General features: G+C 42.4%; 1 protein-coding gene across 3 annotated transcripts; it reads right to left on the bottom strand.

The window, feature by feature from the left end:
* Positions 1-65,436: 65,436 nt before the first annotated feature.
* GPCPD1 (glycerophosphocholine phosphodiesterase 1) lies at positions 65,437-223,990 on the bottom strand. Of its 3 annotated transcripts, none has more exons than XM_030196298.1 (21): positions 223,771-223,990; positions 221,150-221,235; positions 206,569-206,659; positions 202,441-202,525; positions 188,895-188,970; positions 186,504-186,545; positions 157,724-157,847; positions 152,713-152,956; positions 141,570-141,732; positions 140,501-140,633; positions 134,017-134,071; positions 124,503-124,595; positions 108,257-108,334; positions 107,408-107,602; positions 106,308-106,347; positions 95,511-95,572; positions 93,976-94,041; positions 82,922-83,058; positions 79,784-79,919; positions 71,479-71,639; positions 65,437-66,345 (listed from the first exon to the last, which is right to left on the bottom strand). In XM_030196298.1, exons 2-21 carry the CDS (start codon positions 221,196-221,198, stop codon positions 66,150-66,152), a joined length of 2,226 nt encoding a protein of 741 aa, XP_030052158.1. In that variant the 5' UTR covers positions 221,199-221,235; positions 223,771-223,990; the 3' UTR covers positions 65,437-66,149. The 3 variants fall into 3 exon arrangements, with proteins under 3 accessions (XP_030052158.1, XP_030052159.1, XP_030052160.1); XM_030196299.1 differs by lacking the exon at positions 223,771-223,990 and adding an exon at positions 221,355-221,481; XM_030196300.1 differs by lacking the exon at positions 107,408-107,602.
* Between the last annotated feature and the right edge of the window lie 64,368 nt (positions 223,991-288,358).

Raw genomic sequence — 288,358 nt, forward strand, 5'->3', positions numbered from 1 at the left:
CTCCCCTTTATCCACATGTTTGTTCACCCCTTCAAATAAATGTAGTAGATTGGTGAGGCAAGATTTCCCTTCACTAAATCCATGTTGACTTTGTCTCATGAATCCATGCTTTTGAATATGCTCTGTAATTTTGTTTTCAATAATAGTCTCTACCATTTTGCCCGGCACCGGCGTCAGACTTGCCGGTCTATCATTTCCCGGATCTCCACTGGAACCTTTTTTAAAAATCGGCGTTACATTGGCCACCCTCCAATCTTCCGGTACCTCGCTCGATTTTAAGGATAAATTACATATTACTAACAATAGCTCTGCAAGCTCATTTTTCAGTTATATCATTATCCTGGGATGAATACCATCCGGTCCAGGAGATTTGCTACTCTTCAGTTTGTAGAACTGCCCCATTACATCCTCCAGGTTTACAGAGACTTAATTAAGTTTCTCCGACTCGTCAGCTTCGAATACCATTTCTGGCACCGGTATCCCACCCAAATCTTCCTCAGTGAAGACCGAAACAAAGAATTCATTTAATCTCTCTGCTACGGTTTTGTCTTCCCTGATCACCCCTTTTACTCCTCGGATCTAGTGGTCCAACCAATTCTTTTGCTGCCTTCCTGCTTTTACTGTATCTAAAAAAAAATTTACTATGTGTTTTTGCCTCCAACGCAGTATTTTTTTTCAAAGTCCCTCTTAGCCTTCCTTATCAGTGCTTTGCATTTGACTTGACATTCCTTATGCCATTTCTTATTATTTTCAATCGGTTCCTTCTTCCATTTTCTGAAGGATTTTCTTTTAGCTCTAATAGCTTCCTTCACCTCACTATTTAACCATGCTGGCTGTCGTTTGGTCTTCCGTCCTCCTTTTTTAATACGCAGAATATATTTGGCCTGGGCTTCCAGGATAGTGTTTTTGAACAGCATCCATGCCTGATGTAAATGTTTGACCCTCGCAGCCGCTCCTCTAATTTTTTTTCACCATTTTCATTTTATCATAGTCTCCTTTTTTAAAAGTTAAACGCTAACGTATTTGATTTCCTGTGTATACTTACTTCAAAGCTAATATCAAATCCAATCATATTATGATCACTGTTATCAAGCGGCCCCAGCACCATTTCCTCCTGCACCAGATCAGGCGCACCACTAAGGACTAGGTCCAGAATTTTTCCTTCTCTCATCGGCTCCTGTATCAGCTGCTCCTTGAAGCTGTCCTTGATTTTATCAATGAATTTTACCTCCCTAGCGTGTCCCGATGTTACATTTACCAAGTCAATATTGGGGTAATTGAAATCACCCATTATTATTGTGTTGCCCTGTTTGTTTGCATCCCTAATTTCCTTTAACATTTCTGCATCCGCCTGTTCATCCTGGCCAGGCGGACGGTAGTACACGTCTTTCACTATCCTTTTCCCCTTACACATGGAATTTCAACCCACAGTGATTCCAAGAAGTGTTTTGTTTCCTGCAGAATTTTCAATCTATTTGATTCAAGGCTCTTGTTAATATAAAATGCTACCCCTCCTCCAATTCGATCCACCCTATCACTACAATATAATTTGTACCCCGGTATGACAGTGTCCCACTGGTTATCCTCCTTCCACCAGGTCTCAGAGATGCCTATTACAGTATATATCTAATTTTTCATTTAGTGCAATATATTCTAACTCTCCCTTCTTATTTCTTAGGCTCCTGGCATTCGCATATAGACATTTCAAACGATGTTTGTTGTTCCTATTTACATCATGCTTAGTACTTGACAGTATTAATTTGCAATATTTTGTCTGATTTTTATTTAAGGACACCTGATCTACTATGGTCTCTTTTGCAACCTCACTATCAGGATACCCTATCTTGCCTGTTTTGGTGATACCTTTGGAAGATACCTTATCCCGAACCATGCGCTTTTGAGTGACTGTCGGCCTTCCCCCCATTTCTACTTTAAAACCTGCTCTATCTCCTTTTTAACTGCCAATGCCAGCAGCTTGGTCCTACCCTGGTTAAGGTGGAGCCCATCCTTTCGGAATAGGCTCCCCCTTCCCCAGAATATTGCCCAGTTCCTAACAAATGTAAAACTCTTCTCCTCCATGCACCATCGTCTCATCCACGCATTGAGACTAAACTAGATCCTGCAGTGCCTGCTAGATTCTATCTGTTAATGCTGTGGTACAAAGTTTTTAAAACTAAGTGGAAAAGACTATGGAGATTAGTTGATAAAATCTGCTTTTTATATTTTTATTTTGCTTATCACTATCCTACAATTCCTCCTTTAAACCCCAATCTTTAAGTTCCCAAAGCACAAAGCAAAATAGTGTTCACTTACCAGAGAAATTTCCTCTTCTCTTGGAACTTCTCAGAAAGAAAGTTCAGTGGGACCTTTCCTCATTATATAGTTTTGAATCTAGGGGGCCTTTTTTAAACAGGCTCTTTGAAGCTGACTCAGCAACCTATGCAAGTATTCTACTTCCCCACACCTTAATTAACACTTAATTGAGGTCGCTGGTGTGCTACCTTTTATATATTTTTTCCCCATCCCCTATTTTGTTCCTGGTTTGGGTTTTTTTTGGGTGGTGGTAAAAGGGATCTCAGTAGTCAGTGTTGAGAATTGAGGGGTGAGGAAGGGATCTGGAAGGGCTAGAGAACCAGGAGAGGGAACAGGGTGAGAAGAAGAAAGGAAAGTGGGATAAAGGAAGCGAAATGGGAATTCAGGAGATAGAAGAGGAGGAGAATGAAGGGGATCACCTCACACCCTTCTTCCCAACACTAATTCCTTCTCTTAGTCACACACTCCACACACCCTCACTTTTTGGAACAAGTATCTCAACACTGATGCAGTTTATTGAAACTAATTCATGTCTGGAGAGGGTCACTTAAATCAAGTATTTGCTAAGATAAGTGTGTTTTTGAAATAAAAATGTTCACTAATAATTTTCAAAAGATTTATTGAATATAAACACATAATTTGGATCAATGATGAACGCGGTAACTGGCTAATGTAACAGCTAATGTAGTCCACCATCTGAAGATCCAATTTCACCCAAAAATTATATTTGGGGAATAGATGTTGTAAGTTTTGTAGTGGTTTCCCTTTTATACAAAAAAGTTATTTAGATTCTGTACCACATATTGTAGTTTCTTTTGAAAAACTGCACAAGAGAAAAACCTGTAGAAAATTGCACCTGATTTTTCTGTGGATAATATTTCTAGTTAAAACACCAAGATTAGCTTTGAAAATGCAAAACTATGTGTATTGTTGCCTCCCTTAGCCTAATCCTCTCCCTTCCCCCAAGGAATGCCTCCTTGAAATTACAGATAACACAGGTAATTTTAAAAAGGCTTTTCCACGTGTCAAGCTTCCTTTATCATACAGAAATGGGGTTTTGCTAAAACTGTGTGACTGTATATATTAGGGCAACATTTTAATTTTGTTTAATTTACCATGTTGTTTGTGGCATTGTTAATTTAGGGCCCTGCTAAGACACGCTAGTGTTTATAGCTTGTGCCTAAAATTAGCACATGCTAAAAACATTAGCGCGCCCTTAGTGTCATGTCATTAGTCTTCATTTTCATTTAGGGGCCTGCACTGTAACTATTGGCAGGGCCTGGGAAAATGGGGTTAAAGTGAAATCACTGCTTCTAGTCCCTCCCTTTTTCTGTTCCTTTCCTGCTGCTTCATTCCTCTGATTTGAAGGACTTCCACTCTCTCCTGAAAACAACAAAGCCTTATGTTGTGTTTCTAAGAGGTGACATATAGTGACATAGTAGATGACGGTAGAAAAATACCTGCACGGTCCATCCAGTCTGCCCAACAAGATAAACTCATATGTGCTACTTTTTGTGTATACCCTACCTTGATTTGTACCTGTCCTGTTCAGGGCACAGACCATATATGTCTGCCCCGCCTCCCACCACCGGCTCTGGCACAGACCGTATAAGTCTGCCCAGCATTATCCCTGCCTCCCAACCACCAGCCCCAGCACAGACCATATAAGTCTGCCCAGCACTATCCCCGCCTCCTAAACACCAGTCCCGCCTCCCACCACCGGCTATGGCACAGACCGTATAAGTCTGCCCAGCACTATCCCTGCCTCCCAACCACCAGCCCCGCCTCCCACCATCGGCTCTGCCACCCAATCTCGGCTAAGCTCCTGAGGATCCATTCCTTCAGTCATAAGTGTGTATGTGTATACAGATGATATTCTTTTGTCGCATTCTGCCTAATAATGTGGATCTTAGTTCACTTTAGTCTTGCAGGGTTGCTATTCACCAATGGCTAGATGCCCCATAAGCTAATCCTGAACATGGCTAAGACCTCTGCCTGCTGGTTTACAGGCAGGATACCATGTTCTTCCATTGCGGTGTTGTTACTGGACTTTATGGTTCCTGTAGTCAAATTTAAGTATCTGGGGTTATTGTAGATTTTTGTCTTGACTTTTGTTCGGATTGTACATAATGGGTAAAGGGGAAGTGTTTTAAAGGTGTCCAATTATTTTTCCCCAGCTCACGTGCTTTTACAGCCCAGACATTCTGCAAAGCGTTGATCCTCCAGGGCACGAAAGTGCCTCCAAACATCTGATTATTGCTTTGAATCCCTAGTCTCTATATACTCGCTTGCTCCTTTGATGTCACTGGGGGATGACATCCTGGTTTTCTGCTCATAAAATTATTTTGATCCAAGAGAAGACCACAGCTTGTTGGTTGACAGGTGGTTTATCTTGTCCTACTTTGGCAGCTTTTGTTTTTTGACACTCCTAGGACAGTTGTGGATTCTTCTAAATACCTGGGGGTTATCTTCGACACCAAACTAACTTTTCATAAACAGATGACCAAAGTATTGCAATAAGATTTCCTGATGCTACATTGGTTGCGTGTATTGAAAAGAATTCCTGGATATCTCATTACACACATTAGTCCATACCTTTGTGATCTTCCACTTAATGTGGTCTATCTCAAGTGGAAATAAAACGTTTACAGACATCACACAATATTGCTGTTAGATTTCTTTGCAATGCAAGCTGTTTTGATCGTTGTCCATCTCTTCTAGCTTCCAGTTTGTCAGAGGATTCACTTCAAGGTCTTATGCCTAGCACTTCACTCTGGTTTCTCATCTTATTTGTCAAACTTATACTTCCCTATACTCTTAGGTAGTTTTCCTTGGGTGCACATCGCCTTGTCCTCCCTTCACCGTGGAATGCTCATTGTGAGTCCATGAGGCATTCTGCCTTTTTTTCTTTTTAGCACCCTGCCTGTGGGATTTATTACCTCCAGACATATGTAGTTTGTTGACTTTTCCCTCTTAAAAAAACCAAAAACTTAAAAACCTACTTCTTTGTGCAGGCTTTTCCTCCACACTGAGTGGGGGTTACCGGGCCTGTGATTGAACTTCAGCAATTACTGTCGGGTTTGTTTTGTTGTTATCTTCTGGTAAGAGAGTGTTGTCGGTGTTCTGACCTATCAAAATTATGACTTTCTTTTCCTATTTGTTTTTAGACTGTTCACCGCTCTGACCTTGCTGGAAGGGCGATATAGCAAGTTTGTAAATGTACTTTGGCTAGCATTTGCATTTGCACTAGTAGGAGCCTCCTTCTTATCAGACACTGGGTTGCTAATCTCCTCAACTACCACAGATGAGATTAACAGAACTTTCCATTTGTAATTCTTGGATATCATCATCATCATCTGATTCCAAGATTTTCTCTAACACAGTTTATGTGCTGTTTTAGGCTAGGTGACAAAGCGTCAACAACCAGCTAAACTATTCCCAAGTAAAAACATTACCAGTAAGGTCTCAATTCTTAATCCAACTCTTCTCTAACCTCTTCTTTAACGTAGCAATCATAGCAAGTAAAGAAAATCAATTTACACTTCGGTTGCTTAAACAGAATTGTTGCCTTCTGCTTATAGAGTCTATATTTAGCCACCTCAGAGGCAAGGAGATGGCCAGAACCTCAGCCTACTGAAAGGTAAAGCTGTAATAGGGCAAATAACCTGGGAAATGCCTTGGAAAAATGCCCTGAGAAATGGTGAAAAATTTTGATGGAATCACAGTAGATTAACCCCTAGAACAGCTGCTGATTACAAAAGCATGCAAGGAACACTGAGATACTCTCACACAGCCCCAGGGGCAGAGAGGGAGGTCTGGCCCTAGCTTAGAACTAAGAGCCAATAGGGAAAGTTCCGAAGGAGTCAATCACAGGATACTGCAAACTATTAGGGGGTGGGGGAGCCCCAGTACATAGTGTTAACTATTACACAAACAATGCAATTGAATACAAATAATACTCATACAAAATATATGTAACAATGCACCCTGCCTCCATGAACATAGGGGCTTAACAATTTAGACATCTAAGAAAAGAGAGCAGTGTACTGGCTTTCGCTGCTGCTGTTCTTGTAAGGGGAAAGGGAAAGTGGAGGAGTGGCCTAGTGGTTAGGGTGGTGGACTTTGGTCCTGAGGAACTGAGTTCAATTCCCACTTCAGGCACAGGCAGCTCCTTGTGACTCTGGGCAAGTCACTTAATCCTCCATTGCCCCAGGTACAAATAAGTACCTGTATACAGTATGTAAGCTGCATTGAGCCTGCCATGAGTGGGAAAGCACAGGGTACAAATGTAACAAAAATAAAAATACCACCTTTCTGTGGTTACAATCAAAGTAGTTTACATATTATATATAGGTATTATTTTGTACCTGGGACAATGGAGGGTTAAGTGGCTTGTCCAGAGCCACAAGGAGTTGCAGTAGAAATTGTTTATTACTACCAGGCTGAACCTTCAACCCTCTTCCAACCTCTATGTGATAATATATGCTTACATCTGTTTGGGGACTAATACCAATATACAGTTCATTTTTTTCTAGCAAAAAAAGGTGCCGGTACTCAAATGCCAGGCCACCCTTCAGGGGTGGGGTGATCACTGAGGGACCCACTCCAAAATAGCCAGCCCCCCTGCAACCAGTCATAGAATCTATGACAAGGCAGAATTGTTGTGTAGAGCCTGAGCTCCTTCATTGAAACTTGGGGACCATGGGCCAATTTTAGCAGACAATGGAAAAGGTGCTGGTACTCAATATCCCCAAATACCCCCTCAAAAAAAGCCATGCCAATATAACTACTAGTGCCACCTAGTAGCTATAGTTTTTCTTTCCTCCTTCTCTCACCTGCACATTTCCTCCCTCTTGAAAAGGGCATGACAACGCATGACAACTGTGGACATGGTCTGCTACTTCCTGAACCACAAATACAAAGACTGAGAGACAAATATACTGACAATACTGAGCCTGCCTCTTCTGAAAATAACATTGTCACCGAGCTGCACTCATCGAAAGAAACAGAGCTACAGGAAGGTACATAAATCTCTTAATTTCTTTCCACTGATTGTACTATTTGTACTTTGCCTGATGCCTTTGTGCCTTCTGTATCACTGAGTGCCTGCCAAAAGAGACACACAGACCTCTGGCAGTGGGCATGTCTGCCATTCCTTGAAGCAGAACTAGAAAGACAGAGAAAAACCACTCTCAGAATCCTCTGAGCCTGCTTCTTGTGAAAAGATCTTTTGTCACTGAAATGCACTGTCTCTTTCCTCTCCCTGACTGCACTGGTTGTACTGTGCTTGATGCCTTTGTACCTTTTGTGGGGCTCTGGCTGAGTGTCTGCCAAAAGAGATACATACACACCTCACACCTCGGGTAGAAAGACAGACAACTCATACTGAGTCTTGTCCCTAAGTTTGTCAAGTACTGCTTGTAAAAGAACTATTCCCCTATCTCTCACACAGCACTGGTTTTTCGTGCCAAAGTTCTTTCCATCCACCTTTCACAGGATGTAACAGAAAAAGAACCAATTAACTTAAATGCACAGTTGCAAGCAATTAATTGGCATGCAAAGGGAGCAAGGTGCCCTGGGAATGAGCTTGCAGGTGTTAAATTGCCAATTAGGCAAATAATGGGGGGTGGAAGTTAGGAAAAGCAGCAATGTGTTGCTCTAGCAATGACCCCACAAATCAGGTAGTGTGCATCAAGGAGGTTAGATTGAGAACAGGAGATGGCATGAGACAAAAAGTTGAAGCCACTTAGGTTAATCTGTGCTTCTTCTTCTTCCCCACAGCCATTGTTCTACTTACACTCAAAACAAAGCAAACAAACCTATGAGCTGCTGCATGTATCCACGTTGTCACTTATTGTTGGTATCATTTTTATTTAATCTCACTTATATTTTCAAACATGCCAGTTTGTGCAGCATACAGATGTACACAGAAGAAGTATATTAACAGAATAACTTTCCATAGGTAGAGTAGTAATTTGTTATAAATCGTAAGTCATTTGGAGGGGCTGGTTATAGGGACACCCTAGCATGTGTTATGTTTGTGCAGAGATTTTTTTTCTACTGATAAAGGGCCACTAAAACAGACATCATGTTGTTGCAGGAATTGATGCATGAATTACCCCTATTGTTAGCAGAATCTGTGGTACTTCAGGAGTCAAACAGCACACACCAGAATGAGGGAGAAATCTTCTTTATTTGCCAGCAAACAAAGTAGGACATCAGTTCTAGCTCTCTTCTCTCTCTCTCAGCTCTCTGGATGTTATGGCTTCTGTCTCAGCTGCTTCTCTTCTTCTGCTGTCTGTCTTCCTTCAGCTCTCCTTCTTCTGTCTGTTCCTTCTGACGTAAGCTGCTTCTACTCCCACTTATATACCGTCCTATCTCCCTCCTAGCCCCCCTTACTCTCCAGATGGTAAAGAATAGATTAATTACCCTGTCTGAACTAATTATTACCATACATATATTCCAAATATCAGTTACATAGGTTTCAGACATTTCTCAAACTGACCTATGACCTGGGGCCCCTCACACCAGACATTTTGGCTCCAGAACTCCTGCATGTTCTTATTATGATTAATTTCTCAGCTATAGCTTAAACTGAGTTCATTTAGGGGCTAAGGGACATTCTCATATTCCTAGTCAACTTCATACTAACTGCTAACTGAACTCTGGCATTCATTAAGGGGTCAAGGGCCAGTCTTACTTAATAGCATACAGATATAGTCTGTTATTACTTTCAGGACCATTCCTATACTTAGCTAATCAATCAAGGAGAAGAGAGTTGACTTCTCTGACCTCTTAGCTTCATACACTGAACCAGCTAGGACTGTGGCTAAGTCAAACCATATGCTGACCTTTTCACTGCAGTCCTACTCAGAACGTAAGGCAAAGAGTTGAACAAACATTCTACATATTAACTACACAGAATAAACATATTCTAAAATAAGCATCCTTATAAGACATATTCTAAATATCAAGAACTCCTAAAATCTAACTATTGCCTCTTTCTAAACACTTTAAACTAATCCTTTAATCTGCCTACAGAGCCGTTCAGTATGCCTAATGGTATACAGATGTATGTGCTAGCATTAGCAATCCATCACTCACAAGGTGTCAAAGAAAGTTTCTGTCTCTGACCTTTCTAAGTAATTAAATCCAGCTGGCATTCCTTCACTTGCAGGGTGAAAAAGTTGAATTCAAACACCAAACTTTTAAACCCCAGATTTTTAAACAGAATTAACACTTAATATAATTTCTTATATATGTATAATTATGCCCATGCTGTCTCATTCCCCCCTTTGAGACTAAAATCAGCTTATGCAGAGATAAGTCTCACAACTCAAACTCTGGAGATTATAGTGATCCTAACTAGGAATAGACTTGTGAATCACCATTACCCTACTTGTTAAAGTCCGACGGCATACTGCCGAAGCACATGAGGCCAGGAAACAAAACAACAACCCTGCTAAAACTAAGACTATTAGGGAAATAAACAAAGGACGTATCCAGGAGGTCAATGACCACCACCAGGAGGTAAGGTCTAATCCTCCTCGGTAATCCTCCACATTAAGGCTGGCCAACTGTAGGACTTTATCCATAGCATGCCTAACTACATGCGTCCTATTTATGACAATAGTACAGCACTCTGAAGAATTTAGCACTGTGCAGAGGCCACCCTGGGCTGCAAAGAGATAGTCAAGACCCATACGGTTATACCGAGAAACTATACTTAATTCATTAATTTGATCCTGCAATGCATTGACTACCACGTTCAGCTCATGAACTAAAACATGGAGTAGAGACTGAAGTCTCCGGGTAGCCATGCCTAGTTCAGTAATACCCGCTACCGGGCCCCCAATTGGAATCCAGGCTGTGGCAGAAAGGGCTACAAGTCTCTTTTTAGTCAGAGGATAAGTAGAATTAATATACTGGAGGGCTAATTCAATCGCCTCATCCTCTGTGGCAACGGAGGAAGGTAAGGACAAGGCCTCTCGCTTACAGCGGTGCGGGGATGGTGGCCTGAGGAGAGGAATAACTTTAGGAAAATAATTCAAGGTTACCAATACACAAAAATCATATGTGGGGGGAAGAATCATGTGGAGGACATTATCACAAAGCCAGTAATGACCAAGGAGAGGGCGAGGAAAGTTCCCAATAAATGTTGGCACAGGATGGACATTAGGATGCCCATAATGCGAGCCCCTATCCCAGGGGGAACGAAGAAGAAATGGAGACTTTGTACACCATAGGTGCCAATCCCCAATTGTGACAAGCTGCTCATATGTTGTAAACCTTTCATACCCCGGGGACTTATGAAAGTAGAAAATAGGCCGGGACACTATAGTCTTCTCAGTAGTACGGTTAGGAGCCAGATAATCACCTTGGTCATAATCTGCAGGTATGGTAGTAGGGCACATAGGAGTACCTGGAGAAACTACCCACACAGATTCCCCTTTTTCTGGGATAACATTAGTATAGTTACAGGGAATGGGAAGAACAGTTGAGATGTTTCTTGTTAAACAAAACACTCCAGAAGCTGGATAGGGAGATGTAAAGACTGGCCTTAGAGAAGATTCAGAGGGGGAAGTGGCATTATAAAAGGACCACCAAGTATAATCCTGGCTCCAAGGGCCTGAACTCGAAAAGTAGGGAGGTATAAGAGCTGGGAGCTGCACAGGGACAGGAACAGCTGGGACATCTGTAGTATAAGGAGAAAATCGGGAACACACAATACAAGGGGAAGTAATCTTTGCCTGGCTAATTAGTTCCTGGACAGAGTGTAACCAAAGGTTGGAGCGAGTTGGGGTATTAGGAACAAGGAGGCAAGGAGTAGAAAACAACAAAAGCATCCAAACTACTAACATTTTCTTTCTTCCTAATCTAAAACAAATACAGCAAAGTAATTAAGCAATAATATTTCAACTGTCTGTGCTAATCACAGATTACTCTAATATAATGTTCTCAATCTTTGAGTTCTTATACCAGTTGGGATAGACCCTCAACTGACAAGGATCAAGCTCTCAAATTCCAAGAAAGCCAGAATCTGGACAGAAAGAGTCTCAGTGTGAAGCCGAAGTTCAGCAGCTCCTGCAGTATGCAGTTGACCCTTCTTTTCAGCTAGTAGATTCTTTAGTTCGGGTCAAGCGCAACTTCAATGGCTCCGCTGGATCACTTTCTGCTCTCCACTGTTTAGGCTCCGTCTGATCCGTGCTGGGCTCAGTCTGGTCAGCAGACTTAATTCGAGACCAATGGACCCATGGAGTTATCCCTGCGACTTTCACAGCTGTAGGGGTAGAAAGCAAAACAGTAAAAGGTCCTTTCCATCGGGGCCCCAAAGGCTGGAGCCTCCAGTCTTTCACCCAAACTCTATCCCCTGGCAGGAAGGAATGTACCTGAGCCTGGAAGGGGACAGGGTTTATTTCTCTCACATAAGACTGAAGCTCAGAAATTATCCTGCCCAAGAGGGCTACCTGCTCCTGCACCTGGGCAGACCCTAAAATCCCTATGTCTCCCTTAATTCCCTGCAAAATGGCTGGGGGCTTCCCATACACAATTTCAAAGGGAGAGAGGGCTGTTCCTTTAGTTGGGGTGCATCGGAGGCGGACATCAGGAAGGCCTAACGCAGGGGCTTGGAGTAAGGCTTTCTTTATAGCAATGAAGGATTGTTGAGCAGTAGGTCCCCATTCAAATGGTTCCTTTTCACCCCCCTTTGTGGCCTGGTAAAGGGGTTTCGCCATCAATGCAAAATTTGGAATCCAAATTCTGCAGAATCCGGCTGCTCCCAGAAATTCCCTAACTTCCCTTCTGGACTTGGGTTGGGGAATTGCAGCAACTGCTTGCTTCCTACTGACATCCAGTCTCCGACTTCCCTGGGAAATGCAAAAGCCCAGATACTTCACTTCTGACTGACAAAGTTGGGCCTTTGAGCGTGAGACCTTATAGCCTGCATCCAAGAGTAGCTCCAGCAATTCTCTGGTAGCCTCAAAACACTCTTCCTGGGTCACTGCTGCAATCAGGAGGTCATCTACATACTGGAGTAAAACTCGCCTGGAAGGCTCAGATTTAAAAGTCTTAAGGTCTTGTCCTAGGGCTGTCCCAAAAATGGTGGGGGAGTTCTTGAACCCCTGTGGCAGGCGGGTCCATGTATACTGAAGCTTCCTTCCTGTTACTGGGTTTTCCCATTGAAAGGCGAAAAGCAGTTGACTGGCGGGGGCCACCCGAATACAAAAGAAGGCATCTTTTAGATCTAGTGTCGTGAAATGGGTAGCTCCAGAAGGTATCAATCCTAGCAGGACATATGGATTAGGCACTACAGGGTGTAATGAAATAGTGGATTTGTTGACCACTCGTAAGTCTTGGACTGGCCGGTAGTCCTCAGTCCCTGGCTTCTGAACTGGCAACAGTGGCGTATTCCATGGAGACTGGCAAGGACGAATAATTCCATGGGATAACAAACGATTCAGATGTGCTTGAATCCCTTCCAGAGCCTTTCGGGGAATTGGGTATTGGCGAAGATGGATTGGCCGGGCACTTGGAAGTAAATCTACATGGACAGGAGAAATATTTCGGGCCAACCCTGGGGGATTATCTTCTGCCCATACCCCACTGACCTGAAAGCTGTCTGCCAGGGGTAGGTCAACTTGGCCATGCGACTGATGCAGCCGCCATTCTTCTTCAAGGGGGCAGCAGAAACTCAATATACCCTTAGGGCTGGATGTCGGGGGCCGAAAGGAGACTGAAGTCTGGCCATCAGAGTCAAAGGAAATTTGGGCCCTAAGCTTGGACAGCAGGTCTCGACCTAACAAAGGGATTGGACAGTCTGGCATATACAGGAATTCATGAGTGACTGTGTGTGAGCCTAATTGGCATCTACGGGTCGTCAGAAAGGGCCTCCGGTTCTGCACCCCCGTGGCTCCCACCACTCGGACAGTTTTTCCAGACACAGGCGCTAATTGCTCCGTCACAACAGAATGTTCAGCTCCTGTATCAATCATGAATGGAATTGAGCGGCTCCCTATAGTTAGCTTGACCATAGGTTCCTGGGAGCCCAGTTTGTAGGAACCCGGTCTGTCCTATTCGTCCCATTCTGCCATCTCGGCTATCCCAATGATGTCAGATTCAGGAGGCTCATACCTTCCCTCTCGAACTCGGCCTCGGCTTCCTCGATCTCCTGGTCCCCTTCTCAGTCCCTGGCGCCTCTGGGGGCATTCATCTTTCCAGTGCCCTCTTTCCTTACAGTAGGCACACTGATCCCTCTCTAATCTTGGTCTGGGATTCTCCCCCCTTGGCCGGGATTGATTGAAGGAATCTCGGGGCCTGGCTGGTGGTCCGGGGTCCCACTTTGGCTTTCCATTAGCTAGAGGTCGACCTCGGTTAAGGGTGGAATTAGTAATGGCTGCCGCTAAAAGGTCGGCCTTCTTCTGCATCTTCCGGTCAGCCTCTCGGCGCACCTCCTGATCCCTATTAATGAAAACCTTGGTTGCGATCTCAATTAGCTGGGTGGTATTCATCCCTGCGAATCCCTCCTGACGCTGCAACTTCTTCCGGATATCTGGCATACTCTGGGCCACCAATGCACTATTCACCATTCTCTGGTTTTCTAGTGCTTCAGGGTCAAAGGGGGTGTATGTTCTGTAGGCTTCAATTAGTCGCTCTAAAAAGGCCCCAGGGGATTCAGTTGCCCCTTGGAGAATTTCAGAGACCTTTGCCAGATTAATGGGCCTCTTTATGCCTTTCCTCATACCTTCCAACAAGTCCCGGCAATAGCCAGACAACAGTTCATAGTGCTGCTCATTATTTGGATCCCAAGCTGGAGCTGCACGAGGGAACCGAGTTCTAACCCATTCCTCTAGGTTCTGTGTCCCCTCGGGAGCACGCGCTCGCGTGATAGCCTCAGCATTTTGCAAAATCTTCCGCCTCTCCTCAGTTGTGAAGAGGGTCAGGAGAAGTTGTTGACAATCAGTCCAGGTTGGGTTATGGGTGGCCATAATACTAGCCACTAGGTCCACCACTGCCTGAGGCTTTTCAGTATAAGAGGGGTAATGCGTCTTCCAATTCAGGAGATCGGTGGTTGTGAAGGGTACATACTGGTAGGCCTGTGCCTGTATAACCTGACCCTCATTATTAGGATCCGGTCGAGTGGTGGTTACCTGACGCAGGGGCAGAACTCTCGAGGAGGTGGGAATGGAACCTGAGGTAGAGCTAGGAGCTACCCTCCTATCATGCTCAAAGGTGATTGCAGCAGGTCTAACCCATTCAGTGGAGGTGTGTTGAACCCCTGAGGGATGGGGAGGGGTACTCATAGACTGAGAGGTGGTCACAGGTGATTCAGTCCATTGAAAAGGATGCCGGGCCCCTGATGAGTGGATAGGGGTACTAGAAGGAGAGGCTGGGCTGTCAGGAGTTGAGGAGTCAGGGAGTGGAGCCCAAAGTGGGTCTTCGGAGGTTAGCAGGGAAGGATGTGGCACAGAAGGGTAGAGCCTGGCTGAAAGGTCCACCCTAGGATGTGACGGGGTTTGCACAGAAGAGGAGCTATCCGGAGAAACCTGTGCTGGAGAAGCTTGGGCTGGGCGGCGTGGATCTCTGGGGGTGGCACGGAACCCCAACAATGGGCCATAAGGTGGTGGCTCAAGATCTGAGGGGTCATCAGAGAGTATGGGTTTTTCGGACAGGGTAGGGGCAGAAGCCACCGATTGGGTGGTAGGCTTCCTAGGGCTCTTTCCCTCTTCCAATTTAGATTTTCTAATCTTTCTTTGAACACGGCCCAACATGAACTTTACTGGGGATCCCATATAAGTTTTCAACCAAGAGGGAGGGTCAGTCACAAGGCTGTCCCAGGAATCTATATAGGGGAGTTGTTCAGAATATTCTGGTTCTCCTACAATTATGCTGTAGACCTTCCGGATTACTTCAATATCTAAGCTGCCACTAGGGGGCCACCCCACTCCCATAGATGGCCACTCAACTTCACACAAGGTTCTTAGAGTACTTGAGCTTAAAGTCTGTCCATAATCATTAATTAAAAATCCTTTCTTGAAATTCTTAAGCATACAATCTAGGGGAGTATCAATTTGTCTAGACGATTTCCCTCCCATAATGCTTACAGTTACAACACACAAAGAGGGAGGGAATTTTTGGATTTGTGGTAAGGGGTCCACAGATCCGAGACACAAGGTAACACAAACAACAATCGCTTCCTTCTGTCGCTGGCCAATTGAACTCGCGTTAATTGGAAATGCAGCTATAAGAAGTCCGCACTCTTTAACATTCAGGCATCACACACATTCCATACAGAAAATCCCACCCAACAATTTCAAATTTCTCAGATACAGATAAGCTCAAGCGGTTTCGCTTCTAATCTCCACTAGACTAAAAGCTACTAAGGCCTTCGCTGAGAGTTGATCAGACTCCCCTTCCCTCAATTTGTGAGGGGCTGGTTTACAGTTTCCTAGCTAGGATTACAATACAGAATACAGAATACATACCCGGCGAATGTTCCTCAGTCAGTTGGAGGCGTGGGTTCGAATCCCACCGCTGCCACCAAGAATTGTTGCAGGAATTGATGCATGAATTACCCCTATTGTTAGCAGAATCTGTGGTACTTCAGGAGTCAAACAGCACACACCAGAATGAGGGAGAAATCTTCTTTATTTGCCAGCAAACAAAGTAGGACATCAGTTCTAGCTCTCTTCTCTCTCTCTCAGCTCTCTGGATGTTATGGCTTCTGTCTCAGCTGCTTCTCTTCTTCTGCTGTCTGTCTTCCTTCAGCTCTCCTTCTTCTGTCTGTTCCTTCTGACGTAAGCTGCTTCTACTCCCACTTATATACCGTCCTATCTCCCTCCTAGCCCCCCTTACTCTCCAGATGGTAAAGAATAGATTAATTACCCTGTCTGAACTAATTATTACCATACATATATTCCAAATATCAGTTACATAGGTTTCAGACATTTCTCAAACTGACCTATGACCTGGGGCCCCTCACACCAGACATTTTGGCTCCAGAACTCCTGCATGTTCTTATTATGATTAATTTCTCAGCTATAGCTTAAACTGAGTTCATTTAGGGGCTAAGGGACATTCTCATATTCCTAGTCAACTTCATACTAACTGCTAACTGAACTCTGGCATTCATTAAGGGGTCAAGGGCCAGTCTTACTTAATAGCATACAGATATAGTCTGTTATTACTTTCAGGACCATTCCTATACTTAGCTAATCAATCAAGGAGAAGAGAGTTGACTTCTCTGACCTCTTAGCTTCATACACTGAACCAGCTAGGACTGTGGCTAAGTCAAACCATATGCTGACCTTTTCACTGCAGTCCTACTCAGAACGTAAGGCAAAGAGTTGAACAAACATTCTACATATTAACTACACAGAATAAACATATTCTAAAATAAGCATCCTTATAAGACATATTCTAAATATCAAGAACTCCTAAAATCTAACTATTGCCTCTTTCTAAACACTTTAAACTAATCCTTTAATCTGCCTACAGAGCCGTTCAGTATGCCTAATGGTATACAGATGTATGTGCTAGCATTAGCAATCCATCACTCACAAGGTGTCAAAGAAAGTTTCTGTCTCTGACCTTTCTAAGTAATTAAATCCAGCTGGCATTCCTTCACTTGCAGGGTGAAAAAGTTGAATTCAAACACCAAACTTTTAAACCCCAGATTTTTAAACAGAATTAACACTTAATATAATTTCTTATATATGTATAATTATGCCCATGCTGTCTCAATGTTATGAGAATCAAGTGCTCAACATTCAGAGTTTCTATCTGTTTATTAATTTAATTATTTATGGCAGTTATATCTCATATTAAACTTGAATTAGGTAAAGAAAGATATTAAGTAATGAGGGCAGAGCTACCTTCATGCAGAAGTCCAGAGTCAGTCTAAGTGTGCCAACATTTTCCAGTTCTGTGATGTATTTATTTCTTCTTCAACTTAGTTTTCAACAGCATTTTCTCAGTTATTACCCAAATGTGAACACAATTATACCGCTAATAAGTTTTGGGTGTTATTGAATTCTATTATTCTGTCTCACTGTATTTTCAGTTTTGGCACAGTATAAGTCATCACAAGGACAAAATATAAGAAAACAAATGGACTGCATTAGGGGTTGTTGGAAATAAATATATTGTGTTTCCATATAACATAAGTGTAAATGTATAGTTCAGGCTCTAACTAGCTCTTTTGTAACAGAAAGAAGTACATTATAGCTGTTTGAATTATTAGACTAAAGACTTGTGTTTTTCTGTAAGAAGCAGGAACAGGAGAAGGGGGAGGAGGGGGTCTTGTAAAACTACTGAGAGGGGGGGGGGGGGGAGATTAAGTAAGGCCTCAGAGCTGAGATAAATTGTTGCATGAGGCCATGAAGGGAGATGGTGTGATAGCCCAAGGCCAGAAGGCGGGAAAAGGACATCTGTGAGATAGCAGGGAACTATGAATAAAGAAAACAAAAGGGAGGGAGAAGTTAGTGAGAAGTCCCAGCTGCTAGCTGTTAAGCAGAACACTAGCAGACAGGCAGGTGACCATTGGCCAATGAGAAAAACTTAGGGGCAGATACTTAAATGTAACTATAAAATCTGTGGAATCTTATAGAAAGTGTGTCTCTGTGTGTGGCTCGCAGTTTAGACACACAGACACGCATCCATTCTTGCAAGGATGATTTTTGAACAATAAATGACTTAATTAAGCCTTGGTTCATCAATCTGATCTTGTGAGTCCTATTTTTGTATAGGTTCTCAGGTTATCTGGGGGCTGTTTATAACAGGGTTTATAGCCCATTTAGTTATGTTTAAACAAATGAGAGATCTGCATGAAAAAAATGTATTTTTATTATTTTGACATATGAAACCCACTTGTCCCTGAAACATGCTCAAAACAGAATAATCCATGTGTACAAAAGATTTGAGGTAAACATGTGATTCCATGTGCCCCAATGAAAGGAAAGTTTAATTTTACTTCCAATCTTTATAACACCAGGCTTCCCAAGGCAGATTACAACAACAGTTAAGATGACCCCATCAGGAAACAGGATATCCTCACTGAAATAGGCAGTCCATTATTTCTAATAATCTTTTACTATTCCTTTCAATAGCCTTTGTCTATTTTGGGGGGTGTACTTTTGACTCCACCTGCTGCCAGGAAGCTACGCCTACTGGCTTCAACCCATATAATGGGCTGGATAGCCTTCACACCATTTTCTGTTCTCAATCTAACCTCCTTGTTGAGCAGTACTAAAAAATAGTTCACGCATGTGTGAACCATTTTTCAAGAATGTGGGCATGTGTGAACCAGAAGCGGAGCCAGGTTGATGGTGCGGGGGGAGCGAAAGCAGACTTCCGCCAGCGCCGGCGCGCATTTTCAATGCAACACATTGAAAAAAATAGGCACTGGCAGAACTCCATTTGGGGGAGCAGCCGCTCTCCTGGCGCCCCCCCCCCCCTAGCTATGCCACTGGTGTGAACTATTTTTCAATAGAGCAAACTCTAGTCATAGTGTGTACTCTTATCAAATAGTGTGCATTATATTGAAGGTGACATGGAAGTTTTCAGATTTCTCCTAGCCAGTTTTTATGGTTAAATCATTTTTATTGAACAAACTGTTAACTGAAGTACATAATACTCTCACTAAACACAGCTGTTATTAGTTGCACATATACAATCATTTCTTTTTACAACTCAATTTCTTCCCCCCCCCCCCCCCCCCCCCCAGCCATTTTTAAAAAATCATCTTTATTAACAAATGCAAGAAAACCAATAGTAACAACAACAAATAATTTTTTTAAAGTAATAATACAACCCCCCTCCCCTTTTGGGTTCTTAATGACATGAAATTATATGGGCTATATCATTGACATTTCTCATGTCGTTCCAAATGGCAGCCCATCTCTTCATTTAAGAATGCTGATACATGCACTTAAATGTATGCAACGTGTAAACATCCCTGGAGGCAGAACTGAAGTGGAGTTGCAATGTACACACACAAAATACAAGTGTACATGCATGGAGTACATTCACTAATCTGCATCTGACCTAGAGCAGATACAAGTTAGTGTGTTTGAATTTGTATATTAGGGTACAGTTCTGGGAGCCTGTTTTACAATGGCACATGTTTGCATTCATAAAACAGACACAATATAGGTGCACTAAGCCTATTTTAAATATTCTGTTATAAAATTCCCCTTAACAATATGTAATTTGTGGAACAAGGGGTCTACTTTTGCCCATAGAATGCATGAATAATTTTCAGACAGTATATCTACCTGGATAGCGATCAACACAGCTAAATGGCTTTTGAAAACTTCCTTCATTATGCTTGACTGTTATTAAAATACATATTAGTTCAACCTTTATGTAGTGCCATAAACCAGTGGTTTTCAACCCAGTCCTCAGGGACGAGCTAGCCAGTCAGTGTTTCAGAATATCCACAATGAATATGCACGAGATACACTTACATGCACTGCTTTCTTGGTATGTAAACCTTTCTCATGCATATTCATTGTGGATATTCTGAAAATCTGACTGGCAAGGTGGTCCCTGAGGACTGTGTTCAAAACCATTGTCCTAAACCAGAGCATCCTGATCTCAATTACTAGGGTTACCATATTTTGTCCCCCCAAAAGGAGTACACATGCCCGTCACCCCCCTTCGCTTCCCTTACTACTGCCTTGGTGGTCTAATGACCTCTTTGGGGCAGGAAAGAGCCCCCTCTTTCCTGCCTGGAGCGCTACCCTGCATGCATCCTTCTTGTTGGTGATCTCGGTGCCAATTCAAAATGGCCACCGAGAGTTGAAGTCTCGCGAGGTCACTTCAACTCTCAGCGGCCATTTTGAATCGGCACCGAGATCACCAACAGGAAGGATGCATGCAGGGCAGCGCTCCAGGCAGGAAAGAGGGGGCCCTTTCCTGCCCCGAAGGTGGAAGAGGTCACTAGACCACCAGGGCAGTAGTAACTAAGGGGAGGGGAGGCTAGCAATCTGCCCATTTGTCCGGATTTCTGGACAAATGGGCAGGCTGGCGGGCGCCCACCAGCCTGCCTGTTTGTCCAGAAATCCGGACAAACGGGCAGATTGGCAAAACCTGCCCGGTTGCCCGGACATGTCCTCAAAAAGAGGACATGTCCGGGTAAATCCGGACATATGGTAACCCTATCAATTACATTCAGATGTATAAGTATCTTTCCTAGTGAATACCAGAGCCACTAGGAGATAAAGGGGCCCTTTTACTAAGCCGCAATAAAAAGTGGCCTGCGATAGTGTAGGCGCGTGTATTGGGCACACGCCAGGCCAGTTTTTACCGCATGTACAAAAAAATAGCTTTTTTTATGGGATGGGAAAAGGGCCTGCAGTAAAAATTAAACCAGAGTGCACCCAAAACCAGCCTGAGCCCTTAATGCCACCCATTGATCCAGCGGTAAAGGTACACGCGTGGTGACCGGTTGGCATGCACCAAGTGCCGATTACCACATGTAGGAGGAAATAAATACATAATTCGCCCACGCGTTATGGGCACGCGCCAAATCTGAAATGACCACCAGGAGGGTGCGCTGGCCTGGCAGTAGTCTCATTTGGGCGCACGCTGCATGCATGTAGAGCCTACCGTGGCTTAATTAAAGGGCCCCAAAGTGACTTGCTAAAGGTCATAATAAGTGGAAGTGGCAGAAGCAGAATAAACCCAGGATTCCTGGTTCCAAATCTGTTTTTCTAATCCGTAAGGCATTCACTTCATTTCCAGTAAGTTCTGCTAGAAGGCTTGAAAGTTCTTACATTTAGCTAAAAAGAACATTCATTTGCATACATGACAATCTGACTGGCTAGGATACAGAGCATTAATCCTTGGAAATGCCCCATTTGACTGACAGATGGATTACTCATAGCAACTGCCTTTAACAAAAAAAAAGAATACGTATATCGTTATTTCTGTTTTCAATAAAGTATATTTTGCTCTATAAAAATCTGAGTCAACATCTCTCTTGGTTTTAAGCATATTGTAGCACAGTGCCTGCTCTTGCACAGTAAACAGCAGATGTTCCTGAGAGATCTTCAAACACTATACTTTGGTCTGCATGGTGCATTATTTGTGACCCAAGAGGACAACATCCAGGACCCTAACTTCATAGGCTGTCTTTCATTCTGTGCCTATCACAAAACTCTTCTGAACAAGACCCAGTGTTCCAAGGGCTTGACACAACCTGTAACAAATGTTTAGTTTCCAAGCTGAGTTTCCAGGCAACAAGCTTTAATTACCTCCTGGCATCAGAAACAGTGAGGACGGCGGGAATTACAGGTTTACTTCAGATAAAGCTAAATATGTTGTTCATTTCTAACAAATTTCCTTTATATAGCTAGTATGCTGTTTTTTTCCACTGAAAGTGATATTTTCTTATTATTTTGCCATTTATATACAGCACACTCAAACATATTGCTTTTCAACTTATGAGTGTGATACTGAGGCAGCTTGGGCAAAGAAGTCATATTTGGTGTTTAACTCTTCAGTCCTGCAAGTGATGGAAGAATGCCATCTGGTTTTAATTTGCTCAAGAAGTCTAGCTTTTGCTACATAAGAGGTTAGAAAGGTCAGAGAGAAGTAATTATTTACCGCATCTGGATACCATTATGAGCCAGGCATATTGCAGTTTTAAAAGTAGGCTGAATGCTGTTTAAATAATTCTAGATATTCTTGATGATTTAGAATTTGTCTTATAAGGAATTCTGATTTCTGCTTATTTTAGAATATGTTTTATTCTGTGTAATTAGTAAGTTCTATTTCTATATAGAATATCTTTTCAATCCAGTGTTACATCTTTGACTGACTTTTCAAGTGAAGCTTTGTCTGCAGTTTTAAGAGGTCATCATCTGGTTTGAATTATCCACAGTCCTAGCGAGTTCTGTGTAGGAAGCTAATAGGTGAAAGAGGTCAGGGAAAGTCTTGATTAATTATAGCTAAGTGAAGGACTGGTTTTCTGAAAGTAATAATAAATGTATGTGTGCTATTAAGCAAGATTGGCCCTTGACCCCTTAATGAATGCCAGAACCCAGTTAGTATGAAGTTAGCTGGGAACCTGAGAATTTAATCATAATAAAATGCAAGAGATAGGTGCCCCATTGTCTAGTGTGAGAGGCCCCAGGTCATAGGTCAGTTTGGGAAATATCTCAAACCTATGTAACTGATATTTTTAAGTAATGTGTAAGTAATAATTAGTTCAAGACAGGGTAATCAATCTATTCTTTACCATCTGGTGAGAAAGGGGGGCTAGAGAGGTGTAGTACCCTATATAACTGAGAGCAGAAGCAGCTTATGTTAGAAGAGAGACAACAGAAAGAGGAGAAGGAGCTGAGAAGAAGAAGAGAAGGAGCTGAGACAGAAGCCACAAGACACAGAGAGCTGAAGATAAAGAGAGACCTAGTGCTGATGTCCTACTTTGTTTGCTGGCAAATAAAGAAGATTTCTCTCTCATTCTGGTGTGTGGTGTTTGATTCCTGAAGTACCACAGATTCTGCTAACAATAGTGGTAATTCCTGCAACAATTCTTGGTGTCAGAAGTGGGATTTGAACCCACGCCTCCATTTCTGGCACCCAACTGACTGAGGAACATTGACCGGGTATGTATTCTGTATTGTAATCCTAGCTAGGAAACTGTAAACCAGCCCCTCAAAAGTTGAGGGAAGGGGAGTCTGATCAACTCTCAGCGAAGGCCTTAGTACCTTCTAGTCTAGTGGGGACTAGTAGGGAAACCGCCAGAGCTTATCTGTATCTGAGAAATCTGAAATTGTTGGGTGGGATTTTTTGTACAGTATGTGTGTGATGCATGAATGATTAAATGAGTGTGGACTTCTTATAGCTGCGGTTCCAGTTAATGCGAGTTCAACTGGCCAGCGACGGAAGGAAGCGATTGTTGTCTGTTTACCTTGTGTCTCTGGATCTGTGGACCCCATACCACACTTCCAAAAATTTCCCTTCCTTTCTGTGTGTTGTAACTGTAAGCATTATGGGAGGGACATCATCTAGAAAAATTGCTACTCCCCTAGATTGTATGCTTAAGAATTTTAAGAAAGGATTTTTACTTAATGATTATGGACAGACTTTAAGCTTAAGTACTCTAAGAACTTTGTGTGAAGTTGAGTGGCCATCTATGGGAGTGGGGTGGCCCCCTGGTGGCAGCTTAGATATTGACGTAATCCGGAAGGTCTACAGCATAGTTGTAGGAGAACCAGAATATTCTGAACAACTCCCCTATATAGATTCCTGGGACAGCCTTGTGACTGACCCTCCCTCTTGGTTGAAAACTTATATGGGATCCCCAGTAAAGTTCATGCTGGGCCGCGTTCAAAGAAAGATTATTAGAAAATCTAAACTGGAGGAGGGAAAGAGTCCCAGGAAGCCTACCACCCAATCGGTGGCTTCCGCCCCTACCCTGTCCGAGAAACCCATACTCTCTGATGACCCTTCAGATCTTGAGCCACCACCTTATGGTCCATTGTTGGGGTTCCGCTCTACCCCCAGAGATCCACGGCGTCCAGCCCAAGCCTCTCCAGTACAGGCTTCTCCGGATAGTTCCTCCCCTTCTGTGCAAACCCCGCCACATCCTAGGTTGGACTTTTCACCCAGCATCTACCCTCCTCTGCCACATTCTTCCCTGCTAACCTCCCAAGACCCTGCTTTGGGCTCCACTCCCTGACTCCTCAACTCCCGACAGCCCAGTCTTTCCCTCTAGTACCCCTCCCCACTCATCAGGGGCCCGGCATCCCTTTCAATGGACTGAATCACCTGTGATCACCTCTCAGTCTATGAGTACCCCTCCCCATCCCTCAGGGGTTCAACACGCCTCCCCTGAATGGGTTAGACCTGTTGCAATCACCTTTGAGCATGATAAGGGGGTAGCTCCTAGCTCTACCTCAGGTTCCATTCCCACCTCCTCGAGAGCTCTGCCCCTCCGCCAGGTACCCACCACTCGACCGGATCCTAATAATCAGGATCAGGTTATACAGGCACAGGCCTACCAGTATGTACCCTTCACAACCACCGATCTCCTGAATTGGAAGACGCATTACCCCTCTTATACTGAAAAGCCTCAGGCAGTGGTGGACCTAGTGGCTAGTATTATGGCCACCCATAACCCAACCTGGACTGATAGTCAACAACTTCTCCTGACCCTCTTCGCAACTGAGGAGAGGCGGAAGATTTTACAAAATGCTGAGGCCATCACGCGAGCGCGTGCCCCCGAGGGGACACAGGACCTAGAGGAATGGGTTAGAACTCGGTTCCCTCGCGCAGCTCCAGCTTGGGATCCAAATAATGGGCAGCACTATGAACTGTTGTCTGGCTATTGCCGGGACTTGCTGGAAGGTATGAAGAAAGGCATAAAGAGGCCCATTAATCTGGCAAAGGTCTCTGAAATTCTCCAAGGAGCAACTGAATCCCCTGGGGCCTTTTTAGAGCAACTAATTGAAGCCTACAGAACATACACCCCATTTGACCCTGAGGCACTAGAAAACCAGAGAATGGTGAATAGTGCATTGGTGGCCCAGAGTATGCCAGATATCTGGAAGAAGCTGCAGCGTCAGGAGGGTTCGCAGGGATGAATACCACCCAGCTAATTGAGATCGCAACAAAGGTTTTTGTTAATAGGGATCAGGAGATGCGCCGAGAGGCTGACCGGAAGATGCAGAAGAAGGCCGACCTTTTGGCAGCAGCCATTACTAATTCCACCCTTAACCGAGGTCGACCTCTAGCCAATGGGAAGCCAAAGTGGGACCCCGGACCACCAGCCCGGCCTCGAGATTCCTTCAATCAATCGCGGCCACGAGGGGAAAATCCCAGACCACGATTGGAGAGGGATCAGTGCGCCTACTGCAAGGAAAGAGGGCACTGGAAAGATGAATGCCCCCAGAGGCGCCAGGGACTGAGAAGGGGACCAGGAGATCGAGGAAGCCGAGGCCGAGTTCGAGAGGGAAGTTATGAGCCTTCTGTATCTGACATCATTGGGATAGCCGAGATGGCAGAATGGGATGAATAGGACAGACCGGGTTCCTACAAACTGGGCTCCCAGGAACCCATGGTCAAGTTAACCATAGGGAGCCACTCAATTCCATTCATGATTGATACAGGAGCTGAACATTCTGTTGTGACGGAGCGATTAGCACCTGTGTCTGGAAAAATTGTCCGAGTGGTGGGAGCCACGGGGGTGCAGAACCGGAGGCCCTTTCTGACGACCCGTAAATGCCAATTAGGCTCACACACAGTCACTCATGAATTCCTGTATATGCCAGACTGTCCAATCCCTTTGTTAGGCCTGGACCTGCTGTCCAAGCTTAGGGCCCAAATTTCCTTTGACTCTGATGGCCAGACTTCAGTCTCCTTTCGGCCCCCGACATCCAGCCCTAAGGGCATATTGAGTTTCTGCTGCCCCCTAGAAGAAGAATGGCGGCTGCATCAGTCGCATGGCCAAGTTGACCTACCCCTGGCCGACAGCTTCCAGGTCAATGGGATATGGGCAGAAGATAATCCCCCAGGGTTGGCCCGAAATATTCCTCCTGTCCATGTAGATTTACTTCCAAGTGCCCGGTCAATCCGTCTTCGCCAATACCCAATTCCCCGAAAGGCTCTGGAAGGGATTCAAGCACATCTGAATCGTCTGTTATCCCATGGAATTATTCGATCTTGCCAGTCTCCATGGAATACGCCACTGTTGCCAGTTCAGAAGCCAGGGACTGAGGACTACCGGCCAGTCCAAGACTTACGAGTGGTCAACAAATCCACTATTTCATTACACCCTGTAGTGCCTAATCCATATGTCCTGCTTGGATTGATACCTTCTGGAGCTACCCATTTCACGACATTGGACCTAAAAGATGCCTTCTTTTGTATTCGGGTGGCCCCCGCCAGTCAACTGCTTTTCGCCTTTCAATGGGAAAACCCAGTAACAGGACGGAAGCTTCAGTATACATGGACCCGCCTGCCACAGGGGTTCAAGAACTCCCCCACCATTTTTGGGACTGCCCTAGGACAAGACCTTAAGACTTTTAAATCTGAGCCTTCCAGGCGAGTTTTACTCCAGTATGTAGATGACCTCCTGATTGCAGCAGTGACCCAGGAAGAGTGTTTCGAGGCTACCAGAGAATTGCTGGAGTTACTCTTGGATGCAGGCTATAAGGTTTCACGCTCGAAGGCCCAACTCTGTCAGTCAGAAGTGAAGTATCTGGGCTTCTGCATTTCCCAGGGAAGTCGGAGACTGGATGTTAGTAGGAAGCAAGCGGTTGCTGCAATTCCCCAACCCAAGTCCAGAAGGGAAGTTAGGGAATTTCTGGGAGCAGCCGGATTCTGCAGAATTTGGATTCCAAATTTTGCACTGATGGTGAAACCCCTTTACCAGGCCACAAAGGGGGGTGAAAAGGAACCATTTGAATGGGGACCTATTGCTCAACAATCCTTTATCACCATAAAGAAAGCCCTACTCCAAGCCCCTGCGTTAGGTCTTCCTGATGTGGAGAAACCTTTCTCACTGTATGTCCACGAGCGACAGGGGGTTGCTCTGGGTGTGCTGACCCAGATGATGGGATCCTGGCAGAGGCCTGTTGCATACCTGTCTAAACAGCTGGATGGAGTGGCTAAAGGATGGCCAGCCTGCATGAGGGCCATTGCAGCAACAGCCTTACTGGTCCAGGAAGCTGATAAGTTGACCTTGGGGCAAGAACTGGTTGTTAAAGTCCCCCACGCAGTTCTCACCCTCATGGAGTATAAGGGCAACCACTGGTTTACAAATAGCCGCATGGTTAAGTACCAAGCCAGCTTATGTGAGAATCCACGGATACACCTGGAAACAGTGGCTACATTCAATCCCACCACTCTTTTGCCAGCATCTGAGGGACCACCGGATCATGACTGTATCCAAACCATGGATGAAGTGTACTCCAGTCGACCAGATCTCAAAGATGTTCCTTGGAGGGACCCAGATGTAATTTATTTCACAGATGGAAGTAGTTACGTGGAGAACTCCAAGCGATTGGCAGGCTATGCTGTGGTGACAGAGGACAAGGTGATAGAAGCAAGGGCCCTGCCCCAAGGAACTTCAGCCCAGAAAGCAGAACTTGTGGCCCTCATACGAGCTCTGGAGCTAGCAGCAGGACTGGTGACTAACATTTATACTGATTCCAAGTATGCCTTCACAACTCTACATGCTCATGGAGCTTTGTATAAGGAAAAGGGACTCATAAATGCCGCAGGCCAACCTGTTAAGTATGGACCTGAAATACTTCAGTTGCTAGAGGCCGTTTGGGCCCCTAAAAAGGTAGCTGTCATTCACTGCAGGGGACACCAAAGGACAGATACTCCAGTGGCCCGAGGGAATCGCCATGCTGATCGGGTGGCCAAGGAAGCTGCTCGGGGACCCCCAGCAGGTACTGTGACCCCCCTGTTCCAAATTCGAATGCAAGAATGGACGCCTATATACACCCAAACGGAAGAGAAATGGGCTCAAGAGGAAGGGGCAGTAAGGAGACCTGATGGTTGGTTACATCTCCCTGATACCAGAGTTCTGGTGCCACGCCACCTAGCTTGGCCTGTAGTGTCTCAAGCTCATGACCTGTCACACTTAGGGAAAACAGCACTAGCCCGCCTACTCAGTCGAGTAGTGGTGCTGGAAGGATTGGATAGTCTGGTTGCCACTGCCTCTGCCCGATGTACTCTCTGTGCCCAGAATAATGCTCGTCAGGGACCCCGTATTCCACCAGGAGTTCAATCCAGAGGACTAACACCTTTTGAGTCCCTAGTCATAGACTTCACAGAAATGCCCAGGAGCGGTAGGCTCCGATACCTCTTGGTCATGGTCTGCACTTTCTCTGGGTGGGTGGAAGCATACCCTACAGTTACTGAGAAAGCCACAGAAGTAGCTCGAGCCCTCCTTAGGGATGTCATCCCCAGGTATGGACTGCCCCTTGCCATAGGTTCAGATAATGGTCCCGCCTTTGTTGAAGCCACACTTCAGGCCCTGTCCCGCGCATTGCGCATTACCTGGAAATTGCATTGTGCCTACCGTCCCCAGAGTTCAGGGCAGGTTGAGCGAGCAAACAGAACCTTGAAAAATAGCCTAGCAAAGATTTGTCAGGAAACCCAACTGAATTGGCCACAGGCACTGCCACTAGCCCTCTTCCGCCTCCGATGCACCCCAACTAAAGGAACAGCCCTCTCTCCCTTTGAAATTGTGTATGGGAAGCCCCCAGCCATTTTGCAGGGAATTAAGGGAGACATAGGGACTTTAGGGTCTGCCCAGGTGCAGGAGCAGGTAGCCCTCTTGGGCCGGATAATTTCTGAGCTTCAGTCTTATGTGAGAGAAATAAACCCTGTCCCCTTTCAGGCTCAGGTACATTCCTTCCTGCCAGGGGATAGAGTTTGGGTAAAAGACTGGAGGCTCCAGCCTTTGGGGCCCCGGTGGAAAGGACCTTTTACTGTTTTGCTTTCTACCCCTACAGCTGTGAAGGTCGCAGGGATAACTCCATGGGTCCATTGGTCTCGAATCAAGTCTGCTGACCAGACTGAGCCCAGCACGGATCAGACGGAGCCTAAACAGTGGAGAGCAGAAAGTGATCCAGCGGAGCCATTGAAGTTGCGCTTGACCCGAACCAAAGAATCTACTAGCTGAAAAGAAGGGTCAACTGCATACCGCAGGAGCTGCTGGACTTCGGCTTCATACTGAGACTCTTTCTTGCCTGATTCTGGCTTTCCTGGAATTTGAGAGCTTGATCCTTGTCAGTTGAGGTTCTATCCCAACTGGTATAAGAACTCAAAGACTGAGAACATTATATTAGAGTAATCTGTGACTAGCACAGACTGTTGGAATATTATTGCTTAATTAGTTTGCTGTATTTGTTTTAGATTAGGAAGAAAGAAAATGTTAGTAGTTTGGGTGCTTTTGTTGTTTTCTACTCCTTGCCTCCTTGTTCCTAATACCCTAACTCGCTCCAACCTTTGGCTACACTCTGTCCAGGAACTAATTAGCCAGGCAAAGATTACTTCCCCTTGTATTGTGTGTTCCCTATTTTCTCCTTATACCACAGATGTCCCAGCTGTTCCTGTCCCTGTGCCGCTTACAGCTCTTATACCTCCCTACTTTTCGAGTTCGGGTCCTTGGAGCCAGGATTATACTTGGTGGTCCTTTTATAATGCTACCTCCCCCTCTGAATCTTCTCTAAGGCCAGTCTTTACGTCTCCCTATCCAGCTTCTGGAGTGTTTTGTTTAACAAGAAACATCTCAACTGTTCCTCCCATTTCCTGTAACTATACCAATGTTCTCCCAGAGAAGGGGGAATCTGTGTGGGTAGTCTCTCCAGGTACTCCTATGTGCCCTACTACCATACCTGCAGATTATGACCCAGGTGATTATCTGGCTCCTAAGCGCACCACTGAGAAGACTATAGTGTCCCGGCTTATTTTCTACTTTCATAAGTCCCCGGGGTATGAAGAGTTTATAACAAATGAGCAGCCTGTCACAATTGGGGATTGGCACCTATGGTGTGCAAAGTCTCCATTTCGTCTTCGTTCCCCCTGGGATAGGGGCTCGCATTATGGGCATCCTAAGTACCTTGTCCAGCCTGAGCCAACATTTATTGGGAACTTCCCTCACCCTCTCCTTGGCCATTACTGGCTCTGTGATAATGTCCTCCACATGATTCTTCCCCCCATGTATGATTTTTGTGTATTGGTAACCTTGAATTATTTTCCTAAAGTTATTCCTCTTCTCAGGCCACCATCCCCACACCGCTCTAAGCGAGAGGCCTTGTCCTTACCCTCCTCCGTTGCCACAGAGGATGAGGCGATTGAATTAGCCCTCCAGTATATCAACTCTACTTATCCTCTGACTAAAAAGAGACTTGTGGCCCTTTCTGCCACGGCCTGGATTCCAATTGGGGGCCCGGTAGCGGGTATTACTGGACTAGGCATGGCTACCCGGCGACTTCAGTCCCTGCTCCATGTTTTAGTTCATGAGCTGAATGTGGTAGTCAATGCATTGCAGGATCAAATTAATGAATTAAGTGTAGTTTCTCGGTATAACCGTATGGGCCTTGACTACCTCTTTGCAGCCCAGGGTGGCCTCTGCACAGTGCTCAATTCTTCAGAGTGCTGTACCATTGTTATAAATAGGACGCATGTAGTTAGGCATGCTATGGATAAAGTCCTACAGTTGGCTAGTCTTAATTTGGAGGATTACCGAGGAGGATTAGACCTTACCTCCTGGTGGTGGTCATTGACCTCATGGATACGTCGCTTGTTCATTTCCCTAATAGTCTTAGTTTTAGCAGGATTGTTGTTTTGTTTCTTGGCCTCATGTGCTTCGGCAGTATGCCGTCGGACCTTAACGAGTAGGGTAATGGTGATTCACAAGCCTATTCCTAGACGTTATGCCCCAGGAGGAGGTATGGAGTTGGGATCACTATAATCCCCAGAGTTTGAGTTGTGAGACTTATCTCTGCATAAGCTGATTTTAGTCTCAAAGGGGGGAATGAGGCAGCTTGGGCAAAGAAGTCATATTTGGTGTTTAACTCTTCAGTCCTGCAAGTGATGGAAGAATGCCATCTGGTTTTAATTTGCTCAAGAAGTCTAGCTTTTGCTACATAAGAGGTTAGAAAGGTCAGAGAGAAGTAATTATTTACCGCATCTGGATACCATTATGAGCCAGGCATATTGCAGTTTTAAAAGTAGGCTGAATGCTGTTTAAATAATTCTAGATATTCTTGATGATTTAGAATTTGTCTTATAAGGAATTCTGATTTCTGCTTATTTTAGAATATGTTTTATTCTGTGTAATTAGTAAGTTCTATTTCTATATAGAATATCTTTTCAATCCAGTGTTACATCTTTGACTGACTTTTCAAGTGAAGCTTTGTCTGCAGTTTTAAGAGGTCATCATCTGGTTTGAATTATCCACAGTCCTAGCGAGTTCTGTGTAGGAAGCTAATAGGTGAAAGAGGTCAGGGAAAGTCTTGATTAATTATAGCTAAGTGAAGGACTGGTTTTCTGAAAGTAATAATAAATGTATGTGTGCTATTAAGCAAGATTGGCCCTTGACCCCTTAATGAATGCCAGAACCCAGTTAGTATGAAGTTAGCTGGGAACCTGAGAATTTAATCATAATAAAATGCAAGAGATAGGTGCCCCATTGTCTAGTGTGAGAGGCCCCAGGTCATAGGTCAGTTTGGGAAATATCTCAAACCTATGTAACTGATATTTTTAAGTAATGTGTAAGTAATAATTAGTTCAAGACAGGGTAATCAATCTATTCTTTACCATCTGGTGAGAAAGGGGGGCTAGAGAGGTGTAGGACCCTATATAACTGAGAGCAGAAGCAGCTTACGTTAGAAGAGAGACAACAGAAAGAGGAGAAGGAGCTGAGAAGAAGAAGAGAAGGAGCTGAGACAGAAGCCACAAGACACAGAGAGCTGAAGATAAAGAGAGACCTAGTGCTGATGTCCTACTTTGTTTGCTGGCAAATAAAGAAGATTTCTCTCTCATTCTGGTGTGTGGTGTTTGACTCCTGAAGTACCACAGATTCTGATAACAATAGTGGTAATTCCTGCAACAATACATTTATGTTTGTTTCTTTATTACAACTCTTGATATCCCACCATTACTGAATACAGGTCATAGCGGCTCATAATAAAACAATCATAATATTATTGTGAAAAAGAACGCCACATAATGATAGGAAAGATATAGACCAGTCATACAACAAGACTTGAATACCCACAAACCATTATTAACATTCTTCACCTTGACCAATGCAGATTCATCGGCGTGCAAGGAACAAAAAAAAACCCCTTTTAGGAAGGACTTGAAATTAAAGACACACTGAAAGCACCTTGTAGGTAAGACACAAAACCTTAAACCAACATCTAAACAGGTAGCCAATGCAGATGAATAAATAGAGGGGTGACATGTTCCTAATGTTTTGTTTTACATAGAAATCTTGTGGCAGAATTATGAAGCGTTTTTGTAGGATTATTGCAACACAGTAGATTGTGTTGCAATAATCGATTCAAGATATAACAAAAGCATCAATAAGGGTGTGAAGAGTAGGGATATCCAAAAATTGGCTGATAGAGTGGATTTGCCGAATCCAGTGGAGCAATGGCCTAATGGTTAGTGCAGCAGGTTGCAGAATTGGGAACTGGTTTTGATTCCTGCTGCTGCCCAGCAGTCAGCAGTGGCTTGAGATCCCCCTCTGCAGCTCTGTGTGACCCTGAGCAAGTCACTTAGCCCTCCATTGCTCCGGGTACAAAATGCTACTAGATTGTGAGCCCATTAGAGACAGTACCAGTACCTGAAAAAGAAAACTGTAAACCACTTAGGTCCAGGCAGTATATAAATACTGAAAAATAATTAAGAGTCTTCTTTAATAACGTGAGATATTAAATAGATACCTTTAGAACTAAAGAGAACCCCAAGGTAACCAAATGAGTTAACTAGAAAAATTTGAATATCAAACAGGTTAAGAGGTACAGAGGGGGTGGGAAGTGAACCAGTGAATCGCTGGTTCACTTCTCCAGCAGGTTTTTGAGGGGTTAAGAACAAATTTGTGATGGGGAAAGCCAGTTTGAGAAAGATTGCAGTCTTGATTGTAACAGTGACAGGTCAGGGGTAAGAGGTTAAACTAGGTAAATCAAAAGAATATCACCGGCATAAATGAAAAATGTTAATGTTACAGTCTTGTATGAGAAGGGCTGAGAAAAATATTGAACAATATTGGAGACAAAATAGAATCCTGAGGAACGCCACAGGTCAAAGATATAGTGGAAGAGGCTGATGAAAGGGAAGAAACTGCAAAACACCTATTGTAGAAAAGATGAAAACCAATTAAGGACAGAGCCTATTATTCCAATAGATTGAAGACGAGACAGGAGAAAAGGGTTATCAACCAAGTCGAAAGCAGCAGAGAGATTCATAGATACAAGAAGCACAACATTACCAGAATCTAAGGAAAAATGTAATTCACTGTTTAACTCTGTTAAAGTGGTTTCAGTGCTATGAGTAGCAGCACAGAACCCTGATTGGCGAGGATGCAAGATGAAATGCTGATCGATACATTGAAGCAAATTATCAAAGACAACTTGTTCATGATCTTTGAAAGAAGACTTAACTTTGAAATGGGACGATAATGCTCAGGAAGATGAGGGTCAACAGAGGAATTCTTAAGGATAGGCCTCACAATTGCTTTCTTCCAAGGTAATGGAAAAGAACCAGTCAAAACACTAAAATTGACCATGTGAAGTATTAAGGGAAGAAGTCCCTAAGCGAAAGGGAAGAGCCATTGAGAAGGGGCGGAGAGGGCACATTATGCCCAGTGCACGGGAAGAAGATCGCTTCACATTTAATTACATTGAGATACAGAAGGTTGTTTGCTAGCCAGTTGGATACTTAGTAGCTTCTTTGCATGCCTCCTAGTCCTAGTATTTTTGGAAAGAGTAAACAAGTGATTCATGTCTACCCGTTCCACTACACTCAATATTTTATAGACCTCAATCATATCTCTCTTCAGCCATCTCTTCTCCAAGCTGAAGAGCCCCAGCCGCTCTAGCCTTTCCTTATAGGGAAGTCATCCCATCTCCTTTATCGTTTTCATCACCCTTCTCTGTATCTTTTCTAAATCTTCTATATCTTTTTGAGATGCAGTGACCAGAATTGCACATGGTATTCGAGGTTTGGTGACGCCATGAAGCGATACAAAGGCATTATAACATTCTCATTTTTGTTTTCCATTCCTTTCCTAATAATTCCTAACACTCTATTTGCTTTCTTAGCTGCCACTGCACACTGAGCAGAGGGTTGCAATGTATCAATAACAATGATACCAGTGATTTCTAATGTGGAACCTTGCATCACGTAGCTATAGTTCAGGTTCCTCTCTCCCAAATGCATCACTTTGCACTTGCTCACATTAAATATCTGCCTTTTGGATGCCCAGTCTCACAGTCTTATAAGGTCCTCTTGCAATTCTTCGCAATTTTTCACAATCTTCTTGCGATCTGGGGTCTTGCCAGGTACTTGTGACCTGGATTGGCCACTGTTGGAAACAGGATGCTGGGCTTGATGGACCTTCGGTCTGTCCCATTATGGCAATACTTATCTCTATATATAAAAGGCACCTCCAACGTTCTAATTGAAGCCTCCAGCCGGAAACTTGAGGTGGCATAGATATCCGGTTTAGCAAGTACACAAAGGAAACAAGCTGAGGGAGATAATTGTTTTCTCAGGCACCTGGAGTGGTTGCCCTGGGTGATTAACAAGGTCAGCTGGGGTCCAGACCTTCTTGCAAGTAAAGCAATTAACTCTGCCCTGAACTCTGCCCTGGGTGATTAACAAGGTCAGCTGGGGTCACAGTTCCTTGCAACTAAAACAATTAACTCCTCCCAGACTATTAGGAGCTTGCCTTTACTCAGCCAGGCTGCAGTCATTGCCATACACTCTAAACCAAACAAACCTAGCAGCTGCTGCTCCACATTGTCGTTTTTAAATTGTTGCTCCATCAGAAACAAGTCTACAGCTGTTTCAACTGGGAGGGAAGGTGGCCCTGGAACTGGGAGGGTGGGGACTCTGAAACTCTGAGGGACGGAGGGTGGGGGGACCCTGAAACTCGGACGGACCCTGGAACTGGGAGGGAGGGAGGGGATGACCCTGGAACTGGGAGGGAGGGAGGGGGACCCTGCAACTGGGAGGGAGGAAGGAGTGTTGGGCCCTTAGCACACACTCTGATTCTCATTCCCTCTCTCTCACACAGTCAATCTCACACACACTCTCTCAAACATACACACTCCGAGGAAAACCTTGCTAGCGCCCGTTTCATTTGTCAGAAATGGGCCTTTTTTTACTAGTGTACTTACAATTTAACAGGCAAATGCTTTCAGTTTCTTGCTTTTAGCTCATATTATTTTATTTGATTTTATTTACTATCTTTATATCCCGCCTTTATCCAAGACGGATAACAGTCACATACATAATTTTAAACAATAGTCACATAATACATTGTCCTATACACATAACAATCACTAAGCATATTTTTTTTTGTTACATTTGTACCCCGCACTTTCCCACTCATGGCAGGCTCAATGCGGCTTACATGGGGCAATGGAGGGTTAAGTGACTTGCACAGAGTCACAAGGAGCTGCCTGTGCCTGAAGTGGGAATTGAACTCAGTTCCTCAGGACCAAAGTCCACCACCCTAACTATTAGGCCACTCTTCCATGATGAAACATGATCAATGACTGTAATCAGAGGGGAAAAAAAGGCAATCAGATAAGTCCTCATGTATCTGAAAAGGCTTTTACAAGCAGATGCGTTTTTTAGCAGCTGCTTGAATTGTTGAATATCTTTGCATGATCTCAGGTATCCAGGTAGAGCATTCCACAAGGATGGGGCAGCAATAGAGAAGGCCCATACTTTTGTCCTACATAGTTATATGACTTGAGTTATATTATGTTGTATTGTGTACTTCCTCCATCTCATGTCAGATTTCAACAAAGTTGGACAAGCAACTTTGCATGTCAGAAATGGGATAATAGTAACATACATAGTAACATAGTAGATGACGGCAGAAAAAGACCTGTACAGTCCATCCAGTCTGCCCAACAATACAAACTCATATGTGCTACTTTTTGTGTATATCTTACCTTGATTTGTAACTGTCATTTTCAGGGCACAGACCATACAAGTCTGCCCAGCGCTATCCCCGCCTCCCAACCCCAGCCCCGCCTCCCACCACCGGCTCTGGCATATTGGATTAACTGTGTTAACCTGCTAGAGAATGGGTGATTATCCCTAATCCCCAGAAAATGTTCCCTAGTTAAATTATGCCATACAAATGGACGCTGGTGACTGTTTTCTTTTACACTTTTGCAAATTAAAACCACACTCTTGAATGTTGTTCACATTAGTACAAGTATAGAAATGGAAACATTTTATTAAACTGTTGTAGGTTAAGATTTGTAATAATGTTAACGTAGAACTGAAGCAAATGTTATACGTCAATACAATCTACCACTGCAACACCTTCCTGCAAGTCTTAACTCTGCAGGAGCTATTACACAATACAGATGACACATTTGACATTCACAGCAGACAGCCAGTAACACAAGGCAAATAAGACATTGTAAACATCTATGCATTTAGTAATTTGATCTTTCATTCATTCCATTCCACAGAAGAAGCAATTTATTCTTCTGGATAACATGTTGGAAGACAGATGAAAGGGGAAATTGATTTTTTTTATCTGAAAAGAATTGATAAGAAAAAATGGTCTACGAGGCATCACCTTGTGGCACTGAAAAAATACTTTCTTCCAGTGGATCTTAGGATAAGATTGCTCATGTGTTAAAAGTAATATTCTAGGTGCAGTTTGATGCAGTAAATTTAATAATGGTAAAGCTAACACATTCACAAATCAGTCCATTGCACAGATATAAGTTTCTATTCTGACCCAAAGGTCTGTCTATATTAACAACATAGGTAAAAAAAAAATCTATGAGAAGTTTTCTTAATATTTATTATCTGTACAGTTCTTTCTGTGTACAAGGCAGTGGAACAAGATTCATGTTTCTATGACAGGTGTCCTCTAAAGCATGAGTAATCTGTGTATGAACAGCTCACATGCTCCCTAGACCACCAGGGAGCTTCAAGGTAGCCCTGGGGATGGAGGTGGGGGTGGTGGATGGGGGCTTGGCCTAGTATTAGCTTTGGGAGGGGGAAATGGGACTGGGGTGGATGAAAGGAGGGGATTGGAATCTATAGCAGACTATAGATTTTTCCTCCAGGAACTTGTCTAAACCTTTTTTAAACCTAGGTACTCTAAGCGCTGTTACTACATCTTCCTGCAAAGAGTTTCTGAGCTTAACCATTTGTTGAGTGAAAAATTACCTCCTATTTGTTTTTAAAGTATTTACATGTAATTTCATTGAGTGTCCCCTAGTCTTTGCACTTTTTGAAATAGTAAAAAGTTGATTCACTTCTACTCATTCTACATCACTCAGGATTTTGTAGGCCTCAATCATATCTCAGTTCAGCCATCTCTTTTCCAAGCTGAAGAGCCCTAACCTCTTTAGCCTTTCCTCGTATGAGAGGAGTTTCTTTCCCTTTATCATTTTGGTTGCTCTTCTTTGACCCAGTGGCGTTCCTAGGGGGGCTGACACCAGGGGCGGATTGCCGATGTGCCCCCCCCCCCGGGTGCAGCGCCCCCCGGGTGCAACGCGACCCCCCTCTGGCGAAACGCGACTATCCCCCCTCCCCTTACTCTGCTATCCCAATCCCTGGTGGTCTAGAGGTACCTCTTCGGGGCAGGAAAGAGCCCCCTCTTTCCTGCCCGGAGCTGCTAGCTGCCCTGCATCCTCCTGTCCTGTGGTGAGTCCGGCTCTCAGTGTTTCAAAATGGCCGCCGAGAGTTGAAGCAGTTTTAACTTTCTTTTGAAACTTCCAATAATTTTGTTCCAATCTAACATGACAAGAGAAGGAGTTCCATAAAGACACACTCATAGCTGAAAAGATAGTCTTGACTACACTAAAGAAATATACATTTCTAAAAGAAGGAGGATGGATAATATGTTTATCACGTAAACGAAAGGAAAATCTTTTTAGAGGAACAGAAACAATGTTAATTAGAAGTTCAGAAGTTACACCATAAAGAATCTGGTGAAACAGAGACGCTACTTTAAATAAAATTTGCTTGTTTACAGGTAACCAATGCAATTTACTAGAGTAACCATCAATAGGTAAACTTATTAAGTATGAAAATCAAACATACAGCTGTGTTTTGTATAAGTTGAAATTTCCGTAAATATTTAACAGGCAAACCCAAATAAAGATTGTTACAGTAATCTAGGTAGGGAAGAATTAACGTGCACTAAAAGGGCAAATGTATCCTGATTTAAAAATGATCTTATTAAATGTAATTGCCTTGGTCAAAAAAATGTTTTTTTGCCAAGGGTTAGTAACCTGGGGGCCGTAAGTCAGACGCGATACAAGAATTGCCCCCAACACCTTAGAGTCAGTCTCGACTGAAACAGACTGATCAGCAGATAGAAAAATTGATGGAGGAACAATAGCTCCAGAGTTTTGAAACCAGAGTACTTTCGTTTTGTTGGGATTCAGTTTTAACTTGTTATTCAAAGGCCAATCTTGAATTCTATTAATACATGACAAAACATAGTAAGATCAGAGGTAGCAACAGGAACCGGTAGTAAAAAAGAGAATGTGATCAGCATAGGACAAAAACAGTTCACTTAGCTCCAGCTTAATTTTGCTCAGTGAAGTAATAAAAAAAATTAAACAGCACTGGGGACCTCTGGGGGACGCCACAGCCCAGAGACCAAGCATTAGAAAGTACTTAAATTAACAAGTTTAATAGGTGTACCAGATAAATCGGGGGCAATCACAGGCAGTGGGAGAGAAGTTGGAAACCACATTGCCACTGTCTTAGATGGATTTAAGACTAGAGAATGTTCAGTAAGCCAGGGACAAACAGATGTGAGAAAATCTAGTAGCAGAGCTTTGGCTAGGGAGTGAAGGTTGATGGTATGTAATAGCAAAATATCATCTGCATAATAGTAAGCAGAGACACCAGCATCTTGGATGATTATAGTCAATGGGCTCAGAAAAATATTGAACAAGAAAGGCGATAAAATTGATCCCTATGGTACATCACAGATTTTGAGGAGAAGTAGTATGGTGGAAGTTAACCACAAATGAACAATTTCTGAGAAAAGATGCAAACCAATTCCATACCTGATCTGTTAAGCCAATGAAATGCAACCTACTCAGTAAAAGAGAATAATTGACCAAATAAAACACTGCTGTAAGATCCAAAGGGATCGCTAGAACTACCTTGTCAGAGTTAAATGCCTTATGAATATCACTAAGCAAGGAGAAGATAATTGACTCAGTATTGTGGCTGCCCCTAAAGCCTGATTGTCTAGGATGTAGTACTTTGGTCACAATACTGGGAGAGCTGCTGGAAACCCACATTTTCAATAAGTTTTTAGTTAGGAAAGGGAACATTGAAATGGAATGGTAGTTTTTAACTATGGAAGTGTTGTTTCAAAAGAGGATATACTAGTGCCCTTTTCCAGTTATCTGGAAAAATGCCTGTAGAAAAGCTAGAATTATCATAATAAATGGGGCAAGACCCAACTTTGGCCTACCAACCAATTTGAGGAAAAAGGATTCAGAGAGCACATGGTGTTTTGTTGCAGTAGAGAGTAATTGAAAAACTGATGGTAAAGAAATTGTGTCTGTGGCCAAGGATAACTGAGAAGAGCTTATAGTCAGACCTAAGGATCGCAACTGAGAAAAGACTGAAAGTTTCCTGGGTTTATTAACGGAAGACTTTACTAGAGAGGAAAAGTATGTTATTTTTGCCAGTAGTATATGTTTTGACAATAATCTCTAATTCATTCCCTACAGATAGTAAGATTTTAGGTGAGCGATGATGTCTCTTTTTTTTTTTTTTTACATTTGTACCCCACGCTTTCCCACTCATGGCAGGCTCAATGCGGCTTACATTGGGCAATGGAGGGTTAAGTGACGTGCCCAGAGTCTTTCCACTCTTCAAGTTTGTCGACGCAGAAGTCGTAGGCCAGAATGATACCAAAATTGACGGACAAATTTTAGGTTGCAGTGAAATAATATTATCTAGAGCTGTAAAAAAAGAGGACATTAAAAAAAAAAACATAGTGGTCATGAGGAAAAGTCAGAAAGGAACATAGAATCAAATGAGGCAAGAAACGAAGACTCAATTGACCTAAGATTTCAAGAGATACTAGCAACAAGGTGCCTAGGTTCTGGAGCTACATATTCTAGCTTGAAAGAAATTAAAGAATGATCAAACCACGAGACGGAAAGTGCTGTAAAATTAAAGAGATTAAAATTATACGTAGGAGTGGTCATAACCAGATTGAGAGTATAACCTCCTGAGTGAGTGGGCATAAAGACATGTTGAGGTAGACTTTTCTATTAAGATGATGAAGTGCTTGTAAATTGTCCTAACTGAATGATCATAGTGGACATTAAAGTCTCCCAGAATTACAAGATTGGAGAAAGAAACTAAGATAGCAACAAGAGTCTGAGAGAAAGCATCCTACCGACTAGCCGCTGATGAGGGGCAAGATATACAGTTATCAAATGGAACATGATTTGTGTCTACACGTAGCAATAACAGCTCAGAAAATGTAAGTCATGACTTGTAATCTCAGTAACAGGAATTGAATTATCAAAAATAAAGGCAATGCCATCTCCTTTGTCTAGATGTCTAGAAACTGCTATAGCTGAATATCCATCAGAGATGCCCCAAGGAACTCGCCTAAGGAGCATAAGCTGCTGCTTGGGCACAAGCCAGTGTGGCACAAATGTCACTAATGATGTTGCTTATGAGCAGTTCAGACACTGGCGTCACTTCCAGTTCAGGGGAGATCAGAGCAGGTAGTTGGGAGAAAAGCAGAGAGCTACACAAGAAGAGGATCTGCAGAGAATGCAAACAGAACACCTTTTAGAGCAGTAGATAAGCAAATAAAGATGCAAATAGTGTGAATGCTGCTAATGATGTTACTTATGAGCAGTTCATACACAGATGTCACTTTCGGTTTGGGGGACATCACAACAGGTAGTTGGGAGAAAAATGGAGACATGCACAGGGAGAGGACGTCACTTCCAGTTTGGGGAAGATCAGAAGAGGTAGTTGGGAGAAAAGCAGAGACACGCCCATATTTTGACCATGCTCTGCCCACATTTTTGCACTGAGGCATATGTTGTAGAATACCGCTCTCGCATTTCCGTGTGTATGTGTATAGTATACATGCACAGATGGCGTCCTCTTCTAGAATGAGGGGGAGTAAGCTCCCCCCCCCCCATGGAAACAGAATGAGGAAAACAGTTTGGGTAAATAAAATTGTGAAGAAGCTGTGACAGACCTCTGAATGGATGCTTCTCCCTCCCATGATCTTGAATGTTAGTTGGGGGGTAGGGTGGGGTGGGGGGGGGGGTGGGAGGAGGGGTCTCAGCTGATAGCAGTACCTAAATTGAAAGAGAATTTTTCAAGGCCAGCTGTACCTAATCATTGTAAGCAATTTGTGCTGAAGTTTAAATTATATGTATGTACTGTATATAAATATTTTTAAATCCTTGGTTTCATGCTCCCTAGTCTCATGTTGGTTTTTTTTACTCTCTTTCTTTAACGGTATAGAACACACTGAAGTCCATTGAATTTCACTCAGCAAACAATGTCTACAAGAGAAACATAGTTGCCTCATGTCAACAGAATATAAATGTTTAAATTAAATTAAACAAAGACCCCCAGATCTGCCCGCAGATATTCTGCATCAACAGACAAATGAATAGTACAGTTCATGCTCCAGCCAGCTCACTCTATATGCCAACAAGATTATGAAAGCCTGTTATGAGAATCTGTTATCTTCAAGTACAGAAAGCTTACTGTTGACATCTAAAAGGCAGTAACAAAAAGGCCAGAAAATATCGAATTAGCCTAAACAAAATAAAACTATTGAAGGAATTTTAGACATATTAATCTCATTGTTCCCAGATACTAAAAGACAATTCTTGGAAGATCGTTGAAATTCAGCTCTGTACTATGTTTAATCACCATGACTTTTAACACAAAAATATTACTTCCAGATTTGGATTTTGGATTTCATTACTCACCTTTTCAAACTCATAGCCCCAGAGGATTTAGCAACTATATTTATTTATTTATTTTATTTATTTTAGCACATTTATATCCCACTTTTTCCCACAGTTTTGCAGGCACAAAGTGGCTTACAATGTACTGATGAGGCTAACGCCAGATCAGTTGTTATACAAATACAATCAAATTAAATAGGATAGAAGGAACAGGATAAAAAAAAAAGAAAAAAAGAGAAAGGTTAAAGAGTCTAAAATGGTCCACGGATAAGTCATTAGGAAGGACTTTAGGTTACACATTGAAACCATAGAGAAGACTGACAGAGAGACTGGACCTAGGTAGTTTCCCATTGCTGAGACAGCTCTGGTTAGCTGAACAGCTCTCGGCAAGGTGGTCCATAAGTGGGTGGAGGTGAAGTGGAAAGCAGCCCCTAAGATGAGTGATCCGTTCACTCTATGGTGTTCAGATGCAAAAACTAAGTGGCCCCAAAGGCGCTGCTCAACAGGCGGAGATCGGGTCAGGAAACTAAAGCGATCATATGGCAGTCTGGGTGGAAAGAGGCTCAGATAGAGTACGGCAGGAGGAGACCCGGAGAGCAGAAGAAGTCAGCAGCCTGGAGGAACAGTCGTTGGCCCAAATGAGCGTCCTGCAGAGCTGGAAAAGCAAGAGCGCTAGACAGCAGTGTTCACAGCACTGATGATGTGTGGCATTGCGCCAGATCCATGGGGAAGAGATAACAGAGGCCCTCAGCAGCTGGAGGTCGACAATGCCGGGAGATAACTCGCCCGGCCGCACAGCTGAGCGGCTCACAATGTAGGTGGGCCCCAGGACGTGAATGGACCCGACGGCAACACCTCAGAAGATCAGGGGGAAGCCGCTCTTTGTTCTCCGGCACCTGCAACTGGCTGAAAGATGAATTACAGGGCTCTGTAGTACCTAAGGAAGCCGGTATGAACAAAATCGGGCCAATTCACTGCCAAACAATGGGCGAGCTACGAGATGGTATCAGGAGCTAACGGTTCTTAAGCCCGTTAATCAGTGGCCATTTTAGAATGGTGCCCGAGGCAATGGAGGGTGAAGTGACTTGTCCAAGATCAGAAAGAGCATCAGTTGGAGAAGCGAAATTTAAATCTTGCCTTCCCTGGTTCTCCAACCCCCTGTTCTAACCAATAGGTAAAAAGAGAAAGCTTACGGTAAAGTATAGCTGCAAAGGAGCAAATTGCTTTTTATTTTCAAATAATATTGCATGCCAGCTCCAGGTCCTTTTGAATGTTTGTATTTCAAAGCAAACATAACATCAGAATTGGTCAGTCTAAGATTTAGGTAAATCAGGGCTTCCCAAACTTGTCCTGGTGACTCAAAGTCCTTCAGATTTTCTGGATATCCACCATGAATATGCATGAAATAGAATTGCATGCACTGGATCTCTAATGTATTTTATGGATATTCATTGTAGCTACTCTGAAAACCAGATTGCTTGTGGGGTACCTAGATAGGTTTGCAAAACTCAGAAATAAACCTTAATTACGTTTAAGCATACTAAGACAAGTCCAGTTTACTTACCAATAAGGATGACTGATGATTTATTATATTTCTTCTCATTTTATCTGTGCTCACTTGTTCATTATTGTCTTCATTATTTTTTATAACTTCAGTTAGCTTAGCAGGGTTTAAAAAAGGTTTGGATAATTTCCTAACAGAAAAATTATAAGCCATTATTAAGATGGACTAGGGAAAATCCACTGCTTATTTCTAGGATAAGCAGCACAAAATCTGTTTTACTGTTCTGGAATCTTTCCAGGTATTTGTGACCTGGATTGGCCACTGTTTGAAACAGGATACTGGGCTTAATGGATCATCAGTCTGTCCCAATATGGCAACATTTATGTTCTTAGTTCTCCAGTCCTTAAGTCAGTGGTTCCTAAACTGGTCCCATAAGACTCCCATCCAGTTGGATTTTCAGGACATCTACAATGATTATGTATACCAACACTATATTAATCAAGGTTAATACAATCTAACTGGTCGTATCTTACTACATATACTAATACATACAAATACATATACGTATACATATACTGTATTAGAGGTTCACTGAGAAATAAGATTGTCCAGTACTAGTTGTTATGCTGTGAAGTACAAAACCTTGTTTAGTAACAGTCAAATTTTAATTGTATTAGGTAGCATATGGTTGCAATAAAGCGTGTATATGTTTGGTGTGAATGAGAGAGAATGATTACATATGGGAGTAAGTAGGAAATATTAATGACCATGAGTTAAAAGATTTTTCTGAATAAATATTAAAGTAATTTTGATAATTCAACAGTTGTTGTTATTAGTAATGAATGATTATGTATGAGATACGTTTGCATGCAATGGAGACTAAACATACAAATCTATCTCATGTTCTTCACAAATATTCTGGCAATCACAACTCGGGGGGGGGGGGGGGATCCCTCAGTAAATAGTTGGCACCAACTGCCTTAAACTGTTTCTCCTCAGTTTTCAAATAGTTCAGTTTTGAAGACTATTCATAAAAGCTCTTCTAACCTGCAAACTACTGTCTACTCACTCTTTTGTCCTACTCATCACCAAATTCCTTCATCATCTTGCCCAGTTCTGCACATTGGCCATCCTTTCTTCTCACTTTCTTCTTGACCTCTCCCCAGTTGACTTTCAAACCCAAGTCAGCACTGAAATAGCCCATAATAAAGCAGAATGGGGGGGCTCTTGGACCATAGCCCAATCATTATTTTGGCCCACAGAACGTCAGCAACTAGGGAACTTAGAGTGGAAGGGGTGAAAGTTGGCTTGCTTGGGCCCACAATTTAAGAAATGTTTCACTGCCCCTGAAAGTATCAAATTATTTCCCTTGAGTTTAATGTCAAGACCACATTCTATCATGCATCCCACCTATTGGCAAGAAATAAATCTGAAGCCACAGTAAAGTAACAGTATTTCTAATTGTTCTTGTCTAGCTTAATTACCCAGCTTAATCTAATGATATTTAAAGAATCTGAACTCATTTAATACTTAGATTTTCACAGCTAACTGCAGAACTTTCCCAGAACATTTCACATCATTTTCATTAGAGGATCATGGTTTATTTACATTTGCTATAGCGCCTTAACTAACTTGCAGTCCAAAGAGGTTTACAATAAAATCACATAGCAAGAAAGGAACTTCAGTTATGGATAGTTACAGTTTATTGAATTTGTTTAACAGCTGTAGCTGCCAGGGCAGAGGAGAGCAGTGTACAAAACTAAAAGACATCCAGAAAAGGAAAGGAACTACACAGGGCCACCGAGTGGGGGGGGGGGGGGGGGGGGGGGCAACATTTCCTGGACCCAGTGCGAGCAAGCTTCTTCTTGCTTCCTGCTTCCGGGTCTGTCCTCCCCTGCTCCTGTGTGCCGCCCAGGACCCTGGATGATTGCATTAGCTTGATATCGCATTAATGCAATCATCTGGGTCCTGAGTCCCAGCACGGACAGGAGCAGGAGAGGACAGACTGTGGGAGCAGGCACGCAGGAAGTGGCTTGCTGGCGTGGCCCCCCCCCCCCCCTTGGAGGCAAAGACAAAAAGGTGCAGGAGTGGCAGTGCGAATGGGGGGGGCAGTGTGAGTGGCTTGCTGGTGCCGGGCCCAGGCCCCCCTTGGAGGCAAAGACAAAGTGCGGGAGCAGCAGTGCAAATGGGGGGCAGTGGTGTAGTGGGGGGGGGGGGGAGGAGCTTGCAGCAGTTCAGTTCTGCCCTAGGCCCAGCCATGTCTCTCGGCAGCCTTGGAACTACAAATACTGATAAGAAAGAAAAAACATCACATAGAAAAAGTAGAGAGATACAAACACACAGAAGAAGGCATTAAAGAATATAATCAAAGCAGGGGTGACTTGACCTAGCCAACTGGAGGCAGCCCCTAGTCAAGCCTAATCTCCAAAGGCTTGTCTGAAAAGCCAAGCTTTTTAGGAAAGGTGAAGAAACTAAAAGCTGGAACACTGTCCTTTGGAAGCAGTGGCGTAGTCACAGGACTTTGGACTCAGGCCCACCCAAAATTGTGACACTCTTGCTATGGTTGGTGGGTATTCCCAAACCTTGCCAGCTGAAGCGTTTCTGTCCTTGGGCAGCCAGTGCTCTTCCAAATGTCAGCCAGCAGCACTTGCCTTGAGCTGACGCTAAGACCGGCCCTTCTGCACATGCTCAGTTTTCACACATGCAAAAGCACTGAGCATGCATGGCCTGCCGACAGCAGCATCAGTTTGAGGCAAGTGCTGCCGGCTGCCATTTGGAAGAATGGTGGCTGCTCAAGTAGTAGAAGGAAATCTTTAGCTGGCAGAGCTTAGGGACCCCACCAGCTCAAGTATTTAATATTTGGGGTTTGTGGGCAGGGAGGTGTGGAGAGAAGAGCAAACTGGAGAGGTACTGGGGGGAGGGGGAATTCCATGCCCACCCACCTTGGGCTCAGGCCCACCCAAAATTGGCTATCTGGCTACGCCCCTGTTTGGAAGGCCTTAGGTTCTGTACCTTTAGTTAAAAATATGTATATCAGTTTCTGAGCACATATACTTGCAGTAAAGGGAAAAGGGACAGGACAGTGGGAAACAGTAGGCAGGAAGATGTTCTCAGATTTATTCTTACTGGTTGGACCACTTGGTTTACTTCTCTAAGGATTGCCTCTCATGAAAGCTGTGGTCAAGATTAGTGCACTGGTACTGAAGCTCTTATGAGTGAGAAATAAGGCACAAAGAGTGTGAGAATGAGAAAGCTTTTAAATGAATGTGACACACTCCCAGGGACAGCCCAAGACAATATGCTGCCTGAGGTGAGGAATGAGCTGCCGCCCCCTCGAGGCGAGGAATGAGCAGCTACCACCGCCGCCGCCACCCACCCAGGCACGGTCTGCCATCTCCCCCCTTCCTTCCCCAGTCCCCTTCCACCACTTTTACCTTTTCTTTCTGGTTTTTCTATAGGTGGCAGAAGCGATTGCCAGAGGCTGCCCTGATGCTGATCCCAGCCCCTTCTCTGTATTGCAGCCCGCCTCTCTGACGTAACTTCCTGTTTTCTCGGAGGCGGGCCACAGTAGACAGAAGGGGCTGCAACTAGTGGCAGGGCAGCCTCTGTGAATCGCTGTTGCTGCTTTTAGAAAAACAAGAAAGAAAAAGGTAAATTAGTGGAAAGAGGTTGAGGAGGTAAGGGTGGGAGGCGATGCCGCCTCAGAAGAGCACTGCCTGAGGCCCCCACATCAGGTGGCCTAATGGTAGGGCCACTCCTGCACACTCCTAATGAGTGAGTCTTGGCATCTCTGCATGCAGCACGTGCACTGTGATCAGACACTGTTCTCAAACTGCTTAGTAATAATCTTTTATTCAGATGCAGAAAGTTACAAAAAAAAAAAACCCCTCGAAACTGAAGCAGTGAGGTAAATATAGTCTGTGTTACCTGATAAGGTTCCTTGAATCCTAAAGGAATTTGGCAATCATATACCCTCACTCCTCTTTTTTTCCCAGCAAAGGCCTGTTACTTTTCCTGTAATTCAGAATGTTATCTCTAGGCACAAGGTTAAAGAGAAACTCCAAGAAATGCATGCATTGCTCACAACATGTGTATTTTGTGGCAAGTACAGGCTTTACCTTCACCTTTCTTTGCTAGTCTGAGATTTTCAAATCTGTTGCTGATTCCAGAAGTGAAGGACGTTACGCACCACCAAATGCAATGGGATATAACACTGGTGCCATCTTTGCCAGTACTTATGACATGGAGCTTTTTGGTAGCCCCATGAATACATTTTAAAGGCAGTGGGGATTTTCTGCCAGGTCATGCCAGATCACCAGCCTGGAACCTTTTCGAACTTGCTTTCTTTTCCCCATTGTAGTTGGAATGGAAGGTTACCACTGTGTCGGGGTTTAATACACAGAGAATACAAAATTCCAAGCTGGACACTGCTGTTTACCATGAAGATTGTAGAACAATTAACAGATATACGCTTCTGCTAGTCCCTAGAAAAGTTGTTCTTTTCCTCTGCAATTTTCAATTATTTTTAGCAAATTTAAATTCAGTGTACATAGTAATCATTGCAGTATCGCAGTGGAATTCTTTGTTAACAGTCAAAGAATTCAATACAAAAGATCTTCAGTTTGTATCAAAGTCTTAATACACTGTGCAGTTTATTATAAATGCTGCATCTGGGCTAAAGTATGAGTTAATTTCCCAGCTTCATTCTGACTCATGATGTGTCCACCGTAAAGGCTTGGAAGTGTTACAAACCGCAGGAATAAAAATTAGTCTAAGCATAAAACCTATGGAACCCCTGAAGTGAGTTACATAATGAAATAAGCAGTTTACAGCCAATCATTAAAACAGAATAGGCAAACACTTTGACAGTCAAAATCTGCATTGTTGACTTCAGAGAGATTGTGGAAACTTTGCATTACCTTGTCTTCTATTACTTTCTCCCCTGTACGATTTCTCTAATTTTTCCACCTCTTATAATTCTATCAGCAGTGGTACAGTAACGCTAAGCTTCCAAGGGGATGGAGTAACCTGCATGATGAACCAGTGGCGCACCAAGTACTACTACTACTACTATTTAGCATTTATATAGCGCTGCAAGGTGTACGCAGCGCTGCACAAACATAGAAGAAAGACAGTCCCTGCTCAAAGAGCTTACAATCTAATAGACAAAAAATAAAGTAATCAAATCAATTAATGTGTACAGGAAGGAGGAGAGGAGGGTAGGTGGAGGCGAGTGGTTACAAGTGGTTATGAGTCAAAAGCAATGTTAAAGAAGTGGGCTTTCAGTCTAGATTTAAAGGTGGCCAAGGATGGGGCAAGACGTAGGGGCTCAGGAAGTTTATTCCAGGCGTAGGGTGCAGCGAGACAGAAGGCGCGAAGTCTGGAGTTGGCAGTAGTGGAGAAGGGAACAGATAAGAAGGATTTATCCATGGAGCGGAGTGCACGGGAAGGGGTGTAGGGAAGGACGAGTGAGTGAGGAAAGGAGGCAGAGAAGCTGTAGTCCTCAAGCATAAAGCTAAGAGTTTGGCACTGGCCAACCATCAGTTCAATGGAAGACTGAGTGGTTCCATTTTTGGAAGGAGGCCAGCTGTTGCAGCTGGGCAAGACAGTAGAAGTTTGGCTGCATAGCCATCATTAGCCATCTGGGCTGCAAGGAGCACAGCCACAGGAGCAGGAGAAGCAGTAGCTATGCAGACTGCTGTGGGATAATAAAAAGTGAATCACATTTAAGGACTGACTAAGTAGAGCAATGGAGGTAGACTGGCTGGAAGACTGGCTAAAGAAGACAGAGAGAGACTAGTATGGAATTGGCTAAGGTGGGGGGAGAGAAAAAGAGAACCTGGAGGACTGGCTGAATAGGGTGAGAAAGAGCAAGGGGGACTGACTGAGAGGGCAGAGAGATAGAGACTGAAATATTGAAAGGGATAACTTTGGAAGGGAGAAATGGGTGTTGTGGTAAAAGAAGATGAAAGGGAGAAATGGAGTCTAAGTGGTAGGTGAGAGAGTGAGAAAAAATAAAATGAACTTGAGGGCTGATGGAGGGGCAGAAGAGAGAGATGGAGCACTAGGTGGTGAGAGAGAAACTAAGAGGGAAGATCGAACATTGGGAATACAGAGAAAAGATAGCTGAGGGGAGATATGATACAGGTCTATAAAATAATGAGTGGAATGGAACGAGTAGATGTGAATTGCTTTTTTACTCTTTCCAAAAATACAAAGACTAGAGGGCATGCAATGGAGCTACAAAATAGTACATTTAAAACAAATCGGATAAAATATTTATTCACTCAACATGTAATTAAACTCTGGAATTCGTTGCCAGAGAATGTGGTAAAGGCAGTTAGCTTAGTGGGGTTTAAAAAAGATTTGGATAACTTCCTAAAAGTCCATAAGCCATTATTAAGATGGTCTTGGGGGAAAATCCACTGCTTATTTCTAGGATAAGCAGCATAAAATGTATTGTACTGTTTTGAGATCTTGCCAGGTTCTTGTAACCTGGATTGGCCACTGTTGGAAACAGGATACTGGACTTGATGGTTTGTCCCTAGTATGGCAATGCTTATGTTATTATTGGGAATAGAAGAAAGAAAGGGAGTAGGCAGTGGCGTAGGAAGGGGGGCAGTGGGGTGGTCTGCCCCGGGTGCACGCCTCTGGGGGGTGTCGGCTCCGCTGGTTTCCTGCTCCCTCTGCCCCGGAACAGGTTACTTCCTGTTCTGGGGCAGAGAGAGCAGGAAACCAGCGGAGCTGACGCAGCTCCCAGCGACATGCACTGGGGCGAATTGGCCCTTCCGCCAGTCCCTCACTGCTTTCCGATGTAAGTACGCGCTCGAGGGGGGGTGTGCTCCGGAGGGGGAGGGTGCACAGCGGCGACCTGCCCCGGGTGTCAGCTGCCCTCGCTACGGCACTGGTTGTAGGACTTGGAGAGAGAAGATCAGCTGATAGATTGGATAAGGCAAAACCAGTGCAAGAATATTTTAGGCACACTAGTGCCCCACCCCCTCTTCCCTGTCCCCTCTAAATCCCTTTCAACCTACGTATCTACTGGCTGTCCCAGAGGCACTAACCCTGCACTTCCTCCAGCTGCTCAAATCCTGGGGCCATCAGGATAAAGTGTGTTTAATAATGCACCGGCTTTTTCTGCCATACAGGGTCAATCTCATGGTATGAGCCATAAGGTCCCATCGTTCATACCATGAGATTGACCCTGCACTGAAGAGAAAATTCTGCAAAGTGCCCTCCTTCCTGCTCGCTGCCATTATAAACACTAGGGAAGGGCCTCCAAAAGGGGGAGAGTTTAAAATACCTTCCCACCATCTAGAGGTCGGAAGAGAAGCTTTTCACCCTGTGCCTCCAGCATAGACCTGTAAGCTGCTTCAGAAGCTCTGCTCACAGGAAGACCCTTTTCCCAAATTTGAATGCAATTTCCATCAGTGTGTGTTGAAATTACGGATATCTTGACTCCTGAAACAAGCAATTTTTTGCCGAAACACGGACCGTGTTGAGTCTGTAGTATCTGGTTTCACAATAAACATATATATCTTTCTACAATCAACCTCTGGAGATCAGTTTGATCGGTTTGGCCTACATCCTTTCCCTACTCCTTCAGCTTGTTTAGCTTTTCCATAGGGAACTTTTCTTTGTTTCATCAGGTGTTAGTGTTTCATCTTTTGCCACCACTGGAATTTTGGTGCTCTAGTGATTGCCTGGTTTGCCTAATGGAAGCGCCAGCCCTGATTCTGGACGGTCCCATCTACCCCAGTCTCCTTGGCTCTTGATCAATAATACTTTCATTCTCCCACCACATACTACTTGCCAATGCTCATGACAGAAAAGACAGTTCAGCAAAAGGCAATTTACAAATTGGAAAAAAAGAGGACGAAAAAAGATATCTTCAGGGTTGTGATAAGTTATAATGCCGTACACCAACTTGGATGAATTTCTTTAAAAAGATGGTAAAAAAATAAACATAGTATTGGCGTGTGTACCCATTTTGTTACGTTTCATGTATAGCAAGAGAGAAAGGCCAGACTTGGACCATGGTATAGATGAACAGCACAACAAGTTCTCAGGGAAGCAGATTAGAACAAAGAAGTCAGCCAGAAGGCTGTACGGTTACGATGGCTCAGTATAAAGAGGGTAACTTTAATTCCGGTGCCTCGTATGTTGCCTCTTCTGGCAGAATCTGAAGGATAAAGGATGAAATTGTGCAAGATGTCAGCTTAACTTTTAACGTTTCAGAAGCATTGTACTGTATCAAAAACAACCTGTACAGAATGTAACTCCTGCTGTCCAATAAATCAATAAGCAATTATTGCGTCTCACTGGTCAGCCAACAGCTTGAAAACTGTTTCTCAGATTTATAGGATGTTGAAAACTTTGTAAAAGGATTGCATGAGTTAACCATTTAATCCTACATTTTAGAATACTAATAAAACACAGGGGGCTCACATGCCACAATGGGCTGGTCACTAGACACCCAGAGCAGTAAACACAGGCTGAAGTAGGGGAGGGAGAGGGAGTGAGAAGGCTGGCCTGAGGGAAAGGGGGGAAAATGGGGGGAGGGGGTGTTCACTTGCCAGGCAGAACTAGATGGCTAGGACGGAGGCACCAGTAGATCTGATGGGTGAATGAGGCTGCAAAACTAATATGATTAGGGAAGAACAACCATCACAACAGTATTTAAGCTCAGCCAGTCTCCTAGAGTGGAGGAGTCACTTAACCCTCCATCATCTCAAGTACAAACTTTAGATTGTAAGTTCTCTGGGAACAGAAAATACCTTCTATACCTGAATGTAACTCACCTTGAATTACCGAGAAAAGTGTAAGCTAAATCCAAATCTCCTCTTCTTCCTTCCCTACTCACAACACTTCCTGGATGGGCCATTTTCTCAACCACTCATCACTTTTTTTCAAGATGAGTAGGGGTGTGGAGGTCCTGTATAGTGTGTGTTCAAGTGGTCTGACGCTGACCCACTGTCACAGTATTTGGTGGGATTGGTCACAAAGAAGGACACAGGATAGAAAATATGGTGAAGGAAAGGGGAAAAGAGACAAAATAGACATCCTATTTCCATTTGCCTTTAAAAGTAATTTTGTGGAAGATACTGTGGCATAGTTGAATGACAGCGTTGACAACCAGAATGGAAGAAATGCAGCCAAATCTGATACTAAGAAAGGTAGTCCTTGGATTTGGATAGAACAGGGTGGTAACTCTGATCACATGTCTTAGATGAGTGATGAATGGCTTTGATGTAAATATCATGAATCTTTTGCAGGTGACTCCAGAAAGGGTAAAGGGGGGGGGGGGGGGGGACCTGCACAGTGTGGCAGTTACAGCCCTAAGTACAAGGTGGGGATTTAGCCTACAGACAACAGGAGGTACAACCCTAGCTGCTTTTCTGGGCAGACTGGATGGACCAAGCTGACCTTTATCTGCTGTCATTTAATATGTTTACTATGTCTTGAGAAGCCAGAATGTTGCAATACTGCAAAAAAAGGCTATATGATCAGTTGAGTAAACTTGAGACAGAAATTTTCACACAATTCTGGAATGTTCTGCAATACTGTGACACAAAGGGAAAACGGGCAGAGAAGACAGAAAAACTTTCCAGGCAGTGCAACTCAATTTAAATAGCATTGTTGGTCTTTTGATAAATTTTATATATTTGAAGATGCTGGTAAGCATGTTCCAGGAACAGAAGAGTATGTTCTGGAGTGGTATTGATTTCTTTGCTGTAATGTGCAGTTACAACCACTTGATTATCACTATATGAAAGAAGCTGAGCTGACACCAAGGGAAGCTTTTCAAAATGGAATTTTTCTGCAGTGTTCTTGCAAGCTTTTGGTATTCTTGAAACATTAACTAGCAGCATTTGTCATCCACAATCATGAGCAAAGCACACAACAACAAGGGTAGCCTGAGGTTATCACCTGCCATTTTATGAGATGCTTATTTTTCTTTTTTTTTTTTTTCATGTTCATCTTTCTATTTATTTTATTATTTATGAATTATTACATTTACATTTATGCAATAATACATAGATGCACACTTCATACATTAAAGTATTAACTTAATATCTCAAAAAGGCAAAAACATCCTCTTATTTAGTCCACAAATATTGACCCAAGATCTAGGAAATTAAAGAAAAGGTAAAAGAAAAACAAAAAAAGAGCAGATAGAACCTTCCATATCACAGCCAGGATAAGGAGTTCACAGCAATTATTCTTTAGTTGAAATAAACTCTATTAACTTCCCTGGGTAAAAAAAAATGTAATTAACAGCATTCAAAGAAACATAACACTTGCATGAAAACTTTAACATAAAGGATCCTCCAATTCGGAGAACCCTCTCTTTTAACACCAAAAACTGCTTTCTTCTTCTTTGAGTCTCTCTACAAAAATCCGGAAATATCTGTATTTTTGATCCAAGAAAAGGAGAGTTCATGTGTCTGAAATAAAGTTTAAATATATTATCCCGATCCAGTTGTAAGGCAAATGTAACCAGCAGTGTAGTTCTTTCAGTCACTACCTCCAGAGATTGCTCTGAAAATTCTGTCAAATTTACATCAGACTGGGGATTAGTAGGCAATTTACTCAAACTGGCTCCTGAAATATATTGTGTCCTGGTAATAGGCGGGAATCCCTCAAGGGGGATACCTAATACCTCTGAAAAATATTTTTTAAGCATATCTAGGGCCGGAATGAGGGGAGCTTTAGGAAAATTAAGAAATCATAGATTATTCCCTCTAATGCTTATTTGTTTTTCATAAGAATTGCTGATGGATATTACCCTCACCTAGGGGAGCTCAGAAATTTACTGAATTAACTCTGTGTTACATCCTTGATGCAGTTTGTATTAAACATGGCCATACTGGGTGCTTTTCTAGCCTTGACCTAAACAATAAAGTTGGTTTGGAAGACTTTTAATTGGTTGATAATTTTTTTTGTGAACTCTGCTGCCTTACTACCATACCCTAAGAAGTGTCACATCAGCAGTCATCACATCTCTAGATCAAGAGTATCAGCTTGCTACCTCTCTGAGGGGACCAAGGCATCCATAACTCTGGATTTAAGCCAGTATTTGAGACACTGAATTCTGGCTGCCTAATAATATAGTTTGAGATTCAGCAATACAAGACTGACTTCCACCTTGGGCTTGTACAATGTCTCAAAACTGATTCTGGGTACCTTTTTGTTTCCAAATGAAACTAAAAATGCTACATATTCCCAGTAATGTGCCTGTGTGGACACATTGCAAGAAATATGTTGGAACAGGCAGAGCAGCTGAGGAAGACATCTAAACAAGAGTGTTAATTCTACCTGGAGATTTAGATCACTGACTAATCTTTCAAGTCTTGCGTTATCGTACAAATAATTGGGGCAACAAATCTGACATTCACACGCTCACACACCAAGGTACACAAAATTCACACTAGCCAAAAATGGGAGCACATGGAACTTAGGCCCAACAGGAAACAGTAATGATTTGGTGCAATTAAACTATTAGCTTGACACTTCAATATATTAATTAAAAAAAAAGGGAAGTCTCAGACACCCTGGATTCAGCAAATAGAGCAGAACATCATTTGATGCAGCCAATGGCAAAACATGGCCCATGTTAGCAAGGGTCAGGTTGATTCCAACAAGACATGATAAGCTAAGTTTAAATTTAAATTCTTATTTTGAATATAGGATGCACTGGGTGGGGCTACAGACCATGTAAGGGACCTCCAGCACCCACCCCCCTCCGTCGATGGATAACAGGGTGGCGGCCACAATGATTTCTGGGGGTTTGGGGGGCTTGAGACCCACCGAACCTCCAGCCCCCTCCCGTCGCTGAGTGGGAGGGTGGGACAGCGTTTGGCTGGAGGCGGCCATCATGATTTATGGGGGTTTGGGGGGGGGGCTGGAGACCCACCAGATCTCCAGTCCTCCCTGGGCATGGAGGGGGTTGAATCGTTGGGGGGACCTCCAGCCCCCTCCCCCCCCCCTGTCGCTGGGTGGGAGGATGGGAGAGGGTTTGGCCGGCGGCGGCCTCAACGTTTTCTGGGGGTTGGGGGGGGGGCTGGAGACAACTTTCGGTCCTCCAGCCCTCGTTGTTCGGGCCTCGGCAGGCTCTTTGACAGGTTTGGGATTTTGACAGCCCAGACCTGTCAAACAAGTGCGGGAGGATTGTGCTGAGCGCATGCTCAGGCGCAATTCTCTCGCACTTAAACATGATAATCAAAGATAATAGCGCTGCTTAGATTTGCATGCATTATCTTTGATCATCGATGCAGAAAAGCCCTGCGCTGTCCCGGCGCTATTTTTAGGGCGCTGTTTGGAACAGCACGGGGCTTTTGATCATGAGGGCATGAGTGTCTTGAAGTGCTCTTTGATTTGTCACTACCTCTTTCATCTTATCTCCGCAGAAACGCTCTAGTTTGCAAGGTTCATCTTCAAGCATGTTTATGTTTATTGGAAGCTTAATATATCGCCACTTCTAAAAACAAGGTTACAGCAGTTTACAACATTAAAAACAAAAATCAGAAAAAGAGAAAGAAACTCCAAATCTGTAAAGGCAAGAAACTATCAGTCAGTAGTCACAACCATCCTGATCCTATAATGCTAAGGACAAAACATAGTAACATAGTAGTTGACGGCAGAAAAAGACCTGCACGGTCCATCCAGTCTGCCCAACAAGATAACTCATATGTGCTACGTTTTGTGTATACCTTACCTTGATTTGTATCTGTCTTTTTCAGGGCACAGACTGTAGAAGCCTGCCCAGCACTAGCCCCGCCTCCCAACCCCCAGCCCCGTCATCCAATCTTGGCTAAGCTCCTGAGGATCCATTCCTTCCGAACAGGATTCCTTTATGTTTATCCCACGCATGTTTGAATTCCATTACCGTTTTCATCTCCACCACCTCCCGCGGGAGGGCATTCCAAGCATCCACCACTCTCTCCGTGAAAAAATACTTCCTAACATTTTTCTTGAGTCTGCCCCCCTTCAATCTCATTTCATGTCCTCTAGTTCTACCACCTTCCCATCTCCGGAAAAGGTTCGTTTGCGGATGAATACCTTTCAAATATTTGAATGCCTGTATCATATCACCCCTGTTTTTCCTTTCCTCCAGGGTATACATGTTCAGATCAGCAAGTCTCTCCTCATACGTCTTGTAATGCAAATCCCATACCATTCTCGTAGCTTTTCTTTGCACCGCTTCAATTCTTTTTACATCCTTAGCAAGTCTCTGCAAAAAGGGAGGGCCGATGTTGGACCTTAAGAAGACTAAGAGGGAACACAATACATTTTCTGCACATAACATTAGGACAGAAGCCCACAACCATGAGGTTGTGAGCTCCAAAATCCATAGCAGAAGTACTTGATACTCTTTTGGAAGCAAGGGTAAACCCAACTATTCATTAGTAGGCAAAGGAAAGAATGCAGAAAGGACATAAAGTTCCTCCCCCCACCCTATTCCACCCCTCCCCTCAAACCTCCAGAATCTATTCACATCTGCAAGTGTCAGAAAATGAAATGGAATGTGCCACAGAGACACATGCTCAAGCGCTCTGTAAGGATCTCTGTGGTCCTGTGCCCACGGTAGCAGGAGGTGCATGTCAGAAGGGTCAGGACAAACTTCTTCTTACAGAATGTTTGACTGCATGGCTGTGCTGCCCATCTCATTTTGTTTTAGCACTGACACTTGCAGCTGCAAATGAACACTGGAGGTTTAAAGGGAAAGGCTGGACGGGTGGGGTGGGGTGGGGTGGGGGAGGTGTTGACTAGTGGAGGGAGAGAGGAATATGCTGGATGAAGGGGTGGGCAGAGAGGAGAGGCACGAAGATACAGAACCATGTAGGGATGAGAGGACACAAAAATAAACTGGATATGATAGGGACACAAAGGGTTGATGTTGGACAGGAGAACTTGGAGCCAGGCGCGCGCCGCGGCACCCCCCAGCAGCGTGCACCCGGGGCGGACCACCCCCACCGGCCCCCCCCCCTTGGTACGCCACTGTTCTGGGGAACTGGGTTTGATTCACAAGACAGCTCCTCCTTGTGACCCTGGGCAAGTTGCTTAACCCTCAGTTGCTCCAGATACAAAAACACCTTAGATTGTGTGCCCACTAGGGACAAAGTACCTGCATATAACATGTGCAGTGCTGTATACATCTAGTAGTGCTATAGCAATAATTAGAAGTAGAAATATCAGTCTAGAAAGGATTACAAAGCCATTTCTAAAGCTCCGGGTCTCCACCAAACCACAATGAGAGTCGTTACCTCCAAATGAAGACTTGGAACAGTAGTGAATCTTCCCATGAGAGGTCTGCCTGCCTACCAAAATTACTCCAAGGGTGTAGCAACAACTCATCCAGGAAGTCACAAAATATTGCAGATCATCATCCAAACACCTGCAGGCCTCTCTATCCTTAATTAAGGTCAGTCAATCTCATGACTCTACAGTAAGAAAGGCTGGGCAAAAATGTGACTCATGGGAGAGTATCAAGGCAGAAACTGCTGCAATCCAAGAGTAACATCATTGTTTCACATTTGCAAAAACACACCTGCATGATCCTGAAGCTTTTTTGGGGGTAGTGTTCAATGGACAGCTGTGTCAAAAGCATAACTCTGAACAACAAAGGTCCCATTATGACTGCCATAAAACAAATACAGCATTCCATAAGATCATCATACCAACAGTCAAACATGGTGGTGGTGTGATAGTGGGAGGTTGCTTTACTGACTCAAGACCTGGAAAACTTGCCATTATTCTGTGCCATAGAGAAAATTCTTAAGGAGGATGTCGGCTCTTCTGTCTTTGAGCTGATGCATAATTGAATTATGCAGCATGACAATGATCCAAAATACAAAAGCAAGTCTACATCTGAATGGCTAAGGAGAAAACAACATTAAAGTTTTTGACTGGCCTAGTCAATGTCCTGACTTGAATCCAATGGAGATGATAGGGCACAACTTGAAATAAGCAGATCATGCACAAAATCCTATGAATGTGTCAGAATTAACGCAGTTCTGTAAAGAATGGGTGAAGACTCCGCAACTGCTATGTGAAAGGCTGTTATCAAAACATAGGAAGCTTTTGGTTTCAATTATTGCTACTAAAGCTGGTGCAACCTGGTATTAAGTTTAGGGGGCAGTCACTTTTTCACATGGGTGATGTGTGTTGGATAAATTTGTTCCTTAAATAAATGAAGTAGTTTAACCACTATGTTATATGTTTACTTGGGTTCCCTTTGGGGGCTTTTTCACATCACTGAAGAGGTAGATCTGGGAGTTATCAGCATAAAGGTGAAACTGAAAGCCATGGGAGATCATGCGCACCAAGGGAAGAAAAAAGCAGGTCCCAAGACAGAGCCCTGAGGTACACTAACTGATAGTAGGATAAGTGGAGGATCCACCAGAGCATACACTAAAAGTGCGATGGGAGAGATACGAAGAAACCCAAGAAAGAACAGAGCCCCCAAATCCAGAAACCCAAGAAAGAACAGAGCCCCAAAATCCAAGCGAGAACAGCATATCAAGGAGTCAGTGATGATCAACAATGTCAAAAGCAAGCAGATAGATTGAGAAGGATGCAGATAGAATAGAGACCTTTGGATCTGGCCAGGAACAGGTAATTGGAGACTTTAGCAAGGACAGTTTAAGTTGAATGTAGAAAGCTGAAGCCAGATTGAAGTGAATCAAGAATAGCTTGAGATGAAAGAAAGTCAAGGCAACGGCGGTGAACAGCATGTTCCAACATGGAAAGGGGGGGGGGGGGGGAGATGGGGCGATAGTTGGAAGGACAGGTAAGGTCAGTCCAATGAAGGTTTTTTGAGGAGTGGTGTAACTATGGCATATTAGAAGGCATCAGGAACAGAAATAATTATCTACACAATGCATGATAATGAAAACCTACTTGGATGGCTGATTCATCCTTTCAATAAAACATATTCCACTACAAACCATATTCTGGATCAGTGCAGATTACAATACATAAAAAAGATACCAGGCCAACCCTAGGAGATAACATTTAAAATTTCATAGACATTCAGTTAATAAAATAAAATAAAAATCTTCCTGCAGTGGCGTACCTACCAGGGGGGAGCTTCAGGCCCCCTAATCCTGGTGGCCAGTGTTTTGGCAGTTATTAAAGGTTGGTGCAGCCCCCCCCCCCTCTCAGGCTGCCCATCCGGTATCCCATCCTTCCCATGGGATCCGGTACTACTGGCTGCCATCCCACTCCCTGCACCACTGCCCTCCTTCAATTTTCCGGGCCTCCGGCAGCGTCAGTATGGTAAGCACATTGTCTTTGGCGGCCCTGGAAACTTTCCCCTCTGCTACAATTTCCTGTCTCAGACAGGTGGGACACTACAACAGCGGGAAAGCTTCCGGGGCCGCTGAAAACAGTGTGCTTACCTCACTGATGCTGTCAGCGGCCCAGAAAATTGAAGGAGAGCAGCATTCCAGGGAACAGGAAGGCAGCAAATTGTACCAGATCCCGCAGGGGGAGAGGATGCAGGAAGCAAGAAGCACTGCAACTGCCGGGGGGGGGGGGGGGGAGGGGGGAGAAAAAGAGCTGACATCAATGATTGGGGTGGTAAGGATAAAGAGAAAGGGAAGGAGATAGGTGGAGGAAGGGGAGAACTGACAAACCATGGGGGGGGAGGGGGTAGAAGGGAAAGAAGGGGAGAACTGAGACCATGGGGGGATAGAAGGGGGGAGAACTGACAGACCATGGGGGGATAGAAGGGGGAGCACTGACAGACCATGGGGGGGGGGGGAAGGAGTGGAAGAGGACAGCTGATAAACCATTGGGGGGGGGGGGAGCAGAAGACATTGGCAGCTGCTCTGGGTTTTTTTTTAAAGTTTGCCGAAGAGCAGCTGACTGCAGGCCTGGAAGCCTCCCCTCTCCTGCGGCCTGCAGGCGCTGCTATAGCACCTGCCACTATTCAACATTGAGTCTCCACCACAGTGCCCAGGTTAAAAAAAAAATAAACAAACTTTATGACTTTTAGGCTTTGGGGGTGGAATTGAGATTTGAGAGGTGGGGGTGGTATGGAAAGGCGGGGGATATGCTGGGCCTTGTATGAGGGGGTGGAAGGGCAGGGGAGATTCCAGACTTTGTATGAGTGGTGGGGGTGGTATGGAAAGGCAGGGGAGATGCTGGGACAATTTGCATATCTTCCTGCTACCTTTTTTTGGTTTCTTATTGAATGTGTGTGCCTGTTCAAAAACACCTCCGCTGCTGTTGGGTACTGTATTTTGTCTATGACGGATTAGATGCGATAAGCTATAGACCGGAATGCATGTTTTTGCCTGGTAACATTGGATGTATCATCCGCTTTTGATATGATGGATCACTTCATCTTATTACAACAGTTGTATAAGATGAAAATATGCGAGTGTTACAATGGTTTGAAGCCTATCTAACCAATCATTTACAGTGAAAACTGATGAGTGCATTTCTGAAAGATATTCAGTATATTGGTGTCTCACAAGGATCTGACCTATCACCACGTCATTTCAATTTGTATATGACAAAATTAGGCAAGTTATTTCAGGATTTGGATTTATCTTTCCAAATGTATGCGGATGATATCCAATTTTTTCCCATTACCAGACAATATGCAGAGCCTGTCACATACCTTAACTATGTATTTGGATAAAATCAGCAATTAGATTTATCATAACCTGTGACAGAACTGTACTAAAACAGAAATTATGTTTATTGGTAGACGTCTGGCGCTATCTCTGCCTACCACATTGAATTATCAGGGTGTTAATTTTCTCAATTAAGTCATCTCTTAGTAATTTGGGAATGTGAAGAAACAGTGTTTTAAAACTGCAATTCCTGAAGTGTATTTCTTCTAGTGGCCAGCACATGGTGCATGTTTCATGTTAAAAGTTGTTATAGAAAAGTGAATGCCCTCTTTTAGTTTCACTCAGTGAAGTGAACCTACAGTACTGTGAAAAGTATATTTTAAAACTTGTTGACAGAGCTCTGATTGGCGCAAGAGCTCATTTTTCTTTTGAACAGTACTGGCTGCTGCTTCAGTCTTAACACGGGAGAAAAAGAGAGAGATCTCTTTCCTGAGGCTCGGTGAATTATATGTCCTGATCTTCCCAGGTACTGTTTAGACAGTATGCAGATGTTTAGAGTTGGCTTTATAGTTGATCCACATTTCAGTTACCTGTTGTTGTTTGCTGATTGCACTATTTTTTGTTCCATAGTTCAATTTTTAGACAATAACCAATTTTGTTTGTTGACTACTGTCTGGACTGATGAAGAATCCTGGTGCTTTGTGTGTTGGGTCTCTGAGTGCTTTCTGGGAACTGTGGGAGCATGGGGAGTGTGGCGTCAGTAACCTAGAAATCACTGGGGATAATTTGACAGCAGGAGACTCACCCAGAGATGGCTGTGACCCAGTCGGTGGGAGGGTGCTACTGTAGAACACAGGTGCAGGCGGACCAGAGTTGTGCTGGGGACAGACCCTCTATGTGGCCACGGGGTATCCCCAAGCAGGTGGCTAGGCGTTTTGTGACAAGGAATAATGCTCGATTCAAGTCTATCCATGCAAAAATAAGTAGACCATACTACTTCCACCTCTTTTTATCAATTGTGCACTCTTAGTAAATTGAAGAAAATGATTATGTGTTCAGAATTAGTGCTGTTAAGTTTGCTACATTGGCTCTGAGAAGCTTCTTTGAAGGATTTAGTGTTACTTCACAAAGTAATTTGGCAGTGAAGGGATTTTGTGTTATTGAGGTGCTACAGAATCTTTGGAGGGGGGAAGGGGGTAAAGGAAGGATCACAACTGCTGCTTTGTGCATGTTACCCCTATTGCCCATGGCATCATTATGCTTCCACTGTGCACTGTTCAGGAAGTATGGATCTTCTGTGTTTTATCACACAAGTTATGGAAGTTCATTATGATTTTAGCTTCCAAGAGAGTGAAAGTTCCCAACAGTGTTCCCAAGAAAAAAAAATAGCAAAACAATTTCTTTCCTTACTACTTAAAACCCCCCACATCCATAAGATCATAGCAACTGAAGGGTGAGATGACTGCTACAAGCGAATACCACATTTACCTACCAGGGATAGTGTCTGCAGTGGGGAAGCCTAACAGCAAAGAAGAAAGGAAACATTGTCAGAGCAGTACTGCTACTACAGTCAACAGTGAAAAAACTCCCTTTCTGCCCCATCTTTCAGTGAACTCAGTACAGTAAATTATGATAAAAGAAAACATCTGGTCATCCAGTCTGCCCACTTATGTTGTCCACACTGCTATGGATACCTCTTTGCTGCTATCACAGTGAGACCATTTTGAAGATTTTTCCCTCTCTATGACAACAACACTGTCAGGACCTCCAGGGACTTGAACTAGACAGAAAACAGAGGGTAGGGTTAAATGTTCATTTCTCTCAAAGGAGGAAGGTGAACAGTGGAGTGCCGCAGGGATCTGTACTGGGACCAGTGCTATTTAACATATTTATAAATGATATGGAAATCAGAACGAGCGAGTTGATTAAATTTGTAGATGACACAAAACTATTCAAGGTTGTTAAAGACGTGCAGACTGTGAAATATTGCAGGAAGACATAAGGAAATTGGAAGACTGGGCATCCAAATGGCAGATGAAATTTAATGTGGACAAATGCAAGGTAATGCACATTGGAAAGAACAATCCAAATCATAGTTACCTGATGCTATGGTCCACCTTGGGGGCCAGCACTCAAGAAAAAGATCTAGGTGTTGTAGATAATATGCTAAAATCTTCTGCTCAGTGTGTGGCGTCAGCAAAAAAAAAAAAAGCAAACAGGATGATAGGAATTATTAGGAAAGGGATGGGGAATAAGACCAAAAATACTATAATGCCTCTGTATCTGCTCCATGGTGTGACCACACCTTGTACTGCGTTCAGTTCTAGTCGTTGTATCTCAAAAAAGATATAGCAGAATTAGAAAAGGTTCAAAGAAGAGCGGCCAAAATGATAAAGGGGATGGAACTCTTGTCATATGAGCAAAGGCTAAAGAGGTTAGGGCTCTTCAGCTTGGAAAAGAGACGGCCAAGAAGAGATATGATTGTGGTCTACAAAATTCTGAGTGGTGTAGAACGAATAGAAGTAAATCAATTTTTTACTTGTTCTAAAGTACAAAGACTAGGGGACACTTGAAGAAATTATATGGAAATACTTTTAAAACAAATAGGAGGAAATATTTTTTCACTCAATGAACAGTTAAGCTCTGGAACTCTCAGCTGGAGGATGTGGTAATAGTGGTTAGCATATCTGTGTTTAAAAAAAGGTTTGGACAAGTTCTTGGAGGAAAAGTCCATAGTCTGCTATTGAGACAGACATGGGGAAGCAACTGCTTGCCTTGGGATTTGTAGAATGGAATGTTGCCATGATTTGGGATTCTGCCAGGTACTTGTGACCTGGCTTGGCCAATGTTGGAAACAGGATACTGGGATAGATGGACCATTGGTCTGACCCAGTATGGCTACTCTTATGTTCTGTTCTGTCAGTCTCAGAAAGGAAAGAAAGTAGTAGAACCAGAGGAAGGGACAAGAAGACTTCAAAGGTATTTACTTATGTTATTAATACAGCTTAATAAAGCATTTTATATTTGTTATAAAGCAAAGTTGAGGGATATGTGCCACTGCAGTAATTATTTTCCAGGATACTGTGATACGTGCTGAGAAGTTGACCAGACTCAAATTTACTATAATGGTAAAGTTTAAGTTATGGGATAAAGCATCTTAATTTTAAAATGTCAGTGTTTCCAAGGCTTCCGTAAGTGTGTTTGTGGTATTTTTAAACAGCTTTTGAAATTTCAAGTAACCTGAGGTCAATCTCAATCCAAGAGGGAGTGAACTCCAGCAATTGAGCTAATCTATAAGCAACGCCCACTGCATGAATGGATTTATACTTCACATTTTTCAGAGTGGGGAACTGTAATAAAGCATAATCTCATATCTCTTGACCTAAGTAAGTGATCTACTGTTTTGGTAACAAGCAGTTTAACCATATATTCTGGGGCATGATCATAAAGTGTCTTGTGCACCAGTGTACATACTTTACATTTACAACGAGCCGATTTGCGGACACCTCAAAGATGACAGAGCAGCCTGAATTGGGGTTTTTTTTTCACCACTGATTCAACAATTAAAGGATAACTCCCACAATATACTAAACAAACTCAATGTTTCAATATTAGTGTACAAAATATTCCACAACAGTTCCAAAAGTATATGTGCAGCAGTCTAGGCCAAGAGACACACTAATATGAGCCATTTTTTACACACATCTCTCATTTTATTTCTTAACATTTCAATGAAAAGTAAAAGTAACACCTGTCATGTAGTAAGACCATATTAATAAAAAATGCACCTTAAAATATAACATACTTACAATATAAGTACATGCATACATACTTTCAATTTATACATTACTACAATATTTGTGAATAAGTTATATAACCTGACCTAATTGGTACATATTTAAGATACATTTTGGCTTTGGGGAATAACAGACACAAAAAACAAAACAAAACCTGCAAGCATGTAATTTAACAAACGTTAAAGACAGATTGGAAATGGCAAAACCATTCAAAGATTTGCAGATACCTATATAGGCTTTTGGTTTTTAGGCAACTTTAAAATGTATTTTTAGTCCTTTGTATCCTCTTGCATTCACTATCATATAAAAGAATCACTAAATGCCTATAATTGCATGCTTAATTTTTTCAGCATGCATTTTACAGAATTTGAACATTATCCATTAATTACCTCAAGGTTACAGTGCAATACTGAAGATAAAAGAACCAGTACAATGCATGGTAAATATGATCGTCCATGTTTAAGAACTCTGTGGATGCAACCACATTAATTCACTGATCTGCAACACAGCTTACAGCAGAAAAAAAAAGCTACCACAAAAGGACTGAAGCCCAGTACTTTTCTCTGAAATAGTATGGGAGATTTATCTGAATGGCAATTTACAAAAAAAAAAAAAAAAAAAGCTGCTAAATGTGAAGATGGCACATTAATTTATACAATTGTACCCAACAGTGCAAATGTATGCATTTGAGGTATTAATTTGCCCATGGCCAGAAATAATTATCTACACAATACATGACAATGAAAACTGTTGTTACAGTACACTAAAGCTGGAGTCAAAATAGTAATAATCCATTTCCTGCTCAGCAATCTGTATCACCAAATCAAATATTGCACATAAAAAAGTAAATTGTACAATGCTACTCAGAGGTATAGAGGCGTATTTTCAAAGTACTTAGACTTAAAAAGTTACATAGTAACCTATGAAACTTTCTAAGTCTAAGTACTTTGAAAATGAGCCCCATTGTGTTACATTTTATAATACATATTTATACAGTAAGTGTGATACAGTACTTGACTGAGGTTTTGTACCTGTTGATTTTCCAGGTTTTAAAATTATATACAAATTGGAATATCATCCGGCCAAAAAAAAAGTGTTTTAACAAAGAATGAAAAATAGTATTTAAAACCCAACAAGTTAGATTGTGGAAAAACAGCAAGAATGCCTGGTTATTGCTTTATTGGAATAAGAGGCTACAGTACTGCTTAATATTTTTTTTTTTAAGTCTGTTCACTAAAAGTAGCCCTGAGTCAGCCTATGTGCAAAATCTACATTTTTAAACTTGCTGTTGCTGATCTATGCCATAAGCTCCCACAGCAGCATTACTACGCATACAAAATGCAGAACCACAAACAAACTGATTAATAGGACATAAGCATTTTCTTAGCATCTCTGTTGGCAACTCCTTCTTTAGACGTTCCATCTGCTCCACCTGGAATATATTAGGCTGTTCAGGATTCCAATCATATATCCTGTTCAAGCAAAAAAACAACAACACACATTGTTACATAAGGACACAGGGAATGAAACTGATTTGCTTAGATTCCATGAACTTATTTGACACATCATGGTGACACTATATTCTGGGTAAAAGGACACATAAGTTAATAGCAGTGCCATTTAGAATATCATCTGGAGTTATGTGATATGTGCTGAAAAATCTGATCTTGAGGCCTTCTCTGGTACATCAAGCTATATACAATGTTGTAGGCAAAGGTCACACTTCAGGAAATACATTGTAAATAAAATAAAAACTAATTTTGGGTTGACCTCCTTGATTCTGTATGAAAGGGGAGAGGGGTTGGGGGGGGGGGGGGGGGAGAGGTTTGGGTAGGCTGGATGGGATTTATTTTTCTTTTGTTGAATAGTGTTGTACCTGTTATGCTGATACTTTGAAAACTTAAATTACTGACACAAAAAAACAAAAAACACAAAACCAAACTATATGGACTTTCATAATTTAGGAGCCTATTTTCTGATCTGTATAATATAAAACTTTGAAATAATCATGCACATATAACATACAAAGTTCCCTTCTAACCTATTGATATCCTTTTTGGTTCAACATTCCTAATGGTTAGTGCAGTGGGTTGAGGAACTGGATTCAAGTCCTACAGCAGCCGGGGCCGGCGCTCTCTGGCATCCCCCCCTGCAAACTATCAGTTGGTGCCCCCCCCCCCCCAGCATCTTTCTCTCTTCTCCCCACCCCTTCTCCCACCCCACCCCCCTTTTTCAGCCCAGTGCCTTAAAAGGTGAAGATTTTTTTTTACTCAATAGCTTTTAATTTATTTAAAAGCTTTCCATATGTAGATAAAAATATCATGAAATAAAATTGAGTATCATTAAAACTGCTTAAAAAACTATTGTAGCTGGTGAAAACAGCACTAATAAAAGCTATATTTTGAGCTCCTTTTTCTACACTGTTCTATACAATACAGTAATATATGCCTAATTTCAGTGAGGATATCCTGTTTACTGATGGGTTCATCTCAACTGTTGCTGTAATCTGCTTTGGGAAGCCTGGTGTTAAAGATGGGAAATAAAATTGAACTCTCCTTTCATTGGGGCACATCGAATCACATCTTCACCTCATCTCTTTTGTACAAATGGATTATTCTGTTTTGAGCATGTTTCAGGGAAAAGTGGTTTTCAGAAGTCAAAATAATAAAAATAAATATTTTCTTTCATGAACATCTCTCATTTGCTTAAATATAACTAAATGCGCTATAAGCCCTTAATGAATCCATTGGTTTTCTTATATTTTGTCCTTGTGATGACTTATGCTGTGCCAAAACCTGCCTCCCCCCACTACAACAGCAATGCCGCCATCCCTTTTCCACATACTACAACCCCCCTCTCCCACACACTACAGTCCTATTTTGAAGGGCCTGTCTGCCCTGGTGGTGTAGTAGCCTCTGCGGCTGCAGGAAAGAATCCCACTCTTTCCTGCCCACTGCCTCTACTCCATCTCCGCTTTGCTCTTTGTGCTGTGGGCGGCACCGCTGTGTTTTCAAAATGGCTGCTGAGACTGCCGCTGAAGTCTCGGCAGCCATTTTTTAAATATGGCGGCGGCGGCGCCCGCGGCACAGAAGAGCAAAACAGAGACGGAGTAGCGGCCACTACACCACCAGGGTGGCCTTCAAGGATCTAGGTAGGTTTTGGGAGGGCTGTAGTGTGCAGTGGCCAGTGGAGCGTAGCGCACGGGTAAGCATGGCAGTTTCTGGCACCCCTTGAATGTTGGTGCCCCCTGCCATGCATACCCTGTTTACCGCGTTCCGCTGGCCCTGACAGCAGCTCCTTGTGGCCCTCGGCAAGTTGTTTAAACTTGCTATACCGCCAAATACCAACATAAAACGATTTAAGCGGTTTACAATAAAACAGGAAAACAGAAAATAATACCAAATTCAGATAGGACAGAAAGACAGACACACACCCAAGGTCATTCATAGAAAAGAAAAGAAAAGAAAAAAAAAGACAATAGACCAGGAGTCATTCTACCAACTGAAAGCTACCGCCAAAAAACTATGAAACTGGAGCCATACCACCAAATGTGGAAACAGGTATGTCAACAGAAGGCCTGTTCAAAGAAGTAGGCTTTCAAAAGTGCTTTAAACCTTTGAAAGGATTGTTTCAAACATAGTGGTCCAGGAAGATTGTTCTAAAGAGAGGGTGCCAAGCAGGAGAACACTGAGGGTCGAGTGAGTTCATAATTAATATTTCTAGAGTTAGGTATAACCAGTGTATTGGAATCAAGAGACCTAAGACTGTGAGCAGGGGTGTACAGAGTGACTAAATTAGAAAGATACAAAGGATCCCCAGTGTGATATACTTAACTAGCATAAGAATTTTAAAAATAAAATAAAACTTAGCAGGGAGCTGGTGTAGTCCAAGTAGCAAAGGACAGGCATGATCACACCTTTTAGCATTGCAGAGGAAGTGAGTGGCATAGTTTGAAGCGTTTGAAGTCTTAATCTGAGACTGAAGTAATCCCGCATAGACCACACTGCAGTAGTCCACATGGGACACGAGTAAGGTCTGAAGAGCAGTGTGTAGTGATTGAAAATCTAGCATAGGGCGAATGGTACATAATGAGTGTAGAACTGAGAAATCTAACCTGATTCTCCATTGCCCTAGGTACAAAATCTTAGACGGAGTACTTGAATATGGTTGTATCACAGAAAGATGATATCAAATCCATGACCCTTTACAATTCCTAAACAATATATATATATATATTTTTTTTTACACCTATCACTCACGCCAAAATCTATACACAAGAGAAAAATATCCAACAAAAGAAATGACAAATGATAAAACATTTTCTGATTTCAACAGCAATCTTTTTGGGTGACCATAGTGAGAATATGGATTCAAGAATTGTTAGCTTAATTTACTGACTTGCACCCAATTTGACTAAAATTTGTTTTGCTGTCAATCTCAGCTGAAGCCACCAAAGCTGAGTTTCACTAAGGGGCCCCTTTAAGTCATGCCAAAAAGTGTCTGGCACGGTTGTTAGCGTGTGGGTTTGTGCCATTAATGGCTGCGTGCTAATTTCCCAAACAGCACAATGCCCTTACCGCCACCTATTTTGTAGGTGCTAAGGGCTCCCACGCTAACCCCGTACTAATCGGGCAGCTCATGGCAATGTGCCCACGCTACCCGATGGCACACCTACTCTCTGCCCTCAGACAAGCCTCCCACACTAAAAAATATTTTTTATTTTGTAGTGCAGGGATTAGCATGTACCCAGTTTGGAACACTACCGCGGGACACCTCAGCACATCCTGCAACAGTGCTTTTTGGCCTGCTGTAGGCACATACTAGGCTTACCGTGACTTAGAAGGCCTCTAAATTTTTGTCAACTTTATATTACTTTTTGACATAACAGTCATTGCTTTAATGTGAATATTTGAATGCTATTCATAATAAAACTTCTGCTAACTCTCAGGTTAAGTTGTTTAGATGACAAGAAATCTTCCTGTCCAGTATTTTTGTCAAGCTCTGCAAACTTGCATCAAAAATATACATTAATGTACAAAAAAAATAACATTTTATCTGACCACTTGCAAAAGCTGGGCAGAACCTGCTAAATCCAAGTTATATGTAAAATTCAGGTTTTGTTTCAGCCAAGTTAGTTGATTACAAAACACATTCCAGAGTCATGCTGAAAGAAACCATCTTACTTATCTCCCTAGCTTAGTTTAAAGCTTTGGCTTTCAACAAGGCCAGATTTAGGGTGGGGCAATTGTCCAGGGCATCACGATAGAAGTGCTGCCATGAACCTCAAGCTGGGTCTGTTATCAGGGAAGAAGAAAGAATAACAGCCTGTGTTCAAACCAGAAGAAACTCCTTTTTCTCATGCCAAATCTCCTGCCTGCTATTGGCTTGCCTTAAAAATAGCCTGCAGTCTCCCCTGTCTTGCACTGCTGCTGCCCCTTCTAGCCCATCATTAATGGATTCACAAAAAAGTGATGCACAAAGGTCCCTTCAGGGGTCCAGCAGGCAGATGGGGTACCAGTGACATCCCGTCCAATGCACTACCCACATCAGAGCTGGGGATCTGGCTTCAAGGATGGCAATATTTGAAAACAGTATGTTAATAGCTAGGAAGAAAGTACCATTAAAGTGCTGACTTATGAATCTAAAGAACTGCAGTGATACAAGGTCAAACCTCCACACAAATATTGACATCATATGACATTGAATACCACTTTACTCAGGTCTAATGAAGTAAACACATTGCTTGTCAATTCCAAATCTAAGCTCAAGGTAAACTACCCTCAGATGCAATTCTCTTGCCTAAGGGAGTCTAAGTTGCACCTGAGGCAATGGATAGGTCATGCTGAGTTTAAAGGGGGTCTGGACAGATTCCTGAAGAAAAGTCCATTGATCGTTATTCAATTTTGGTTTTTTTGCCAGGTTCTTGGGGCCTGGATTGGCCGCTGTCTGAGACGGAATGCTGGGCTTGATGGACCTTTGGTCTTTTCCCAGCGTGGCGGTGCTTATGTGCTTAAGTGTCACTGGGAGCAGCAGGATTTAAACTCTGGCTTCCCTGGCAATCAAATAAGATCACTTCCTCTCAAGTACCACCCATTTATAAACATTTAGAGTTATGTTTCGCCTGGTGGACCTTTGGTCTGATTCTGTTGGGCAACTTTTCAATTTTTAGGTTCAAGGGTCAGTACTACTGAAGTAGGAAGGAAGAGAGGGAATTATCTATCATCTTCACAGACTATTTACAATTTCGCCATGTGTTGAAGACCAGATTTTTGGGGGCTACTGGGGGAACACTAAGAGAAGCTTTGGGGGATAAATGTGAGGTGGATAAGCTGCTGGTAACAGGATAAGGCTGTTTATATATTTTGTTTTTAGTTGGTCAGTTTTATTGTGTTTTACTTTTATGTTTTAATTGTAATCTGCTTTGTACAGTTATTTCAATTGAAAAGGTAGAATATAAATTTTGAAACTAAATTATGTTTCTGTATAAGACACTATAAAACTCCCATCAACTTTTAAAACTAAAGTCTGCTACAGTTGACATTTGCATGCAAATTTCTTGATTAAACCCTGGTTTTTACTTCCCAAAAAGTCAATATAAAAAATACCTGTCATAGATTAATCCATCAATGCCATATCCTCTTAGCTTATGCCTGTTTTCAGGGTCATTGGTGTCATCACCCCAACAGAAAATAACTAAGCCTTTAGACTTGGTCTCTTTGATGTACTGTGGATGTCTCAGCAGGTCTTCAGTGTGAACATTTATTCCCTGGAAAAGTAGTAAAATTTGTTAACTGGAAGCAAATAAGATATGTTCGCAGCCACATATTAAGTCTACTAAATATTTGCTTTCAGACTTTTTTTTATATAGAATCTGAAAAACACAATAATTTAGAGAACATTTTTAAATAGCCTCTGCATAAATGCAAAACCAGTGGATTCTTTGTACCTATAGACCATGTACTTAATTTTCAAGGGCAAAGTACATACATACCTTTTGTATGAAAGTTTTGTGTTCAATTTTGGTTGCCGTATCACAAGATATAGCAGAATTAGAAAAAGTTCAAAGAAGAGCAACCAAAATGATAAAGGGAATGGCACTCCTCTCATGTGAGGAAAGGTTAAAGAGGTTAGGGCTCTTCAGCATGAAAAAAAAAAAGACAGCTGAGGGGATATGATTGAGGTCTATAAAATCCTGAGTGGTGAAGAATGGATAAAAGTGAATCGATATTTTACTCTTTCAAAAAGTACAAAGATCATGGGACACTCAATGAAATTACATGGAAATTTAAAAACAAATAGGAAGAAATAATTTTTTCACTCAACAAATAGTTAAGCTCTGGAACTTGTTGCTGGAGGATGCAGTAACAGCAGTTAGCGTGTCTGTGTTCAAAAAAAGGTTTGGACGTGTTCCTGGAGGAAGTCAATGAAGGGCTTTTAGAATTGGATGGGATGAGTCTTGTATCTTCTGAATCATCTTAGAAATGAGCAGGATTGGAGAAAAGCCATACAAGGGGCCTCTTGCTCCATGGAATGAAGAATGCATCTGGAGCACGGCTGTGGACAGATGAACCTCTGGAACAAAATATTGCACTTTTTGTTGAATTCTGACACGAATAGATCTATTGCTGGAGATCCCCCAACACTTAAAGAGTTCTGATGTCACTGTATTTTTGAGCAACCACTCTTATGGGGTCTATCCTTCTGCTTAGAGCTAGTTGGCAAAGCTTGAATGATCCTGAACCTCCACTGCTACTTGGTTGTCCATGCTAATGAAATCTGGTTGGTTGCTGAGTTGATCTGTGAAGGCCTGAAGACTGCAAAACATAGCATAAGTTCAAGAAGATTTGTGTGTAGACACCATTCTCTTTTTGATTAAAGACCTTGCATTTGAACTAGCCAACAGAGGTATTTGTTGTCAAAGCAGCTTGATGAGAAACTGGAGCTAGATTTTGATGAGTTTTGCCACCACTGAACAGTATGATGGATCTGAGGATCAGTGGAACCAGCTATTTCCCACAAAATTTGAAGAAGTCTGAAACCCATTGAAGAGGCTGTATGTGAATGCATGCTAATGTAAGAACAGAAACAGCCTGGAGAGATGAAATCATACTGAAGGTAGCGATGGGTTAGATGCCAGTGTTTGGGGGAAGGCTTCCCTATATGTGCCAATGAATTGAAGATCTGTGTTGGGTGAGAATGCTGCTTTGACATTAAGAAATCTAAAGATTTTAGGTTTCCACTGCATGTTGCAACTTATTTTGATGGAGTTGCGATTAGCAAGTTGTTGAAATATGGGAATACTAGTAAAAAAGGCCCGTTTCTGACACAAATGAAACGGGCGCTAGCAAGGTTTTCCTTGGAGTGTGTATGTTTGGGAGAGTGTATGTGAGAGTGACTGTTTGAGAGTCAGAGTGAAAGTGTGAGTGTGTGAGAGAGAGAGTGAGTCTGGGTGTGAGTGTGTTTGTGAGAGAGTGTGTGTGTGAGAATGAGTGTGTGCAAGTGTGTATGTGAGATACAGTGTGAGAGAGAGTGTGTGTGTGTGGGCGAGAGAGAGAGTGTGTGCGAGACACAGATTCTCTGTGAGAGTGAGTGTATGAGACCAAGCGAGTGTGTGAGTGACTGTGTGGCACATAGAGAGTGAATGTGATACAGTGTGAGACAGAGTGTGTGAGAGTGAGAGTCAGAAAGACATTGTATATGAGAGAGAGAGAGTGTGAGCCGTGCCCTCCCAATCCATGGCCATCTGTCCCCTGCCCCCTCCATTCATCCTTTTCCAGCAATTCCCCTATCTCCCTGAGCCCTGCCCTCCCAATCCATGGCCATCCATGTTTCTCTGTCACCTGCCCCCTCCATTCATCCCTATCCAGCATTTCCCCTCTCTGCCTGAGGCCTGCCCTGCAATCCATATCCATCCATGCCCATCTGTCCCCTCCATTCATCCCTATCCAGCAATTCCCCTCTCCGAGTCCTGCCCTTCCAATCCATGTCCATCCATGCTCCTCTGTCACCTGGCCCCTCCATTTTTCCCTATCCAGCATTTCCCCTCTCTGCCTGAGGCCTGCCCTACAATCCATATCCATCCATGCCCATCTGTCCCCTCCATTCATCCCTATCCAGCAATTCCCCTCTCCCTGAGTCCTGCCCATCCAATCCATGCCCATCCATGCTCATCTGTCACCTGGCCCCTCCATTTTTCCCTATCCAGCAATTCCCCTCTCTCCCTGAGCCCTGCCCTCCCAATCCATGCCCATCCATGCTCCTCTGTCCCCTGCCCCCTCCATTCTTCCTTTTCCTGTAATTCCCCTCTCTTCCTTCCATGACCCCCCCCCTCGCATCCATGCTCCTCTCTGTCCCATGTCCCAGCCTGGCCCTGCCCTCTTCTTCCCCCCCCTCTTCGCATCCATGCTGTCGTTTTTCCCCTGCCCTCCTGCTCCCAGTGTTCAACTTTGCTGCCCACCCTCTTCTATCCCCCCAACATCCCTTTTCTTTTGTTTTTTTTTTTTAATTTACCTCCGTGGTGGCGGTTCCGGCAGCGCAGCGTCAGGGAAGGAGGCGGCGTTTCCGACGTCTAGCCTTCCCTTCGCTGTGTTCCGTCTTCTTCTGACGTCATCATTGACGTCAGAAGAAGGCGGAACACAGCGAAGGGAAGGCTAGAGACGTCGGGAGCGCCGCCTCCTTCCCTGACGCTGCCGGAACCGCCACCACAGAGGTAAATCTAATATACTAAAACGCACCGTGCGTGGGTGCGATCAGTTTGTTTTTTTTTCTGCCCTCGCGATCCGTGTGTTTTCCCCGCCCTCGACGTCATGACGTTTGACGCGAGGGCGGGGCAGAGACGGCTGGGTGGCTTCACACCACGAACGCCACAAACCCTTCAGGGAGTGTTTTAGTGACTTCAGAACGTTGTCCTCATTAGAACGTTCACGGTGCGTTTTATTATATTATTCACATTTTGTGGAGATGAAGTTACCACAGCTAGACATTTGGTAAAAACTATGGAAGACTGATGAAAGATCAAAGGGAAACACCTTGTATTGATAATGCTGGGTTTTGAAAGGTGAACCTGATATGATAATGACTTGGATGAATGGGAATGTAAGCATCTTTGAGATCTAGGTAGGTTAATCAATTATTTTGTCTTAAAACTTGAACTTTTTGCACATAATCCAGTTGAGATGTCCGAGATCCAAGATGCGGTGTAATTCCATTGATATTTTTTTTTTTTTTTTTGGGGGGGGGGGGGGGGGGGGGGAGAATTTGAAAATACCTGGAATAAAATCCTCAATTCTGTTCATTGGAATGTGCTTGTTCAATGGATCCTGCAATCAGTAATGCTTGAACCTTCTCTGCTAAACTGAAGCTCAGATAGAAGGTGAATACTGAAAAGTTGTGGAGGTGTGTGTGTGGGTAGAAGAGGGGGCTGGACAAAATTTACTCTATAACCAAATCTTAGGATTTTGAGAGCCCATTTTGTCTGTTGTAATTCTGTCACTATTTACTGAAATAGACTAGCCTCCTTCCTATTTCTGGATAATCAAATTAAATGTGGTAGAGAGAACTTGGTCTGACATGGTTGATATAGAGGCAGTGATAATTACTCCTGGGAAGAGGTATCATAGACACAATGAGTGGACTTGATCAGGTGGAAAGTAGATTCCTCCAAGTCATTTAACATCTGGAAAAGAAAGGCATCTGTACCTTGAGAAGAAATTTTCATGTATGCAAATGCCTTCTGTGTTTGTGCATGTTGGAAATACAAGATATGATGTTGATGAGCTGTTATTCTAGAGCTAAGCATTGCTCTTTGAAAACCCTTTCTTTCCCATATCATCCAGAATTTTAGGATCTCTTCCAGGAGGGCCCAAAGATTGTGATCTTACAGTTTTGAATCATTTTAGCACCGATTCCAATAAAACAGATTGATGAGGTATTTGAACCTTGTCATGACCTAGACAGGTCTAGAATTTGTATTTGCAATCAATTAATTTTAAGATATGAGTAGATAAAGAATTTTGCCAGATCTTTTCCTGAAGGACTATGGAAACAGCATGAACAGGTACAGCTGCTGATTCAGGCAGTATCCCTTCGAAGTTGTGTCTAGCATCTTAGATCTCTGGAAGATAAGTGGAAAGAAGCTGAGCTAATTTTAAATGGAATTCAGAGTAGCTAGTATCCTCAGACTGTTAGGAAGAAGATGGTAAATTCATGGATTGATCCTAATAAATTTGGTCTACATAAATTAACTGTCTCCCAATTCTGTTGTGCTGAGAATGAATCTTGCTCTGTATCAGACAGATGACTGGTGATCTTCTTCAGTTTTCAAAGGCAGAAACTGCTCAGCATGCATATCCAATAGACTTCTGTTATAATCTGTCTTCTAGTTGCATATAAGGTGAGGATTTGCTAGGCTGGATTCTGAATATTAAGAGAATGCAAGGATTGAAGTAGGGTTCTGTTAGCTAAGCTCTGATGCATTTGAGAAAGGAAATTGAAGGTATCCAGACTTGTGAGTTCATCTAGAGCAGACCAACATATCTGAGAGGAATGATGAGGTTTTTGTCTCTTTCACAGGGATCACACAAAAAAAATTTTGTGCAGCTTTATGCTTTTCTAACATGACCACATCACACCTATTTTTGCAAAAACTTAATTGGCTACCAGTACAATACAGAGCTAAATTAAAAACTCTATGTCTGATCTTCAAGAACCTTAAAGGAAATGGCCCTGAGTACCTGAAAAATAGGATGATCCTCTACACATCGCCAAAGACACTAAGGTCCTCTCAAGGATTATCACAAACCACACCCTCTCCAAAAGACATTACATGATGTAATATCTGCAAGCAAGCTTTCTCTGGAGTAGCCCCACACTCTAGAATGCACTGCCTGAAAGGCTCTGCTTAACAAAAGACTATCTACTCCAGGAAGCTGGTGAAATATTGGCTCGTCAACCAGGCCTTTAATGGAAGAAGTAACTAACTTGTTAGTCCACTCACACGTACAAGGAGTGAAATGGGTTGCACATACTGAAGCAGGACACGCTTATCCACTCCTACCCTAGCTGAGATAATATTTAACTATCTCTCTGACCTCATGTGCAACTTTCTTTAAATCAGTCACCTTACTTTCTAACTCTTCTTGCTCTCTTACCTATTTATTTATTTATTTTTTTGTTACATTTGTACCCCGCGCTTTCCCACTCATGGCAGGCTCAATGCGGCGGGCAATGGAGGGTTAAGTGACTTGCCCAGAGTCACAAGGAGCTGCCTGTGCCGGGAATCGAACTCAGTTCCTCAGTTCCCCAGGACCAAAGTCCACCACCCTAACCACTAGGCCACTCCTCCACTCTTTGCTTATACCCTTCACTATCAATTAAAATGTTCTATTATGTATTGTGTTGACATTGTAAGTGGTATACTATGCCATACTTTGTATTGTTATTTGAAAAGTTTTACTACTGTAATTGCCTATTGCTCATGTTAGACCTATTCTTACCATCTTGAGTGAATTCCTTCAAAAGGCAGTAAATAAATAAATAAATAATTGCCCCTTTAACAGATGACTTACATAGTAACATAGTAGATGACAGCAGAAAAAGACCTGCACGGTCCATCCAGTCTGCCCAACAAGATCAACTCATATGTGCTACATTTTGTGTCTATCCTACCTTGATTTGTACCTGTCCTGTTCAGGGTACAGATCGTATAAGTCTGCCCAGCACTATCCCCGCCTCCCAACCACCAGCCCTGGCACAGACTGTATAAGTCTGCCCAGCACTATCCCCGCCTCCCAACCACCTGCCCGGCCTCCCACCACCGGCTCTGGAACAGACTGTACTATCCCCACCTCCCAACCACCAGCCCCGGGACAATGTCTAGCAGCAGAGACAAGGAGAAAAGCACTGAGAGAAAAACATGGTTTCTTCTGGATTGACATGCAGACCAGAAACCTGATTATCTTTAGGCACCAAATCTTAAAGACATAGTTGAGGCACAGGAGGTGTTTTACCAGGATCTCAGGAGCACTAGGGATCTGAATGGCAGATGGAACAGCTTTTGAAATAAACACAGTTGAAGCCAGTTTTGCCTTTTTAGGTGTTTTGCTCTGACTGCTTGTCAAGGCAATTAATGTCCCTAAAGAGTTTTATTCTCTCGAGTTTCAGTGGTAACAACACTTGGGAACAACTTCATTTTGGGGACCATTCGTGGGGTTGAACTCAGTCTGATAACTATTTGATCCAGCACACTAAGGAGATAACCACCTGATAACCACCCAAGCTGCAAAGAATCAACCTATGCATCCAGCTTCTCTTATATAAGCACGCAACTATGGAACGCACTACCAATCGCCGTGAAAACAACAAACGACCACCAAAACTTCCGGAAACTCCTAAAGACTAACCTGTTCAAAAAGGCATACCCTAACGATCCAACCCCGCAACACAACAATATAAAAGTCTGTACTGGACATAACCTTCCTCCTTATGACGCCCAATGTGTCTATCACACTTGATCATTCTCTACTATAACCTCACTTTTATTTGTTCATACCGGTACTGGCGATCGCCTCTACTGTACTATGTAAGCCACATTGAGCCTGCAAATAGGTGGGAAAATGTGGGATACAAATGTAACAAATAATAATAATAATAATATTTGGATGTGACTGGTTGTGAATCTTGGCTACTTCCCAGCAGATGCAGAGGGCTCCTGTATCTCCCTACTTGTTGACAAAATACAGCAACTTGGTTGCCTGAACTAATACTGAGTGATAGTGACAGTGGTGAAAAAATACTCAAAGAGCACGAAGTATGGCTCCAAGCTCCAGATGACAGATGTGGAAAAATCTTTGAATTTAATCAGGTTCTCTGACATGGGAGAGAAAATGAGTTCCCCACTCAGTGTTGGAATGTACCTGTTATGACAAACTAATATTTCAGTGGGGCAAATGGGATCCCTGTAGTCAGGCTGCATTCAAACACATCCATCACTGCAGTACAGTTTACAGTGGAACTGAAGAATGAAGTATTGTAGAATATGCTGGTCCCGTTGGAACTTCAGATCCCAATGATTTTCCTCTGAGAAAACAGGACATGTACAACAGTGGCCATATGATCTAGTATTTGTAAGTAAGCTTTTGCTATGACAGTTGAAATTTGAGTGCTATGGACATGAAGCATCAGGGATTGCAAATCTGACAGTAACAGCAAACATTTTTCTTCTATGTCCATACTGGCACCTATAAATGAAATCTTGTTTTTAGGAAGCAAGGTTGCCTTCTTGAGGCTGAAGGCTAGGCTCTCAAGTAGGGGAATTGTTTTATCCTAAGAGCTAGGATTTCTAAGGAAGCTGCAATAAACCGGTCATCAAGATATGGAAATACTAAGTGAAACCAGTCACTCAGATGGACAGCAACCATCATGAGGCACTTGAAGACGACTCTGGGGCCTAAGAAGAGGTTGAAAAGGAGCACCTTATATTGATAGTGGTCCCTATGAAGAAAGAACCGGAGGTATTTTCTGCAATGTAGATTAACTGGAATATGTTTGAGATCTAGCATGCACAGCCAGCCAATCTCCCTTCCTTAAATAGGCAAAAACGGAAGGAAAAATTAGTTCTTAAGTTTTCCTTACAGAAAAAAAAAAAAGAGCGGAGATCCTTGAGGTCTAAAATGAGGCACAAGTCTATCTCTGGAGATCAGGGGGTACCTGGATAGAAGCCTTGGTTCCATTCCTGGGATGAACCTCGGCTCTACTGCACTGGACTACAGAAGATTTGACTTCTGCCTGAAGCAAGAAGTACAGTGCTCAGGTAGGTGAAACCACAGGAGAGGTTGATCTGATACTTAACCATACAAAATGTCTAGCAGCAATGGCAGAAGCCAAGCTCCTTCTCCATATATAAAAACTTACCAGAAGGTCTTCAAACTGAGCAAAACTCATGGCAATAGGAGTAGAACGGCTTCTGAGATCCATCAGCTCTGGGTACGCGTCAGATTTCCCCTGCGTCAAAAACAGTACTGGATACTTGTTTTGTTTACGTCGAACCCTGGAAAATAATTTGAAGACAAAACTAAGGTGAGTTTGTGACTTGAAACAGACATATTAGGGGTAATTTTAAAGCATTTCACTTTGTGGACTTCACAGGGTTTTGAAACTAAATGTATGTGTACACTTAAAAATTACCTGAGGAACAATATCCACCCACATTTACACCTGCTAATTCATGTAGATAGTTTTACTCTGGGAAAAGTAACTGCATACTTTTGAAAAACAATAAGCATGTGCATAGCTCCTGGAGATGAGGTTGGTACATGGGTTGGAAGGTCTCCCTTACAGCACATTAATGTGCTAAATATGTGCATGCCCTTAAATGTAGGGTAGTAATTTTAGAAAAGCCCATTTCCACAAGTAAAATACTATTATTTGTGGAAATGGTTTTATCCTCTCTAAAATACAGAACAGCCACTTTAAAAGCTGAAATGCTTCTGCAAGGGTAGCCATGGCTAAAGTACAGTAGGATAGAACCATTTTAATCATCCGAGCAAAATATAAATAAAATAAACCACAAGTTATTTTTTTCTGCAATTTCAGGGAGCATTCCAGGAACCATGCTCCTCCTCTATATTGGCACCAGTTCCCTAACATTTTCTTAACTTCCTTTCTGACCTTGATTCAATTTCTTGCTGATTTTGCTTATATAGACAATATTCATATATCTGCCTCTTAGGGAATACTCAAGAAATATGTACATTAAATTCAAAATTAGATACCATTGTGAATTGGCTATTGCAAAATCAACTCAAATTAAATCGTAATAAAACTAAATGGTGGTATTTTTTTCAAGAAAGGCAGCCAATTACCAAACAAAACCTGCTGGTGTCACTACAGTCATTGTTCCCCCTCTGAAAATGTTGGGTATAATCCTGGATTCAGATTTGATCATGTCTCTCTCTCTCTCTCTCTCTATATATATATCATTATTTACCAACTCTTTGGAACTCTATTCCTATGCCTGGAACCAACTATTTAAAAAAAAAAAAAAAAAAAAACCATCTTGAATCACACTTATTTTCAGATGTAGCTGGAGTTTGAAATGCATTCTGCAGAAGCAGTTGAGGCAGCTTAGACTGGGTCTGCATGGCTAAAACATGTTTATTTACTTTTCTCTTGTTTTATTGTAATTTTATAATTTTAAACTGCTATGAAGGCATTGCTACTGTCAGTATATCAAAATTAAATAAACTTGGAAACACCTATAATTTCTATTAAAAGCAATAATGTCAAACTATAATCCTGGAGGGCTGCAAACCAGTTTAAGGAAATCCTGAAAACCTGACCAGCTTGCAGTTTCTAGGATTGCAGTCAGATATCCGTGTAATAAATGGTTTGTTACTTTTGAGGCAAGGGAGCTTTAGTGTTTGAGAATTGCACCCCAGGGAATTGCATGCCAAGAATTTGAAAATTATGCAAACGTAACTATAGATTTTTTTTTAACACAATATAATAAATAGAACATTATAAATACCCTTAGGGATGAGAGGCACAGCATGTTTATGTATGTGTGCTGCAACAGTAATAATGGGTGCAAGGGGGAGGAGGTTGATTTATGGGTGAGGAGTGCACAAAGGTTGCCAACTGGCACCAGCTTTGCCCACTGCCCAATAGGGTTGATGTAATCCTGGGTTTACCCCATGAATGCAGGGAATTCTAGTTCTGATTTCCCAACTGTATTTTTCCTAACAAAAGCAAGATTGCAAGTTCTTAAATGTAATGTGGTAAACATCTACCCCTGCTGGGCAAATTTGGAGCCAGCCACAACCCTAGAAGCAGTGTATATGCGCAAGTGTGTTCTTCAAGAATAAGGGGTACAGAGACAAGGGGCATCTCCCTGACTATACAGCTTTCCCTCTTCTTTCTCCCATGCTTTCTTTTATCAGCCCCCCCTCCCACTCTTGTGCCTTCTCCCACACAGCAGGGCTGCTTCTTCCCCATCAAGATTGTTTCCTCCTCTTCCCACCCTCTTTTCCCATCAGTTAGCCCCTTTTCATGCTCTCTCCCATCAGGTACCTCCTTCCCACTTCCACTCATCAAACTACCCCTATTGTATTTCCCCATCATTCTTTGGAGTGTCCCCCTTCTCCATAAGGTCTCCCTCTTTTCCATCAGACAGATGCTGGTCCATACCAGGGATCCTCCCTTATCAGTCAGGCACTATCCTCTGTTCCCTTAACCATTATACTTTGGACAGACCGTGTCCTATGAAGACTCTTGAAGAGTCTCAGCTGGTTAACTGCTCAGTGCTTGAAGAGGAGAGTGAACTCTCAAGCACATACCTCAATACAGACAGGTTCCCACTTTCTCAAGGCACTTGTTCAATGGATCTGGTGGGTAGCCACACTTAACAGCAACCCTCCATGTGCTTCTCCTGACCCCTCCTTCCATCAACCTTAAAACAGGCAACAGCTGCAGAAGGCTGACAACCAATCATTTTGCCTGCTCTTGTTGTGCATAGCTACACAGGGTGCTTCAGCTCTATGCTGTACAATGAACGTTTGCAGCATTGGCCCCTATACTCGGTTAATTATGCAATGTTAAAAAGTTATGTATGTGCTCATTAATCCCACCGGGGTGGGGGTGTTAAACCATATAATTTTATCATATTCACAATGTAAAATGTTAAACCATGGAGCAGTAAGTACTTATAAATATTTTCTCATGTAAATGTGAAATGTGACTAAGAAAAGGCAGAACTGGCCAATTCAGTTTGACTCAGACTGAAGAGAACTAGTACTACAACTTAGAATTCTAAGCATGCAATACAGTGCAAAGTATTACATATGTATTGTATTATAACATTTATACCCCGCGCTTTCCCACTTATTAGCAGGTTCAATGCGGCTTACAAATATAACAAATATACAAAATGGATAAAACAGCAGAATATAGTATATAAAGAGGTGGACAATAAAAAGTGGGTAAGTAAGATGGGTAAGGGAGGAAGGTGGTAGAGGTAGGGAGTGGGAAGAGGTATCACCTCAAGCAACTTACATTGTGCAAACATCTGCATCAAAGGAAGAGATTATAATCCTCCGCTTTCCAGCATTTTGAAGTATAGTTTTAAGAATGATATCCAAATACCTATTCATATCGAAGTATGTTGATAGATTGCCATCCCAAATGCCATCCTATATAAACACATACAACAAACATTTTATTTATTTGGATTTTGTTCACACCTTTTTCAGTAGTAGCTCAAGGTGAGTTACATTCAGGTACAGTAAAATATCGGAGTGGGTTCCAGACTGGAGGGACTCAAGGAAAGAAAATTAGCAGGTAAACTTTAATTTCATCTTCCAGATATGTGGGACATAAAAAAGCAGTACCTAACAATTGCCAAGGACAAAGACTCAAAGCAACTCAGAGGAAAGCAACCAAAATGGTGTGAGGTCTGACCCAGAAAATGTATGAGATGGGACTTGAATATGTATGCCATGATTCCCAGCATTTTGTTCAATTAGTTCAAGTGGAGATGAGGGGGGATACTCTCTCAATCTACTGTTTGCTTTGGGTCTATCCTTGGACACATTCCTTCTTTATGCTGTCTTTGTTTGCACAAACAACGCTGCACCGAAAACCAAATTTGGTATTTTCAGCTGCATTAAAGTCTTTCCACAATATCTTCCAGCTCTGGAAGGCTTGAGAACAAGGCTTTAGCTTGGAATTCTTCCCTTGTTAGTGCAATAGTCTATGGCTCCACTACATCCAGATCCTTGATTCTATCATGGCCGCCACCTTCTCAAAAGGCAAGCTCGTAAGGCTGAAAAGAAGTGGTGTAGAGTACATAGTGTAGACTAAAAACCTCTACACTACTGAGATTTGTAGAGCTAGACAGCACAGCTATCTAGATAGCCTGTTTAATACTAAGATTGCTTACTTTTCTAAACTTATTAGGATATGTTCTGCCCCATTCTAAAAAAGAAAAGTTACTCACCTGTAGCAGATGCTCTGAAGACAGCAGGATGAAATTCCACACTGATGGCTGACACGATCTGATGGAGCCCTGAGCAGGAACTGCTTTCCAGTAACTTTGAGAAGCCTTTGAGGGCAGCACACTTTGCATGAACATGCCTTCCCGCCTGCTGCCGTCACAAAGGACCAAATCAGTCTAAAACTACAGCTGACAGAAATACAATTCCATGGGATGTGGGTGGGGCAGTGTGGATATTCACCTTGCTGTCCTCGGAGAACAGCTACTACAGGTGAGCAACTTCGCTGTCTTCGAGGACAAGCAGGATAAAAATCACCACACTGATGGAAATCCCTAGCAACCAAATTGTCAAATAAAAAGGGGAAAGATAAGGCCTACAACAAGCAAGACGTAACAGAGAATGGGGAAACTACTTTTTTTTCCTTCAACAGGAAAAAAAAGGGGAGGGCTGGGGAGCGGAGTTGGATTCTAAACCCCAAATAAATTCCAAAGTATTGTCTGATCAAACCATCTGTCATGTCTGAAACTTGTTATAAGCAGTAACAAGATGTGAATGTGTGTACTGATGACTACATTGCAGCCCTGCAAATCTCCTCTATGGAGGCTAATCTCAGGTGGGTTACTGATGCATCCATGGCTCTGACATTGTGAGCTGTGACATGACCCTCCAGAATCAGCCCAGCTTCGCATAAAGTGAAAGCAATGCACAATGTGTGTTCACTGATGGCAGTCCCCATCCTGTAGAATCAAAAGAAACAAAGCTGGGTGGACTGTCTATAGGCTTTATTCTGCTCTACACATGTCAAAGCTCACTTGCAGTCTAGAGTGTGCAGTTTGCATATGGCCTTGAGAAAACTTTTGGCAGAATAATTGACTGGTTAAGCTGGAACTCAGACACTACCTTGGGAAGCAATGCAGAACTACTCTGTTGTGATGAAATTTTGTGTAAGGTGGATGAGCTACTAGGGTCTGGAGCTCAGCAGACTACTTTGCGGGCTGAAGTGACCACCACCAAAACCAAGACCTTCCAGGTCAGGCACTTCAGATGACAAGTGTCATGGCTCAAAAGGACCTTTCATCAGCTGGGTGAGAACACCACTGAGATCCTCATGACACTATGGGGGGGGGGGGGGGGCTTCACAGAAGGTCTCAGCAACAGTAAGCCCCTCATGAAGGTGAACTAAAGGCTAAGCAGAGATGGGCTTACCCTCTACATGATGATAAGCTGAAACTGAACTGAGGTGGACCTTTACAATGTTGGTATTTAGACCTGATTCAGAGAAGTATATAAGTATTCAAGCAGTTTTTGTATAGTACAGGAGAAAGGATCTAAGACCTTGCCCTCACACCAGATGACAAACCCCTTCCACTTGCAGCCATATGACCTTCTAGTGGAATCTCTTCAGGAAGTAAAACCCTGGAGACACCATCAGGCAGATCAAAGGAACCTAAATCTATCCTCTCAACATCCAAGTCATGAGGGCTACAGATTGAAGGCTGGTATACAAGAGGGATCCCTCTTCTGAGCAATGGAAAACATTCCAGTCTCTATGGATCTTAGCAAGCTAGCTCCAGAAGTACAGGGAACCATATTTGCTTTGGCCAGTCCGGGACAATGAGGATCGCAGTTCCCTTGTTTTGACTGAGTTTCAGGAGAGATTGTGCTTTATGTTGGAGGATACGTGAACAGAAGGCCTTTCCCCCCCAATCAAGAAGAAAAGTATCTGAGGCTAATCTGCTGTGTGAACCTAGTCTGGAACAATACTGAGAGACTTTGTAGTTCAGGTAAGAGTGGCAAAGGTCCAGGTCCAGGGATAGCCCCACTCTCGGATAATCTCCAGGGCTACGCCCATGTTCATTGACCATGTGTATGGTTGCATGACCCAACTCAGCCTGGTTGCCTGACAAGTGGTTCTGAGCACCATCCCATGGGGGGTGGCTTGGCACCACATTCCAACTGCTTCCTGACATAGGAGGTACGAATCCATGCCTCCATGCTTGCTGACGTAGTACTATATTGCAATCCGTTTGAATGAGGACAATTTGATTCAGTAGCCCATATCTGAAAGCCTTTAGAGGGTTCCATATGGCCTGTAATTCTAGGATGCTGATCTCATGCTCTCCTTCCTGAGCAGACCACTGACCCTGGGTGTGAAGCCCCTTTATATGAACCCATCAACTCAGGTTGGATATCATTAATATCATTCTCTTAATATCTACTTGATAAACTGCTGACTTTACCTTCTTCTATCCTTTCCTATTTATAAAAACCCAAAAACCTCTCTTTTCACTTGCAGAGTTTCTGACTCTATAGTCCCCCTCCCTGCCCACCCCTCTCCCACCCACCCTTAGGTTACTCCCTCTATATAGGAATATCAAGTATCTTCAGTACATCCTAACTGGTCAATCCTACTCATTCATATCTCTTAACACAGTTCACCTTTTCACACTTGTGAATCACATCAACATGACCTTCATTCAATGCAATACATACTCTGCTTTAATCCTAAGACAAACCATCTGGAACCTTAGAGTTTGCCCTATCTGTCGGTCTCTAAATATCCGCTATGTAAGATGAGATCAACAACCTCAAGAAGGAATTGGTTAACATTAAGGAAGCATTCAGGATTACTCAATTCCCAGCCATTTTACCACCATCAGGGCCACAGAGAATGAAGCAACAGAGGAATAGATGGGTCACAGTAGGCTCGGGTAGATTAAGACCTGTGACACAGAAGCATTCACCTCTCAACCTTTACCACTAAATGCGCTGTGATTGGCAGAGAGACCCCTGTCTGTGATTGGATGAGAGAGACCTGAAGGGGCATAATCAAAAGGGAGGGACATCCAAGTAAGTGGAGCTGTGGCCAAGTGGTTAGAACACCGGTCTTGTAATCCAGAGGTGGCCGATTCAAATCCCATTGGTACTACTGAAAAAGCTGAGCAAAAATACTTTTGATTTAGGACGTCCCTGACGAGCACTTTGATTTTTTTTTTTGGGTTGGAGGGGATTGGTGACCATTGGGGGAGTAAGGGGAGGTCATCCCCGATTCCCTCCGGTGGTCATTTGAAGCTTGGTCATGGAAAAAAAGGGACCAAGTAAAGCCGGCGAAATGCTTGTCAAGCCTGGCTTTTTTTTCCATTATCGGGTGAAGCTGGCTATCTCGTGAGCACGCCTCCGTCCCGCCTTCACTACCCTACCGACACGCCCCCTTGAAATTTCGCCGGCTCTGCAACGGAAAGCAGTTGAAGCCGGCCAAAATCGGCTTTCGATTATACCGATGTGGCTGGTTTCAGGAGATCGCCGGCGATCTCCCGATTTGTGTCGGAAGATCGCCAGCGATCTCTTTCGAAAATAAGCCTGTTTGTGTCATCACCAAATCTATTTATTTATTTAATTTATTTTACAGCGCTTATACCCCACAATTTCCCACCGTAGGCAGGCTCAATGTGGCTTACATAGTTAAATAACAAATAGGTGAGTACAATAAATGGAAAGGGATAAGCGGGGCGGGGAGGTAAAGATAAGAAATGGGTTAGTTGATAAGAAATGGGTTAGTCCATAAGAGCACTAGAGGGGTCAGTGTCCTGGGGTCAGTGAGGTACGACAGGATCTTTAGGGTATGCTTGCCCAAATAAGCAGGTCTTGAGTAACTTCCTGAAAGTCAGATGATCCTGAACCATTTTCACTTATTTAGGCAGTGCATTCCACAAGTGAGTACTGATATAGGAAAAGGTGGAAGAATATGTGGTTTTATATTTGAGTCTAGAAAACGCAGGGTAATGAAGGTTTAAGTAAGAACGGGCAGTTTTAAGTGAATTTCTTGGTGGCAGGTTGACAAGGGCATGCATATACGCTGGGGCTGCTCCATAGAGAATCTTATGGACTAGGGTACAGATTTTAAAAGTTATACGCTCCTGTACGGGAAGCCAGTGTAGCTTCTCACAAAGTGGCCTGGAACAGGTGAACTTTGACGCTCCATAGATAAGTCGAGCTGCTGTGTTTTGGATGGTTTGTAGCTTTTTTAGGAGCATGCCTGTGCACCCTGTGTACATGCCGTTGCAGTAATCAAGTCGGCTCAAGTCTAACGATCTGACTAAATTGCAAAATACTCCTCTTGGGAAATAAGGCTTCAGTCATTTTAGCTTCCAGAGAGAGGAGAATGCTTTCTTGGTGGTTGAGATGGTATGATCCAACAGCGTAAGGTTCCGGTCCACAATAACACCTAGTATACATACCTGCTTATAATCGAATGAGAAAAACGCCCAAGTTCCGACCTAAATCGGGAGATGGACGTTTATCTCACAAAAACGAATAAAGCGGTATAATCGAAAGCCGATTTTGGACGTTTTCAACTGCAATCCGTCGCGGATGCGGACAAAGTTGATGGGGGCGTGTCAGAGGTGTGGCGAAGGCGGAACTGGGGCGTGGTTATCTGACGAACAGAGATGGGCGCATTTCACCGATAATGGGAAAAAAGTATGCGTTTTTAGCTAGAATTAGGACACTTTTTCTGTTTTTTTCATGATAAGGCCCCAAAAAGTGCCCTAAATGACCAGATGACCACTGGAGGGAATCGGGGATGACCTCCCCTGACTCCCCCAGTGGTCACTAACCCCCTCCCACCACAAAAAATGAAGTTTCTCAACTTTTTATTTTCACCCTCAAATGTCATACCCAGCTCCCTGGCAGCAGTATGCAGGTCACTGGAGGAGTTGTTAGGGGGTGCAGTGGACTTCAGGCAGGTGGACCCAGGCCCATCCCCCCTACCTGTTACAATTGTGCTGCTTAATGCTTATTAGTCGTCCAACCCCCCCAAACCCACTGTACCCACATGTAGGTGCCCCCTTCACCCCTTAGGGCTATAGTAATGGTGTAGACTTGTGGGCAGTGGGTTTTGAGGGGGATTTGGGGGGCTCAACACACAAGGGAAGGGTGCTATGCACCTGGGAGCTCTTTTACCTTTTGTTTGTTTTTGTAAAAGTGCCCCCTAGGGTGCCCGGTTGGTGTCCTGGCATGTGAGGGGGACCAGTGCACTATGAATCCTGGCCCCTCCCACGAACAAATGCCTTGGATTTATTCGTTTTGAGCTGGGCGCTTTCATTTTCCATTATCGCTGAAAAACAAAAACGCCCAGCTCACACATCGTTGAATAAAACATGGGCGTCTATTTTTTCCCAAAATACGGTTCGGTCCGCCCCTTCACGGACCCGTTCTTGGAGATTAACGCCCATGGAGATAGGCGTTTTCATTCAATTATGCCCCTCATAGGCTCTCAGAGATGGGCAAAATAAAGCCTGTTATGTTTAAGGTAGCGGGTCCTGAATTTATTAAAGGGAGAGGTAAGAATAAGGCAATGAGTTTTTTTTCGGTGTTAAGTTTTACTTTGAAGGAGTTGGCCTAGGTGAGCATGGTGTTTATTCCAAGGCTGATCTCTTTAGTAAGTATTCAGCGAAGCTTGTCCGAAAAGGGATGTAAAATAGTAACATCATCTGCATAGATAAATGGGTGAAGACCAAGCTTTGAAAGGGCTGCAGGTCAGGGGAATCAGCATTACCGTGCCACGGAGAAGATAACCGTGAGTTGGACTTCACATTGGTAGGTCCTGGTGGTTAAGAAACTGGCTAGCCAGGCTAGGACATGCCCACCGACACCAAAGTAGTCGAGAAGTCTTAACAGGATGGCATGGTCCACCATGTCAAAAGCACTTGACAAGTCAAATTGCAGTAGAAGAATGCTTCTCCCTAATGCTATTTCTTGCTTGAAGCTTGATAGAAGCGTGACAAGCACAGTTTAAGTGCTGTGAAGGGTGTGAAATCCAGACTGCGATTCATTGAATATGGTGAACCTGTCAAGATACTCAGTGAGCTGTTTGTTCACCATGCTCTCCATTAGCTTTAATTTAATTACCTCACTAGTTACTCCCATCTCTAGGTCATTTATAAATATGTTAAAAAGCAGCGGTCCCAGCACAGACCCCTGGGGAACCCACTAACTACCCTTCTCCATTGAGAATACTAACCATTTAACCCTACTCTCTGTTTTCTATCTTTTAACCAGTTTTTAATCCACAATAAAACAGTACCTCCTATTGTATGACTCTCCAATTTCCTCTGGAGTCTTTCATGAGGTACTTTGTCAAATGCCTTCTGAAAATCCAGATACACAATATCAATCAGCTCACCTTTATCCACATGTTTGTTCACCCCTTCTAAGAAATGTAGTAGATTGGTGAGGTAAGATTTCCCTTCACTAAATCCATGTTGACTTTGTCTCATTCATCCATGCTTTTGAATATGCTCTGTAATTTTGTTCTTTATAATAGTCTCTACCATTTTGCCCAGCACCGACATCAGACTCACTGGTCTACAATTTCCCGGATATCCTCTAGAACCTTTTTTAAAAATCGATGCTACATTGGCCACCCTCCAATCTTCTGGTACCATGCTCGATTTTAAGGATAAATTACATATTATTAACAATAGCTCCGCAAGTTCATTTTTCAGTTCTATCAGTACTCTGGGATGAATACCATCCGGTCCAGGAGATTTGCTACTCTTCAGTTTGTAGAACTGCCCCATTACATCCTCCAGGTTTACAGAGAATTCATTAAGTTTCTCCGACTCGTCAGCTTCGAATACCATTTCTGGCACTGGTATCCCACCCAAATCTTCCTCAGTGAAGACCGAAGCAAAGAATTCATTTAATCTCTCTGCTACAGCTTTGTCTTCCCTGATCGTCCCTTTTACTCCTCGGTCATCTAGCGGTCCAACCAATTCTTTTGCCGGCTTCCTGCTTTTAATATACCTAAAAAAAGAAAAAATGTTTACTGTGTGTTTTTGCCTCCAACGCAATCTTTTTTTCGAAGTCCCTCTTAGCCTTCCTTATCAGTGCTTTGTATTTGACTTGACATTCCTTATGCTGTTTCTTATTATTTTCAGTCGGTTCTTTCTTCCATTTTCTGAAGGATTTTCTTTTAGCTCTAATAGCTTCCTTCACCTCACTTTTTAACCATGCCGGCTGTCGTTTGGTCTTCTGTCCTCCTTTTTTAATACGCGGAATATATTTGGTCTGGGCTTCCAGGATGTTTTTGAACAGCATCCACGCCTGCTGTAAATTTTTGACCCTTGCAGTCGCTCCTCTAAGGTTTTTTTTTTTCACCGTTCTTCTCATTTTATCATAGTCTCCTTTTTTAAAGATAAACGCTAACGTATTTGATTTCCTATGCATACTTACTTCAAAGCTAATATCAAATCCGATCATATTATGATCACTGTTATCAAGCGGCCCCAGCACCATTACCTCCCGCACCAGATCATGCGCTCCACTAAGAACTAGGTCTAGAATTTTTCCTTCTCTTGTCAGCTCCTGTACCAGCTGCTCCATAAAGCAGTCCTTGATTTCATCCAGGAATTTTACCTTCCTAGCATGCCCTGATGTTACATTTACCCAGTCAATATAGGGGTAATTAAAATCACCCATTATTATTGTGTTGCCCAGTTTGTTTGCGTCCCTAATTTCCTTTAACATTTCTGCATCAGTCTGTTCATCCTGGACAGGCGTTCGGTAGTACACTCCCTATCACTATCCTTTTCCCTTTACACATGGAATTTCAACCCACAGTGATTCCAAGAAGTGTTTTGTTTCCTGCAGAATTTTCAATTTATTTGATTCAAGGCTCTCCTTAATATATAATGTTACCCCCTCCACCAATTCGATCCATCCTATCACTATGATATAATTTGTACCCCGGTATGACAGTGTCCCACTGGTTATCTTCCTTCTACCAGGTCTCAGAGATGCCTATTATATCTAATTTTTCATTTAGTGCAATATATTCTAACTCTCCCATCTTATTTCTTAGGCTCCTGGCATTTGCATATAGACATTTCAAACTATGTTTGTTGTTCCTATTTACATCATGGAAAAATAACAGGCTGTACTGTAATGACGGGCTACATATTTCTGTGACAGGAAAAAAGATCCTCGGGGACAAATTCAGAAAATTCAGAGGGTATGTTTCTAGACATTTAAACTACGGGAGGGGGTGGGGTGGCAAAAGGAACCAAGGGAATTCAGAAAGTTACCCCTAGATGATGGCAGAGGGAAAAGTCATCTGAATACAGAAAAACAACCAAACTCACTTAGCACATGGAATGAAATGAGCACAAATTCTCATAGTTCAAATAAAAAAGGTTCAAGATTTGGAAACCCTGATGAATGGGATGTGACCATACCGGCTACAATCTTTTTAGGAAGGATAGGGCCAGCCAAAGAGGTGGAGGAGTGGTGCTGTATGTGAGAAACAATATAAGAGCAGCTGAAATGCAAGGACCCTTGGTAAAGGAAAAAGATTTATAGATTGTCCTAGAAAGAGAAGATGGAACCTGTATCCACACTGTTGTTATCTACAGACCCCTAGCACAAATGGAGAAGCTAGACAAGGATCTGATAGAAGATATTCAAAAGCTTGGTATGAATGGGGAGGTGCTACTGTTAGGAGATTTCAACTGATCTGGATTGGAATGTCCTGTCGGCAGAATCAGAAAGAAGTAGGGAGATCGTGGACGCCTGTCAAAGTGCCTTGCTCAGACAAATAGTACCAGAACCCATGAGGGAAGGGGTCAACTGGATCTAGTGCTCACTAATGAAGGAAGTGTTTCCAATATTTCTGATCCAGGCATACAGTAAATAAAATAATTTAATTTTGAATGTATATGAAACATGGCATGAATGAGAAAGCAACTATGGCTCAAGCCTGGACAATTGGCGTTCACTATCATTTAAATTTGTGCAAATTCAACCCGAGTGTCTAAATTGAAGCAAAGTTCTCATACTTCCTGAAACAGAATGTTTTTAAATAATTATACTACCTAAGAATAAGAAAATGTTTAATTCATTTGAATATTATTTCATATGAATAAACCACAATTTGATAACAATGCTTTAAGTGGTGAACATAATCCGGTCAATATTTAGCTGGAAGCAGTCAGTGATTTAAGCATCGACTGTCACTGGCTAAATTAGACCTGGATATTCAATGTCAGGCCATGTCCGAGAACTGGCATTGAATATCTAAGTTATTACCAGAGATGTACTGGCCACTAGCACTTGACAATATTCAACCAGGATAGGATATGTATAGGACATTTTCTGCAGGTTTCACCTGAATATCAGCTAGGATTCATAAGGGGGATTGGTTAGGTCCTACCCCCCCCCCCCCCCCCCCCCCGAGTTAGCATGACAGATCCCCATCTGTCATGCTAACTCCCCCCTCCCCACAACAGCTCCCCCCACAAAACAAGCACTGCCCCATTACTTAAACCCTCTCCCCACAGCACTGCTCCACTCCCAAAAGACCTCTCCAACCTCCTATGCCACCCTCCTCCGGCCTACTTTAAGTCCACAGTGGTCTAGTATGGAAAGGCAGGAGTGATAACCACTTCCTTCTGCCCATATGACTCTGACTTCAAAATGGCTGCAGCACAACATAGGCCTTGGGGGCCTACGGGGGATGTCCTTTGGGAATGGAGCAATGCTTGTAGGGGGCAGGGGAACAGGAAGGGGTCATGTTTGTGCTCAGGGGAGGGAGGGGAGAACAGAGGAATATTCAGACTGCTAACTGGAAGTGATACAGATGTAGGCCAATATTCAATGCCACCATCTGTATAAATATGCTAGCAAATTTAGGACAGCCTTTTGTGGAGTCCTATCTGGTCACTTAGTTATGCGGACACTGGCAATGAATAGTCGCAGCTGCCTGTATAACTTGTGGCTCCTCCCCTGGACTTCCCCTCCACTGCCCAGATGTCACAGGCAATATTCAGTGGCGCTGTTGTGTTAAGTGCTGCCAAATATTGACAATGACCAGCTCAGTGGGATTTAATTGGGCAGGAGCCTCTCCTACCAGGTTAAAACCCATTTTGAATATTGGGCCCAATTTCAAAAAAATATTAATTCTAAAGAGAAAAAGATTTGGATAAAATGTAGTCATTTAAATTGGTTCAACAATTTACTGCTGCTTTTCATGACTCCTCACTCACAAGGTCACATTTATCTGGCAGCTGAGAGACACAGCAGACCAAGAGAGAAAATGTTAAAACTGAATCTTACTCTTTGTTGACTAAGCCATTTAATTTCAATATTAAAGCCAACATCTTCAGGCAGAGCTTCCAATACCTATGGAGAGAAAAGAATCAGTGTTCATAAACAAGGTACAAATCAGGAATCTTTTCTCAGGACTGGAGAGCCTCACATAGAATCCCACACTAACACTCTCACCTCACCCTCCCCATTCTAAAATACTCCCCACCCACCTATCCCCCCCAAACACACACTGATCTAAGCTCCACCTATCAACATCCCTAGGGCAGCTAGATAGGGTTTGGATGGTGGTTAATAAGTGAATCCTATCTCCAGAGGGTCCCCAATTAGGGGATACTGTGTCTGTGCTGGCTGAATTTTTAACTTGTAACTGATGCCCAATAAAATCAACTGGAAGATCAACTTTATTTTAACTCAGTAGCTGAAAGTTCCAGCACTATGCAGAATTAAAAAAAAAAAAGTACTTCTTTTAGCACACATTCCTATAACAGAAATGATTCAATATTTGCATGCAAAAGTGCTAAAATCAGCTCTTGTTTTAGCATACAATTTTGTGAATTCAAACCTTGACAGTAATTCTTACTGTAAAAAAAATCTGTGCTAAAACAAAAGTAATAAAGTTAAATATAATGCTGCTTATTAGACACTTGGGCCAAGGTGAAAAATGCTAAGCGCATAAATTCTAAAGTTTCCAACAAAACAGAACAGCATGGCTACATCCAACTTTAAAAGCATATGTATTTTCCGGGAGTCTGTGTGTCAGAACAGGAAATGTATCTATAATTTTAAACATTTAACATAAGACTATCTACCAGTCTCCATATGGATATGTATATTATATGTACATAGTACTATACTGCACATCAGTGCTGGGCTCCATGGAAGAGGAGGAGAGGTTCTGCATGTCGTGACGTATGCCATGCTGCAGTAAAGCATGGCAGAAAGCTTTGGAAGCTTGGTTATTGCTCTGATCTGAGGACTGTCAGAGGACATCATCCATATGGGAGGGCTGCATATCCTTGCCTGTCCTTGGAGAAAAGCAAGTTTGGTATTTTAAATAATTCTTTAAAAATATTTAATTTTAAAGGCTATTCAATACAATATATGCAATACAGCAGATAAAAGTTGAAACACCCTTAAATTTTCAAAGATCATCTTCACTTGATAAAAATCCCAGCTGGCTGTTGCGTTACCTGTTCCCTCTTTTCTTCAGATTTGTTATTTTCTGAGCCACTGACTGGGTATTTTTGAAGAAGCACTTGGTTTCTGACTTTACAAATTTAAAACTCCAGGAGGAATAGTTATGAGGTTTATCTTGGTAGGCCAGCGTGAAAATATCAAACAGTAAAATGACTAAAGGGTCATCTTTCTCAAGTGATGAGAAATTAAAGGCCCAAGGAAACATTTACATTGTATGTATGTCCCTTATTCTCCACAATATAGAGGAGAAAAAGGGACATACATACAATGAGAATAAGGGTAGAAAAAACTGCTTTTGAAAAACGTATGCTAGTATGACACTTTACAAGATGTAGTATACTTACAACTTGAAGAGAGGGGAATGGGCAGTTATCGGACGGAGAAATCTCATCTTCTGTAACAGATACTGAAAGTTGAAAAAAAAATATTGTCAAAACAATGTCTCTGAACATCTCTATGGAGTTGCTTAGATGACACCATATGCTCTGACCCTTGTCTACAGTCACCATGGATGAAGTTTTAAATTTTTTTTCATATCCATTCTGGGTTACCATAAGCCATTGAAAACTCTGCTTTGTTGTGTTGTCACAGTTTCTCATCACGCTTGGGACTAGATTCTATAAATAGCACTGAAAAAAATCAGTGTTGAAAAATTTAAGCACTGAGTACTATTCTATAAAGGATCCGTGCCCTTTATAGAATAGCGACTAAGCACATAAACGGCGCGATTGGGTCTGTTCTATAACAATTCATGTAAATTCTGGGATCGTACCCTAGAATGCCACCAGCCATGCCCCCTTGAATTTACACGCTATAGATTTCTGTGCACTTTGTTATAGAATATGAAGCACAGAAAGGCCAATTAGCACCAATAATTGGTTGTTAGCAGCTAGAGCTGTACCAAAGAGTATATTTTACTATTCGGATGAATACGAATAATGAAAAACATCATTCGGTTGACTACCAAATACAAATAATTGGCATTGAGCTTTAACAAAACCAAATAATAAAAGAAGCAACGTGAAATCAGAGATCAAGTGTTTATTTCAGCAGGATTTAGCAGAATTTTGATAATCTGAAGGCAACACCTAAACAAATAGCAAACAATGAAATATCCATGTAAAAAGTAAATGTAGATCGGATTTAGGAAGCTATTGAAAATTTAGCAAGCCTCCTTTCAAAAATACTAAACGTGACAAATTATCATGGGTCAAACAAGTTCTTTCAAAAAATGTGGTCCCAGCATTACTGAAGAGCCTTTCACTAGTTTATTTATTTATTTGTTGCATTTGTATCCCACATTTTCCCACGTATTTGCAGACTCAATGTGGCTTACAATAATATATCCTAACATCGTCAATCAAGAGTAGATAAAACAATTGGTTACATAAAGAACAGGTGTAACACAATGGATATAATCAGTTCAATAAATCAGAAAACAGACTGATTAAACAATTCGATAAATCAAAAAACAGACATTCTCTAGTAAGTAGTGATGTGTTAAGAGTTCCTGTTACTAATTATTATGGTAAGTCTTGGTAAAAAGGTAGGTCTTTAGTGATTTTCGAAAGTTGGTAAGGTCATGAATATTTTTTACGTTAAGTGGTAGTGTATTCCACAGTTGTGTGCCAATATAAGAAAAGCAGATGCATGAACTAGTTTGAATTTTAAACCTTTACAACTAGGGAAGTGGAGTCCCAAGAATGTACGTGATGATTTTTAGCGTTCCTGGGAGGTAAATCAATAAGGTCTGACATGTATGTATGATTTTATGGACCAATGTGCAAACTTTGAATACAGAACGTTTCTTAACTGGAAGCCAATGGAGCTTCTGTCTTAGGGGTTTTGCACTTTCGTATTTTGACTTTCCAAAAATGAGTCTAGCTGCTGTTGGAGGAATGGCCAAAAAAGCGTTAGCACATATGCTCAAATTTGGATAAGTGTGTTCATGTTGTTGCTACTTGCCACCACAGAATTAGATCTGGGATTTGCAATGAATTTGTTGATGTCAGAACATAGACATCACTGCACCTTGCCTACCCTCCCAAAAAGATGCAGTTCCACTGTTCTCTGACTCCCCCCCCCCCCCCACTTTAGTTCCTCCCCCTCACCTGCTCAACCACAGTCAATCTGCACACTTAAAAAAAAATTTTTTTTACATTAAAATTACTGCACTGGCTCTCACCGAACTCAAGAGTTTAAAGCTGTTCCAGTCCCCAAAGTGATTTCACATGGCATGAGGCAGGGTTTACCCAGCTGCACTTCAGTCCCAGCTCTCAGCTCCTGTGCCCAATCAGACAGTGGGACTGCTGCTGACATCACTTTAGGGAAAGGCTGTGATGCATCTATATCCCTGGGGGTGGGTTTCCCCTGACTGCCTGTCACTGATTCTGCCAGACCTTTAAGAGGCTGGGTTGAACAGGCAATCCCTTCTGGCTGTGTTTGAGAAGAACTGAAAGGGGTTTCCCTGAGGTGCAACAGTAGAGCCCCAGATTATTTGTATTCAAATTAAAACTGCTATTCAGACAAAATCTTATAACAACCCACCTCGAAATAGCTTCAATCAGAATCCACCATAAAACCCTGCTCGACCACCTAAATTGCGTACTATTCTATAGACCACCATGCAAATAGAACGAAAGCCAGGCGGACTTTATGGGCTTCGTTTCAAACATATCTGTATCCAACTCCAACACACTAGTTTTAGGAGACATTAACCTTCACCTTGAAGACCCAAACTCTACCAACGCACGAGAATGCAAGGACCTATGCGATCTTACATGGTCACACATGCAAACAACCCACGCGAAGGGTCATACACTCGACCTCTTCTCACACAAACTATCTACTGATCAAACTTAACCATAACACAACTAGATGGACAGAAACACCATGGACTGACCATTACAAATTAAACCTATCCATAAAATGGCGGAAAAGGGGTTCTCCCCACACACGAGACCACACAACCCACACCACGAGAGGCCAAACAGACCCGGTTACTTTCTGGCAACGACTGGACAGCACAAATGGAATCCATATATTACCTCTAAGATTGGGACAAAAGATGCAGACACATACTAGATGAAATAGCACTCTTACAAACAAGAACTTCATGTAGACAAAACGCGATACTGTGGTTCAATGAAGAATTGAAAAAACTAAAAACATAATCTAGGAAACTGGAACGCGTATGGAAAAAAATAAAAACACACACTCAACACATGGAAACAATCACAAAGGAAATACAAATACGCAAAAAGGCAGACCAAAAGGTGGAGGAGTGGCCTAGTGGTTAGGGTGGTGGACTTTGGTCCTGGGATCGATTCCCACTTCAGGCACAGGCAGCTCCTTGTGACTCTGGGCAAGTCACTTAACCCTCCATTGCCCCAGGTACAAATAAGTACCTGTATATCATATGTAAGCTGCATTGAGCCTGCCATGAGTGGGAAAGCGCGGGGTACAAATGTAACAAAAAAAAAAACCCAAAGTTGGGCCGAACTACAAAAACACGAAGAAAACTATACCATCTCGTGAACAAACTACGGTCACCACAGCCAACACTGACATCCCATCTGCAGACAACCTTGCGAAATATTTCAACAAAAAAATCGTAAATCTATGCAAAACCCTACCTAAGAACAACATGGACATAGAAAACTTCATTATGGTCTAGACCCAACCCTTGGCGAATACCCTGCTGACCGAATATGGTCATATTTCGCCCCCCTCAACACAAATACAGTTACCCAGGCGATAAAAATACTCCAACAGCCACTGTCAACTGGACAACAGCCCCAGTTACCTAATACAATCTGCCCCCCCACCACTTCATAACAGATCTCACATAAGTACATAAGTAGTGCCATACTGGAAAGACAAAGGTCCATCTAGCCCAGCATCCTGTCACCGACAGTGGCCAATCCAGGTCAAGGGCACCTGGCACGCTCCCCAAACGTAAAAACATTCCAGACAAGTTATACCTAAAAATGCGGAATTTTTCCAAGTCCATTTAATAGCGGTCTATGGACTTGTCCTTTAGGAATCTATCTAACCCCTTTTTAAACTCCGTCAAGCTAACCGCCCGTACCACGTTCTCCGGCAACGAATTCCAGAGTCTAATTACACGTTGGGTGAAGAAAAATTTTCTCCGATTCGTTTTTAAATTTACCACACTGTAGCTTCAACTCATGCCTCTAGTCCTAGTATTTTTGGATAGCGTGAACAGTCGCTTCACATCCACCCGATCCATTCCACTCATTATTTTATACACTTCTATCATATCTGCCCCTCAGCCGTCTCTTCTCCAAGCTGAAAGCCCTAGCCTTCTCAGCCTTTCTTCATAGGAAAGTCGTCCCATCCCCACTATCATTTTCGTCGCCCTTCGCTGTACCTTTTCCAATTCTACTATATCTTTTTTGAGATACGGAGACCAGTACTGAACACAATACTCCAGGTGCGGTCGCACCATGGAGCGATACAACGGCATTATAACATCCGCACACCTGGACTCCATACCCTTCCTAATAACACCCAACATTCTATTCGCTTTTCCTAGCCGCAGCAGCACACTGAGCAGAAGGTTTCAGCGTATCATCGACGACGACACCCAGATCCCTTTCTTGATCCGTAACTCCTAACGCGGAACCTTGCAAGACGTAGCTATAATTCGGGTTCCTCTTACCCACATGCATCACTTTGCACTTGTCAACATTGAACTTCATCTGCCACTTGCACGCCCATTCTCCCAGTCTCGCAAGGTCCTCCTGTAATCGTTCACATTCCTCCTGCGACTTGACGACCCTGAATAATTTTGTGTCATCGGCGAATTTAATTACCTCACTAGTTATTCCCATCTCTAGGTCATTTATAAATACATTAAAAAGCAACGGACCCAGCACAGACCCCTGCGGGACCCCACTAACTACCCTCCTCCACTGAGAATACTGGCCACGCAATCCTACTCTCTGCTTCCTATCTTTCAACCAGTTCTTAATCCATAATAATACCCTACCCTCCGATTCCATGACTCTGCAATTTCTTCAGGAGTCTTTCGTGCGGCACTTTGTCAAACGCCTTCTGAAAATCCAGATATACAATATCAACCGGCTTCCCCATTGTCCACATGTTGCTTACCCCTCAAAAAATGCATTAGATTGGTGAGGCAAGACTTCCCTTCACTAATCCGTGCTGACTTTGTCTCATCAGTCCATGTTTTTGTATATGCCTCTGCAATTTTATTCTTAATAATAGCCTCCACCATCTTGCCCGGCACCGACGTCAGACTCATCCCGGTCTATAATTTCCCGGATCTCCTCTGGAACCCTTCTTAAAATCGGAGTAACATTGGCTACTCTCCAGTCTTCCGGTACTACACTCGATTTTAGGGACAGATTGCATATTCTAACAGTAGCTCCACAAGTTCATTTTTTAGTTCTATTAATACTCTGGGATGAATACCATCAGGTCCCGGTGATTTACTACTCTTCAGCTTGCTGAACTGACCCATTACATCCTCCAAGGTTACAGAGAATTTGTTTAGTTTCTCCGACTCCCCCGCTTCAATATTCTTTCCGGCACCGGTGTCCCCCCCAAATCCTCCTCGGTGAGACCGAAGCAAAGAATTCATTTAATTTCTCCGCTACGGCTTTGTCCTCCTTGATCGCCCCTTTAACACCATTTTCGTCCAGCGGCCCAACCGACTCTTTGGCCGGTTTCCTGCTTTTAATGTATCTAAAAAAATTTTTACTATGTATTTTTGCTTCCAACGCTAATTTCTTCTCAAAGTCCTTTTTTGCCCTCCTTATCTCCGCTTTGCATTTGGCTTGGCATTCCTTATGATCTATCCTGTTACTTTCAGTTGGTTCTCTTCTCCACTTTCTGAAGGATTGTTTTTTGGCTCTAATGATTTCCTTTATCTTACTGTTTAGCCACGCCGGCTGACGTTTAGTCTTTTTTCCCTTTTTTCTAATACGTGGAATATATTGTCCTGAACCTCCAGGATGGTGTTTTTAAACAGCATCCACGCCTGATGCAAGTTTTTTTTACTCTGCGAGCTGCTCCTTTCAGTCTTTTTTTCACCATTTTTCTCATTTTGTCGTAATCACCTTTTCTATAGTTAAACGCTAGCGTACTTGATTTCCTAGTTTCACTTCCTTCAATGCCAATATCAAAACCGATCATATTATGATCACTGTTATCAAGCGGGCCCTCGTATCGTTACCCCCTGCACTAGATCATGAGCACCACTAAGGACTAAGTCTAGTATTTTTCCTTCTCTTGTCGGCTCCTGAACTAGCTGTTCCATGAAGCTGTCCTTGATTTCATCAAGAAATCTTATGTCCCTTGCGTGTACAGATGTTACATTAACTCAGTCTATATGCGGGTAATTGAAATCCCCCATTATTATTGTGTTGCCCAGTTTGTTTGCGTCCCTGATTTCCTTTAACATTTCCGCATCCGTCTGTTCGTCCCACTTGAACTTCATGCTTCAGCAGGGTATCTACAATACACACCCTCCCCCATTCCCCTACCTCTACCATCCTCCTTCCTTGCTCATCTTACCTATCCACTTTTAAACGACTACCTCTTTATTTACTATATTACAGCTGCATCCATTCTTTGTTACTATGTTAACCTGAAATACTATGTAAGCCGCACTGAACCTGCTAATGAGTGAGAAAACGCGGGGCACAAATGTTAGAAAGAAAGAAAGAAAGAAAGAAAAGGAAGGCAAACATCCTGCTCACCCCAATACCAAGGACACCAAGAAAAAAAAACAAACGACATTACCAACTACCGCCCAGTAGCATCTATCCCATTAGTAGTTAAACTAATGGAAGGACTGGTGACCAAACAACTCAATGACTACATAAACAAATTCACTATACTACATGAGTCACAATCAGGATTTCGACCCCTACACAGTACCAAAACAGTACTACTTACTCTCCTAACCAAATTCAAACAGGAAATAGCAATAGAAAAGTGCATTCTCCTCCTCCAATTTGACATGTCAAGTGCATTCGACATGGTTAATCATAACATACTGCTAAGACTTCTAGAATATTTCGGAATCAGTGGCAGCACTCTCAACTGGATCAAGGGTTTTCGAACCACAAGAACTTATCAAGTGAAATCAAACACATCATCACCGTGGAAACCAAACTGTGGAGTTCCGCAAGGATCACCATTATCACCGATCCTTTTCAACCTCATGATGACACCACTAGCCAAGACCTTATCCACCCAAGGCCTTAACCCATTTATCTACGCTGATGACATTACATTATATATCCCCTACAAACATGATTTGGCAGAAATCACCAACGAAATCAAGCTCAGCTTAAACATCATGAACTTATGGGCTAATGCATTCCAACTAAAACTCAATACAGAAAAAACACACTGCCTCATCATCTCATCCCAATACAATACATACGAACCCACAAACATTAACACCCCAGGATACACCCTCCCTATCTCAGACAGCATGAAAATTCTCAGAGTAACAATCGACCGTAACCTCTCACTAGAGACCCAAGCGAAATCCACCATAAAGAAACTGTTTTTCTCAATGTGGAAACTCAAACGCATGAAACCATTTTTCCCGAGGGAAATATTTAGTAACCTGATACAATCAATGGTACTAAGCCACGCAGACTACTCTAATGGAATCTATGCGGGATGCAAAGATCAAATCATAAAAAAAACTTCAGACTGCCCAAAACACAGCAGCCAGGCTTATATTTGGAAAAACACGTTTTGACAGCGCCAAACCACTCCGAGAAAAACTGCATTGGCTACCAATATATCACCTTCAAAATCTGTACGACTGTTCATAAAATTATTTACGGTGAGGCACCTGGATACATGACAGACCTTATTGACCTGCCAACCAGAAACACCACAAAATCTGCACGATCATACCTAAACCTCCACTACCCAAGCAACAAAGGACTCAAATCCACCTATGCATCCAGCTTTTCCTACTTAAGCGCACAACCATGGAACACACTGCCAAAAATAGTAAAAACTATGCCAGACCACCTTAAATTCCGGAAAGCACTAAAAACAGACCTGTTCAAAAGAGCATACCCCAGCGACCCAACATAAAAAGACATGGACACCTGCGACACAATGTAACCAAAGAACGTAATGGACATTACCTGACTCCTCCTCCCTCCCTCCCTAAATTCCCCCCAATTGTACCTACCATACAAGTACCTTATCTACCACAATATCACCTTGTATTTATTCATACCATGTATTTGTTCAGACCGGAATCGGCTAACGCCGTTAACGGTAATATGTAAGTCACACTGAGCCTGCAAAAAGGTGGGAAATGTGGGATACAAATGCAACAATAAATAAATATGTATAATGTATTCAGGGCACTATGTGGTTTGAATATGAACATTCAGTACAGCTCTATTAGCAGCCAATTATTAACACTGATTAACGAGTCACTCAATTTATTTGGCATGCATAAATTTAGTCACCATATACAAAATCTGGGGGTAAATGTAGATTGCATTTAAGGTATTTGAATTAGATCATGTTGTGGCTATGCACAGTGAAAGGCTATTTACATTTTTGTCAGTACAAAACCTTTGCCCTAGTCCTCCACGCCAAATGGGGATGAAGGGGTGAATTGCTCCACAAGGAAATCTTAAAGCAGTGTTTTTCAACCGGTGTTCTGTGGATGCTTCCTAGGTGGGTCGAGCAGATCACAGAGATATGCTGCATCTTCCACATGTGCCGAATGCCCTCCCGCCCGAACTGGCATCTTTTACCCGCATTCCCCGCACGAACCAGCATCTTTCATCTGCACCCTCCCCACCGAGATCCGCCAACTTTTTATTCCTCCTCCCCCAATGCTCTTCCAACCTTCTTATTAAGTACCAGCAGGGTCAGCAATCAAGGCAGGCTAATCTTGGAAGCTTTCTTTCTGCAGCTCCCACTTCCTCTGACACAACTTCCTGACCCCACATAGGTGGGAACTGTAGAAAACAGCTTCAGGGAGTGGCCTGCCTGGATCGCCAGATGCTGCTGGCATTGAATGAGAAGGTCAGAAGAGCATCAGGGAGAGGAAGAAAGGCATAAAATAGTTGCTGGATCTCAGGTGAAAGATTCTGGTTCTTTTTTTTTTTTTTTTTGGGGGGGGGGGGGGAAGAAACAGGGGGAAGATGTCGATTCTCTGGGGGGGGGGGGGGGGGGGGGCACAGGTAGAAGATGCCAGTTCTGGGGAAGGCACAGGTGAAAGATGCTAGTTCTGGAGGGGCATGGGTACAGGTGGAAGATGCTGGTTCAGGAAGGGAAGGGGGCAAGGTTGGAAGATGCCGGTTCTTGGGGGGGGGGGGGGCACTGGTGTGGGTGGAAGATGCCTGAACTTACGGTGGAGAGAAGAAAAAAATGTTGCCCATCAGCTGAGCAGAGCAGTACAGGGTGGGCAGGGAAATAAAGATGCATGACCACTAGGTAGATAGAGAGATGCTGGGGAGGGGGAGGTGATCTACAGATAAATCAGTGAGAAAAGAGGGGGAGAGAGGCTGGAGTAATGGAGGGAAGGAGAGGGGAGGGGGAGGCAGTTGAGCAGAGAAGTTGCTGGACCCAAAGATGGAAAGAGAAAAATCAAAATAGAAGCCTGCCCTTGGATGAGGGGAAAGAGTGGACAAAAACAGATCAGTGACAGACAGATGTAGAGAAGGAAAAGAAGACAACAAGAGAGAAGAAGTGGAAAAGCCAACCTGGGAAATAATTCTGAAGACTGACACAAGGGGTCAAGGAAGGAGAACGGTTCTGCATGAGGGACAAAGGAGGGTGATACTGCATTCGGGGGCAAGGAGGGAGAGTGGTGTTGGGCAGGGAGGTCAATTAGGCAACAGACAGTTCCAATGAGTTGGGTGAAGAGAGGGGGCGGGGAGAGGGAATGAGGTGCTGGACTTGGGAGGGGGGAGGAAAGAGCTTCCAGGACCTGCAGGGAAAGGAGAAGGAGAGACAATACCACAGTGGAAAATGAGTGAAATATTGCACATATATAGGGAAGAGGGGAGACAGGCTGCACATAAAGGGAAGGTAAGAGGGGAGACATGCTGTACATAAGGGAAGGTAAGAGGGGAGATCAGCTGAACATGAAGGGAAGATGAGAGACAGGCTGCACATGAGGGGAAGAGAATGGGAATACAAGACAGATATGAGGCGGTGGCAGATAAACTGATGAAAGCTGAACACAAAAGATCAGTGCCAAACAGAAACGGGGCATTAGGTGAGGAAAAAAAACTGCAAATGGAAAGGAGGCCCTGAAATAGAGTTAAGAGCACAGACAGAGGAAAGATACCAAAGACTGGAATAATAAATTCACCAGACCACAAAGGTAGGAAAAATGATTTTATTTTCAGTTTAGTGATTGAATTATGTTGGTATTGAGAATGTACATCTGTGGGCTTTATTTTGCATGGTACATGAGGACATGCATTTCTTTCTATTTTTCTGATGTTGCAAGACCTGCAGAGTCTGCTATCTCTGCATGTTATTTGAGGTCCCTATTTTGTAGCAGGTGAGAGTCATGTTTGCATTCTGCTGGTATGTGGTGTCTGTATAAGAATCTTGGTGCTCTAATGTATTTCAGTAGCATAATTAACTACTTCTGAAGGTTACAGGTATGGGTGGGGATGGAATGGATCTTAGCAGGGACAGGTGGGTATGGGTTAGATTCCAGTGGTGCACCTTGTAAGCGTGCCGCAAGATGAAAAAGGTTGAAAAATCACTGTCTTAACGAACCAATTTCAATAAAGCTAAAGGAACTGACACTAAGTATATAACATTTTAAAGTAACTTAAAATCTGGTTTTCTACATCTTAACCTAAACAATATCATACATACATGTGCCTTCCTCTTCAATGAATGCAGCCATTACCTAGATTTTCATAAAGAAAACCAATCATTTTTATCACAGACTGCTGACTAAAGACCCCTGGTGACAGAACTATGAACTGAAAACTAATCCTAGGTCTTCTTGACTCTCAGTCACGTGATCTGAGTGAGTCCTAAACCACTGCTCTTTCATGAAGCAGCAATATTATTACAGCAACCAATAAGCTTTACAGACAATTACAAAGTTCAGCTTTCAGATTACGTACGAGGATGGTCTTTTAACTTCAGTGCAGTCACATGAGTCAGCTATAAAATACAAGAGAATTTGCAAAATAAACGTTTTAGACAAAATGTAAAAACAAAAGCCTTGTATTATGTTCTTTTAAAAAAATATATAATTACATTTAATTTAAAATTATTTTGAAATGAGACATATACTGTAAAGACATAATAAGGCTACACAGCTTTACAATTTTAAGTATATACATCTGATTCCTAAAATTTTATCTAAGCATTGTGAAATCTGACAAACCAGCCTGAGACACTAACAAAACATTAAAAAAAAAAAAAAACCGAAAATAAAGAAATTGCATAATTAAAAAGACATGAGAAATTCAATAAGCATGAAGGGCAAGCTGGATAGTAAGACACCCTTGAAAAGGAAGTAAAACTACGTTAAGGCAGGAAGGATGTTGAGAAATACAGGCACATAATCAGTATGTGGTATAAATGTAGGTATGTATTTTTCATCTTGGGTTAAGCATCCTAACATTATATACCATTAACTAATGTCCAATTTGAAAACCATGCATAGTTATTCTTTCTTCCCATTTTGCTTGGCTCCTAGTAAGAGCATAAACAAGGCTACTACATTTTGAGGTAGAGGTTAGGGAACAGTACATCTGGGAAATTTGCTCTAGGACTGCTGATGAGGGTCTAAAGGAGTCTCATGAAGAGGAGGCATGGGGAAAGTAATTTGCTCTGTGTGGTAGGTTTTAACACCAACCACCTTTCTGGGCAGACCAGATGGGCCATATTGGCATTTATCTGCCATCATGAATTATGTATTATGTTACTAAACCTTTTTTTGTTTTAGAAAGCTTGTCTCAAAATATGCAGGGTCTTGATACTACCGAGTAATATATTCCCTTAATTTGTGGCATAAAAAGTTATTTGGAAACAAAAACTAATAGGTCTAGCATATAGTCCCTGCAGAGAAAAGAGTGTATGCAATAAGAAAAAAGGTAAATCCAATTCAGCTTTTTTCTCTTTGCATGGGAGATGAATGCAGGCCACATGAGTATGGACAGAGTCCCAGCATATATCATGTTAAGGGGTCCCTTCCCCAAACCCAAAATTTGCCAACCTTTGTCATCTCTGGCTTTATTTTCTGGCTCAGCTTCTCTTTGTTTTTTCTTATTCTGTGATCCAGTTCTGTCGCCATCCCTTTTTTATTTTCAGTCTCTCTCTCTCCCTCTTTCTGATGTATGTCTTCTTGCTTTCTCTTCTTCCTTCTAGCTTTTAGCTCTGTTTCATTCTTCTTTATCTGTGTCTTTCTCACCTACAGCAGTTATTATCTTTTCATTCCATTTAGTCTCACCCTTCTCTCTCTACTACAGCCCTTCAAGTCTCCTGAATTTTGCTGGAGCTTCTTAAACATCACTTAACAGTGGCTTTTAGCAACATTTGATCTCCAACAAAATTCTGGAAGTTCCCCATCATATCCATTTCCTTCTTCTCCCGGAACACATTCCTTCCAATCACCCTCCCTTGATTATCCTCCTCCCTCTTAATTCTCAATTGATTCCATTCCTTCCCCCCTTCCATATCTCCTCCTTTCATCCTTTTTTTCCCTTGATTGGCAGAGGATATTTGGATTGAGGGCCTTAAAATCATCCTCCCCTGATACGCTTAATAATTCCCAGTGGTGAGGAGGGAAGATCACCCAAATAAATGACTAATCAGAGTCCTCACTAGGATGAGGAAGTAGAAGTTGGGATTAAATTTGGTGCATGAGTAGTCAGGGACATTCCCAAAAATCACTGATGTCTGTAAACCTTTCTTTCACCCATCTGCAAAAGAAAGTGGTGGTCTCATGTGTACAGCAAATCTTCAAATACTTATTTACAAATAACCAAGTCTTCATCCCCTGAATCATTCAGTTACACTGCCACACTTAGAACGGAGAAGAAATCAATGGGTGATGTCTACTTACTTTTAGTAACTGCAGCTGATTATAAGTAAGTTCTTTAACTGGTATCTCAAACAATTCTAATGATTCAGCATCGTGTTTCTGCAATGAAAGCATATCTATATTAAGACATCTGTATTAATAATTATGCATATTGGTTTTAAAACAATACTTAGAACCTCAATTAGTTTCTAATGTAGTCAGGATCCAAAAGCGTGCCAAGATAATATGCAAATGGTCACAGGATAATGCCCATCATTAGAATCAAAAAGCAACACACAGGACATCCAACAAACATTAGATAAAACAAATGGCTAATTCTATGCCTTATAAAATGATATGCTTTAGTGTATAAGATTGTGGTAAAGAATTTTAAAATTTGTGAAATTGAAGAATGATCTCAATATACATCATGTGATTTCCCTTCAATTCTTGTAAAGTCTAACGGAAAAGAGAAGAAAACCAGTGACAAACTGAATTGCTTCTTCAGTAACGCAAAATCAAATGAGGCATCTGGTTAATCAATGCGTTTCTACATTAGCCTATAAATTGTAAAAGGAAAGTTATCCTGATATGAGATAAATCCTGAATCTATACTGGTTCATAACAAACCTGAAAGAAACCTGCAAACTCATCACACAGTGGCCCATTTAATTGTATCTCTACACAACCATCACTAAACCACATTTGCATATAGGGAGTTAACATTAAGAGGTCAACAGTAAGAGTCTACAAATTGGCAGCCATAAATCAAGGAATGAAACCAGTACATTGGCAAGCAATTAGTTCCCATTTTCATCTGGTATACCATCAGGCAGGCAGAATAGAATGTGCATGGGTAAAGAGTTTCATAAAACTGACTAGTAATAAAGAATATACAATAATCCCATTTACATTCTTATTTCTTCTCAAACCGAACTCCTCTTTCTATAAAGTTTGAGATTTTAATTGATGCTTCTTGTTCAATCTCTTACAGCATTGGCAGCAGAAAATTAAAAGCAATGACTTCTTCCATCTAGCAAATAAAGTAGCAATAGACTGTTCTGAGCCAACAATGATCAGTTATTACTACCAGTTATGCTAACAATTGTCTTTTATAGGTGCTGCAGAACCAGATATTTCAATGAACCATGTCTCATTCGGTGCTCATCCATACCCAATACAACCAGCTCTTGAGGTTATGCCACTGGCAGCAGCCCGTGCTCTGTGGACCCTATAATCTAGTTAAGACTGAGTCCAGACACAAAAGCAGCTTTGAGAAATTCAAATAAATATGGTTAAAATCAAAAAGGCTATGATCTTGTGGTGACTGAGTCATAAAATTAATATTTTCAGATTTCTCTCGAGCTGCCTAGGCTAGAAAGTATTTTTGGTCCAAACTCTATCAAGTGCAGACCCCAAGGGCTTCTTTATTTTCCTGCAATTTCCATGTAAATGTGGTGTAAAGATTCAAGATAAAATTTTTGCCTTTTGATAATATTCAGTTGCTGAAGCATTTGAATGCTGAGGTTTCCCTTGGCACTGTGGTCATTTCTGTTTGTTTTCCCCCTCCCCAGTTTCTTAAGCCTTGTTAAAGTTCGCGTGATTAAGATTATATGCTTCTCCTTTCGTCCCTTCTCCTTTTCAAGGCTGTTTGCGATATGTTAGAAGTCTACTAATATACATCTAATGTTTTCCTGGTTTTGCCCCCCCCCCCCCTTTTCTTTTCTTATTTGGGGTTGTTTGACTATACTGTTAAGCAAAATGGCTAACTTGTTAACAGTGGTGTAGCCATGGCTGGGCAAGGCCCACCCAATTTGGGATCAGGCTCATCTAAAATTTCATCTTCTATAGTGTAGCTGGTGGAGACCAGCTCTCCGCCAAACAGCTTACTTCTTGGGCAGCTGCCAGGACTGTCCCCAAGCTGCTGCCGCCAGCCGCATGCCCCTTCACTGTGCATATGCATGAAACTGAGTATACACAGAGGCTAGCGGCTGGCAGCAGCAGCTTAGGGACAGCTCATTTGGCAGGGAGGAGGTCTTCAGCTAGCAGGGCTTGGGAATCCCTGCCAGCATGGGTATTTATTTTTTGTGTTTGTGTGTGGGAGGGGGGGGGGGGGGCGGGTGGACATGAAATTTTTGGTCTACTCATTTTGATCTTGGGCCCACCCTAAATTGGCTTTCTGGCTAGGCTACTGCTTGTTAAGCAGTGCTGCTCACATATAAGATATGCTTTTCTTAAGACAGCAAGACTGATCAGGCAAATAGGAGATGCTATTGCATGTTACTAGGACCAAACTCCCCTCTCAGAACTTAGTATTAAGTTCGAGTATACATGACCTTTTCCATGAACAGCAGTCTCCCCAGCTCCTCAGTTTTCCATAGCTGAAGAACAAGGAGGTGGTAGAATGCATGCCTGATCAATCCTACTATCTGTAGAAAAAAATCTGTCACAGACGATCACAAGTGGCAGACTCCCAAGCTTAGTGCTGCTCATCTATAAATAAGTTCATTATTCGAGAGTAGCCCATGCATCTAAAAGGTGCGAGCTGCAATATCAGAATGTCCAGCACAACTCATCCAAAAGCACTGTCATTCTGTGCACTGGTCTGAGCAGGAGTGCAAGATAAATGTATGAAGCAAGGAACAGACTGCTGCTTTACTATCCAACAACAAATACTTCAGAAGAGCCATAACAACTGTAGTAGCTCTGATCTAATGCTATTTTACTTCAGTAGTTGAGAAGCAACTGGAATGGTAATTTTGTTATTGATAAAAAAAAAAAAAAAGAGGTGTGTAGACATTGGATTCAATTCTTTTCAGCTAGTGACCAACTGCCTCTTTATAGTTCAGAATATGAAGACTACCTCAGATGGATTTCTGAGACTTCAGATAAAAGTAGGCAACATCTTCCTATTAGTGTTTCCTATTTGGGTAAAATCTTGGTATGAGTTCAAAGATCCACCTAGTGATGATATAACAACCCTATGGTACAGGGGGCCTCTGTAATGGGGATTTTGACATGGAGAAGCCTTTTTTTATAAGCTGAGAAAGGTTTCTGTCTTCTCAATATTCTATCATATCAACTTCAGTGTGATAGGCCAAGAAAGCACCAAGGATGCACTCTGACAGAGGATGTTTGGAGTCTTGGACAAAAAGAAGAGATGGTATAACACAAGAGAGTTCACGGTAAAACACCAGATGGAAAACCTTTAATTTAAAAGCTCATCTGGTAGGTAGTTTTGTTGCAGCAACTAGTATGTCCTAAATAAGCCCTAGTAGTCCTAGCGTACATTGCTTAATTTCCAGGCTGTGAGGGCTAATGATCTGAGACTGGAAAGGAGAAAGTGGTCCTTGTTTTGAGTAATTAACAATGGCAGTCTGCATGGAGAACCACCATGAGCCTTTTTAGCAGAGGGAATTAGTTTAGGCGAGACCAGTACAGGGCTATAAAAATCATGTTCCAGGTGTCTTAAAATTTGTACAGGGTCTTTGCTATAAGTGGGATTGGGGTGGGGGGCTGTCATGGAGGGTAAGCCTATAAAGTAAAGGCCAAATCCATGGAACTGCTAGAGTATCCTTCGCCAGTCAATTTGAGATGGAAGTATTGAACAAAAAAAAAAAATGGTAATCCAGTATTTTCATTGCTAGCACACAGGTATTTGAGGAGACTTCCAAATCTGAAAAATGCTGTATAGAATTCTCTGATCTAGGGACCATGTGTGGTTGAAGAACCCTGCTGAACCTACCAGCTAGCTGCTTTTGAATGCCAGGAGATAAGCCATCTGAATATGGATGTGATTGGCAATGGCAAAATCCCAAATTTTTGCTAATTCCCAGCAAAAGGTGGAAGGAACCAATGCCGCCTCATTTGTTAACCTTCGGACCCATTCAAATTCCTACCAGACAGTTGCATACTTCCATGGTGAAAAGATAATGCTTCCTACTTTATATCCCAAGCCTCATGAGCATTAACACAAGCATCTCCTCTACACCTGAACTATAAATATATATAAGTACATAAGTATTGCCATACTGGGAAAGACCAAAGGTCCATCGAGCCCAGCATCCTGTTTCCAACAGTGGCCAATCCAGGTCACAAATACCCGGCAAGATCCCAAAAATGTACAAAACATTTTATACTGCTTATCCCAGAAATAGTGGATTTTCCCCATTTAATGAGCTCTTACATATTATATGGAAAAGACACAATCAGGAAGTCAACACAGCTTTTTTCCTGTTTGTCAAGGTCAAACTTAGTATTCCAGTGACAAAACATACCATTCATAAATTGGTTAGCATCATATATCCAGTTCTTTTACAAACAAACTGTTGATTCCTCTGGCCTGCAAAGTTAAATCATACAACATCAAAGCCACTGCAACCACCATAACTCTCTTGAAAACTACAACTCTAGAGTATCTGTAAAACAGTGACTTGGTCTTGGGTCCTTGCTCTAAGCATTTACCTTGTTAAAGCCTGGACCAGTCTTCCATCAGTCAGTACTAAGCAATCTGCCATATAAACTATTCAGCTGCCTTAGAGGAGGGAGGTCTCCTAAAAAGGAGATCATCACACCAGTTATAAGGCTGAAGATTGGCAGGCGATTGAGCTTTGCCTCTATTCAGGTTTCTCTGTCCGTGAACATACAAGAAAGCTGTACTAAATTACTTTACCACTAGTATTTAACACCTGTTAGACTTCCATCATATTTTTGTGACTGTGTACCCACTTATGCTGGCAACAATGTGGCCAGTCTGGTACTTTAGGCCATATTTGGTGGTCTTGTAGAAAAGTGATGATCGTTTGGAAATCTGTTCACAGACGGGTGCAAACCTGGTTAGGCTGTCTGATTCCTTGGGATCCTGCTACATTCTTATCTAACAGTGTCCTTCCAGGGGTTAGAAGTGCAGGTCGGTTGTTTGCAAAGCACTGTTTCAGTGCTGCAAGATTGGTGATTGCACGATCCTGGAAACAGATCAGTTGCTCCTCAATTCTTAAATGGTATAATTTATTATGGTACATTTGTGATCTTGAAAAACTATTGGCCAGGGAAATAAAAAGACGATAGCCAAGTGGGAAAAGATTTGGGTCACTTTGCTTTTTACTTTAGTGTGATCAGGAATGACATTGGCTCTATACATTTATTGAGGGTGATGTGAAGGGTTAATAGGGTGGGAAGATAATGGGAGTTGGGAATGTTCTGATTTGACTTTTGTTACCCTACTTAAATAAAAAAAAGACAGAACTACTTTTGTTATCTAAGAAGGAGCCACCTTTGTGGTGCTCGCGAGCTGTAATGGATTTGTACACTGTTTTTTTGTTGGAAACTGTATGTTTGTGGTTTCATTCAATAAAGCTTCCTGTTTAAAATTTAAAAAACAAAAAAACAGATCATCACATTAGTAAAGCAGGCAGTAAACCTGTAGCCAGGACCTGCCACCCAGGGGATGCAATATCCTCTAGCACCAAGGATGTGTCTTCAGGGGCTTCTGCCCAGGAGGGAAGGGTTAGGACAGCTGCTGTAGTTGGTGATTCAGTCACTTCGTATGTAGATAGCTGGGTGGCTGGTGGATGTGAGGATCACCTGGTCACTTGCCTGCCCGGTGCGAATGTGGCAGACCTCACACGTCACCTAGATAAGATTTTAGATAGTAATGGGGAGGAGCTAGCTGCCTTGGGTATATGTGGGTACCAATGACATAGGAAAACGTGGGGAGGTTGGTTCTGGAAGCCAAATTTAGCTCTTAGGTAGAAAGCTGAAATCCAAATCCTCCAGGGTAGCATATTCAGAAATGCTCCCTGTTCCACGTGCAGAACACGCAGGAAGACTTCCGAAGTTTCAATGTATGCTTAAGATGATGGTGCAGGGATGTGGGATTTAGATTTGTTAGGAACTGGGCAACATTCAGGGAAATGAGGAGCCTATCTACTGAAACAGGAAATTTAGGGAATCCCAATAGAGATGTTTCAATAATGGTCAAAGAAAGCGAGGAGTGTTTAAGGGAAGAGCAGAGTAAAGGATGTCAATTATCCCCGTCAGCTTCTAAGCAGCTTGTAGATGCAAGGAAGAAAACACAATTTGAAGTGTCTGTATACAAATGCTAGAAGCCTAAAAAAGATAGGACAGTTAGAGTATACAGCACTAATGAGGTAGATATATGATAGGCATCTCAGAGACCTGGTGGATGGAGGACAAATCAATGGGACGCTTAACAGGGTACATATATTGGGGGGATCAAATTGGGGAGGGGGGTTGTATAATACTTTAAAGGCGAAATTAGTCAAAGAAAACCATTCTACATGAAACAGATAGAAGCATGGAATCCTTATGGATAGGAATGCCATGTGTGAAAGTAAGGAGTATATTGGTACAGTTGTACTACTGTCTCCCAGGACAGAATGAAATGTTTACAGAAGTTAGGAGAGCTGGCAAACTGGACAGCATTATAATAATGGGCGATTTCAATCACCCCAATACTGACTAGACAAATGCTACATCAGGGAGCACTAGGAAGGTAAAAAAACACAATAAAAGAACTGCTTTCTGCAGCATCTGGTCCAGGAACTGACAAGAGGAGGAGCTATTTTACATCTAGTCCTTAGTGGAATACAGGGCATAGTACAAAAGGTAAAGGTGTTGGGTTCACCAGGAAACAGTGATCATAACATGACAAAATTTGAGCTAATATCTGGAGTGAAGTCACAATGGAAATCTACTTTAGTAACATTTACTTTTTGAAAGGACAACTATGATAAAGTGAGGAAAATGGTTAAAAAGAAGTTAAAATGATCATCTGCAAAAGGTTAGGACTTTAAATCAGGCATGGATGTTGTTTAAAAATACTATTTGGAAGTCCAGACCAGATGTAGTCCATGTATTTTACAAAGGTAAAAAGAAGAGCAAACGACAGCCAGCATGGGTAAAAGGTGACGTGAAAGAGGCTATTACAGCCAAAAGAACATCCTTTAAAGAATGGAAAAAGGACCTGAACGAAGAAAATAAAGTTAGATGCAAAGCACTGATAAAGAAGGCTTAAAAGAGAATATGAGTAACTTGCCACAGAGGCAAAAACTCAGAGTAACAACTTTTTCAGGTACATCATAAGCAGAAAGCCTTTGAGAGAATGTGGAACTATTAGATCATGAAGGAGAAAAAGGGGCACTCAGGGAAGACAGAGCCATAGGAATTTTATCATTAGGCATGTAGATAGCTGGGTGGCTGGTGGACGTGAGGATCGCCTGGTGACTTATGTGCCTGGTGCGAAGGTGGTGGACCTCATGCGTCACCTAGACAGGATCTTAAGGCAGTGCTGGGGAGGAGCAGGCTGTCTTGGTACATGTGGGTACCAATGACATAGGAAAATGTGGTAGGGAGGTTCTGGAAGCCAAATTTAGGCTCTTAGGTAGAATGCTGAAGTCCAGATCCTCCAGGGTCGCATTTTCAGAGATGCTCCTCATTCCACGCGCAGGACACAAAGTCTCAGTGCGTGGGTCAGACGATGGTGCAGGGATGAAGGATTAAGATTTGTTAGGAACTGGGTGACATTCTGGGAAAGGAGGAGTCTGTTCTGAAAGGATAGGCTCCACCTTAACCGGGATGGAACCAGGCTGCTGGTGCTAACTTTTAAAAAGGAGATAAAGCAGCTTTTAAACTAGAATGGAGTGGAAAAACGAAGGCCGACAGTCACCCAGGAGCACATGGTTTGGTGTGGAGTATCCTTGAAGGATACTATTGAAACAGAGGTTACACTGGGCCATCTTTCTTGGAAAAAAACCTCAAGCCTTCCTCCTATTGGAAGGTCGTTCGGGATGGTCACTTTGATGGTGGCTATGTTTCTTGGAGACAGTCAAAAGCTTGTCCTTTGCTTTGACTGGGGAGCCGGTTGGGCCTCTTGTACACACTGTTGACGAGAACAAGCGTGCTTGGGTAGGGGTTAAGTAGGGCAAAGAGGAGTATACCTACACCTCAGAGTAGTAGGGACCTCACTTCGACATGTAAGCAAATCTCCTAGAGGAGGATGGCACAGGTGATGTCCGCTGGGAGACAGTATTCATGGTATCAGTATCCTGATCAGCAACCTCTTCCACCTTTTCTCCAAAATGTTTGTCCCCATGGCAAGTTGCATCCATCAACCTCTGCTGAAATGCAGGGTTCAAGTCAGAAACATGTAGCAATGACAGTCTGTGCATCGCTATACTCTGAGCAGAGATCCTAGACGCTATATTAAAAAAGTGTCAAAAACACCCTGGCCAGAAACTTATGACGGGTCTTCTGCTTTCTAGCCAACTGGCAAAGCAACTCGGCCTGCTCTGGTGAAGAATGTGCCAAATCAAACCTAATGCGCACCAAGGACCGCAAGTAAAGGTTTGTGTAGAGCTAGTATGATTGTATTTATGATATGAGCATCAAGGTCTATTACATCTTTTGTACAAACTAATCCAGTGTGCAGGCTTTAAAAGGCTTCTTTACATCAATTATCTGAAGCTCTGAGCAATATTTTATGCCCTTTGATTCTTCGTTCACCTTCCGCAAGACACACCAGTCTTAATTCAAACAACCAAGTTGTCATAGTTTATTTCTACCAAAAAAATGCATGCACAGCAGTTTCAAGTGATCATACTGCAACACCGTGTCTACTGCAATTAAGCTTAAGGAGAAATTAGATCTTACCTGCTAATTTGCTTTCCTTTAGTCCCTCCGGACCGGACCAGGATTGGACTGATGGGTTGTGCTCGCCTACCAGCAGGTGGAGACTGAGAAAAACTCTGACTCTAGAGAGCCAATAGGAGCCCTGGCCATGTGACCTTAGCCTCAGTATTTGAATAACAAAGCAGGAAAGAAAGAAAGAAAGACCATCTGTGCCGTATGGAATCCTAGCAGCCACAAAGCACTCGGCAATGCCAAGTATCAGAGCTCACCAACAACTCTTACCAGAGAAGTGGTATGGCCCGATTTGTACTACAGCTCACCAGCAACTCTCACCAGAGAAGTGGTATGGCTCCCTTGTATTATAGCTCACCAGCAACTCTCACCAGAGAAGTGGTATGGCTCACTTGTCTTATAGCTCACCAGCAACTCTCACCAGAGAAGTGGTATGGCTCACTTGTCTTATAGCTCACCAGCAACTCTCACCAGAGAAGTGGTATGGCTTACTTAAAGTTTCACATATATATACTAGCATGGCTTACTTAAAAGTTCACATATATATATACCAGCAATTGGGTACCCCAGCAACTCTCACCAGAGAAGTGGTATGTCCCTTTTGTAGGAAAGCTCACCAGCAACTCCTACCAGAGAAGTGGTATGGCTCACTTGAATTAGAACTCACCAGCAACTCTCAGCACAGAAGTGCTAAGGACCTCAAAGTTCTATACATATATAGATATATAAATATATACATACATATATAGATAGATATATAAATACATACATACACATATATTCCAGCAACTGAACCCACCAGCAACTCCGACCAGAGACGTGGCATGGTCCACTTAAAGTCCTATATATGTACAAGCGTCTTTTTTTTTTTTTTTTTTTTTTTTTTAATACCCCGTTGAAAAAGTGACAAAATATGGGAGGGGCCTGGTCCGGTCCGGAGGGACTAAAGGAAAGCAAATTAGCAGGTAAGATCTAATTTCTCCTTCCTTAGCGTCCCTCCGGACCGGACCAGGATTGGACTGATGGGAAGTACCAAAGCAGTAACCTTAAGGGAGGGACCCTTTCAAACCCCTAAGCATCTCCGAGTTGCATAGATCACCTCCTGGCAACAATGAACATGTAGAGTGTATATCAATCAAAAGAGAATGAAGATAAGCTCAAAATGGCACCGTACAAAATGTGCACCTAGTGCACCAAAAATCGCTGTGCGAAGGAACGAACCCCGCTTCTCAAGATGGAGCATATGTTATAACACTCTCAGGAAATGGTCCCCCAGTGAGTAGACAAATAGAAGGTATGAATTCCTTAATACGTCGAGATATAGTGAGGCCGAAACAATGGCAACCTTACCTTGACTAGAAGTACCAAAAGGAAGGACCAAATAGCTTGTAACAGTTCTCTAAATATATAAGATCTGTTTTAATATGTAAAGCATATATAAAGCATATAATTTCCTGTGATCTTGAACGCCAGTAGAAGAGTCCAGACCAGTAAGAAAAAAGTGATTGGAAAAGATGAAAAATGGGAAACTAAGGTAGAGTGAAAAAGAAATACCCAGGTGAAGAAGTACCTCTTACCTAGACGTACTAGCTGATTGGAAAAAAAGAAAACCTGTAAGAGAGAAACTTGCAGTCCTGACCCTGCTAGCTGAAGCCATGGCTACTAACAACAGTGTCTGAAAGGAGAAAGAAACCTTAAAGGAAACAAGATGATTTTGAATCATCGTGCGAAGAAGAATAACACCCTGTCCCTCTGACAATGTCACTAAGGCACAGAGGCTAAAAGCTGAGAAGAGAATACTGCAACTATAAAAGATGCCATCCTGCTTAGCAAGGCTGAATGCCTGTCCCAGACTGAGAGCATGCACCAGCCTGAGCAAGAGAGAAACAAAGAGGCCGGACTGGGGCAGAGAGAAGGTCCTCTAGAGAAAACAGAAAACCCCCTCGGCTCCATAAAAAGTCAAGATGAAAACCTAAAAGGCAGCCTGGTATATCTGCAAGGAAAAACAAAAAACATAAGGGTTACGCCCCTGAGATCCAAATATCTAAGCGAAATGCCCGACCTGAAGAGAAGGCCACCATGCCAGAAGGGGATGGCATGCTACAGGGCTGGTCAGATGGTAGATCCATACAAATGACTCCCCTTGAATAAAACAGACATCAGCCATGAAATAAACCAAACGTCAGTGCGGATGTGAACCCACCTAGGAGGCAGGACGATTAGAGTCAGAGTGAGAACCGAAGCTGGGCCTCCCCGATGACATCTCACTGCACTGTTCGCTAGATTACCCCTTAGGCAGCTTACAGAGAAAAGTGAAAACATGCAAAAATAAAATGACATACATGTCAATCGTGTAAAGGAGGGCACATGCAAGCCCTGTAAAGAAACAGAATGACCAGATAGTAGAACTGTCCGAGGAAAGGATGTACCTTCAATACACAAGAAGACCAGAGACCTACCAGGGGCCTCAATACGTAGCCTAAGAAGGCAACAGACCTACCAGGAGACCGAAGACCATTCTGAAAGAACATAAGCTAGAAACAGTCCTGCCAGAGAGCAGGATTGAGTCTTTGAAGTAACCTAAGATGATAACAGTCCTATGAGAGTACAGAAAGAGCATTCCGGACTAACATAACATGGCAACAATGCTGACCAAAGACAGAGTGCTCAGAATAAAACGCTAGCCCTCAGGGATACCTCCTTGCTCCGAGAGCGACTGACAGTCCCCTAGTTGCAATGTAAAGAGACCACATGGTAATCCTGAAAGCAAACCGAATGCCAAGAGCCAAGAAGGAAAAAATTAAGTTGCAAAGTAAAGAGACCACATGGTAGTCCTGGAAGTAAAACCAAATGCCAGGAGGAATGTCCTACTCAACTAATGCCGAAAAGAAGAGCAGCAGTCTCGGGGAAAAAAACAAAAGGGAAGCTGCAAATGCTTCAGAACACTCAAAAAGATAAAGAGCACGGGAGTGCAGCTCATGAGACTGCAAAAGGCAATTGCCCAGGGAAAAAACCTTGCAACTATGTCGCATGTAACCCCAAAATATTGTGGAGACTGCGAAATATTTAGACGACTCTTGACCACCAGTACTAGGCATCCTGAGAACCATAAAAATTGCACTTCTCGGTCTGCGACTTGCTGACTTGTCGACAAGAGGTTTTTTTTTTTTTTTTGTTTGTTTTTTTTGTTTTTTAAATAGCTAGCTGACTCGCCATGAGTGAAGAAGAATCTCCCCTTTTCTGAGGGGTAGCATAACTATGATGAACTTTTAGAGACTGGAAAACAGTGTTGTGAAGGGACATTATTGCGCATTGTGAGCTGGTCACCCTTCCAGGACCCAGCCCGGGCGGACCCTGCTTAGCTTCCTTCACACCGGGCTCTATCCTTCTCAGAAACTCTCCTAAGAGAAATATGCAGAAAAGTTTGTATCAAAAAATGTGCTGCACGAAGCTTCACTATGGATCGAAGGCTTTCATGAAAAAGACTTGAGACTTTGAGAGCGCTCTTGACAGCATTTAGAATTGAAATAGGAGGAAGGAAAATTCCTTCTTAGGAACTAGGTTCTTGTGATAAAGATCTGAAACATTGAGAGTGCGCATGACGGCAGTGAGATTCCAAATAGGAGGAAGGGAGATCCATTCTTAGGAACTAGAAATTAAAATTGCATTCGGAAGAATCAAGAGAGAAAATGGTCTAAGATCCAAGAGTCTATGTAGGGAGACCCCTACTTCACATGCCTTGCCGTGAGAGCGATAGAGAAAGGAGGCGAAATGAAAAGCATAACCATCTAAAAATAAAACCGCAAGAACTCCTGGACAGAGGAAATAAGAAAATGACTGTCATGTAAGAGTAGCCTGCAACTATGATTTCATGACCCAAAGTTAAACAGGTGAGAGTGGTGGCATGTACCTATGATAACATCCTTACTGCCCCCATGCCTGTGGAAGAACAAACGTACAGCTAACATATAGGAAATATCCTGGTATGGAAAGCAACCTAAGTGCAAAGGCATAAAGTATAAAGTACTACATGCATCAACCTTCTCCTACAAGAGCACGCAACTCTGGAACGCACTGCCACGCGGCAGTGGGATACAAATGCAAATAAATAAATAAATAAATAAATAAACCTTTTCGAAAAATGCTATAACAAAAAAAACACAACTGTGAACTACCTTCCCACAGTCACATTGGAGCCGACTCTGTGGGTGCTTGAGCACCCCCGATATTGAGAAAAACTCATGTATATGTCCAGGGAGGGGTCATTTTCATTGGACTTAGCACCCCCAATAATTTTGAAAAGTTGGCTCCTAGCCCACAGACAAACGCCACCCGAGATTATAAAGAAACAAACATCAAACAGGCTGGCCAAGTAATGTATATATAGTGGGACACAGACATACAGGAGTCCCAGAAAGAGAAATAAATTACTAAAACTGGGACCTGCACCCAGTTCTGTAGCCCACCTTTTGATGCTGCTTTTAACTCCTAACCCTTATTCACTCTGTTCAGGACCCTTATTTTAAACCTGCTCACTTTAAAATCTCCTTATCTCTTGTTTGTTCTGTCTGTCCTAATGAGATTGTAAGATCTGAGGAGCAGGGACTGTCTCTTCATATTCAAGTGTACAGCGCTGCGTTTTTCTAGTAGCGCTTTAGAAATGATAAACAGTAGTAGTAGCAGCTTCAGAGACTGTAGTGCTGACTATTAGGCTACAGCAACCAGCTACTCAACATTAAAAACATAAAAAGCAAAGAAATGACCCCCCCTAAAGAACATAGGCGACTCCTGAGAAAGATCAGCCCCAAACGGCCCGAAGACGGCGAAAAAGAAAGTCCCGACGCACCCCCCAGCGGCGCACAATATTTACAGGAGCCGGAAGAGGAGATCCCCGACGCTGGCATACAGCGCGTCTCAGCTTCTCGGACATGACGGTAACGCGCGTGCGCGTGCACGCGCGTACCCGATTCGCGCCAAAATCTCTTTTTTTTTTTTTTTTAAGCCCTGCTCCGCCGAACAAACCGCTAAGGGAAGAACACAAACGGCAGTGCTAAATAAAATACAGCTCAACTCAAAGAGGGCTGAAAACAAAATGCTGCCGCTTACTCTTTTTTTTTTTTACACAGCTGACTCACAGCATTCCCATGCAAACAGAGCTGTCTGCTCATTCAGTCAGTGGGGACAAGTTGTCTTTCATTTTTTTTTTTTTTTTTACACCTAAACTCCTTCAAATTACTGCTGCCTCTTTTTTTTTTTTTTAACCAGCTAGATAATATAGACACCTAAAACAGCCACCAGAGCTGCCTGCTCGTTAAAGTAATGGGGAAAACTCCGCTGAAGAGTAATAGAACAACACATAGCTGTCTGCTCGTTAGAAGCCGGGGGATGTAGCTTATCAGATTTAATTTTCTATAGTGGCTGCCTCTCCCAAAGACATACACCTTTCTAAACAAAGGGTAGTCCTTCCCAGCTATGTATGGGAGATGGGGAGGAAGGGGGGAGGGACCCGGAGACATCCGAGTTTGACACCCCCAGAGGCTGTAAAAGAAAGGAAAAGAAGTCCCTACCTGACCAGCGTCTAACAGAGAATTCCTAGGCACAGAAGAAGAGGTAGCAATGCTGTTCTTATTGTAAACCTCTAAAAGAGAAAGAGAGAGACTAATGGGCTCGCTTCCTACCTGCTGGGAGACTGAGAAAATACTGGGGCTAAGGTCACATGGCCAGGGCTCCTATTGGCTCTCTAGAGTCAGAGTTTTTCTCAGTCTCCACCTGCTGGTAGGCGAGCACAACCCATCAGTCCAATCCTGGTCCGGTCCGGAGGGACGCTAAGGAAAACACTGTTTGAGAGCAGAGAAAAAGCAGGAACTGAAAAGGATTTCTCAGAATCCTTCAATATTTTACATAGGATGCAACATGGCTTTAGATCTCAACATAGTACAGAAACATTGCTTCTTGTCCTTACTACCAAAATGTGAAAGCTTTTGAGTAGAGGTCAACAGGTCATATTATCGCAGTTGGACATACCAGCAGTGTTTGATGCTATAAACCATTTAATCCTTTTTCAGTTAGATGAGATAGCTGTTACTGGGAAAGTATTGGGCTGGTTTCTGAATATTAGGTCATATTGTGTTAAGAGTAAAAATGGTAAATCTTTTAGTTGGCGCCCCGGATGTGGGCTGCCTCAGAGCTCACCATTCTCACCTTCTCTAGTCAATATATATTTGAGTTCTTTGGGTAACAATTTGTCAGTTAGCAGAATTTCTGTGTTATCTTATGCAGATGATATTTTTAATGCCCATTGTTGGAAAGCTTTGAGGATACCTTAGATTCTATTAGACACTATGTTTCAGTTATAGGTAGCTGGGCTACAAAACATTTTCTGAAGTTAAACAAAACATGAAGATACTTTGGTTTGGAAATGTAAGTATAATCCAAGTAATGTTGATAGCATTGAGAACAGAAGAAATTCTAAAACTGAGGATCATTCAAGGGTATTAGGTATAATACTAGACTCAGGCTTAAGTTTTGATAGGCAAATAAATACCCTTAGTAAAAGATTTGTCTATAAACTTAAGACATAGGAGCTAACTTTTCGAAATGATTGAGGGTGCATCCCGGGATGCGCTGGGCGCCGCCATTTTGCGGCGTCGAAGGAAGAGGAGGGAGGCAGGCTGCGTCCCTCCTCCAACTAAGGTAGGGGGGCCGGGAGGGGTTTCAGGGTTATTTTTACCAGGGATTCGGCGGCAGACAACTCTGGGAGTTGGGGTGGGCTGGAGGTCCGCCCAACCATGTCGCTTCCTGGGAGGGAGGGAAGGAGGGGGTTGACCGGCGGTCACTGGACCACCAGGGAGTCTTTTTCTGGGGGTTTGGGGGGGCTGGAGACCCACCGGATCTCCAGCCCTCCCTGAACCTGGGGGGGGGGGGGGGGGGGGGGGGGGGAACGGGACTGGAGGTCCGCCAGACCTCCAGTCCCCTGTCGTTGGGAGGGGGTGCTTTACGTCGTTGGGGGGGAATGGGGGCCTGCCAGCATGCAAATGCATGCTGGACAGGGCTCACCATTCCTCCCCAATGATCTGCAAACCCTAACGCCAACTCGGAGCTGGCGTAGGGTTTGTTGCGGCCAGCGACCCAATCTTTGTCGTGCTGGTCGCTGATCATTGGGGATGAATGCGTTAAGCCCCGTTTAGCATGCATTTGCATGCTACTTGCGGTAAGAGCCCTGGAGCGCGTTGTTTCACGCGCTCGAGGGCTCTGATCATGGGGCGATAGCAAACGCCAGCGCTAGTACGGTGCTAACAGCCTCTAGCGCCGGCATTTGCTTTAGATCATCTGCCTGTCAGTCCTTAAGAAAAGCAGACAGATCACTGATGTGCCTTGAAGTGAGGTCCATTCTGTCACGAACAGAGGAAACTGACCCAATTGGGGTCCTCCTGCCCAGGCACTGTTAATTCTGTGTGGAACTTCTGATATGGTACTTAGGGCATTTTTAGAAGCAATAATACATTGTTTCCATTACAACTTTATTTTTTTTCTAATTCCATTATCTAAAGCTGACAATATTTTAGTTAGATCACAATTATTTTCAACAGGCAAAGGAAATTACTACATATTTTAATATTCACTATACCTTTTTCATTGAAATACAACACGTTAGGTCATGATATATTAATGGAACAAGATCCTTTGAGATTTGAACATCAAATTCCACATACGCTGCTCCCTGTAAATCGAGAGAAAAAAACACACATATGTACAGATCAATCACCATTTAAAAATCCCCACTTATCTCTACTCCCTCCAGTTCACACCCAAAGTCTTATCTGTTTGTGGCACTAAGGGTATACTGTAATTGTGTGCAAAAGTCTGGGACTCTTGTACAAAACTTCTACATGGTTCATAATTAAACACATCTTTCTGAAAATTAATGCATAATTGTAACACTTCAATTAATCAGATAAAGACAATTCCACGACTGAACATAGACTTCTATAACCTCAGCTTGTGGTCTTCTAAGCAGTTACTTGAGCATTTGAAAATAAAGGTTATTCACTCTTACAATGCAGGGGAAGGCAAGAAAATACTCTTTAAACACTTCCAGATATCAATTTTACCTACCAGAAACATTAAGATATAGAAATTATAAGCAAATGTTGGCATCGAGGCAAGATTTGGAAGGTCCAGAAAAATCTGACAGCAATGCCCAAAAACTGGCCCAATATCCAAAACAATCTAGAGATCACCGCAAATGATCTGCTTAAAAACTAAGCTGACAATGGAGTTGTTCACAGGTCCACAGTACAGGACTCCTTATAAAATAAGGATCATTATGGGACAGCTGTCCAAAGGAAACTCTTCTATGAGGTCATTACAAAAGCTATTGTCTAAAGCAGGGTTTCTTAACTTCAAGCCATGTTTCAACTAAGTATTCCCGAGTTATCAGCAGAGATTTTAAAATGGACATTATTAAACAGTTAACTAACTTGTCAACAAACATAATAGACACCACCTTGTCTTGTTCTGTATGCCAACTGCAATGACCTGTGTTGTTCTTATAAACTGTGTAAAAATGAACAAGACTTACAGACAAGCCCTATTTTTAAAAAGAGCAGAAAAGAAAATTCTCTATGGAAGTGGAGAACTTGCCCACTGCAACCAGATTCCTTGTTTCATTCTCCCAGAGTCCCAGAGAATAAAAGGTGAAACTTATTTGGTTTTAGTATTACCGTAGACCAGTGGCGTAGCAGGGAGGGCTGCCACCCGGGGCGGTTCGCCGTTGCACCCCCCCCCCCCCCCGGGTGCAGCACAATGACACCCCTCTCCCCCCGACCAGCTCCCGCACCCTACCTTTAAAAAGAATATCGGGAGGCGAGGGGCAGCGCCTCGTGCCTGCCCTGCACGTTAAAGAAATGTGGACCGTCGGGCCTTCTTTGCTTTGTCTGTTCCGTCCTTGCGGAAACAGGAAGTTGCGTCAGCGGAGGGTGGGACAGATAGGGCGAGAGAAGACCCGACGGTCCACATTTCTTTAACGTGCAGGGCAGGCGCGAGGTGCTGCCCCTCGCCTCCCGATATTCTTTTTAAAGGTAGGGTGTGGGAACTGGTTGGGGGGGGGGGGGGTGTCGATTCGCCGAGGGGGGGAGCTGGCAGGGAGCACCCCCCCTGAGCTGACACCCGGGGGCGGACCGCCCCTCCCCCCCTTGCTACGCCACTGCTGTAGACAAGATCTCCACTTAGTGGAGAACATTTGTTTTTTTCCCCCCCTTTTATAAATATGCCTCAGTGAACCTTTCAACGCACATACAAAATGAGAACTAAAAATAAAGGAGAAATTAGACCTTACCTGCTAATTTGCTTTCCTTTAATCCCTCCGGACCGGCCCAGGATTGGACTGATGGGTTGTGCTCGCCTACCAGCAGGTGGAGACTGAGAAAAAAACTCTGACTCTAGAGAGCCAATAAGAGCCCTGGTCATGTGACCCTAGCCTCAGTATTTGAATAACAAAGCAGAAAGGAAAAGAAGAACCTATATTCTGTGCCATGAGGAATCCAAGCAGCCAGGAAGCACCAGATAAACGTGCTTACAACTACGGCTTAGCCGTGACAGAGGGCTCACCAACAACTCGTTTCAGAGCTGAGGTATGGCCAATTATGTACAGATTTTTGTACTTGTTTAAATTGTTCAACTTGCATAACATAAAACTATGAAATTCTTGAAACTGTTCAACTTGCATAACATAATGAAGTATATAACCATTTAACTTGGAGAACAGTATGCAAATCCTTTAACTGTCTAACTTGCAGAACAGCTCTGAAGACGACAGTTGAATATCTGTACACAGCAATGTAGAATGAAAAATAGCACACGGGAGGGGCCTGGGCCGGTCCGGAGGGATTAAAGGAAAGCAAATTAGCAGGTAAGGTCTAATTTCTCCTTCCTTAGCATCCCTCCGGACCGGCCCAGGATTGGACTGATGGGACGTAACAAAGCAGTAGTCCTACGGGAGGGACCCCAGCAAACCCGCTGTGAGCACTCGGGATGCAAAGACCGCCTCTTGACGACACTGAACATCAAGTCTGTAATGCTTAGAGAAGGAATGAAGAGAAGACCAAGTCGCCGCCTTACAGATCTCCTCTGGAGGCACCAAGGAGCACTCCGCCCATGAGGCTGCCTGCCCTCGTGTTGAATGAGCCTTAAGCGCCTCAGGAACCGTTTTGCCTGCTAAAAGATAAGCAGACGCTATCATCTCCTTAATCCACCGAGATAAAGTGGGCTTAGAAGCTGACAAGCCCTTGCGGTGCCCAGCGAAAAGGAGAAAAAGATGGTCCGAGCGACGGAAATCGTCCGTAACTGCGATATATCGTTTAAGAACTCTCTTAACATCCAGAGTACGCAAGTTCTGCTGCTCCCTCGTGCCTGAGGCCGATCCTAGCACAGGAAGGAAAACCGACTGGGACATATGAAACCGAGACACGACCTTGGGTAAAAAAGAAGGAACAGGTCGAAGTACCACTCGCTCTTTAGAAAATTCCAGAAACGGAGATCTACAGGAAAAGGCTTGCAACTCTGAGACTCTCCTGGCTGATGCAATAGCCACCAAAAACACTGTCTTAAGCGTCAAATCCTTCAGAGAACACGCTAGTAACGGCTCAAAAGGCGGCTTCGTTAGAGCCGAAAGGACCAGATTAAGGTCCCAAGATGGAAAGATTGGCCTGACCGAAGGACGAAGAAGACTAACTCCCTTCAAAAACCGGGCCACCTCGGGAATACTGGCCAAAGACTTACCACGAATCCTTCCTCTGAAACAGGACAGAGCTGCCGTCTGCACTCTTAGAGAAGAAAGCGAAAGTCCTTTATCAAAGCCTCGCTGCAGAAAATCTAACATCTGAGGTACCGATGCACGAAAAGGAACAATGCCAGCATCTGTACACCAAGCCTCAAAAATTCTCCAGGTACGAACATAGCTCAGAGAGGTGGAACGCCGACGAGAGCGAAGCATAGTGGAAATTACTGGAGCTGAGAAACCCTTCTTAGCTAAGCAGGCCCGTTCAAGAGCCAGGCCGTAAGACAAAATTGAGCCGGGTCTGGATGAGGAACGGGCCCTTGTACCAGCAAGGTCTTGTGCACTGGAAGTCGGAGAGGAGACGCCCCCAACAGACGTTGCAGATCCGCATACCAAGGACGCCGAGGCCAGTCCGGTGCTACCAACACTACCGGCTCCCTGTGTTCCTCGATCCTCTGCAGGAGACGACCTATTAGTGGCCATGGAGGAAACGCGTAAAGAAGACCGGAGGGCCACCTCTGCAAGAGGGCGTCGACCCCTTCCGCTTTTGCATCTCTTCGGCGACTGAAGAAGCGAGGAGCTTTGGAATTGAGACTTGAGGCGAAAAGATCTAAAACTGGAAGACCCCAGTGGAGTACTATCAAATGAAACGCCTGATCGCTGAGAGCCCATTCCCCTGGATCGAGAGTGTGACGACTGAGAAAGTCTGCCTGGACGTTGTCCACTCCTGCTACATGGGAAGCTGAGAGGTTTGTGAGGTGCAACTCTGCCCAGGCAAGAAGACTTTCCGCTTCTCGACACAGCAGACGGCACCTCGTTCCTCCCTGGCGGTTGATGTAAGCCACCGCTGAGGCGTTGTCCGAGAGCACTCGTACTGCTTTGCCCACCAGGAGAAACTTGAAGTGCTGAAGAGCCAACCGAATCGCCCTGGTCTCCAAAAAATTGATGGATTGAGCTGCTTCCAGCGGAGACCAGAGACCCTGGGTCCACTGACCTAGGCAATGAGCCCCCCAGCCTCGGAGACTGGCATCTGTCGTCAACGGAATCCACCGAGGAGACTCCAATGGCATCCCTACAGTGAGATTCAGCATCTTTAACCACCAAAATAGCGAGACGCGTTCCCGGTTGCGCAGAGGCAACTTTTTCAGAAGCGAATCCGTTTGCGCCGACCACCGAGACAGAAGAGACCACTGAAGAGACCTCATGTGAGCTCTGGCCCAAGGCACCACCTCTATCGTGGCTGCCATGGATCCGAGAACCTGAAGATAATCCCGAGCACAAGGGACCTTGTGATGTATCAAATTCAGAATCTGCGACCGGAGCTTCAGAATCCTGCCCTGCGGAAGCAAAACTTGACCCCTCGCCGTATCGAAGATAACTCCCAGATACTCGAGAGACTGCGAGGGAGCCAAACTGCTCTTGGATAGATTCACCACCCAACCTAGGGACTGTAAGAACGCTACCACTCGTTCCGTGACCTGGCAACTTTCTTGATAAGATTTCGCCCTTATCAACCAGTCGTCCAAGTAAGGATGGACGAGAATGCCCTCTTTCCGGAGGGCCGCTGCCACCACCACCATAAACTTGGTAAATGTGCGCAGTGCTGTCGCAAGACCGAAAGGCAGCGCTCGAAACTGGAAATGATGACCTAGAACCGCAAATCGCAAGAACTTGTGGTGAGCCGGGCGAATGGGAACATGCAAATACGCCTCTGTAAGATCTAATGCAGTGAGATATTCCCCTTTGCGCACCGCTACTATTACTGACCGAAGAGTCTCCATACGAAAACCTGTAACCTTGAGCGCCCGGTTGACAGCTTTGAGGTCTAGAATAGGACGAAAGGAATCTTCTCTCTTTGGGACCACGAAATAAATGGAATAACGACCCCGCTTGCGCTCCGCCGGCGGGACAGGGCAAATGGCCTGAAGGTCCAAGAGCCTCTGTAGAGTCTCCCGAATCGCCTCCGCCTTGAGACGAGAGCGACAGGGAGACTCCAGAAAGGCGTCTGAAATGGGCCTTGCGAATTCTAAGGCATAACCGTCTCGAATAACTTCCAAGACACATTGATCCGAAGTAATTTGGGCCCACCTCTGATAGAACTGAGCCAGCCGAGCTCCAACGGGAATCAGAGGAGAGCCCTTCGCACCTTCATTGGGAAGCCCGCGAAGGGGAGCGAAAACTCGCAGCTGAGAATCTACCTCCTCTGCGGAAACCGCGAAAGGACTGAGTCCTGTTGAAAAAACGAGGTTTCTGAGTCTGAGGACCCCTATCAGATTGAAATCTACGGAAAGAATGCATACGACCACGACCAAAGAAAGCCCCGCGACTAGACTGCCGAGGTCTATCCTCCGGAAGACGTGGGACCTTAGAATCCCCCAGGGACTGAACCAACTTATCCAACTCTTCACCAAATAAAAAGGAGCCTCTAAAGGGGAATTTACTTAATTTAGACTTGGACGCCCCATCCGCCGACCAACCTTTCAACCAAAGAGAGCGACGGGCAGCGACCCCCAAGGCCAAGGACTTAGAAGAAGCCCTCAACAGATCATACAGAGCATCAGCTAAAAACGCAGAGCCCGTCTCAATCTTAGCCACTTCCACATCAATGGCTCCTAAATCATCGGAAGAGCGGTCCAAAACTCTTTCCGCCCAACGAAAACAAGCTCTGGCCACCAGAGAACCACAAATAGCCACTTGAACCGCCAGAGAAGAAACATGAAAACTATTCTTAAGAAGAGTGTCAAGTCTCCTGTCCTGAGCATCGCGCAACACGGTTCCGCCATCCACTGGAACCGTGTTGCGCTTGGTAACAGCCGAGACCACAGCATCTACCACCGGAAGCTTAAGTAAGGCTCTATCAGCCTCTGGCAGAGGATAAAGAAACTGCATCGATTTAGAGGGGCGAAAGGCCGCATCCGGGACTTCCCATTGAGGTTTAATAACCTCCCAAATATCTTGATGCATAGGGAAAGTTTTTGTGGAGGCTCTGGAACCCTTAACCAAAATATCCACCTTTCGGACCCCTGAGTCAGGAAGGGGATCCTCAAAATGCAAAGTAGAGGATACCATAGAAATGAGATCCTGCAAATCCTCTCTATGAAACACTCTAGCCACCGCAGGATCCTCCCCCTGAGCCAAAGGTACAGCGTCTGGATCTAAAGAAGAATCTTCCCAAGAATTGTCCACTAATTCCTCTTCCTCCTCTAAAAGGGGCATATCATGATCCTGATTTGAAAGAGATTCCAATTGCATGTCCCAAACCCTAGGTCTCTTGGGAGGGAGGGTAGTAGTGACAGGCTCTTGTGACACTGCTGTACCAGAATTGCCCCTCTGCATTAAAAACGCCTGATACATCTGTAGAACAAACTCAGGAGGAAACCCCCCTGCCTGAGAGCTGGCAGCCTGTAAAATAACTCCCGATTCCGTATCAGCTAAGGTCGCAGAGCTGCGCAAAGCAGACGGACCCCCTGCAGTAAGAACATTTGTTTTTTTTCCCCCCTTTTATAAATATGCCTCAGTGAACCTTTCAACGCACATACAAAATGAGAACTAAAAATAAATAGCACATTGATGCTGCATGTCATTAACTGTCTCCCTATCTTCTCTACTCCCCCCCCCCCCCCCATATACGGATTCCCTGCCATCTCTCCTCTCTTCCTCCCCATGCCCAGCATCTCTCCATCTCTACCCTCCTCTTACTAATCCAGCATCACCCTACTATTCCCCACCCCCCAATGCAGGATGGCCCTGTCTTTTCTAACCCCCTCCCCCACCTTTAGCATTATCCATTTCTCTCATCCCCCTCCCTCTTACAGGTTAGTAAATAGGCCTAAGTGTTTTCAAGGAAAATCAAAGCTAGCTATTTATATTAATAAAATAAAACCATATTGAATAATCTTCACATGCCAGTCAGTTTGTTTTTTTCCAGAGGAAGCTTGCCAGATATACCATTTGATGCAAAACTGTGTAAAAGCAAACATTCATATTCTTTCAATGTTTAGAAATAAATACTTGTGTTAAATACAGAAAAAAGGTGACATTTACTCTTGCCTGACAAATACCTTCCTTTCCTTGAATCCTGCTAGACCAATCCAGACTAGTGGGTTATATATCCCCTTATCAGAACATGGAAGCAGAGAAAAAAAAAAAGTAAAATTCTACAGATACCACTGGTTTAACAGGTGGTACAGCCAGGATCCTGTCAGTATTCTAATGCCAAAAGCTAGAAGTAATAGCAGAAACAGAAAATACTTAAGGGAAAACACACCCCCTCTCTTCCATGACACCTTTTTTCGGAACTTGTCTAAACTTTTTTTTTTTATTTAATCCTGTTATGCTGCTTTAACAATGTTTCTCTGGCAATGAATTCCAGAGTTTAATTACCCATTGAGTAAAGAAATATTTTACTACTTAGTAGCTTCATTGCCAGACCTCTAATCTTTGTATCTTTGGAAAGAGTAAAACAAGCAATTCATGTCCACCCATTCCACTCCACTCAGTATTTTACAGAACTCTATCATATCTCCCCGCCACCATATCTTCTCCAAGCTGAAAAGCTCTAGACTCTCTAGTCTCCTGATAAAAGGGGATGGAACAAAAATGATAGTAATCATTTTTGATACTCTTCTCTGAACCTTTTCTAATTCTGATGTGTTTTTGAAAATTCTGATACACAAATATCAAACTGGCTCACTTATTCACATGTTTATTCACCTCTTCAAAGAAAAGTAGCAGATTGGTATGGCAATATTTCCCTTGGCTAAATCCACGTTGGCTTTGTACCATTAATCCATGCTTACATATATGCTCAATACATTTTGTCCTTTATAATAGTCTATCATTTTGCCAGGCACCAACAATTTCCCAGGTCACCTCTGCAACCCTATTTAAAAGTTGGTGTTACACTAGCTACTTTCCAATCTTTCAGTACCGCGCTTAATTTTAAAGAGAAATGGACAACAAGAAAAAAAAGGAGGTGATAGTGCCCTTAAGTGTCTGGTGAGGTCCCTTTTAGAATACTGTTTGCAATTCTGGAGACTGCACCTTCAAAAAGATATAAAACAGGATGGAGTCGGTCCAGAGAGCGGCTACAAAACCGGTCAGCAGTCTCCGTCATACACCGTATGGGAACAGACCTCAATATGTATACTCTGGAAGAAAGGCAGGAAAAAGGGAATATGATAGAGACATTTAAATATCTCCATGGTATGAACATACAGGAGGCAAGTCTATTTTATTTGAAAGATAACTCCAAAACGAGGTGGCATAGGATGAAGTTAAAAGATTGTAGGCTCAGGAGTAATCTAAGGAAATCCTCTTACAGAAAGGGTAGTGGATAATGGATACATGGAACAGCCTCCTGGAGAAGGCAGTGGAGACAAAAACTTTATCTGAATTCATGGAAAGCGTGGTACAAGCACATGGGATCTCTTAGGGAAAGGAAGGGATAGTGGATGGGCCGTTTGGCCTTTATCTGCTGTTTCGAAGAGCTCTCATGCACAAGCATTTCGATTTAGCACATACTTTTTCAGTCCTAGCTCAAAACAAGTTACATTCAAGTATAATATATTCAGTGGTAACTACATGGGCAGATGCTACCATAGTGACTGGGCATTCATAACTGCAAACCTTTACTGCACTTTAGTAAATGGACCCCTATGTCTGGAAACTCCAACAAAATACTCCTACTCATATAAAATTTAGAGCACTGTTAAAAGGTCGCATAGAATTTTAACATAAAACGAATACAACACAGAAATATAGAGACTAGCTTTGCACCAGATGACTGCTAGTTGACAATTATAAACTGAATCAGCGATTCACAAACATGTTAACAATAAGAACCTTCACTGCATTAAACCTTTTGTTAAACAAACCTAAGTTAAGAAAACATTTTTTCTTCAGGTCAATACTATGGGGTCCTTTTACTAAGGTGCAGTAAGCACCTTAGTGTGCTTACCACAGGGCATGCTCAGGTGTCCCACAGTAAATCTACAATTTGCGTGTGCTAAAAATATTTTAATTTTGGGGGGGGGGGGGGGGGTGACTAGGGGACAGAGAGTGGGTGACGCTACACTAATCAGCACATGAGCCCTTAGTGCCTACAAAATAAGTGTCAATAAGTGCTCATGCACTAATAATGGCCACGCACTAATGGCAGCATCAGCAAGTGGCCATTAATGTGGAAAATTGTCCATTTTCTGTAAAGATGGCCTTAGTATGCAGGAAAGACCTGTATAAGGGCGTGCTAAGGCCACTTTCTTCTACAGCTTTGTAAAAGGACCCCATATCTCCTGAATGATTTACTTGTTTTATGTACAGAAAATGTTTACCATTTTAAAACTATTTGATCAAAAATACATACATGGCTGGCAGCATTCTTTAATGAAGCTACTGTATTTTCACGAACTTTAGAAAGGCTGAAAAAAAAATGAAGAAAGCAAATTTTGAGATCAAGAGAATGTAATAAATCTATGCACAGAAATAGTGGCTATCGCTATTCAAAAATTTCTCCTGAAAACAAGTATAATGCTATGGTGCAATTATCAAACCCTTGCTATGACATAAATGAACAGAGGATAACTGGAGAAATATACCTGAGGAAATTTAGTTATCAGGCAAAAAGAATGTGCTCATAGTTACCTTTTGGGCACTTCATATGAATCATGCTTTGGGGAATTCTCTTGTCTCCCTACCCCCAATTTTCTTCCTTTAGCTGTCTTTGCTACTCCACCACTCTCTACCAAATATGACATGCCTGGGCAGTTAAAAATACCAGCTTCAGGGACAAAGGCACATCTATTTCAAGAGGGGAAAAAATCCTACCCTCAGCGCTTGCTATTGATGACAAACATTACCAGCCAACAGCTGTCCTCCTTTAGGCTTCACCTCATCTGCTCTGTAGCACCTAAGGCAAGCACCAACTGGCAAGAGATACAAAATGATACCTGCACTGAAGCCCCTAAACCACAAGGCTAGTTTTGGTATTCAGCTCCTCCCTACCCCTGGCACATTTACTAATTTAAACCAACCAGGGGGCTGGCTACTGTTACCCAGTGGCAAGCCCATCCCTCATGGCAACACCACAAAAGAAGTGGGCAGTACAACTGAATATCAGTGTTATCTGGTCATTTTGAAAGTAGGCAGGAGAGGGGCGTTAAGGGCAAAGTTGAGGAGAAGCCAGTAACTATACAGGTGCTGGACCTGCCTAACTTCTAGTCACAGACTGGATGATCCATCCTCCTTTCTTAGTCCACTGATCCTCCTCCCTCTTGACCTCCATGAAAAGCAGTGTCCCTCCTTCGAACAGTAGGGAAACCCGAACCCCACCCCATCCACTCCCTGTAGGCCCCCTGCTAAAGGGGAAAAAATGGTTAACTTTCTAGAATCCAACAAGTTGCAGATCTGAGGCAACATGGCGTTACTAAAGGAACATCCTGCCAAACGAATCTGATTTCTCTTACTGGGTGACCAAAGAACTGGATAAAGGACATGCGCTAGATGTAACATACTTGGATTTCATCCTGTGGCTTTCTAATTTCCTCAGGAATCTTTCATGTGGTACTCTGTGAAATGCCTTTTGAAAACCCAGATACACGGTACCGACTGGCTCAACTTTATCCACATGTTTACTCACTCCTTCAAAGAAATGTAGTAGATTGGCGAGGCAAGATTTCCCTTGACTAAATCCATGTTGGCTTTGTTTCATTAATCCATGCTTATGTATATATGCTCTGTAATTTTGTTCTTTATAATAATCTCTACCATTTAGCCCAGCACCGACATCAGGCTCACCAGCTTGTGACACTGTACAGTGCCAATATCATCTGCAATTTATGAGCACATAAATCTTTTTTTAAAGAAATCTAGAGCAATATGATTGCATATGTTCTTTGGAGGTTTGTATGTTTCCTGCATATCTAATTTCCTCCTCTGTTTGGACTGTAGCTACCCCTTCTTTATTGTTGTTTCTGCAGTAAGGCAGCATAAGCACTACTAAACAAGTAAGCGAGAGGGGTGCCTAGCTCTGTTCTGGCAAGTTTATCAGTTAGTTTGGGCTGGACAGCTGGGCAGGAGTAACTAGATAGTGATGTGATTGAGATTGCTGTGGACAGGTGAGTGAAAGAGAAGTACACAGACTCAGTGAGGGTGGACAGGAACAGAATACCAGAGAGAAATTGATGGTTGGGGCCTGGGCCATGGTGACAGATGAAGCCAAGAGGGAAAGCTTCAGACACAGCTTGTAGCAGCATGCTTTTTTATTTGTGTTTGTGTGTGTGTGTGTGGGGGGGGGGGGGGTTAATTGGTTGCTGCCTGCTTGGTGTAGTGGAACAGATTTCAAAGTGGATACCGCTAACCTCATCTCGCTCTCAACTTTTATGGAGAAAATTGTACAGAGGAGGCAGTGGCAAGAGGTCTAACACTTCAGTAGATTTCAACACTCAAGGAACATTTAACTGAAGCCAGTTCTGTGGTGAACTCTCCAGATGTCAAATAAAGTCATGATCTCATGTAGTACATGCCAAGATTTGGTGCTTCTAAAAGGGAAAGATTATTTTCTGTCCATGTTAGGATTAAGGACCAAGTTACAATCAACACCTAATATACATTGAGACTGCTTTTCTTATGTGATCAAGTCTGCTATCTGTATAAAGAAATCTGGATTATCTGAATTAGGAGCATAAATGTTAATGTAAATGGAGAGCCGTTAATTTTATGTTTACTTTAATCCATCTTCCAACTGTATCAGCTACCTGACAGACTATGACTATGTCTGATCAACCACAAAGAAAATGTTCCACTCTATGTGGAAACAAACAAATAAAACAATACTTCCTACAAGACATTTTCGCAATTTAATTCAGACCATGATCCTGGCTCAGTCGACTACTGCAATGGAATCTACGTGGGGTGCAAAGATCAAATCCTAAAAAAAACTTCAAACAGCACAAACACAGCAGAGAGACTTATCTTCGGAGAATCAAGATTCGGCAGTGTCACACCCCTCCTCTTAAAACTACACTGGTTACCAATCAAAGACCGGACAGCCTTCAAGATCTGCTCAATGGTATACAGAATAATATTCGGCCAATCACCAAGTTACATGACGAACCTAATAGACCTACCAATCGGGAATACTGGCAAATCAGCAAGATCATACCTCACCCTTCACTTCCTATCATTTAAAGACATCAAATACAAATCGACTCTTGCAGCCAGTTTCTTATCAATACCAAAATCTGGAACACACTTCCAAAGGGCCTAAAACTGAAAGATAAACTATTTAACTTTCCAAAAACACCTAAAGGCTCATCTATTCAAAAAACATATCCCCACTAAACAAAATAGACAGATGAATCGAAAAAGGCACAATTCAACAGCAACCAAACTGGACCCAACACCTATCCTAACCCGCCAATCTTACATCCTTACAACTGGCCAACCAATAAGTTAACCCAACTGGTTGCGATCCCATTTGACCCTCTTCGCAATTTTCCAACAATGAATCAAGCAAACTGAACAGAATTTCCTAAAAGGGCCACCTAACCTACTACTTCTACGAGAGACCTCTAGAACCTCTTGCTATACCCATCGATTTGTGAACCTTACCCAATTGTTAACCCCACTACTTACCTTGTAACTGCCCCCATTGTAACCTCCTATTGTTTCATGTAACCCATACTGAACCTATCAATTGGTGGGAAAATGCAGGATACAAATGCAATAATAAATAAACAAACAATCCAATAAATAAATAAACAAACAAACAAACAATCCAATTATTTCAAAACATATATATCACACAAATCCAAAAAATGTGTTCAGTGTGGAGAACAAAAAAACACACAGAAAATATAAACTGATAGAAAGTGGGGGAAGGGGAAGCAAGAACCCTACTAATATCCCCAAACAATCAAGACTCAGGAAATACCAGCTGATTCAAAAGCATGGATTAATGAGACAAAGTCAACATGGATTTAGTGAAGGGAAATCTTGCCTCACCAATCTACTACATTTTTTTGAAGGGGTGAACAAACATGTGGATAAAGAGGAGCCGGTTGTTATTGTGTATCTGGATTTTCAGAAGGTGTCTGACGAAGTACCTCATGAAACTCCAGAGGAAATTGAGTCATGGGATAGGAGGTAGTGTTCTATTGTGGATTAAAAACTGGTTAAAAGATAGAAAACAGAGAGTAGGGTTAAATGGTCAGTATTCTCAATGGAGAAGGGTAGTTAGTGGGGTTCCCCAGGGCTCTGTGCTGAGACTGCTGCTTTTTAACATATTTATAAATTACCTAGAGATGGGAGTAACTAGTGAGGTAATTAAATTTGCTGATGGCACAAAGTTATTCAAAGTCGTTAAATCGCGGGAGGATTGTGAAACATTACAAGAGGACCTTACAAGACTGGGAGACTGGGCGTCTACATGGCAGATGACGTTTAATGTGAGCAAGTGCAAAGTGATGCATGTGGGAAAGAGGAACCCCAATTATAGCTACGTCATGCAAGGTTCCACGTTAGGAGTCACGGACCAAGAAAGGGATCTAGGTGTCGTCGTTGATGATACATTGAAACCTTCTGCTCAGTATGCTGCTGCGGCTAAGAAAGCAAATAGAATGTTAGGTATTATTAGGAAGGGAATGGAAAACAAAAATGAGGATGTTATAATGCCTTTGTATCGCTCCATGGTGCGACCGCAACTCGAACATTGTGTTCAATTCTGGTCGCCGCATCTCAAAAAAGATATAGTAGAATTAGAAAAGGTCCAGAGAAGGGCGACGAATATGATAAAGGGGATGGGACGACTTCCCTATGAGGAAAGGCTAAAGCGGCTAGGGCTCTTCAGCTTGGAGAAAAGGCTGCTCAGGGGAGATATGATAGGGGTCTATAAAATAATGAGTGGAGTTGAACGGGTAGATGTGAAGCGTCTGTTCACGCTTACCAAAAATACTAGGACTAGGGGGCATGCGATGAAGCTACAATGTAGTAAATTTAAAACAAAATGGAGAAAATCTTTCTTCACTCAACGTGTAATTACTCTGGAATTCATTACCAGAGAATGTGGTAAAGGCGGATAGCTTACCGGAGTTTAAAAAAGGTTTGGACTGCTTCCTAAAGGAAAAGTCCATAGACCGTTATTAAATGAACTTGGGGAAAATCCACTATTTCTGGGATAAGCAGTATAAAATGTTTTGTACATATTTGGGATCTTGCCGGGTATGTGTGACCTGGATTGGCCACTGTTGGAAACAGGATGCTGGGCTTGATGGACTTTTGGTCTTTCCCAGTATGGTAATACTTATGTACAAGATGGCAGCTGGCTGTTAGCAATGCTCTGACCTTCCACCTGTTTGCTGCAGGACTGTGATGACCAAGAAGGCAGGCAGACCAAGAGTGCACTTTGCCAGCACCTCCGTAAGCCCAACCTTTAGTTCATGCCCATATGATTTTACCAGAGAATAACAGATGTTCCATCAGTGGAGAGGTCACCGCCTAGTGGAAACACAGCGGTCTAAACTGGGAACATCTGTAAGCCCTTAAGTTTGTGTTTTTCACCAACCCCCAAATCTGGTTATATTCTTTAGAGCTTGTAAGTAATACACAGGCGCAGGAGTAATAGCTGCAAGTATGCTTAATAGAAAGGAAGATGAAAGAACTACAGAGGTTCTGGGTCCTATGATCTCAACTGATACTACCACTTGTATGGAGACAAAGGATCTATCGGAAGAGGAACAACTAGGACCAGCTTTAAGGTCATCAGGAGCACTTGCAGCTGAGGAGCTAGGACAGCAGACACGGAATTTGTTGAATGATAATTAAAGTTCATTATTTAAGTCAAAGCTGATGACTTTGGCTGCCACTTGGACTGCTATCACTACTCTCAAGTAGGGTACAATGGGCACACAATACAATTTGATGAGTTCCATTAATGATGCTCTTAGCGAGGTGAAGAAGCAACAGGCTGTGCTCCAGGCTTATGTTACACAGTTGGAAGAGTATGAAGTGTCAAGGATGGTGGCTATTAGAGATTATTTTGCCAAAGACATCTGAATACAAGCTTTCTGGATTTTCCTCTCTCATCTGACTTTGCCTGTGGAAATGTGGAAGTAATACTGTTTGGAAATTAAACAAAAAAAATCCCTTCTAAATGCAATTCCTTTAACTTCTTGGGGTTTTTTTGTGCCAAGAAATAAGGAGGAATGTGTAGAAGGTTCATTTGGCAAAGAGGCTCTAACAATTGATAGTTTGAATCTGACTCAAAATTTTGGAATAGTTTAAAGAGGTTCTCAGATCATATTGGGACTGGACCTTGAAACTATTTTTCCACTGTGAGGAAGAACTGTTTTGAGTAAAAGGATATAAGTATTTTCAGATATGTCTAAGTTTTCCTTTCTAAGCACCAGGACTTGTGTATAGCTTTGAGTGCAAAGTTTCCTGCATTTGCTTTGCAAATTCCTATTCAGATTTGCAAATCAAGGGAGTTCTTTTTGTAGACCCCAAATTTAAGCTTTTTGAATGCCAGATTGTCATCATACAGTTAACTGATACTTGTTTCTATGTCAAGAATTGTTTTATTAGACTAATCCCTTCCAAAACAAACATTTTAAAAATACAGACCACCCTATTGTGTTTACAAACTCTCTCAGAATTGCATTTCTCTATTCATCTGCAACACAGAATGGCATCAGCACAGTAATAGATCACTTCTAACACCTCTTGGCTTTAGCCAATATCTAATATACAAAACAAGATTTAAGAAAAAAAATCAAGTTCAACTCAACAGATTAAATTTTAAAAATTTGTTTCAGTATGCATGAAAAGTCACATCAAAATGCTTATCCACTTACTTCGCAGTTGTAGTAGAGTTTCCAGCTCCTCTGTGTCCAACATCTAAAGGTACCCTTGGCCTCCAATACTTTGAAAATGACAGTTTCATGTCACATTCACACCCTTCTATTGGTTTAATAATAAGGTAGTCAACTGTAAATAAAATTATATCTATTCAGAATACATCATTTTGATTACCATCAAGTGCTGTTTTATTCAACGTACTTGACAAGTCTCAAGCAACTGCATATTGGAAACTACCATATTTCTGTATCTGACTATTTTAAATGAGTTTATACTGGAAATCTCATTCTGTATTTGGTTGAGGTATATACTCTAAATTCTGTTAGATGACCTATGTTGTACATATAGCTTATTAGTAAACATGCAAAATATGCCATACATACTTAATTTGATGGCACACTTCACCATCAAGTTTGAGGCCAATTACATAGTCACAGCAGAAAATTCACAAGTAGGTGCACAGTAGGAGCCTATTCTAGAAAGGCAAGTAAACACCTACTAGCGTAACCACATATTAATGCACTACCATTTAGGCACTTGTAGTTATGTTAGTCATAGAGCTGGTTAAGTGCGAATGCCCAAGTTTGCCATTGACATATGTAACTTAAAGAATACTGTAACTTGCACATAGTAAGTGGTAGCCCCACCCATGTATCTCCCCTTGCAAATAAGTGCTAAGTGGGTATTTGAAAAATAGCATTTAGCTGCCATGCTAGCACTTGTGTATAGGTGCACACATATTTATTTATTTATTTATTTAACACATTTATATCCCACATTTTCCCACTTAGTTGCAGGCTCAATGTGGCTTACACAATACCTTAAAGCTCCGGTTCAATAATACAGGTACATAATGAAGTAGAAAGCATGATAAGAAACATAAGTATAAGCTACAATAAATGAAGAGCGGGTGGTAATAAAAGTGGACGCTGTTAGTGTTCTACAGTGCCTAGATTATAATTGCCCTCAAAATGTTTAAATTGGGTTAACCCCTCTTTCATACCTAAACAGTATCAAGGCAGTATACCAACATCTTTTAAAAGTTAATGTCATGCCATGAACTACCTCGAACTTTCCCAATTGTTTGCCTTGAATTTCTGCTCATGATGGGAAGTGTAAGAATTCCACTGCTCTTCCCATTTTCTGCAATGGTAGAGGATAACAGGCATGCTGTGCCCACATGTCCTTGGAGTGTATCACCTTGTACTACCGTTTCACTTAAATCTTCCTACAAAATTAAATAATAAAAAAAAAATCACATTTAAAATACACATCTTGGAAGCAGGATAAAGATTATCACTTAGATAAAGCGAATGCTACATACCTGTAGAAGGTATTCTCCGAGGACAGCAGGCTGATTGTTCTCACTGATGGGTGACGTCCACGGCAGCCCCTCCAATCGGAATCTTCACTAGCAAAGTCCTTTGCTAGCTTTCGCGCGCCCGCGCGCATGCGCGGCCGTCTTCCCGCCCGAAACTGGCTCGAGCCGGCCAGTCTCGTATGTAGCAAAAGAGATACAAGGGAAGACTCAACTCTAAAGGGGAGGCGGGCGGGTTTGTGAGAACAATCAGCCTGCTGTCCTCGGAGAATACCTTCTACAGGTATGTAGCATTCGCTTTCTCCGAGGACAAGCAGGCTGCTTGTTCTCACTGATGGGGTATCCCTAGCCCCCAGGCTCACTCAAAACAACAACCATGGTCAATTGGGCCTCGCAACGGCGAGGACATAACTGAGATTGACCTAAAAAATTTACCAACTAACTGAGAGTGCAGCCTGGAACAGAACAAACAGGGCCCTCGGGGGGTGGAGTTGGATCCTAAAGCCCAAACAGGTTCTGAAGAACTGACTGCCCGAACCGACTGTCGCGTCGGGTATCCTGCTGCAGGCAGTAATGAGATGTGAATGTGTGGACAGATGACCACGTCGCAGCTTTGCAAATTTCTTCAATGGAGGCTGACTTCAAGTGGGCTACCGACGCAGCCATGGCTCTAACATTATGAGCCGTGACATGACCCTCAAGAGCCAGCCCCGCCTGGGCGTAAGTGAAGGAAATGCAATCTGCTAGCCAATTGGATATGGTGCGTTTCCCCACAGCCACTCCCCTCCTATTGGGATCAAAAGAAACAAACAATTGGGCGGACTGTCTGTTGGGCTGTGTCCGCTCCAGGTAGAAGGCCAATGCTCTCTTGCAGTCCAATGTGTGCAGCTGACGTTCAGCAGGGCAGGAATAAGGACGGGGAAAGAATGTTGGCAAGACAATTGACTGGTTCAGATGGAACTCCGACACAACCTTTGGCAAGAACTTAGGGTGAGTGGGGAGGACTACTCTGTTATGATGAAATTTGGTGTAAGGGGCCTGGGCTACCAGGGCCTGAAGTTCACTGACTCTACGAGCTGAAGTAACTGCCACCAAGAAAATGACCTTCCAGGTCAAGTACTTCAGATGGCAGGAATTCAGTGGCTCAAAAGGAGGTTTCATCAGCTGGGTGAGAACGACATTGAGATCCCATGACACTGTCGGAGGCTTGACAGGGGGCTTTGACAAAAGCAAACCTCTCATGAAGCGAACAACTAAAGGCTGTCCTGAGATCGGCTTACCTTCCACACGGTAATGGTATGCACTAATCGCACTAAGGTGAACCCTTACAGAGTTGGTCTTGAGACCAGACTCAGACAAGTGCAGAAGGTATTCAAGCAGGGTCTGTGTAGGACAAGAGCGAGGATCTAGGGCCTTGCTGTCACACCATACGGCAAACCTCCTCCACAGAAAGAAGTAACTCCTCTTAGTGGAATCTTTCCTGGAAGCAAGCAAGATGCAGGAGACACCCTCTGACAGACCCAAAGAGGCAAAGTCTACGCTCTCAACATCCAGGCCGTGAGAGCCAGGGACCGGAGGCTGGGATGCAGAAGAGCCCCTTCGTCCTGCGTGATGAGGGTCGGAAAACACTCCAATCTCCACGGTTCTTCGGAGGATAACTCCAGAAGAAGAGGGAACCAGATCTGACGCGGCCAAAAAGGAGCAATCAGAATCATGGTGCCTCGGTCTTGCTTGAGTTTCAACAAAGTCTTCCCCACCAGAGGAATGGGAGGATAAGCATACAGCAGGCCCTCCCCCCAATCCAGGAGGAAGGCATCCGATGCCAGTCTGCCGGGGGCCTGAAGCCTGGAACAGAACTGAGGGACTTTGTGGTTTGCTCGAGATGCGAAGAGATCCACCAAGGGGGTGCCCCACGCTTGGAAGATCTGGCGCACCACTCGGGAGTTGAGCGACCACTCGTGAGGTTGCATAATCCTGCTCAGTCTGTTGGCCAGACTGTTGTTTACGCCTGCCAGATATGTGGCTTGGAGCACCATGCCTTGACGGCGAGCCCAGAGCCACATGCTGACGGCTTCCTGACACAGGGGGCGAGATCCGGTGCCCCCCTGCTTGTTGACATAGTACATGGCAACCTGATTGTCTGTCTGAATTTGGATAATTTGGTGGGACAGCCGATCTCTGAAAGCCTTCAGAGCGTTCCAGATCGCTCGCAACTCCAGAAGATTGATCTGTAGATCGCGTTCCTGGAGGGACCAGCTTCCTTGGGTGTGAAGCCCATCGACATGAGCTCCCCATCCCAGGAGAGACGCATCCGTGGTCAGCACTTTTTGTGGCTGAGGAATTTGGAAAGGACGTCCCAGAGTCAAATTGGACCAAATCGTCCACCAATACAGGGATTCGAGAAAACTCGTGGACAGGTGGATCACGTCTTCTAGATCCCCAGCAGCCTGAAACCACTGGGAAGCTAGGGTCCATTGAGCAGATCTCATGTGAAGGCGGGCCATGGGAGTCACATGAACTGTGGAGGCCATGTGGCCCAGCAATCTCAACATCTGCCGAGCTGTGATCTGCTGAGACGCTTGCACCCGCGAGACGAGGGACAACAAGTTGTTGGCTCTCGCCTCTGGGAGATAGGCGCGAGCCGTCCGAGAATCCAGCAGAGCTCCTATGAATTCGAGTCTCTGCGCCGGGAGAAGGTGGGACTTTGGGTAATTTATCACAAACCCCAGCAGCTCCAGGAGGCGAATAGTCATCTGCATGGACTGCAGGGCTCCTGCCTCGGACGTGTTCTTCACCAGCCAATCGTCGAGATATGGGAACACGTGCACCCCCAGCCTGCGAAGTGCCGCTGCTACTACAGCCAAGCACTTTGTGAACACCCTGGGTGCAGAGGCGAGCCCAAAGGGTAGCACACAGTACTGGAAGTGACGTGTGCCCAGCTGAAATCGCAGATACTGTCTGTGAGCTGGCAGTATCAGGATGTGTGTGTAGGCATTTTTCAAGTCCAGAGAGCATAGCCAATCGTTTTCCTGAATCATGGGAAGTAGGGTGCCCAGGGAAAGCATCCTGAACTTTTCTTTGACCAGATATTTGTTCAGGGCCCTTAGGTCTAGGATGGGACGCATCCCCCCTGTTTTCTTTTCCACAAGGAAGTACCTGGAATAGAATCCCAGCCCTTCTTGCCCGGATGGCACGGGCTCGACCGCATTGGCGCTGAGAAGGGCGGAGAGTTCCTCTGCAAGTACCTGCTTGTGCTGGAAGCTGTAAGACTGAGCTCCCGGTGGACAATTTGGAGGTTTTGAGGCCAAATTGAGGGTGTATCCTTGCCGAAATATTTGGAGAACCCACTGATCGGAGGTTATGAGAGGCCACCTTTGGTGAAAAGCTTTCAACCTCCCCCCGACCGGCAGGTCGCCCGGCACTGACACTTGTATGTCGGCTATGCTCTGCTGGAGCCAGTCAAAAGCTCGCCCCTTGCTTTTGCTGGGGAGCCGCGGGGCCTTGCTGAGGCGCACGCTGCTGACGAGAGCGAGCGCGCTGGGGCTTAGCCTGGGCCGCAGGCTGTCGAGAAGGGGGATTGTACCTACGCTTGCCAGAAGAGTAGGGAACAGTCCTCCTTCCCCCAAAAAATCTTCTACCTGTAGAGGTAGATGCTGAAGGCTGCCGGCGGGAGAACTTGTCGAATGCGGTATCCCGCTGGTGGAGATGCTCTACCACCTGCTCGACCTTCTCTCCAAAAATATTGTCCGCACGGCAAGGCGAGTCCGCAATCCGCTGCTGGAGTCTATTCTCTAGGTCGGAGGCACGCAGCAATGAGAGCCTGCGCATCACCACATCTTGAGCAGCGGCCCTGGACGCAACATCAAAGGTGTCATACACCCCTCTGGCCAGGAATTTTCTGCACGCCTTCAGCTGCTTGACCACCTCCTGAAAAGGCTTGGCTTGCTCAGGGGGAAGAGCATCAACCAAGCCCGCCAACTGCCGCACATTGTTCCGCATGTGTATGCTCGTGTAGAGCTGGTAAGACTGGATTTTGGCCACGAGCATAGAGGAATGGTAGGCCTTCCTCCCAAAGGAGTCTAAGGTTCTAGAGTCTTTGCCCGGGGGCGCCGAAGCATGCTCCCTAGAACTCTTAGCCTTCTTTAGGGCCAGATCCACAACTCCAGAGTCGTGAGGCAACTGAGTGCGCATCAGCTCTGGGTCCCCATGGATCCGGTACTGGGACTCGATCTTCTTGGGGATGTGGGGATTACTTAGTGGCTTGGTCCAGTTCGCAAGCAATGTCTTTTTCAGGACATGGTGCAAGGGAACAGTGGACGCTTCCTTAGGTGGAGAAGGATAGTCCAGGAGCTCAAACATTTCAGCCCTGGGCTCGTCCTCCACAACCACCGGGAAGGGGATGGCCGTAGACATCTCCCGGACAAAGGAAGCAAAAGACAGACTCTCGGGAGGAGAAAGCTGTCTCTCAGGAGAGGGAGTGGGATCGGAAGGAAGACCCTCAGACTCCTCGTCAGAGAAATATCTGGGGTCTTCTTCCTCTTCCCACGAGGCCTCACCCTCGGTGTCAGACACAAGTTCACGGACCTGTGTCTGCAACCTCGCCCGGCTCGACTCCGTGGAGCCACGTCCACGATGGGGGCGTCGAGAGGTAGACTCCCTCGCCCGCATCGGCGAAGCTCCCTCCGCCGACGTAGTCGGGGAGCCTTCCTGGGAGGTGGCCGCAGTCGGCACCGCACGCGGGTACCGACATCGGGGACCTCACCCCGGGCGATGGGCCAGCCGGCGCCACGCTCGACGGTACCGGAGGCGCAAGCACCGCCGGTACCGGAGGGGTAGGGCGCAACAGCTCTCCCAGAATCTCTGGGATAACGGCCCGGAGGCTCTCGTTCAGAGCGGCTGCAGAGAAAGGCATGGAGGCCGATGCAGGCGTCGACGTCAGAACCTGTTCCGGGCGTGGAGGCTGTTCCGGGCTGTCCAGAGTGGAGCGCATCGACACCTCCTGAACAGAGGGTGAGCGGTCCTCTCGGTGCCGATGCCTGCTGGGTGCCGACTCCCTCGGCGACCCAGAGCTCTCGGTGCCGACGCGGGGAGGAGACCGGTGTCGATGCTTCTTCGATTTCTTCCGAAGCATGTCACCGGAGCTCCCCGGCACCGATGAGGAGGACGTAGAATCCATCCGTCGCTTCCTCGGGGCCGAGGTCGAAGCAGGTCGATCCCGGGGGGGCTGTACCGCAGGAGCCCTCAGGGTAGGGGGAGACCCACCCGAAGGCTCACCGCCACCAGCAGGGGAATGGACAGCCCTCACCTGCACTCCTGACGATGCACCACCGTCCGACGACATCAGGAGACGAGGTCCCGGTACCACCGACGTCGATGCAGCTATCCGATGTCTCGGCGCCGATGCAGAGGGCCGATGCCTCGATGCACTCGATGCACTGGCGGCCGAGGATGAAGGTCTGGACGCTGATGACGTCGATGCACTCGATGACCCCGGTGCCGATGCCGACGAAAGACCCGAGAACAAAACGTTCCACTGGGCCAATCTCGCTATCTGAGTTCGCCTTTGTAACAGGGAACACAGACTACAGTTCTGAGGACGGTGCTCGGCCCCCAGACACTGAAGACACGAAGAGTGCCTATCAGTGAGCGAGATTACCCGGGCGCACTGGGTGCACTTCTTGAAGCCGCTGGAAGGCTTCGATGTCATGGGCGGAAAAATCACGCCGGCGAAATCAAAATCCGAAATGACGAATTTGAGCACCAAAACTTTAAGGGAGAAAAATCTCGACCGAGGCCGAAAAGAGGCCTACCCCGACGACGAAAGAAAACTTACCGGGGCAAAAACTGGAAATACGGGAAAGGGCAAACGAAACCCAAGGGGGTTTTCGGAGCACTTTCCGAACGAAAAGAGAACTTTTCCGAAGAAAAACACGTCGATTAAGATAACGGACGCGCGAGGTCGACTCTCCGGGGCTCGACACGGCAAAACACAGCCGTACCGAGTGCGGACGAAAGAAGACTGGCCGGCTCGAGCCGGTTTCGGGCGGGAAGACGGCCGCGCATGCGCGGTGCGCGCGAGAGCTAGCAAAGGACTTTGCTAGTGAAGATTCCGATTGGAGGGGCTGCCGTGGACGTCACCCATCAGTGAGAACAAGCAGCCTGCTTGTCCTCGGAGAAAATTTTAAAAGCCAATTATACATATAAAACAGTGGTTTATGTGCATACTCATAGTGCCATTTTATACATACGTGTAATCATAACAAGAAAGTGCACTTTTGCAGGCGAAGGTGGGACAAAATTTGGGCTTCCACCTATACTTCTGGATTTTCAAAAGCATTGTAACATTTTTCAAAAATCAGTGTGCACTAAATAGCAGGTGAAATTGTATTCAAGTATTTTGAGTAGGATTATATATTACCTGGTGCTTTCCCATTATTTTACAGCACATCACCCCTCCCAAACCTGGCATGTGTGTGTCTTAAGTCTGGCACATAAGTGCTATTGCCATGCGCAAGTCAGGACATCCTGCCCTATAGGAGCTGTTATGGCCAGCTTCAGCACTGATCCCTATGCAAAATGTTCCACAGCAGACAAATTTAAGGGAAGAAGATTTTTAAAAATCAGAGATGATAAACGTAACTAAACATATCAAAGGCTCCAGGGGAGATATGATACAGATGTTTAAATACTTAAAAGGTAATAATATAGAAACATTTTGCAGAGATGGGGAAATGGTAAAACTAGAGGACATGAATTGAGGTTGTGGGGATAGGCCAGTACACCAAGAACCAAAACGGAGCAAAAAGAAGCTAACAAAAGACCAGGTTTTAAAAGGTTTGGAAAAATTCCTGGAAGATAAGTGGAGGAATAGCCTAATGGTTAGTGCAGTGGGCTTTGATCCTGGCAACCTGTGTTCAATTCCCACTGCAGCTCCTTATCACCTTGGGCAAGTCACTTAACCCTCCATTGCCCCAGGTACAAAAACTTAGATTGTGAGCTCTCTAGGGACAGAAAAAGTACCTGCATATAATGTGTAGAGCACTGTGTACATCTAGTGCTAAGTACAGCCATTTGTTTCTCTATTGCTGGAAGCCTTTGCTCTCACAGGCCTGGTCTGAATTTACAACTTTAAAAAGGTCTGTTCTTTTAGATTATTTAAAGCCTTAACCCTGCATTGTCAACTAGTACATAAGTAATGCCATACTGGGAAAAGACCAAAGGTCCATCGAGCCCAGCATCCTGTCCCCTGACAGCGGCCAATCCAGGTCAAGGGCACCTGGCAAGCTACCCAAACGTACATTTTATACTTGTTATTCCCGAAATTGTGGATTTTTCCCGTCCATTTAGTAGCGGTCTATAGACTTGTCCTTTAGGAAACCGTCCAACCCCTTTTAAAACTCTGTCAAGCTAACCACCTTCACTACGTTCTCCAGCAACGAATTCAAGAGTTTAATTACGCGTTGGGTGAAGAAACATTTTCTCCGATTTGTTTTAAATTTACTACACTATAGTTTCATCGCATGCCCCCTAGTCCTAGTATTTTTGGAAAGCGTGAACAGACGCTTCACATCCACCTGTTCCACTCCACTCATTATTTTATATACCTCTATCATGTCTCCCCTCAGCCATCTCTTCTCCAAGCTGAAAAGCCCTAGCCTCCTTAAGTCTTTCTTCATAGGGAAGTCGACCCATTCCCGCTATCATTTTTGTCGCCCTTCGCTGCACCTTTTCCAGTTCTACTATATCTTTCTTGAGATGCTGCGATCAGAATTGACCAGTAAAACTGCTGAGCCACAGGGTGAACTCCACAGGGTGGACTGCAGTGCCACCCAGTGAAATTTCGCCTAACTAGCTTCCGAGACAAAAAAATTTGCCTTGGTCTCAAAAACCATGAGAGCATCCCCAGTGGTGTGTGGGAGAGGAAGCCATAATCCCCACCAACCAAAGAGAAGGCAAAAGTGCAAGAGGTCAAACACCAACATAACAGTACTTAAAAGATCACTTCACTGCCACACCAAAGTTACCCCCTGCACCTCCTAGACCAACCTTGGGAACTATAGGACTGGTGAATGCCAGATCAGCTGCAAAGAAATCCTCAGTGATCCATGATGCCATAAATGAACAGCATCTTGACATCATAGGAATAAGTGAAACCTGGCTAGATGAAAGTGGGATGTACCACTGGCTGAACTATGCCCAACATGTTTCAACATCCAACATCAATCAAGACCAGGAAGACGGGGTAGAGGGGTAGCAGTCTTGATTCGGCATATAATCAAACTGTGCAGAATATCCACCCCCCCCCCCCAGCTACATGAATCAGAATTTCTTTTAATTCAACTTGAAGAAGAGAAACCAATCTGGCTGCTCATGGTATACCGAGCACCTCGTAACAACACATTATCTGTGCAAGAACTCCTACACTGATTACTCAAGTGACCCTGAATTACCCTAGGCTGGTGATCATGGGAGATTTCAATCTACACATCAAAACCCCAGATACCACCACAGTTGCCTTTCTGGACACGGTAACAGCACTAGGATTTACACAGGTGATCAATTCTCCAACCCATGAAAAGGGTCACATACTAAACCTGGTATTCTACAAAGGGGTGGATATCCCAGAATTCTGGGATAACAGTATTGAAATAACACCCTATCATGGTCAGACCATTTTCTAATTAAATTTTCCCTAAGTGACCACATGAAACAAATGGCACTTCCCAGAGTTTGGAAGGAGATCAGAGACAAAAAAAAATCTGACAACTGAGAATTTCCTAGAGGCCTTGGACTAGGGTTACCATATGGCTCCAGATAAAGGAGGACGGATTGAGCCAGCCGGGTTTTACTTCCATTGCTTTCAATGGAAGTAATTGAGCCAGCCGGGTTTTACTTCCATTGCTTTCAATGGAAAGCAATGGAAGTAAAACCCGGCTGGCTCAATCCGTCCTCCTTTTTCTGGAGCCATATGGTAACCCTACCTTGGACTATCCACATCTGGTTGAAAAGACAACTACAGTGTCAGAACAAGTTGACATCTGGAATACACACTTAGCCAAGACCTTACAGAAACACCACTACTAAAAAAAAAAAAAAGGTCTTATGCCCCACTCAAACGATCACCACCAGCCTGCCCAGTCTAAACTGAACTATGATTTTGCTGCATATTTTGCCAACAAAATTAAAAGTCTCTGCCAGGATTTACAGGCAATCCCACCCAGTCAACCAGGGGTGCCTAAACTCGTCAGCTCCTGATGGAGACAGATGGGACACTTAACCCAATGACAAAGGAGAGCCTTGACAAAATCCTAAGAGACCTTCAACTACCTGTTCCCTCGACCCCTGCCCATCAAAAATAGTGCAGCAGGCAAGTATGGGCCTTATAGAAGGCGCCAAAAAAATTGTGAACACCTCTCTTTCTAATGGGCAACTACCAACATCATTAAAAAGGGCAGTGATTCGCCCTTTGCTAAAGAAAAACAACCTCAACCAGGAGAAGCTTGAAAGTTACAGGCCAGTATCCAACATGCCTAGAAACAGTCTGTGTTCAACTTAATTATTGGCTAGAAGACAGAAACTGGCTAGATCCATGTCCATCTGGATTCAGACCCGGTTATGGAACAGAAACGGTCCTTGTATCCCTACTAGATGATCTTCACAGAAATCGAGACAAGGGATTCACCTCGGTTAGCACTGATAGATTTCTCAGTAGCTTTAGACGCTGTGGATCATGATATCATGCTAGCACGACTGACAGAAACAGGTATCAATGGAACAGTACTTGCCTGGTTCAGATCCTATCTATCAGACAGGCAACAATCCATGAAGTTTGGCAGTAACTTATTACCACTCTTACCCTAGCTGAGATAATATTTAACCATCTCTCTGACCTCATGTGCAACTTTCTTTAAATCAGTCACTTTACTTTCTAACTCTTCTTACTCTCTTACCTATCTATATGTTACACCTTTGCTTTACCCTTCACTATCAATTAAAATGCTCTATTACATATTGTGTTATTTGAATATTTTTACTGCTGTAATTGCCTACTGCTCATGTTTGATCTATTCTTACTGCACACTGCCTTGAGTGAATTCCTTCCAAAAGGCGGTAAATAAATCCTAATAAAATAATAATAAATAATAGTACACATTGATTAGTAGTAGTAGTAAGAAAAGTCCATAATCTGTCATTAAGATAGACATGGGGTAAGCCACTATTTATCCCTTTGATCAGTAGCATGGAATCTTGCTATTTGGCATTCTGCCAAGTACTAGATTGGCCACTGTTGGAAGTAGGATACTGGGCTAGATGGACCACTGGTCCAACCCAGTATAGCTATTCTTAAGTAAAAACTTAGAAACAGCTGAAAACCCTAAAGGTACTAAAAGGGATTGAAGCCCTCACATGCAACACTTGATGTGTGATGAGCATTTTTTCAAAGGGAGGAGGGGAAAGACCACAATGAGAAGTACACTTAACTGGTTCCACAAGAAAATGAAGACTATGGCGGTCCCACGTGATAACAATGCAGAAGAACTGCACATGCACAGTGGACTTTAAAATGACTCCTGGAAGCATTTTGAAACCACAGAAGCACTTTCTCATGCTAGTTCTGTTGGATTATTTTACCCACTTGTGTTGATTTGAGCCAGTTTGTCCATGAGGGAAGGAAAAAAAAAAAAGGTTTCCCACCTAAAGTGCATTCTCACACTTGTTAAGAATGTGGGTTATTTGAGAAGCTGTGTGTTTTATTGTTGCCATTACTGATCTCTCTTTAATTTCTTAATCTGCTGAGTGCTGACCTAAAGTTTTGGGGTTTTTTTTAAATCAGACAAAACAGCGGTTAATTTTATATTGGCTCACATATTAAAAGTATCAGATACTTGCCTCAAAGAAGTCAAAAATTAATTCCAAGTTATCTGGTTCCATGGTATGTATGCTGTACTCTGTCCATCGATCAGGCTGCAAAGCATAACCACATTCGGGTTGGGAATGCCGAGATTTGAACTCATCATCACTAACTAGAGAGATCTCCAACGTGGTTGACATCTTCGGAAGAAGAGGTGAAATTTTATTTTGATCGTCATCCTCTTCCTCCTCCTCCTCTCGACCTTCTAATGTCAACCTCACCCTGTCCCCCCAAAGAGAAAAAACATCAAATCAGCCACTGAAATAGCTTCCAGCATGAACTCACTGGTGCCAAGTTTCTGAATTTCACTTGGGAAGTCTATCACCAAAAATAGACAGTACAGAGCTGCAGTCACCAACAAGTTAATACTAAATTGAAACCTTAATACTGTTAACATCTACAAAAAGGTAGAGTATTGCTATACTACTGCCTACTTTAAGGGAGTGATATAGAGGGAGACCTAGGCATGGATTATGCCTATTGTCTCAAACTGATTCTAAAAAAGGGGTTTCCTCCCAACTTAATTCTGAATCATTTTCATTAATACCTTCTAAAATCGTCCATCTACAACCAATACCCCATTACAGATTCAAATGCCAACAAGGTGAGAAAGTGGCCTAAAAGACCACTGCTACTTCATAAAGAAGCCAGTAGGAAAGGTCTGAAGAACAGACAGCCATCACCATCCTTCTTGTGTTAACTAAATTCCATCCATCAGGTACTTGTTATCATAGACAAAATACCTAGTCCTGAGCAAACCGGAAATCCACAAATAGATGAAAAGACACCAGTATGGCAATGTAGGGGGTTTATTAAAATATCGACTAAACCAAAGGGTGTCAAACTATTTTAGTAGTTCCAGGCTGGGTATTTTGTCTACTATTACAATCCTCTCTCTTTTGTGACTTATCATAGGTCTGTGGAACAAGAGCACAGAGACTGCACTCCCGTGCCTAGACTCTAAAAAAAAAAATCGCCTATGACTTTTTGGCCATTCTCACTCATAAAAATAAAGATATATACACATGCAAATTCATTTTACATTTTATGCTGTTTGTGCAGTACCCACAACTGAAAACTAAGCTCACACTAAAGGAAGGAGAGAAGGAAGTTCAGTGGCAGTGTATTGTCAGAAAACAGATAACTAAGTTCATAGGCAATACTGGTACAGCATTACTGGTATTTTTTTTTTTTTTTTTTAATAAAAGGATGGATTTTTATTAATGAAATCACTCCCCAAAAGCCAATTATCTTTGCAGTATCTCCAAACAGCATAAGAAGCAGCAATACTTGCCCTATAATCAGATATTAGTTTTATTACCAAGTAATAACTACATCAGAGCTTCCTAATTTGTGGGCTGGAAGCAGTGGCATAGCCACTGGGGTGGGGGTGCTAGGCCCCCCCAACTGGGGTTTAGGCCGCCAAAGTCTGCTGGTAAAAAGCCAACTCCTTACTCATTCTGTGACAGCTACAGCTTCTCATGTATTTTCCAATAATGTACCAAAAATTATTATTTTTTCATTTCAAAACCCATCTTGTCTTACATTCATAGCCTAGTCTGCAGGAGAAGAGGCAACAGAATTCTACTCATGTCTGATGGGTGAAGAGGCAACTGCATCCCATTAATATGGTAATGTAGTCATTGGAATGTAACATTTTGGGTTCTAAGTCTACTGTATGGGACAAAATATATAAGTTATCGTATTTACAACCGTCTCATGAAATTGGACTAACTATAACAGCTGCCAGATTAATAAATTTGAAATCTTTTGTAAAAGAAAATGGAATTCAATTTGAAATTACACTCTGCCGAAAGAAATATGTGAGGACAGAAGATATTAAGTATGGGGCTAGCAGCAGTGAAAGTGCATTTAAATGCTACCCTTGGGAAAGAGAAATTAGGCTTACCTGCTAAATTATTTTCCTTTAGTCCCTCCGGACTGGTATACACAAATGGGTTATGCACGCCTACCAGCAGGTGAAGACCGAGAATTTCAAACCTCAAAGATCCTGTATCTAGCCTGTGTGGGTCCCCAAGAGTGCCAGTAATTTTGTACCAAAGCAGAGGGAAAAAAAACACCCAAAACCCCCCCCCCCCCCCCCCCCCCCCCCCGCTCTACTTCCCTAGAATACTCCTGTATCCAAGGCTGTCTACTGGAGTACCCAGTATGATCCTCAACATATTAACCCTTTTTTATTTATTTTGGTTTTATTTATTTTGCACTTAGGAAGTAGAAATCCACGGGAGACGTATGTGTTAGGTGGTGAGAGTCTGATATGTACGGACGGGGAGAGGGATCTTGGGGTGATAGTATCTGAGGATCTGAAGGCGACGAAACAGTGTGATAAGGCAGTGGCCGTAACTAGAAGGTTGCCAGGCTGTATAGAGAGAGGTGTGACCAGCATGCCCCTAAGTCGTTGGTGAGGTCCCACCTGGAGTATTGTGTTCAGTTTTGGAGGCCATATCTTGCTAAGAATGTAAAAAGAATTGAAGCGGTGCAAAGAAAAGCTACGAGAATGGTATGGGATTTGCGTTACAAGACGTATGAGGAGAGACTTGCTGACCTGAACATGTATACCCTGGAGGAAAGGAGAAACAGGGGTGATATGATACAGACGTTCAAATATTTAAACGGTATTAATCCGCAAACGAACCTTTTCCGTAGATGGAAAGGCGGTAGAACTAGAGGACATGAAATGAGATTGAAGGGGGGGCAGACTCAAGTAAAATTGTCAGGAAGTATTTTTTCTTGGAGAGTGTGGTGGGTATTTGGAATGCCCTCCCGCGGGAGGTGGTGGAGATGAAAACGGTAACGGAATTCAAACATGCGTGGGATAAACAAAGGAATCCTGTTCAGAAGGAATGGATCGACAGAAGCTTAGCTGAGATTGGGTGGCAGAGCCGGTGGTGGGAGGCGGAGCTAGTGCTGGGCAGACTTCTACAGTCTGTGCCCTGAAAATGGCAGATACAAATCAAGGTAAAGTATACACAAAAAGTAGCACATATGAGTTTATCTTGTTGGGTAGACTGGATGGACCGTGCAGGTCTTTTTCTGCCGTCATCTACTATGTTACTATCAGGCTTATTTTTGAAAGTGATCGTCGGCGATCTTCCGACATAAATCGGGAGATGGCCGGCGATCTCTCAAAAGCGGCGAAATCGGTATAATCGAAAGGTGCTTTTTTGACACCTTCGCCGCTTTCCCATCACCGAGCTGGCAAAAGTTCAAGGGGGCATGTCAGCAGCGTAGCAAAGGTGGGACATGGGCGGGCATGGGCGTGGCTACCAGATGGCCGGCTTTTGTGGATAATGGGGGAAAAAAAGCGGCATTAATCAGTATTTCGCCGGGTTTATTTGGTCCTTTTATTTTCACGACCATGCCTCAAAAAGGTGCCCCAACTCACCAGATGACCACCGGATGGAATGGGGGATGACCTCCCCATACTCCCCCAGTGGGCACCAACCCCCTCCCACACTAATAAAAATAAAAACCTTTTTTGCCAGCCTGTATGCCAGCCTCAAATGTCATAACCAGCTCCCTGACAGCAGTATGCAAGTCCCTGGAGCAGTTTTTAATGGGTGCAGTGCACTTCAGGCAGGCAGGCAGACCCAGGTCCACCCCCCCCCCTATTGTTACACTTGTGGTGGTAAGTGTTGAGCCCTCCAAATCCCCCCCCCCAAAAAAACCCACTGTACCCACATGTAGGTGCCCCCCTTCACCCATAAGGGCTATGGTAATGGTGTAAAGTTGTGGGGAGTGAGTTTGGGGGGATTTGGGGGGCTCAGCAACCAAGGTAAGGGAGCTATGCACCTGGGAGCTATTTGTACATTTTTAAAAACTTTTTAGAAGTGCCCCGTTGGTGTCCTGGCATGTCAGGGGGACCAGTGCACTACAAATGCTGGCTCCTCCCACGACCAAATGCCTTGGATTTCGCCGGGTTTCAGATCGCCGGCATTTTTTTTCCATTATCACTGAAAAACAAAACCGGCCATCTCAAACCCGGTGAACTCTGGCATTTGGCCAGGCTAAACCGTATTATCGAAAAAAAAATGGCCGGCCATCTTTTTCGATAATACTGTTCCGGCCAGCTGTTGCGGCGCTGTCAAAATAGATCGCCGGCAATCTATTTCGCCGGTGCTGTTCGATTATGCCCCTCCATGTTACTCATACCATGCCTCAAAAATCCATCAAATCCTCACACTGGCCAAGGGCATGGAATGCCTGCGCAACTTGAGATAGTCGAAATCACTCTGGTCAAAAATCCTTTCTTCTGCAACCTCGCTCTTTCAAGAGCCAGGCCATAAGACAAAATGGAGATAGGTCTAGCATCTGTACTGGTTCCTTTACCAGTAGACCGCCCACCTGTGGAAGGCACACTGATAGTCCAACTACTAAGCACAAGGATGGTACAACAGCCTTCTTGGCCAGTCCAGAGCCACTAGTAGCACCAGACCCACTGTGATTCTCTGAAGAGCCCAACCTACCAAAGACCAGGGAGGAAACACAGAAGAGGGCCATGAAGTCTACAAGGCTGAAGGCTTCTAGACCCAGACTTCATTACCATAGGTCCAGCACATGCCTGCTCAAGTAAATGAGCCTAATCTCTGTAAACTTTGATGTAACAGGCTTTGGGGGTGGTGGGAAGAAACTCAACAGTAATGACTACAGAGAGTGTGCTGAAGAGCTCCTTTCCTTACTATACTGCAGTAGAACAGTTTCTTTTGTTTGCATTTTTTTCTTTTTTACTTTGGTATGTATGATAGGCAAGAGCAGGTTAATGTAAATCATCTCAAGGTCAACATAAAAATAAAATAGTAGCTGCATTATATGAAAATATGAAGTTATAACATATCACAAAGCAAGAGTAAAAGTTATTGTAAGGAAATCTAAAATATAAATTAAAGCAGATCTGTACAATACAGCATTAAAAATAATGACTTTCATCTACCAGTGATTTCAAATCTCATGACTACTGTATTGCCATACCTAAACCTAGATTTTTTAAATTTTTTCTTCGATATAGATACAGGTTGTTTTTCAGAGTAATGCAGACGTAATCTAATCTCAGTCTGACATGTCAGCCATCCAGAATCCACCGTTTCAACGCCATCTAACAAAGTAGACAGGATGAAAATGAGCAGGTGTTATAAACACAACCTATGCTTTTAAATACAATACATACTAAAAACATATGCAAACATTATCGAACAATTTCATTGCATCCTTTTCAAACTATGCTGCATATATTTCTTTAAAAATATATGTAAACTATCACTAAACCTTGGTCCAGGTACTTTATATTGAAATCAAATTCAATCATTATATTTAGAAAAAATTTTCCATCATAGCACATTTGTAACAGTTCAGTTCTTAATAGCACAGAAATATTTTAACTATCTCTTTTCAATTATTTCAACGTGCACTGCATCTAGAATATTACTTTAACCAAAAGGAAAATCCTTCCAGTGTGATAAATATTTCACCACTCTTAGCTACATTGGGGGATCTCAAAAACCTTCATCCATGTAAATACTGTAAAAAAAATAAAAAAATTCAACTACTAACAACATAACTTGATAAAAATGTCTTAAAGGCAGGACATGACTGATTTACATGTTGCTTCGAGAAGAAATGCTGAAGAATACCGAGCATTCTTTTCACTTAACTTGACATCACCACCGTTTCAGCATTTCCACCATTTAAAATGTAGAATTGTCTATTTTTATCCAGAACAACTATAAAGTGTCCAATAGTAAAATGTGAGATATCCTCTCTACGGTTTAACTGTATAACATCCAATACTGTAAACCTCAAGTCACTTAGTTGGTGTGCCAATTCCCAATGTTGCACCAAAGGACCCTCCTCTCTCAATGTATGAAGGTTATTCAAATGTTCAATAATATACTGCTTAATCTTTCATTTAGTCTGATAACAAATAATATGGGCACCTAATATAACTGTGATACACTAAAGTGATATATTGTAAGTATTCATAAAATAAGTCCTTTCCTGTTGGGTAAATAAAATGGTCCATTTCTAATCTATACTGGTAGTAGGTGCAATTATCTTGGCAAGGATGTAAAAAGAATTGAAGCGGTGCAAAGAAAAGCTATGAGAATGGTATGGGATTTGCGTTACAAGACGTACGTGGAGAGACTTGCTGACCTGAACATGTATACCCTGGAGGAAAGGAGAAACACAGGTGACATGATACAGACGTTCAAATATTTCAAAGGTATTAATCCGCAAACGAACCTTTTCCGGAGATGAGAAGGTGGTAGAACTAAAGGACATGAAATGAGACTGAAGGGGGGCAGACTCAAGAAAAATGTCAGGAAGTATTTTTTCACGGAGTGGTGGATACTTGGAATGCCCTCCCGAGGGAGGTGGTGGTGATGAAAACGGTAACGGAATTCAAACATGCGTGGGATAAACACAAAGGAATCCTGTTCAGAAGGAATGGATCCTCAGAAGCTTAGCGGAGATTGGGTGGCAGAGTTGGTGGTGGGAGGCGGGGCTAGTGCTGGGCAGACTTCTACGGTCTGTGCCCTGAAAATGGCAGATACAAATCAAAGTCAGGTATACATGTAAAGTAGCACATATGAGTTTATCTTGTTGGGCAAACTGGATGTACCGTACGGGTCTTTCTCTGCCGTCATCTACTATGTTACTATCCTGCTTATTTTCGAAGGAGAAAGCCGGCCATCTTGCAACACAAATCGGGAGATGGCCAGCCATCTCCTGAAAACGGCCAAATCAGTATAATCGAAAGCCGATTTTGGCCGGCTTCAACTGCTTTCTGTCGCAGGGCTGGCCAACGTTCAAGGGGGCGTGTGTCGGCAGGGTACCGAAGGCGGGACGGGGGCGTGGTTAAGAGATAGCTGACTTTGGCCGATAATGGAAAAAAGAAGGCCAGCTCTGACGAGCACTTGGCCAACTTTACTTAGTCCATTTTTTTTTTAGGACCAAGCCTCAAAAAAGTGCCCCAACTGACCACCGGAGGGAATCGGGGATCACCTCCCCTTACTCCCCCAGTGGTCACCAACCCCTTCGCACCCTAAAAAAAAAAAAAAAAAAAAAAAAATATATATATATATATATATATATATATTTTTTTTTTTTTTTTTTTTTTTTTTGTGCCAGCCTCTATGCCAGCCTGAAATGTCATACCCAGCTACATGGAACATATAAAGAGGAATCCAATAAAATTTATATGGAAATATAATGTTTGATTTTAACAAAATATTTCTAAAAAGCAAGGAAAAGACCTCAAAACGCCTGACCGCTTACTTTCAGTTTTCAGCGGCTTTAACTGGGGGGCGTGGTGTTCATCACTGGTCATAAAAACCTTGCTTGGAAAGAATTATTTTAACTTTTAATTTATTTCCAAATAGATTTTAACAATTTTGCTCTTTTTACAAGAACATTTTTTTAAATATATTGGCAATATCAATGCTAACTTCAAATTTTCTTTGGTTCATAAACACCTTCACTGATTATCATGAAGTGCTCTAAAGCAGCTTTACAAAGATAAAGTAAAGTCGAGCACTTATCTGTTGCCCCATCCGTTTCGCTTGTGGGCTTTTTCAAGGGCTGTGCTTCGACAGGGAAAGCATTGAGAAAAGTTTTTTCCTCTCTCTTGATCTGACCATAACTTAGTGCTGCTTTGAACAAAAGTTAAAATAATTCTTTCCAAGCAAGGTTTTTATGACCAGTGATGAACACCACGCCCCCAGTTAAAGCCCCTGAAAACTGAAAGTAAGCGATCGGGCATTTTGAGGTCTTTTCCTTGCTTTTTAAAAATATTTTGTTAAAATCAAACATTATATTTCCATATAAATTTTATTGGATTATATGTTCGGTGATCTTACATCTTGGAGTCCTGTATGGTAATCCTCTTACTATTGTCTACTTAAATACCCAGCTACATGACAGCAGTATGCAGGTCCCTGGAGCAGTTTTTAGTGGGTGCAGTGCACTTCAGGCAGGTGGACCCAGGCCCATTCCCCCCCTACCTGTTACACTTGTGGTGGTAAATGTGAGCCCTCCAAAACCCACCCGAAACCCACTGTACCCACATGTAGGTGCCCCCCTTCACCCATAAGGGCTATGGTAGTGTTGTACAGTTGTTGGTAGTGTGTTTGGGGGTTTGGGGGGGGGGGGGGCTCAGCACACAAGGTAAGGGAGGTATGCACCTGGGAGCAATTTGTGACATCCACTGCAGTGCCCCTTAGGGTGCCCGGTTGGTGTCCTGGCATGTGAGGGGGACCAGTGCACTATAAATGCTGGCTCCTCCCACGACCAAATGGCTTGGATTTGGCCGGGTTTGAGATGGCCGCCATTAGTTTCCATTATCGACAAAAAAACAATGGTGGCCATCTCTAAGGCCAGCCCAAATGTTTAGATTTGGCCGGCCCCGACCGTATTATCGAAATGAAAGATGGCCGGCCATATTGTTTCGATAATACAGTTGGGTATGCCGCTTTACGGGGCCGGTCTTAGAGATGGCCGCCCATATAGATGGCCGGCCCCGTTCGATTATGCCCCTCCACGTTACATTTATAGCAACCAGTACGTTTGATCTGGGGCTAGGACCTCCAAGGTTCTTCCCTCTTTGCAGAGGGACCTAGACTTGCCTAATACTGTAACAATTGCCAAAGTTTTTAATGATACGACAAAGTTCCAAAAATTTGAGTTGAATAGGGTGAAATGCATACAGGAGACAGCAATTCTTGTAACTGTTTAGGGAAAGGGAAATGGGACTTGATATACCGCCTTTCTATGGTATTTTGCAACTACATTCAAAGCCGTTTACATATATACAGGTACTTATTTTGTACCTGGGGCAATAGAGGGTTAAGAGACTTGCCCACAGCCACAAGGAGCTGCAGTGGGAATCAAACCCAGTTCCCAGGATCAAAGTCTGCTGCACTAACCACTAGGCTACTAGGTTGCAAAACCATTCTTGGTGTGCATACAATGCCCTCTTATAGGCATGTTTGATCATGTATCAGAGATAGCCCCATTGCAAAAATCGAGATCCACAAAAGTGGTTTGTAATTTAAAGTCATAAATGTATGTTCATAACTGAACACTACATTTTTTTTTTTTTTTAAGATGGAGATTGTTTTTTTTTTGAAGACTGTTGATTGGGAACTGGTTAAAAAGATAAAAAACAGAAGGTAGAGTGAAATGGTCAATTCCCTCAATGAAGGAAGTTTAATAGTGGTGCGCCCCAGTGCTCTGCACTGGATTCAGTGTAACATTTATAAATAATCTGGAGAATCTGGATGGGTCGGGATTCGAAGATGGCCGCACGCATTTAGGAACGTTGGGGTCCTCACTTCCTAATGCATTCAACATGCCGAAAAGATGAGGCAGGGCAGCAGTCCGAGCTTCCCCGTTGCCTGCCTTATTACCTGCAGGTCCGATGGACCGTTTCGTGAGGACTCCGGGACAGGGTCTGGAGATCGGGAGCGGTCCCTCAGGGAATGCCAGCTTGTCGGACGAATTATCGGCATCCCCAGGGCTCGATGTTATGCTTAGCCCTGATCTCAGAACTCCGCCCCCACAGCCACAGTGGACTAGCTCTCCCTCCGAGGGATTGACGGGGCCGCCACCAGAGAGCGGAGTGGGCCAAGGAACGAGTGAAGCTCAGAAGAGCCATCTTAAGAGGGGGGCAGCAGGAACCCCCTAAGGTGAGCAGCCCTGTTGCAGCTGAAACGGGCATATGAGGCATGGAGTGTGGGAGGAATCCAGAACCTTTGGTGTCTATGCACCCTGGAATACTGGCAAAATCAGCAAAGGTAACTTTAGATTCATTGTGGGACTTAAGTTTCCCAAATGGCATAATCTTTTCTACAGCAGACAAACAGCGTGTTGCAAAAAGTTACTATGATTGAACAGAAAGTGGAAACAAATGATTCAGAGGTAAAATCTCTTTCTGAATGATTTGAATCTATGAAAAAAAATGTTTTAAATATGGGAAATATACAAACAGTAATATTAAAAGGTATCTCAAATTTGAGAAATAAAGCAGAACTATATGAGAACTCTATGAGGAACCATAACTTTAGGTTTATAAGTTTCCCAAGGGTAACAATGGTGAAACCACTGGATATGCTAAAATGTTATCTTCAAAAAATATTACAAATACTTGAAGAAAATTTACCTCCATTTACTCAAGTATATTACATACCAAAAAGAGAATCTGCTCAACAACAGCAACAAGACTCTATAGATATTTCTGCCCTCTTGGAAACCTCAGAAACTGAATTAGCCACTGCGGCAACTCTTGTAGCCACAGTGGCTCTGTTACCTGACAAACTGGCTTTTTCAAATGTTCTTCAAAAACAAAGGAAAATTGTTTTTGGGTCAAAAAATACTTTTGTTTGCTGATGTTTTGAGGGAAACCCAGTGTAGGCGGAAGCAATTTTTGATATTGAAACCTGCTGTTTTGCAACTAGGAGGCACATTCTATTTCAGATTTCCTTGTAAATGTAAGATATAATTCCGTTAAATATGTGTTCATGGAACCATCCCATTTAACATACTTTGTTGCCTCTAAAAGAGCTGAAGTGTAATTGTTTAAATTCCCTGTCCACCTAGGTGTTATTTTAACCTTAAAATTTTGTTTTACCTTAATTTTCCTCCTTATTAGTGATCATGGAATCCAATATAATGTGGACTTGAGTGTTATTATATATGTCTTATTAATATATTACTTTTATTGTTTGATTGTTATAACACTTTTTTTGACCAAGTGGAAATCCTTGAAATATTGATTTAAATGTATAAAAAAAAAAAATAATAATAATCTGGAAATGGGAACAAGTAAGGTGATTAACTAGGGCTGCACATTTAGGACTACATTCTATACATCATGCCTAAAAAAATGGAGCTGAAAAAAAATGTGCCTTTGCGTATTCTATAAACCATGCCTAATTTTAGGTGCGGTTTATAGAATATGCTTAAATCTAGGCATAGTTTATAGAATACGCCCAACACCCATTTTCTGTGACTGTATTTAGGCGTGGCTACTTATGCCAATGAAAACCTTGTACAAATACAGATGCCAAGTTACACGCGGAATGGGCATATTGTATAACACTGTGTATAAATTCTAGGAATGCCCATGACCCTCCAATGGCCACACCCCCTTTTGAGGTCTACATGATAGAATTTATGCAGACTACTTTATAGAATATGGTTAGCAAGTAGTTGCACAAATGCTAATTAGTGCCAATATGCTTGTTAACATTCAATTACTGGCGCTGAAGCCCTTGCTGGATGCCCATGTCAGGGGAAGCACTTACCGCCACCTACTGAGGTGGCAATAAGGGCTCCCACGCTAACTGGGCAGTGCGCAGCACTGTCTGATTACCACCAGGTACACACCGGCACTACAAAAATAAAAATTTCTGTAGCGCTGGAAATGGCGCACACTGGGGGTAGGAACTACCGCCAGGCTGCTGCAGTAGCCCGGCGGTACTTCCGTTTTAGTGAGTAGTAAGCCCACGTTGGACTTACTGCTGCTTTGTAAAAGACCCCCTAAATCTGATACATTAATGTTCGCTGGTTATACCTTTTCATAGTGACTGAAAACATTCGTTTGAAAGAATAGTACAATAAACTTAGGGCCCTGTTTACTAAGCCATGCTGTAGATACACTCATTTTTAGCATGCGCTAAAAACGATAGAGCACCTTAGTAAACAGGCCCCTTAAAGAATAATGCTTTATGCTGGAAAAGCTAAAGGCCCTATTTACTAAGCTGTGCTAGAGGTTAGCATTTTTAGCGCGCTGTGTAGGCACTCACAATATTCAAACACAGTTAACGAACGCTAATTTTGTACACATGCCAAAAACATTAGCGCACCTTAGTAAATAAGGCCCTAAGGGCTCCTTTTACTAAGCTGCAGTAAAAAGTGGCTTGCAATAGTGTAGGCGTGGGTTTTCGGCGCATGTATCAAAAATATCTTTAAACTTTTTTGCCAAAAATGGATGTACGGCAAAATCAAAATTGCTGCACGTCCATTTTGGGTGTCTGATCTTACCGCCAGCCATAGACCTAGCAGTAAGGAATCTGCGCGGTAAGGACCTGAGCACATCCAAAAATAAATATTTTCCAGACATGCGTAGCGGACGTGCGCCAAAAATGAAATTACCGAAAGAGGCACGTGGTAGTTGGGCAGTAAGTTCATTTTGGCACGCGTTGGGCGCGCGTACAGCCTAACGCGGCTTAGTAAAAGGGACTCTTTGTTGTACTATTTTTTCAAAAGAATGTTTTCAGTCACTATGAAAAGGTATAACCAGCGAATATTAATATATCAGATAGATTTAATGATCTAAAGACGCAAAGGGTTTTTTTATGCCAGTGATTGCAACCACCCTGCAAGAAACTGCACGATTGAATGCATTTGCAGGCACGGTTCTGAGGCTTTTTCCCCTCTGTTTTGATCATATTATACTGATATATGAAAGCTTTCTTTAAGTGAACTGATATTGTCAGCAGTTAGAAGACTGAGAGATTATTGAAGATTTCTCTTCTATTCCGTTTTTGATACATATAATCAGACTATGCACAAAATCTTATAGAATATGCACGCTTGTACACATGCTTATTTGCAAACTGACACTGTAAATCATTCATCTCCCACCTATGAACTGTTAAATTATGTTAATAATAATAAATAGAGGGGCCCTTTTAGTAAGGTGCGCCTAGAAGTGGCCTTTCGCTGGAGTAGGCACATGTTTTGGACACATGCTGGTCCATTTCCTTAGCACACCTGGAAAAAAGGCATTTTTTTTGGTGCTGGAAAATGGACATGCAGCAAAATCAAAACCAGCATGCATCCATTTTCGGCCTAAGAACTTACTGCCACCCACTAACTTAGCAGCAAGGTCTCATGTGCCGGGTGGTAAGCGTTCAATGCGTGTCAACTGCCGATTTACGCAGTAGAAAATATTTTCTACCGCGTGTTTGGAATTACTGTCCAGGGCACGCGGTAGCCAGGTGGTAGTGCCAATTTGATGTGCGTTGGACGTGCGTAGGTGCATACGCGCCTTAGTAAAAGGGCCTCTGAGTGATGTAAAAAAATTTTTTTCTTTTAAACACTATTTACATGGATGAAGATTGTTCAGATTCTCCTGATGAAGCTGAGACTGGTGAAAATTGGACCAATGTGGGGAATAGAAACACCTTTTTCCATAAAATTAAATGTGTTACTAATGAGCTATGATGGAAAAATAGCTTGCCCTGAATTTGAGGGTGCAATATATTTTTCTGAGCATATAATAAAATAAAATAAAATTTCTGTATAAGTTTCTAAATAAATTTAATGATTGAATATGATTTCAATACAAGTACACAGACCAAGATTGTGACAGTTTAAACCCCAGATCCACTGTAATCATAAAACCAAAAGTTGCTATCAATTTCTTCCAAGTTACATGCTTTTCTGTTTAAAAATATATGTTCAGCTTCATTTAGCTGGTTATGCATATTTTACTGCTAAAGGTAATGAATGGATAGCACCAGCTAGGAAAATGCTGTACCAACTTTAAAGCCAGGTCCACACTTTAGTCTCGTTTTGCAGTTTTTTGTACACAATGGAAATAATGCTTTGAATCACTTCTAACAGTTATTCAATGTTTCACCTAATTGCTCCATTGCTAGACTGCCTTCACTTGGCTGGCCAACTAACTAGCTCCACAACAGAGTTTAATTGGTCAGGCAAACAGATCAACATGCATGGTAGTACAAGCATGCATTCAAGCCAATCTATTGTCATGCACTTAGGTAAGAAAACAAACTGAAATATACTAGGTCTAGATGGAATGCAGAGTGCAACAAGTCAGGGTGGGCCAAGATGGGTAGAGGGTTGGGCAGAGCCAGAATAAGTGGAAAGCAAAGTAGGAGAAATTAGACCTTACCTGCTAATTTGCTTTCCTTTAGTCCCTCTGGACCAGCCCAGAATGTGACTGATGGGTTGTGCACGCCTTCCAGCAGGTGGAGACTGAGAAAAAAAACTGTGACTCAAGAGAGCCAATAAGAGCCCTTGGCAACAAGAGAAAGATCCAGTAACAAAGTACCAAACAGAAGAAGTAAAACAATAAGTAAATGGTCTGTGCATACGAAGCCTGAGCAGCCACCGGCACACTGCCAACACGGGGTGTGTGCCACCAACAGTAATGTGACCAATGACATGCCCCTGCATATCATGCACAAAAGGTTACATACTGAACCATAGCATTTGTGTTTTCTTTTTTTTTTTTTAAACAATGAAACCAGAAACCAGCAACACAGCTACCAAGAGAACAATATCATTTAACTCTTGAAGACACAGAATACCTAAAGGGAAGAATCTGGGCCGGTCCGGAGGGACTAAAGGAAAGCAAATTAGCAGGTAAGGTCTAATTTCTCCTTCCTTAGCGTCCCTCCGGACTGGTCCAGAATGTGACTGATGGGAAGTAACAAAGCAGTAAGATTATGGGAGGAACCCTAACAGCCCCGCCGTCAAAATGTGTGCCCCAAAAACAACTTGCTGATGACTCAGAAGGTCCAATAGATAATGCTTAGAAAAGGAATGCAAAGAAGAAGACCAAGTCGCCACCATATAAATATCCTCCAGAGGCACCAGACAATGCTCTGTCCAAGAAGTAGCCTGACCTCTGGTAGAGTGAGCTTTAACTCCTTCCGGAACAGCTTTCCCAGAAAGAAAATAAGCTGATGCAATAATTTCCTTAAGCCAACGTGAACCTCCGATGAGAATAAACAAACAATCGGACCGACAAATCTCTTCCGTAGACTTGACATAATGCTTCAGAACTCTTTTGACATCCAAACGTTTCAAGAGACGCTGCTCCTCCGACCCAGAGAAAGAACCTAGAACAGGCAACACCACTGGTTGAGATGAATGAAAACGAGTCAATACCTTGGGCAGAAAAGAAGGAACTGGGCTTAAAACAACTCGATCCATGCTGAATTCCAAAAACGGAGACCTACACGAAAGAGCCTACAACTCCGAAACTCTCCTTGCCGAGGCAATAGCCACTAAAAACAATGCCTTCAGGGTTAAGTCCTTCAAAGTACAAGAAGATAAAGGCTGAAAGGGAGGCTTGGTAAGAACCGAGAATACCAAATTAAGATCCCAGCAGGGAAAAGAACAGCGAGACGGAGGACGCAGGAGGTTAACCTCTCTTTAAAAACGTAACACATCCAGGTGGCTAGCCAGCGATCTTCCTTGAACACGACCTCAAAAAACATGACAGAGCTGAAATCTGCACTTTAAGAGAAGCCAAAACAAGGCCTTTGTCGAAACCACGCTGCAGAAAATCCAAAATCTGCAAGACGGACACGCGATAGGGAGCTATCCCGAGCTCCTCATACCAGGCCTCAAAAATCCTCCAGGTCCGAACATAATTCAAAGAGGCAGAACGCCGACAAGAGCGAAGCATAGTAGCAATTACATTAGCGGAGTATCCCTTCTTGTCAGTCTCACCCGCTCAAGAGCCAGGCCGTACGACAGAATTGACCCAGATCCGGATGAAACACCGGGCCCTGAGCCAAAAGATCCTGCCTGACCGGGAGTTTGAACGGATCCTCTACTAGAAGCCGCTGAAGATCAGCGTACCACGGTCTGTGAGGCCAATCCGGCGCCACCAGAATTAGACGGCCCCTGTGCACTTTGACTCTCTGAAGTAGACGTCCTATCAATGGCCAGGGAGGAAAGGCATAAAGAAGACCGATCGGCCAGGGAGCAAACAGGTCCATCTTGGGGAACCACCAATGGTTCACCACCGCCCGATGCATCACATCGCTTAGAGCCCACTCCCCGGGATCTAGCATGTTTCAACTGAGAAAGTCTGCCTGATCGTTTTGAACTCCTGCCACATGAGCCACTGACAGCACCACCAGATGCACCTCCGACCACTGTAACAGCTGTGACGCTTCTTGCTCTAACTGCCGACTCCTCGTTCATGCTTGCCAATTGATGTAAGCCACCGCGGTGGCATTTTCTGACATTACGCGGTCTGCCTCGCCCCTCAACAGATAGACTAGCAATCCAGACCTTTGTCCAACTGCCCTGGTCTCTAATAGATTTATTGAGCAAGATCTCTCCTGAGGAGACCACAGGCCTTGAGCATACTGTCCCTGACAGTGAGCTCCCCATCTATGGAGACTGGCATCTGTTATAACCACCCTCCAGTTGGGCTGATCCAGAGGCATTCCCTTGGTCATACTGGCATCTTGCAGCCACCAATTTAGGCTGCTCTTCACCTGAGCCGGAAGTTACAATTTCTGATGTAGAGAGTCCTTCTGTGACGACCACTGAGAAAGAAGCGACCTCTGAAGTGGCCTGATGTGAGCCCTGGCCCAGGGCACTGCCCTTTCCTCCTTTCCTGAAGTTACTATTGAGGAAACTACACTTCTCCTTTCTTCCTCAAAATGTACCACCTGTTCCTCTGATCCCATTCCCACCCACCTTCTTAATGCCATCTCTCCTGCTATTATTCCTTTTATCTGTCACATTCTCAACCTCTCACTTTCCACTGCAACTGTCCCTGCTGCCTTTAAACATGCTGTGGTCACACCTCTCCTTAAGAAGCCTTCACTCGACCCTACTTGTCCCTCTAATTACCGACCCATCTCCCTCCTTCCTTTTCTCTCCAAATTACTTGAGCGTGCTGTTCACCGCCGCTGCCTTGATTTTCTCTCCTCACATGCTATTCTTGACCCACTTCAATCTGGTTTTCGCCCTCTCCACTCAACCGAAACTGCGCTTACTAAAGTCTCCAATGACCTATTACTGGCTAAATCCAGAGGTCAATATTCCATCCTCATTCTTCTTGATCTTTCCGCTGCTTTTGACACTGTCGATCACAGCATACTTCTCGATACCCTGTCCTCACTTGGATTCCAGGGCTCTGTCCTTTCCTGGATCTCTTCCTACCTCTCCCTCCGCACCTTTAGTGTTCACTCTGGTGGATCCTCTTCTACTTCTATCCCTCTGCCTGTCGGCGTACCTCAGGGTTCTGTTCTTGGTCCCCTCCTCTTTTCTATCTACACTTCTTCCCTTGGTTCATTAATCTCATCCCATGGCTTTTCCTACCATCTCTATGCTGATGACTCCCAAATCTACCTTTCTACCCCTGATATCTCACCTTGCATCCAAACCAAAGTTTCAGCGTGCTTGTCTGACATTGCTGTCTGGATGTCTCAACGCCACCTGAAATTAAATATGACCAAAACCGAGCTTCTCATTTTCCCCCCCAAACCCTCCTCCCCGCTCCCCCCGTTTTCTATTTCTGTTGATGGCTCTCTCATTCTCTCTGTCTCCTCAGCTCGAAACCTTGGGGTCATCTTTGACTGTTCTCTCCTTCTCTGCTCATATCCAGCAGATTGCCAAGACCTGTCGTTTCTTTCTTTACAACATCCGTAAAATCCGCCCCTTTCTTTCCGAGCACTCTACCAAAACCCTCATCCATACCCTTGTCACCTCTCGTTTAGACTACTGCAATCTGCTTCTTGCTGGCCTCCCACTTAGTCACCTCTCCCCTCTCCAGTCAGTTCAAAACTCTGCTGCCTGTCTCATCTTCCGCCAGGGTCGCTTTACTCATACTACCCCTCTCCTCAAGACCCTTCACTGGCTCCCTATCCGTTTTCGCATCCTGTTCAAACTTCTTCTACTAACCTATAAATGTACTCACTCTGCTGCTCCCCAGTATCTCTCCACACTTGTCCTTCCCTACACCCCTTCCCGTGCACTCCGCTCCATGGATAAATCCTTCTTATCTGTTCCCTTCTCCACTACTGCCAACTCCAGATTTCGCGCCTTCTGTCTCGCTGCACCCTACGCCTGGAATAAACTTCCTGAGCCCCTACGTCTTGCCCCATCCTTGGCCACCTTTAAATCTAGACTGAAAGCCCACCTCAAGATTGCTTTTGACTCGTAACCACTCGCCTCCACCTACCCTCCTCTCTTCCTTCCCGTTCACATTAATTGATTTGATTACTTTATTTATTTTTTGTCTATTAGATTGTAAGCTCTTTGAGCAGGGGCTGTCTTTTCTTCTATGTTTGTGCAGCGCTGCGTATGCCTTGTAGCGCTATAGAAATGCTGAATAGTAGTAGTAGTAGTAATCGCCACCACCATGGAACCCAGGACCTGAAGATAATCCTTGGCCGCTGGCCTCAGTGACTGCAATAAGTGACAAATCTGAGACTGCAGTTTGAGGACACGAGCCGGCAGGAGAAAAACACAGCCCTGCAACATGTCAAAACAGACTCCCACGTACTCCAACAACTGAGATGGCTGCAGACGGATCTTTTGTGCACCGACTACCCAACCTAGGGACTTCAAGACGTCTACTACTCGAGCTGTCACCTGAACGCTCTCCTGGTAAGACTTTGCTCTGATCAACCAATCGTCTAGAATGCCTTCTATTCTGAGTGCTGCAGCTACTACATCCATGACTTTGGTAAACGTCTGAGGAGCAGTCACAAGCCCGAAGGGAAGAGTCCGAAAATGAAAATGCTGGCCGAGCACCGCAAACTGAAGGAAATGTTGGTGTGCCGGTCAGGGATATGCAAGTAGGTTTTTGTGAGGTCGAGCGACATCAGAAACTCCCTGGTCTGCACCGCCACAATGAACGATCGCAAAGTCTCCATACGAAACGAGGGCACCCTGAGGGCTCGACTGACCACCTGGAGATCTAAAATCGCCCTAAAGGAACCCTCTTGCTTGGAAACCAGAAAGTATATGGAGTAACGTCCTAGACACTGCTCTGCCAAAGGAACTGGACAAATAGCCTGAAGGTCGGGAAGTCTACTTAAAGTGTCCCTGACAGCCCTTGTTTTGAGCAGAGAACAGCAGGGAGACTCAATGAAAGCATCTAACAAGGGACGAGCAAACTCTAAGGCGAACCCCATCGCGAATAACCTCTAGAACCCACTGGTCTGAAGTAATTTGGGCCCACTTCCCATAAAACTGTTCCAACCGAGTTCCTACCTGAACCAGAGGCTGGGCCCGCAAACCTTCACTGCTGAGGATGGGAGGAAGACGAGAAAGAATTTCCCGTTCCCCGGTTTCCTGACCGCCTCTAAGACCACCCCAAAAGGAGTGGGTCCTCTGAAAAAAACGCGGAACGTTGAAACGGAACTACACTGCCGGTCTATACTGAAAATCACGGCCCCTACCAGGGCCGGAAAAAACACCACGTCCAGGCCCCCTGGGACAATCCTCAGGAAGCCTCAGAACTTTAGCCTCACCTACGCTACGCAGCAGCTTATCCAACTCATCGCCAAAGAGAAAAGAACCCTTAAAAGGAAATTTACTAAGCTTGAACATAGAGCCCGCATCTGCAGACCAGCCATGAACCCAAAGAGAGCGACGGGCCGCCACGCAAAGAGCCATAGACTTAGAAGAGGCCCGAAGTAAGCCGTAAAGAGCATCTGCCAAAAAGGCCGAGCCCATTTCCAACTTCACCACTTTGGCATCTATTGCTGAAAAATCATCCAAAGAATGGTCCAAGACATTTTCAGACCAACAAAAACAGGCTCTCGCTACTAAAGAACCACTGATAGCAGCCTGCACTGCCAGAGGAGAAACATCAAAACTATTCTTTAACAAGGATTCTTTAATAAGGATTCTATACCACGATCCTTGACATCCCTCAAAGCCATCCCGCCATCCACGGGAACCGTATTTCATTTAGTGACTGTGGACACTACGGCATCCACCACTGGAGGGCGTAAAAGATCCTTGTCTGAATCCTGAACAGGATAAAGCCTGAGCATGGATCTGGCAAGATGAAAGGCAGAATCCGGCACCTCCCACTGTGCCTGAATGATGTCCCTAATATCCTGATACATTGAAAAAGTCTTATCTGGCCTATGAATACCTTTCACCAGTAAGTCCACCTTTCTAGACTCAGTCACTGGAGTCTCCTGCTTCTCAAATCGCAAGGTAGTGGAAACCTGAAAAATAAGCTCCTCCAGGTCATCTTTATGACAAATTCTCACCACTGAAGGATCCTCCCCCGCAGTGAGAGGCTCCGCACCATCTTCCAGCTGACCAAGGTCCTCAGGAAAATTACCTTCCGGAAACACCTATGTCTCCTCCAAGGACTGCATTTCCTGGTCCAAATCAGAAGAAAAATCCTCTTCTAAATCCTAAAACTGCCTGGGCCGCTTAGTAGCCGCTGCTTAGACCTCCTGAGACCTCTTCACTGAAGCCTCTCCTGGAGCAGCTTTGTGCAATAAAAAAAGCTTAGTACATTTGTACCACAAAGTCAGGCGGGAAGCCACCTTCACCTGCTGAAGAAACAGGAGTCTGAGGCAGAGCCGGTAAAGCATGCAGGGATGCAGTATTTAGAGGGGAAGACAAAATGGCATTTCCTGCCGAAATCTGCACTGCCAGTGAGGCTGACCCGACCGCACTTAAAACTGCCGAATCGGACCCCGCCCCTGCTAACAGCGCTGACATTTTTACACCCCTGCTCCGATGAAGCATCTACCGCGGTGCAAAACTTACAAGCACCGCTTCAGCCGACTCCCTGCCGCTGACAGACTGAACAGCGGCGGAACTTCTCCGCCATCGCGTCTGTGTAAGCCAACTGTGAACCAAAACAGGAGCCAGAAAAAACAGCAGCAAACCGTCACAGAGAGAAAACAGAAGCTGTCTTGCTCGTTTAAAGAGAAAGTAAAGGGCAGAGAACCAAAATCAAAGCTCGTCTTTTTTTTTCTTCTCGTGGCTGCCTCTCCCTGCCTCAAAAGCTCTTCCCCTGAAGAGCTTGAGGAAACTACCTTTTTGTGCTGAGATTTTTTTTTTTTTTTAAATCAAGCACAGCTTAAAAGAATACCAGGGAGGACATGGGGGGAGGGACCCGGCCACGCGAGTTTGACACCCCGAGGAGCTAAGAGACCTCCCCATGGGCCTCTGCCTCTAAATAACAGTATATATATATATATATATATATATATATATATATATATATATATATATATATATATATATATATATATATACACGGATGCACAGAAGAAATAAATTAAAACCAACTAAAATAATTACAGCAAGAAATAGAAAAAAATATAAACAATATAATATAAAGAATGAGACTGAAGGGCTCACCACCTTCCAGCTGCTGGAGACTGAGATTACTGGATCTTTGGCTCTCTCTAGAGTCACAGTTTTTTTTCTCTGTCTCCACTTGCTGGAAGGCGTGCACAAACCATCTGTCAAATTCTGAGCCGGTCCGGAGGGACGCTAAGGAAAAGTGGATTACGGTAGAATGAGAGACCTGGCTAGGCAGTGGATGTAACACAGTAACATAGTAGATGACGGCAGAAAAAGACCTGCACGGTCCATCCAGTCTGCTCAACAAGATAACTCATATGTGCTACTTTTTGTGTATACCCTACTTTGATTTGTACCTGTGCTCTTCAGGGCACAGACCGTATAAGTCTGCCCAGCACAAGTGAAGAAGTAATTGAATGGCTTATTTCTAACCCTTTTAAGTCCAAATATTGACAGCAGGTTTTGGAAAGAGGAAGCCCTTCAACTGGGCAGCAGTGTTTTGGAAATAAGCCCTTCACCTGGGCAGCAGTGTATTGGAAAGAAGCTCTTCAATTGGGAATCAGTGTATAATGATGGACTAGACCAGTTTGGGAACAAAAAAAGATTTTAAAGCCTTGGTCTTCAGTGTCCTCCAGGGCTGCCAACAGTCATATTTTCCAGGATATCACTAATATGCATGAGAGAGATCTGCATATAATGAATGTAGTAACTGTGCAAATCTCTCTCACATATATTCATTAGGGGGTATCCTGAAAACCCTTGCTTGCAGCCCTAGATGAAGAGGAAATCAGGGGTGGGAGGATGTAAAACTGGATAAAAGCACAGAAGGAAGTGGATAGAAAATGTTTCAAAAGAATATGATATGATGGAGGGACAAAGGGAAAAAGTTTTAAGGTAAATAAAAGGATGAGAGACTACTGAAGAGGAGGGTTGTTTGGTGAATCAAGGAGGCATGACAGGAAACTGCAAAACCAAGAATGAATGCAAGAAAGAAGAAGACACTGCAAAAAGGCAAGAAAAAAAACTGAATCATTCTATATCAACTTACATTTGCTACACACTTTTTTTTTCACTCAAGATGTTTAAACCTTCTAGCTTTGGCAACAGTTGTAATGTACAGTGTCCCCAGTGGGGACAGGGAATAGGGCATTAAGCTCTAGCTTATAGTTTCTCTGTGTTAAAAGATTAAGAAGGAGCTGTTCTCGGCTCATGCCTTTTCCTCAGTGGTAACTGTAAGTGCCTGCACTAATCTTGCACTTTGTGCTACTCTGACACATCATCTGCACAGCTCGAACTGCTGCTGTTCCATCCTAAGCTGGCTCTAAGGGATGCTGGGGAAGCTCTGTGGTGTGGAATTAAGCCCTGCCTATATTTGTGATTAAATCAGTACCCAACTTCCCTTCGGCAGTAAAAGTGCGTCATTTCCTAGGGCATGCCGCCTCAGGGACACACTTAAGGGGCATGTGCCCCTTAGTGGGTAACGGGAGTATGCTGTAGTAGTAGGTATGTTATTTTATTGACTTTTACTCTTTAGTTTAAAAAGACGATGGATAATCATAGTTTATCTGGCTTTTAGCCAATAGTAGGTTATCAGGGATGGGATCAGGGATTAATAGCAATATCCCTGTTCTCATCTCTGAAGTTAGGAGAAAAGATTTGATTCTCTGAGATTACATAAAATGGAGTCTTAATAGATTGTTTGGAAAGGATGACACATAATATTGAAGTAGCTGAATTAAAACACTGACCTTTTAAATTTTAAAAAGAGAATGAGATCTGATACATCCTTTTTTTTTGTTTGTTTAACAATTGACCATGGGGAAATAACTACAACTCCTATTCCTTGTTGCTATATGAATGCTAGATCAGTTTGTAACAATACAATGCTTATACGGGATATGACGGAGGACTCAGGAGGTAAAAATTGCTTTTATTGTAGAAACTTGGTTAAAAGAAACTTGACACAATTTTATTAGAATTGTGTTCTCCTGGTTATAAGATTTTATGAGGAAGGGTGGAGGGTTAGCAATGGGAGTGGAGGAGTGGCCTAGTGGTTAGAGCACTGGTCTTCAGAGGTGGCCGGTTCAAATCCTGCTGCTGCTCCTTGTGATCTTGGGCAAGTCACTTAACCCTCCATTGCCTCAGGTACAAAACTCAGATTGTGAGCCCTCCTGGGACAGAGAAATATCCAATGTACCTGAATGTAACACACCTTGAGTTACTACTGAAAAAGGTGTGAGCAAAATCTAAATAAATAAATAAAAATTATATGGAGATTTTTTTTAAACATTGAAAAAATTTACATCTTTCTTGAACCTGGTTTTGAAGCTCTTTTGTCACCCAAAGGTGATTCTTCAGGTCTTTTATTAGTTTACAGACTACCTGGTCTGAATGTATTATAGATTCTGTTTTGTCATGCTCCTCTGTTTTACTGGTGGGTGATTTTAATGTGCACTTGAATAGGCTGGTTAGTGATTTCTTAACTTTATTTTAGAGTATTTTTCATGTCAGATTTCTAAGTTTATTCCATCTCATGAGAAGGGACATTCTATTGATGCAGTTCTAGCTAATGATAATCAATTGCTGCCTTTTTGTACCATAGTCAGATCATTATGTATGCAATTTTACAATGAAACTTGCATTATCCCATGAACCTCAATGTTCTTCGAAAAAGATTATTAATAGAGAGAAAATTGATTCACAGGTAGTATAGGAAAAAGTTGGAACATTATTGAATGAAGAATATTCTAATCATGGTATTTCTTGGGAGAACTGGTTAGTAAGAAACAGATAATGGGCAGGGTTAACCAATGGTTTTCTACTACTTTGAATGCTCTTAAGCATGAATATTGTTAGGCAGACCTTGCATGGAAGAAATCAGATGAGCCTGTGCTTAGGGAAAAATGGAGAAAATGTCCTTGCTATAATTCTCAGATTAAATAAGCAAAGAAGGATTACTATTTTAAGTTGATGGGTATGGATTGTACAGATTTGAATAAGCTATTTGGTATTTTCAAATGTTTGACATGTTCCAACAGTGTGGGCTTCTGGAATGATACAACCAATGGCTAAAGATCTAGCATTATATTTTTTGGGGTAAAATCAATATTATATATAAATCTTTTAATAATAATTTAAGTAATTATTTCCATTCCAGAGTACTTAGGCTGGATTCTGTTTCATTGGCGGGTATATTAACTGATGGGAATTGGTTTATTATCCAGTTATGAACTTGGAAGTTACCTATTGGTCAAGAGATTATCGCAAACTTGTGGTCCACTAGTTATTTGTCCAGTTTTTTTGTTGGATGATGCTCCTGCAAGTGTGATGAATTGATTGGTTTGTTTTAATTCCATCCTGTCTCAGGGTTGGTTTTCTTCTTTGACTAGGGAAATTGTTCTTACTATGGCATGTATGCACTAACACATAGTTTGCGGTCACAAGATCAACATAACCTTGTAGTTCCGGCTTTGCAGCATTTTTGTTTGGACTTGACCAGAACCGGGGCTTTTTCTGTCATAATGCCTATACAATGGAACAAGCTGCCTTTGCACTTGAAAACTGAATCTCAGCTTGTGACTTAAGAAGATGCTAAGAGATTATTTATTTTGTTTAGCATTTTTTGTGCCTTCCTGGCGTTGCAGTAATGTATTTATGGATGCACTCTTAGCAGAAAATTTTTTCCTACCATTTTAGCCTTTACCACCTTTGAAGTTGTTCCTCTTGTGTTTTTATTACGTGTGTTTTTTTTGTATATATACTTTGGACAAAGGTGGTGTATAAATAAAAAATTCTATTCTATTACTCCTATCCCTAAGGGTAAATAATATGGATCTGTCTCAAGTTTCTAATTTTAGACTGGTTGCATGTGTACCTTTCATTATAAAACTTGAGTTTTTAGTGGTGTGAGACCCCAGGGCAAGGGTTATGGGGTGGCCCTGTCAATAACACAACTGGACAAGATTGTAAACATGAAATAAGTGCTTTATTAACCTAAATCTGAGGCCTGTTCCTTCACAGGCCTAGAACAAAGGTAAAGTCTCTTACTTTCAGAGGGTAAATATTATGCATATGGTCAGTTATGCCTGAAACATCACATTTTATTAATCAAATTTTATAAATTACATTCTTTTAATCTTGCTCCATATATCAATTACCACTTACTCTCTCACCATGCATGCCCCACTCAACCCACTCATTACCCCTCTCGAAACTTGCTAATACAAATTAAACCTCACTACTCGCTAAATACCCAGGGTACTTTCAGAGGGGGGAAAAGATTTTCATGGGCCTGCGACAGTCATGCCATAAATATAGTTTGTAGTTTGTCTTTCTTTCTTCGTATTTCCAGGTCTGGCTCCAGCCAGACCTCAGAACAAGGCTTACAATTCTTCAAATAAAAGTTTGGCTTACCTCAGCCAGATCACAGCAGCTAGAAGTGTTCAGTAAAGACGTATGCTGGGGCTTCAGTTTTTCCTTTCCTGGGCTTCCTTAAACTTTTAAACTCCCAGGTATCGACACTGCCCCTCCTGGCCCACTCCCTCCTAGGGCGGGATCAGTGCTCTTAAGGTGACCCAGGTTAGTTAAAGAGGGACTTTTCTTAAGGGTGAGGGGCACTGTTCTATAAACCCTGTCACATACCCTCCCCTCAGCGCAACCGTGTCCAGTTGAGCACTTGCCATTTCATGGTCCTCCTCCCAGGACAAAATGTCCGCATTAGCATGCTCTCGGCCCAGCCAGTGTTTCAACTGATAGTGAAAAGGTTGAAGACTGAGGAACCACCGCATTACACGTGCATTCGAATTCTTATGTTGAGCCATCCACTGCAGGGGTTGATGGTCAGTGACCAGGAGGAAGTTTTGGCCCAGCAGATAGTACTGGAATGTTTCCAGGACCCACTTGACTGCCAGAGCCTCTTTCTCAATCACCACATAGTTCCTCGCTTTCAGGAACAGCTTCTGGCTAATGTATGTCACCAGGTGGTCTTCCCCATTCACTTCCTGAGACAGAACAGCCCCAAGTCCAACTTCTAACACATCAGTCTGCACGATAAAGGGCTGATTAAAATCCAGGGTGATCAGCATCGGCTCTGAACAAATGGCCCTCTTCAGAGTTCAGAAGGACACATCCAACTCCTCCGTCCAATGTATCTTCTCGGAGATCTTCTTTTGCAGGAGGCAGGTCAGCGGTTCTGCTTTCTCAGCAAACCCAGGAAAAAACCAGCAGTAACACCCAACGATCCTGAAGAAGGCTCATACTTGCTTCTTTGTCTGGGGTACTGGCACCTGGGTGATTGTCTCTATTTTCTGGATCTGGGGTCTCACTTGTCCTTTCTGAGTACCCCAGATACTGGATTTCTTGTTCTCCCAAGAAGCAGTTTTTGGGCTTTGCTGTTAACCCAGAAGTCCAAAGACTATCCATCACTGCTTCTACTTGGATGAGATGGATCCTCCAGTCTTTACTGTAGATGACAATGTTGTCTAAGTAGGCAGCTGTGTAGCTGCCATGGGGTCTAAGTAGGTGTTCCACAAGTTGCTGAAAGGTAGCTGGAGCTCCATGCATGCCGAATGGGCATACCATAAATTGGAACAACCTCTGGGGTGTTGAAAAGGCCGTCTTCTCCTTGGCAGATCGGGTGAGAGGTACCTGTCAATAACCCTTGGTCAGGTCCAGGGTTGAAATGGATCAGGCCCCTCCCAGCCGCTCAATGACTTCATCCACCTTTAGCATTGGATAAGCCTCTAGCTTGGAGACAGCATTCACCTTCTGGAATTCAATGCAAAACCGGATAATTCCATCTGGTTTTGGTACCAGCACAATGGGAGATCCCCAACTACTGCTAGACTCTTCGATAACTCCCAATCTTAGAATTTCAGCAACCTCTTTCGCCACTGCTTGCTAACAGGTTTCTGGGATTCGATAAGGACGCTGCTGGTTCAGTGATAATATCACGAGTTGTAAGGTGGGTCCAACCTGGCCCTTCGGAAAGCACATCTTTGATCTGACGTACCAAGTGCTCCTGATCAGCCTTCTGCAAGTCAAAGAGATGGTTACTAAATGGGACTTGCAAGGGTCTGAAGTCTATTGGGATCTCCAGCCCAAAGTCATCTCTTTGAACTAAGGCTGCTGTCATGGGGACCCACTTTTTCAACAAGTTGATGTGGAAGACCTTTGCCTTGTCCCTCTTGTCCGGTTGAGCAATCCTATAGTTGACAGGTCCTGTTTTTTTCCACGACTTCATAAGTACCTTGACACTTGCATAACAACTTACTTTTGGAAGAGCGTAAAAGGGCTAGGACTCTATTCCCTCACTGGAAGGTTCTTTGAACTGCATTCTGATTGTAGGCTCAGGCTTGACCCATTTGAGCCTTCTCCAGGCAAAGCTTGGCGGCCTTACCGGCTTTCTTTAGCCTTATTTGCATGGTGAGCACATTTTCAGCAAAAGTTCTTCCCCAGCCTGGGTTCCTCTTCCCACGCTTCTCAATTCACATCCAGGATTCCTCTAGGCCTTCTCTTGTATATCAGTTCAAATGGAGAGAATCCTGTTGAACTCTGGGGTACTTCCCGGATGGCAAACATTATGTATAGGAGTAGAGAATCCCCGTTTTTCCTATCTTCGGCCACAACCTTTTCAACATCTATTTCAGCATCTTACTGAAGTGTTCTACCAGACTGTCTGTGGATGGTACACTGATGTTCTTAAAGTCTTCACTTTGAGAAAGGCACACACTTGCTTTATAACTCTGGACATAAAGGTAGTACCTTGGTCGATCAATATTTCTGCCAGAATCTCCATCTGGGAGAAGACTTCCCACAGTGCATTAGCCACTGTGCTGATTTTCATGTTCTGCATATATGTTTGTTTAACTGTTTTAGCATCTATGCTGGGTTTTTTTTTTGTTTAACTTATATCAGTAATTGCTTTTTTGGTTTGTTTTTAAAGTCAACAGAAGTAACATCACTTTTTGATAATTCATGCACATATGCAAATAGATCTAATGCCATTATTGCCCCCGTCTTTTCTTTGTGACTATTTTATGGAGGACCTTTATATCCCCCGGTTTGATGTTTTATTTTTAATTGCATTAAGACTATTTTTTATTCTGGAGTCCTTCTTTCACTTATTTTTGGGAATGTGTTAATCTGATGGATAATAAACTTGTGTTTAAGTTAAAATGATAGTCATTGCCCATATGCTTAAGAATTGTTTTCATCCTATAAACCATATAATATGAATATTCTTATTGAGAATTTTATTTTAATAAAAGCTCTATATGGTTAGGATTTTTATCTTGTTTGAAGCTATACATAATGTGCAGTAATAATAATATTTATGGGACTGCAGATAGAGACGATCTAGGATAGTGAAGTGAGCTATACAAACCACGAACCCTCAAGCACTGAACGAAACTCTGGCCATAGTTGTCCGTGGGCTAAGTGATGACTCTGTGTATCTATATAAGAGAAAGATTTCTTTGAGTATTAAAGTGTATAAGTCTGTGACACTTCTTGGAAGTTTTTTGAGCCAGTGATGACAGCGGGCACTCCATAAATCAGCAGAATTTTTAATCCGTTTTCAAGGAGGCTGTTGAGGCTTTTTACTCCAATTGAGGGTTCTCTGTAACTTTTGAGGTAGGGGATTGGTTTGTTTTGTTGACTAAATTTGAATGTATCCCCTTGAGCTCTTGTGTTTTATATATAGAAGTAGTATACTATACCATACTTTGTATTTGAATATTTTTACTGCTGTAATTGCCTATTACTCATGTTTGATCTATTCTTACTGTACACCGTCATGAGGGGCCCTTTTACTAAGTGTGTCAATTTTGAATTACTGCCCGTCTACCGCATGGCCCTTGTGGTAATTTCATTTTTGACGTGCAACGGAAAATATTTTTATTTTCTGCCGAACAGGCGGTAATCGGCATTTTACACATGTAGACCATTACCACCTGGTTACCGCATGAGACCTTGCTGCTAGGTTAATGGTAGGCGGTAAGGTCTCAGGCCCAAAATGGACACGCGGCAATTTTCTTTTGCTGCATGTCCATTTTCGGCAAATATTTTAAAAAGGCATTTTTTACAGGTGCACTGAAAAATGATTCTGTGCGCACCCAAAACACACGTCTACACTACCGCAGGCCATTTTTTAGTGCACCTTAGTAAATGGGCCAGAGTGAATACCTTCCAAAATGTGGTAAATAAATCCTAATAGAGTACATTAAATATGATCTTCTGCTCTAAAAAAAAGGAGTTTTTAATGTGCAAATGATATATTTCTATAGATTCTTGTTCATATGGATATGAAATTGTTCACTTGTAGATTATTGGAAGTTATGCAACAGGTTCGATGGACGTTGACACTGATTAAATGGAAGAGACCAAATTTTTATGGTTCAGTTTGAAGATGGACTATTCTAGCTTCTGTTCAATTAACTGATAGTATGATTTTTAAGATAGATACTGTGTCTAAAGTATTGGGGGTTCCTTTGGACTCTTCTGAATTTTGATGCAAAGTTACCTTGGTGGTTTGAAAAGCATTCTTTAAACAGAGACAATTGCATTTGGTTCGTTCTTATTTTCATCAGCAACATTTCAGAAAACTAGTCCAAGCTGTGGTATTGTTGTTACTGGATGTTTTTCTTTATATACTGGATTATCAGTAAAATCTATGAAGAAACTACAGCTGGTGCAGAATACAGCTGCAAGACTGATATACCAGAAGTCAAAATTTGATCATGTGATTCTATTTCTGGATTTGCATTGGCTTCCAGTAGAGTTGAGGATTACATTTAAGTTGTGCTAGTGTTTAAAACATTATGTGGGAATCTGCCCGATAATTTTACTTTGTTAATTAAATTGTTGGGAAGGCAAATTAGTACCAGAAACGTCAAGCATTTATTGTTGCTTTCTCCATCACGCAAAGGTAATTAGTAGAATACACGCAGGATCTTATTATTGTGCAACTGAGATATGAACTCTATCTTCAGCTGTCTGTTGGAGCTCAACCTACATTGTATTTCGTAAGTGTTAAGACATGGTTATTTGAGAACTCTTTCTGATACTATTCTGGCATTTATGTTTTGAGCTAGGCTGCGTGTTAAGCTGTTATGTTTTTATAACCCATTCTGAACCTGGAAAGGGATATTGCGGGATATAAAACTCTCCTAGCATAGCACATTAGGATTCTTTTTTTAATGTAGGCACAGCGAACAGGGAGGTACCTCTACAGAAAGCAGCACAAACAGGGAAGGAGTAGAGGCTGGCCAAAAGGATGCCTCAGGGGTCACAATCAAACTCTATAGGCAAGTGACTAAGTAGCATCTCCTGCGGTGGATCATCCTTTTGGCTAGCCTCTACTCCTTCCCTGCTTTTGTTTTTTTAATGTACCATAAAAGAGCAAAACACATCATGCATTTCAAATCTATAACCAAGCAGGAAGTTTAATTCTACTGCTTTTACTATGAGCATAATAAAATTGCATCTGAGCATTCAAACAGTTCTCACTCCAATACCATACAGATTTTAAAAGCGGGTAGCCGTGCTAGTCTGGTGTCACAAAATTGACAGAGGCAGGTGACACTTCACACATTAATCAATTTGAGGAATGAGCTTTCAAGGATCAGAGTCCACTTCTTCAAATGTATGAAATGAAGTTCAAGATGACAGGAAGGTGTAGGGGGAAGCATAGCTGCTGAAAGAGGGGGGGGGGGCCCGGCGCCAGGGTCTCTCTCTTTCTCCTCTGCTCCTGACGGGACCCGAGTGATCGCGTCCCAACAGGAGCAGGAGACAGAAAACTCTGGCGTCATGGCCAGGCCCCCGTTGGAGGCTAGGGAGGACCTGGTCCGGAGGAGAACCTACAGCGCTGCTCTTCTGCCCAGGCACAATATATAAAATTTGGCCCTAAGTGTACTATTAAATGTTAAAAGCAACTTGCCCCACTATAGAAAACTAAAGGGGTCTGCATTGGTAAGCCCAATACAGGCTTACCAAACACTAAATCGGGACTACCGCCAGCCCAAAACGGCTGCCGGCAGTAGTTCCACCCCGAGCGTGCACCATTTCCGTGGGAAAAAAAGACAACCCCCAGAAATGGCTTATGCAGCAGTAACCCAGCGGTAATCGGGCATCACTGCACGCTGCCCGGTTACTGCTGGGTTACCGCGGGAGCCCTTATTGCCACTTCAATTGGTGGCGGTAAGGGCTCCCCATTGCATGACCATGCAATGAGTTCTCTTACCGCATGGACATGTTTGTCTGGGGCTTTTTACACGCTGTGGTAAAAAGGGCCCCGGCGCGCAGTAACAACGGCCTCCACCACTAGCGCAGGGCCCTTTTTCCCGCAGCTTAGTAAAAGGTCCCCTAAGCAACAATTGATGACCAAAGACATTAAACAATAAAAAGACAGTTTTAAAATATGCTTAGTAAAAAGACTAAATGCTCTGACCTTCCTGCACTTCAAATGAACTGACCTAGCTTGTTTTTCTGTGTGGAAAATTGACTTCTATTTCAGGGGCATGTGTAAAGCATAAACTGGTGCTCAAATGGTGCAAATCTGAATGAAATGTCATACCTGGGTGGGGGGTGGAGCTGGAGTGTGGGGAAATAGGTATGATGATTCTCAATTTTGGTTAACCGGTTAGAAGCAATTGATTTCAGTGGGGTAGTTTTAAAATGGTTTTTCACTTTTCTTTCTGGCTGGCATTTCTGTATGATGATGAATTCTTATTGTTCTGCAGATTTTGAGATTTGTACAGGGATCCCTCAGGGCTCCTGTTTGTCAGCAGTGCCTTTTAATATATTTCTTTTGCCTTTGTGTAGACATTTGAATTGTCTAGGTTTATAATTTTGAATTTATGCCAGTGATATCCAGTTTTGATTCCTTCTGGATTATATTTGTCAACAATAAATCAATGGATGAAAGCTAATTATTTAAAGTTAAATGTTGCCAAGACACAGATTTTATTGCTTGCTGAATCTCGTTCAGATATCATCCCCAATTTTTTTTTCTAGGAAATGATGAAATTTCTGTGGTTAGGGATGTGTTTAGATTATGATTGCTGAGATCATTGAAAGAGCTCCCGAATCAAAATAATATCAGGATAGTACTTCAAAGTATTAGCAGTCCTTGTTTCAATTATTGCAATAGACTATTGGTAGGTACATCTAAGAACTTAAGGCCTATTTTATGAAGCCGTGTTAATGGTCCCTGCGCAGCAATGCTGATGGAGCCCATTCAAAATGAATGGGCTTTGTCAGTATTACTGTACCGGGAGCCACTAGCACTTGATAAGAGGCCTTAATGAGCGCGTTATAAGTTGCACAAAATGCTGTTGCTAGAATTTTAATTGGCTGCTCATGTTATACACATTTCAGCAGTACTGGAACAGCTCAACTGGTCACCAATTGCTTTCAGAATAAAACGTATAAGTTGGCTTCTTTGGGGGTCCTTTTACAAAAGTGCACTGAAAAATCAAAATTGCTGCTTGTCAATTTTGGGTCTGAGACTTTACTGCCAGCCATAGACCTAGTGGTAAAGAATTCGGATGGTAATGACCTGCGTGAGTCTGCTGCGGTCACCAGAAAAATTTTTTTTCAGATGCGCACCAAAAATGAAATTACCGCAAGAACCATGCGGTAACTCCATTTTGGTGCGTAGACGTGTTCAAGGTCCTTAACAACAAAGCTTCTGTATTGATTTCTGCAAGTTTACATTTATATCAACCAGTGAGCACTTTGGAGGTTCCTTCTTTTAGGTTTGTGTGCTTAGAGATATAATCAATCTGCTATTTTTACAACAGTTGGTCTACAATTGTGGAACTCCTTACTTCTTGGGCTCAGGAAAATGCAGAGTAAGAGTTGCAGGCATGTCTGTTTACTCAGGTATACAGTGAAGTCAAACTGATTTTCTACATAGTGAGTCTTGTGTTATAAGAATCAGGCAAAAATGGAGTATTTGAGTAATGATTTTATGTATGCTGTATTGTTATATAAGTTGTTTTATTATTATTTTATTCTGTGTGTTATCTGAAATCCACTGAGAATTGTATAGATCATATGGAATATAAGTATTTTTTAAATTAAATTAAATCCTATAATACTAGTTTCTGTACAAGAAACTACTAATACTAATTTTTTTTTTAATGGCCACATGCTAATGCTAACACAGGAGCAGTTAACAGCCTCCTATTTAGGAAGTGCTAAGCACTCCGGCTTTGTCTACCTTATTCAGGTAGTGCAACGTGATAGCTGGGTAAGGCTTCCATGCCCATTCTCCACCCCTGACATGCCCCCTTTAAAAAAATAAAATACAAATACCACACACAAATGGCAAAACTAGCTTGTTTCCTGCATTAACATGTATTAGCACTTAACACAACTTAGTAAAAGCGCTCCTAAATAGACAAAAATTTATGCAAAAATGAAGGTTGCATTTTTGTGAAATTACAGTAGGACACTGGTCAATAGATAGTCCAGAAAATACTCATGAAAGTTTTTAAAAAAAAACATTTAAATTTAAGTACTTGCTTGCATGAGATTATTTTTCTTTTGCACAAATGTAAAAACAAAAAAAGTAAAAAACAAAATTTCATATGAATTTATATAGACCTTACAACTTAACAAGATATGACAGTCAATACACTAAAAGGTCTGATCTTAGAAAACTTGTATCAATTCAGCTTACCGTGATTCCCAAACTGTCCATCATTTCTAAGGCATTTATACTCTACAATTGAAAGAAGGAAAAAATGATCTAATTACTTATGGCTTTTACAGAAGCAAAATATAAGAGTACTTCCTTACCTTTCCATTTTATTTAGATATTCCATTATACCAAAAGACTAGACGCTGACACACAGAATAAGCATATTTACTGCAGCCATTTTGAGTATTCCCAAGGGCGATTTAGATTCATAAGACCTTTATCTATTTTTCAGTAGCGACGATTAATGTACATATTTCAATTAAATGTGAAGCAAATTTTTTGTAAATTAATAGTACTAGACACAGAAAAACTAGCAACTGAGAAAATCTTTCTACTAACCAAATAAGTTCAAGTCTTGTAAAGTATCTGGTCCCTTTTTGTACGAGTTTCACAACAACAGGCCCAAATCAAACTTTTCTTAGCTGCACATGCTGACCCCATGAGAGAAAGCCTTTTTATTTAGAGAATTTATCAGTCAATCTATTTGGCCAATTCTCTCTTTTATGGCATATATATATTAAAGACTTCTATTTTAGGGATGCATATGGTCAGAAACAATTTGAACTGGTCCCTATGTAATGTTACATATTAGAAATTCTTCCAAGGGTTAAAAAACAAATATATGGAAGAAGGAGAATCACAGAAGCACTATGTGCATACCTATGAAAAAACAGCTGCAATCCACCAACCAAGAAAACTGCACCTGCTTACTAGTCTACATGTTTTTAGTATGCAAGAACAATTCCACCTTGTGTTTTACAGGCCGCAATGAAAATGCTTGTTCCTTAGTATACTATAAATTAGTTCTTATTACTGAAAATATCATTAATTCTTCATGTCCATCTTTTTCCTTCACATAAACCTTGAGACGATTTGTAAAGATAATGGATAAACTAGTAAATTAAATATCTAGTGTCAAAACAGTGAAAACTAGTTTTATTTTAAGACTAGTCAAGGTACAGCAGCAGCATCATCAAAAACAGATTTCTGGGAATAAGATTAGGATCTGATGCACTAAGCCCTCCTCCCCATTCTATGACTATGGGGGGGGGGGGGGGGGGGGTTACTGCATCAGACCCTAACCTTTTTTTTTATATAATCTCTCTTGCCCAGCAAACCTGGAAATTATTTTTTTAAATAATCATTCTGATAATTTTAAGGTAGTGTCACCAGCTGGAATTTAGGTTTATAGTTTTTAAATTAAAAAATGTCAGTTTTGAGTTATCATTTGAAAAAACACTGCATCTAAACATGACTATTTCTTTAGTAGTTAATGGTTTTATAAAATGGTAGCATACAAAACTTACTACAGAAAATGACAAAAACAAATTAATCACTTATTTTTAATACAGGGGAAACTCAGCAGTTCTAACCTATAAAAGAAGAATGCAGTGTGATAATTAAAACTGGAAGAATATTTTTTAGCTTATAAAAATCTCAAAAGATAGGCTAGAATCCACTATTAGGCCTAACACTTTGTTCTTTAGAGGTATGCTACTTTAAAATGGTGCACATCAGAAAATTAGATTTTATATACTGGATTGTGCTACACTAAGACTTGAAAAGAAAAATGAACAATTTATTAGAAAATATGAAATGCATCCATAGGATGCTTCGACTTTAGCCATTTTGTTTCCTCTGAATAGAATCTGCCATTAAAATAAACGTAAGACATTTTTCTTATGAAGGCCAAGTGAAAAAGCTTACATTTCTGAGATATATTTGGAGAACCTATGAGGTTCCCAACACCCTACCTTAAGTAGATACAAATTTTGTTTTGGTTTCAGATGAGATAATGGAACCACCAAATTATTCAACTGAGTTTAAAATAAGAACCTTTTTAGTAGTACTTATTTATTTACAAATTTTAGAATAAGTGTAATTTGTTATACTGAGTTCTTCTCTACAAGATTCACCTCAGCCAATACAATGATAAACTCATACATTCACATTTCACTGATGCTTAGAACCGTGGATCCTTGGTCTCAAAAAAAACAAACAAATCAAAAACAACAAAAAACCACACCAAACAAAATCAAAAATGTGAAATCTATAATTTTGGAAGCATTTAGAGGCTTCTTCCAAAGATTAAATTTTTAGCTTCAAATTTTAAAGAAAAACATGAGTCAAGTTTACTGAAAAAAAAATACTAAAATTTTAACAAAAAATCTTTAGCATACATTTCATGATTTTTGAGAGCAAGGTCCATGAAGTCCTAAAATCATAAGCATAAGGCAATAAAGCAGAACAGCTGCCAGTCTTTAAAAAGTAATCATAGTTTGAAAAATTAAAACTACTACTCTATTGTGTAGCATATTAAAAACCCAATCCTTAAGCACTGCCTTAAGCAAATGCAGATGAATCCATTACCTAAAGGTTTTACTGATCTTGGGCGAAGATGAGTCTCCCACTTGTGAACTATGACTTGACAAGGATCACTGGCAGTCTGCAATTTAAAAGTTACATGGCTACAATAACGTACTGTATAAACATTATCTGTTCTACCCATGCCACACCAGGTGCTTGTGAACTTCGATTTACTTGTTCAGATTTTCCAATTATGAGTGAGACAAAGATGAAACTTTCTTCTTACCACTCTTACTTGGCTGGGTGGAAGGGATGCCATTTGCTGTGTCAGATTCCATGTCACAATACGAGCAGCAGTCGTGACAGAAAATCTGGATTTCTGAGTTTTGGGGGCATTAGTTTATTTCTTGGGGAGAGGGAGAAGGAGGAGGAAGGAGTAGTACAGAAATATTTATCCTAGAATTCATAGAATAAGTATGAACAAAGCCTAAAGGTTCTTTTATCTTTGAAAATAAATGTGTTTCATTTATTTTCAGGCATAGCAAGTATTAAATTAACTTTACATTTTAAAGTTATTATAGAGTATGTTAAAGCTATTCTTAAAACTTGTGAGGTTTTAATTTAAAACTGTGTACATCTATTAAAAAAAAAAAAAAAAAAAAGATATGTATTTTCACATTTTGTATGAAGCCATGGTCTCAACCAACTTGTTCCCTCACACACCACTAGTAAATAGGGACATGGGAGCCCGGTGTAAAGTTGATTTGCTTCCCACCCCCACCCCCCCAAACTGGGGAGAAATTAGGTCTTAACTGCTAATTTTCTTTCCTTTAGGCTCTCCAGACCACTCAAGATGCTTGGGTTATTCATGCTAACCAGGAGACTGAACACTGACTATGAGAATTGTATAATAACTGTGCAGTTCCCAGCCAGCATTTCTACTAATAAAGCAGCTGAGAGAACCTAACCCCTTTGCTGACTCACCCACATACTGTTCCTCCGCAACACCTTGGAAATCTAATGAGGGTGTGTCCTGTTCTCATTTTTGGTTTGACAAAGGAGTAATTCTAGGAACAGACTGATAGAACTGAATACCTCAGAACATAGTATACCAAAAACAGTGTTAGTGATCAATCAAACACCAAGCCTAATCCATGTCTCTGTTTTCTTCTAGATTGCAGGGAGGGCAGGCAGGCAGGCAGGCTCTTGACCAGTCTGGAGGGCCTAAAGGAAAGAAAATTAGCAGCTAGGATCTAATTTCTCCTTCTTTAGTGGCCTCCAGACTGGTTTAGATGTTTAGTAAGTACCGGACCCCTGGAGACCGGACTCCTACACCCTGGCTCCAAGAGCCATGTCTCGAGATGCTTGAACATCAATTCTGTAATGCTTCACAAAAGAATTCAAAGAGCCAAACCGCCACTTTTCAAATATCCTATGGTGGAATCAGACTGCTCTCTGCCCATGAAGACACCACGCTCCTCATGGAATGAGCCTTAAGGACCGTCCTTAACACAGGAAAAGACAATTGCCTTCCAGATCCAACGTGTAATAGAGGCTTTAGAAGCCACTGCCCCTTCAGACCATCAAACAGGACAAATAATCTGACTTGTGAAACTCTTCCGTTCTCTGCAAGTATGCCAGCAACGCTTGCCTTACATCCAGACAAACAAAACTATGTTCCCTATCCCCAGAAACATCTCCCAACACAGGAAGAGAGAGGCCAACTGATATTCAGTGCTATTTAATAGTCAAGGAACAGCTCCTGGCTGGTTAAATAGAACTTAACCAGCTAATATTCACTGCGAGATAGCCAGTTATCCCCACTGAATATTACCGCTTAGTGGCTAACCGGCTATATCATGCGCTATAACCGGCTAGCTGCGAATATTCAGAGCATCGCTGGCTAAGTTTAGCAGCCAAATATGACGACCTAAATAGAAGTCCTATCAGGCCACTATAAACTTAACTGGCCAGCGCCGAATATTAACTTGGCCGGTTAGGTTTAAACTGGCCGAACCCTCCCCCCCTCGTATATTGAATGCTGGTCACCAGAAACAGCCCAGCACTGAATATCCGGGCTCAGCGCCAATTGCAGGACTTACCCAGCCTGCCTCCCATGGGCTGACTATCAGCCAGAGAGAGACTGTTTCAAGTGAAAGGGCTACACAACCTTAGGAACAAAAGAAGACAATTTCTGCAAGGTAGCCTTTTCTGTAGAGTACAAAAAGGGTGGAAGGAGAATTTTCCAGAACCGATCAGGCAGGATAGAAGTCCAAGCTTAAAAAATATTTACTTTATTCTCCAACAGAATGTCAACAATATCTAAATGTTCCATTAGACAGTGACAAAATCAAATCTTGATCCGCCAGAGGTATCAACATACTATACCCTACAAGGGCCGTGTTTTGGCACAAAGTCTTCCTCAGGGATCGCCAAAACCCATCAGACATATGATAATGAAATCCAGAGTATGTCTATGTCTTAACCAATTTCATTCCTGGATAAGTAATCTGTACATCAGTTTAACATCTGGCATCACAGCCGAGATCAACATGGGGAAACTCTAAAGTATCACACCGGCAACGTCCTCCTGAACAAATTGATCACATCGCCATTTGTGCTCTTCTTTCAAAACAGTAACACGGTAGCAACAGAGACCAGCATGGAGTGCTTCACACTACTCTCTGTGGCTTCCGAGTTACTGTTTTGAAAGACAGCAAATGATGATGTGATCAGCTTGTTCAGGAGGATGTTGCCAGTGTGTCCCTGACCACCCCCACTTTCCACCAGAAGCAAGCAGGGAGATTCCACAAATAGATCTGGCAGTGGCTGCTCAAATTCCCATCTCAAACAATTTTGAGGACTTTAACCAAGCACCTACCACCACCAGAGGCTGAACTTATACTTTCATTGTTAGCTTCCATTCTGACAGAGGGTACCTGCACCCGCCTCTTAAAAAGGCCTGAGTTCTCCAAACAAAAAAAATTATGACTTCTCCCACTGAATCTATCCACACTGTACTTGCCTAGGATCCTGAAAAATAGCCTCACATGGAAACACATCTACCCACACCTTGGGGCTTAACCTCTACAATCCAAGGGACCTCACAGTCCCCTAGGCCACTCACCAACTTATCCAACTGTTTATCAAAGAGCACAGACCCAAAAGGTGCGTGTACACAGCTTAGACTCAGAGACTACATCCACCGCCCAGCCCAGAGTCAGAAAGCCCTATGGGTGTCAGAGAGAGCCAAATTCTTGGCCGAAGCTCTGAGGTGGACATACAAGAGCCCATCTCCAGTTTAGCTATCTCCTTGTTCAGAGCCAGATCCAGCAGAAGGGCCATCCAGAATTCTCTCAGCCCACCGAAAACAAACCCTGGCCACCAAACCTCCACAGATGGAGGTCTACAGGGCCAAAGCACACAGGTCAAAGCTATGCTTCACAAGATCTCCATTCGTTTATCCTAGGGATCTTGGAAGTGCAGCTCCGCCATCCACTGGAATAGTAATCTTCTTCATGACCACTGTCACAACGGCATCCACAGTAGGAGAATGGAAGTAATCTCTGTCTTCAGGCATGCGGTACAGCTTGCCCATCACTCAAGCCACTCTGCAGGGTGTGTCCAGAGGCTTCCACTCCTCATGTTCCAAAAGGTCTTGATTCATGGGGAAAGACTTAGCTGGACATCTTATCCCTTTCACTAGTGGGTCCACCTTTTCAGCCACACCGTTTTAGCCACACCTTCCGACATGTCATCCTCAAAACTTTAGCACTGAAATCACCTGCACTATCAACTCCGCCAGCTCTTCTCAACAAAGTATGTGGACTACCATGGGATCCTCCCAAGGAGGAAGATCCCCCTCCTCCTCAAGGTCTCCATCTAAAGAAGGTTCTTCCTCATGGATTGAAAGGTCCTCCTCATACCTGTGGCGAATCTACTCCAGAAGCCACAACGAACTTCAGTTCCCCACAGAGCCAACAGGGAGCCCTTAACATCACCATTCTTCCTTACCATATGCATGGCTCAACGAAGCATATCCACTCATGCTACGAACAGCAGCTTTTACCGCAAAGCCTTCGTACCCATGGAGGGAAGCAGCCAGCACAGAAACATTTGGTAGCAGACTCCCTGAAACAACGTACCACTCCCAATCAGCAGCCAACCCAAAATACAGCTATTTCAGCCTGCCAGCATAGTTCTTCCAGTAAACATTTCTTTTTTTAAACAGAGCCTAGCTGTAAATGGGAACAGGGGTACTCAAGGCATACAGGAGTCCTGCAACTGAGGCACACAGACTCCACCATTCAGAATCTTCAGAGGGAGGGAGGGAGGGATCTGGCCTTCTGGGTGTAGAACCTCCAGGGGAAAAGTGGCCCCCATGGACCAGCACCTCCAACTCAATAAGGCAGAGGCAAAGAAAAACATGTGTTTGTTTTTTTTTTTCATTTTAAATCTGAAGCACAAACAAAAGTCTACACCAAACAAGTTATTAGTACCCCCAGGTCTACCAGACCAGTTCAAACTGCACAGGCTGCATAGACACCATCTGCTGGGAGACTAAAAAAAAATACTAGATACTAGGAACTACACAGGGTTTTATACAATTTTCAGAGTCAGTGTTCTGTCTCTATCTGCTGGTAGGTGTGCATAACCCAAGCATCTTGACCAGTCTGGAGGCAGAAAGGAAAACGTTATTCCACTAACGTGGTCTGCTGAACTTTCCCACGGATAACAGAAACACTTAATGATTACAAATTTGTATACTAAAATGTTTTGCATTTAACCAGCTTTCAAATGTGACTACTGAACAGCCTGTTATCTTTCCTTCCCTCTTAGGGGCAGCAGGCTTCCCCAACAGAGAAGGGGTAGCAGAATCGAAAGGGATTGGATGGAACAAGGCATTATTTTGAACTTGCTTCAGATGAACAGGAACAGCTTAACTTGCTGACAAGAAAGGGAGAATTTAAACAAGTTAGCATAATTTTGTTTTTTCATTAATACCAATAATATAAGCACTGTATGACTGCCATGCATTGCATGGTACTGTGCACAGTAATACTTTGGAACTAGCAGTCCTGGATTTCCTGGTACCCTTGCAAATTCATTTGGACTCTATTCATCCATACCTCAGTTCTGTGAGAATTCTTGGTCAAATAAAACTCCCCATCTGCTTCTACATACAGTTCAAGTTTTGCCTACTCACCGATAAGTGCCTTCGCTTGCAGCTCCTTATCTTAACTCTCTCATCTTCCCCTACACCCATCCTTCTGACATCTGTCCATGGGTAAGTAGCTCTCATCTGTGCCCTTATCTTCAACTGCCAGCTCTCGACTCTGCATTTTCCATCTTGATGCGCTGAATGCCTAGATCAGCCTCCCCGAGTTGATGCATCACGTCCCTTTCTCTAGACATATTCATGTCTCACCTAAAAACCTACCTTTCCATGGTTACTTTTTAAAACTTGGATCCAAGTTTTCTGATCACAGCTATGTCGATTTTAACCATGTTTACTATAATTTACTGAAACCTCTTGTCTATGTGTCAACTAGATTAAGCTCCTCAGAGCATGTATTGTTTATAAAATATAATCACTACATTGTTGCTCATGTCTAGTGCTGTAGGGTAGGATTAACTGGTAAGTCTCTAGGCAAATAAGCACAGTAGGCCTCCTATCAAATATATTTTAAAACTCACAGAACATATCACTCAGGGCTGGGACCGTGATGCTCTGAGTCAACTTTTGGTTTGGCGCCCCCAGGCCATCCTCCCCTAGGCTCATCTTTAAGGGCAGTTCCCTCCTCCCAAATACCGACAGCATTTCACTTAACACTACCTACATCAGCCCCTGCATCTTCTCTCTGCCGTGCCCCTGTGGAAAACAGGAAGTTATGTCAAAAGTGGGGTCAAGGCATGGCAGAAGACGATGCTGGGGCATCGATGCGGGTACAAGTTGGGTGAAATGCTGTCTGATTGGGAGGGGAAAACTGCCTTTACAGGTAGACAGGGGAGGAAGGTGACCTGAGACAGAAAGAGGAAGGGGGTTGCTGGCTCTTCTTTTTTTTTCCCTGCATACGCAACACCACCAGGTAAATTCTGGGCCAACTTAACCCACAGGGCCAGTGACATCGCAGGCTCAAGTTTTTGGCACCCTCTTTCTCTGTTGCCGGCCCCGACATAATTTTATGTAGTTTAGGCTGCAGAGGAAAAAAAAACTGTAGAGGATGAAGCAGCAGGTATGAAGCACTGTTTGCCAACTCCTCCTACCAACTGGAGGAAAATGTATAAGGGGGTGGGGAGAGGACAGCATCCACCACTGCCTGCAGAAATCTATGAGGACAGCTGACTTAATAGGACAAAAAAGTCAGCCTTAAATTGCATATCTTAGAGGGCCCCACAAATGTGCCTAATTTCCCTTATGCCTTAATCTTGTCCAGTGTACTAGTAGCTGGCACCACAGTTCACCTGAAGAGCAGCTCCCTGTTTACACATGGGTTTAAGAACACAAGTGTTATGTGTCATGCAGACTTAACACTTTTTCAATGGCCATGCATGACAGAAATGAAAATGAATACTATACCTCCTGAATATGTAGTTCGAAAATATATTAACTCCTGGTTGTGTTCTTCAACTATAGTGTCATCTTACAATTTTCCATTATTACCATTTCTATTCCTGATGCCATCGGTGATGGTATCAGGAAATCTATTTTTGAGGAAGGGTACCCAGGGATTATTCAGGTTAACTCCCAGGGGAAAAAGTCAAAACTATGCTTAGCATAGAATCTGTAATGCTTTTCATAGAATCTGTAATGCTTTTCAAAGTTTAACTGATCAGTTTTAATAGAAAGAGTAAACTCCAGAGCAAATAGCTAGCCTTCACATGACATTCAAAGTTCAGCAGTCCACTGCACAAAAGCTACTACAACTCCCAACAGATAACCACCACATAAGTGCTTTTCAGACATGCCATAAAACAAATAGCAAATTCCACCTTCCTGAATGTGGATAAGGAAATCCCTTATGTGCTGTGATTATTGCTACAATCAACTGGCCAAACAATTAATGTTACAGTGGCACAAATATTGATTACTTGTAAAATGCTTCCGCAGATTAAAAAAAAAAAACCCAAAAGACAAAAAAACCAAAGGGCTAAGCATGAAAACAGGAGGGCTCATAGGATCAAAATTCTTGAAGTACTAATCCTTTCTTCACAAACTAATGAAACTGGCTTACTAAAGAAAGGCAAGCTCTTCAGCACCAATATGTTACTACCTCATGACTGCCAAAGAAGGTATGAATAGAGCTCCAAATTAATCGTGTTACCAAGACTGTATGCTCTACAGTATTTCAAAATTGCACAGGGTCATAACACTTACACCAACACTGTATTTTCCATAAATTCAATAAACTATTTAGGCAGTTCCTCTAACTCTCTGGATGCTGCCTGGTTACAAAAGTCCTGTAACTCAATTCAGAGTCACTAGATCAGGCTGGCTCATGTCAGTCATAGCACCACAAATTGCATTACATAAATACATGTTCCAATCATATTCCATTTAATTCAAGATTACACATGACAGTGTTCCAAACACTACTGCAACCAGGAGTTCCAGAAAAGTACAGGAAAAGTGGTTTACAGAATTTTCAGACACTCAGTTAGCTTTGTAACTGATATAAGGCAAGTGTTAGTGCTTGCCATGTGCATACTTATGCAATACTGCATGGCATACAGATACTTTTAATCCTGACTGCCAGACCCAAAGTTCTGCATTGCTTCTCAATACCAATATCAGTGCTGGTGCAATTTTCTATTCAGTTCACACAATTGTATATACCCACTCAAATGCATGTGCAAAGAAAACCTAATGCTGTTTGCTACTTTCCATTAACAATTACCTGCATTTAAAGCCACACACATTTCAACATGCTACCATGATTATTATTCACAATACTGAATAATGTCATCTAAGAAGATCTACAATTACATTACAAGGAACTGTATCATAGGATAGATCAATCTTGTGATCAAAACAAATAAAAAGTGCAAGAAATCTATGGGTCCAATTCATTAAAACTTATTTGCATCATTTTTCTTCTAGGTTTGGCAATTTCTACTTGTTCCATTGGATTTCTAGAGAAATTTGAACAAGCTACAGAGCTGAGCCACTGTTCAACTTCCTAATGTTTCCCCTTCTCCAGCCCTGTCTCCCATTCTAAATCAATGTTGACACTTCTTTATTAAGGCCCTTGGACTTGCCCCTTTCATCCTATTTCAACAAGGCATAGCGAACAGTTTGCATGCCTTCTGGTTCACAAAACATTATTCCGAGATAGAATTTATTCTTTATTTATAAATACCAAATCACCAGTTTTGTGAATCTGTGAAACAAGGGTGCATCTCAATGCAATAAAATTTTATCAATGTTCATTAAAAGATTTGCTCTGTAATGCAATATTGGAGTACAATTGATGAACACTTCTTGGTCTACTTTATTTATACAGTGTGTCATTCGGAAAATGGCTACCTTTCCATCAGGTTATTTTGCCTCCATATTTTTAGGATCAGTTCTGGGTACTGCTGTCCATACTAGCCTACAACTCTTTTGACTATCAAAGATCACCTTGTGACAGGTCTATTAGACAGATAAGGAAATATGGGTTAATTTTAGTGAAAAAAATGTCAGTACAGCTAATTTTCTAGTAGGCAATGCTCTGATGTGCTTTAAAGCATCACCTGGACATATATTACATGAATGGCATATTGTTCCTATTACAATCTAAGGAGCCCTTTTACTTAAACTTAGCATGCGCCAACACAATTAGCTCACACTAAATGCTGTGCAGCCTATTTATATTTATTGGGATTTATTAACTGCCTTTATGAAGAGATTGACCCAAGGTGGTATACAGCAGGGTACAGTTTAACATTTTATATACCTATGGGCCACATGGCACTTAGCGCATGCTAAGCTTTAGTAAAAGGGCCTATTCCATCAAGCCCAGATGAGAATAATTAAGTTTTGCCATTAGTATAAAAATCCACATAAATAATACTTCATGAAAACCTGGGTGTGTCAGAGCTTTTTCTCCTTTCTTTCTATTGCCAGGTTTTCTCTCTTTTTATAAAGCTTATTATTATACTGTACTTGGATTACATGCCTTCTCAGTGTAAGTTTGAGGCACGATACTGTCATATAATTCTCAATGTAACACCCATAATACAATTAAAATATCCTTCCTACATTTTCATATTCTTCCCATATTCTCACTTCAAAGCCACTACATGTGCACCCTAAGGCCAAGCAACAGTCATTACTGTTATTAGCCCGAATTTCTTCCCCATGGCTGCCAACTGCTGTTGCCAGTCCTGATAATCCCCACTGAGCTGAGCAACAGAAAGCTGGTCTGGGTAACAAATCCAGGTTACCTCATTCAGGCCATCTATAGTTGTAAGCCCAATAAGGATAAATCAAAGTGTATTTGGAATGCCAACCATCCACTGCTTAAGAAGTTCTCATTTATAACTCAAGCTTTACAACAAAGAAAAATATTTAATAAATTAAAAAAAAAAGTTTTTAATTTCAATGATCACTTTTTAATGATTTGGGTCCACAGACTTCGAGCAGTGTTTAGTTTTGTAACACTGTTACTTTATCACAACCAGCCCCAAAGCTTTCATACAAGAGTAATTAGGGCTGTACTCAGGAAACTATGAAAAAATGTTTCATGTCATAAAGAGGCCTCATTGTGTTGAAATTATGTAATGAAGATTTTCTGCAAATGCAGCAAAATCCATTAGAGCACAAAAACAAATTTGATCATTCTCCAAATAAATTATCTGAAAGCATGATAACATTTAGAACCAGTGACTTAATTACAGGATGACAGAACTACTGATTTCTCAATTTCTTTTCAAATGAGATTATATAACTAAGGTAATCAATTATTAAAAAAAAATCTTGACACTGAATTACTTTTTTTTTTACATTATGTAAACTGCAGAGCATGTTTTATAACTTGTTAAAAATGGACTACCTAGAACAGCGGTTCCCAAACTGTACGCCACAGTGCCCCAGGGCAGCAAAGCAAACTTCAGAGGGGAATCAAAATTGTGGAACCCGTGGAATGGCAGTCAGAGATGCCCAAGTACCGCCAACTGACGGGGTCTGCTGCCTGAGCACCAAGCGCCATGCTGCCTGAGAAGTCAGTGACATGCTTCAGCCGCCAATGCCAGCATGCCTACACATGCTCAGTTCATGCTGAAATGAGCATGCATGGGAGTGCTGGTGTCGGTGGCTGAAGCATGCCACCGATCTCCTCAAAGCACAGGCAGCATGGTACTTGGGACTCGGGGATAAGACCTCTTCAATGGGTGAGGCTTGGGCATCCCCGCCAGTAAAAGTAAGACTCCACCCCACTCCGGGGGTGGGGAGTGGAGATGACGACCCAAGAGGAAACGTGTGGCCTAGGGATGCCATGAACCAAGAAAGTTTGGAAACCACTGACATAGGATATAATATACCATTCCTCATGTAACCTATGCCAGTTCCCTCTTCCCTTGTTCATCTCATCTTTTCACTGAATACCAGAGATGACAACTAAAACAAAATGTTACTTGAAATGGAAAACTCTCCCTAAACAACAAAAATGAGGGATCTATTCAGCAACAAAAATGTCTTATGCTGTCTTGTAGAATAAACTTTAGCTGTTATGGGCCTATAACTAAACTCATAGAACAAAACTATACCTGGTATTATATCTGCTATACTTCCACAGCTGTTGACCTCTATATTGTGATTAACAGTTTGAAGTATCAGCAAATATAGTACACAAACATACATCCGATGACTAAAAACAAAACAAAACAAAAACCTCACTTACATATTTCAAGTCTGTCTGGCTCATCCAGAAGTCACAAAATATGGAAGAGAAGCCTCTTCCGAGGCCAAACCTTTCAGTTTTACTCTAATGCCAGCTAGGGGCAGCCTTGCTGTGTGTGTTTATTAAGTGCTTCTCCCATCAGCAGCTGTAAGGCTGAAAGCATGGCTAGTAGAATACTTATTTTTATAGTATACAGGGAAGCATCTGCTGACAGTAGGCAATGCCTTATAAAGAATAAGGAAGCAGCAGATATTCAGTAATACAGAGATAGATGGATGATGGATGGCTGGACGGATGGATACTTTCATGGAAAACTAACTCAAATTCTCTACTAGTCACAACAGGGTACTTTTGGCTACCGAAAAAAAACCCCAAACAAACCCTGGTAAACTTACTATGCACATTTTTCTATGTAACTCCTGACACTATAAGGATGCAAGTTCATTTTGTTGCTGAATAAACCAGGAAGTATAACTAGTCCAAAGAAAAGTGTATTAAAACAACTTCTTGAAAAATTTTTTTTAATTAAAATAAATGTAAAAAAAATAAATGCAAGCATCTCTGTGGACAACTACAAAGTTGCAGTTAGGACACTGATGCAGGATTTTATAAAATAAATGTGACCGTCTCTGGGAAAAAGTGACTAATAGATTCAAAATGTTGAGACTATTTATGGAACCATTATATGAAAATTGACCAGTCTGCAAAAGTTACATTTAAACTTCTGTAACTCTTTTTTTCCCCCACACACAAAAGGATGAGGTTTGGACCTTTGTATTATATAGTTTGCTCTAACAGAATTCATTAAAACCTTATTTTTTTGTTTCTGGAGACTTTTAGTCACCTTTTCCCAGAGATGCTCACAAATATGCACTCTTCTAGTCAATAAAAAACAAGTACTTACCCTGGCAGTCCCTGCACCACACGATACATACTGTTGCCTACCCCCGGCGATACAGATCGCTTAAAGAAATACACTCACCAACACATACTGTAAACTTGAGCAATCAATTCAATGCTTCAAGGGAAAAGATGTTTTATAACTGATAGGTGGAAATGAAAATTGTAAATGCCTCATTTTTCCCAAAATTGTTTTGCTCTGCACATTTTTTTAAAACTTAAAATATTTAGCTTTTAACAAAATGTGATTTTACTCTAAAGTCTATCAAGTGGACTTACATAAAATAGCTTAAAACTGTGGTTGAGTAAAATGTGCCATGCCGCAATGAACGCAAGTAACGTACGTAAGGTCACTGTCTTTGGTGGTAACTTCTACCTACCCTGCTTTCCAAGCTGTAACATTAGTGCTTGCTAACTGCTCAAAAGAGATTTTGTTGACATTTAACACATAGATACATAATTTCACAACATTGTCTGGGTTAGGAAGTACAAAATGTTTGTATGATTTTTAATATATTTTTATGGAGAGAGGGGTTGGAAATGATGCATTTTTAATGAATTTTGTTTTGTCTGAAAGATGGGTACAGATAAGATTTGATTTTATTTTTGATCCCTGTATATGCCATATAAAGGAGGCAAAATATGTGAAAATTAAAAAAGTAACTTACTAAAGTCTACTTTTTTAATTTTCACATATTTTGCCTCCTTTATATGGCATATACAGGGATCAAAAATAAAATCAAATTTTATCTGTACCCATCTTTCAGACAAAACAAAATTCATTAAAAATGCATCATTTCCTTCTAATTCATTTTTGCACATGTATTTGCGTAAAATTTAAAGTCTCACTTTTTCAATTCTGCTTGAAATAATGCCAACATTTAAGATAACGCTGCCAATAATGCAGGCAGAAAAAAAATATTCTCAAAGCTGAGCTGCTGTATTATTAAAAAAAAAACCTGCTTTATTATTCAGGGAAAAAATTCTTAAAAGCATTGTTTTCTATGAAATACCTTTATTATTTGGTAAATGTTAAATCAGATCAATTTATTTGATCTAATCTAAAAATATTTTGTTACATTTAGCTGATTCTGTTGTGTTAAATCTTAGGCACTAAAGCTGGTTAACAGCAATTAACACTCACAAAATGTTTTTGAAGGACCATTTCCATTTTAAACACACTTTATAATATCATATATTAGTCAATGCTCAAACTCAAGTTATTACAGTGAACTCTGTAAATTAAAACTGTTCCTGCCTATTTATGCCAGATCTCCATAGGCAGGTGCAACTTAATAAAGTATCCTAGTAAATTAGGTGCAACCAAGAAATGACAATCACTAAGGTGGGAAGTTAACCCAACTTAACTGCAGCCCACGTTGATATTTTACCACAAGGTCTTATTGCATAAAATGGGACCCTGTGCTAAAATAGCATGACTTAACAGTGGCCCACACTGATAACTTCCCCCATCAGTGCTCTTTATTAGCAAGAGGTGCACAGTACACTGGTTAGTGTATATTGAACCAAATGTGTTAAGTGGTCTCTCACAATCTGAATGCTTACTGCCTCTGGATTACTGCACTAGTGTTTAAGGTAATGCTGATTTCATGTAAAGGCAGTAGGTTAAAGATTTTACTTTTTTTTTTTTTTTTTTTTTTTACAGAACTATTTCTTTACAACCTTTAAATGACATCTTTACAACCATTTATTTACTACATCCAAAGACGTGGTAGTTTTTTGTGCAAATGATTAAACATTTTGTATTCTGAAGAGCAAATGTTCAGCAACGAAATGCACCTAGTTTACTTAAAACAAAGACATACCTTTGGTTCCAAGAACAAGCCTTTAAAATAACGATACTGAACTAGAACGCCCCTTGTAAGCATGATTGTTGCTTTCCATAGTGTACTGTGAAAAAAATTTAACAGTTATTAGAATAAAACAAATTTTAATTGCTTTAATTTGACTGATATTATTTCAATGTGATTATTCTTGTTAGTTTATGTTTAAGATCATACACCCCTGACGCAGGCATTAGCTGAACCGTGGCTGTGTTGGACTGTTGTTGTTCAACAAAACATCAGGTATGCCATACTGGTGCTGTCACACTTTGGACTGGATTCTCCCAACCAGACCTCCAGTGTTAAGATGCAGTCCATGTGTTTGTTTAAGCTGTCTAGACAACTTAACAACTAGACAACTCAACTGCTCTCTGACATGATTAATAAAATGCTACAGAACAATTGAGAAATAAAAAACACACTTTAGAATTGTGGTACATTCTCTTTTCAATACCTATTTTTATACAATGCATATAATGCTCCGTAATGTAAACAAATAATTATTGAAAGGCCTGCCTTACCAACTAAGGCAGATGAACAGATGAAAAAAATATTTAGTGTAGTTTCCTTAGACCAGTAGTTCTCAACCTTTTCACCCAGGACACACCAACATGTGACACTGCATATGTGATCTTCATGGATCGTCGGTCTAACAATATGGTAGCTCTTATGAATTAAATGTAAACATGCTCTGCAGTGCGGATCAGAACTAGCACCATTCTCCATGGAAGTTACCATAAAGGTTTAAAACAAATTCAATTCTCATTTCATCTGAGTAATAGCAACAAAACTCTCCACTACCATTGTGAAATACAAAACCTGAAAAGCGAAGTTACTCACCTGTAGCAGCTGTTCACACCACAGAGCCCATGGTGGATTCTGCCCAGAATTCCTGTACCTTTAAGAAACCTTTGGTAGACCTGTAACACACGAGTGCCTTCCCACCAGCCCGAATCGCGTGGGACCCTCAGGTTGATCAAAAAGCACAGAATGTAACTCCTAGGGGTGATGGGAGGTTATATGAACACCAGTCTTGCTGTCATAGGAAAGCATCTCCTATAGGTCAGTAATTTCGCTTTCTCCAACAGCCGCTGCCCGAAAACAAACTGCGCCGAGAAGCCTTGCAGTCTTTCAGAAGTCTCGGTACCTTCGTCTCCCCCAAACTGCAGACTAACTTATCCAAATTCTAACCGAACAATAAAGAACCCCGAAAGGGAAACTTACTGAGCTTAGACTTAGAAGCTGCATCTGCAGACCAGCCCCGAAGCCAAGAGACCTCCTAGCAGCTACCCCCAGGGCAATTGACTTGGTGGAAGCACTTAACAAATCGTACAAAGCGTCGGTCAGAAAGGCCAAACCCATCTCGAGCTTAGCCACCTCAGCGTCAATGGTAGACAAATCATCCGAAGACCAATCAAGCACTTTGACCACTCAAAACAAGCTCTGGCAACTAAGAATCCGCAAAAGGCTGCCTGACCTGCCAAGGCCGACACATCGAAGTTACTCTTCAACACCTCCATACGGTGGTCCTGCACCCTGCACATCCTTAAGCGCTGTACCCCCATCCATGGGCACTGTATTCTGCTTAGTGAGAGCCGAGACCACTACATCCACCACAGGTGGCTTCAAGAAGAGACCTGTCAGCCTCAGGGACCGGATAGAGATGCACCATTGATTTAGACAGTTTGAAGGCCGAGTCAGGGACGTCCCACTATGCCTGAATAACGTCTCTGATATCCTGATGAATAGGAAAGGTCTTTATGGTTTACGGATCCCTTTTATTAAAAGATCCACCTTACACGGCTCTGCAGCAGGAGATTCCTTTTCTTCAAAATGTAAGGTTGAGGAAACTAAAGAAATGAACTCCTGTAAATCTTCTTTATGAAAGATTCTAGGGACAGAAGGGTCCTCACCGGGTATAAATCCCCTTGACTAGAGTCCTCCTCTAAATTGCCTGCCTGAGAAAACTCCTGTTCCGGGTCAGACATACGATCCTCATCCACAGTCCAGGATTCCCTGGACCTCTTAGCAGCCACTAACTGTCCTTCTGAAGGTCTTTTCCCTGAGGTGAAGGATTAGATTGCTGCAACATAAAAGCTTTATACATCTGCAGCACAAATTCTGGATGGAAACCCCCCTCCGACTCTGTAGGAAAGACGTTCTGAAAGAGTCGGCAGAAAAGCAGGCTGCTCTGCCTGACAGGAGCAGTCAAAATGGTGGTGGTTCCTGCCAAAATCAGGACCACAGAGTTCTCCTTCACCGCTGACTAGTCTTTGCCGCCAGCTGATGGAGCCGGCGAAATGGAAGCCGAGGGACCTGCCTCAGAGGAGCTATCAATGACTGTGCAGTTCTTGCAGCAGCCACTAGCGCCTAAACAGCGGAGCTGACAGACAATGCAGTGGTGGAGTTTTCAGCCATGGTAAAGCAAATGGTGGTGCAGAGTTTTTTTTAAACTTGGCGCACCGGAGGGAGAGTGAGAGGACAGCGGGGCAGCCGGTATGCACGTTTACCCTTTAATACAGAGCCAACCAAGCTTCTCACTTTGTTTGTTTTCCAGAAACAGCTGCCTCTCCCTGCCTAGCTGCTCTTCCTTTGAAGAGACTGAGGCAAAACACACAATAGCAGTTAAGAGACGCTGTATCAGGAAGGACTGGGGGCCACCCAGGTGTAACACCCCCGAGGTTGGAATAGATCCCCGCATATCTCAGTCTCCACAGAACAGATTCAGAGAAACCCTAGGAGCACAGAAGGGAAAGAAACTACTAAAAAAAAAAATAAATAAAAAAGAGAGAGAATAATAAATAAAAAAAGAGAAGGAAACAGAGGAAAATTAGAGAGACTGAAGGGCTCGCCAACCTCTACCTGCTGGAGACTGAGATTATGGATCTTTTTCTACCTAGCAAGGGCTCTTATTGTCTCACTCTGTAGAGTCAGAATTCTCAGACTCCACCTGCTGGAAGACGTGCACAACTCATCAGTCACAATCTGGGCCAGTCTGGAGGGACGCTAAGGAAAGGCGAGTTAACAAATATATAAAACCTTTAATGGGGTGCCAAAGCTCATATGGTGGGCCTATGTTACAAGGATAGAAAAAAAAAGGGGTGGGGGATATGTGCCTTGAAAACAAAAAAGACAGAGCTCTGTGTTTTAAAATTTTTAATCCCATAAAATGATCATATGAGAACCTGACATGTTTCACTAAATGGCTGCATCAGGGGTTAATACCAAGTATCTGAAACTGAAATGTAAAAAAACATTACAATAAATTAAAAACACGCACATGAATTTAAAACACAGCAAAAAATATAATTAGCCACAATCATAAGGAATGAACAGTTACTAATCTCAACTATGAACATACCAAAATCATTGTAAACCACAGGAAAGAAATTCACTTTTAAACTTTTCCATGTCTTGGCCCATCTTCAAATTTAGTATAACTTTTGTAAGTAAACTCTGTATAAATATAGTAGCGTCTTATTGTTTAGTATTACATATCACAACTCTGTTTTGATATTGCCTGCATTTCTCTGATAAAAGATTAAGCACTAAGTCTGAAAGTGTTTAACATACTACATTCTTTAAGCTATTTTCATAGATACTTTAAATATAGCTTCAGCGAAAAAATAGGCAATACTATAACATTAAGGGCTCCATTTATTAAGCTGCGGTAGTGATGCCCAGTACGGCAAATGCAACAAAGCCCATTCAGCTTCTATGGGCTTTGTCGCATTTGCCGCATGGGAATCACTACCATGGCTTAGTAAAAGGAGCCCTAAGAGTTTTACTTCTACTTTTAGACAGTATTCCATACACCGAGGAGTTTAAAACAATGAATGTGTGTCCCCTCCGATTCTCAGACCTTTTGGATCATTTCTAACTCTCCCAGAGGGGTGGGTGAAGAGATAAAATATGGTTGGTTTGGTTACTGTTATGGAGGAACAACTGCATGCTGATCTTTATTTGTTTCCAATAAATAAAACAAGGTTTTCCTGAACCCAGTTACTGGCATTTTAAATGCATATACTTGCTGTTTAATTACCTGAAGGAAAAAAAATGCATTTTTAATAATGCTACTAAAATACTAAAAATTCTTAATTTACTGCTCACCAATCATCTGCATCAGGTTTAAGGACCACTGCTTTCTGAGGTTTCCAATCTCCTAGTGAATCACAGCTTCCGCATACTGCAAGAACCTCACCTAAAAGAGGCAAACACTTTTACCAGAAGGTGTGTCCAAAATTACTATATAACATTTTTAAAGAAAATATATCACTCAAATTCCAGCCAAGGTGCACATCAACAGCTCTAGTATTCTCATGTCTCCCAGCAGCACAATCATGTTTATTTCTATCACCAGCATATTTTTTGTTCATTGCCAAGAAGAGCTTCAATACATACCTTAGTCCAAGGTAAACTCTCTTTACTTTTCATACACTGTTGTAGAGCATGCATTAATTTCTTCTACACACCTTTCTACATATGCAAAAGCACAATCAAGTATTTTTAACCAAATGTACTTTTAGAAATTAAAAAAAAGATTAATTTTGCTATTGCTTTGTGTTGTTACTAAACTGCATCAGGGGTCACCACCTGACTCAATGTCAAAAGTTACAGATTAACCAAGTCCTGGCTTTTACCTCAATTCACATACAAGTTTGTAGTTCTCTGTAGATAACAGAATTGATGCCAGGACTTTGTAAAAATAATATTAAAGTTACTAGTTACTTTTTAATTCTTGGATATAAACTATTACATACAATTAATTCTAGCAACAGGTTATCAATAGAAATCAAACAAAATAAAACATGGAAAAGAAAATAAGATGATACCTTTTTTATTGGACATAACTTAATACATTTCTTGATTAGCTTTCGAAGGTTGCCCTTCTTCCTCATGAAGGGCAACCTTCGAAAGCTAATCAAGAAATGTATTAAGTTATGTCCAATAAAAAAGGTATCATCTTATTTTCTTTTCCATGTTTTATTTTGTTTGATTTCTATTGATAACCTTAAGAGTGGACTAACACGGCTACCACACTCCTCTACTTCTAGCAACAGGAAATCCATTATAAAAAAAAACACAAATATTACTTAAGAAAATGCTTAGGTTCTCAAATATAGCGATCCAATACAATTTGAGAGATTTAAAATCAAATGGGGGGGGGGGGGGATATGGAAATAAAGAAAATATGAGAAGTGCAGAAGTCAATTATCTATACTCAGCAGTCTTCAGTGTGGCAACACCAGGCAGAACATTCTTTTGGTGTTCATGCCAGCAAAGAAACAAAAACTTGTTCAGTTACTTCTTATTTCTTTAAATACTTGAAGGTATTAATATAGAAACAATATTTTCCAGAGAAGAGAAAATAGTAAAACTAGATGTCATGAACTGAGGTTGCGGGGTAGAAGACTTAGTTGTTGTCAGAGAATTAGTTTTCATGGAGAGGGTGGCTGATGCCTGGAATGCCCTCCCAAGGGAGGTGGTGGAGAAAAAAAAAAACTGTGGCAGAATTAAGTCCAAGGCAAACTTGATGAAATTCTATAGTGTGTATGTATGTATGTAGGAGTGGAGGAGTGGCCTAGTGGTTAGGGTGGTGGACTTTGGTCCTGGGGAACTGAGTTCGATTCCCACTTCAGGAACAGGCAGCTCCTTGTGACTCTGGGCAAGTCACTTAACCCTCCACTGCCCCATGTAAGCCGCATTGAGCCTGCCATGATTGGGAAAGCGCGGGGTACAAATGTAACAAAAATAAAAATCTCTCCCATATAAACGTCTGCCATCTGTTTCCAAAAAGCAGCTAGAATTGGAGGAGTTGTGCAGTTGCCTTGACACTCAGACACCAGAGATCAAATTGAGCTCATGTCTTATGTGCTGCATTGTAGCCCGTCCCAACCCAGGAAAAATAGGAACTCAATACACTGATATTGTGTCCTGTTGTTCATCCTATTCAATGGGAAAGAAAGAAGGTGCGATGGAGGGGGAGCAATGCTGGATCTGGGGATGCAAGAGAGGGTGAGAGTTGACTGTGTTCAACAGAGAGCCAGTAGGAAAGGAAGAGAAGGAAAGGAAGAGAAAAATGCTTGGTCTAAGACTGAGATTTTGATTTTAACTATAGATGCAGTTGGCAAAGTTTTTATTTGATGGACTATTTCTGTTGAAGAACGAAGCAATGACTGTAAATACATACTGTAAGAAAGAATTTAATCATTGCAGCCTCATGACACTTCAATATCATCTAAAGTCAAAGCATGCATTCGCTCTTATATTATCAAGTACTAGTGCAATCGCTTTGTCATCATCCTCTTCACAGCCAACAATATCTGCTTTTATTAACAAGATGCAGCCAATCAGCAAAGCTCAAAACATGGATTATGGATGCTATAGCCTACTGGATTGCAAAGGATTATAGGCCGTACAATATTGTCACTCTACGGGACTGCGTGACAAACTGAGGGTAGCAACGTTGGATGATACCTATGAATAGCCATTAAGAACAATTTCAAGAAAAACATCAGGTATCTTCAAAAAATGAAAGCCGAGAGTAAAACAATTTAGCAGATGCTATTTATGTAGCTATTACTGTAGATTGCTGGACTTCCATGGCCAATGACAGATACTTGGGAGTTTAGTCTTACTTTATTGATCAGAACTGAACTCTTCAGTCATTTGTGCATCGGAAAATGTAACATAGTAAGTGATGGCAGATAAAGATCTGAATGATCCGTTCAGTTTGCCCAACTGTCACACTCATTATCAATTCATGATTAAAATCAACAATGAATGTGAAGTAAAATACTTGATCATGGTCTCCAAAACTGAACACAATACTCTAGGTGGGGCTTCATCAACGACTTGTACAGGGGCATCAACACCGCCTTTCTTCTGCTGGGTATGCCTCTCTCAAAGCAGCCTAGCATCCTTCTGGCTACAGCCACCGCTCTGTCACATTGTTTTGTTACTTTAAGATCCTCAGCCACCAATCACCCCAAAGTCTATCTCCCTGTCTGTGCATATCAGCCTCTCGCCTCCTAGGACATAAGGCTCTCCTGGATTTCTAAACCCCAAATGCATAATTCTGCACTTCTTTACATTAAATTTAGATTGAACCATTCTTCTACTTCTGCAGATTCTTTTTCATGTTTTCCACTCTCTCCAGGGTGCCCACTTTGTTACAAATTTTGGTATCATCCGCAAAAAGGCAAACCTTACCTTTTAACCCTTCAGATGGTCTCTCACAAATATATTGAACAGAATCAGCCACAGAACCGATCCTTGAAGCACTCCGCTACTCACCTTTACTTCCTCTCACCTTTACTTCCTCTGAGTGACCACTACCCTCTAGCAGTTTGTCAACCAGTTTCTAATCCAGTTCACCACTTTGAGTCTTACTTCAATCTTTCAAGTTTATTCAAGAGCTCCTATGAGGAATCATGTTAAAGGCTTTGTTGAAATCCAAGTAGATTACATCTAGCGCACATCTTTGATCCAATTCTCTGGGAGCCCAGTCAAAGAATTCAAATCAAATTCTTTTGGCATGATTTACCTTTGGTAAAACCATGTTGACTCAGATCTTGTAACCCATTGGATTCCAGGAAATTCACTATCCTTTCCTTCAAAAACACTTCCAATACTTTTCCAATAATTGAAGCGAGGCTTACCAATCTGTAGTTTCCCACTGCTTCTCTGTTCCCATTTTTGTGAAGAGAGACCACATCTGCTCTTCTCCAACCCAATCCCATGGAACCTCTCCTGTCTCCAAGGATTCATTAAACAAGTCTTTAAGAGGACTGAACAGAACCTCTCTAAGTTCCTCAATATTCTGGGATGGATCCTGTCCAGTCCCATGGCTTTCTCCACCTTAAATTTTTCAAGTTGTTCATAAACACTTTCTTCCATGAACAGTGATATCTCCACTCCATTCTCATATGTATCTTTGCCAGCTGATTGTGGTCCTTCTCCAGGATTTTCTTCCATGAACACAAAACAGAAGTATTTGCTTAGCACATCTGCTTTTTCCTCATCGCTCTCCACAGCATCTTTCAGGCTCACAATTCCATTTTTAACCTTCCTCCTTTCACTAATATACCTGAAAAATTCTCGACTCTCCTCTTTACATTTCTAGCCATTTATTCCTCCACCCGTGCTTTTGCCAGATGTCTCTCTCTTGGATTCTTTCAGTTTAACCTTGTATTCTTTTGTGTTCCTCTTCTTGAGTTTTTCTGTATTTTATGAATGTCAACTCTTTTGCCTTTATTTTCTGAACCACAGTGGTTTCTTTTTTTTCTTGCTTTCATTTACTCTCCGCATGTAAAGATTAGTAGACATTTTATAGCTCCTTTCAGCCTACTACTACTACTTAGCATTTCTATAGCGCTACTAGGGTTACGCAGCGCTGTACAAGTTAAAACATGGGGAAGGACAGTCCCTGCTCAAGAGAGCTTACAATCTAAAGGTAACAACTATGTAGTCAGTGTAGTCAGTGTCTCATGAATGGGGAAGGTGGTTAGGCGCCAAAAGCAAGGGAGAAGAGATGGGTTTTGAGTAAGGACTTAAAGATGGGCAGGGAGGGCGCATGGCGTATGGGCTCGGGGAGTCTGTTCCAGGCATAAGGTGATGCGAGGCAGAAGGGACGGAGTCTGGAGTTAGAGGTGGTGGAGAAGGGTACAGATAGGAGTGATTTGTCCTGAGAGCGGAGGTTACGGGTGGGGACATAGGGGGAGAGGAGGGTAGAGAGGTAATGGGGGGCTGCAGATTGAGTGCATTTGAAGGTCATTAGGAGAAGCTTGAACTGAATACGGTAGTGAATCGGGGAGCCAGTGAAGCGACTTGAGGAGAGGGGTGATATGAGAGTATCGGTTCACGCGGTAGATAAAACGTGCAGCGGAATTTTGGACAGATTGAAGGGGGGATAGGTGGCTAAGCGGGAGACCAGCAAGGAGAAGGTTGCAATAGTCAAGACGAGAGGTAACGAGTGAGTGGACGAGGGTTCGGGTGGTCTGTTCAGAGAGGCTCCTTTCAGCCTAGTCCACTGTCTTTCCACTTCTCATATGTCCTTCCATCCCATCAGCACTTCCCTTTTCTTCCTCAGCTTTTGGACATCTACAACCAGATCTTTATCAAGCTGCTCCGACTGTGTCGGAAGTCTGTAGACAACATCCATGTGGATGTGTTTAACACCACATTATCTCGGTGACAGATTACTGGAATCTGCGCAACAAAAATATCATCACTTGAAACAGACAATGCCTGAAACATGATCAAGGCTGCAACTGTTGCCATACCAGCTTATTCCGTGTATGGCACACATTCACTTCAGCTTTCTGTAAATGCCGCAATTAAAGCTACCAACTTGAAAGTTTGTCTTGCAAAATGCATTAAAGTAACTGGGCATTTCAATCAGTCCAGCTAACAAAGAGTTTAACATCAGAAATTGAAAGGTCTGGGAAAGTCTGATACAAGATGTGCCTATACATTGGAATATCACCTATGAAATGCTTCAGCCACTTAAAAAACAAGGATGCAGTCATTGAGGTATTGTCCGAATAAAGCATCTCATCAGCAGCTGAATAGGAGAAGATCAAAAAAGTCTCAAGGGCACTGCACCATGCAAAACAGCAACAGAACTGCTTGGATATAGTAACATAGTAAGTGACGGCAGATAAAGACTTGTAGGTCCATCCAGTTTAACCAAAAAGATAAACTCATTTTACTTGATATGTGATACTTTATATATATACCCGAATTTGATTTGTCCTTGCCATTCTCAGGGCACAGAAAGTATAAGTTTGCCCAGCACTCTTCTTGTACTAAAAATTCTGAAGCTAACATTGAAGCCACTTAAAATTTACACTCAAGCCCATCCCTATCTATTCAGTCATGATCAGGGAATAGAATGTAGATGTCCGCCCAGCACCGGTTTCGCTCCCCAATTATCAGCGTCGCCACTCAATCTCCGCTAAGATTCTGTGAATCCATTCCATCTAAACAGGATTCCTTTCTGTTTATTCCACGCATGTTTGTATTCTATTACCGTTTTCATCTCCACCACCTCCCGCGGGAGGGCATTCCACGTATCCACCACTCTCTCTGTGAAAAAATACTTCCTGACATTACTCCTGAGTCTGCCCCCCTGCCAACCTCAACTCATGTCCTCTAGTTCTACCACCTTCCCGTCTCCAAAAAAGGTTTGTTTGCGGATTAATAACTTTCAAATATTTGAACGTCTGCATCATGTCACCAGTTTCTCCTTTCCTCCAAAGTATACATGTCTCTCCTTGTACGGTTTACAACATAAATCCCATACCATTTTCGTAGCTTTTCTTTGCACCGCTTCCAGTCTTTTTACATCCTTAGCTAGATATGACTTCCAAAACTGAACACAATACTCCATGTGGGGCCTCACCAGTGACTTGTAGAGGGGCATCAACACCTCCTTTCTTCTGCTAGTTATACCCCTTTCTATGAAGCATAGCATCCTTCTGACCATGGCCATCGCCTTGTCACATTGTTTCTTCATCTTCAGATCCTCGGATACCAACACCCTAAGGTCTCTCTCCCGAGTCGAGCTTACTAATCTCTCCCCTCCTAGCCAGTCTCTCTCTTTCGGGTTTCTGCACCCCAAGTGTATCACTCTACACTTCTTGGCATTAAATTTTAACTATATATATAAACCAGAAACTATATTAGATTCAATAAAATCAAAACCAAAATATTTACAAAATATAAATGATTTATATAAATGTTATGTGCTCAGTTTTTTTGGTGTATATACAATGACTCAGGAATTGAGATGTAGTAACACCTTCATAGACATCATAGCACGCCCTGCCTCCTCCTAATAAAGGGCTGTTCAACATCTTTCTTCAGAATGCAAAATTATATGCAATGTTATGCTGTTACTTAGCTTGAGCAGTAAATTTGGTCCAGTTGCTTGACGTGTATGAAACATCCGGTAACACTTCCTGGTCAGTGCAACTTGTTTCCAATCAATCACAAAACAAAACCAAAAAACAGTTTCCCAAGTTCCCTACATGGGCCATGTTTCGTCAGCAGAGCGGCGTCTTCAGGGGAACAAAAGATACAGCAGCTTTGGGAGGAACCTGTTTTTTGTTTTTGCTTCTCCCCAGTACCTCTCCACTCTTGTCTTTCCCTACGCCTCCCCCCCCCCCCCCCCCGAGTACTCCGTTCTGTAGATAAATCTCTCTTATCCGTCCCCTTCTCCTCTACTGCTAATTCTAGACTCCGTTCCTTTTGTCTTGCACCTCAAGCCTGGAATAGACTTCCAGAGCTTGTGCGTCTAGCCCCGTCTTTGGCTGTTTTCAAGTCCAAACTTAAAGCCCACCTCTTTACTACTGCTTTTGATGCCTAACCTCTACTCACTTACCCTGTCCTTTATCCTCCCCTATTTTCCCTTACCTTAATTGTTCTGTCTGTTTACCTGTCTTATCTAGATTGTAAGCTCCTTTAGCAGGGACTGTCTCCTTTTGTGTATGGTGTATAGCACTGCGTATGCTTTGTAGCGCTATAGAAATATTAAATAGTAGTAGTAGTCTTTTGCCCAGTCACAATGGACAAAAAAGGCAGGGGAAGATCGAGTGCCTGAATCAGGAGGAACAGCGGACGGCTTCTAGAGATGATCAGTGGCTCAGCTGCAGGGATGTCAGGCGGATAAAATGGCCGATCTCCGTCACTTCACCACTACTAATCCGCAAGCCTCATGCGTCTTCCCCTCTCTATCCAATCTTTCAAAATCACGGTCACGCATGCAGCATGTGTAATGGTCCTCGCTTGTCTTCCCTTCCCTCCGCTATTCCTCTCACCTCTTGAACTGTTTCGGGCGGGCTATTAAATCAGGCCCACCCCTCCAAAGGTTATCAGCCACCGCGCAGTGACCCTCAAAGGCCATTGTCCACCACTTCTCCTGGTCTTGTTGCGGCCCCAGCCTCTTCGCCAGTCCACCACGGTTGCTGCTTCCCGTCTTTCTCCCTGATCTGTCTCTCCTGCCTTCGAACCAATGAGTCTGCCACGTGTAGGTATGGGCCCGCTCAACTAATCTTCCCCGCTCTCCAAACCTGACTACGTCTGGCAATTTCTTCAGGCCGCCGACATCGCAGCCTACGATCCTCCTCAGGTACAGCTCACAGGATGGGCGTAAAGAGCGTAAAATTGTATACCTTTTGGGTTCAGATTCTCGGAAGGACTCGGGACACAACCTCTCGCTCCGACGCCATTTTCATGGTTAAAAAGTGAGGTGAAGGAAGTTATTAGAGCTAAAAGAAAATCCTTCAGAAAATGGAAGAAGCACTTACTGAAAATAATAAGAAACAGCATAAGGAAAGTCAAGTCAAATGCAAAGCACTGACAAGGAAGGCTAAGAGGGACTTTGAAAAAGAAGATTGCGTTGGAGGCAAAAACACATAGTAAAATATTTTTAGGTATATTAAAAGCAGGAAGCCGGCAAAAGAATCGGTTGGACCGCTAGATGACCGAGGTGTAAAAGGGGCGATCAGGGAAGACAAAGCCGTAGCGAAGAGATTAAAAGATTTCTTTGCTTCGGTCTTCACCGAGGAAGATTTTGGTGGGATACCGGTGCTGGAAATGGTATTCGAAGCTGACGAATCGGAAAAACTTAATGAATTCTCTGTAAATCTGGAGGATGTAACAGGCAGTTCTACAAACTGAAGAGTAGCAAATCTCCTGGACCGGATGGTATTCATCCCAGAGTACTGATAGAACTGAAAATGAGCTTGCGGAGCTATTGTTTGTAATATGTCATTTATCGTTAAAATCGAGCCCAGTACCGGAAGATTGGAGGGTGGCCAATGTAACGCCGATTTTTAAAAAAGGTTCCAGATGAGATCCGGGAAATTATAGACCGGTGAGTCTGACATCGGTGCCGGACAAAATGGTAGAGACTATTATTAAGAACAAAATTACAGAGCATATTCAAAAGCATGGATTAATGAGAGAAAGTCAACATGGATTTAGTGAAGAGAAATCTTGCCTCACCAATCTACTACATTTCTTTGCAGGGGTGAACAAACATGTGAATAAAGGGGAGCCGCTTAATATTGAGTATCTGGATCTTCAGAAGGTGTTTGACAAAGACTCCAGAGGAAATCGGAGAGTCATGGGATAGGAGGTAGTGTTCTACTGTGGATTAAAAACTAGTTAAAAGATAGAAAACTGATTAAATGGACAGTATTCTCAATGGAGAAGGGTAGCTGGTGGGGTTCCCCAGGAGTCTGTGCTGGGACCGCTGCTTTTTAACAAATTTATAAATGACCTAGATATGGGAGTAACTAGTGAGGTAAATAAAATTTGCTGATGACACAAAGTTATTCAAAGTCGTTAGATCGCGGGAGGATTGTGAAAAATTACAAGAGGACCGTACGAAACTGGGAGACTGGGCATCTAAATGGCAGATGACGTTTAATGTGAGCAAGTGCAAAGTGATGCATGTAGGAAAGAGGAACCAGAATTATAGCTACATCATGCAAGGTTCCATGTTAGGAGTCACGGACCAGGAAAGGGATCTAGGTGTTATCGTTGATGATACGTTGAAACCTGCTCAGTGTGCTGCTGCGGCTAAGAAAGCAAATAGAATGTTAGGAATTATTAGGAAAGGAATGGAAAACAAAAACGAGGATGTTATAATGCCTTTGTATCGCTCCATGTTGCGACCGCACCTCGAATATTGTGTTCAATTCTGGTCGCCGCATCTCAAAAAAGATATAGTGGAATTAGAAAAGGTACAGAGAATGATAAAGGGGATGGGACGACTTCCCTATGAGGAAAGGCTAAAGTGGCTATGGCTCTTCGGCTTGGAGAAAAGGTGGCTGAGAGGAGATATGATAGAGGTCTATAAAATAGAGTGGAGTTGAACGGGTAGATGTGAAGCGTCTGTTCACGCTTTCCAAAAATACTAGGACTAGGGGGCATGCAATGAAGTAAATTTAAAACGAATCTGAGAAAATCTTTCTTCACTCAACGTGTAATTAAACTCTAGAATTCGTTGCCAGAGAATGTGGTAAAGTTAGCTTAGCGGATTTTAAAAATGTTTGGACGGCTTCCTAAAGGAAAAGTTCATAGACCATTATTAAATGGACTTGGGGAAAATCTATTATTTCTGGGATAAGCAGTATAAAATGTTTTGTACTTTTTTGGGATCTTGACAGGTATTTGTGACCTGGATTGGCCACTGTTGGAAAGAGGATGCTGGGCTTGATGGACCTTTGGTCTTTCCCAGTATGGCAATACTTATGTACTTATGATTATCCAATATATAGTATAAAACTTAAAGAAGCTTTTTGTGCAGATATGGATTCAGGAAAGCTGAACTTGGATTAGCTAAATACTGCATCTGCCTTGGATTCAGGATTTTAAAAATTGACTGTTCTAAACCATGATGATTGAGAAGCCACATGGAATTCTGTAAAGTAGTTACTGTCATCAATAACTCTGGTCAAAACTGTAAAAAAAGAAGTGAAAGGACCACCCCTAAAGAAAAGATATCTGTTCAAATTGCTGCCGGATTCAGGAGATGAAGATGTAGGACATTAAGACAGTGCAGATGCTGAAATTTCATGCTACAACTCGGAACAAGTTTTTCAGCAGAAGGTAACATTTTGAACTGGTGGAAAATCTCAGACATTCAACTTTTCAGCCTTGTCAACTTTAGCAAGAAAATATCTTGCAACACCAGAGACAACTGTGCCCTGTGAACATTTTTTTTTCTATGTCTGGTCACATAGACAAATGCAGGACATTCCTTACTCCAGAAAATACTAATGAACTCTTGTTTGAATAACTGGTTAAAAAGTGAATTGAATTTTGGGTTGAAACGTGAATAGAATTTTAAAAGGCATCATGACAGTTTTGAAAGTACTCAAGTTTAAAGCACCATTAAAGTATTGATTTTCAGTTTAGTATTACATTTTGTTTGAAACAAATTTCTATTGCCCAAAATGTATGTTGTGATTAAACACAATTAATCGCTTGACTAAAAGTTTTAAGCATTGCCCACTCCGGATGTTGATACCTCCATGGCATAATTGCACAGTAGGCAGGCCTCTTTCAACTGATAGGGAGATCTGGAATGAGGAAGCATAAAATGAAGGTGAAAGGGGACAAACACAGGAGTAATTTAAGGAAATAATGCTTTACAGGAAGGGTGGCGAGGTATGGAATGGCTTCCCATGGGAAGCTGTGGAGGCTAAGACTAGGACTATCTGAATTCAAGAAAACATGGGGCAACTACAGAGGATCTCTAAGGGAAAGAATGAGATACTAGAGATTAGTATTTGATATGGTCCTATATCTGCCGCTGTTTCTATGTTTCTTAAAGAAACATATCTAGGAAGTACTTCTGCTTTATCAGCTGTCTAGCATACACCAACATGACTACTGCTTTGACAGTTCATTTGAGGTCGAGAGAATCATTGCTGGAAAGAATCCAGAGCTGGTCATAATTCCTGGCTCTACAACCTGGAGAAAGGCAGGAGAGAGCTGAAACAGGAACACTCCGACTGTCCACCACACGCCCCAAAGGGACTGGCTAGTGAGGCTGGCCGGGGGAGGAGGGGAAAGACCTGGCCCCACCAGGTGTCCCAAACCACACTAAGTGGCACCTCAACCCCAAGAGAAGACTCAACACCCCCTGAGGGAACGGGATAGGAGTCAGATCAATCTGGAGCTGCACAGGTATGTCCCTCCACCTGCTAGATAGAGAGAATACTGAGATTGCTATATGTAGTCCTGTGCAGCCAGCTCAAACTCGGAGTTCTCTATCTCCATCTGCTGGTTGAGGGACACAACCACAAGTCTCTGGATTGATCTGGGGACGCAATGGAAGCTTACGTTCAAAAAACTTTCTCTCCATGTGTAAACTGTAGCTGATTCTGGAAAGTAAACAAATTCCTGACTTTCACATTGAGCCTGCAAATAGGTGGGAAAATGTGGGATACAAATGCAATAAATAAATAAATATGCTAATATGAAACCAAATCTGAACTGAGAATATACAAATGTGATCATAAATATTTCTATGTACAGTAGATCTTATCCCTGACCCTCATGGTCTTTGCATTTCATTAATCTGCAGATAACAACCATACCCAGGCTACAATAGCTAAATCACAACAGAAGAAATATTCCTCAAAAAGACCATAGTAATTTGAGAATTGGAATATGGGTGGGCATTTCCAGACCTTTTGTGCTATATGTTTAGTCTTGATCAGCACATATGGGGGAGAGCCAAGTATCTAGGGTCAAAGGTACAGTAGCAGGTAAACAGGAAAACCTTTATAAAAAAAAAAACCTGTACACGTCTTCTCAGCAATATTACAAGAAAAAAAGCTCTGGCAGTGCTGCTTTAAAACGAAATAAATTTTTCCCAGGGAAAAAGCAAGCAAGGACTACTACAGTACAATGCAAATACAATTTAATACCAAGAGGATCTGGTCACTCTGGAAGAACTTACTACACCTCAGCTTAGTGTTAACATTCAGGTTTGACTGGGCTCTAGTCAAATCTCCTCTAAGGTAAAAACAGAAGCAGCAAATGTTTGTAAGCATTTATGCTGACTGGCAGAATATTGGCGTCCCACCCAAATGAATAGCCGTTTAAGGCACACATGGTACATAGTTCAGATAGGCAAAGTATCTGAACACTGAGAGAGGGTAAAGGAAATAAAAGGGGAAATAAGCTATTTTTTAGGGAGATTCTATATATGGTGCCTTAAGAATTGGAACTGTAAAACCACGCGGTTAGCATGCTTCTATAAACTATGCCTAAAGTTAGCCCAGGCGCCCCCCCCCCCCCAAAAAAAATAGCCACCTCCCTTGCTGTGGCTGGTGGGATCCCAAAGCCCTGACAAATGAAAACCACCTCCTCCAGTCTGGTAGCCAGAAATCTCCAAGCTCTTCAGCTAATACCAGTGTCCCTCAAGCTGCCACCAGTGTAGCTTGGAGAGTTCTGGCCACCAGACTGGAGGAAGAGGTCTTCAGCTGGTGGGGCATGGGGCTTGCCACATTGATTCCATAGTCCGTTCATCTTGTTTTGCTCTCCATCTTATCAGTCCATTACGCTATTTGTTGTAAAGTACAAACAAGGGAAGTTTCCATCTTTCATTAGTCATCTCTCAAATAGATTACTATAACTCCTTGTTTGCTGGTCTCCCTTGCTCTTGTCTCAAGTGTCTCAAACTTGTTCAATCTACAGCTGTCAAATTACTACAATTTGATCACATCACCCCTCTTCTTCGCTCTGAACACTGGCTCCCAGTTTCTGCTCATGTTAAATTTAAACTTCTGTCTCACCTTTAAATCTCATCTTCCTTCAGTTTCTGCTTATCTTTCCTCTCTTTAACACCCTATGTTCCTTCTCGAACACTTCGGTCAGCCTCTGGTAATCTACTTACAATACCCTCTCTACTCTCCTTTTGTCTCTCAACATCTCATGAGACCAGTTTCACCTTTCTGGAACTCTCTTACCATCTCACATTCGTTATGAAACATCTTACCCCAAATTTAAGGATTTAATCAAAACACATCTGTTTCAAGAATATTTTGGTACCTTTGCATAACTGTTTGTTCCCTCTTGTGTCTGTACCCTAGCTATTTTATATTGTAAACCGCTTAGTCGCCATGTGGACACCTTGCGGTATATCAAGCGTTGGAAATAAATAAATAAATAAATAAATAAGTGATCTTCCAGGAATATATGGTACACAATAAGCAAAGGTAAGGTAAATTATTCTCAAAGCATTTTGTAAGCAAGAACAAGCATCTTACATTTGATTTTGTAACATACTGAAAGCCAACGGTGCTGCATTATTTTTTTTTAAATTTATAATGCTTCCATCAAATAATTTCAAGTACAAAATAGACAAAGAAAGATGCTTGCAAGACATTATAATAGGAATATACACTGAATCAATGTAACAAAAAAAAAAAAAAGCAAGACATATCAATAACCACAAAACAAAAACAACAACAAAAAAAGACAATTAAGGGAAAGTGGGTCATACGACCTAATCTTACAGATTTGAATTCTGCAATACAATGAATGGCCACAAGTTACTAATGGGTCAGGATGATAACCCCTAGAAATGTAAAAAAAAGGTAAAATTCTTAACAGTACCAGAGATTCCATTTGCACACCATGGGTTACTTATTTTCTACATCTAGACTAAGATGGAGTGGGACTAACAAAGGTGACTTCCAAGCCTCTAGAAAATTCTTTAAATGTTCAGGGTCTAGAAAAACTTAAAATTAACCAGCAAACAAACATTTACATGGAAATTAATGCAACGACCTTCCCAGGGCCACAACTTGAGATTTATAGGCAAGAGCAACGAAACACATTAGAACTGAATGTGTTGTGTTACATTTGCTGTGCAGGGAGTCACTAGCTCAGTTTAGTAAAAGGGGCCACTAATGTCACAAACAAAATCACTTGATACAAAAGAAAAATGTCGAGGGTAACTTAAATTAAAAGAACTCAAGATTATACAACCAGCTACATTAGTTGTAATAATGGTTTACTTACAACTAACTACCCTTACCACAGTAATATGAGCTCATATATATACATTATATGTAACAGTCTTACCACAGTAGACAGAATTCCAAATATGAACATACAGTTATTGTACAAAGTTAAAGCTCTTGATATATACTAATTCTACCTGGTAACGTTGTTCCTCGTACTTGAAAGGTAACCTCAGAAGGGGTCATGTTTGCAGATCTGTTGAAAATATTACTAGACCGTTGCCTGTGAAAACAAACAAGATAACAGGCACAGAAAAATATATCACATTGGATGGCTATATTAAAACTCCAATCAACTTGGGAAAATTTGGAAAACAAAAAAACAAAACAAATCACCCTTACAACTCTGGCAAGACAATCTATTTTCCAACCAGACCCTACAATTTCCAAACAATGAACTACGACAAAGCTCATTCCTCTTTACTCATCACCGTTATTCGCCTTCTTACAAAAGGATAAGCAACCAAAAGACACAGACAAGCTGTTTTATGTGTGTGTCATTGGATTTAGAATCCCAGGCTAATATCACATATAAGAGCTGTTTATTTCCCTCCCCTTACAATTCTATACTCACACAGCTGCAGAACTCAAAAAGGCTGTCAACTTCCTGGTCTACTGTTCAGTTCCAAGAAAGCAGTTGCTGCCCTAAGCTGCACTGCTCTTGATTACATGTGTATGAAACCTAGCAGCTGAAGCTCTGCCAATCTCCATTTTAAACTGCATAACTAAAACAGCTTGAAAAGACACTGTCTTAAAAATCACATAGCAACAATGAAAATAGATCAGCAATTCAAATGGAGAAGTTATATTAAAATACAGGAAATACAAAGTCTATTCTTAAAAACAGCATCCAACAAAAATAACTGCAGCCAATTTAATTTGCTTGGATTTATGAAAATTAGGCAATGTCTTTACTACTTGACTAAATATATCTGACTACATTTCTCACATTATCCTCCTTTTGCTGGGCTTAGCAAAGAAAACAGCACAATTACAATGGTTTAAAATAATACAGGGTAATCTAAATCTTGTTGGAATATACCATTACTGCTATGAAAAGGGGCACAACAGAAGTGATGAGACAGTAAAATGTTATAGCTAAACCAGTTTATGTTTGATTAAAGGAAATAGCCCTGAGAAAGCCGACATTTCCAATTCTTGCATACTCATGAAATGGCTTTTAAGCATTCAATTGTAGGATCATTAAGGGAGTGATATCTTCAAGAAATATTAACGATATCATTTTGTAATATTATATGTTATGTCAAATTTTAACTTGTCTCACTGTCAGCATCCTTCACATTTTTTGCGTTGGATCATAGCGGACATGAATGAAAACAATGATGTGCCCTTTCAAGCAACCACCTAACCTGAAACAAAATATTATAAAGACCAAGTGCCAAAGAGAAGCCCAAAAATTTAAACAAAGCCTGACACCATGATGCAAGTTATGCCAGAAACACTTTTGGTGGCAACATTTCAGAAGAACTCCACTTTTTGAAAACAGAAACAAAAAGAAAGGGTTCCTAGGAATGTGGGTAAAACAGTAAAGGGACACCCTTCTACGGTTTAACCAGTGGTTTTACTTATTCTATGCAAGTACTTTCTCTGTCCCTACTGGGCTCACAATCTCTTTTTGGACCTGGGGCATTGGAGAGTCAAGTGGCTTACCTAGGGTCACAGCGCTGCAGAGAGAACTGAACCCAGTTCCCCAGCTTCTCAGCCCACTACACTAACCATTAGGCTACTCTTCCATTCCCTATGTATTACAACTTTTCAATAGTGGTTTAAGGCAAGTTATATGCCGGTATAATAATTTTCTTTTCTCTGCGGCAATGGAGAGTTAATTGGCTTGCCCACACAGCATCAGTGGGTCTTGAACCCCAAGTTCCCTAGTACTCATATTGCTGCTCTAACCATTAGGCTCACCTCCCCTCCCTAGTTTCCTTGACAAGGGCAATTTGTGTTTCCTATCACTTTCTCTCTGGAAATGAGATACATTAATAGAATGAACGAAATAAAAAGCATGAGAACTGAAGTATCAAGTCCGGAAACCAAGAGAAAAAGGGATTTGACATGGGCTTAAATGATTTGTTTACATTCAGGCAGGCTGAACAACAGGGCAACCATATCACTTTCGTCTAGTAAAACACATCCTCTTTCAGGAGGCTCTCTTTGGCTTGATGCAAGCACAGTGGTATCGGTGAACTAGTTCAAGATCATACTCTAGTCAGAAATAAGGGAGGGATTCGTTACTGTCACACTATGCGCAAACCTAATTTTGATGTATTGCCCACCCTCCTCCCACGAAAGAAAACAAAAAAATACCGTTAGTAATCAAGCCCCAAGTCATTTATACACCATCATCCTCTGGCCAACCATCATCCCAGCTAACACTGCCGCGTGTCAACTCTGTCTTCCACTTTCTTATGTAACTAAGGCAACCACCTCCCATGCACCTTTCCTGTAAACTTCATAACAATCACCAGCTGATTTCCACATCTTATTCCCTAGGTATCCTACTCTGCCTTACACTATGTGTTGTTTGACCCCAGACAGTTAAGCTGTGACCGTACCGTTCGCTCTGCCTCCCCCGCTTCCCCTGGAACCGGCTCGCGCTGCCCACACACAAAAGCGAACGGCACCTTCTTCAACACCGCACATCCGTCTGTGTACACACAACGCTCTGGCAAAAAAACACCGTATCCCCGAGCGCTCTTCCGGCATCCCAAAATGCACCCGCCGCCGTTAAGCTTACCGAGGACTCAAGTAGATGAAGTTCGCAGCCGTGCCTATCACCCGCAGTGAGGATTCTCCCTTGGTCTCATACCGCAATGCAGACGCGCTCTTCCCACCGCTTCCCGTACCAGTTGTAGAGCAGTCCCAACCGGTTCCAGCCGCCCTCAGCCGACCCGCCGCAGCCGGTGGGGCGGGGTTAGGGCTGGGAACGGGAGCGAGGGCGCGCGCATGGCACTTCACGTGACGCCCTTTGGCAGCCAATGAGAGCCTCGCGCTCGCTCTGTTGCTCACTGCAGCTTTCGGAGAGACTCGCCAGCCTCGCCCTTCCAAAGGTGGCGATGGCGATAGCTCCCAAATGGGGGGAGGGGAGTAGGCGGTTTAGGCGCAAGGCCAGGTCTATGACGTAAGCACTTACGTTGTTGCATGCTGAACGGAGCTAAGGGAGGTGATAGGAGAAGGGGGCGGCGCGATAAGGAAGTCATTTAAGGTGAAGTGAAGCGGTCGGGGGGGGTGGCTGTTTCAGAGCCAGATGCAGTAATTCCACGGAAAGAGCCCTTCCCTTACCGATCCCTTAGCGAATCGGTAAAAAAAAAGGCCATGCATGAAGGAAGGACCCAAAGCAGTCCAAAACAACAAGTAAAGTCACAAACAACACAGTTTATACCTAACTGTTCAACCACCCTTAGGATTCACCTTTGGGTTTAAGAAGCAAAACCATGTGCATGTAAGGACTGGATAAACGAACTGGGGTAGAGGCACTAAAAAACTTGTTAAAGCTCTTCCCTTACCGATTCCTTAGCGAATCTGTAAGAAACGGGCATGCATCAAGGAAATCGCATGCAAATCAGCTGGTCGCTGCTAGCTCATTTGCATGCGATTTCCTTTGAGCATGCGCAGAGCTGCCAAAAAAACAATCAGACCCCATGCCTCACAGCTGATCTCTCTCTTTCCCAGGCGGGAAGACAAGGGAGGAGTGACCCAGCTTCCACCCTTTGGGGTAGATGCATCAAGCAAACGTAAAAAAATCAAAATCGTTAAAGTCCCTAACGATTTTTAAAAAACGAAGAATGCACCAAAAAAAAAGTCACACATGCTCAGATCGGTATTCAAACGTACAATGTATCAAAGAATCACAATACACATCGGTAATCGGCCCCTAAATCATGCGCAGAGCAGCCAAGCGTTTTGCTGGCTGCTCTGCGCATGCTGCAAACGTAAAAAAAAAGAAAAAAAAAGCCACAACGCATACACGTGGCTACCCGGTCAGCAAAATCCAAAAACAAAGGATTGGGAGGGGGCAAGGGCGCTCATCAGGAGCGTCCTGTATGGACGGCCTTGCCCCCCCCCCCCCCCCGCTGCTCCCCACTTTCCGCCGCCCCCCCCCCCCCCCCCGAAAAAGCAAAATGCTAGCTGGCTGCCCCGGTCCCCCTCCCTTCCTGTTCCTGTGTTCTGCAGAGCTAACTCCGCCTCCCGTCATTCTTTCGCCCAGTGCCCCGCCCCCGCTGCCCCCCCTGAGGTCGACTACGCCGCTCCCCCCCTCCACCGAGACCCCCCTCCCTATTAACGACCCGAGCAGCGCCTCTCACCTCTTTCAGAAGCGCTGCACGGGCAGGAAGATCTATTGTGTTGGTTGTAGTCTCCATGACGTCTCTTCTAACCTGGCCCAGGCCCCGCCTCCTTCTGACGTAGGTTACTTACCGCACAGAACCGGCATGCACTCCTTCTGCAGTTCTGTCCCTGCCGGCGATGCGCAAAGCTCTAGCCGACTGCAGGACCACCTGAGGGAAAGGAAAAGTGCTGTAGTGGGCGGTCTCTCTTCATCCTCCTGTCCTCGCTCCATTCGCTTCCCTGTTAATTGCCTTCTCTCACCCTACTTGCAGGGTTTCTCTCTCTCTCTTCCCCCCCCCCCCCCTTCAGTTAACCTCTCTTTTTTTTTTTCCTTCTGATTCCCTCACAGCAGCCCCAACGAGATGTGCAGACCTCCCTTTAGGTTTTCCACGGTAAGGGGATTGGAAAACGGTAGTGCATCTCATTATAATACTGATTATACACATTATAATACTAATTTGCTCATCTGCATTCCGTTTTTGTTAGCTGCTACTGTGACAGGACAGTGCCCTTTTGTGCATGTCCTGGTTTACTAGTGCATTAAACTAGCTAGAACCAGTTTAAAAACCACGTTGCTGGCTTGGTAAGTTTAGTGCATCTAGCCCTCAAACAAAGTTTAAAGCAAGCGCCCAGATTTAGGGGGATAGTTTATGAACATGGGCTACTATTAAGATGTGTTATTTTACTGTTAATCCCAGTTATTAGTTGTCACGAAATGCCTAGAACCCGCCTTGGGGTAACCCCTGCGGCCACTTACAGGATCTGCCCTCAGCACTGCTCAGATCCGCTTGCACCTGCTGCTTGTGCTCTACATTAGCATCCTCCTCCTACTGACTGAGTCCCACATGCCTCTGGGCAAGTCTCCCACTCTCAAGTTATTCCCCAGTGATTTCTAGGTTATTGGGGCCACAATCTCAGGGGTCCCACAGTTCCTAGAAAGCACCCACAGACCCAACACACAAACCACCAGGATTCTTAGTCCAAGACATCAGAGCTAATTAACAGGTTTATTATCATAGGATTAGAACAGTGAACCATATAAAATAGGTGGAAAAGCAACACACAGCTGTCTCTGCAAGGGCTTTAAAACACAAAACAAAAGCCATCTGCAGGCCAGTTAGGAGAAATACACTTCATGAAATAATACAATTCACAGGCTTAAAAACCTACTGTTTCGTCACATTAGTAATTTGGTTTCATTGCATAAAATAGGACTTGTGCTAATGTAGCACAGGTTATTGGTAAAATGACACATCTTAACAGTAGCCCATATTGATAACTATGCCCCTTAGTCAAAAATAAAGGTGGCAATAAGGGTCAATAAGGTGAATAAGGAAGTATCACCTTTTATACTGTTTCTTGACTGTTGGCAGGTTTATGTGTGGAACTGTGGATGTTGCAACTTAGGCACACAGTGAACAGATGGATAGACAAACATTTTCCTTAATTTTATTCTTAACTTTGTAAATAAAAAATACATAAACATATGGGGAGAGCTTTTGAAATTTTGTTCCAGTCTAGCAGCTTAATCAAATTCTATGGAGCCAGTGATTTGAGCTCAGTTCCATGCTGCCTACTGGTACTGATCAATTCTTGGTAGGTCATTAGACAATGGCTTGAAAGAATTTATAAGAATCTTCCTCCAAATTGGAGAAAATGATTTCCCTTTTAGTGACAACTTACCTTCATTTCTTTTTCCTGTTACCTGGTCGTCTCTACTGTCTCCTTCTCTGCTCCATCGCCTTTTCCGTTTTACTTCTTGTCTTTCTGTTTCTTCATTTTGCTCTGTTTCACTTGCTTTCACTATGTCTTTTATAAAGAACATAAGAGCATAAGATTTGCCATACTGAGTCAGGGCAAAGGTCCATCAAACCCAGCATCCTGTCTCAGAAGACGGCCAATTCAGGGCACAAGTTCTCAGCAAGAGCCCAAGGAGTAGATTCATTCCTAATTGTTTATGCCTGGAGACAAGCAGTAGCTTTTCACAGCCTTTATGTTGGTCTGCCATGTTGGTCTCCCTGCTCAATATATTGTCTAGTTTCACTATAATATATGTTGATGGGACAACCAGAACTGCATACAGTAATCAAGGGGTGATTGCACATGGATCTGTACAAATGCATTATAACATTACCGGTTGTATTGTCTAGTTCAAAATCTTTTTCCTGGGTGATGACTCTTTACATGAAACCCAGCATATCTGGCTCATAGTTATTTATTTTATTTATTTATTTACATTATATTTGTATCCCATTCAATCTGAGCATTCCTGGTGGGTAACAATTAAAAACAGATATTATCCATCTGTACAAATAAAAAAATATTAAATAAAGCAAACAATAGCACAACAATACCACAAAATTTCAATCCAGTCAGACAGTTCCTATTCTCAGTATTGCCATATCCCTTTGAGAATAAATGTCTTATAACTCAGTTCTTCTAACTCAGTTCTTCTTTTATTTCCTCATATATAGCAACCACAACTTTAGATCCTCCTTTGTTGCAAAACAAATACATGAAGCTCCTACGTCCTAGTCCTTACCATAAGTTTACTCAAACAAAATTGTTTTTAACTTTCTTAAATGCTTCCATATTCTGAATTACGCACACTTTCAAAAGCAAAGAATTCCATAATTCAGGTCCTACCACTTTGAAGACGATTTTCTGTACCCCTCTAATCTAATAACTTGAAAAGAGGGTATTTCCAATTGAGACCTCTTGGCTGATCTTAATAATCAGGTTGATAAATTTGCAATCATAGGAGACACAACGTTATTAAGGATTTTGTAAACCAAAAGCAAGATTATAAATTCTTTGCTCAATCAGGAGCCAATGCAGCCTTTTTAAAACAGGTGAAAATGAGAGTAGCAAGAACAACCAGTTATTATTCTCACAACTGCATTTTGTGCGACTTGCAGAGCTTTAAGGAAATGTCTACATAGTGCAATTAGGAGGTCATTACAATAATCAAAACAGGGTATAATAGTAGTTTGAATCATTAGTCTGAAATTCAACAGGGTAAGAAGATCTCTTAGGGCCTCTTTTACCAAACTGCGCTAGCAATTCCTGGCACGGCAATGCCAACAAGGCCCATTCACTTTGATTGGCCTTCGTTGGCATTGCCACATGGGAATCGCTAGCATGGTTTGGTAAAAGAGGCCCTTAATCTCCTAATCCTTCTCAATTTACAAAAAACAATACTGACATTTTCTTTACTTGTGATTTCATTGCTAATGTGTAATGTAGGAGTAATGTTAGATTCTGGTTTGTCACTGTAATAGGAATGTTCACATCATCCATAACAAAGTAATCAGGAATATCATTAGATGGATAACTCAATAAAAATAATATTTGAGTTTTAGACATGTTGAGTTTCAGATGGTTACTCCTCATCCATTGTTGTACAGATTTCAAGCACAAACCTAACAGTCTAAAATAATCTTTTACCAACTGATCAATTTGGAGTAAAAAAGATAGGATTATTTTTCCCTGTATGCAGTAGGCAGTTGGGAAGACCCCCCCCCCCCCCCAGTTCTACATAGCGCCGTTCCAGTCGCGGCCCACAGCATGTGCCTGAAGGGGTGTGACCAAAGGGTCAGGTCCCGCCCCGTTGGGGCAACTGAGGAGCAAGGAGTGGGTTCTCTTGCTCCTCTATGGGGAAATGCAAAGGAGTTTGGTAGAAGCCTTCACAGCCTGGTATTATTCAGGGACCTATGGATTATCATCTTCCGCAGGCCATGGCTGTTCAACCATCACTGACTATGAGTAGTTCTTCATCTGGAGCGTCTCTTTTCCCAGGGGGCCCTGCCCCACCCCTTCAACCTGTTCTGCCCATTTGTGTGGACAGCCCTATTCAAGGTATTGCCCAGGATTAACAGGCAGGGAATTTTGTTGGTACTGTTTCTTAGACTCAGCAAGTTCCAAGCTCTGGAGTCCAGGAAGGTGTAAAGTTGCCTTCTTCATTTTCTCTTTCATTTTCCTCTATTGCTTTACCTAGTCTTAGTGTTCCACAGGATGTTACTTTGAAAGATGTACTGCTAGCTATAAATAGAGTGAGAATTCTCTTCAAGATAATCTTTCTAATTTAGCTAAATTTACAGTGGAAACAGTAACGAAACTGACTGATCAGGATTCCAACATTAATAAATTGTATATGTGGCTTGGAAAAAATTGAAAATTAAATGAGAACTTGTAGTGCTCAGATGTTACAATGATTAAACACATTTTTTGGCACCATTATATATGAAGGTTGTGCTACAGTTAACTTATGATGACTCAGTAGTGACTAAATTATATTATTTGCCTGTGGGTGTTAGAAAGCCTAATGACAAAGATGGAGCTTGTGATGTTATTGTTTCACCAGCTAGTTTAGATTTATCTAGATTTCTAGAGTCGTCACAGGAACCAATTACTAAAAAAGCAACAAAAGGAACAACATGATGCTTATTTTGAAGACATATTTTGCTAAAAAGGATTTATTACTTTTTGGTCAGAAAGTTATTGTTTTTCCTGACATGTCCAGACCAACTCAGTTGTGCTATAAGGCATTCTGCAGCTTAGGCCTCTTGTCCTGGCTGTCGGTGCTACCTTTTTTCTTCAATTTCCCTGTAAATGTCTGATCACGTCAGGGAATGATTCTTATCTTTTCCTGGATCCCTCTTGGAAAATTTCTTGGTTGAGAAGGAGAAAACTTAATGTGTTTATGGATGTTGCTTATTTCTTTTCACAGGTTAATTGAGGCATTAGAAATTGATTATTCTGCTTGGTGTATTAGGGTTGATTTTTTTTCCCTATTGTTTTATTAGTCACTGGTTCTCTAAAAAGTGGACTTGTATATGTTTGTTTCTCTTTAATTTGTTCTTTATATTGGAATGTTAAGCATATTTCTAGTTGTATGTAATTGTACATAAAGCATACATTTCAATAATTTAAAAAAATCTAACAGATTGGTATGGAAATGCTTCCCTTTGCAAAATCCATATCGGCTGTGCCCCTATTAAGCCATGATTAGCTATATGGTCAGTAGTTTTGTTTTATGGTGAGCTTCTACCATTTTGTCCAACATCAACTTTAAACTCACTGGTCTGTATGTTCCAAATCATAGTTTGTTGTAATGATAAATATTACTAATTATTTATTTATAAGAGATGTGAAGGAATCTATAGAATGCTGCCACTTCTCCTTCAGGACAGTATCAGAGCCATCTTAAACTCACAGTCTGCCTAGGAGGGCAGTGACATGGGAGGGCGGAGCCAGGAGGGTACGGTTGAGGAAGTATAAAAGCTAAGGGCAGAGCCAGGTTAAGAAGGCCCAGAGAGAAGCAGCAAAAGCCCACTGCGTATACCTTCACCACATATCTGTGAACTGAAACTATGCCAAGCAGGTAGGCCATGTTCAACTTGAGACCTTTTAATAAAGTACAGTAGAACGCTAATTATCCAAACTCCGATTATCCAGATGTCCAATTATCCAGATTGCTTCTGTTCCTTATGTTTTCCATTTTTTTATCACAATCTCTGTATCATAGCTATCACATTATGCCTGATATACAGTAAAAAAATTTATCAGATCACAAATAGCTTGATATTTTTTCCCATTTATAACTGAAAACAAAAAATAATGCTCAACATGTAACTCTCAAATGAACTCTCTTTTCAAAAAGGAATGTCCAATTATCCGGATTTATGATTATCCGGACCACCCCCTGCAGAGGATAGTCTGGATAAACATTATCTTATGTGTGGTTAGCCCCACCTGAAGGCCATGTATATCTGGGTGCCTCCTTATATATTGAGCTAAGGGTTCCATAGTCAGTGCAAATAACAACGGTGATAGCGCATACCCTTGGCGCGTCCCTCGTTCCAATGTTATTGATTCCGACCTAGTCTCATTGATCCGTAAAACAGCCACTGGTCGGGTGTATATTAATCGGAGCCAGGAGACAAAGCGACCTGTAAAGCCCATATGTTCCAAAACTGAGAACATAAAAGCCCAGCTGACCCGATCAAAAGCCTTTTCGGCGTCTAAAGATAAAAATAATGTGGGCTGCCGAGTGCTACCTGCTTCACAGATCAAGTGAACAGATGGATAGACAAACATTTTCCTTAATTTTATTCTTAACTTTGTAAATAAAAAATACATAAACATATGGGGAGAGCTTTTGAAATTTTGTTCCAGTCTAGCAGCTTAATCAAATTCTATGGAGCCAGTGATTTGAGCTCAGTTCCATGCTGCCTACTGGTACTGATCAATTCTTGGTAGGCCATTAGACAATGGCTTGAAAGAATTTATAAGGATCTTCCTCCAAATTGGAGAAAATGATTTCCCTTTTAGTGACAACTTACCTTCATTTCTTTTTCCTGTTACCTGGTCGTCTCTACTGTCTCCTTCTCTGCTCCATCGCCTTTTCCGTTTTACTTCCTGTCTTTCTGTTTCTTCATTTTGCTCTGTTTCACTTGCTTTCACTATGTCTTTTATAAAGAACATAAGAGCATAAGATTTGCCATACTGAGTCAGGGCAAAGGTCCATCAAACCCAGCATCCTGTCTCAGAAGACGGCCAATTCAGGGCACAAGTTCTCAGCAAGAGCCCAAGGAGTAGATTCATTCCTAATTGTTTATGCCTGGAGACAAGCAGTAGCTTTTCACAGCCTTTATGTTGGTCTGCCATGTTGGTCTCCCTGCTCAATATATTGTCTAGTTTCACTATAATATATGTTGATGGGACAACCAGAACTGCATACAGTAATCAAGGGGTGATTGCACATGGATCTGTACAAATGCATTATAACATTACCGGTTGTATTGTCTAGTTCAAAATCTTTTTCCTGGGTGATGACTCTTTACATGAAACCCAGCATATCTGGCTCATAGTTATTTATTTTATTTATTTATTTACATTATATTTGTATCCCATTCAATCTGAGCATTCCTGGTGGGTAACAATTAAAAACAGATATTATCCATCTGTACAAATAAAAAAATATTAAATAAAGCAAACAATAGCACAACAATACCACAAAATTTCAATCCAGTCAGACAGTTCCTATTCTCAGTATTGCCATATCCCTTTGAGAATAAATGTCTTATAACTCAGTTCTTCTAACTCAGTTCTTCTTTTATTTCCTCATATATAGCAACCACAACTTTAGATCCTCCTTTGTTGCAAAACAAATACATGAAGCTCCTACGTCCTAGTCCTTACCATAAGTTTACTCAAACAAAATTGTTTTTAACTTTCTTAAATGCTTCCATATTCTGAATTACGCACACTTTCAAAAGCAAAGAATTCCATAATTCAGGTCCTACCACTTTGAAGACGATTTTCTGTACCCCTCTAATCTAATAACTTGAAAAGAGGGTATTTCCAATTGAGACCTCTTGGCTGATCTTAATAATCAGGTTGATAAATTTGCAATCATAGGAGACACAACGTTATTAAGGATTTTGTAAACCAAAAGCAAGATTATAAATTCTTTGCTCAATCAGGAGCCAATGCAGCCTTTTTAAAACAGGTGAAAATGAGAGTAGCAAGAACAACCAGTTATTATTCTCACAACTGCATTTTGTGCGACTTGCAGAGCTTTAAGGAAATGTCTACATAGTGCAATTAGGAGGTCATTACAATAATCAAAACAGGGTATAATAATAGTTTGAATCATTAGTCTGAAATTCAACAGGGTAAGAAGATCTCTTAGGGCCTCTTTTACCAAACTGCGCTAGCAATTCCTGGCGCGGCAATGCCAACAAGGCCCATTCACTTTGATTGGCCTTCGTTGGCATTGCCACACGGGAATCGCTAGCATGGTTTGGTAAAAGAGGCCCTTAATTTCCTAATCCTTTTCAATTTACAAAAAACAATACTGACATTTTCTTTACTTGTGATTTCATCGCTAATGTGTAATGTAGGAGTAATGTTAGATTCTGGTTTGTCACCGTAATAGGAATGTTCACATCATCCATAACAAAGTAATCAGGAATATCATTAGATGGATAACTCAATAAAAATAATATTTGAGTTTTAGACATGTTGAGTTTCAGATGGTTACTCCTCATCCATTGTTGTACAGATTTCAAGCACAAACCTAACAGTCTAAAATAATCTTTTACCAACTGATCAATTTGGAGTAAAAAAGTTAGGATTATCTTTCCCTGTATGCAGTAGGCAGTTGGGAAGACCCCCCCCCCCCCCAGTTCTACATAGCGTCGTTCCAGTCGCGGCCCAAAGCATGTGCCTGAAGGGGTGTGACCAAAGGGTCAGGTCCCGCCCCGTTGGGGCAACTGAGGAGCAAGGAGTGGGTTCTCTTGCTCCTCCATGGGGAAATGCAAAGGAGTTTGGTAGAAGCCTTCACAGCCTGGTATTATTCAGGGACCTATGGATTATCATCTTCCGCAGGCCATGGCTGTTCAAACATCACTGACTATGAGTAGTTCTTCATCTGGAGCGTCTCTTTTCCCAGGGGGCCCTGCCCCACCCCTTCAACCTGTTCTGCCCATTTGTGTGGACAGCCCTATTCAAGGTATTGCCCAGGATTAACAGGCAGGGAATTTTGTTGGTACTGTTTCTCAGACTCAGCAAGTTCCAAGCTCTGGAGTCCAGGAAGGTGTAAAGTTGCCTTCTTCATTTTCTCTTTCATTTTCCTCTATTGCTTTACCTAGTCTTAGTGCTCCACAGGATGTTACTTTGAAAGATGTACTGCTAGCTATAAATAGAGTGAGAAGTCTCTTCAAGATAATCTTTCTAATTTAGCTAAATTTACAGTGGAAACAGTAACGAAACTGACTGATCAGGATTCCAACATTAATAAATTGTATATGTGGCTTGGAAAAAATTGAAAATTAAATGAGAACTTTTAGTGCTCAGATGTTACAATGATTAAACACATTTTTTGGCACCATTATATATGAAGGTTGTGCTACAGTTAACTTATGATGACTCAGTGGTGACTAAATTATATTATTTGCCTGTGGGTGTTAGAAAGCCTAATGACAAAGATGGAGCTTGTGATGTTATTGTTTCACCAGCTAGTTTAGATTTATCTAGATTTCTAGAGTCGTCACAGGAACCAATTACTAAAAAAGCAACAAAAGGAACAACATGATGCTTATTTTGAAGACATATTTTGCTAAAAAGGATTTATTACTTTTTGGTCAGAAAGTTATTGTTTTTCCTGACATGTCCAGACCAACTCAGTTGTGCTATAAGGCATTCTGCAGCTTAGGCCTCTTGTCCTGGCTGTCGGTGCTACCTTTTTTCTTAAGTTTCCCTGTAAATGTCTGATCACGTCAGGGAATGATTCTTATCTTTTCCTGGATCCCTCTTGGAAAATTTCTTGGTTGAGAAGGAGAAAACTTAATGTGTTTATGGATGTTGCTTATTTCTTTTCACAGGTTAATTGAGGCATTAGAAATTGATTATTCTGCTTGGTGTATTAGGGTTGATTTTTTTCCCTATTGTTTTATTAGTCACTGGTTCTCTAAAAAGTGGACTTGTATATGTTTGTTTCTCTTTAATTTGTTCTTTATATTGGAATGTTAAGCATATTTCTAGTTGTATGTAATTGTACATAAAGCAAAAAAAACAGCACCACGGGCCTTTAAAAATGGAACACAGTTCTTTAATGAATGAGCCTTGACAAAAAGACCCGACACGGGCCGTGTTTCGGTGACTAGCACCTGCGTCAGGGGTCACAGTGATGACGTGGAAAACTTGGGGAATAACTCGAATATATTCCTCTACAATATATTATTCCTTACCCCACGTCTCATGTAGTAAAAGCTACAAAGCACCAAGGCACTTTCACTTTCTGTATCAAAATGGATGAAAAGCCATTTTGATACAGAAAGTGGCTTTTCATCCATTTTGATACAGAAAGTGGGCTTTTCATGTGACGGGGGAGGGGAAAATGTGACAGGGGGCGGAGCGAGGGTGTGAATGGGGGTGGGAAAGGGGCCAGGGCGGGGTGTGTGGTGGGGGTGGGGCATGTGTCCTTCTTTTGGGGGGACAAAATATGGTAACCCTAGTGGTGGGAAACGTACATCATGAGTACATCATGAGTAACCAGAATGACTGGGCTGTTCTGGACACCCTGCATGAGGTACACTGGGAGGAGGAGGGTCAACAGGCCTCATCATTTAAAGATAAGAAAAACCAGGGACAGGGACACAGATGGGAGATGTTGGAATAAGGATGCAGAGATAAAATGGATAGTGGGAATAAAGAGAGAAGAAATGTCAAAATAAGACCATGAAAAGATAAGAAAAACCAGAGAAAAACATAAGAGACAACAAAGGTAGAAAGTATTGTTTTCAGAATTTATTACTAGTTAATATGTCAGCTTTGGGAAATGTTCATCTCTGATATCTTGCATTTCAGTTTCTATTTCTATTACTATGACAGGTTTTCTGTATCAAATGTGTTTGACTTTTGCAGGGTTTATACACTGGAGCTCTGAAAGGATTCCTCCTCCATCCCTCCAGTCCCCGTACCTTGGGAGAGATGGCTTTAGAGGGGGCCCATCTTAATTTTTCTGTCCGAGGCCCATTCATTCCTAGCTTTGCCACTGTATATAGAGAGTGGTTTTTTTTTAATGTACATAGTTTTATCTGTTGGAGTGGGCTAATGAATGGATGTGGGACTATTCACAAAGGGGTGGGGGGGGGGGAGTAAACTTCTACATATGTATTGGTGTCTGATGAAGGGTTAACTGCAGACTGTGTCCAGATATCTTTTGGGATTGCTGGGGGGGGGGGGGGTCAGATACCTTGGTTTGTCTAACAGGTGTTCAGGATTAGACGCAAGGAGACTATACAATGTATTGTAAAAACAATTTAGCTTTTATTTTCCACATTAACCAAACTGCATTGGAACATAGCAGATTTTGAAATAAAAGTGATAAAGACATACATAACATACATGGTAAACTGGTGTCCAATATTTGCAAATTTTAGGCTCCATAACATTACTTCTGGGCCTTGTACAACCTTATTATATTACATGCGCCAGGCAGTAAAGTAGTAGCAGCACACTGGCAGCATTCTTATGGGGGCACCTGGCCAGTTGACAACCAGATCTTCATTAGCCCTTAAGACTATGGGTGTGAGGGCTAGGCTGGGGGATCTGAGATACACTACTACTACTATTTAGCATTTTTATAACGCTACAAAGCGTACGCAGCGCTGCACAAACATAGAAGAAGAAAGACAGTCCCTATTCAAAGAGCTTACAATCTAATAGATGCCCCAAGCTATTGCCTCATGGCCTCTGCTAAGGCAAATATCTCAGCCTGCATCCTCTTTACGATGCATGTATGTCAAGGCCAGCAGCAGATCCTCTTGGAAAGAATCACACTTCTGCTGGACCCGGTTTCCTAAAGGACAAGTCCATAAACCGCTACTAAATGGACTTGGGAAAAATCCACAATTCCAGGAATAACATGTATAGAATGTTTGTACGTTTGGGAAGCTTGCCAGGTGCCCTTGGCCTGGATTGGCCGCTGTTGTGGACAGGATGCTGGGCTCGATGGACCCTTGGTCTTTTCCCAGTATGGCATTACTTATGTACTTATGACCATGCACACATTGTGGCTTAGGACCACATGGTCATCACCATGGGTGGGGGGACTACTCGCCCAAGGGGTAGCATCTGCATGGACAAATCTGGACCAGCAGGTCTGTGGGCTGGCTCCTGCAGCTGACGTCTTCCCAGCTCTCTTGCTTGACTTAGTGTGGTGGGGATAGGCTGTAGGACCGACATCAACCCCTTGCCACCCATCAGTCCTGCCTGCCCCTGCTCCTCTCCACCCTCATTTTTCCTGCCCTCCTTGACCACTAGAACTCGCCCCAGGGGTGGAGAGGACCCAAGATAGGGTTGTGAGCCCTCTGCAGCATGTCCTAGGGCTAGCCCTCTTTGGCAGGGTGCAGCTACTCCCTGGCATTCTAGTGCTGCTTCCTCCTCCACTTCCTCAGGATCCATTTGGCCTATGAGATGAAGCAACTCTAGTTGCATGTGAGATGGATGTAGACCTGGTTCAGAAGACCCAGCTTTCTACTTTCCTGTGCCTCATCCCTATCCTTTCCACTACCCATTCAGTTGTGCCCTGTGTCTCCCTATTACCTGCAGTGCAGCCTTGGCTGTTGGTAAGGTGCCTACAAATAGCAACACAGCTTGTTGGTCATGGAACATCAGCAGCCACATCAGTTTTGTCAGCCCAAGATTGTTAGGGAAGATCCACCAAAAGGTGGAAAACTCAAGCACCCCACGATAAAAACAACAGTATACAAAAAGTGGGAGTACGACCAAGGAAACCAGACACTGGAAGACGTACTTAAATAAAAATTTATTAAAGATTTGAAGACTCGACACGTCGTGTTTCGGCCGTCAGGCCTGCATCAGGAGTCTATAAAAAGTACATTTATATATGTTATGTGTGATAAAACAACCAAAAATATAAAATGTATTAATAATACATAAAATAAAAACAATTAATGTTTATTTAAAAATAATAATAATGAAAATGAGACATATAGTAGGACTGATTATAAGAATACTGTATATGAATTGACAAAATAATAATGCAATATAAAAGATATCGTATATAAATAAAAATCATTAAATAATCCAAAATGTACATGTACGCATAAATTTAAATAATGAACGTGAAATAATAAAATTGCACATACATGTAAAGATGAAAAGGTAAGTAAAAACCAAATGACCATATAAATTACAGATGAATAATAATATTGATTTATGTCTATATGTGTGTTTATGTGTGCTATATTAAAATAAAATAACATACGTTTGATTATATTTAATCAAATGTTTAAAATGAACTAAATGAACTGAAAAAGCTATAAAGAGACAACTATGAGGGAATCTAGAAGAACCTTGTTAATTTGTATAATACATAACCGCATTACTTAGAAAATTAAAATGAATGGGGAAAATATATGGCAAGTTCTGAAGAATGAGAAAGATCACAAAAATAAAAATTAGAAAAATGTTTGCACAAAAAATAATATCGTATTTATTATCAAAACTAACCTGCTGTGCAGAGTATTGCAGAGCAATGACGATGGATGTACACTGAAGGCTTTTCAGCAATCTATCAGATAATATATAAAAGGACAAGATAAAAGTTGGCCCCTTGATACAAAAAGGTTTACCCCTTGTCACAGCAAAAGTGTGCATAATGTATAGAAAAGCACTGACCTCTTACATGGAAAATTGCTATGAAGTGATGGGGTTAAATCCTCAAAAACTGGCTTGGTAGTCTATTATAAATGAACAGATGTAAGAGTATATCGCAGGGGAAAATTAAAAATGACATCATGAGGTTTAGATAACAAGAGAAAGTCACAGAATATGGATAGTAAATGCGCAAATAGACATAAATAAAAGAAACGGAAATGAAGAAAGAAGTGCTACTGACCTTGAAAAAGACTATTTAAAGAAAATTCGTCAGAAGTGCTGCTCGCGCTATCAGTGATGTAGGTGAAAAAATGTATTACGAAGGAACAAGGCTTTAAACAAAAAAAGGCGCCAAAAAACGGGTCACGTACAGACGCAAAAACCGGAAATGATATATCAGGAAAAATATTAAATTGTTAATGCACTATTCGTTCTACTAATACAAAAATAAATTTAAAAAGAATATGTATTGAAAGCAGACAAGACGCTAAAGGAATCTTTTAAAAAAAGACAAATTAAAGAGAATCGCTAAACCGGAAGTGACGTAACGGGGTATGTTGAAACCTTTACAATAATGCTGAAAGAAATTTTTATGATATGTTATCACTAAAATAATGGGGAAACGTAAAAAAGTAAAAGCAAACATAAACATTGAAAAATGAACATCCACTGGGAAAAAAATATATATAAAAGGAAATGACGATGTACAAATACTGAGAAACAAAACTAACGCTATGTGGAGTGGAGAATGACAGCTGATGTGATCTTAAGGAAACAGAAACTGGACAGGAAATATAGTGGCGAAATCTGTGGGTGAAAGGAATTAAGAATAAAAATAAATTTGTACTTAGATGTTGTATCGATGGCCTGTGAAAAAATTAAAGTTTTAATATAGAGACAGAGAACAACATGTCTACTATACAAGAAAAAGAAGAAAGAAGTTGAAGAAATGATTGGGATTAAAATATAAAAAAAATTGTATATCAGTGGAAATAATAAGGGGTACTGTAATTATATAATTTAGAAATAAATTATACTTATATGATAAAAAAATATATATTGATATGACATATACTCAAAAAATGTATATGGATATTGTCCAGCTTATAATCGAACGAGAATAACGCCCAAGTTCCGACCTAAATCGGGAGATGGGCGTTCTTCTCACAAAAACAAATAAAGCGGTATAATCGAAAGCCGAACTTTGGACGCTTTCAACTGCACTCCGTCGCGGATGCGGACAAAGTTGACGGGGGCGTATCGAAGGCGTGTCGAAGGCGGAACTGGGGCGTGGTTATCGGCCGAACAGAGATGGGCGCCCTTCGCCGATAATGGAACAGTTTTGAGCTAGAATTTAGGACATTTTTCCTGGACCCTGTTTTTTGACGAATAAGGCCCCCAAAAGTGCCCTAAATTACCAGATGACCCCCAGAGGGAGTCGGGGATGACCTCCCCTGACTCCCCCAGTGGTCACTAACCCCCTCCCACCACAACAAATGATGTTTCACAACTGTTTACTTTCACCCTCAAATGTCATACCCTCCTCCCAAGCAGCAGTATGCAGGTCCCTGGAGCAGTTGTTAGGGGGTGCAGTGGACGTCAGGCAGGTGGACCCAGGCCCATCCCCCCCCCTACCTGTTACAATTGTGCTGCTTAATGCTATTAGTCGTCCAACCCCCCCAAACCCACTGTACCCACATGTAGGTGCCCCCCTTCACCTCTTAGGGCTATAGTAATGATGTAGACTTGTGGGCAGTGGGTTTTGAGGGGGATTTGGGGGGCTCAACACCCAAGGGAAGGGTGCTATGCACCTGGGAGCTCTTTTACCTTTTATTTGGTTTTTGTAAAAGTGCCCCCTAGGGTGCCCGGTTGGTGTCCTGCCATGTGAGGGGGACCAGTGCACTATGAATCCTGGCCCCTCCCACGAACAAATGCCTTGGATTTATTCGTTTTTGAGCTGGGCGATTTCATTTTCCATTATCGCTGAAAAGCAAAAACGCCCAGCTCATACCTTGACGAATAAAACATGGGCGTCTTTTTCTTTTAAAAAATACGATCCGCCCCGCCCCTTCACGGACCCGTTCTCGGAGATAAACGCCCATGGAGATAGGCGTTTCTGTTCCATTATGCCCCTCTGTATGTACTAAAAAAAAAAAAAAAAAACTATGTTGGGTAATTATGTTGATTCTCTTTAAGTATATTGAAAAGGGGGAATGCTCATATTAAAAACCAATAATCGATCTAATTTGTTTTGACCATCATAGTGGTGATTCTCTTCAAGTATATAAAAAAAGTTTATAAAAAAGACCGATAGTCAATCTCATTGTTTAGACCATCAGGTGTTAAGGTGTTAAGATCAAAAATCGATTTCTGTTCCTCCTGTAACAATTGTTTTTCCAAATCTCCTCCTCTCCATTTTTTTGCAAAAGTTTTAAAGACGAAGTATTTTAAATCTGAGATGGAATGATTTGCTGAATACCAATGTTCAACCAGGGGAGCAGATTCAATCTTCCGTTTAATGCAACTTCTGTGTTCAATGATTCGGGTTTTTACTGCTCTGATGGTTTTGCCCACGTATATCATTAGACATGGACAAACGATAATGTAGATAACAGATGAAGTAGTACAATCTGAAGTATGATTAAGTTTATATGATTTCCCCGTTTTTGGATGAATGAAGTTGATAGTTTCAATACAATGAATACATACACTGCAATGTCCACACTTTTGATGTCCAAGTGGTGCTGTAATCGTAGTGATTTCCGGTAATGTAGAAGGCACAAGATGCTCCTTTAAGTTTTTATTCCTGGAGTAAGCAACAACTAATTGTTTATTCTGAAAACATTCTAGTCCTTCTAGAATGTGCCAATGTTTCCTAATGGAGCGTGAAATATGTTTAGCTAAAAAAGAATATTTTAATGTGCAAACAATGTCTGGTGTTTTCTTTTTTGTAGATGGTTGTAATAATTCTGAGCGGTCTTTTTCCATAGCTTTATTGAATCCATTATTGATATGTTGAGCTGGATAGCCTCTTGATGAGAACCTATCTTTCATAATTCTTGCTTGGTAATAAAAATCATCGAAGTCTGAACAGAGGCGTCGAAGACGAAGAAATTGGCTTAAAGGCAAGTTACTTTTCAAGCTGGGGTTGTGATAACTTGAATAATGCAAGAACATGTTACGATCTGTAGGTTTTCTATATATGTTTGTTTTGAAAAAATAATCGGTTTTGGTAATTAAAATGTCAAGGAAATGAATATTATTATTGTCATATTCTAAAGTAAACTTAAGATTGGGATCTTGACTGTTCAACCATTGATGGAATGTGTGGAGGGTTTCCTCGTTACCTTGCCAAAGAATGAAAACGTCATCTATGTAGCGGCGGTAAATTTTAATATACTTTGCAAATGGATGATTAGTAAGGAATTTTTCTTCAAAGTTACCGACATATAGATTGGCTAGATCGGGTGCCATGCTGGAACCCATCGCGGTGCCCTTGATCTGCTGATAGTATGTATCTTTAAAGCGAAAATATAAATGTACTTTTTATAGACTCCTGATGCAGGCCTGACGGCCGAAACACGACGTGTCGAGTCTTCAAATCTTTAATAAATTTTTATTTAAGTACGTCTTCCAGTGTCTGGTTTCCTTGGTCGTACAGCCCAAGATTGTTAGCCAGAAGCAAAAGGAGTTTTTTTTTTTTTTTGGGGGGGGGGGGGGGGGGGGGGGGCTAGCATTGCACCTCTGACTATTGTTATGTGTCTCTTAATGCTGGGGATGGTGTGTCACACACAGGTCCCATTTGAGCTTAGAACACTTCATTTTCCATCCTAATGCTAGCCTTCCCACATTCACAGAGCCTGTTCAGTACATAACATGGCCATGGCCAACACAGAGGTGCCAATTCGAGTGGATAGGGCAGGTATGCTGACTTGGGAACATGTGTCTGGCACACGGTGGATATTGTCTCCTATGTGGAAGTGTCTGGCCAGTGATTGATGGTGACATCATCCCCTGTGTGTTTGCTCCTTTCAGGCATGGCCATACATGTAATATGATCCTAGGGTGCTGTTGATTGTGACCATGAGTACAGGCAAGGGGAGGTGGGTGAAGCATGACTTGCTGCCATGTCACAGTGGGGATGAGTTTGCAGCAGCAGCATGGGGCAAGGACTGAGGTTTGGCAGATATGGGGGAGGCAGTGGGCGGGGGCTGTTGTTTAGGCCCTATAATTTATTCCAGTGTCACAGCTGATGTGTCAACATATCTGCAAGCATGTGTTCAGGATCTAAATGTACAATGGCCAGAGGAGCTGCTGGGGTATCCCTCAGGTGCACATGGTGGTTAGACACCATTTTGCCTGGGGCTGTGTGCATTATGGGATGATTCTCCCTGTTTCATACTGCCTCAGGGTGTCACATGAGTGGTTGTGGTTGCTTTTGGGGCCAGCTGCCAGGCATCCCCCCCCCCCCCCCCCCCGAGCAAAGTATCATTTGGTGTCACAACACAGTGAATTTTTGGATGAGGGAGATGATTGGGGTATGACAGGGTGACCTGTCCATTGTAGGCAGTGCAGGTAGATGTGCTGGACAGGTGTGTTTGGTTTTGGGGGCAGGGGAGGAGTCTAGGGTTGTCTTATTGTACATGGGCAGTGGTGTAGCCCACCCAAAATTTGGGCTGCCTTAGTGTCAGCCGAAGACCTCCTTCCCACCAAAGAAACATCTTGGGCAGCCGGTGGCAGTATCCCCAAGCTGTTGCTACCAGTCATTGGCTCCCCACTGCGCATGCTCAGTTTTTGCACATGCGCAAACCTCAGCATACACGGAGGCTGGCAGCTGGCAGTCGTGGCTCAGGGACATTGCCACTAGCCGCTCAAGATTTAAGTTTCTTTAGTAGGGAGAAGGAGGTTTTCAGCTGTCGGGCCTTGGGAATCCCTGTCAGCACAGGTATTTAATTTACGTTTGGGGGGGGGGGAGCACCTGGAGGGAGAGGGACAGAGATGACATTTTTAGCCCACCCACTTTGATCTCGGGCCCATCAGGCCCACCTTGCTACGTCATTGCACGTGGGAGCTAAGCTAGGTAGCATGTGTGCAATGTGATGGTGAACTGTCCATCCTGCCATTGTGCTGTGACCTCAGCTGTATGAAGCTGGGTGTGCAGGCAACAAATATGTGACTTGCCTTGGTCTTTAATAGGTACAAAGATTTGTGGGCAGTTTGGCTCCTTACCTTGTTAGACCCTTGCTGCTGTATGAAGTACCCTGTGCCTGCTCTCCCTAAAGAGGTGGTGCTCATTTTGAGTCATGAGGAGTCCCAGGAAGTTTCTCTCTTTTTGGGAAATGTTCCACTGTCTTCTAGCCTCCATCTTCCCTATGCATATGAGAGGTCGACAGCGGGTGCTATATAGTGTGAGGTGGAATGGGGCTGCTCTGCTCATTGCTGAGCAGGGTCTTCTACATGCTGCACATATCTAGACATTTACCATTGCAGCCAAAGCGTGTATGTATAGCATAGCACATATAGCCCTGCATGTGTAGTGCCACCATACATATAGTGCTACATTGTTATTGCTGCTGCCAGAACCCTCCTGGATGTTATTCCATACAGGCATTATAAGGGCAGTTTCCATAGCAAGGGAACCTTGCAGATGTTTATTACTGCACATGTAGGGTCAGTGCATGCATGTGCTTACCTGTGTGCAGCCGGTTTCTGCATCATAGGTACACTTTCAGAACATTCTGGATTTCTACGTTTACCTTGGTGGCATTATGTGAGATCCACATTTAACTCCTATGCATTTTCAAATGCTTTTAACTATATGCTATAACCTATACCATCCACAATTCTAGAAAGAGCATAACATACATGGTGAAAAATAAACAAAAAAGGTAGTGTGTCATTCAAACTACAAAAATCATAACAAATGCAGACACACCCACAAAGTGTTAAAAATTCTGACTTCCACTGTGCAAGAAAGAAAACTGAAAAAAAAAAATAAAGCTTTGAGATATTTCCTGAATACAGGTGTATTGACTTCAGTTCTCAGATTGCTGGGTAGCTTGTTCTGCTCTGTTAGACTAGCTATAAAAAAAAGTCTGAGCACAGCTTTCAATAAGGCAGAGCAAAAATACAGATGAAACCTGTCAGGTCGCTTGTCTGGTGCTACATTTTCCCTGCGCTTAACATTTAAATGTTAAGCACAGGGAAAATGTTGGGGATCATAACAGTGACCACATAAGCAAACAATTAACACAGAATTGCAGTTGGACCATGGTGGCACCCTTGGAGTCATGATTAAGGGGGGAGGGAGGGAAGCGGGCAAAGCAGGAGAAAATCACAGAGACCATCTTAGCAGGAACCTGGGAAATTAAAATAATAAATAAGGGACTTGTGTCACACCTGAAGTGTCCCCAGGTGGAAATAGAGATGCCTTTATTTGGCTCCCAGAGGGAAATTGCTGCAGTGCTTATGGTTGTTGCTAGGCAACAGCACAAAGGGCAGGGGGATGGATGCTGGGGTAGGATGGAGGAAAACCAGGGTAAATGAACAGGATCAGCACTGGGGGGGAGGGGGGGGGCAAATAGAGCATTTGCCCTGGGCCTCAAGCCTGCCTGAATCAGAAGCAGTGCAGCCTGCTGGCAGACTATGTGGCCCTTTTGAAAATTTCTACCCTGGGCCTCAGCATGTATAACACTAGAGGAATGGATACTGAGAATGGTCAGACCAGACTTCACCCATATGAACTGGCCACTCAGCAGCACACCATACCCCTTGACAGTAGGCCTCAAAACCAAAGAAACCTGCTGCATCTGTAAATAACTCCAGGTCCCTTCTAGCTATGGGTTCAGTTGTCAGGCAAAGACACCATTGAAGCCAGAGTACAGCATGAAGTCAGTGAACCTTATTTAAGTTCCTAGCTGGGCAACTTGCCTGACCTCAGGGAGATCCATTCAGAGCCGATTAATAGAATCTCCAAGATGCTTTCTCCTGAATCAATTCCCAGAAATTTGAAGAAATTACCGTTTTCCCTAGTAGAGGCATAGAAGAGAGCAACAGGTTATTGCCAAGCACAGAACAGAGGCAAAGAAGATTTTTGTATTTTTTATAAAAAGAAGTATAAGCTGTATGACCGAGGGGGGAGGGGGTTGGAGAGAGGGAGAATTGTTGGGCATGGAGTGTAGGGGAGGGGAGGGAGAAAAGGAGAGATGCTGCAAGATTGGGGGGGGGGTATAGGAGAAAGGGAAAATTGTCAGGCATGGGAGAGGAGCAAAAGGGCATGACTCAGTCAAAGCAGAGTAGGGAGTGTGTTGGTTCAGGCCAGATAAAAGTTGAACATAAGCAGGGCAGAAGGGAGGGCCAGGAAAGCCAAGAGCAGCCCTCCACAATATACTTCATTGCATATGTGCAAGCAGCAGAAGCTTAATTTAGGTAGGCCAAGTTTTATCTTGGAACCTTGAGAAACTCTAATCTTTGAGGCCAGGCCAGAATCAGGCCTGGTTTTGGTTAAACTTGAAGATAAAGACTGGTGCACACTGAGACAGTGGAGTCCTACTTTCTAAGAGATTTTTATTCCTAAGTTTTTTACATCTGTGAAGGGAACATGATTTAATATGCTTGATGATATGTTGAACCCTCTGCTCAGTGTATGGCAGTGGCTAAGAAAGCAAATAGAATGTTAGGTATTATTAGGAAAGGAATGGAAAACAAAAAATTAGGACATTTTAATGCCTTTGTATCACTCCATGGTGCAATCACACCTCGAATATTGTGTGCAATTCTGGTCACCGCATCTCAAAAAAGATATAGTGGAATTAGAAAAGGTGCAGAGAAGGGCGACGAAAATGATAAAGGGGATGGGACAACTTCCCTATGAGGAAAGGCTAAAGCGGCTAGGGCTCTTCAGCTTGGAGGAAAGACGTCTGAGGGGAGATATGATATAAAATAATGAGTAGCGTGGAATGGGTAGACGTGAATAAATGTTTACTCTTTCCAAAAATACTAGGCCTAGGGGGCACGCATGAAGCTACAAAGTAGTAAATTTAAAATGAATCAGAGAAAATATTTCTTCACTCAATGAGTAATTAAACTCTGGATCGGCCACTGTTGGAAACAGGATACTAAACTTGATGGACTTTCAGTCTGTCCCAGTATGGCTATGTGTTGTGTTTGGTCGTGAGCCCTTGGACCTAGGTTGAGGCCTAGGGAAGACTGAGCCCACGCTAGCACAGAGACTAAAAGGCTGCAAAGCCCAGCACACTCATGGAGATCAGAAAGCACCACCAGGGAGGAAAGCTAGAACACTCATAAAGGCCACAAGGCCGAACTGGAACCCATAGGTAACGAAGTCCAAGCGCATGGGCTGCAAGGCCAAACTGGAACCCAAACACACAGGAAGAAAGGGGAAAGAAACAAAACAAGGTCCCCTAAGAGATTTCTAACCAGGCAGCACACGCTGCGCAAAATATAACCACAAACGAAAGATCAAAGGACCGTGCACACAGGCACAAACAATAACTAAAGGGTTAAAGGCAACACCATGCAAAGAGATAGTTCACACTATGCCTTAAGGCAGAGTCAGACAAAAGAGCAACTCACACAAGCTCAAATAGCAGAAACAGCAAGTAAAGGGTTAAAGGGAAACCACACTGAGAGGCAGCTCAGGGCTGTGCTGTAAACCACAGCTATACAGAAGAGCAGCCCAAACGTATTCAAACAACAGATTCAGAAAGAAAAGGGTTAAAGACTAACCACACAGAGGAACAGCTCACAGCTGAGCTAAAAAGCACAGCTAAATGGAGGAGCAAGTTCTCACAGATGCAATCAGCAAATACAGAAAGTTAAGGGTTAAAGGCTAACCACACAGAGAGAACTCACACTGTGCCTCAAGCACAGACAAACTGAGGATCAGAAGGAAGCTCACAGCTGAAGGAAGTAATGCTAGAGCGTTCTATACAAGCAGAGGTAGGCTTAAATAGGGTCTGGCATCATCTGCCTCAGATGTCAGCCCAATCCCTGACATAGCCGATCAGGACCGAGACCCTGTCGCTGCCATGTTTGTCCCAGTAGGATCATAGCACAATACTTATGTTCTTATAATGGCATCTCGACACCTAGATTCTATTATAGAATACTAGTATAGCATGGTATCAGCATGCCTTACATTTACATGCTCACATTTATATCAGCCATAAACCTGACATAACTGTGGGCACCTCAGTGTGCAAGGGCACATGTACAGTATTGTATAAGTGGCAACCCTACTCATGCTCTTCCCATGTAAATGCCCCCCCCCCCCCCCATGCATTTACAGACTATGCCACTTACACAGCATTACAGAATAGGCTTTAGTTGCTTTGCTGCCACTTACTTGTAAGTGTACGCAAACCTGCGAAAGTGCTACTATTCTGTACTAGAGACAGGTTGTTCTTTGCAAAGACATATCCTATGTCAAGTTGTTACCAAATGAAAATGAGCGGGAAAAAACCACTACTCTTTCTGTTTGTCATTTGCCAATGATAACGCACATTGTGTGGAGAGAGTGTGCACTCTCTTCCAACAGTAGAACCACCATGCATTTGCGAACCATTGTGCATGTGCAAACTCAGGAAATAGTTTGCCCTCTTTCCACATAATGGGGAAAGTTCTATAAATGGCACCCCAAGTGCTAATTTCTTGCCCAATTTTTGGCATGGAAATGCATTCCAATGGATGTGAGGTGCCGAAACGGGGCTAAAATTTATTTTATTTATTTATAACACAGTTTATAGACCGTGCTATCTTACATTCTAGGTGGCATATGAAAACATTCACAATAGAATTTCCAATAAAAAATACCTTCAGTAGAAAGATAATCATAATAAAATCTTAAATCAAGATAAAATAAACAATACAGTCAACATATCCATTAACAATAAGCCTGAGAGAAGAAATAAGTCTTGAGCAGTTTTCTGCAGATTGGTGCAGAAATACAGTTATGTGTCCAGTTATAGAATAGCGCCTAAGTGTATCTGTGTGCAACTGCAAAGGGGGTGTTTCTATGGGAGAGACATGGGCAGGTCAAGAGCATTCTGGAAAATTGTGCACAGTATTATAGAATACTGGGAATGCATGCCCAGCTTGTGAGCCAGGATTTACACCTGGTTTCAGTTAGTGTAAGCCCTCACACCCAAAGTTAGGCATGGAATTTGGTGACCAACGGTACACCCTGGAGCGCCCTTTATAGAATAGCACTGCGTGCTAATTTTTTTCAGCACCCATATTTGAACGCCATTTACTGAATACGGTCCACTATTTCCAAAGCGTGCACACTATTATTAGAAACTGACAAAACAACAAAATGGCCAAATGAAAGGGAATACAGTGAAAATTCCAGTAAATGGCAAGGGAAACGACATAAAATGAAACTTTTCTGGTTGCCCATTCCTGTTCTGTATATTTACATGTGCAAGTGATGTTTATGTTTATTGATGCTTGATATGCCGCCTTGCACAATGAAAACGATTGAGCCACTGATGTGTAAATCCAGGTGCCCAGTTATAGAATTGCCCTTCACGTGTCTAGTAATGTCCTTCATGTTATTTTGAGGTGCAGTCCCTATTCATATCACACTCCTTAATATGAAATTACATGTTAGGTGTTTAACACCGTTGGTTTGCATGCTAACAGTTAATGCAGTGGCATCCTATTAGCATATGTTAAAAGCCATGTTAAATACTTAACTCAGGACCCCTTTTACAAAGGCGCACTAGTGTTTTTAGCGTGTGCTAAAAAATAAGTGTGTGCTAAACGCTAGAGATGCCCATATATTCCTATGGATGTCTCTAGCATTCAGCACACGCTTATCAGCGCATCTTTATAAAAGACTCCCTCAGTAACTTAAATATTCATTCAGTTTTATTCAAATTTGTGCCGTAGATCAGTGCTTCTCAACCCAGGCCCCGAGACACATCTAGTCCTATTAGGTTTTCAATGTATCAACAATGAATATGCATGAGATAGATTTACATACCGCAAATCTATCTCGTGTATATAAATTGTTGATTTCCTGAAAACCTGATGGGACTAGGTATGCCTCAAAGACAGGGTTGAGAAGCACTGACATTGACAGTTAAACACGCAGTGGTCCCTGTCCTTCCATTTTTACATGACCTTGATGCAAATCAAAGTTAGAATCCCTTTTTATCTTGTCTACAGGAAATAGACCAGTTCAATTCAGTTCAAATCTTAAGAAGGCCAGAGCACTTGTGATGCCATTGATGTATTTTTAGTGTCTATGGTGCTTAGTGGTCTCCATTTCTATTCTTGTCTAGGTTCATATACAGAAAAATTGTCTGTAATGTTTAACAATATAATTATCGTATAGAAATTCACGTAAGAAACATCAAAACTATGTCCAAATTTCAGCAACAATGAAGGAAATTAGACAGCATCATCATAGGAGCCGACTCTGTGGGTGCTTGAGCACCCCCAATATTGAGAACATTCCTTGTATGTGTCCAGGGAGGGGTTATTTCCACTGGGCTTAGCACCCCCAATAATTTTGAAAAGTTGGCTCCTATGGACATCATAAACTACTTCTTTCAAAGTGACATGAATCCTTTTAAAAGAATTTATAAATTTCTGTCACAGCCTGAGCCATATTTAAGATTTTGGCAGTCAGCAGATCCCTGAGAGCAGGTTGCAGTAATGGCAGGAAGATTAGAGAACATAAGAACTTAAGCACTGTCATACTGGAACAGATCAGTATCCCATTTCCAACAGTGGCCAATCCAGGTCACAAGTACCTGGCAAGATCCCAGAACAGTAAAACAGATTACATGCTGCTTATCCTAGAAATACCCAATACATAACTAGTAGAGATAAACTAGGGAGTTAAATGCAACCTGCGTTGTTGGGGAAAGTCTCATACAGTCATGGGGGTGATTCTTAACACCAATGTAGGTGAACCCTCATTGAGTGACACTTATAATCATAGACTGACCCCCTCCTTCCAGTGTTTGTGAGTGTTTAAGAGTTAATCTGATTTTACTTGATTTGCTTGTTTTTTGCACATTGATAAACTGGAGGAGTGATATAATTGTTCTTAATGTTTGCACGTTTTTAAATACTCCCAGCTGAGTCTAGGTATTAGGTGATGTAGCATTACCCCTTAAATTGCTGAACCACACTTATCTATAATGATGCTGGTCTCCGATTCACCAGACTTCCAATGTAGCCTGTAGTCCCGCACGGGTCATCCTGACAGGTGCCTGTTTCACTCCACACCGCTTTTTCAAGGGATACTAGTGCTCAGGATCATATGTCGGCTTCTCCCCAGACCTAAAAGATAAGGTAAGTTAAGCATTACCGTTGAACATCAACACATCATAAGGCTCAAAAGGTATGTAGCTTGCGGTTCACAGTCTAACTTCGGTTTCCAATTAGCGTCTTTACACAGTTTAAATATGGCGGCATTTTATAGTTCTTCCCGCTGCCAGTTTCTGGTTACCACTGAAAATTATGTCATCACCGGGGGTGTTTCGCATAAAGCACCCCCAGTGAATATACGTGTTAAGCCCATTTGGTTCCAGTGTATTTAGATGGTATATCCAAAAGGTCCCCTGTTGTAGTAGCTTCCTATTTCTGTCACCTCCCCTGATGTTAGGTGTAACGTGATCAATTACCATGCATTGCAAAGTGTCCACAATGCTGTACTAATGGTGCACCCAAGTGCTGTGCGGTAATCCGTGACCAGTGTTCGATCATTCTTGCATTCAATGATTGGCTGGTTTTCCCTATGTAGACTTTCTTACATGGACAAATGACATAATATATCACATAGGGAGTCCGGCAAGTAGTGTTATGTCTCAGAAGGTAAGTTTTATGGTTGTGTTCAAAACTTCTGCACTTGATTGTGAAGGCACATGTTCTGCAACTGGACCTGAGGCATTTGGTATGTCCCCATAAGTTGTAGCAGGTTGACGTTCCATGGCAGGGAGTGTGGCAGGGCTCAATATTTCTTTCAAATTTTGGGCCCGTGAGAACGCTGTCCTCAATCTATGGTGTGTAAACAAAGGATGAGACCTCATCATGTCCCAGTGTTGCTGGATAATGTGAGCTGCTTTTTCTCCTCCCAGTGCAAACCTCATGACAAACGTCATGACAGGATCTGCAGTGTCAACTTGTGGTTTCTGCAGGAGTAGCAGTTCTCTGTTATTGTATTTGGCGCGGGTGTATGCTTTCTTCAAGGTGTTATTGGGGTAATTCCTCCGTACCAATTTATTGCCCAACTCCGTGGCTCGAGATTTAAAATCTGTGTCTTGTGAGCAAATGCGTTTAAAACGCAAAAATTGAGAGAAGGGGAGACTAGCCCTTAAAGACTTGGGATGGCTGCTGGTGCAATGTGCAAAAAACAAGCAAATTAAGTACAATCAGATTAACTCTTAAACACTCACAAACACTGGAAGGAGGGGGTCAGTCTATGATTATAAGTGTCATTCAACGAGGGTTCACCTACATTGGTGTTAAGAATCATCCCCGTGACTGTATGAGACTTTCCCTAACAACACATGTTTATCTCTACTAGTTATGTATTGAGTATTGTAGACGATATAGTAGAGTATTGCCGTAGAGTTTTGACAGTATCCTAGAAATAAGCAGTAGATTTTCTGAAGTTCATCTTAATAATGGACTTTTCTTTTAGAAAGTTATCCAAACCTTTTTTAAACCCTGCTAACTGTTTTTACCACATTCTCTGGCAATGAATTCCAGAGTTTAATTACTCATTGAGTGAAGAAATAGTTTTTTCCAATTTGTTTTAAATTTACTACTGAGTAGCTTTATTGCATGCCCCCAAGTCCTAGTATTTTTGGAAATAGTAAACAAGTGATTCATGTCTACCCGTTTCACTCTACTCGGTATTTTATAGACCTCTATCATATCTCCCCTCAGCCATCTCTTCTCTAAGCTGAAGGGCTCTAGTTGCTTTAGCCTTTCCTCATAGGGAAGTCGTCCCATTCCCTTTATCATTTTTGTTGCCCTTCTGTGGTACCTTTTCTAATTCCACTATATCTTTTTTGAGATGCGGTGACCAGAATTGCACACAGTATTCAAGGTGCCATGGAGCGATACAAAGGCATTATAACATTCTCATATTTGTTTTCCATTCCTATCCTAATAATTCCTATGATTCCAAGGACTAGAGAGCTAGAGGAGGCACAGAAGAAGGAAGGTCGTAGTGCCACAGTGGTGGCCCTTTGAAGCAGTACAAGAGCATGGTACTAAAGTTAGAACAAGCTTCTCTTTAGCGGGTATTTAGTGCTTCCAAAATTTGGCATGCTGGACAGTTGCTTATTCCTAATTCTAGGCCTGGTAACAGCCCAGGTGATATTCACCCTGTGGCAGTCAGTGGTTTTAAAGCTGCTGATAACTGCAGGCTGAATTTGACTCAGATAATGCTAGGCCATGTCCGGGCACCTGCACTAAATATCTGGGCCTTTGATGGATTCTGAAGTTATACCCCATACCTAATTCAGCAAAGACAGAACTGCTTTTAATGCAGTCCTATCTATCCAGTTAGGTGTGCAGACACCAGCACTGAAAGCAATCAAAGACACATCTATCTTTTGAAAATCTCTGAAAACATTCCTCTTCAACAAGGCCTACAACGAGAACCTACAACCTCATTGAGTCACCTCAACAACCACTCAACTACGAACACCCACCTCTATAAATACCCTAACAACTCTCTTCCCTCTTCACTCTTCCCTTCCTCAATCGCTCCACACTACTAACTGTATCTGATATCCTGCAATGACAATGTTTACAAATCTATGTAAGCCACATTGAGCCTGCAAATAGGTGGGGGAATGTGGGATACAAATGCAAATAAATAAATAAAATAAATATCGCTGGTGCCCACCTCTACTCTGCCCCCCAGACTGGCCCAGCACTAACCAAACAGTGCCATAGCAGTGACACTGGATTTTCAGCAGCACTGTGTAGTTAAATGTTGCTGAAAATCTGGGGATGGCCCACTCAGGCCCCAATGCTCAAAGCTCCGGTGCTAAAGTGAACAGTGCCTACCCCATACTGCAGGAACAGCGCAGAAAGATAGCCCTCCAATGCTCAAAACTAATGGCATTCAAATTATATTTGAGACCAAAAGTAAGGGGCACGATTGTGTCTGGCCCATGCGCAGAAGAGTTTTGCGGTAAGCAAATCCTGAAGTAAAGCACACATTGACACTGTTCTTCTGTGCCTTTAAATATAAGCTTTTGAAAAAATATTTCACTTGAAAGGCTTGTATTTAAGTGCAGAAAACAGGCACCAATCTGTGCTTTCACTTTTGGGTTTGCTCAGACTCGCATACATTTGTTTCTCAGTATTGGCACTTAAAGGCTTGCACGAGCTTCCTTCTACTTCTGAAACAAATCAAAACTGGCAGATTTTAAACAGATTATCATAAGAAATCCTCTCTTCAAACCTCACAATGCCAGCTCTGAGCTGGCAGTAGGTTTCCAGTGGTAAGAGCAGAGTTTGTGCGCTGTTCTCTGATTGGGAGGGCAATTTGCAGCCATCTTTGGCATGCAGGCTGTTTCCTGTGCTAAAACCCTCTGAGCATTCAGCACAGATTAATGCTAGTGCTAGGTTCTAAGCATCTGCCCCTCAGTGTGGTTGAAGCAGGCAGGAACCTCTCCTGCCTGCTTACACCATGCTCAGTAGCAGCCCAGCATTTCTAGAGGGCTTTGTTTATCTCTGTTCTAGTCATTGCTTAAAATCAAACTGAATATTGTATTTTCATATGTTTTATAGTCTTTATCTGTTATTTGCCATTCAAGTAGCAAATTACTAAAGAATGCACAGCAAAGCACAATAGCCCTCCATGATTAAAAGTGATTTCTCCATTCACTAAAGTTTTGTAGCTTAGAGCCAGTGCTGACGTATTAATTAGATTATTTTTCACAATTATGAAATCATCTGTATGTGCAAGTCAAAATAGCTGTTAAGGATGTAATATAGACGTACCCATTTTTCCTTCTTCTTTCTCCCATGGAAAGAAATTGAAATAGGACAATGGAGAAAGTTATGTCAAGTCCCTTTGACCTTTCCAGGAGTGGTACAGTCCTGTGTATTTGTGCTTTTTGCCATATATTGTATTACTGATATTTTTTTATTTATATGCTGCACTTTTCCACTCATGGCAGGCTCAATGTGGCTTACAAATTGTATACAGGTGCTTATTTGTACCTGGGGCAATGGAGAGTTAAGTGACTTACCCAGAGTCACAAGTTGCTGCCTGTGCCTGGAGTGGGAATCAAACTCAGTTCCTCAGGACCAAAGTCCACCACCCTAACCACTAGGCCACTCCTCCACTCCGTAGTGTGAATCAGACCCAAAATATATTTAAAAAAAAGAGTGGCTTCTATTTCTTAAGTGTAAATAGTCACCAGTTTAGTCATAAAGTATCTGTGACTCAGTAATAATCTCAGTATCACATGCACAGGGAAGAATATATTTTTATTTTCAAAGGCACTGGAAACATAATATTACATATTTAATTGCAGTGACCTTTCAACTATTTTTTTTTCTTTTTTGGAAACAAGATATATTTATTGTTAGAAGGTGCATGGTGACCTAGTTTTAGTCAACTGAGGCCAAATATGGATGGCCTTGAGATCTGACAACAACCTTGATAGCATGAAAAACTTTATTCAAGGAAGTTAAAAGAAGCAGCTGTTCCTCAGAGATATTTGCCTAGGCAAGCAGAGTAGGACTGCCAGCGGGGAGGGGAAGGAATGCTAATTTTGGAGTTGTCATCTCATGAGATTCAGAAGTTGTTTATTCAGAAAGACTCTCCTGTAATTTAATCTCAAGACAAAATAGAACTGAAATGTAATGTTACATAAGAAAACACCACTTATTTTGCATTTGCAATTCTTTTATATTCACTATTCTCTCCCCCTCTCCCCCTACTCTTTTTATTCCACTTCTGCTCCCTAACACAGTTCTGGTCAGGCAGCTCTATTATCTTTTCTTGGCGCCAGAGCTAGAAAGTTGCCTTCTCTGAGGTGCACCCTCAGTACCCTTAATTGTAAAGGTTTTACATAGTAAATGACAGCAGATAAAGACCTGAACGATCCATCCAGTCTGCCCAACAAGATAAACTCATTTTACATGGTATATAATACTTTATATGTATACCCGAGTTTGATTTGTCCCTGCCTTTCTCAGGGCACAGACCGTAAAAGTCTGCCCAGCACTGTTCCTGTACTAAAAGTTCTGAAGCTAATGTCGAAGCCCTTTAAAATTCACACTCCAGCCCATCCATATCTATTCAGGCACGATCAGGGCGCAGACCGTAGAAGTCCACCCAGCACTGGTTTTACTCTTCAATTACCGGCGTCACCACCCAATCTCCGCTAAGATTCCGTAGATCCATTCCTTCTAAACAGGATTCCTTTGTGTTTATCCCATGAATGTTTATCAATAGAAATCAAACAAAACATGGAAAAGAAAATAAGATGATACCTTTTTTATTGGACATAACTTAATACATTTCTTGATTAGCTTTCGAAGGTTGCCCTTCTTTGTCAGATCGGAAATAAGCAAATGTGCTAGCTGACAGTGTATATAAGTGAAAACATTCAAGCATTAATATGACAGTCTGACAGGGTGGGAGGATGGGGGTGGGTAGGAGGTATGCATGGGGACATCTGGGGATCTGGGGTTCCTAGCCCATTATAAATCATAAAGCTGTATTTCTCTGTTGATCACCCCACCCCTCACCTATCCACACCCATCCTGTTAGAATATCAATGATATGCTTTGATGTCCCCATGCATACCTCCTACCCACCCCCATCCTCCCACCCTGTCAGACTGTCATAGTAATGCTTGAATGTTTTCACTTATATACACTGTCAGCTAGCACATTTGCTTATTTCCGATCTGATGAAGAAGGGCAACCTTCGAAAGCTAATCAAGAAATGTATTAAGTTATGTCCAATAAAAAAGGTATCATCTTATTTTCTTTTCCATGATTTATTTTGTTTGATTTCTATTGATAACCTTAAGAGTGGACTAACACGGCTACCACATTCCCATGCATGTTTGAATTCCATTACCATTTTCATCTCCACCACATCCTGCAGGAGGTCATTCCACGTATCCACCACCCTTTCCGTGAAAAAAATACTTCCTGACATTACTCCTGAGTCTGCCCCCCTACTTGGAAGTCCTCTTACTGCTCTGGGCTTGTTTGCTGAGAGAGCTTCATATCTAAATATATCTTGCACCTCAGCGCAGAGTGCTGCAGACTGTATCATGATGGGGCAAGCCTGTATCCCTTATTTTGCGTGTGGTTTTGCAGTGATAAATATTGCAGCAAAAATCACTACTGCCAAAGGTTATAAGTGCAGAACAGTTCATTAATAATGTTTTCTTCCCTAACCCTCCCCCCCCCCAAACATTAAAGAAAGCTTGATATAGTTCAAAACAATGAAGGGAGTAGGCATATTATTCACAGAAACAAAATTAGACATTTCATTAATTTTAATACCCAGTTTAGTCAAGATTATTTCATTTCTATCAGCTAAAAATGATCGTTCCCATTCTTTGTACTATCAATTTTGAGACGTTTACACTCCAGAAAATCCCAAACCAGCCAGGCCTATTGGCCTGTTGAGAGCCTCATATCATACCACACAAACTTTCTGTACACAGAAAACACTATGGGCCCTGTTTACTAAGCAGCGCTAAGGGCACGCTTGCGTTTTTAGTGCACGCTAATGATTAGCATGTGCTAAATGCTAAGTCACCCATAGGAACATATGGGTGCATTTAGTATTTAGTGCACGCTAAAAACGCTAGCGCGGCTTAGTAAACAGGGCCCTATTAGATTTTCAATAAATAATCAGGGGGTTTACTCGTGGCTGCTGAGCAAGTTATAAACAGTGTCAGCTACATCTATGTGCAGTAAATGGCTGATTTTCAAAGCAATAAGGAATGTAACAACAGACAAGTTTATTTATTTATTTATTTGTAGCATTTGTATCCCACATTTTCCCACCAATTTGCAGGCTCAATGTGGCTTACATTTGTCGTGATGGCGGTTGCCATTTTCGGGTAACAGATTTATACATGGTGTTGCGTTAAGGTGCATACATACATGGTAACAGAGATGGAACATAACATACATAGAACAGTTCATGGTATATATATATATATATATATATATATATATATATATATATATATATATATATATATATATATATATATATATATACCATGTGCATACATACATGATAAAGAAGAATACATTATGGTATTGCATGAGGTTCCTGAGTGGTAATTGGATTATAACATACATTAGGTCATCGACTATGGAGAGACCATATTCAGCATAAGGATTGTTCACTAATATCAAAGAGGTTAATCAGTCAAGTGATAAGATTTCGGTTGTGTCTAGGTCGTGTATAGTCTTAGTATTTAGTATTTAAGATGGATTTTTATGGTATGCCTTCTTGAACAGATCTGTTTTTAGTAGCCTTCGGAAGATAGTTAGGTCTTGCGTTGTTTTTATGGCCTTCGGTAGTGCGTTCCATAGCTGGGTACAAATGTATGAGAAACTGGTCGCGTATGTGGATTTATATTTTAGCCCTTTGCAGTTAGGATAGTGGAGATTGAGGAATGTGCGTGCTGATCTTTTTGTGTTCCTGGTAGGCAGGTCTATAAGGTCTGACATGTAGTTAGGGGCTTCCCCGTGAATGATTTTGTGGACCAGGGTGCAAACTTTGAATGCAATTCTTTCTTTTAGTGGGAGCCAGTGTAGTTTTTCTCTTAGGGATTTGGCTGGTATCATGCTTTGAAATATATATGAGTTGTCCAAAGTCCACTCAATACAGATTCCTCAGTCTCAAATAACTATATGGAATAATAGGGTCATCCTGGGGACTGTGTGTGCCATGAAGCCACAGAAGGAAGCAGAGGTCAAAAATTGCTCTCCCTCCATTGTTTTCCTTGTGTGGCCATGGCACAGTGTGTGGGGTGGGGGCGCTAGAGGGCATGTCACACAGGATGTGATTCTGGATCAGGACACTCCTTATAGAATCCCATCCTTGTCAGTTGGTACAGTCACAGTGACTTCTTCTTTGTGAGGAGATCTATCAGGCCTCAGTCCTGGGAATGCACTGATCTTTCTCAGTACTGGAGCTCTATCCCTGATACTGACTGTCATTAATTTTCCACAGTGAACAACAGATGATCCTTCCTTAGCTGCAAATGAGGCAGATTAAAAAACCTGGCTCTTTCAGTAGGCTTTCGGGCAGACAGACTGACCTATTAAGCACTGGCTATTCCGTTCACTTCTGCCGTTTACTCTCCTTCCTTAGCTGCAAATGAGGCAGATTAAAAAACCTGGCTCTTTCAGTAGGCTTTCGGGCAGACAGACTGACCTATTAAGCACTGGCTATTCCGTTCACTTCTGCCGTTTACTCTCCTTGGCCTGTCCTGTTCTCTACATACCCCATGTGATGTTAATATTTAATTATTTCTTCTTTAAACTCTGATATGACTGTATTGCTTTCCTATAATTTAATGGAGTTCCTTTCCTACTTTATTTTCAGTCTGTACACTGCTTTGCTCTGCTTGCTAGCTAGAGCGGTATAGAAAGTATTGGAAATAAATAAAAATAAATAAATAAATAAACTGTTGTATCTAGAATTACCAACCAGCTGATATTTGGCCAACATGGCCTTTTCTCATAAAGAAGCAGCTGGCTAGACAGAAAACTTGCTAATGTAAGTGCTGGTTTTCTGCCAGTTGTCAACCTCTAGATCTGTGGCTTGCCATAATCCACCCAATCCTCATCTGGCACCTAGTTTGACTGCTTTACAACTGCTCTTTCTAACTTCTGGCATGTCTGGTGTGTCCTCATTTCTGTACCTGCACAGTTAAGAAACATTAATCGTTTGGATTGCTCAGAGGTCTGTAGATACAGAGCCCCATGGTTCAAAAAAATGAATGCTTCAAATGCACAGCTGCAGAAGGATCAGGCAGTATCTCCTTGCACCCACATGACTTTTTCTTCCACCAAAGAGCATGATCTCTGTTGCTGTAAGATTTTACTGAGTGATATCCTCCACTATCGCTGCTGCTGGGTTGTGAGTCCTGAGTCTCCCTCAGCTCAAGGGGCAGACCAACCATTGGGACAATAGGGCAGTGCCCAAGGGCCCACTCTCCCCTAGCTTCCATTTAGTTTAATCATTTTTGATAGGTGGATAGAGACCCATGACCCTTAGGAACCCAGGGGCACAGATCACTGTCAGTCCACCCTTGCTCAGAACTACTTGCCTAAGACATTGCTGCTATGCTTTGCAACCTGAGCTGGCAGATGAGGTGACCAACACCTCAACTTGCCAGCAGCTCTTCAAGGAAGGATGGGAATAGTTTAGAGAGATATAAAGAAGGGTGAGATGACCAGAAGCAGCTTATCACAGAGGAGCAGGAGGGAGGTGATGAGGGAAAGGGGACAACACCCTTTGGAAAACAATGGGGAAAGGGTTGCTAAGGAAGGCAGGAGTCTGTGCACTACAGAGTGGGGGCATGGTGATGAGGGCGGTCTAAGTTCCTTAGAGAGGAAGGGGGGAAGTGTACGTGAGGGCTGGAAGATGGAGGAGGAACAAGACATGGCAAAATAGAAGTTAGAAACAGCAGTCAGACTAGGTGACAGATGGGTGAAATAAAGATTTAGGGGGGAATATTCAGCCTGTAGTGATCAGTGGTTTTTAAATGCTAACTGCCAGAGGCTGAATTAGGCTTGAATATTCAGTGCTGAGCCTAGTGCAGTTACTGGCACTGAGTATCCTGGACTTTCAGGACCATGGAACATTATCCAGGTCCAGCCAATCCTGGCAAGTTAGAACTGCCTGGACACTGGCACTGAATGTCAACAGTGCCTGGATAACTTCCATATCCACCACAAATCTGTCCCTGGACCTCCCCAACACTAGCCAGAGAGTGCCATGATATTCAACAGCACTTTCCATTTAAGTGCCACTGAATATCTGCCCCAGACCCACACAGTGCTACTTAAACTAAGCAGAAACTTCTGCACATGAAATAGTACTGAATATTGAGCCCTTAGAGGACAGCAGAGGAAGGAAGGGACTTAGCAGGGATTCAGGGCGCCAAGAAAGAAAAGTATGCAGACTTGGAAATTGAGGGGGTGAACGCTAAACAAAGGCTGACTGGGGAGAAAGCAGGGAATCAGAATGGGTGGGACTGGGGACATGGAGAAACCCTAAAAAAGAACTTAGGAGAAGACCGACACAAGGGAATTAGAAAAGAGAGTGGGAAAGGGCAGAGGGCAGAACATGGGGATTGTGGATTGGGAAAGGTGGAGACTCAAGAGATGGAATGAGAATTTGTGATGGGCAGTAGAGACTCAACACTTGGGTAGAAATAAGTTACATTGTGGGCAGTGGCATAGCCAGACCCAGTATTTTGGATGGACCCAGAGCATGGCACGGCACTCCACAGCCCCCACCTCGGAGATATAACAAAAATTATAGATTTTTTCACTTACCCCACATCAATATCTCTCCTCCTCCATGGCATTCTTGCATCTGCCTGCCTGTTGCTGAACCCTATCCTTCCCTGGTGTACCTTACAGGTGTCCCTGGCACCTGCAGCGATTCAATTATTGCTGCCAGTGCCAGCGCTGCAGGCTTCCATCAGCTGGGTCCCACCAGACAGGAAATGATGAAAGCAAGGGCGGGTCCTGGCCAATGGAAGCCTGCAGGGCTGGCGCATACAGCAATAATTGAATCACTACAGGCACCAGGGATGACTGTAAGGCATACCAGAGAGGGATGGGGTTAAGCAATGGGCAGGCAGATGCCGGGACCCCACGGAGGAGGAGAGATGTTGTTGATGTGGGATGTCGCCACTGGGTGGGCCTGAGCCAAGAATGAGTGGGCCTGTGCCCACCCAGTCTGACCTATAGCTACACCACTGATTGTGAGATGATGATAAGAAAAAGGCAGAAGGGTGGGAAGGGGTTGACACATGGTGTGAATGACATGGAGGGGCATGATCGAAAGGGATGCCCAAGTTTTCCTGAGGACGTCCTTGCAGGACGTTCCGGTGAAGGGGCCAGGAAACCCGTATTATCAAAACAAGATGGGCGTCCATCTTTCATTTCGATAATACGGTCAGGGATGCCCAAATCACGAAATTTAGGTCGACTTTAGAGATGGTCGTCCTTAGAGATGGTCGTCCCCCGATTTTCGGCCATAATGGAAACCAAGGACGCCCATCTCAGAAACGACCAAATGCAAGCCATTTGGTCATGGGAAGAGCCAGCATTCGTAGTGCACTGGTCCCTAGGGGGCACTGCAGTGGACTTCAGAAATTGCTCACAGGTGCATAACTCCCTTACCCTGTGTGCTGAGCCCCCCAACCCCCCCCCCAAAACCCACTACCTACAACTGTATACCACTACCATAGCCCTAAGGGGTGAAGGGGGCACCTAGATGTGGGTACAATGGGTTTCTGGTGGGTTTTGAAGGGCTCACATTTACCACCATAAGTGTAACAGGTGGGGGGGGGGGGGGGCTTGGGACCGCCTGCCTGAAGTGCACTGCAGTACCCACTAAAACTGCTCCAGGGATCTGCATACTGCTGTGATGGAACTGGGTATGACATTTGAGGCTGGCATAGAGGCTGGCAAAAAATATTTAAAAAGTTCTTTTTTTAGGGTGGGAGTGGGTTGGTTGGTGGGTTGGTGGGAGTAAGGGGAGGTCATCCCTGATTCCCTTCGGTGGTCATCTGGTCAGTTCGGGCACCTTTTTGAGGCTTGGTCGTAAAAACAAATGGACCAAGTAAAGTCGCCCAAGTGCTCGTCAGGGATGCCCTTCTTTTTTCCATTATCGGTCGAGGATGCCCATGTGTTAGACATGCCCCAGTCCCACCTTCGTTACGCTTCCGACATGCCCCCATGAACTTTGGTCTTCCCATGATGGAAAGCAGTTGAGGACGCCCAAAATCGGCTTTCGATTATGCCGATTTGGGTGACCCTGGGAGAAGGACGCCCATCTCCCAATTTGTGTCAAAAGATGGGCGCCTGGGTGCCCTTCTTTTTCGAAAATAAACCTGCTAGTGAACTGGAGAGAGCGTGAGAGGCACTGAAGAGGGGTGGATTTCTGAAGTGGCTGAAACAGTGGAAATGGAGCTGGGGAGTTGGTGGAAGAAAGGTAATAGGAGGTAGGGTAGGGATTATGAGATAGAAGAATGGACTGGAGGCCAGAGAAGGAATTGGTGACAAGGAAGGAGCTGGGATGGCTGAAGGAAAAGAGATGGAGGAAGTTAGATGAGGGTTGAAGGAGTAGTAGAAAGTATGGAAACTGGGGACTAGGAAGTGGGTGAAATATAGAGGGGGGTACAGGAGGCTTGTGAATGAAAGAGACAGAGCAATTGGAATGCTAGAGAAGGGATGAGAGTGGGATATTGAACATGATGGATAAGTGAGAGATGAAAAAGGGAAACTAAAGGCTGGAGGAAGGGAAGAATGAGGGGTAAAAATGTGATATAAGTGGATGGTGAGGCAGAGATGAGAGAAATGATTAAGAAAGGAATACCTGTGTGTGAGAAATAGATATACAGAGAGAATTAAATAAGATAGGAGGATAGAAAACAAATAGAAAGGAAACCAGGACAAAGAACTTAGAAAACCAAGACAAGAAACTTAGAAAAGAAAATGGAACCCACTCAATTAGGACAAATAAAATGTCCTGGCAAAGAGAAAATAATCTTTTGTCAGTTTAGGGTATTTTGTATCTCTTCTATTTTTATATTTTGCAGCATTTCTGTTTCTCTTTTTCCAGTATTGTAATTCTCAGTCTGGGTTTTGGGGTTTTTATTTCAGATTCTGTCTGAATGTTTCTGTTTCTAATTTGTAGTCAGTCAATGTTTACTGTGTGTGACTAAGTTGAAGGATCCTGATAGCATATAGTTCCTGTTTAGAGATCTGTAACATTTCTGTTTGTTCCATTTATCAAGGGGGCAATGTCTTCAAATGAGTTAGTTTTATTCATACCGTGACAGTAATGAACCTCACTCCTAAACCAGGATATGGGTGGAGTATAATCTCAGTTTCTCAAATTTACTGCTAATGCTGGAGTTCATAAAATGTATCAAGGTGTGTCTGGAAATTGTTTTTAATCAAGTCTGTGCCTCCCAGTACAAGGGTGACTATTTATGTATCTTTCTGCCACATTTTCATGGTCTCTGACTACATTTCTTGATATATCACAGAATAATAACTCAACTGACACTTCTATAATCAATGCCATTCTGATGTTTTTTTTTTTTCTTTTACCACTGTCTAGTTTCTTTACATCCGGCTTTTTTTATTGTTCAGAATAGGGATGTTCCAGGTGATCCTAATCTTTTCATTCTCCATAATTCTCTTAGGGCCCCTTTTACTAAACCACGCTAGTGATTCCCAGGCAGCAAATGTGATGCAGCCCATGGTGCATCAACGTTTTCCACACTGGGAATCACTAGCAAGGTTTAGTAAAAGGTGCCCTTAGTGTTATGATCCCAGTGATGTTATAGTGTTTATTTACTTACTTACTTACTTACTTACTTACTTACTTACTTACTTACTTATTGATTTATTTGCTGCATTTGTACCCCACATTTTCCCACCTATTTGCAGGCTCAATGTGGCTTACACTATGTTGCAAAAGGTATAATCATAAACAGAGTAAGAGGTATGGTCTAATTTAACATATTACTGTGTAAGAAATTAGGTAGATAGGTCAGTAGAATTATTTACATAACACAAAATAAAACAGGTAAGATATAATGACCAATAGTGATAATGTGATTAACATAATCAAATTAGAAGGGATCAGTATTAGTTGGTTTAGATATAGAATGGAATCAAGTCATTAAGGAGGATTTTTATTGTAAGTCTCTTCGAACAGGTGTGTCTTCAATAACTTCTGGAAGGTTGTCAAGTCATGCGTTGTTTTTATAGCATTATATAAATTATATTATAAATTATATGCGTTGTTTTTATAGCATTATAGCATATAAAGTTTCCAGTGGATTTTTGGCCAATTTTCCTCCAGGAAAGTTTGCTTAAACACATTTGTCTAAGCCAAAAGTCATCCTGATGTCACTGAAAAAACTTTTCTTTACTTCAGTTGTTTTACTACGTCAGACAGCAGAAGGATGCAAGGCTGATATATTCTTCCTGTCGGTCCTGGGAGAATGGAGACTGGTTCAAGGAGTTGCAAGTAATGCTTTACAATGGCTGACTTTTGGATAAGATAAGTACAGCATCAAAGAAAATATTTACTGTTTAGAGCTTTTTATAAGTCATAGAAATTAACATTTTATGATATATTTTGGAAGATTGAACACTACTGGAATGTTTTTTAGCCGATGATGAAGAGTAGATCTTTGTGATTACATTTAGCTCTATAAACCTTTGGGTTTGGAGCTTCTTCGTTCCTTTACTAAACAGATATGAGATTGCTTTGAATATATGAGTCTCTTGAATTTTTGTCAATGGATCACTAGTTGTATAATATTCCTTTTGCGAGGTTGTGTTTCCATACCCATTGTTTTCTTATAATCAATCCACGCCATACTGAGATTTCTGCTTTTCTTACCATTGGCCATGATCTTTATATATCTTTTATACGATGCAAAATTGTTAGGAAGATCTTGGATTGATTTTATGTTAGCAGCCTTGAACCAGAATGGTTAAGCAGGGTAGAAATGTGGAAATTACACTAAATTATAATTAAATCTTGAATTCCCATAGCATCTCTCCCAGGCTATTTTTAGGCCCAGGTCTGCTCATTGGTGTCTTGCTCCTTATATGTTATATTTTCATGGGGCCTAGCCATTACATATAACACTATTCTTGCTCAAAACACCGAGGGACCATGCTGCAAGTGGGTTGGAACCTGGGTTCTTCAGAAACTACTCTGGACCTGACTATAAAATCTGTGTCTTATTTTCCTTCAATTCGATATGTCCAGCGCATTCGACATGGTAAACCATAATATACTACTAAGACTCCTCGGCCACTTCGGGATTGTTGGAAACATACACAACTGGATCAAGGGCTTTCTAACCTCTAGAACATAACAAGTAAAATCAAATTCAAACATATCACCACCATGGAAAGCAGCCTGTGGAGTACCCCAGGGATCACCCTTATCACCAATACTCTTCAAAATGATGATGATCCCATTGGCAAAGTTCCTATCCAAACGAGGCCTCAACCCATTCATATATGCAGATGATGTCACAATCTGCATTCCCTTCAGACACGACTTGACTGAAATAACCAAAGACATAAATGATAGCCTGAACATCATGAACTCCTGGGCAAACTCGTTCCAACTGAAACTGAACGCTGAAAAAACTCACTGCCTTATCCTCTCTTCTCAATGTAACAAATTTAAACCCGCAACCTTAAACACCCCAGGACACACACTCCCTATTTTAGATAGCCTAAAAATACTTGGACTAACTATTGACCGCAACCTCACTCTCGAGAGCCAAGTAAAAACGGTAATACAGAAAATGTTCTACTCAATGTGGAAACTCAAACGAATAAAACCTTTCTTCCCGAGAGATACCTTTTGCAAACTAGTACAATCAATGGTCCTAAGCCATGCAGACTACTGCAATGGAATCTATGCGGGATGCAAAGAGCAACTCACTAAAAAACTCCAGACCACCCAAAACACAGCAGCCAGACTGATATATGGTAAAACACGATTCGACAGCGCTAAACCCCTTTGAGAAAAGCTACATTGGCTCCCAATCAAAGAACGGATCATCTTCAAAATCTGCACTTTAGTCCACAAAATCATCTATGGTATAGTCCCAGGATACATGACAGACCTCATTGATCTACCAACTAGAAACAGAATCAGATCAGCACGATCATACCTAAACCTACATTACCCAAACTGTAAAGGGCTAAAATACAAAACAACTCACGCATCTAGCTTTTACTACATGAGCGCACAACTATGGAATGGACTCCCGTATGCAGTGAAAACAATACATGACCACCCAAACTTCAGGAAATCACTGAAAACCTTCCTCTTCAAAAAAGCTTATCCCACCAATCCAACATAAATCCCCACACCCAGCAACACAAGATAATCTATGATCGTATTGGACAATTTATTATCCTCGACCCCATGATGCCTGAAACACCTCTACCTGTGACCACAACACAACCTTGTATTTGTTATCAACCGTAATGGCAATCGCCAATACGATACTTTGTAAGCCACACATTGAGCCTGCAAATAGGTGGGAAAATGTGGGATATAAATGTAATAAATAAATAAATTAATTAAATTTTCTGGAATACACCCTTCTCAGTTCATGGATTTGTACTCCTAATATCACTCTCATGATTAAATCTCTTTCATGCTATTTCTAATTGTGCAACCCTGCAGTTACGCAGGTCCTGAGTTCTGTTTCTGCACTGAAACTTCCTCTTTAGTTGCTAGTGTAATAGCAGCTTTCTGTCACTGACCTGCCTCTGCCTTGTTTGGCTTTTCTGATTCCCTTGCACTCATTCTTCTAATTCTCTGGCATCAAAAGAAATAGTTCTGATAAAAGCCAATCCTATAGGATAAGCTGGTGAGATCCAAATAAGCTACCTTCATTTACTGCTACTTTTGGACAAAAAAATTGGTTTGTACCCTTGTATAGTTAGAACTAAATTTGTTTGAAATCATTCAAGTGACAGAGGCATAGAAAAAACACTTCCTTCCTTATTTCATGTTGTTTACATTTTCATCATATACTGCCTACATAACTGAATTTGTTAACTGAACAGCACCTATAATTTACATGGAAACAAATAATGCATAGCAAAGCTAATATAGGGGGGGGGGGGGGGGGGGGGGGGGGGGGGAAGTCAGGAGAACCAAAGCAAGTGAACATAAAGAAAATGAGTTGACATTATCATGTTGTGAAATAGTATATATCCCATTATAGAAAGGTTTGAATAAAGAACCCTAATTGGATCTAACAAGACTCAGGCTTTTTGACAGCTCCTGGGCAGGGTTGCCAGGTGGAAATTTTTTTTCCAGCCCAATCCAGCCCAAAAAAACAGCCCAAAACCCGCCCAAACACAAACACAAACCCCGCCCCTGACACCCCCACCCCCGCGTCATCACCCCGCCCCCGCCATCATCAACCCCGCCCCCACTGTCACCAGCCCCGCCTCCCACATAATCGGCCCCGCCTCCCACGTCATCGGCCCCGCCTCCCACATCACTAACCCCGCCCAAAACATCACTAACCCCGCCCAAAAAACGTCACTAACCCCGCCCCCCCGCAGCCGAAAAAACCGCCCTGAAGCCCAAAAACAGCCCAAAAATTTCCCGCGGCGGGTCGCAGAAAACCACCCAATTGGGCGGTAAAACCACCCACCTGGCAACACTGCTCCTGGGTTTGAGGTTAATTTTATAGCCCACTTGTACATTTAGGATAACTGGTGACTGGACTTGGACCCTGATGTGATTGTTGTCAGTCAGCGAAGACTATGTGGGAGGTGATGCTGGAGGGGGACTAATCCTTCAAGATTTCCATTAGTACAATTCTCTGAATGCTGAGAGTGAGCTAATATCTATCTAATGAACTATGAACAGGAGAGAGATTTGCATCTCATTTACATATAGAAAGTGAACTGTGAACACAGTTTGCTGAGAAGCCCTGGAGGGAAGTATAGTACTCTGTAAGGCCCTGGAAGGGGGCGGGGGGGGGGGGGGGGGAATGCTGGTCTGCCCCAGGACTCTAAAGGACAAAAGACTGTTGATTGGTGGGGAGTGAGGACTCACAACAACTGTACAGAGGGAACTAAATAAAGACCTCCAAGCAGGTGAGCTTAAGGAAGATGAAATTGAGTGCTCTTGTTTTATAAGGAGAGTGGATGTTGTTTTGGGGACTAGCTCAGATAGGAGAGGTGATCCTCAAAAAGAATAAAGAGAAGGAGCTAATGAAAACTCTTGGCTGGTCTGTGATAAGAAAAGTAGTGCTTGAGAACAGTCAACATAGGCATAATATTGAAAAGAGAAGGATCCAAATTGGAATTTTAAAAGTGAGAAAAGACAAGGAAAATGAGTGTAGTAGGACAGGATAAAGAAACAGTTGAAATGCTTAGTATTCACTGAAGAAGGGGTTGGAGACAGGGGCGTATCTGCGTGGGGCCACAGGGGCCTGGGCCCCCGCAGATTTCACCCTGGCCCCCCTCCCCGCCGTCAACTCTCCCCCGCTGCTTACTTTTGCTGGCGGGGGGCCCCAACCCCCGCCAGCCGAGGTCCGACCCGCAGTCTTCATATTTCGTCTTCCTCCTTGGCCATGCTGCAAGGAAGTAATGCTGCAGTGCTGATTCGTTGAATCCAGTTCGTAGTCTGACGTCGCAGCACGTTGTATGCGCAACGTGCTGCGATGTCAGACTCCGAACTGGATTCAACGAATCAGCACTGCAGCGTTACTTCCTTGCAGCATGGCCATGGAGGAAGACGAAATATGAAGACTGCGGGTCGGACCTCGGCTGGCGGGGGTTGGGGCCCCCCCGCCAGCAAAAGTAAGCAGCGGGGGAGGGTTGATGGCGGGGAGGGGGGTGGAGAGAGGCAGCGGCGGGGGGGGGGGGGGGAAGGGAGGCAGAAATGTGCCCCCCCTTTCTGGCTCTGGCCCCCCCTATCGCTGGATTCCAGATACGCCCCTGGTTGGAGAAAGATCAGTTCTGGTTGACAAGGGTTCATGTTAGTGAGAAGTAGATTTCACAAGATTTCCTGGAAATGGACAAAGCTATGGGGCCGTATGAGATTCATTAAAGTATGTTAAGGGAGCTGAGAGAGTTTCTGAAGTGTCTGCTGAAGGATCTGTTCAGCTGCCTGGGACCCTTCTGCTTTAATGGACCTGCCAGCTGAAGAGATCTTCTCTATGAGTCCTGCATTTGCTGCAAGAGCAACACTTAAGTCGGCAGACGCACTTTGGCCTCAGTGACTAAACCGACCAGCACTGCTCTGGCAGTGCAGGCAGGACTCATGGAGGAGATCTGTTTGGTTGGGGGGGCTTGGCATCCCCACCAGCAAAGATATGCCTCAAAATTGCAGTTGTGGTGGTGGCAATGGCGGAGGTGGGGAGAGGGAGAGAATACCTGGTCCCCTCAGCCCATCTTTGGCTCCCCCCCTAAAAAAAAAATGCATTTCTGGCTACGCCCCTGGGTGGAGGAGTAAGTTATTCTCAGCAGGAGGAAGGCGTAGTAGTAATAGTTTAGATTATTGTCCTTTGCCGTTTGGCTTACACTATATAAACAGATCAGTTGACTCTTAGATCATCTGCTGTCCTGTAAATAACCTTACTGCCTTGTACATGCTCTATAAGTTATGTTATATAAGTTGTTTTGCTCAGATCATAATGTAAACGTGTGAACACTGCATGTTTACTGAAAGGGAGACCCATAAAAGGAATTATGCAAAGCATGGCTTTAAAGACTTGGGGCTAATTACAGAAAAATTGCATTTTATGTTTTAGAAACAATTTGTGTGTATTTCCTCTTTTCTGGTCATCACCCCAGGTCACAACAAAAGAGAAGTGGGGAAATGGGGAGATGCTGGAAACATGGGGAGTGGGGGGGAGGGGGGAGGGGGTAGAGAGGGAAAGAAAGGATATATGTTTCTGAGTGGTGGTGGTTATGGAAACAAGAGACAGATGCTGAATACCTTGTGGGGTGATATAGAAAAAAAGGAAATATTCTAATCTACAGGAGAGGAGAGATGAAGGGGAACAGGAGGGCTTTAAGACACCTAATGGGTAGGGCGCATGACTGAAGGTTCACTTAGGGTGTGAGGTACTCTTGGGCAGCCCTAGTTGGGTGGTAGGTAACAGAGGATAGCGGTAAATAGAATTCACTCTGTGGAGATAAAGACAATTAGAGGAGTGCCTTTGGGGCTGGTTTTGGGGCCATTTCTGGTCAACATCTTTATGACTGATATTGTGAAGGTGTTAGAAAATTTGCTTTTTGTGGTTGACGCAAAAATAAGCAGTAGAGTAGACACCCATAAGGGAACTAAAAATTCAGTGCAAAAAAGTGCAGAGTCTTGCATCTGGGAGAACGAAATCTGAGGAAAGCAGGTGAGAGGTTACTTTTGGAATGAGGAGAGGGACCTTTGGGAGATAGTGTCTGATGATGTCAGGGTAGTAAAACAGTTTGATAAAGCAGTAGCTAGAGCAAGGGACTACTAGAATGAATACAGACCTAAAAATTAAGTGCTAATGCTTCTGTATAGATCATTGGTTCGACTTCACCTTAAATACTGTGTCCAGCTCTGGAGGCGGTATCTCAAAGTATAGGTCAGAAGTTGTCTAGATAAAAACAACAAAAGTCATATGTGTGGAGACTAAAAGACCTAAATATCTGTACTCTAGATTAAAGCAGGAAAGACGTGAGAGAGACATTTAAATATCTGAAAAGAAAGGTATTAATGCGCTAACCACGAACTGCCAAATTTGCTCCTTCCATTCTCAATGTGCATTGCTGAACATGGATTAGACAGAAGATTATTTACTTTTTTGATAAATCATATGGTGATAAGTTTTGTTTCACCAAATTTTTCAGTTGATAAACACAAAGTACATGAAAATCAATCTAAGGATTTGAAATACATGGACATTTGGTTTTCAGTGATTGCTTAATATTGACCAATTATTATACTAATGAAATCCCCCTACAGTCATTTGGGAGGGTTTAAGATGGTCCATAATATTAAGTTAAACAACTGAAAATCCAAGTAGTTTTTGATTGTGGTTTGTTTTGTTTTTAATAAAGGCAGCAATAATAAATTTGGTAAGAATCTCCTTCTTATGGTGACAGCAAAACAATCACAACCTAATTCACATAGATGCCCTCCATAAACTAATTCTTCATAATAATTGGATGTGGCTCCTCCTGGGGCGTGTCAAGATGGCGGATTGAATGGAGGACGCCTCTCTAGCTCCTGAACCTTTCCTCGGAGTAATTTGTTTCTTGCTAAAACTTTTTTGACTTTTAAAATGCCACATACAAAAAGGAAGGGAGCGGTGAAGAGCTTACCGGCAGTGGCTGTGGATACCGCTCTGTTTCAGACGACGCTAGATAGGTTCACCACCAGTACACCATGATTAACCGGCTCGAGCGAGATTCCCGCATTGGGAGAAGCAGGTGGAACGCCGCTCTCACTGGGAAATACAACAACTCTATCCTCACCGGAATTAAATCCTCCGCCTTGCCCATTAGCTTTCAGGAATGTGCTAGACGATCCGGAAACTCCCGATGTTGGTGTGGAGGAAGATCTAACTGCTGGAGCACAAGCTGAAACGCTGGGGAAAAAAATTAACATCGAGCATACAGATCCAGAGGCGATAACCTTAGAAGCCATCTGGACAGCAATACAAACACTTACTACTACAGTTGCTCCGGTTGTGAGTAAGTTGGATTTACTAACTTCTGCTTTCGAGACTTTTAAGAAAGACTCAGAAAAAGTGAATATAGACACCCAGACGGACATATCTAATTTAAAACTTAAAACTGATATGCTTATAAAAGATAGAGGGATGATACACCGCAAGATTGAACAGTTTGAAAACTATAACAGGCGTTTAAATTTACGCCTTTTGAATTTTCCAAGATCCTCAGAGTTCAATGCGAGTGCAATGTTTAAAAAATATTTAACTGAGGTTCTTCAATACTCTTCAGATTTAATTCCCCCAATTAGTAAGGTTTATTACCTTCCTGATTTAAAGCAAGGAGAAAGCCGAAAGAAGCAGTGGATTTACAAAACTTAACGGATTTTCTTGAACAATCCAATATAACAGTTTGTAAAAGAAAAACTTTGTTGGTTTTGATGGTGTTTGAACAAGATTTAAATTCTTTTTTGAAAATATTTTTTAGAAATTCTACAAAAATGTTTCTAGGGGATAGAATTTGGATCTATCCTGATGTGGTGAAAACCACTCGGGACAGACGTAAAGCTTTCCTCCTGCTTAGAGAAGAGACGTGAAGCCTGGGTGCTAGATTTCTTTTATCATACCCTTGTAAATGTCTTGTAAATTACTTAGATAAAAAATACGTTTTCTTTGAACCTGAGCAACTGAAAGAATTTTTGAAAATTAAAAAAGTTGCTAGATAGTTTTCTAAGATTTAAGAAAAGCTGGATTTTTCTTTCTTTTCTTAATGTATCTAATCCACCATGGTTTCTTAATGCCCTCATTGTTTTCTTTGATTAGGTGGTCTAAGAAAGAGTTATATTTTTTCCTTTAGTGTTTCTTTGCTGTTTTGCTCTGATTTACTGTAACAAGATGTAAATGCTTGTGTTTAAATTTGAAATGCAAATAAATTAAATAATAAAAAAAAAATAATTGGATGTGTAAATGTTAGCCATAAGTTATACAATTGTGCCCTATAGGCAATTCTATAAAGGATGTAGAGGGATGAATGCCTGTTCTCTAATGGCATCTGGGCACCCAGATTCTATTATAGGACATCACACGATGTGATACCCACAAGCAAGCCTTCTCCGGAGTAGCCCCCACATTCTAGAATGCACTCCCTGAAAGGCTTTGCTTAACACAAGACTATCTATATTTCAGGAAGCAGATGAAAGCTTGGCTCTTCAACCAGGCCTTTAACGGGAAGAAGTAGACAACATTAGCAGCACATATTGTAGCAGGACATGTTTATCCACTCCTACCGTAGGTAAGATAATGTTCAAGCACCTTTCTGACCTCATTTGCTACGCCCCTGGGTGGAGGAGTAAGTTATTCTCAGCAGGAGGAAGGCGTAGTAGTAATAGTTTAGATTATTGTCCTTTGCCGTTTAGGCTTACACTATATAAACAGATCAGTTGACTCTTAGATCATCTGCTGTCCTGTAAATAACCTTACTGCCTTGTACATGCTCTATAAGTTATGTTATATAAGTTGTTTTGCTCAGATCATAATGTAAACGTGTGAACACTGCATGTTTACTGAAAGGGAGACCCATAAAAGGAATTATGCAAAGCATGGCTTTAAAGACTTGGGGCTAATTACAGAAAAATTGCATTTTATGTTTTAGAAACATTTGTGTGTATTTCCTCTTTTCTGGTCATCACCCCAGGTCACAACAAAAGAGAAGTGGGGAAATGGGGAGATGCTGGAAACATGGGGAGTGGGGGGGGAGGGGGAAGAGAGGAAAAGAAAAGATATATGTTTCTGAGTGGTGGTGGTTATGGAAACAAGAGACAGATGCTGAATACCTTGTGGGGTGATATAGAAAGAAAAAAAATATTCTAATCTACAGGAGAGGAGAGATGAAGGGGAACAGGAGGGCTTTAAGACACCTAATGGGTAGGGCGCATGACTGAAGGTTCACTTAGGGTGTGAGGTACTCTTGGGCAGCCCTAGTTGGGTGGTAGGTAACAGAGGATAGCGGTAAATAGAATTCACTCTGTGGAGATAAAGACAATTAGAGGAGTGCCTTTGGGGCTGGTTTTGGGGCCATTTCTGGTCAACATCTTTATGACTGATATTGTGAAGGTGTTAGAAAATTTGCTTTTTGTAGTTGAAGCAAAAATAAGCAGTAGAGTAGACACCCATAAGGGAACTAAAAATTCAGTGCAAAAAAGTGCAGAGTCTTGCATCTGGGAGAACGAAATCTGAGGAAAGCAGGTGAGAGGTTACTTTTGGAATGAGGAGAGGGACCTTTGGGAGATAGTGTCTGATGATGTCAGGGTAGTAAAACAGTTTGATAAAGCAGTAGCTAGAGCAAGGGACTACTAGAATGAATACAGACCTAAAACTTAAGTGCTAATGCTTCTGTATAGATCATTGGTTCGACTTCACCTTAAATACTGTGTCCAGCTCTGGAGGCGGTATCTCAAAGTATAGGTCAGAAGTTGTCTAGATAAAAACAACAAAAGTCATATGTGTGGAGACGAAAAGACCTAAATATCTGTACTGTAGATTAAAGCAGGAAAGACGTGAGAGAGACATTTAAATGTCTGAAAAGAAAGGTATTAATGCGCTAACCACGAACTGCCAAATTTGCTCCTTCCATTCTCAATGTGCATTGCTGAACATGGATTAGACAGAAGATTATTTACTTTTTTGATAAATCATATGGTGATAAGTTTTGTTTCACCAAATTTTTCAGTTGATAAGCACAAAGTACATGAAAATCAATCTAAGGATTTGAAATACATGGACATTTGGTTTTCAGTGATTGCTTAATATTGACCAATTATTATACTAATGAAATCCCCCTACAGTCATTTGGGAGGGTTTAAGATGGTCCATAATATTAAGTTAAACAACTGAAAATCCAAGTAGTTTTTGATTGTGGTTTGTTTTGTTTTTAATAAAGGCAGCAATAATAAATTTGGTAAGAATCTCCTTCTTATGGTGACAGCAAAACAATCACAACCTAATTCACATAGATGCCCTCCATAAACTAATTCTTCATAATAATTGGATGTGTCTCCTCCTGGGGCGTGTCAAGATGGCGGATTGAATGGAGGACGCCTCTCTAGCTCCTGAACCTTTCCTCGGAGTAATTTGTTTCTTGCTAAAACTTTTTTGACTTTTAAAATGCCACATACAAAAAGGAAGGGAGCGGTGAAGAGCTTACCGGCAGTGGCTGTGGATACCGCTCTGTTTCAGACGACGCTAGATAGGTTCACCACCAGTACACCATGATTAACCGGCTCGAGCGAGATTCCCGCATTGGGAGAAGCAGGTGGAATGCCGCTCTCACTGGGAAATACAACAACTCTATCCTCACCGGAATTAAATCCTCCGCCTTGCCCATTAGCTTTCAGGAATGTGCTAGACGATCCGGAAACTCCCGATGTTGGTGTGGAGGAAGATCTAACTGCTGGAGCACAAGCTGAAACGCTGGGGAAAAAAATTAACATCGAGCATACAGATCCCGAGGCGATAACCTTAGAAGCCATCTGGACAGCAATACAAACACGTACTACTACAGTTGCTCCGGTTGTGAGTAAGTTGGATTTACTAACTTCTGCTTTCGAGACTTTTAAGAAAGACTCAGAAAAAGTGAATATAGACACCCAGACGGACATATCTAATTTAAAACTTAAAACTGATATGCTTATAAAAGATAGAGGGATGATACACCGCAAGATTGAACAGTTTGAAAACTATAACAGGCGTTTAAATTTACGCCTTTTGAATTTTCCAAGATCCTCAGAGTTCAATGCGAGTGCAATGTTTAAAAAATATTTAACTGAGGTTCTTCAATACTCTTCAGATTTAATTCCCCCAATTAGTAAGGTTTATTACCTTCCTGATTTAAAGCAAGGAGAAAGCCGAAAGAAACAGTGGATTTACAAAACTTAACGGATTTTCTTGAACAATCCAATATAACAGTTTTGGAAAGAAAAACTTTGTTGGTTTCGATGGTGTTTGAACAGGATTTAAATTCTTTGTTGAAAATATTTTTTAGAAATTCTACAAAAATGTTTCTAGGGAATAGAATTTGGATCTATCCTGATGTGGTGAAAACCACTCAGGACAGACGTAAAGCTTTCCTCCTGCTTAGAGAAAAGACGCGAAGCCTGGGTGCTAGATTTCTTTTATCATACCCTTGAAAATGTCTTGTAAATTACTTAGATAAAAAATAAGTTTTCTTTGAACCCGAGCAACTGAAAGAAGTTTTGAAAATTAAAAAAGTTGCTAGATATTTTTCTAAGATTTAAGAAAAGCTGGATTTATGATTGTATAAGTGGTGTTCTCCAGGCCATCTTTGATTTTTCTTTCTTTTCTTGTTGTATCTAATCCACCATGGTTTCTTAACGCCCTCATTGTTTTCTTTGATTAGGTGGTCTAAGAAAGAGTTATATTTTTTCCTTTAGTGTTTCTTTGCTGTTTTGCTCTGATTTACTGTAACAAGATGTAAATGCTTGTGTTTAAATTTGAAATGCAAATAAATTAAATAATAAAAAAAAAATAATTGGATGTGTAAATGTTAGCCATAAGTTATACAATTGTGCCCTATAGGCAATTCTATAAAGGATGTAGAGGGATGAATGCCTGTTCTCTAATGGCATCTGGGCACCCAGATTCTATTATAGGACATCACACGATGTGATACCCACAAGCAAGCCTTCTCCGGAGTAGCCCCCACATTCTAGAATGCACTCCCTGAAAGGCTTTGCTTAACACAAGACTATCTATATTTCAGGAAGCAGATGAAAGCTTGGCTCTTCAACCAGGCCTTTAACGGAAGAAGTAGATGACATTAGCAGCACATATTGTAGCAGGACATGTTTATCCACTCCTACCGTAGCTAAGATCATGTTCAAGCACCTTTCTTTAACTAGTCCCTTATTTTCTTACCCTGTTACTCTATCTCATCTATCTATATGTTCCATCTTTGTTTACACCCATTAAAAAGATTGATTGTGCATTATGTCGACACTGTAAGTTGTATAGCATGCCATACTTTGTATTGTTGTTTGAATATTTTGCTGCGGTAATTGTCTATTGCTTATGTTTGACATATTCTTGCTGTACACCGCCTTGAGTAAATTCCATCAAGAAGGTGGTAAATAAATACTAATACATAAATAAATAATGCCAGCATAAACCTACATCAGGCAATTCCCATTTACACACTTAAGTGTAGAGAGCAAAGCATGCAACTTACAGTATTCTATTGCTCTGCCCACATGTATGACACTCAATTGCATGCTGTGTAGCACTTATATGTGACTTTATAGATTAGCACATGGAGGGGTGTTTTTGATATGACGTCTAATTCCGATTTTGGATGTTTTGCACAAAATGTCCAAAATCCGAATAAGAAAGAAGGTCGTTTTTGAAAAAGAAAAAGTCTGTCTTTTTTTCTGAAAGTACTATTTCGAACAAGGTTTTGTGCTTTGGATGCTTTTTTTTTGTTTGTTTTTTTTGGGTCCATTTTCGAATAAAAAAACGATTAAGTGCCAAACATACAGTTACTGGGATGTAGGATGAGCCAGACGTTTTAGTACACTAGTTGCCCAGACATCCCAGGAGAGCAATGGGGCACCCTACACTTCATGAAAATGCTTCCAGGTACACATCTCACCTTTGCTTCCTTATCTTGTCCCCTGTTCCCTCCAAAACCCACACAAAACACACTGTACCCCCACTGTACACCACTACAATAGCCCTTGTGGGTGAAGTGGACCTAAATGTGGGTACAGTAGGGTTTTGGTGACTTTCACAGTTTCCACCACAAGTGTGACAGGTACATAAGTATTGCCATACTGGGACAGACCAAAGGTCTATCAAGCCCAGCAGCCTGTTTCCAACAGTGGCCAATCCAGGACACAAATACCTGGCAAAATCCCAAAAAAGTACTAAACATTTTATACTTTCCCAGAAATAGTGGATTTTCCCAAGTCCAATTTAATAATGGTCTATGGACTTTTCCTTTAGGAAGCCATCCAAACCTTTTTAAAACTCTGCTAAGCTAACTGCCTTTACCACATTCTCCTGCAATGAATTCCAGAGTTTAATTACACGTTGAGTGAAGCAAATGTTTCTCTGATTCGTATTAAATTTACTACTTTGTAGCTTCATAGCATGCCCCCTAGGCCTAGTATTTTTGGAAAGCATAAACAGACGCTTCACATCTACCCGTTCAACTCCACTCATGATTTTATAGACCTCTATCATATCTCCCCTCAGCCGCCTTTTCTCCAAGCTGAAGAGCCCTAGCCGCTTTAGACATTCCTCATAGGGAAGTCATCCCATCCCCTTTATCATTTTCGTCGCCCTTCTCTGCACTTTTTCTAATTCCACTATATCTTTTTTGAGATGCGGTGACCAGAATTGAACACAATATTCGATGTGCGGTCGCACCATGGAGGGAGCTAGGGACCTGGGTCCCCCACTATGCACTGCACTGACCATTACACTACTCCAGGGACCTGTATGCTGCTCTAATAGACCTGACTTTAACATCAGAGGCAGTCATAGAGGCTGGTAAGTCATATTTTTATTCACTTTTTTGGGGAGTGGGAGGGGGTCAGTGACCACTGGGGGGTATTGGAGATCACCCCTGATTTCCCCCCCCCAATGGTCATGTGGTCATTTAGGGCACCTTTTTGTGCCTTATTCATTCTGAAAACAGGTCTAGATCAAAACATCTTGTTTTTAGTCCTGGATGTTTAGGTTTTGTTCCATTATGGCTGTAAAACGTCGAAATGTCAGGCATGCCCTAATCCCACCTTCGAAATGCCCTCCCAACATGCCTCCTTGTGATTTGAATGCGCTTTTGACAGACTTCATAGAAAAATGATGAGACAAAGTCAGCACGGATTTAGTGAAGGGAAGTCTTGCCTCACCAATCTAATGCATTTTTTTGAGGGGGTAAGCAAACATGTGGACAATGGGGAGCCGGTTGATATTGTATATCTGGATTTTCAGAAGGCATTTGACAAAGTGCCGCACGAAAGACTCCTGAAGAAATTGCAGAGTCATGGAATCGGAGGTAGGGTATTATTATGGATTAAGAACTGGTTGAAAGATAGGAAGCAGAGAGTAGGATTGCGTGGCCAGTATTCTCAGTGGAGGAGGGTAGTTAGTGGGGTCCTGCAGGGGTCTGTGCTGGGTCCGTTGCTTTTTAATGTATTTATAAATGACCTAGAGATGGGAATAACTAGTGAGGTAATTAAATTCGCCGATGACACAAAATTATTCAGGGTCGTCAAGTCGCAGGAGGAATGTGAACGATTACAGGAGGACCTTGCGAGACTGGGAGAATGGGCGTGCAAGTGGCAGATGAAGTTCAATGTTGACAAGTGCAAAGTGATGCATGTGGGTAAGAGGAACCCGAATTATAGCTACGTCTTGCAAGGTTCCGCGTTAGGAGTTACGGATCAAGAAAGGGATCTGGGTGTCGTCGTCGATGATACGCTGAAACCTTCTGCTCAGTGTGCTGCTGCGGCTAGGAAAGCGAATAGAATGTTGGGTGTTATTAGGAAGGGTATGGAGTCCAGGTGTGCGGATGTTATAATGCCGTTGTATCGCTCCATGGTGCGACCGCACCTGGAGTATTGTGTTCAGTACTGGTCTCCGTATCTCAAAAAAGATATAGTAGAATTGGAAAAGGTACAGCGAAGGGCGACGAAAATGATAGTGGGGATGGGACGACTTTCCTATGAAGAGAGGCTGAGAAGGCTAGGGCTTTTCAGCTTGGAGAAGAGACGGCTGAGGGGAGATATGATAGAAGTGTATAAAATAATGAGTGGAATGGATCGGGTGGATGTGAAGCGACTGTTCACGCTATCCAAAAATACTAGGACTAGAGGGCATGAGTTGAAGCTACAGTGTGGTAAATTTAAAACGAATCGGAGAAAATTTTTCTTCACCCAACGTGTAATTAGACTCTGGAATTCATTGCCGGAGAACGTGGTACGGGCGGTTAGCTTGACGGAGTTTAAAAAGGGGTTAGATAGATTCCTAAAGGACAAGTCCATAGACCGCTATTAAATGGACTGGAAAAATTCCTCATTTTTAGGTATAACTTGTCTGGAATGTTTTTACGTTTGGGGAGCGTGCCAGGTGCCCTTGACCTGGATTGGCCACTGTCGGTGACAGGATGCTGGGCTAGATGGACCTTTGGTCTTTCCCAGTATGGCACTACTTATGTACTTATGTACTTAATGTCTAAAATATGGTTTTAAAAATACCAATTTGGACTTTTTGTGAGAAAAGCATCCAAATGCAGCTTTATGCCACTTTTTGGACGTTTTTCTGTTTTGAAAATGAGCCTCATAGGTTGCTTATGCATGTGTATGTGCAGATGTGCAGTTACAGAATTGCCCTTTAAGTGGGTTTATTCAGGTTTTCCATTAAATGCAGGACCTTAGCAATTTTGTTTTTTCCCCTACATATTGAATTTGGATCCATGATTCCGGATTCCTGCAAGGGAAATGGCCTTGTGATAAGAACTGCCGCTTTAAAAATAGACAGTTCCCCAGATAGGAGGGGGAACACATGGAGAAATATACCAGCATAGCAGGAATGAAAGAAGCTGACACTAGAAATTAGGATATTTAAGCAACAGAAAAAAAAGAGGAGGGGCAGGGGAATTCCCAGGAACAGAAAACTGCAGTGGATGGCTTCCTGATCTACAGGTGTGAAATGTGAGCATAGAGGGCAATTTAAGTTAGAGAGAGAAGAAAAAGGTTTCTCTCTCATGGATTCTATGGAACCAGAGCAGCCAGAGCTCACAGTCACATTACAATCACAGAAGTCTGTGAGAGGGGAGTGGGGGGGGGGGGGGGGGAGGATTTTCAGTTCCCCTATTGGAAAACGTTGAGTAGAGCGAAGAATTAATAGCACAATTAGGTCTGGGGGTGCAGTCAGAGACAGGCAAATAACTAGTAAAATTAATAATTTCACTAGAGAAGATGAAAAGGGAATTGATCCTGGGATATGGATCAGAGACAGGAATCAGGAGGGAGGGATTAAAAGTTCCTCCATTTAAAAAAAAAAACCCAAAAACTAAACAGAAGCAGGAGAGTGAAGGGAATACATGAAGAAGAAAAAAACAATACCCTATTTCCTCTGAAGGAAGAAAGGGTCTGCAACCAGTAATACAACAATTAATAACAGAAGTTAAGTAAGCTATGCATGTCCCCTTTAACACCCGGTTCTCCTGGTTCTTAAACCAGACAGAATATTTAGGTTAAGACAGGTTTTAGAGCTATTTCTGGAAAGGTTCCAGTTGCAACCTGACTCCACCCTGCTCCAGTATGTAGATCTAAGGATTTTAAGCAGAGGATTAACCCTGGTTGCCCAAAGAAGAGAACACTACCAAGATGAAGGTTTAAATGTATGTTTTGAATTGTAGGGAGTCAAATTACTGAGATGTTTGATTTGCTGCTAATGTGCAAGTTGTGTGAACTGTTTAACAGTACATATTGTGGATAATCACATGGCAGGAGGAAGTACACTGTATGTAAGTTAGAAAGTCTGAGAAATGAATATATATGTGGAAGTCTTTCAATATGAATATATGCTCTTGTGGGATAGGCCACCATAGCAATTGGTTTTATTCTGACTTAGCTATAAAGCATAAAACTCTGATCACAGAATTGAGCTAATGGCATTTTGGTAAGAATTTGGCCAGACATTGAATGAAATGTTGCCTAAGGCATAGATAGAGGCCTCATTGCCCTGATCTGTTTACTTGTTTATTGTTTTCATTTAAAGCACCACTTATTTACTTTAAGTTGGCACCTTTCAGAAGCATGATGTTATCTCATATGTGACACCCTGACTACAAGGTTGCAAATATCAGCCTGACCAGCTGGTATATGAGCAGAATTTTACCCATACGGCGTGGTTTGACTATCCAGACGGTGAGACCTTCAGCTGCATTGCTGGATGGAGACTTGGATTTACTCATGTGTGTGATTTTAGACCTGTTCCACGGGCTGAATGAACTGTTGGTCTGATTACAGGAATATTTGCAGGATTATTACTTTTTGTATCATTTTAAAGTATGTTACATTTTGAGTTATAATGATTTCTTTCTGCTTATGTGCATTCCTTTATTCAGTTAGCACCATCAGCATTAACACTACTGAAGCCACTGTTTGTTTCATGTATGATATTGTTTCTGTTCGTATAATAAGCTATGTTCACTGAAATGAACTGTTCCAGTGACACTTCCTGGACTGCTTTCGTTAGGACTTTTTCTTCTTCCTGTGCTTAGTATTTGGTATTCTATGGTATCTCATGTATTGTCTCATGTTGCAGAACAAGATACTAAGGTTCCAATTGTTTATGACTTGTAATGAATTGCCATCTGCCAATGTGGATATATAAGTACAGTGGGAGCTAGAGATGAAGGATGTTTACAGAGAACTAGAGAAAGGGAGGGGTGAAGGAAGGGCCTCCTGATCTGTATGTGCTGAATGTGGAGAGAGAGGACACTGTACTTTACTGAGGGATGGAAAAGCTTTCTCTCTCATAAATTCTATGACAGATTATGGATTTATGAGTGGGACCCGAGAAGGGACCACTAACAGTCAGGACTGTACCCCAAAGGAACTTGGGAATTTCCCCTATGAAATGTTGTTTTGGATTACCCATATTTGACATTGAAAGATATGTATTTAAATGAAATAAATTCTCTCTCTTCCTCTTTATCTCATTTAAGAGAGAAAGGGTTACTGGCCCAAAACCCCACCACTTGAATTTGCTGTTCACAAAACCCAGCTGGGAGATTGGGTACTGGTCAATGCTGACCACATACACTATACCAGGATCAAGGGACCAGTAGTGACCCTACTACTACTACTATTTAGCATTTCTATAGCGCTACAAGGCATACGCAGTGCTGCACAAACATAGAAGAAAGACAGTCCCTGCTCAAAGAGCTTACAATCTAATAGACAAATTCTCCTTTGGATGGATAGAGATAAATGACAGAGGATTCAAGATTGAGAAAGAAAAGAAAAAAACCTACATGGATAACTCCTATCTCAGACCTGCTTTGAGCTGGGATCCAGGCCCTGATGATACCTGCATGAATTTGTGAACTGAAACCAAAAGGTTCAGCAGAGGATAAATGACTGGGATGTGGAGGAGCATAATCGAACGGCGCCGGCGAAATAGATCGCCGGCAATCTATTTTGGCAGCGGCGCAACAGCTGGCCGTAACTGTATTATCGAAAAAGATGGCCGGCCATCATTTCTTTTGATAATACGGTTTGGCCCGGCCAAATGCCAGAGTTTGCCGGGTTTGAGATCGCCGGTTTTGTTTTTCAGCGATAATGGGAAAAAATGCCGGCCATCTCAAACCTGGCGAAATCCAAGGCATTTGGTCATGGGAGGAGCCAGCATTTGTAGTGCACTGGTCCCCCTGACATGCCAGGACACCAACCAGGCACCCTAGGGGGCACTTCTAAAAAATTTTTAAAAATACACAAATAGCTCCCAGGTGCATAGCTCCCTTACCTTGGGTGCTGAGCCCCCCAAATCCCCCCCAAACCCACTCCCCACAACTCTACACCATTACCATAGCCCTTATGGGTGAATGGGGGCACCTACATGTGGGTACAGTGGGTTTTGGGGGGGGTTGGAGGGCTCAATACTTTGAACCACAAGTGTAACAGGTGGGGGAGGGGGGATGGACCTGGATCTGCTTGCCTGAAGTGCACTGCACCCATTAAAAACTGCTCCAGGGACTTGCATACTGCTGTCAGGGAGCTGAGTATGACATTTGAGGCTGGCATACAGGCTGGCAAAAAAGGTTTTGATTTTTATTTTTTTAGTGTGGGAGGGGGTTGGTGACCAATGGGGGAGTTTGGGGAGGTCATCCCTCATTCCCTCTGGTGGTCATCTAGTGATTTGGGGCACCTTTTTGAGGCTTGGTCATGAAAATAAAAGGGCCAAGTAAACCCAGTGAAATACTGATTAACACCACTTTCTTTTTCCATTATCCGCGAAAGCCGGCCATCTGGTAGCCACGCCCATGCCCGCCCATGTCCCACCTTCGCTACGCCGCCAACACGCCCCCTTGAACTTTCGCCGGCTCGGCAACGGGAAAACGGCGAAGGTGTCAAAAAAGCATCTTTCGATTATACCGATTTTGCCGCTTTTGAGAGATCGCCGGCCGTTTCCCGATTTATGTCGGAAAATGGCCGGCAATCACTTTCGAAAATAAGCCTGATAGTGTCTCAAGAGTCTACATATATATATGTGGATATGTGTGTATATGGACAACACATTCTTGATTGCAGAATAATTTTAGAATGTAAAGTTAATATCTTTGCTAAAAAGCTGGTTTCATTTGTTATGTAAAATCCAAAAGTCAATTTATAATAATATCAGTTAGCCTCTGAAACAGTAAGTATAGGGACACAGTCATGGTAGGATATTTTCCTTGGACAGTCAGATAATGGAAATAATGCAGTCCATAAATTGTTCCATCCCATTGTGATGGTATTGATTGGTCATTTTTGCTCACTGTAAGATGCTGGGTTAAGAGAAAGTTCCACCAATCCAGAAAATGAAGACACCATGTGGCATCAGTTTGAGAGCTCAAAAATTAAACTAGCAATGTCACAATGTCTATATTGAAAAAAGGGGGGGAAGTCTCAACTAGTACAGCAACATGTATATACAAATCTTATTATTGCACGCACAAAAAGTCATCTTAGACTAAAAAACCCCCATGAAAAAATGTGTATTTTTTTCTTAATATTTTCTTTTTGTATTTTTATATTTTATTCTATTCAATTCCTTTACAAATAAGGTACATAGAAGCAGTTATCTTAATGCCATCTGCCACTATATATCCCAGCTTGCGGACAAATTCATTAGTGTGGATTCCTACGGTCCCGTTTTGAAATTTCTTCTTCAGGGAACTCCACCACGAAACATAGAATCACTGGTAATGCTGGAACAAAGAAAATATGGTTCAAAAGCTGCATCGATCACTTTAGAAATACAAAACAATATAGACAAATGTCCTCATGTACCGCCAGACTGGAAATGCATCAGCTGACATCTGAGTTACTGAGACGGGCCAAAATTTAAATACATAAAGACCCAATCCCAGGCAGATTTGTACATTTGTCCTTTAGATTGTAAGCTCCTTGAGCAGGGACTGTCCTTCTACGTTAAACTGTACAGCGCTGCGTAACCCTAGTAGCGCTTTAGAAATGTCAAGTAGTAGTAGTAGTATATACATGTTGCCGTACTAGTTGAGACTTCCCCCCCTTTTTTCAATATAGACATTGTGACATTGCTAGTTTAATTTTTGAGTTTTCATTACTAGTTAGCAGTCCTTTTGATCTGTATAGGATACTTTAATCAATTTGAGAGCAACTTGTGTCCCTGGGCAGTTGATGGTGTGTCTCTCTGTGCACAGATCAATAAACAGAGCTGGCTTAGAATCCTGAGAGAGTGTCTTTCTTTGGTAAGAGATTTAAATTTCCCTAACACCTGCCTTGAAAAAAAAAAAATCTGTCCAATTGGCAAACCCTACCTATTAAAAGTAATGGACTTTGGTTACCAAAAGCTGCTGCCATTGTTACCAATGAAAAAAAAAAAGCTTTGATAAATCAGGCGTTATATGCCCCGTATGGCAAATGATCAAAAAATCCTGCATCTGTTCTTTCTGCCAATGCTGAAAAAAAAAAAAGATGATCATATAACTTCTACAGCAAAGCTACACAAAAAAATATATTGATTTCTGTTGTATTTGTTCACATTATATAACCCACCTGGCAAACATATTTGTTAAAGGTGACTCACAAAGAAAGCATTCTTAATAAATACAAAGGCAGGGCAAATATCAAGGATACTTCCTTCTTTTAGAACTACTTACCTAAGTGTTGATTTGCATGTAAAAGTGGAGGAGTGTGGTAGCCGTGTTAGTCCACTCTTAAGGTTATCAATAGAAATCAAACAAAATAAAACATGGAAAAGAAAATAAGATGATACCTTTTTTATTGGACATAACTTAATACATTTCTTGATTAGCTTTCGAAGGTTACAGAAATGTATTAAGTTATGTTCAATAAAAAAGGTATCATCTTATTTTCTTTTCCATGTTTTATTTTGTTTGATTTCTATTGATAACCATGTAAAAGTGGAACCTTGAACCCTTCTGACTTCAAATGACGCAGAGTTCACAAACCCTCCTTATTAGAAACCTTTGCAAAAGACTCCCCCCCCCCCCCACCATTAACCCTAAAAAGCATTAAAAGGTAGAACCTTCACCCCAGAGGCCATGTCATTTTGAGGTTTAAAATCTGGCCCCAAAACAACCTGTTTTTGCACATTCTTAACTTTTAGCACTAAAATAACTGGCCAAAACACCCACAGGGGATCCAAATCCTCCCCTTTAGTTAGTTCATGACCTAACCATCTGACAACACTAAACAACTGCCGTGAATATAAGAAAATGAGGGTAATATATACCCCATAGCAGTCAGCATCTTTTTTCAAGACCAGCCGCCATCCCTGGGATTCTATATATGGCACCTTAATTTCCGCTTGGAAATTGAAGGGTATTTTATAACAATGCAGGTAACTTAATTGGTTAACTAGCTAATCAGCCCTGTTAATTGGATGTTAAGCAATTATCAGCACTAATGGGCATTAATTAAGATTTACGTGCACAACTCGCTAAGTGTATTCTGTAACATGGTGCGCCTAAATTCTAAGTCACATTGTTGAAAAGGGAGCATGGCCATGGGAGGGGCATGGGCATTTCTTAAATCTATGCTCGTTATTATAGTTACATCCCTTCTGTGCCTAATTTAGGCGTCAGGATTTATGCCAAGTAAAACATGTCATAAATGGCTGCAACTATATTTGGTTGCGTGGATAGGTGCCTGGCATTCATTATACCATGCGGAAATTTAAGCCTATTCTATAAAATTTAGGTGTACTTTACAGAACACACCTAGGCGTATTTTTTTCCCACACAAGAATCTAGAATCTAGCCCCACAGGTGTAAAAAATCCAGATAGTCAATGGCAGTTTCAAATAACCATTGAATATCTGGAATTTGCAGTCAGTGCTGTGACTATCTGGGGAATGGTAAAATTTAGCGTCTATCAAAATAGCGAATCCATATACACTTTAAGACAGCTTTTTTCAGTCTTAAGTTATGCAGATACATTGTTGGGCAAGTACGTTGTAAAAATAGTATATGAAAGTTACTAGTTACTGCAAGTAAAAAGTAACATATTACACTTACTAGTTACTTGTTTAATGAAAGTAATATGTTAAGTTACTGTGAAAGTAATGTGTTACTTTTAGTTACTTTTTAATTCTTGGATGTAAACAGTTGTTTCAACAGGAGTTTTTCTTGGTTTATTTTGTGGCATCTGAAATAATGTCTATGTGAACTGATTTAATGAAATAAAATGGATCAAGATCAAATTAAAAGAAAGTTTAAAAGATTTCTACAGAACCCCTCAGAGAGAAAGTATGTTCTATGCAATTGCAAAGGAACTTTAAATAGGAAGCAAACTGCAAGCAGAGAAAACAGGAAGTCTGGAGAAGTTATTGTTCTGCTCCCATTACATGGGGCAACTTGTATTATCTGTGTGTGACAGAGTACATATCTATATATGTATTGAGCTCTGTATATGGACAAGGTCCCTGTATTTCTGCAGTCCTCTGTGATTAACCTTTATGAACACCTGTGCTCTGCTCTCATTGCCTTTTGGAGCTTTGTTGTTGCTGCCTGCCTCAGAGCATGCTGCGAGAAGCATAATTCCTCTTCCCTCCAATTGCTGTCTTTAGGAAAATTGAGAGAGATGGTAGCTGTATCTAGGATATAGGTCCAACATGTAGAGGGCTTAAACTCTCCATGATGAGGCAGTAAACTGCTGCTGTTTTGTCCTCTCAGGGTAGTAATTCATAGTGATTTATTTTACATGTCACAGCTGCTGTGGTTATCTGTGCAGTTGCTGCTGTGGTCACTGTTAGTCCTGTGTTTCAGTATTCAAATAACAGAAATGTAACCTGTACCCACTCATTTCCACTGGAATCTAACCTGTCCCTGTACATTTCTGCAAGTAATCTCCTTTATCCCCACCCATCCCCTGTACTAAAATAACCCAAATTGTAGTAAAATAACCCAACCTATGCCATCATTCAGGAAGAATTTATAAGCTCAGAATTGGTCTCTGCAGCCACTGTTGGAGTGGAGAAGTAACCTGCTAGTGCAACAGCCTTAGAACCATGTTTGGATCCCACTGCAGC

This window comes from Microcaecilia unicolor, chromosome 3 (assembly GCF_901765095.1).
Source record: "Microcaecilia unicolor chromosome 3, aMicUni1.1, whole genome shotgun sequence".
In the NCBI taxonomy this organism is placed as follows: domain Eukaryota; kingdom Metazoa; phylum Chordata; class Amphibia; order Gymnophiona; family Siphonopidae; genus Microcaecilia; species Microcaecilia unicolor.

Excerpts from the sequence above, each read along its gene's own strand:
- GPCPD1 (XM_030196298.1), bottom strand. The coding sequence starts at position 221,198 with ATGACCCCTTCTGAGGTTACCTTTCAAGTACGAGGAACAACGTTACCA. Across the intron at positions 134,072-140,500 it reads AACTCTACTACAACTGCGAA|CCTTTCTAAAGTTCGTGAAA; the intron begins GTAAGTGGATAA and ends TTTTTTTTTCAG. Across the intron at positions 124,596-134,016 it reads TAAAGAATGCTGCCAGCCAT|GGAGCAGCGTATGTGGAATT; the intron begins GTATGTATTTTT and ends CTCGATTTACAG.